Genomic DNA, 288,358 nt, shown 5'->3' with positions numbered 1-288,358 from the left:
CATTTGTAAACTTAAGTAGATTATCAATGCACTATGATATCATTGTCTTAGTTGATTCTTGTACTCCTTTTCATATCATAACTCAAACTTTCCTCTAGGTGCTATTGTTACATCTTTTGATAATTAGAAAGCTATGGTGGAAAATTTTCAAGATAATTACCTACCAAATGGCTATGAAATCTAGTTGCACAAGAGAAGGAAAAGCTCAAGGAAGAAATACATGGATGTAGCATCCTATACAATAGAGTTTCAAAGGTTTTATTTGTTGGGACTAAAAATTGCATGGTCAATTCTGAGTACCATTGAGAATTTGAGCCCTATGAGCACTTTTAAATGAGATTGTACCTAGTTCTACCTTTGAGCCGCAAGTGGTGTTTCATGTTTCTAAAACCTTTCATTTAGTGTTTCTATGTGTTCCATGAAGCTAAAATAGCATTTCAAACCATTCTGCGAAGTCCCATTTTGAGCTAGTGTCAAAATTTGCAATTCTGCCCTAGTGTCAAATAGCGACCAGAGACCCAGTTTGTATTTGAATATCTTTTACCCAAGAATGTTTCATGACCCACCACTTTGGGGATATTTAGTATCCATATTAGAGAACCTATTTTCCAAGTTTCAAGTCATTTTGAATCCATTTGACTAGGTTTTGAACCCCTTAAAGTTGGTTATTTACTGTTTTGTGCATGTGTAGTTGTTCACAATTCTGGGAAGCCCTGTTTGACCAATGATATCTTTGACCCAGTTGACCCAAATGAAGAAATTATTTTTGCATTGTGTTCTAAGTGTTATAAACTTCGTATGTTCCAATTTTGAGATCATGACTTGATCAGTTTGCTAACATGATTAAAAACCTAGTTTGCATTGTTTTGTTACGGCTAAGGTATCCAGATTGATCCATACCCCTGTTTGGCACATTATAAATTTCATCTTGTGATTGGTAAGCCTAAATGGATTGTACTATTGTGTTTTTTCCTAGAAATCCTTGAAGTATGCTAGTTCTTAAGTCATGCAGAATCCATTTGCATATTTTCACATGTCTGTACATTTGCCAAAAATTACTTTGACACGTTTTCCAGTTAAAATTTTGAAGTGCCTATTTTTGGAAATTAGTCAAATGCCTCCTGCGATTCTTCATGAGCTCAAACCGTAGAATTATATTCTCTTCATGGCAAATAACTTATATCCTAGTTTTTAGAACCCCAAGTGATCAATAACCCAGTTTTATAATGCCAAACCTAAGCCCAGTTTATGTTTTTTAACATTGTTTGCCTATAGGATATTTGAAGTATGGATGTTTGGAAATCAAAGTATTTTGACTGGAAATTCCTTATGGGCTAAAAATTTGCAATATGGTAGAGCGGGTAGTATTGAATAGTCATGCCAATTTTTGTGGCTTGGTTACTTGACTAAATCAGTTTTTAAGGCTAGCTGGTGGGCTTCTTGGCACAAATCTCATAGTTTACAAAAGGAATTAATATGTTTTGAAAAGCCATTAAATCAAATGATTTAAAATATGCAAAGAGTCATGAAATGTCAGCTAATTCAATTTGGCATTAATACCTGATAAAGAAGAGCTCCAAAATGAAGAGGAAGCAACATATAAATGTATTGGGAAAGAAGGAAGTTGCTACATATTAAAAAGGAAGTGAAGTAATTGCATGTTAGCTTTGGCTACATTGAAAAACACTGGAGTGAATCCTTATCCCCACAAGTTTTGAGCCAATCTTTCAATTCCTATTTTCATAAGAGATTACCATAATATAGGCAAAGGAGAAGATCTTGATAATGGAGAAGTGTTGTTAGTTGGGAGAACTCCATATAGAAAGAAAGTCCAAACAGAAATTTTAAACAAATTTAAAAAGTTGGACTATTGTACTAAGTAGCAAATGGAGATCCCAAGTTTGAAGGAACTTCCAAAGAAGAGGAGAAACCAAAGGTCAAAGAAAGGAATGTGTGAGATTTGCACAACGCAAAGTTTGCAAAAGGCAAAAAAAAAAAAAAAAAAAAAAATGTAGCTAGAGGAAAATGAAGCTAGCTAGAAGGAAGACCATGCATAAGAGGCTAAACAAGTTTGAAGGCATGTGAGGAGAAGCTTTACATATGTAATTTTTTTTTTAGAATCTTATTGAAAGGGAGGAAATGATTTCCATGGTTGGAAAAAACCTATGCATAGTCTCTTTGGTGGAGGCAAATCTACTGATATTATACTTTGGAGAAATTTATAGGAGAAAAGAGAACTCTTTTAATCCCATATTGCCTGTGTGTTGGCAATTTTTGGTGTTTAAATACTATTGCACTCAATACATATGTTGTCTTGAAGACAATAGCCTTTTGGAAAGGTAATGGCTATGTTGTAGGCCTCAGACGTGGATGCTAACTAGTAGGTTGCCTGAGGTAATTTTGGATGGGTACACAAATGAAGAACTTCACTAGAAAATTTGCATCACCAAAAACTCGCCTGAAAATTGAAGAATTCGGCTAGTCGCTACCTCGCTAGCCGAAAAATCCCAAGTTTTCTAGCTAGCAACATAGTGAGTCATCGAAAAAGCTCCAAATTTGGCAAGACATTCGTGGGTCCCATGTGGTAGCATCAGAAAACCAAAAATTGACAAGTGGCAGCCAACAGGATGATGAGAGCTGATTTGGAATTTGAATGCTGAGATCGTGACACATGGCAGATCGTGTAGCCATTGTTAACTTGCTATAGGGAAGTTGCTCACTTGTTAGTATAGTGACATAGCAAGTATGACTTGGCATGATGAGGAGGTAATGATGTGGCACCTAGTTGTATAAGCCTGAGCCAACCACATGATGACATGTGGCAGGACGGTCAAACTAAGTTTTTCCCATATGGAAAATGGTGGAAAATTTTTGAGAAAACATAAATTTTAATATTTTATTGTTTTCTAAACATGCAGGTCATTTAAATCATGTCTAAACTTTAATATAGTTTGAAATTTATGAAAAGTTTAAATTTTTGCAAAATGTGTGCAAATCTATGAATGGGAGCCTGAAACTTCAGAGGACCATAACCTAAGCATTTTTTATCAAAAATTGGCACTCCAGTATACCATCAGAACTAAGAGGAGTTGAATTTCTCATTTATAAAGTTAGTTTGTGCACATGTATCCACTGGTTCAAGATATAAGCTAATTTTTTATTCCCATGGCATTGGCATTTGAATAGACAAATTTGATCATTGAGCATCAAAGTTTGTTAAAGAGAAGATTTGAAGACCTTTTGAAGCCTGAATGTGGTAAAGATAAGCTAGAAAAGATTATTTTGCATTCTTGAGGCCATTTTCAACTGATTTGTTACTTTTACCTTGTGTTCAATTTTGACATCAGAAATTAGTTATCTTTTCTACCGAATATCTGAGATTCTTTATGCCTTTAAGAGCCAGAATGATGGAGATCTGATATGCAATTATAGAGAGAAGGTAGAGAGAGGCTTTTTCAACTTCTTAGGAAAGAATTCAAAGGGGACACATGTCAATTGTAAGTTGAATCCAGGAATTGCCCTCTTGATATTTAGACTTTCTTCTTCTCTTTTGTAAGGGTTGGAATTTTGGAAAGTTTTCTCTGGAATGAAAACACTTAGCAGAATTGGCTCTAGAATTGGTGAAACCTACATGGAAGCTTTGGGATGTGCTGGTTCCAAACCATGAAGCTTTGCTTTGGCTATGATGCCCCCTTCCCATCCCATCAGTTTCTCATTCCCACCATTTTCTCTCTTGCATGACAACATTTTTTCATTGAATAGTCCGGTTTATTAGGTTCTTTGTGAGTGAATTTCATGCATTTGAATGTATTATTTCAAGGAAATCAATACAAGGAATAACAAGTGTTTAGCCTTAGTTTAAATCTTGTCTCCTTTTTCAGTTGAGTTGTGATGTTTTATGGTCTTTGAACAAAGAGCCTAGATCATAAATGCAGTCCCTTAAGGCTATATGTTGCTTCATTGTTGCTTTTAATTCAAGGAATTATGTAAATACTTTAGAGATTCAATAGGGTTGTAGGTTTATTGAGGAGGATATTAGGTAAGAATGAGATTTAGATCGAACATTGATATCCAATTTACAAGGTAAATGGATAGATCTAGAGCCTTGGCATAAGAATTGTGTTATAGATATCCAAAATGCATGAGAGAGATTCATGAATAGCCCAATGAATGAGGCATTAATCTATTATAGGATCATAAGTTTGTTGTTTGTACCTAGTCTTCATCCACTTTCCCCACCCACATAAAATCAAAATCAAATTCAAATCATCTTTACATTCTATGTTGAAGAGCTAGAACATTTTAACCCTCACTTAGCTTGTGAATATCATAGAGTTGCAATTTGCTACTATAGATTTGTGTTATTACATGAGTTATTAGGAGATATAAAGGGTTTCATTTGCGGTAAATAGATTTAGGGATATGTTTTGCATTGGTACAATATTAATTGAATCTGAGGTCTACCTGCCTAGGTTTAGCAGAGCCTGAAGAAGAAGAAGGGTCAAGCCTTATAGTTGGCCCAAGACTATAGTCAGGTGCATTCACCATAGGAAGTTGCTAGCCTTAGATGCATTCGTTTGGTTTCTTGTTCATTTGTAAAACTATTAAATCAAGAGCTAAACATCCTTTAAATGGTCACCTACCACCATTCACAAGTGTTAATCATTTGGTACTCAAGGCAGAGGAAAAGAACAAGAAAAAGTAAGATTCAACCTCAAGGGGAAGAGGTATAAAAAAGGCCTCAATAGGAGGACATAGGGGTGGATATGGTGGTAGGAGTACTAAGAAAAAACTTAGGGAGACCCCAAAATGACTAAACAAAATAGTGAATCAGGTGGAAGGGTAAACTATAATAGAGGTAGAGGTTCAAATTATGGTGGAAGGGGTAGGTTTGGAAATTTTGGAAGAGGTTCACACTTTTCTAACATGAAATGATACAATTATGGCCAATTGGGTCATTCTTCTTATAGATGTCCTGATGATGTCTCAACATTCCAAAGTGAAAAGAAGATAGCCTATACACGAGAAGAAACTAGTACTATCAATTCATCTGAGGTCAATCTTGACTTTGAGAGTGGAGATAATATTATTTTTCAGAGTGTGTTGATTAGGGAACCTAGTAAAGTAGAGACAAAGTAGAGATGGGAATTGTTTAGATTCAAATGCAAGATACTTGGGAAAGTGTGTAGAGTCATCATAGACTTAGGGTCAATTGATAACATCATCTTAAAGGAGGTAGTACATAAGCTAAAATTCAACAAGTTACTTTACACTCATCCTTATAGGGTCACCTGGTTGAATAAAGGACAAAATGTGTTAGTGAATGAGCAAGTATGGGTAGAGTTCACTATATGTGAGTACTAAGATAAAATATTGTGTGATGTGGTTACTAGAAATAGAAATAAGTAACTGAGAGGGGATGGGTGAATTAGTTACCACGAAAAAATTTCAAAAGTCCCTTTAAGATGTCAACACAGTATAAAACTAATAACTTGTTGTAACTTAGTAGATACTGAATATTATTTTGTAGCTCTTTTACTTAGTTAGCACTGAACACAAATATCTTAAGATATTTAAATGTGATTAACCTTTATTAAATTAGTTGCAAAAAAATAAAGAAAATAACATGAACACAAGAGATACCAAGATTTAATGTGGAAACCTAATTTGAAAAAACCACCAATTGCAACTAGTTACTATTGTTGACTCTTCTAGAGTGATCCCTGTTAGGAGCTAACCTAGTGAAAGGTCAAAAAACACACTATTAGCTATGACCTATTAGAGGATTTAATTCACCCTATTAGGAGTGGCCTTGTTAGAGGTATTTATACACTTCAATCTAGAAATGCCATCTTGTTAGAGGATTTACCAAATAGATATTAGGTTAACTCTATTAGGAGATTTGATTCACTACTACAATTATTAGAGAGTAAAAATGACTTGACCTAATTTTTGATGCAATTGTCTTTTTTGGTTTTAGATCTCTATTCTATCTTGATTACTTGATCCTCTTTGATCAAAATGTTCTTTTTAGTTCAATCAACTCACATAGTTTGATATCATTCCAATTTGCTTCCTAATTTATCTTCTTTAATTCCATGCTTCCTCAATTCAATCCTCAACTTGACCTTATACTTATATTATAAAATTTTCAATTTGGCTTGATATACTTTTAATAAAACAATTCTCATCCCTTAAGTTTGTTAGCATTAACCAATAAATCTATCAGACTCAATATGTTGTCAGTCGACTAATATAGAATTGAGTATTTGATCAACTTAGAGAAACCAACCCAACTCAATCAATACTAATTCTAAACTAACTTTCCTTTGGTAATCAAGTGAACTTAGTTAACACAAGATCTTCCTTCAATGTCTAAGTGATCTTAGTAAGAACTAACTCTAAACTTGGTTATAACTGGAATGCTCGACATACACAAGAAACTATCTTCAATGCCTGAGTGAGCTCAAAAGTCATTGACTTGCTCAGTAAGGCTTGACATTTTGTGTAACATCAAAGGAAACATACAATTGTATAATTTTTTTCAATAATCTCCCTCTTTGGCATTGATGGCAACATATATCATATTACAATGAAATTTTAGAGAAAAATATAAGTAAGGATAATATCATTAGTGTCATTCTAATTCTCATCTATGAGAACTCCCTCTAACATCAATCACTTCCTCTATAATGATTCTTTGATTTCTCTAACTACAATTTCTCCCCCTAATTGAAAAATATTCTTCTTTACTAATACAAGATTTATTTGATATGAAAGAAAAATCTTCCTCTTTGACATCTCATTCCAAAGACAATAATCAATGTATTTTTCATGTACCTAATATACTGATTCATCTTCAATTCACTCTAAAAATACTACATCAACTTGCCTAATCTTTAAAGTGCTTGGTTGATGCATCACTAAGATTCAATTAGTGAGCTTTAGATAGGATAATGATCCCTAGCTCACCTATTAGATACAAAATGCATCCTTAGGTAATGGCTTGGTGAATATGTTTGCAATTTTTTCCTTTGGATTCACATATTCCAATCTATCTTACCTCCTTTTCTTGCACTAATTCTCTCAAAAAATGATATTTTATTGCAATGTGCTTAGTCTTGGTATGCATCATAGGATTCTTGGAAATTTTAATTGCACTAGTGTTATCATAGGAGATACCTATTGGACCCTTGATTTCCTCCTTCATACTTTCCATTAGTTGCTTACACCAAATGATGTTGGAACAATTAACTTGTACTGCAACATATTCTAGTATTTATGTAGAATGAGATATGCAATTATATTTCTTACTTATCCACGACACCAGCCTCTTTCCAAGAAAGGATGCTCCACCACTAGTGTTTTTCTTGTCATCAATACTTCCTACCTAATCAACACTAGTGAAGAATTTAAATTCAATGTTGCCTCCTTTCTTATACCATAGACCATAACCTTTAGTACCTTTTAGATACCTCATAATTATTTTTATTTCCATCATGTTATTTTCCTTTGGATTAGCAAAGAATGTTGCCACCATACCAATTGCTAATGCAATATAAGGTCTTGTGTGTACCACATATTGAAGTTCTCCAATCATTGACCTATATATAGTCTGACCTACCTCTTTGGAGTCATCATTTTTAGAAAGCTTATGGCTAGTAGACATAGGAGTTCCCACCGGTTTGGAGTCTTCCATTCCAAATTTATTCAATATATTCTTGATGTAATTTATGGATTAATGTAGATACCATCTTTTTTTGTTGAATTTGGAAGACAACAAAGAATTTAATCTCTCCAAATATTGAAATTTTAAATTCTTTACTTTTTTTCTGAGAAAAAGATTTTCATAAATCATCATGTCTAGTGAATAATGTATCATATACTAAGGTTTTTTCTAGTACTATCTTGTTATCTAGTTCTTCCTTGATGTATAGGTTATTTTTGTCATTTGTCCTTTGACAACCAATCTTTACTAGATGACTGTGCAATCTTTCATACCAGGCTCTAGGAGCTTATTTGAGACCATATAAAGCTTTGTATAGTCTACAAACTATATCCCTTTTTTTAGTATCTATGAAACCTTTAGGTTGCTCAATGTAGACTTCTTCTTCTAGGATTCCATTCAAGAAAGATAAATTTACATCCATCTGATATAATTTGAATCAATTAAGTGTAGCATAAGCAAGTAGTGTTCTAACACCTTCTAGTCTTGCAATAGGAGAAAAAGTATCTCCATAATCAATACCTTCTTCTTGAACATAACCTTTGCAAACTAACTTTTCTTTATTTCTTGAAACTTCTCCATTCTCATTCAACTTGTTTCTAAATACCCATTTTGTGCCAATTACATTTTTGTCCTTGGGTCTAAGAACAAGAGTCCAAGTATTGTTCCTTTCAATTTGATCAATCTATTCATTGATTGCCTCAACCTAGCTTTCATTTTATAATGCATCTTTAACAGTTCTAGGTTCAAACTCAATAAGAAAACATGTACCTTTTTAATTTTTTCTTTGTCATTATGCCATTTGACTGATCTCCAATGATTTTCTTGGGTGCATTATGCCTTCTAACACATCTATAACGTATGCGTACCTTCTTTCTAAATTCAATTAATTCACCATGCTCAAAATGATCATATGAATCATGCTTGGAACCCACTATTTGTGACTCGAGTCCTTCAGACAATAACCTATTTTCCATTTGCCAAAACTTTGGCCCTTCTAATTGTGATTCGGGTGCTTTAGACTATGACTTATGTTGTACTAGTTGCAACTCAGGTTGAACTTGAGATTTAGGGGACTTGGGTGTTGAAGACTACTAATTTCCAATTGTATTTGCTTGAACTTCAGGTAAAGTATTAGGTTCATAGTAGACAAAGTTTCTATAGCTTTCAGGTTCTTTTCTTCTTTGTTCTTCATTATTGTCTTCAAACTCATCAATTTTCACATGTTCTCTTTCTATGACTTTGTGAGTAGAAAGATTCAAACATTTATATGCTTTTCTTTTGTTGTTTATCCCAAGAATACTCCTTCATCACTTTTCACATCAAATTTTCTTTCCAAGTTTCTTTCAAGCTATAATGTTTGCTTCCAAATACTTTAAAATAATAGACATTAGGTTTATAGACATACCATAATTCATAAGGTCTTTAATCTAAGCACTTCTTCAGCTAAACTCAATTTAAGGAATGAACTATTTTGGTGATTGCTTCCTTCTAGGATTTGATCGCAATATTTTTCTCTATCATTAGTATTCTTGCACAATCCATAATGGATCTATTTCTTCTTTCTACTATGCTATTCTATTGAGGTGAACTAGGTGCAGATACCTATCTTTTCATTCCTCTTTCATTTAATAATTCATTGAATTCATTTTAGATGAATTCTCCTCCTCTATCTAACATTAGACACTTTAGTTTCTTTCAAATTTATTTCTCCACTCTAGCTAGATACCACTTGATTTTTTTAAATGGTTTAGATTTATCTTTTAGGTACATAACTATCATCATCCTAAAATAATCATCAACAAATAAAATAAAGTACTTATCTCCACATTATCTTTCTATGCCAATGGGTCCAAAAAGATCTGTATGAACTAGCTCCAAAACTTCTTTAGAATGATAGTTCTTACTTTTGAAACTTGTCTTTCCCATCTTTCCAATTTGCCAATTTTTGCACATGCCCATACTAGGTTTCTTTAGACTAGGAACACCTCTCACTCTTTTGTTCTTGCTTATATTTACTAGGTTATCAAAATTTAGATGACATGACCTTTTATGCCATAGCCAACTTTCCTTTACTTGAGCTAGAAAACATTAAATTTCACTTAGATCTAGATAGAATATATTACCTATTATTTGATTCTCAATCCCAAATAGGTTTCTTTTCCCATCCAACAGGTTGGCCTTGTCATTAATGAATTCTACCTTGAATCCAAGGTTATTCAACTATGCCACACTAAGTAGATTGTGTTCCAGTCCTTCAACCCAGTAAGCATTGTCACATTTGAGTTCATTAGTCAATGCAATGCAACCTTTTCCTTTTACATAACAAGGTTCATCATTTTCAAATCTAACACTCCCACCATCATAGTGTTCCAAGAAGATTCATCACTAGTTATATGGTGAGAACAACCATTATTAATAATCCATGTGTCATTTTTGCTAATATGAGAAATGAGGGCCATCTTATTATTTTTAACATCTAATCCATTTTTTACAACAATGTAAACCATTTATTCTTCATCACCACTGTCAAAATATGTAGCCATGTAGAAATATTTTGTACCTTTATCCTTGTAGCCTATGAATCTTTTAAAATATTTCTTTCCTTTGTACTTGTCATGCTTCTTTTCTTGTTTTCCTTCTTTGTTTGGATACCTTGCAGCAATGTGACCAAGGTATTTTACCTTTGTACTTTCCTTTTTCCTTTTGGGAATCTTCTTGCAAGTAGGGATGCAATGACTTCAAGGTCATCATCAAAATTATCTTTATCTTCACTGTTAGACTTTTTTCTTTTAGATTTTCAACATTTCTTCTTGAGTGAAAGTTTATCTTAAAATGCTGACTCAATGCTATCAGAGTTAGGAACATAATTACTAAAATTATCTAAGTCAAAGGCTATCAACCTTCCCACTAGTGCATCCAAAGTTATATCATTTTTAGGATCACATCTCATCTTTTGAATAGATGACACTCTAGTTACATATATAGGAAGAAGAGTTCTAAGTACCTTGCTAACTACTATCACATCATCTATTTTCCCTCCTGAAGCTCTAATTGCACTTACAATTGCTTTGATTCTTTGACTGTATTGTGTAATATTTTTATCTTCACTCATCTTCATTTGATGAAATTGACCTCTTAGAATTTCTACCTTATCTCTTCTCACATTTTCATCTCATTTATAGATACCTTTGAATTTGTTCCACATTTCACGAGTAGCAGGACAATCTTTGACTTCATCAAATTCAACATAATTGTGAGTAGAGGCAAAATCAACCATCATTATGTTATGATTCTGTTTTTCCATAATTTGATCCACAAAAAAGGTCCAAAAAGTTCCACATATTTTTTATCTAGATATTTTAGACCTATGTCTCCAATGGTTACCAAATTTAGCTTCATGAGTTCTTGCCATACTTGGAAGTTATCTATGTTCAGCTTAGGAATCTCCCTTTTGTAAGACATCTTGATCTTTAGGTTAGGTCCTTGAAACCTTATCTACAAGCACTAAATGCTATGATACAAATTATTGGAAATGGAAAGGAGTTACTAAAAGGGGATGAGTGAATCAATTACCAAGAAAAAATAATCCAAAAGTACCTTTAAGATGTAAACACAGTATAAAACCAATAACTTTCTATAACTTGGTTAACACTGAATATTATGTTGTAGCTTAGTTAACACTAAATATATTACTATTACTCAATTAGTAATAAAAATGAAGATATTAAGATATTTAAATATGATTAACCTTTATTAACTTAGTTTAAGAAATATAAACCAAATAACATGACCAGAAAAGACACCCAGATTTAACGTGGAAACCCAATTTGGAAAATCACCATTTACAACTAGTTTCTATTTTTCACTCTTTTGAAGTGAGTCCTATTAGGATCCAAACTAGTTAAGGGTTAAAAATACACTATTAGGTGTGACCCTATTAGAGCATTTAATTCACTCTATTAGAAGTGGCCTTGTTAGAGGTCTTCAAACACTTCAATCTAGAAATGCCACCTTGTTAGAGGATTTAGCAAATAGTTGTTAGGAAAACTTTGTTAAGAGATTTGATTCACTACTAAAATTATTAGAGAGTAACAATGACTTGATCTAATTGCTGATGTAAGTGTCTTTGCTGATTTCAGATTTTTTTTTGGCTTGATTACTTGATCCCCTTTGATCTGAATGTTCTTTGTAGCTTGATCAACTTAGATACTTTGATGTCCTTCCTATTCACTTCCTTAATTTATCTTCTTCAATTCCATTCTTCCTCAACTTGACCTTATAATTATATGAATAAACTTGTCAAGGCATCTTGAATATACTTTTAATTAAATGATTTTCATCCCTTAAGTTGGCTAGCATGAACAAATAAATCTATCAGACTCAATATATTATCAACCAACTAATATAGAATTGAGTAGTCAATCAACTGAAAGAAACTCTTTGTTAACTGACCCAACTTGGTCAATAATAATTTTGAATTGTCTTTCCTTTGGTAATTGAGTGAACTTAGTCAACTTGGGATCTATGCCAACTCTTCTTTGGTAATTGAGTGAACTTAGGTAACACATGATCTTCCTTTGATTACTAAGTGAGCTCCGTAAGAACTAACTCAACTTGGTTATAACTAGAATGCTTGGCATACACGAGAAACTATCTTCAATGCCTAAGTGATCTTGACAATTACTGACTTACTCAATAAGGATTGACATTTTGTGTAACATCAAAGAAAACATACTATTTCATAATTTTTTTCAATAAGAAATGGATGCTTGCCACTTGTTACTATAAAAATCATGGTAGTATGATAAAGATGTAGTGCATCATGGTAAGTAAACCATGTATAATTTCATGAAGAATAGAATCACCTATAAGATCTTATCACTGATTGAGGAAGAATTAGATAAGCTAGTGGAATCCAATGTGTCACTGATGACTAGTAAGGAGTTCATTAATGAACTAAAGAAAGTAAAGGAAGTACAATTTTTTATCATAGTGAAGCCTAGGGAAGAACAAGTTTCTAAGTACCCATGCAAGAAGAAGTCAAGAAACTATTGGAGTAGTACAATGACATCCTTTATGATGGGACATTGGATACACTACCACCTTAAAGAGAATTGAGTCACTTAATAGGCTTCATACCAAGGGAATCTTTACCCAATAAATCTACATACAAATTGACACATTAATGTAGTCTAGAAAATACACTCCAAAAAATGATAGCAAAGACCAAAAGACTCACAGAAAAAGAACTTGAATAAAACAATCGGATGTAAAACAACAACTTTATTTACATTATGGTTTACCATACACTACTTATCATTCTTGCAAGCTGCACTGAGGCTTATTTTATACTATAAAATAGGCTAAGTTAAGCTTGAAACTAATCTAATGACATCCCTATAATGTCTCAACTTCCTATTACATAATTGGAACTAATCTATTCCAAGGTTTGTGAGAGCCTCACCACCTCAGAATATTTATCTAGAAGTTTCATGATTAACAAACAAGCTTAAAATAAAGATTGCGGCTGCATCAGACTCCCAAGAAACAAAAGATTTGTTCATGAACTCCTATCCATTAGGTTTTCAATATTTGTACCATGCTTGGATAGTTTTGAAGCTATCATCCATTTGGCATCCTCAAGTGGATGGCCCTTCCATTTGACTAAGTATTGGAAATATTCTTTGCCTCTGGTTTTCTTGACCACTTTTTTGTCCACAATTTCCTCGGGTTGCTTGGGTGTTTCTTTGGGTAATTGTTGTTTCCACTCAACAATCTATTCTTTATCTTTTCCAGGTGCTTTAATTTTTTTTTGTTCACCTTTGAAAGGGTATAAATCTACAACATTAAATATAGGAGAAATCACAATTCCTGGTGGAAGTTCTATTTCATATGCATTACTAGAAAACTTTCTTAAGATCTTGCAAGGGCCAATTTTCTTAGCCTTTAGCTTATTATACTCACCCTTTGGAAATCTCTCTTTTCTAAGATGAGCTAGAACAAGGTCACCAATATTAAAGTTGACTTCTTTTCTTTTCTGATCAGCTCTCATTTTGTACTTGATGGTACTTTCTTCAAGTTTCCTTTTTACCTATTCATGCAAATCTTGCATTGCTCTTTCAAAGTCTTCACCATTGGCACTTCTTGTTTCCAATTTACCCAAATTCCTTAACTCATATACTCCTCTAGGATGCATACCATATGAAATCTGAAATGGACTTATACTCGTGCTTCTGTTAGGTGAGTCATTGTATGTGAACTCTGCTTGTGCAAGTACCAAGTCCCACTGTTTGGGATGCATATTGATCAAACTTCTCAAGATGTTCCCAAGGCTTCTGTTGACTACTTCTGTTTGACCATCTGTTTGAGGATGATAAGCTCAGCTAAAGCTTAAATTTGTACCCAACCTTTTCCATAGAGTCCTCCAGAAGTGTCCTACAAATTTAGTGTCCCGATCAGAGACAATGCTTTTAGGCAGTCCATGTAACCAAACTATCTCCTTGAAGAACAAATTGGCAATATTTGTAGCATCACTTTTCTTTCTACATGGAATAAAATGAGCCATTTTGGAAAAGCGATCAACTACAACAAAGATTGAATCATGCCCTTTTTGAGTTTTTGGTAAACCAAGTACAAATTCCATACTTACTGAATCCCATGGCCTATTGGGAATTGGCAATGGCTGATATAAACTTGCATTTTGACCACCTCCTTTGGCATGTTGACACACTTTACATCTTTCTACAAACTTCTTAACATCTTTTCTCATACCTGGCTAGTAATAGTGTGCACTCAACTGAGCTAGTGTCTTGTTTTGCCCGAAGTGTCCTGCTAAACTACCATTATGTTTTTCTTTCACCAAGTTCTGTCTCATGGAACTTCTTGGGATCCAAAGCTGACTTTCTTTGAACAAAAGACCTTCTTGTATCATGAAATCCATCCAAGGACTTCTATCCTTACTAAGAGGATTCACACATGCTTCATATGCTTCTTTGAAGTCTATGTCTTCCTTGTACATCTCCTTTAGATCATTAAAACCCATTATGCTTATTTCAGAGCTCTGCATGATCAAACTTTTTCTGCTCAAAGCATCTACAACTTTGTTAGTTTGACCACTTTTATGCTTGATAACAAAGGTCAAATTTTGAAGAAATTCAATCCATTTTACATGCCTTTGATTTATTTTGGTTTGGTTACTAATAAAATTTAAAGCATGGTTATCAATATACAACACAAATTCTTTGGGCATTAAATAATGCCTCCACTTTTTTAGAGCTTGAACAAGAGCATAAAATTATTTTTCATATGAAGAATATTTCTTCCTTGTATCATTTAGTTTTTCACTATAGTAAGCAATTGGCTTACCTTCTTGACATAAAAAAACACCTATAGCCATTCCACTAGCATCGCATTCAACTTGGAAGTGTTTATCAAAATCAGGTAAGGCTAGACTAGGTTGTTCAGTAATATTTTTCTTCAGTAACTGAAAACTTTTTTCTGCTTCTTTAATCCATTGGAAAAACTATTTTTTTCCCTTGATTGTTTCAACAATTGGAGCACAAATACCACTGAAGTTTCTTATGAACTTCCTATAAAAACTAGCTAGTCCATGAAAACTTCTGACTTCAAAAACATTTCTTGGAGTAGACCAATCTATTATGGCTTTAACCTTTTCAAGATCCATTTTCAATCCATCTTTATATATTACAAAACCCAAATAAATTAACTCATCCTTCAAAAATATGCACTTCTTAAGATTGATTAAAAGTTTTTCTTGCTTCAACTTACTTAAAACCAATCTTAAATGTTGAAGGTGCTCTTCCTTTGATTGACTATAGATTAAAATAACATCAAGATAGACTATTACAAATTTTCTTATGAATTCCTTAAGCACTTCATTCATTAATCTCATAAAAGTGCTTGGAGCATTTGTTAAACCAAATGGCATTACTAACCATTCATAAAGCCCATCATTAGTTTTAAATGTTGTTTTGCATTCATCACCTTTCCTTATTCTAATATGATGATATCCACTTTTTAAATCTATTTTAGAAAAATACTTAGCACCACTTAGACAATCCATTAAATCATCCATATGAGGCAAAGGAAATCTATACCTAATGGTGATTTTGTTTATGGCTCTAGAATCTATGCACATTCTTCATCCTCCATATTTTTTTGGACTCAATACTGTAGGAATGACATAGGGACTTAGACTTTCTTTGACCAACCCTTTGTCAAGCAAATCTTGTACTTGGGCTTTGATCTCTTCATTCTATCTTGGAGTCATTCTATAGGCTACTTTGTATAGCAAGTTAGCTCCAGGGATAAGATCAATATTATGGATGATACTTCTTATTAGTGGTAACTCATTAGGAAAATCATCCACAACAATGTCAATAAATTCATCTAACATATTTTGAATTTCCAAAGGTAAATCAACCAATTTTGTACTTGTAAGAATTACCTTTGGTTTCCCAATTAGAGCAAAATTTACCTCCTCCTTCTTGATTTGATGCAAAAATTATTTCCCACTTACCATTAATACCTTAGGACTGACCTCTTCAGCTACATTTTCATCCTTAAGAGGTATTAGTGTGTGTTTATGTCCATCTTTTTCAAAACTATATGTGTTACATCTTCCATCATGGATTGCCTTCCTATTGAATTGCCAAGGTCTACCTAAGAGAATATGACAGACATCCATAGGCATAACATCAGATATTACTTTATCTTTATAACTCCCTATTTGAAATTCTATTTGACACTGTTCTGTTACCAATGCCTGATGTCCTTTTTGCAGCCAATACACCTTATATGGGGTTGGATGAGTTGTCCTTTTTAGGCCTAACTTATCAACCATTTTAGTGGATACAAGGTTGCCAGTACTCCCGCTATCAATTATAACTTTACAACATTTACCTTTGGCCTTGCAGGTAGTTTTGAATAATGCTTTCCTTTGTAATGGCTCTTGAATTTCTTTGGTTGGCTTAAGTAGGACTCGTTTCATGAGAAGTGATTCTCCAACCTCAGGTACATCTATATGAACAAGTGATTCTGCAATCTCCTCCTCAGCTTGAGCAATGTGTGCACTTTTTTGGCTTGTCATAGAGTTCTCTAGACACTCATAAGATCTATTTCCATACTTATTACATTTAAAACATTTGCCAACAAATCTTCTACCTCTACCTCTTGAATAGGGTCTTTTGATTCTAGAGGAATCATTACTTGGGGAAGATTGTTCCCAGTGATGTGAACTACTAGCTTCTTCCCTATGAGCTTGCCATTGGTTTCTACCACTTGATGATCCTCTTCCTCTATAGCTCCTACTTTTCCCTCTCCAGCTTTGCGCTTGTTTTCTAGACAGCTTCTCCTCTGCTCTAAGAGCATACTGGTATGCTTCTTCCACTATTCTTTGACATAAAAGATTAATTTGATCTTGAATATTATATCTCAATCCATTGAGATATCGAGCCACTTTTTCTGTATCATCTTCAATATGACCAGCTCTAACGGTCAACTTATAAAATTCCTCTGTATAATCTTTAACTGACACTTCCTTTTGCTTAAGATTTTGTAATTTCTTAAAAAGATTAACTTGGTAATCTTTAGGTAGGAATTTACCTTTTAGCTTTGCTATCATCTGATCCCAACTCTTGATCTTTAATTTCCCTTTTTTTCTTCTTTCATCTTGTACTCCATCCCACCAGAGGGATGCATGACCTTCTAGTCTTGTTACTACAAATTTTACTTTCTTGTCATCAGTGACACTTTCATACTTGAATTATTTCTCCATTGCACTGATCCAATCGATCAATTTCTCAACATCTAGGCTACCTTCATACATAGGCACTTCCAACTTGGTTTTGGAAGTCATTCTGGTAATTTCTTTAATGAATCTTGTCTCAAATCATTCTTCCTTTGGTTCTACCTTTGCATCTTGAGCTTCTTCTTCGTCACTAATATCTTCCATATCAATACCTCCACTTTGTGCAAGTTCCATAGCTTGCAGTTGTGCTTGCATGCATCTCATCTCTTCTAGGATTTCTACATTTTTAGTTGCTCCTCCTCGACCCCCTCCTCGACCTCCTCTTCTTCCATGAACTTTGAATGCCATCTCTAGGCAAAGGTCTTCTTTCACACTCGCTGAGACTTCTTTATTTTCAGACAATAATGGTAGGGGGCTGAAGAGTAATCTTTTTCTCATACAATTTTGTTTTAATTCTTACTAAGATCAAAATGTCCTCTTTTATAAAATGGATCACTTAGAAAAGAGATTTCAAGTATGAAAACAATATTAAATTTAAATTCATAAAACTTACTCCTATATATTGTAGTAAAATCTGTCACCTTGTGATGAAAGCTGCTCATTCACTGAAATGAATTATTCAAAATAATTTCTGGGTTTGATGCTCCTCTCTCCTAGCTTTCCAAAACATTTTGAATTTTTGAATTTCATTGGAAAACAAGAAACTTATGAGCATTTTATCGGGACTGATCTTTTATGTCTGCACCTTCACAGTGATGCCAGATAACTTAACATTTCTCTTTTTTTCTTGCACTGATCTCTGTGTTGGGTCCTCATAAAATTTTTTCCAAACTGCAAAGACTTCCTTCTATATGCTATTTACATGGCTGCGAATGTATTCCTCACCCAGCGGCTATATCAAACTTTCTCTAATACCAAATAACAAGCGGTGACTTCAACAATGATCTGACTTGGAATCAACACCTTATGATCTCCTTAACTTGGCATCTTCAGCTGCAGCCTGGCGTAGATTAATACCCAATCATCTAATCTCATCAGAAGCTATTGATAGGCTCTGATACCAACTAATGTAGTCTAGAAAATACACTCCAAAAAATGATAGCAGAGACCAAAAGACTCACAGAAAAAGAACTCGAGTAAAATAGTTAAATGTAAAACAACAGCTTTATTTACATTATGGTTTACCATACACTACTTATCATTCTTGCAAGCTGCACTGAGGCTTATTTTATACTATAAAATAGGATAAGTTAAGCTTAAAACTAATCTAATGACATCCCTATAATGTCTCAACTTCCTATTACATAATTGGAACTAATCTATTCCAAGGTTTGTGAGAGCCTCACCACCTCAAATTATTTATCTAGAAGTTTCTTGATTAACAAACAAGCTTCAAATAATGATTGTGCCTGTATCACACATGAACAACACAAGGAGATTGCTAGACAAGTTTATGAATTACTAGATCAAGGCTTGATTAGGAAAAACATTAGCCCATGTATAGTTCTAGTTGTATTAGCCGAAAAGAAGGGAGGTAAGCAGACAATGTGCATTGATTCTAGGGTAATAAATAGGATTACTATTAGATATGGATTTCTTAGGTGGTGCCAACTATTTCTCTAAAATTGACCTTAAGAGTGGTTACCACCAAATTAGGATGAAAGAGGGGGATGAGTGGAAGAAAACCTTTAAAACCATAGAGGGTCTCTATGAGTGGTTAATTATGCCATTTGGGCTCACAAATGCACCTATGAAATTCATAATGTTGATGAATGAAGTGTTATAATATTATATAGGTAGGTTTGTAGTAGTCTAGCTATATGATATCCTCAATTTTAGTAGAACATCAGAGGAGCACATGAAACACCTAGAGTTAGTGTTGAAGAGGTTACAAGAGGAGAAGCTAGCTATCAATTTGGAAAAAGGTGAGTTCTTAAAACAATAGCTAGTGTTCCTAGGAATTTTGGTATCTAAAGGAAATATTAAGATGGATCCAATCAAGGTGGAAGCCATTTTTAACTGGCCTACACCTAGAACATGGACTGAGGTGAGAAGCTTACATGGCTTGTCACAATTCTATAGGAAGTTTGTTAGAAGGCTTAGTGAAATTTGTGCACCTATCCTAGACACCATCAAGGGAAGACACAAGAACAAGTTTAAGTGGACCAACTAAGCCACTAAATCCTTTAAAAAGATGAAGCAATAAGTGGCTACACAACCCATCCTAGGGTTGCCAAGTTTTGAGAAACTTTTCATAGTGGAGTGTGATACAAGGAATATAGTAGTAGGAGCAGTTTTGAGTCAAGAAGGAAGATAGGTGACATTCTTTAGTGAGATGTTAAATGAAGCTAAGTATAGGTACTCATTATATGACCTAGATATCTATGCATTAGTGAAATCCCTTAGGAAATAGAGGCACTACTTGTTACCTAAAGAGTGTGTGGTGTTTACTGACAATCAAGATCTTAGCTTCATCAATACTCAAGATAAATTTAGTTTGAGACACATCAAATGGATGAAATTTATACAAGAATAAACCTTTGGCATTAAGTACAAGAAGGGTTAGTGTAAAAAAGTACAAGATGCACTGAGTAGAGGACTACTCACAATCCAAGAGACCGAGCTAAAGAGTATTGGAATAGAAGGATTCAAGGACCTCTATGAGGGAGATAAAGATTTTGTAGAAGCTTACAAGGTATGTTGAGAGTTTAAGAACTATTTTCATAGTGAATTTTCTAACTATACTTTGCAAAAAATGTTACTATTTAGGGATAACTAGTTATGTGTTCCTAGAGGTTCCATGAGGGAGAACCCAATCTGGGAGAATCACAATGAAAGTTTGAGTGGGCACTTTGGACTAAACAAAACTTTAGAACTTATGCAAAGATTATTTTATTAGTATAGGATGCAAAAGGAAATTAGGAGATATGTAGAATAGTGTGGAGTATGTCAAAAAAATAAAGGTACCTCTACTAATTATGGTTTGTATCAATACTTACAAACTCCAAATAGGACAAGAGAATGCTTAGGCATGGATTATATAGTAGGTTTTCCAAGGACATCCACTAGTCTTGATAGTGTGTTTTTAGTGGTAGATAGGTTCAACAAAATGAGTCACTTTATACCTTGCAAGACAAAAAATGATGCTAGCCACATTGCACATCTCTTCTTCAAGGAGATTATTAGGTTTCATGGGTTGCCAGGAAGTACAGTTTTAGAAAAAGATGTCATGTTTATGAGCCATATTTGGAAGACCATATGGAAGAGATTGGGTATATATCTAGCCTTTGGATCAGCCTACCATCCTTAGAAAAATGGCTAGAATGACGTAATAAACAAGGTTCTTGGAAACTTGCTTAGGTATTTGACCAAGGAGTATGGTCATGTGTGGAACCAATTTATCTATGCATTATAGTTTTCCTACAATTATAGTATAAATAGGACAACTAGTAAAATCCCATTTGAGATAGTATGTGGCATGAATCCTAGGGGTGTATGTGAGATAAGGGACTTAAGAGATCAAGAAGGAGTGAGTTGGCCATATAGATGATTTTACATAGTCTATGAAGGAGATATATAAACAAGTCAAGAAGATACTCATAGAAGCCAATAAAAAACTCAAAGAAAAGGTGGACATGAAGAGGAGAGACCTTCAGTTTGAGGTTGTTGATTTGGTGATGGTTCAACTTAACAAGGCTAGACTTCAGAAGAATAAACCAAGAAATTTATAGATGAGAAGGATTAGACCCTGTAGAGTCTTAGAGAAATATGGTCAAAATTCTTATAAACTAGACCTTCCAAAGGAGTTGTCCATCTTTCCTATATTCAATGTCCAAGAATTAGTCAAATATAAAGGACATGGAGTTATAGAAAAAAAAGTAATATAGAGGTGGATGATGTAAGGGAGCTCAGTGTACTTGTTCAACCCAAACCCCAAGTAGAATGGATATTTGATTCCAGAGTGAAGAAGAAACCTAGGCATCAAGTATATATGGAGCATCTAGTAAAGTGGAAGAGCCAACCTAATTTAAAGGCTACTTGGTTTAATGAAGGTGATTTGAACAATCTTGGTATCAATCTACACCTCATTCCTCAAGGGGTAGCTTGACTTTTTTTTTTTTCAAGGGAGAATGACATAAGAGCACCTAGGGATTGTGGCTTAATTCTATGCATTTTTGGGTTGTAAGTGGTCCTAGCCAAAGAAATTAACAATAGAAACTTTTTTGGAGTCCAAAAAAATTGATTAAGTGATTAGGATGTTGACTTCATGAATTGGTATTGATTAGCCTAGTGTTTAGCTTAGTTAGGTTAGAATAGGCAATAGTTGTCAAAGAGTCAAACTTGGTGAAATAGTTGAATTTGACCCCAAAAAGGTTGTAATATTGTGAATAGACTTTAGATAGTCTTAAGGGACCAAGTAGGACACATTAGTGGTCATAAAAATGGGTGAAGCACTAACATTGCAAAAATTGTAAAAGTTGTTATTTGCTAAGTTGCATTGACAACAATTAATAACTTTTCCCTAATGAACCAAGAATGAGTTGGAAGTTGGTTTGGAAAGGTTGGGTGCATGCATCACATATATTTTTGGAAATAAAAGAGGAGTAACTAAGAGGGGAGGGGTGAATCAATCACCACTAAAACAATTCCAAATCCCTTAGATGTCAATACAAACTTCATTTTAACTTAAAAATCAGATAGAACTAAATATTAATTGTAAGTTAGTTAACGAGGTAATATGAAGATAATGCTGTGAATCATACTTTAGTAACTTAGCTATAAGAAGATAAAGAGATAAGAAAATAATAGAAACACATGAGACACCAAGATTTAATGTGAAAACCCAATTTGGAAAAACCACTAATGCAACTAGTTACAACTTTTTGCTCTTCTAAACTGAAACTTGTTAGGATCCAACCCTATTAAAGGTTACAAAACACAATTTTAGGTGTAACCTTGTAAAAGGATTTGAATCACCCTATTAGGAGTGGTATTATTAGAGGTCTTAAGACACTTCAATCTAGAAATGCCACCTGGCTAGAGGATTTACAAAAATGACTGTTAAGTCAACTCTATTAAGAGATTTCTTCACTGCTACAATCATTAGAGGGTAAAAATGATTGACTTTATTGATAAAGAAACTAAATTGAAGATTTAGATAGCTATTCTAGCTTATCCTTTGGATTCTCCCTGATCAAAATATTCTTTGCAGCTCCTTGGATACTTTGCTCTAAATGAGATACCCTTCTTTATTCACATCTTATATTCTTCTCCGCTTTCTCATCTCTCAATCCACATCTTGACCTTTCATATATATGAAACCCAATGTCAAGTCAATTTGAATGCCCTTTCAAATAAACAAATAACATACATTTAGTTGGCTTACATAAAACAACTAATAGATAAAACTAATCTATTGTAGGTCTATTGGAAAACTTTATAATAACTGAAAAAGGGGAAAGGGGGCTAAATTAGTTATCCAAAGTCCAAATGTACAAATAAAACTTTTCAATATTGCAACTTATTCTTATACATGCGTTGACCTTTCAATATTTTAATCATATGCATATTATTGTCCTATGTCAAAATAGGTTTTCATAAATGTAAACATGCAATACCATAAAATCAATCACACATTTTGCAACAAGGATTTTACATGGAAACCAAATTTAGGAAAAACCACTAGTAACATGTTACTAATTTTCACTCTTCTAAAGTGAGCCTTATGAGAAGCCCACCCTATTAAAGGTTATAATGCACACTATTAAATATGACTTGGTTAAATGATTTGAATTACCCTATTGTGAGTGAGCCATGTTAGAGAACTTTAGAACATTCCATTAGACTGTCACCTTGTTAATGTATTTACTACTGATTGTTAGTTCAACCTTAGTCCAAAGGATTTATCTAGAGTGATACGATTGTTAGAGAATAATATCAAGATGTGATTTGATAACAATAAAAACTCACTTGTATATTATAGATCTCACATTCAGTCCTCTATTCTACTTTGCATTCATCCTCATCATCCCTATTATCTTGTTCACCCTTAAAGCCTCCATCATCTTTAGCCTTCTTGATTTGTATTCCAACTATAGACACTTCTATTTGTTCACCATATGAAGCAACACCCTAGAATTATTCTCTTCATTAGTTTCTCACACATGACAACAATTGCTTCTAGCCTTTTATCTCTATAAATAGAGAACTTGTATCTTTTTCCTCTTAACCATAATCGTCCATTCTAGGGTTAGGTAAGATTTAATGAATCTACCCATCTCTCCATTTTATTCCCTTCTAGAAACTTTCTCTATAATCCTCTTTTGAATTCACCTCAAAATGGTTTAGGGTAAAAGCACAAACCTATGTCACCTTTTATAAAGAAACGTGATATTAGAATGTGATAGTTCAACATTAATGACAAAAAAAAATGGTATCTATGTTTAAAATATGAAGATGATGTAAAATGATGAAATGTGTAGAATTGGATGAATTTTATGTCTATAATTTTTATAATTTTTTTTTTTAAGGCAAAAGTAGCAAGCCACTTGTTAGTACCCAAGGTGGTCTCAGTTTTAAAACTTTCAGTTTCAGAGGTTGAAACTCTTTGAATCACTTTGAACTGAAGTTCAAAGTAGTTCAAAGCAGTTCGACAGTTCAAATGGGTTCAAAAATGCAGATTGGTTAATTTAGAATGGTCAAGAATCTATGTTTAACTTAGTACTCAAATCCAATCACTGCTTATTATTCAATTTTGGTCAGTATAACAGTTTCAGAGGATGCAGAAGTGTAGATCAAGATGAAGGTCTATTTTGATGGGTTCAATCACAAAACTTCAAAAGTATAGAACCTGTCATTTTCAATATCAGTCTACATAAGAAGTTTTACAAACTCAGAATCCATTTTAGGGGCTTGGCATTCTTAGTATTTAGATGATTTGGTGGTCTCCAAATGCAATGTTCAGCCTTATTCAATATTTTGTTGATTTCTTCAATCATGATGGAAGATCCTTTCAAGGCAAAGCATAGAATTATAATGGATTATGGGAATTGGAAATTGAGAAACCAAAGTATTTAGAAGGCCAAAAAAATCTCAAGTAACATACAATGAGCTTACATTAGAATTCATCCATCTTAAAATGGAACAAACATATACAAGCAAAAGAAATCCTAGATTCTCTGATGGCAGAAAAATAGTCATATTTTAGGGTTCATATCCTAGAATTCAACCATTGGATCGAGCTCAATTTTTGATATGTGTTTTAAATATTAGTTTTCTAAATCTTCACCAAATATTTTTTTTATATTTCATATGGATAAAAAATTACGGGTTCTTGACTGCACCACTGTCGGATCAGCAATAATAGTGATGACAGAAAATAGTCATATTGCAGGGCTCATATCTCACAATATAACTGTTGGATTGACCTAAATCTTGGATATGTGTTGTTAATTCTAGTTCTATAAATAATATCCAAATATATTTATAATATTCAATATGGATCAAAATTTATGGGTTCCTATTTGCATCTCTATCGGCTGAGCAACAACAGTTATAGAATCCAGACAATCAAATTGGGTCTCAGTGTGGGGGGAATAACTTCCAATAAAACTGTTGAATTTGGCTCAATTTCAGATATATTTCTAAGAAGAAATTTATGCATGATCTGACCAAATATTTTTCTAAACTCATTCCTCATCAATGAGTTACGATCAATTGAGTGGGGCACTATCAAAACTATCAATGACAGTTACAAAATCATAATAGAACCTCATCACTAGCAAATGCCACTTGTCGGCATGAGTATACCATAGGGGCCATGAATTTGAAAAGATAAAAGACTATTTTTATAATGATATAGACACCAAAAGAAAGGGGAAAACAAATTTTTTTTCAAGATTCAGTTAGGAAACTGAAAAGCCATGGGAAAGAGCAGATTAAATAAGCCAGCAATAGAGTAAGGGAAAGGTTCCATTTTTTTTCTCCAAAGGACTGCAGACTTTGTGCTATAGTAGGGAGGAGAGGTTTCCCCAATTTTATTTCATTTTCTTGTGAAGTTGTGGAGGGAAAAGAAAGTTTTCATTTTCCTATTCTAAACTGTGTGTTAGCAATAGGATAGTTTTTATTTGTTACAGCTTTCTTTAATGGTGATTGTAATAGCAAGTGCATCTTTATGCTTTCAGAGGAGGGAGACTTGAGAGTTAATTATTTTTCAAAACTTTGAGTTTGAGCAATCTAATTTCCACTAAGTGTGATCTTTGTGTCACTTTGGTTTTCTCTAAAATATGTTGTTATATCTCCATATCTTCATTTCTGCACTTTCTCAAGAAGATGGATAATGTGTTTCTTGATTCTATCTGTTGTTAGGGTGAATGGGCTTTGTGTCATTTACCATTTAATTTCTTATAGTTGTTTAGTTTTTCTTGCATCTACACTATATTTATAGGTAGATGTTTGATATCCTTTTATGCTTTCTAGTAAAAGCATTCACATTTGATTCATTGAATATTTCACACAGGGAGTTGTACCCGATAAAAATTCAGAGGAAGGTTATAAATCCATGATAACCTATCCAACTGTTGGTGTTAGTTTGTCCTCTCACTTGGGCATTCAGGGTCATATTTGCACATGTTTTCTTGGAGGACAATCTGTTCACTAACACCACTATATCATATTAATAAATCTAGTTCAAAAAGGTCAAATATGAAAGAACTAGTAAGAAAACCTAGCATCATCCCTTATATTTACATCGATCATAGTTTTTGAATTTATAATTTTGACTCCAAAATAGGAGCAGAAGTTTTTACAAAGTGGAGAATATGTTGTCTCCCTTGATAAAATATTCCAAAAATGAATTTGAATTTGGTAAGCATATACCAATTTTAGCAACATTTCAAAATAACAAAATATCATAAAAATCAAAACATTCACTTTCACTGATTATTCCTCCATGGCATCGCTTCCTGAGAACCCCTATTTTCAGCATCTTCAAAATCATTGCCACCCAAAACAATCAGACCTTCTTGAGACTGGTCATGGCATCACACCCCCAACTAACATGCTCAAATTGGTACTTATCTAGAGACCATCCACAACCTCTTCGAGCTTGTGAGGAAGATGGTTACAATTTTGAATTTGGCCCCTGATCCCAGACATTCCATAGTGCAACTCTAGATGGCTAAGTTTTCTTGATTTCAAGGTTCTAAGTGGGAAACCTATTTGAAAATCTTTGCAAATCCAATAGAGAAAAAACCATTTTCTTTACACTTTCCTCTAGGTGAAAGCTAAGTGCCATCTTGATGTGGGTAGGGCTTTGATGCTCATTGATTTTTTCAATGCTTCAAATACCACCAAACACTCATGTCTATGCAACAATTGAGAATGAGAGAATAAACTCCCTATCAACACATTTCCTGTAGTGCCTTTCCCATTTGATTTCCATAAGTCATCCTAATGGATGAAACCTTGTTGATATTTTGTTGTGATGGATCATGATTGTGACCATGAGTGGTCTACATTGTTGAGGTGATTTAATTTATGTTTCTGTATCAGTTTCTTTGATTATGCTTTGACTAATTTATGAGATTATGATGTGATTTTTTTGGTTCACTTAGGTTTGTGCTAGTGGTTACTAGGATCTATGTGGTATCATGAGGTTTTACTGTGATTACCCTAAGATGTGTGCAGAGATTGCACTATGTACTATTACCATGCTACACTGGACTAGGTTCCTGTAGTAGTAGTAAGTCATGTTTATGAATGTGTTCACTTATGTGTTTTAAGTGCCTTTTTGTGTTGTTTTTACAACCATTATTAAATTCTTAAATGATTAGAAATGGGTTGTCCATGTTGGATTATTTGGTTATGTGTTCTGGACATTTACCTTGTTATATTTTGATCTGAGAGATATTTGTTACTTATGTTATGTTTTACTTTTGGGATGACCTAAATGTCATACTTTGAGTTTAGTATCATAGATTTTAGACTACTATGTTGTTCATTTGATCATATTTGCAAGATGATGCCATTTTGAGATGAAAGTGTGTTTTATGATGATATTTGGTTATCTGGTATTTGGAAATATCTCTGATTTTGTTATGAGATGAATTTAATGCTATGGTTATTTACTTCATTCTTATTTTGTTATGCTTTATGTGAATGTGAATGATGTAAATAGGTTATTTTAATATAATTAAATAAATGGTTAAATTAGGTGATTTAATGCATTGATTGCTTTAGCTATGTTATTATATGCAATTGCACTTAATCGTATTGTTTAGTGTGCAGGATTTATATCCTTGGCAGTGGCACATGGAGTTAGTGATTTGGCCATTCATATTTTACCAATGTTTTCCTTGTATGGTTGATTTATCCTTATTTTAATTTTTTAAATAAACCTTTCTCTGATTATTAAATCTTAACTCATTTGCATTATGTGATTAGACTAGTGAGTGTGTCTGTACATTTAGAAGTTCGCATTGTCACAAAATTTGTTAAGGAAATTTTTGTGTTTTTTGGTTTTAAGGCTTTTTAATTGATTTATTTTAATTTTTGGTAACTTTTCCATAGATGAATTCCTATTTATAGGAATATCCTGTTTTCATTTGGGTTGATTCAGGGTTTAACTAGGTTGGCTGGTTATTTGCCCTAATCGATTATTCATTCAAAAAGTGAGTAAGTATCCAAAAAAGAATTTAATTCCTCACTTCTTACTTTTGAATTAGAAAGTTGGAGAGTAAAACCCAAAATCCTCTTCATGAGGATTTAGAGTTTTGTTCGTTGTGGGAGCTATGGGCATGGGATTGTCGCGAGGTTGATCTCATTGGATCCAGCTTGGGGAAACTTTGGATTTTTGCAATTTTCAGCTACTTCTATGGGCTATTCATTTTATGGTTCAGATTCCTATTTTTCCCTTTTGGCTGTGAGGTAGGGCTTTCTTGTTTTATGGTTTCAACTTTGTTTCTGCTTCTATTTTTGGTAGCCATTTGTTTGGAGGCTGAGAAATAGTGTTCCCCTCCATTTTTGTATGTTAGTTCTACTCACTTGGGCAGGTATGAACATTTCCCTATTTTTTGAGATGAGGGTTTGGGGTTTTGCACCATTATGTTGGTCATTTTTGTATATGGTGTTCGAACTCGATTATTTTTGGATTTTGGTGTTTTTGTACCCAAAGGCCAAAAGAGTTTTAATTTCAAAGTTTTTCCAAAATTTGGGGTTTTTACCTCATTTTGCATGTTGCCCTATTTTCTCAAGTTTTCTTGGCATGAGTTGGGTCGTGGACCTAGATTATCTATTTGGATATCAGTCAAACCTTGATTGAACTTTTGTGTTTGTATTGAGATGCATGTCACATCCGTACTCCCAACTCTGTGTTTGGTTGAGTGATTTTCATACCTAGTGTTATGGTTTCTTTTGGACCCTTGTATTGTTTCATGGACACTAGGATTTGTGTAGAATCCATACTCCCAGATTGAGGCCAATTGAGTGAGTTCATGATGTTTGGTCTTGTTTCATCATTATGATTTGTGTAGAATCCATACTCCTAGATTTAGGCCAGTTGAGTGATTTTATGATGTATGGTTTTATCAACTTTGGGATTCATGTAGAATCCATCCTCCTAAGTTGTTTTTAGTTGAGCGATATATTGCATTATGTTCTCATCTAGTCCTTGTGTTATGATCTTTGTGATGGTGATGTGCCACACATGAGTACATGCACATACATCTATCAGGTGACTTGCAAGGCCCAATCTTTCGTGGTACTTTCAAAAGTTATGATCATTGGGGTTGGGTTTGGAATTTGTATGCCTACAGGCACTCATTGTTGGATGAGCATGGGTAGGGTAGGGTAGCATATGGAGGGGCCTTCTATCTCCCAGCTCGGTGATCATGGCACCATGGGTTGGCAGAGGGAGCTTTATATAAGTGACAACTAAATAAAATGTGTGAATGGTAATACAAATTAAGATAATAAAATGTGTGAGCACCTGATTAAGTTTGAGGACACAATGTGTGAGCACCCATTTAAGTTTGAGGACACACAATCTGAGCTTGGGCGTGTTGATGCTAAGTGACTCTCCATGATCTCAACCCCTACTTTGTAGCCTTTGAGTGTTTGACTAGGACCTGTACTACTTGCATTTTCTTAGGTTCTTTGTTATAGCCATCATATTGTCTGGTGTGAGTGTTAGCCATGGGTTTTATTTTGTGTGTTTGTGGTTGGATCATTATCTCCATCAACATGGTGGGTGTGGACCTATGGGTGCTATGTGGTTGGGAGGCATACCTACCTTCACCACTGCTAGGGACTAGTGTATAGAGACAATCTTTTATCCTAGTGTGACCATTGCTAGATGTTTTCACTTGATGCTTTGGGTTCCAGAGTATGCTTTCTTGTGATTTATGCTTTCATTGGAATGCTTGGATATCATGTTTAGATGATGTTAGTTTATTTGATGCATTCCCATATTATGATGTTTAGCATATGACTAGATGATGTGAATTTCTATATTGGATCATCTACTGCTTATTGGTTTAGCATGTTAGATTTCCTTATTACTATGTTCAACATGTGATAGGTGATGTTATCTACTTGAAGGATTATCTTATGCTTTACTACTAGCATGTTAGATTTCCTTATGTTTATATTATAGTATGTTTTAGTAGCGATGTCCCTATTACAATAGTACTAACAATCTAATTGGTGACTTGGGATGGCTAGAATCCATGATGGTCTTATGATGCTATTGATGATTGGGGGGAACTACATACTTAGTTTGGTTGTTTGGTTATTGAGATGTGTTTCTATACATTGTGATGTTGCTTCTATTCACTGTGATTTTTCTTTTAGTATGTTCTTTACTACTACGTTTTAGATGGATAGATGTTCCTCTTTCCTTGTTGTTTATGCACTTGAGTGTTCATTCCTTGATTTATGTCGATCTAATACTCCCTAGTGTGGAGGTTTTTATGTTTTTATGCTTTTTATTTATGTTATTTTGTTATTTTAATGTGTTTTATCATGTGGAAAGGTAGTTCCTCGCGTGAGAATGTATTTCCTCATGTGAGAATGTATTTCCTCATGCAAGGATACAAGTCCTCGCATGGTGTGCAATGAATCCTCATGTGGAGCCATGCACTTTTGCACACGAAGTGTTGTAGGATCTTGCGTGAAACTCAAGACCAATGCACTTTCTCATGCAAGAAATAGGGGGCAGTTAGGCTTGACCAAGGAAGGTTTGAAAGTTGGTTTTGGACACCTTATTGGATTTCACACCTTTCCAGTTCAAAATAGTCTTTCTTAGGGGTTTAAAATATATCATTTAAGTGTAAGCTGACATATATTCCTTATACTTATTCCTTATAAGTTGACATATATTCCTTATACTTATTCCTTATATGTTTAAGTTTAATTCCATATATTTATTCCTTATAAGTTGACATATATTCCTTATACTGATTCTTTATATGTTTAAGTTTAATTCTTTATACTTAAGATATATTTTAATATATGTGATGAATCTTTTGAGATAGGTTTCAGACCTCTTCGAGAAAAGATAAAGATTCTAGGAAATTTTAGGGCTTTGGGATTTTAGACTTAGCCAAATTTTAGGGTTCTGCATTTATACCCCAGCTTGGTATTTTCTTGATGAGTGGTCATTGTTGGCCTCTGTTTGTGTGTTTTAGTTTTTTAGTGATGTTCGAAGATTCATTGGTTGCTAGGATTGTGGTGAAGTCTTCCATTGCAATCTTTGTGATCCTTGTATGATGTTGTCATGTGCATTCATGCTTGTAATATATATATATATATATATATATCTTGGCTTGAACTGAATCCTTGTTCCAAGGATCTCTGGGTGGGGCATTACATTTCCACTCCATAAATCATATCTTTGACAACCTATCAAAAGCTTGTTCTCTACAATAAACAATAACTTGTTTAATAGTCCTCCTAATTGTTGGCAAGTGAATAATGAACATAATATCTAGCACTAAATCATCAATATCCTTGGGTAGCACTATTTCCCCAACACTTGATGTTAACAAGATGCGATAGTTTTTGGGCAGCATTGATCGATGCTACATATGACAAATTTTGCATGGAATAAAAATGTCTACCTTTTCTTTCAACATTGTTAAAGCCATGTATTGCCTATCTCATATTCATTGGGCACTGATATATATATAAACACTTTGTGATATGATATATACATAAATGTGTAGATTTCACATATCTTTCACCATGTAAAATAATAATACCTCTGATGAACTAGAAATACATTATCCACAACATTGATGACCACCTTTGTAGAATAGATTGACAGAGAACCCTAGTGCAAAACAACATCATGATAAAATTGATACAAATGAAGCTACATTCCAACTCTATCAACTTCTAGGAAAGAGATCCTTCTGTACATGGTAGCTATATGGACATCTTCCTAACATAAAATAGGCTTCTTATTCACTTCAGATTTCAGCATTGTGACATCAAACTTTGGCAATTGGATGATGCCTCTAGTAGAAAATGGAAACCTAGTCAATGTCCTGCACTGCATTCCCGAAGCAAGAAATACTAGCCGACTCTCATGTGTGTACACATACCAGCCAAAATTGATTCTTTTTGTCTCAACAAACTTAAGGCCATTTTGTTCAAATTGTAATGAATATAGATCAAGGCTACTTGTCTTTACAATTACTAAATCACAACTTGGGTAGTCTATCTAGAAGAAGCCAAGTATACATTCAAAATTTGTCTTGCACCGGTGGCTAAATGAACTAAATGTTTCTCAATTTATGAACTCAACTTCTTGCTATGATTGCTGAACTCCTAAAAAATTTCCATCCAAAGAATATCTAATAGATAAAATAGATCGTTCATTTATCATAACAATAGTGGGAAAATCCATTGGCATAAATTGGTCTTCTTGCCATGAGAATATTTGATTGGATGTTGGTGCAAGTACTAACTTATTTCCATCATCATAGTGCAGTCCCACAAATCCTAGAACACTACATCTTAAAGGTGGGCATTGAATATAAACATGAAACAAAGCACCAGATCCAGCTAAAGCTACTCTAGATCGAGACCCAAATCTTGCTTGTGATCGAAACATATTATTAGCTTACTTCTCTCAAATAGAAGAATGTGCCACAGAGCAAAACCAAACTTGTTTTTTCTTCAAATAGTAACTTTAAGCTCAAACTTTTGAGATCTAATAAAATTCTAGTTTTACTTTGCTAGTTGAGAAGAAAATTCTTTAGAATCTAAGTGTTATTAGCCCTTTCTTTTTAGCACATTTTGCATACATGCCTTCAATTACAAAAACTCCTTTAAGCACATGTCATGCTCAACTATTGGAACTTTATAAGCCATGTGAATGTTAGAGAATAAATGTCATGTCTATTGCCAGCCAAATGTACTTTCAGTCCTCCATGCATTTGAACTTAAATCTTATGCGATGAACATCATGTTACCATAGTACTCTTTTTTTGCAATAATGTAGACAAATTCCTCCTTAAATGAAATCGTGCATCATAATATGGCGTGGCTTTTATTATTGTTTATCCATAGCAATAATATTTTTTAAGTCCTCATAATTTTCAATGACTTTGTGTAATTGCCATCCTTAGCTATTGCCCAAATTATCTTATCATCTGATCTTGACAAGAATACTTGTTTAAATTCCAACAAAGCCTTAAATTGATTGATTTCTTGAGAAGATAATGGCAACTCCTTTGGATTTTACCATTTAACTTTACTTAATACTAAGCACAAACTACCTACAAGTTGATTGAGCCGAGTCCCCCAATAATTCTATGAAACATTGATGATGCTTTGGGAAACTTAATTAATTAAAGAAGGTTGTCTACTCCACGAGTCCCTCCAGAAGATGACCATACTTCCATTGTTGACCTCCCAAGTGACATAATTTAATACAATGTCTCTCGAAGACATCATGAAATCTAAAATAACAGATCCTATTGGTGGATTTTTGAGTAAGAATTTATTCATTTTATTTTATTTTGAAGTCCCTTTTTTAACTATAAAAAATATAGGGTGTAGTTCTCGTCGAACAAGTATATGCAAATCGTCTTTTTTTGTTCTAGTTTGAAAATATCTTATAGATGACATGTATAGCTAGTGAACAAAAAAAGAAATAATTATTTTTGATGTATATTTTCTTTGTTATAAGTACTCAAGTTTGACATTATCAGAATCCAATAGTTTTTTCCTCCCATCAAAACTTCCCTATCAAATCTATACCTTCTTTAAAAAAAAATTACATATTCATGAAGAGGATTCTCTCCTCTAGAGATGAGTATATATATATTTTATTTTTTTAATATGATTTACTATTTTTTTCCATTTTTTGAGGAGCATCTTCTAAAATATTGAAATATCGACTTCTAATATTTTGAGATTATAACATATTATAACTAATCAAAACATCAAAAATTTATATAATGATGATATTGAATCTAAGATCTATAAAAGGGTATTTTTAGTTTTTGAAAAAAGTTGAGTTTTGATAGAGAAATGAGATTTGACCAAAACAAATTTTTATATCATAAAAGGTGACACAAATTTGTGCTTTTACCCTTTATCTTTAATTTTTGTTCCACCAAATCATCATAGTAATCTTTCACATGCTTAACACAAATCAATAAATCAAATTTTTTTGCTTAGATTTGTTAAATATTCAATCCAACTCATTTCATTGGCACTCAACAATAACACTCTTTTTGCTCAACAAACACTGCCTTCTAATGCTCGGCCAACACTAGGTTTCTTGACATCCACTAAATCTATACTGGTGCTTAGCACATACTAACTTTCTTCACTTAGCACCAACTATATTTTTCTTACTCAACTCATACTAAACTTACTTCTCAACTCTGACTATTTTTTTGTTTGTCTTGTACTAACTATGCTCAGCTTGCACTATTTTATCGGCCAAGCTTGGCATACACATTTCTTTACATAGCCTTCTTCTAGTCTTTGCTCAACTATTTTTTCATTATAGCCTTAAGTAGATAAATAATACACTATATCATCATTGTCTTTATTGGTCTTAGATCTTTTTTTATACACCACATAACTCAACCTTTCTCTAGGTTCACTTATTATCCTTTCTTTTCAAATCCTCTTCATTAATCAATCAATTGATACCATTCAGACCAAAGTAAGAAATTTTCATACCAACAAGTAGTAGGTTTTGAAATTAGTGACCAAATAATGATTGTTCAATGATAGTTTTCATTAGCCCTCTTCATGTCAACAATATCCCTCTTTGGCATTGATAGAAAATCAATACCAAAAAGAAACTTAATACCTTTTATTGAAATCTCTCCCGCTATCAGTATGTGAGCCTTCCTCTATATACTTTGATATCTTTGATATCTCTATCATTCTAATATCTCTATCTCCCTCAATATATTCTTTAGGTAAAACTCTATGTATATTCTCTGCCTTTATCTAATATCTCCCTCTTTGACAACAATGCCAAAGACTTGTCATCTATAAATGTAGATATAATCAATTCAGGTTCTCCCTCTGTCACCTTGCATGTGACTATAAATCTTCTATTTTCAGCTCCTTATTTACTTCAGGTAGGTCCTTAAGTAAGATCCACTACATCAATTTGTAAAATATGTTATCCAACTCAATTGATGTAGGAACTTATTCTTGCTTCATCCAACTCAATTGATGTAGGTAATTGCTCTTGCTTCTTACATAGCTTTGGATAGGGGTATCACCCCTAGTTTACCTCTAAGATATTAATGCGTATCCTTAGGTAAATCCTTTGTGAATATATCAACTATTTTTTCTTTTGTATTCATGTATTCCATTCTCACTTCTTTGTCTTGGACCAATTCTTTCTTGTAATAATACTTTATTGCAATGTACTTTGTCTTTATATGCATCATAGGGTTCTTTGATATGCTTATAACACTTGTATTGTTATAGTAGAGTACCACAAGTTCAATAATTTCCTCCTTCATTCCTTTGAGTAATTTTTTGATCCATACCAAATTTGTACAATTCACTATAATAGCCACATATTCATCTTCAGTAGTAGATTCTAATATACAATTTTGTTTCTTGCTAGTCTAGGTGACCAATCTTTTTCCTAAGAAAAATGCTCCACCACTTGTACTCTTTTTGTCATCAATGTTTCTAGCTCAATAATCATTTATTTAGGCTCTCAATTCAAGCTTGTCATTTTTCTTGTAATATAGACCATAGCCTTACGTTCCTTTCAATTATCTCATGACCCTTTCAATAACCATTAAATTATTCCCCTTACGATTTTCAGAAAACCTTGCAACAAACCCAACAACTAATGTAATGTAAGGTTTTCTATGAACTACATATTGCAATTTTCCAATCATGGACCTGTATAATATTTGATTTACTTTAGTAGAATCATCATTTTTGGATAGTTTGTGTACTATCACCATAGGAGTAGTAATAGGTTTTGAATCCTCCATACAAAAAGTTTTCAAGATTTCATTCACATACTTGGATTGAGTAATGTAAATACTATATTTCATATGCTATACTTGTAATCCAACAAAGAACTTTATCTCTCCAAACATAGACATCTCAAACTCTTTCTTCATTTCATTTACAAATGCCTAAGACAATGCATTTTGTCCTCCAAATATGATATCATCAACAAATATTTCAGCAAGTAAAATTCCTTTATCTCCTTCTGTCTTCAAGTATATATTGTTGTTGCCATCAATCTTCTCAAAACCAATCTACACAAGGTAGTTGTGAAGCCTTTAATACCATGCTTTGGGAGCTTGCTTCAAACCATATAAATGTTTGTGTGATTTACACACCATGTTCTTGTTGTTTGGATCAAAAAATCCTTTAGGTTGTTCTATGTAAATCTCCTCTTCTAGTACACCATTTAGAAATTATGTCTTAACATCCATTTGATAAACTTTAAATCCTTGGTATGTAAAGTAAGCAAGTAGAGTTCTTACTCCTTCCAATCTTGTAACTTGGGAGAATGTCTCTCCATAGTCAGTTCCTTCTTGTACATATCATTTGCAAACTAATCTTTCCTTATTGCTTGTAACTTCATTATTCTCCTATAGTTTATTTTTGTATGCTCTTTGGTCTGGGTACTAGAGTCCATGTTTTGTTTTTCTCAATCTGATCAATCTCTTCTTTCATGGTTTTACTCCAGTTTTCATTTTATAATGCATCCTTCATTGACTTAGGCTCATGCATTCTTAAAAAACATATGTCATTTCTTAACATATTCCTTGTCATTGGTTTGTCTTCTTTATCTCAAATGATTTTTTCAGTAGGGTGATGTCTTCTAACATACTTTGACAACCTTGGCTCAACTTTTCTTTCTACAATGGGTCTTTCAATTCTAGATTCATTCTGCACTTCTCTATCAAGTAACTTGACATTTCTTTCATGTAAACTAATCTTAGTATTAGAATGTACCTCAGCTTCTAATTGCAACTCAACTCCTAACTACAAATTGACACCCATTATATGTGACTCAATAGTCACTAATTCTTGTTGATTAGCAACTTGATTTACAAAATTATCATCATCAATAGACATGCCTTCATAGTAGTACATAAAAGTTGTATAATTTTTAGGTTCCTTCTTTGGTTCATCTTCATGCACTTTTATATATTCATCAAACTTTATATTTTCAGTTTCCACAACTTTGTTAGTGTTAGTATTTAAACTCTTATAAGAATTACTTCCTATGGAATAGCCTAGGATTATACCTTCTTCACATTTTGCATCAAGTTTACCATTTTTGTTGTCCTTAAGAATGTAACACTTTCTTCCAAAAACCTTAAAATATTCGACATTGGGTGAGTATCCATACCATAATTAAAAAGGTGTGAAATTTGTTACTTTCTTGACTTGTACTTAGTTCAAGGTATAGATAGTTGTACTGACAATTTTTCTCTAGTATTTCAAAGAAAAATTCTTCTCCATCATTAGTGTTCTAGCACAATCCATTATAGATTTTGTCCTCCTTTTAGTAATCCCATTTTGTGGAGGGGTCCTAGGTACAAAATTTAATCTCATGATTCCTCTCTCATTATAGAAGTTCTCAAACTCATTTCATGTAAACTCTCCACCTTTGTCAAATCTCAAACATTTCAAGATTTTACTAGTTTCCTTTTCAACTATTTCTAGATACCACTTAAATATTTGAAAAGTATCATATTTTTCTTTAAAAAAATTACTATCATCATTCTTGAGTAATCATCAATAAATATGATGATGTACTTGTCACCTTTATAGCTTTGCACATCAATTGGTCCACATAAATTAGTATGAACTAATTCTATAATTTCTTTTGAAGTATGAGTCTTACTTTTAAAACCATACTTTGTCATATTGCTCAATTGACATTGTTTGTAGATCACATTATCAAGTTTCTTTAGTTTTTGAAAACCTCTGACTCTTTTCACCTTAGTTATACTGACCAAATTTTCAAAATTTACATGGCATAACCTCTTGTGCCATAGCCACACATCATCAAATTGTACAACAAGACAAGTAGCATCATTCATATCATGATAAAATATATTACCCTTATTTTGATCTCCATTTCCAATTAGTTTTCCATTAGTGTCATAGATCTTAGCCTTTCTGTTATCAAATACAACTTTACAACCTAAACTATTCAATTGTGACATACTCAATAGATTATAGTTAATTCCTTCAACATAGTATGCATTGTCACACATGATTTTATCTATCAATCTTATTGATCCTTTTCCATTAATCAGTTAGGGTGCATCATTACCAAATCTAACACTATTTCTATTGTAATACTTAAGGGTAATGGACTTACTTTTGTCTCCAGTCATGTCATGTGAACATCCACTATCAATGATCTATCTATCACTTTTGTTCACATAAGCTATAAATGCAATTTCCTCATCTTCATCAGAAGCATCCTCCAAATAACTATATACAACTTCATCACCATGATCTTAAAATTAATCATTGGGTTCTTCTTTAGCAATGTAATAAGCCTTATTTCCCTTTTCCTTGTAGCCTTTGTTACTGTCATTTTTTCTACCTTTAAACTTGTCTTCATTCTTTTGGTTTGACTTATTAGGACATCTTTATACAATATGACCAACCTCATGATAATTAAAGCATAATACTGGTAACTTACCTTTGTAATTTCCTTTTTCTTTGTGAAATTTCCTAGCCTACAATGCTTCCAGTTCTTTTAGCTCTTCATCATCTATATCACTATCACTACTAATAGATTTGACATTTTTATTTTTCTTATCTTTAGGTTCTTTTAGTGTTGGCCTATGATGCAAAGCTCTCCCTCAAATAGAAAAATACTTTTGGTGTAGCCTTACAATGCTTCCAAGCACTCCAAAATAGAGTCAAGAGAGGGCTCAATACCTTTGAAACAACTTCACTTCATAATATAGCCTAGGCACCTGAGTTACACAACTAGGATTCAAACCAAAAAATCTACTAAAACTAGGTTTTTGCATAGATATGGAACATTTGAGTTTAGGGGGAGAGTGGAATGGTTCCTTAATGATCAACCATCTTAAATTGGTGAGTTTGGTAAGCCCATTTCGTTCCCAAAGGTCTCAAACAGTCATACTGCCTATTGGGCCAAGGAGCCCTTTTTAGCCTATCAACAAGATAATTAGGACTTGGTTTGAAAATAATCCAATGTACCCTAGAAACTCAAAGAATTTTCCTTAGGGAAAAATCACCTAAGATCAAGGAACTCAAGCACAAGCACAATAGTAGACTAACAAAGTATGATCAGAATAACAATATCCAAAATTGATTTATTGTCATTCAATGTTCTGTCATGTACATACACACCAAGAGTGCCTAAATATAAAGGCCTCTAGAATGCCTAGGAATCAACATATTGATAAGTATTACAACAAGGCACATGTCCACTAGAAGTGGATTATCCTCCATTAAGCATAGGAGTAAGTGTGATGATGAGAGGATAAGCCTACAAAGGTGTAGCATGTAAAATTATGTTGTAGACACCATGTTCCAAAATAGGAGTATGAATAACTATGTTGTTGTAGACACCATGTACTAAATTAGAGTTTCTTACTCCTATGTTGTCAACATGACAACTCATAAGAGTACGAAAATTCATAAGTGTCTCACCTAATAAATAATAAAATAATGCATTGACCTAAGTAAACTTAAGTAAGTGTAAATATGGAATAATTATTTACACGAACACCCCCCCTTAAGTGAAACTTAGGGAAATGCACTTAAGCTTACAAAAGCTAGAATAAAAAAAACATGATGGGTCCCAACTACTAGGCCATGTTAGGTACCCATGTACAAAATGCAATGCAATCTCTCACAAAGTGGAGAAAGAGGGAAAACCTCATGGGAAAAACCCTCCCCCAAAAAGAGAGATGAAAAAATAGGATGCATGGATGGATAGAGTAATCAAGACCCCCCCATTATGACATAAATCAAGTGTATATAAAAGATAAGTATGATAAGAAAACAATCCAAAAAAGGAAAAGGTTCCCCCCAAAAGAGAGAAGAAGAAATGAGACAAGGTAGTCCCACCCCTAAATGTAGAGTGCTGAATAGTGATAGCCACTCCGATGTAGAAGTTGATCCATGATTACTAAATAATGTTCCTCCCCTTTGGAAGAAACAATGGCAGAGGTATATGTGAGATGCCTCCCTATATGTAGAAAGAATCTCGATGATGAATGGTGTCTTTGAAATATGCTTAATTGTCCTTGTATCAATACTGAATATCACCCCTTCTAATATTTTTGAAAAGAACAAGTGTAGATCTAGCAAGGATGGATGTAGATCATGTCCCAAAGAACAAACTATCTCCTCAAATGATAAAGAGATCTCCTACAAAAATCAATCAACCCCCCACCCCCCCCACCAAGTGTATGATCTAGTGCTTTATATATAGTGCATGTACAATAGACCACTTGTCAAAATGTACAAAGTGGACTTCTAATTTTTCTAGTTATAACTACCTTTTGAGACTCAAATTTGTCACTAAGAATTGTAGCTTAGATGTACAACAATTTTGAAAAGTAATCAAAGCAATACAATGTAGAAAAGGACCTAAGCCTAAAAGTGATATTTCTATCCACACAACCCTATAATCTAATCATAGATCTAGAAACTAGACAAAAAAAATGCACTTTCAAACAAATGGAACCAGAAAATGTGTCCAGATGAGCCCATACGAATTGTTTCAAGTTGCAAAATGTAGGATTGGATAGGTGCAGTTGCAAAAAATGTAATTTATGGAAAATTTGTGCACCAAAATTGGAAAGAAACTACACCACTAAAAAGTTTAGGAAAGTTTACCCAAAATAAAAAAAATTGGACCTAATTTGGAGTCTGGATGACTGAGTTATGACCTCTCAAAGTTAGACTATCAAATCAAAATTGAATCTAGAGAGGGGTTTAGGTAGAAAACTATGAAGTTAAATTTGATAATCAAACAACCATCACAATAGTTCAAAATTGCCTAGGAATGATGGTCAGATGACTATCAAAATTAATTTTGTGAAATGATGATGTGAGTGAAAAGATCCCTCATAGTGATGTGGTAGGTGATGTTATCAAGGTACAATCAAGGTTGAGGTGTCTAACATGGATGTAAAATTTAGCTGAGTCACCTTGTGACATGGTAGAGGGTGACATGGATAGGGACAAGCCTACATGTCAAGTTGGAGGAGGTTGAGTTGGTACCTTCATTGGTGGTGCATCAGGGTCCACTACTCTATCACCATTGGCAGGAGATATTTCGACAAATGAAGATTCTTGTAGGTGGGAATTTTAATTGGTGACAGGTGAGTGGCCCAAGCCAAAAAGTGTTATTATGGAGGCTTGAAGACATAATGGCTACTGAAAGTTTGTGAAGCCAGAGTAGTGGGAGCTATGGTCATCAGACTTTAATCTTCAGTGCTGGGAAAAACAAAATGTAGTCAGTGACCTTGACGGTGATAAGAAATCTACTGATGGGGCTGGAAATAAGAAAAGACCTTGCCAGGAAAGTGATGCCCGATGAACATGCACTTTAGACCATACCAGAGAAAGGGATTTTTCCAGAAAAGTTCATTTGTTTGGTAGTCTTTAGTCCCACATTGGTGGGAAAATAGACTTTGTGCTATTTAAAAACTGAGCTCACAAAAGGTAAAGCAAAGCCGCTAGGTGTACAGGCTTGGTTGTTTGCTGATGAGGGTGCTTAACTACCATGTTGTAAGCCAGTTTGACTTGATTGTCCTCAAAAATTTTAATGTGCCCACTGAATAATAAATAGAATATTTTGAATGAATAGGGAATATTTCCTGTGAGGTTGGGGTTTCACCGCCCGGTTCCTACGAAAAAATTCTCTACAAAAAAAAATTACTGGTAGAAAAAATTTGATAGGAAATTAATAGAAACTTAAAATTTTGATCTAAAATAAATTGCAGATCTAAAGAATGACCATACTAAAGTTGAAAATTGGGCCTTCAGGTGCTGGTTTGCAAAAAAAAATTGCCTCAAATTCAACTATGCCATAGGGTAGGTGAATTTATAGTCAATTTTCACTAAATTGACATTCAAAATGCAATGGCAAGGTTTTCTTTGGCTCTAGATGCTCCCAATGACTGCAATACTCCAGATCTGGGTCGAGGTGTCCTTAGAAAGGTGAAGCAAGATTGGTCTCAAATGGCTATGTGAAGAGAATTTCGCTTAGCCCTGATACTATGTAAGAATTTGCCTTAGGGAAAAATCACCCAAGATCAAGGAACTCAAGCACAAGCACAATAGTAAACCAACAAGGTATAATCAGAATAATAATATCCAAAATTGATTTATTGTCATTCAATGTTTCATCATGTACATATACACTAGGAGTGCTTGAATATAAAGGCCTTTGGAATGCTTCTAGAATGCCTAGGAATCAACATTATAATAAGTCTTACAACAAGCCACTAGAAGTGGATTATCCTCCATTAAGCATAGGAATAAGTGTGATGATGAGAGGATAAGACTACAAAGGTGTAGCACATTAAATTATCTTGTAGACACCATGTGATAAAATAGGAGTGTGAATAATTGTGTTGTCTACATGACAACTCAGTTAATTATGCAAACTTCAGTATTGTAGACACCATGTGCTGAATTAGAATTGCTTACTCCTATGTTGTTAACATGATAACTCATAAGAGTATGCAAAATCCTAAGTGTCTCACCTAATAAATAATAAAATAATGCATTGAACTAAGTAAACTTAAGTAAGTGTAAAAAGTGAATAATTATTTACACCAACAAAAAAAAACTACATATATGGATACCCATTTGGAAAAAGTTCAAGATTCCAAACTTGCAAACTCTAGACTGGTCAGATGATGCCGTAACCAAAGATACAAAAAATTCCTTGTTTAAGCCTACTTGCTAGGGTTTGTGAAGGAAATGATAATAAAATATTCAACTAGGGAAAAATAAAAATGAGAAAATATTTAGGGAACTATCAAGCTTCAATATCCACCACTAAGTTGGCTTCATCCATCCCCCAAGTGCTTGTAGCACTCTAATATCTTTTGTTGTGCACCAAACACATAGAGATGTTTGGGCTAGGGATTTCTAGAAAATATAGAAGCCTTGGTTTCCATCTCCCATTATTTAGGTATTTTATAATACAAATTCCCAACTTGCATTTTACCAAGTTCTTTGGAAATCCCATAGTGGGAATGCAAGTTAGGGCTTCATTATTGAAATTAGTCACTGAAAAGAGGGTTTTGGTGCACTCGAGAAAGATTTGAAAATAGCTTGAGCTATAAAGAACTTTAGATACTAAAATCAATTGAATTTATCAAATATTATGTCTATGATTCAAAAAAATATGTTACTCACATGTTCCAATCTGTACCCATCCATACACTTAGAAATTGCTGAATTTTACAAGGAAAAATGTGATCTTTATTCTATTTGAAAGGAAAAATTACATCGTCTAACTTACACCCACTTAAAAGGGCCATTTGAAGTCCTTCCCCAACCATCCCAACCAAAATTCAAAAGTTTTGAGCATTGGAGGATGTTTTAAAAAAAGTTACAACTTTTTGCAAAAGTTGTGAAGCAACTTTTTGTTGCATTTACCAACTTTTTGCAATTTTAACAAATTGCACAATATTACCCTTGTAGGACCTTTTTCTTGTGCCCCAAGGACCTAGAAAATGTTTAAAAACCTAAATAAATTCCTATTCTATGCTATATCTAAGAAATGCCTCTTGACCATAGTCAAAACCCATGGTTTATTAAGTGCCAAATGGATTGAATGACTATGAATACCATATTAGAAATATCTTAGAGGCTTAAATTCCTTTGAGTAGAACTCATAAATATTTATAAATAAAGATGCCATGGTGAATGGAGGGTTAGGTTCTCCTACACCATACTACCTTTCTTGAAAAACTCAAGTCCCACTTGAGGATAGTTGTTCAGATGTGCCAGACTTGCAAATGCATTTTTCATTCATCCATGTAGCATCAATGTATGGTAGAACGTTCCATTTGAACAAATAGTTAATATAGGTCTTCTTTCTTGTCATCTTGGCCAGCCTTGAATCCAAAATCTTTTGCACTTGAAGTGGTTGGCTAGGTGGTAGATCTTTGATCCATTCTTCTTGAATCTCATTAGTATCCTACATGTCATCATTAGTACTTGTATCACCTTTGAAAATGGTGAGATTAACAATATTAAAGGTAGGGGAAATTTTAGAAGGAAATAAAATTTCATAGGCTTTTTCTCCATATTCATGCAATATTTGACATAGTCCAATCTTCCTCATCTGGAGTTTAGTGTGCCTTCTAGGAAGTCTTACCTTGTTCAGATATGCCCATAATTTAACTCCTACCTTGGATGATGCATGTCTTCTTTTCTTGTCTATGAGTTGTTTGTACTTTATAGTGTTTTTATTTAGAGTAACTCTAACCTTAACATGGATTAATTTTATCCATGTTGAGAATTCGTCACCTTGTGCATTGGTTCTTGCATCACAAGGTAGGTCTCTTAATTCATTGACTCCTCTAGGATGGAAGCCATAATTGATTTGAAATGGAGGTTTCCCAATGGATCTGTTAACTGAATCATTGAATGCAAACTCTTCCTGAGGGATAATTACATTTCATGTCTACTCATGTTGTTTGGTAAGGCACCATAAAAGGTTGCGTAGCGATCTACTTACTACTTCAGTCTGCTCATCTATTTGTGGATGGCAAGCAGAATTGAAGGATAGGTTATTGCCTAGATTTTCCATAAGGTCCTCCAAAAATGAACTTGGAATTCAACATCTTTATTTGATATTATAGATGTTGTAAATCTATGTATCCTAATAAATTTCTTTAAAAAAAAGTAAGCAATATGAGAAGCATCATTAGAGCTCTTACAAGGAAGACAATGAACCATTTTTATAAATCTATCAACGATGAAAAAAAGCTATCAAATCACTGTCTTTTCCTTGGAAGGCCTAATAAAAAGTCCATACTCACATTGTCCCATGGATTTTTTGGAATAGGTAGGGGTAGATAAAGTCCTTTTTTTGTTCTTACTCCTTTTCCTCTTTGATATATTGTGCAACATTCAAAATATTTCCTAACATCAATAGGTAGTTTGGGCCAAAAATAGTTTCTTCTTACCAATTCTAAAGTTTTATCAATCTCAAAGTGGCCTCCTAAAGTGCCACAATGCTTCTCCATAATTAGTTTTTCCCTCATGGAGCACTTAGGAATGAAAATTTTTCCTCCTCTAAATAGAAGGCCATTCTACAACAAGTACTCTGAATATGCGATGTTATAGGTATCAAACAATGTAGAATAGACCTTGTGGATCTCTCCAAAGTCTAGATCATCCTTGTACAAGTTTTAAGGGATTTGATCCCCATAATTTGCATTTGAACTTCTTCTACCAAAATAATTCTCCTATGTAGGGCATATACTACCTTGTTTGCAGTGTCTTTCTTGTGTTTGATGGAGAAGGTGAAAGCTTGAAGTTTCTCTACCCATTTCATATATCTACAACTCAGCTTGTCCTAGCTATTGAGAAAGCTTAATGCATGGTTGTATGTATAGACAATGAATTCCTTAAGAAGAAAATAGTGCCTCCATTTATTTAGGGCATGAACCATATCATATTGTTCTAGGTCATAGGTACTATACTTTTTCTTGGCATCATTTAGATTTTTTGAGAAGAAAGAAACTAGTCTCCCCTCTTGACTAAGAACTCATCCTATGGAAAGGTTGCTAGCATCAATCTCTACTATGAATAACTTGTTGAAGGTAGCTAGTGCCAAGATAGGATATTTTGCTACTCTATCTTTTAAATACACAAATGATGTATCTACTTGAGTGGTATGTTGAAACTTTGTTTTCTTACCTTCTTTGATGGTATCCAAGAGATGTGCAAAAATGTGACTAAAGTTTTTGATGAAAATTCTATAAAATGTGCCCAATCCATGAAAGCTCTTGACTTCTCTAGATGTGGCCAATTGAGGATGGCCTCTACCTTTTTAGGATCCATCTTCAATGTACCCTTTGAGATGACAAAACCCAAGAATGTCAACTTTGTCTATAGGAATGAGCATTTCTCAAGATTGATTTCCAATTCGTTATCATGTAGCCTCTTGAGGTCTTTTTCAACATGTTTCAAATGTTCCTCCTTAATAGTATTGAAGATCAATATGTCATCAAGATAGAAAACTACAATTTTTCCTATGAAATTAGGCAACACTTCATTCATCAATCTCATGAATGTTCTTGGGGCATTGTTTAAACCAAATGAAATGATAAGCTATTCATAAAACCCTTTATTGGTTTTAAATATAGTTTTCCACTCATCTCCAGGCCTAATCCTTATATAATGGTAGCCTAATTTAAGGTTTATTTTGGTGAAATAGAATTCTCCTCCTGGTTGATCAAGTAGATCTTCAATTCTAGGTATAGAAAACCTATACATGATAGTTATTTTGTTTATTTCTCTAGAGTTAGTGCATAGCCTCCATATATCATTTTCTTAGGGGCTAAGACACTACAAACTACACAAGGGCTAAGACTCTTTTGAATGAGTCCTCTAGACAATAGATCACTGATCTACCTTGACACCTATGTATTCTAATCAAGGCTCGGTTTGTATGCAGCCTTATTAGGAAGAGAGGAACTTTGTATGAAATAAATCTAATGTGAGATGTCCCTTAGAGGTGGGAGTTCATTTGGTGTGTCTCCTACAAGAATTCTTTTGTATTTCTACAATAGGTTTCATGATTTCTTTTAGTACTTCTTGATGGTTTGGTTTTTTCTTTGGCTTGAGGAATAGGGCATACCCAATTTGAGAGTCTTGAATAGTTTGTAACATTTCTTGTTCACCTTCCATAACAACTAGTTGTTCCTTGGGCTTCTCTTTGTGAGGGTTAGGGTTGGGAAGAAGATTGAATTTTTGACCATCTTTCACAATTTGGTATTTGTTTGTGACCCCATCATGGTTTTCTTTGAGATCATACTACCATGGTCAACCTACAAGAAGGTGACATATGTCCATGTCCACAATATTAGAGAGAACATTATCCTTATAGTCTTTGATTAAGAAATCTAGCCAAGCTTGTTCATTGATTAGGGTTTTTTGACCTTTTCTTAACCAAGATACATGGAAGGGGTTTGGGTGGGGTATCCTTTGAAGATTCATTTTTTCTACCATTTCATTAGAAACAAGATTTTTAGTGGAACAATAATCAATGACAACTTTACATACCTTTGCATGGATTATGTAATTGGTCCTGAAGAAAGTTTTCCTTTGTGGAGGTTCCACTAGCATAGGTACTTGAATCAATGTTCTCTTCATCATGAGAGTAGCCCCTTCTTCACCAGTACCATTCCTAAATCCTTCATCATCATCATCTTCTTGTACAATATTGGTCCTTCTCTCTCCTTAGTTGTTCTACTTCTTAGGACACTTGTTTGTGTAGTGGCCCATCTGATTGCAGTTATAGCACTTGATCTTCCCATTGTTCCTTCCACCATTTTTGCCTCTTCCATTTCCTCTCCTACCTATAAATTTTCCCCTTTAACTAATTTCTCCTTCGTTATTCTCCTTGTTAGAGTATCCTCAAGGTTTTTTATTTTGTGATCCTTTTCCTCAATTTTTTTTACCTCTATAATTCTTCCCTTTGTTTCTACCATTCAATTCATTTCTTTGTTTGAACTTCTCCTCAACTTTAAGTGCCAATTGATAGAATTAATTTATAGTGGTAGGGCTTGTCGAACTTTGTTCATCTTTTATAGAAATCCTTAATCCTTGCATATAACTTGCAAGCTTCATAATTTTAGGTTCATCCAATTTGAATTTCATCACCAAATTTTGGAATTCCTCAGTGTAGGTGTGAATGTCCATCTCCTTCTACCTCAAACTCATTCTTTTCTTATGAAGTTAAACTTCATAATTGTAAGGTCCCTCCTCGCATGTGCTTATTAAATATATATCTCTCCCTTAAAACTATTGTAGGAGATTAGAATGGATATGAAATAATATTCTTTATGGTTTAGATGTCCTAATAAGAGCTGAAATCCAAATACATTCATGTTTTGATTCACGTAACTATCTAGATAAGTTTTGAATATATGCATGTGATTTTATGGGACTACTGATGTGTGCAATGAGTGTGCAGGATATTTAGCCGAGAAACCCATCGGAGGAACATAACTGATCCCTATGTGCTAATTGTGGAAACCTTGTTCATAATTCAAGTATTTTATTGTGAGATGTATGTATATGTTTACTTCTATGATCAATAAGTGTTAATGTTGTAACTGTATTCTTATAGTGTTGCTTGACACTCGTGTATTGTTTATGTTCTTTAGCATTCTAGTTAGGGTTAGCTGTGTAACCCTTGTACCTAAGTCAATTTTAGTTAGTGTATCCTTGCTAATTTGGTTCTTAATCGAGTATGGTCACCCTAATCCGAATTAGTGCTTAATCTGCATTTTAGAGTTATTAGTTGGTCCTAATTATTTTCCTAGCTTTGGTTTGGTTCCAAACCTATTCCAAAGGCTTTAAAACATGAAATAATTATACCCAAGGGGTATGGGTATGGGTTGGGGGTCTTTTCCAACCCCTAAGCCCCTTTTGTTGACTTTTGAGATCACTCTAAAAGTCTCATTTTACCTTTGTGCGAAAATTGCAAGTGGTTACCATGAGTTGCCTTACCTCACCTCCACTTAGTGTTTAACCATAGTGTGGGTTGAGTTAGGAGCTTCTAGATTTGTAGGTGGGTGGGAGAAGTTATTGTTTTTTGTTGGTGGTTGAGTTTGAGGCTTATTTTAGAGGCCCTTCTTGGACTAGTGGAGGTTGTTACCCAATCTCTACATTTGGAGAGGAGTCTTGGAAGATTGAAGCAAGGAAGGGAAAAGCTCTACTCAAACTTGTTCATTTTCCATTACCTCTTTGTTCAAGTAGGAATTCTCATCTCCCTTATTCAGATTTTCATGTTTGTTTCATGCCTATGCTACCTTGTTGTTGTTTGAATGTTTGTGTGTTTGTGGATATGTTGGGAAGATTTGAAAACCATTTTTTTGAATGATTTCTTTTCATGTTTCTATTTGATTTTCAAAGTTTTCTTGTATGGGTGGTTTGGCATTACTCACCCTTGAGAGGGCAGAAGTGGCCAATTTTGGGAAAGGTCCTTTTAGTTGGACTCCAACAGTGTAGTCTCTTCTCAAAATGAGAAGAGGGAGAGAGGGTAGGGTGTTATGGGCCCCTACCTGTCAGCACAAACCACGTATGAGTTTTGGCATGTAAGAATGGAAGAACGAAAGTTCTTGATTTGTAGCCCCGATTGGGCACCTGGTTTGGTGTTGTGTCTGATGTCTCCTGTTGGAAAAATCCACCTTTCCCTAGTTTTGATTCATTGTGAATCCTATCATGATAACCTTGTTTGAATATGCATGTTTGAATTGTTTCTTGGTCATGCTTGTTGTCACCTGATCAGATTCTATTCCCTCCACGGTTCTAGAAATGTATTGTAGAAATTGTTATGAATCCCTTGATGAGGGTCATGAAGAAAATTCAATTAAATTGTTGAAATTTGGGATTGAAATCATAGGTAACTATATTTCAAAACTTGTTGTAATGGAAACAATGCCAGGTTTTCTTCCTAGTTCTTTCCTAGCTGAGCCTTTGAATTAGGTTTGCCAATAAAATATTGGTTGAGTATTATTGCTTATCATGTGAATTTAATCGTAATTTTCAGTTATATGGATGCACATAAAAAAAAAAGAGAGATAAAATGATGACATTCAATTATGCAAATTTTGAGTTCAAGTATGTTAAGAAAAGAAAATGGATATGGTTAATATTTCAATTCAATTTTGTACCTATTAGGAGATCAAATAATCTTGTATTATTGTGAAACAAACTATTGAATCTATGTTTTAAAAATCATTTCAAAAAAAATAATACCCCTTTTTAAAAAAAAATACATTTCTTTGTAAATCTATACTTAGGAAAATAAAGCTTAAAAAAAAGAAAACTTTCCCGGAAGAGCAAAATGCTCTCTGGATTTTACATGGAGGTAGGAAATTAAATCATTTGTGGAACAGAGAATATTTTCTATTGATCCATTATTTCAAATTTAAATTCAAAAATAAATAGTCAATAATATAAATATTAATAACTAAAGAAACATAATGCAAATATCTTATCCTATCTTACCCTAGGTCTCACCTATAAATCTTTTTGCATAACTACCCCTTGTTCCTAGAACCCATCTACTCTCTTTCCTTTTAAAAAAAAAAAAAGCTTGGTCACTAATGAAAAGTGCCATCATAACATGGCTGACATCATCTTTCCCTTGTCTTAGGTTAAAGTTCGTTGCATGTGTTTGAAATAATGGTTGTTTAAGTGGTTTTGAGTCAAAACTTCCACTCTTGCCATTTACCTTGGGAGGGGGCGCTAATTGGTGAGCTGCCCTTGTACTACCCACATACCCTAGGCCAAGTCTTCTTGGGCAGTGCTTTCAGACCTTGGTTTGCATGGAGAAACTGGGAATCCGCCCCAGGCTAGTTGGGATGGGGGTTTAGGAGTGGGTGAGTAGGGTAGGTGTGTAAGGGAATCCACTTGTCAAGTGGATTAGTTAAGTTTTGTCTTATCATTTTAGATTAGTTTAATATCAAGATTATATTAGTTTAGTTTATTTTGAAATAGTATTAGTTTAGTTAGTATTTGAGTTAGTTATTTCTATTTAGTTGTTTAAAGGTTAGTTATTAATAATGTTAGTATATTATGTTTAGATTAGTTTTTCTAGTTATGTGCTAATTAGTCTATGTTAAATATAGTTAAATGTTAATTTATTAGTTTTAAATTTTATTAGTGATTCAATAAAATTCTTTATAAGAATTAGTATATTGTAAAAATTATTAGTATAGTTAGTTTATTTTAACTTTTAGTTAATTTATATTAAAGTTAGTTTTAGATTTAAGTTAGTAGTTAGAATGCTTATACTTGTTTAGTTTGTAAATAGAGTGTCAAAATTAGTTTATGTATTTAATTTTTTTTGATACTAAAGTTAAGTTAGTGGTTAGTTGCAGTATTACTATTAGGATTTAATTGTGTGATTTGAGACAAACTCGTTGACCTATGTTTCATGAGTAGTGACTCAATAGGAATCCATCTCTCATGAGAATAAATGGATCACTTAGCAGTCATTAGATCTAGGTGATAGTGGTTAGTCGTTAGTTGCTTAGGATTTACTTAATTAATATGTTTAGGTTGATATATTTTTAGTATAGTGTTATAATTATGTTAGTTTAACCTTAATTTAACTCAGTCTATTCTTGTTAGTATTTAAATTTTAGATAAGAATTGTTTTAGATAATATTTAAATTTAGTTAGTACAATTTATGAATAGTTTGGAAATCTTATTAGCATTAATATGTTAGTTAATTTAGATGTTTGTAACTATTAAGTTTAACATGTATTATTAATGTAAAGTTTCCTTTAAAATTTAAGAAAGTTTAACATAGATTGTAAATTCATTTGGAAATTAGTAGAGATTTTATGAATAATTTTAGAGTGATAGTAAGCTAGCAAGTGTCTCAATTTTTATGTTAATGATAGACTATTGATTAATGTTAAATAGTTTTTCTTTATTCATTTAGTTAGATTTTAAGTGTTGTTTTTTATAATTTTAAATACAGTGTGTTATAAGAAATAAATTAATGAAACAAATGTTGATATCAGTTTAATAACAAGAGTTCAAATTTAAGGATTTATTCCTCCACAAGATTAAACTTATGATGAAATGTAGAGAACCTTTACTTTAACTATGATCACAAACATATCTACTTAATGAATTTTAATTATTAATTTAAAAAAAAAAATAATTTGTGTGTGTTTTATGCCCTTGTGTTTTTTGGGCATGACAATAATCCTAAAGGACATATCTCTTTTTGAGCAGAGCCACCATCTTCTTTCATGTGGTGATTGATTCTTCTCATTCTTCACCTTATCATCTTGGATGAAGTTCCACCATGTGAATGTGGAGATTTTTAGTCTAGACTTGGAAATGTATACCCTTTGCTTCTTAAGAATATATTGACATTAAAAGAAATTTGTTAGGGCATCCACCCAATCCATTGCAATATTTGGGTCCAATTTCCCATTGCATGTAGTGTTAGGATTCAACAAATCCAAAATAATATACAAATAAATAGTTAAATGCAAAAATGAAAGAAGAAAACCATAAGAAAATGGATAACACATAGATTTAACGTGGTTCATCCAAAACCTAGGCCACATCCACCTACACAATCATCTAACCTTTCTTATTATCTAGTGATTATAGTACAAACCCTTATAGCTCAATACCACTGAAAGAATAACCTATCTCATTATACATTGCATTACTACAATCCCTAACCCTAAGCTATCTTATATAATATATTCTCTCTTTAGGGTTACAATATTCCTTTCCAAATAACAATATGTACTATACTTCCCTAATCAATCACCACAAAGAATTATTAAGTATGTATAGTACTTCCCTGATTAGTCACCAGAAACTAACAATATTCCACTTGGGGATTGATCAAACTCCACCCTAAATAATAATCTCCACTTGGAGACTAATCTTGTAGCAATACCACTACCACATGTGACTCCCACTAGATAAAAGCCTTTTCTATGTATTAATTCCATGATCATTAGTCAAGAAGCCCAATAAAAGCTAAGTAAGAAACCAACTTCTCCTTGGGGACTATCTTCGTGAACATGTTTGCAAGATTATCACTTGTGCAAATCTTTTCAAGTTGTAATTAGCCATCCTCCAAAATAGACTGTATAAAATGGTACTCAAGATGTATGTTCTTTGTCCTTGAATGAAAAGAAGAATTCATTGCAAGATGAATGACACTTTGGCTATCACTGTACAATGAGAAATCTCCCTGTTTCTGACCCAATTCCTCTAGGAAACATTGTAACTAGATCATCTCATCTCTTTTTTATCTTTCATAGTAGCTACATAATCAGCTTTGGTGGTTGAAAGTCCATTAACATTCTATAATCTAGAAATCCAACTGACTGTAGTATCCCTCTATAGTAAAAACATACCCCACAATACTCCTCCTTGTATCAACATCTCCTGCTAGATCAGAGTCAAAAAATCCACTCAGAGAAAAACTAGATCCTATGAAACATAATGCCTTTGTAGTAGTACCTCTCAAATATTGAAGTATCCATTTGACAACACTCCAATGTTCCATACCTAGATTACTCATATACCTGTTAACAACTCCCACTACATGAGCAATATCTAGCCATGTGCATACCATTGCACACATTAGACTACAAGTGCTGATGAATATAGGATGTTAGACATTTTATCTACCTCTTCCTATGCCTTTGGGCACATTTCCCTAGTCAATCTAAAATGACTAGCCAAATGTGTATTGATTGCTTTTGCATCTTGCATATTAAATCTTTTCAACACCTTTATCAACATAGACATACAAAATAATGTAACTTCCATCATCCAATCTCTTAAAATATACATAGTGATCAGAATAACATCTATGGTAACCTTATTCAACCATGAAACTATTAAATTTTAAATACAATTTTTTGGTGTAAATAAGTATTTACTATTTACACTTTTCTTAAAGCTACTTAGGTTAATGCATTATTTTATTATTTATTTAGGCGAGACACTTAGGAGTTTGTGTACTCTCATGAGTTGTCATGTTGACAACATAGAATTATGCAACTCTAATTCAGCACATGGCATCTACAACACTAGAGTTTGCATCAATCACTAAGTTGTCATGTAGAAAACACAGTTATTCACACTCCCATTTTAGCACATGTTGTCTACAACATTAATTTGCATGCTACACCATTGTAGGCTTATCCCCACATCATTGCACTTACTCCCTTACTTAATGGAGGATAACCCATATCTAGTGGACATGTGTTTGGTTGTATGACTTATCATGTTGCTGACTTCTATGCATTTTAGAAGCTCTCTAGAGGCCTTTATATAAAGGCCATCCTAGTGTACTTTAATATGGAATATTGAATGAATAGACTGTCATTCTAATCATACTCTCTTTGTTCTACTATTGTTCTTGTTTTTGAGTTCCTTTGTCTTGGGTGAATTCCTCCCTAAGGAAAATTCTTACATGGTATCAGAGCTTGGGGAGATTCTCTACACATAGCCATTCAAGACCATTCATGCTTTAGCACCTCAACCCAAATCTAAAGAATTTGCATAAGTTGGGAGCATCTAGATCCAAATCTAACCTCGCTATTATGTCCAGAATGTCAATTTGATGGGAGCATCTAGAGCCAAATCTGACCTCGCCATTATGTTCAAAATGTCAATTCGATGAAGATTGACTATAAATTTGCCTATATTGGGCTAAAGTTGATCATGAGGTAAAAAAAATTTGTAAACCAACACTCGGAAGCACCAATTTGCAAACATGTATGATCTATTTGATCTACACATTTCAATTGTTTCAGATCTGAATTTTAATCTCTGCATTATTTTTTCAAATTTCTATTTTTGGAAAAAAAATTTGCCTAGTTGATCTAGTAGAGAATATTTTTTGTAGAACCAGGTAGTGAAACCCCGGCCCTATAATTTGGGAAAAATATTCTCTAGCATCTATTTAATTAGGGGGCTTCATTATCTAATTTTTTTGGCTTCAACAATCCAAATCCAACATACTACAATCAACTTTTGGCAAAATTCCTCACCTACCCAACCAAGCCCCATTTATAGTGATAACTCAACCAGCAGCCTCACATTTTATTCAAAACTCATGGGTTGAGTGTTTTATACACTTTGCTAAGTGTATTTCCCATAAATGTGGAATTTTAAATAAAAGCCCAATGATCTCTAAGTGACTTCTGGCAATTGAAATACTATTGCCAGCATAGTTCTAGTGATCACAACAAGTTTTTGGCCCACATTCATATTTTTGGTCACCCATGATTAGGTTCCCCAACCCTACCTCAAACAATCTTTGAAATATGGTAGATAATTGGACTCGCCAATGCTACACGTCTACATCCTCAGATGAGTCAGGACACATGTCAATCGGGTATAGACACACTATCAATGCCACATGGATATTTAGTCAGCAAAAAATGTGGACCTCTGTACACTATGTCAGTAGGACACCTCATCCTAGTCCGTATAAATCTATATAGTTGATGTAAGCATTACATTAGTGCTATGTTAGCAGGGGTGGAGTTTTTGCTAACATCATCAATCTATTGGCCTAAATTTGATAGTCATTTGATCGTTATCCTAGGGCAAATTTGAAATGCTATGATGGTCATATGACCATCAAATTCAACCCCATCTTTTGCTGATGCAACCTCTCTCCAAATTGATTTTTGATTTTGTAGTCCAACTTTGGGAGGCCATATCTCAATCATCCAGACTCCAAATTAGGTGCAATTATTTTTGAAATTGGGTAGAATTTCCTAAAATTTTTAGTGGTGCAACTCTTTTCTAGTTTTGGTGCATGGATTTTTTAGAATTTGCATCTTTTGGCGACTGTACTTGTTCAATCCTACATTTTGCAACTTCAAATGCTCTGTAAAGGCTCATCAAGAAACAAAAATAGGTTCTATTTTTTTTGAAAGTGTGTTATTTTTCATCTACTTTCTGGATTTTAAATTAGATTATTAGGTTGTGTGGACAAAATTGTCACTTTCAAAATTGGGTCCTGTTCTGCATTGTAATACTTTGATATATCTACAAAATTGTTGTATATTTGAGATACATTGTAATGTTCTAGTTTTGAACTCAATAAGAAAGTTATAAAAGGGAAAATTAGAAGTCCATTAAGGCCAAAATTGGCAAGTGGCCATTGTAATCGTACTACATATAAAGTGCCCAAAGCATCTTTTTTGGGGGAGCTTTCTTGATTTAGTGAAGGGGGGTGGGGGGAAGTGTTCTTGGTGTTGTGTTCTTCTTTTCCTATAGTTTTCTTTCATTTTTTGTATCATGGGACATTTTAAGATTCCAAAATTAACTCCACATAACTATGCTACATGGTCCATTAAAATGTGTTGTCATTTAATGCATAAAGGAATTTCTCAATATGTAGATGGTACCCTTCCTAAACTAACAAGTGATCAAGTATCTACCAGTGCAATCACTAATTGGAAAGAAATGGATAAGAAATCCCTAGGTGATATTTGTTTGGGGGTTGATTACAAGATCATGTATCAGATTCAAAGGTCTCATACATCCAAGGAAGCTTGGGATACCCTCCAAAACCTATATGGTAAAGTGTTTGAAGAGAATGTTTTCAAAATTGAAGATGAGCTTGTCTCCTTAGATCCAAAGACATTTGATTCTATACATGATTTTATCATAAAGGTGAATGAACTAAGGACAAAGCTTACTGATTGTGGGAGTCCTATCAAAGATGACAGATTGATCTATCTCATTCATAACAAGTTACCATCTGAGTACTCCACATTTGTTTCTACTTATAACACCTCAAAATCTACATTAGGTTCTACCTATTAGAAAGTCTCTTTTGATGATTATGCTGATCTATTGGATAAAGAAGAAAAGAATTTGAAATTAATGGGGATTCTTAATTCACCAAAGTCTAAGGCATTGGTGGCAAATAATGAGGGTTCTCAAAATTTAGCTAGTCAATCTTCAAATAAAGGAAAGGGAAAGAATAAGAAATGGACGATAAACAAATTAGAGGATGCAAAAAAGACAACACAATGAAATCAACAAGGCAAGTCTTCAAATTCAAATAAGAAGGAAGACAATAATACAGAGAAGAAAAAGTGTGCTTATTGCAAGAAATTGGGTCATGAAGAACATGAGTGTTATCATAAGAAGATTGATGAGTTGACCACCATCATGAAGAAACATAATGTTCCACTACCTAAAGCTTACAAGGAGAAAAGATCTTCTTTAGAAGAACTCATGGAAAATTCAAGTTCTTCAATAGAATGGATCCTTGACTCCAATGCCTCCTATCATATGGGTTCTTCAAAGGAGGATTTTTCTTCAATGAAGCAGTCAAAGGTATTGCACATCTTTATGGGAGATTATACAAAAATGGAAGTTGAAGGGAAATGAAATGTGGAAATGGAAAATGGAGAGTTCAAGGATGTTCTCTATGTTCCAAACCTAGGTTCTAATCTCCTCTCAATTTACCAAATCACTCACCTTGGAGATGGTCATAAAGTTGAGTTCCTTCCTGACTCACTAAAGGTGCATAGTCTAAAAGATGATTCTGTTGTTATAGTGGGGAAAGTTAATCATGACAAATGGTTGTATTTTTTCTCCCACTTTGTGCCTAAGTGTCCTTCACAAGCCTTGTTGACTAAATCAAATTCACACATCCAATTATGGCATGACTAGTTTTGTCATCTTTCCTTTTGCTATCTTTAGCAACTTTGCACCAAAAAAATGGTCAAAGGTCTACCTACAATCAGTTTTTCCATAGGTGAATGTTCAAAAGGTTTAGTGGATATGCATCTAGAGGAGAAGTTACATAAAGGGAAGTCTTCAAGAGCACCAATTGTTCTTCAGTTGGTTCACATGGTACTAGCAAGTCCTTTTATAGTGACATTAGTCAACCAAGCTTGCTACATACTTACTTTCATTGATGACTTTTCAAAGTATACTTGGTTCTATTTTCTTCATCACAAGAATGAAGTGTTGGATAAGTTTCTAGCCTTCAAGGCCTATGTTGAACAAAAATTAAGGAAATCCATCAAAGTTCTAAGGATGGAAAATGAAAGAAGATATGTGAGCAAAAGACTTTAAGAATTTTGCAAACTTGAAGGTATTGATCTTAATAATCCACTAGCATTTAGTCCACATAAGATAAATGCTACAACATTGAGGATCTGAACTCTTAAGTCTATTGTAAGTTACATGATACAAGCCAAGTCTTTAGATCCATCACTTAAAGTTGAAGCAATTAGTAGTGCCAATCACATACTTAATAGGTTTCCTCATCCTACCTTTGATAGAAAGACTCCTTTTGAGGTATGGTGTGGCAAAAAGCTAGTAGTGACACACCTCAAAGTCTTCATTTGTCCTGCGTGGGAAAATAGATCTTCTAGGGGATGCAAGGCACCACCACCTCAACCTTGTACTTTCATCAGATATGAAGACAATGTGAAGGCATATAGACTTATGGATCCTAAGACACATGAGATCTTTGTGGAGAAGGATGCACATTTTGAGGAAAGTTCACCTAGCTTATCCTCTACACCTCTTCACACATCATACATTGTGTAAATTGATAGTGACACTAGTGATAGTGCTTTAATAATTTTAGACATGTGGGGTTCTATCAATAGTTGCAGGAAGAGGTCATGACATCAACACATTCCACATGCATATATTTCCATAGTGATAGGTCCAAAATAGTAAGGTACACCCAGTCTTCTAGCTCTAGCAATAGAGTAGACATTTTAGGTTTGTTTGTGGAGTCACACATAGTGGATTTGGAGGACATCATTGATGATATACATCTTCTCTTTGATGGAGAAGATCCTTCTACAGTTGTTGTGAAGGCTCACTTTGACCCTCATGTCCATTCTCTACATGATCGATCTTCACAGGTTGATGTGATTGTGGATACTTATGTATAGTAGTTGTAGGAGGTCTCTTTATTAGTTGAAAAGACAATATGTTCTTTGAGATAGGTTTTACATTCTTCCTTCATAGGTATAGTTGAGTAGGTTTTAGAGACATCAATGATGATCGAGGTTCTTTCCACACACAACAGAAGCATCTCATTTGTACCTTTGCCATTTTTTCTTCCAAAGGGAAGGAACAATATTCTGTAGTCTTAGATCAGCTTCTACATTAGAGGTAGTCACTGGTCAACATTATTCTTTGGTGGGGGGGGATTCTATCCTATCTCTCTTCCTCTTCTCATTTTTCTCCTTTGTGTATACTTGATGTACATCATAATGGGGGGGTCTTGATTACTCCATCCATCCATGCATCTAATTTTTTCATCTCTCTTTTTGGGGGAGGGTTTTTCCCATGAGATTTTCCCTCTTTCTCCACTTTATGAGAGATGACATATCATTATGTACATGGGTACCTAACATCACCTAGTAGCCAGGACCCATCCTATATTTCATCCTATATTATGTGAGCTTAAGTGCATTCCCTTAAGTTTCACTTAAGGGGGGTGTTGGTGTAAATAAGTATTTACTATTTACACTTTAGTTAAGTTTACTTAAGTTAATGCATTATTTTATTATTTATTTAGGTCAGACACTTAGGAGTTTGTGTACTCTCATGAGTTTTCATGTTGACAACACAAAAGTATGCAAGTCTAATTTAGCACATGGTGTCTACAACATTGGAGTTTGCATTATTCACTAAGTTTTCATGTAGACAACATAGATATTTGCACTCCAATTTTAGCACATGTTGTCTACAACATTAATTTTCATACTACACCATTATAGGCTTATCCTCACATCATTGCACTTACTCCTATGCTTAATGGAGGATAACCCATATCTAGTGGACATGTGCCAGGTTGTATGACTTACGATGTTGCTGATTTCTATGCATTCTAGAAGCTCTCTATATACAAGTACTCCTAGTGTACTTTTAATATGGAATATTTAATGAATATATTTTCATTCTGATCATACTCTATTTTGTCTACTATTGTCCTTTTGTTTGAGTTTCATGGTCTTGGGTGAATTCTTCCCTAAGGAAAATTCTTACACCATTTTTGGGGTCCCTACTTTAGGCCATACAAACTCTTCCTTAAACTACACACCAAATTCCTTACCCTTGACCTCATATCCCTCTGGTTGCTACATGTAAATTTAATCCTCCAAATCTCCATGGAGAAAGGCTATTTTTACATCTAGTTGTTCAAGATGCAAGTCATCTATAGCAACAAGACTTAGTATAGTTTGAATTAAAGTATTTTTACAATAGAGGAGAATATTTCATCAAAATCTATACCATTTTTCTATGCAAAATATTTTACTACAAGTCTAGCCTTATACCTTTTCTTTCCTCCATCTTCCTCCTTTAGCCTATAAACCCATTTGTTAGGAAAGGCAATAGTGTTTACAACATCCACCCATAAATGAAGTGGCATCCCAACATGCAATCTCATGCTCCTTGCACATTCTATGGTTGTCCTATTCATCCTCTCGAACACACCATTTTCTTTTGGAGTTCCTACAATAATCTTCTTCCTTCTGATTCCATTTACAAGAAAGTAATATTCAAAGGACTTGCCGCAATACTCACCTCCATTATCTAATCTAAGACATTTTTGCTTCTTCCCTATCTAATTTTCAACCAAAGCTTTTTGTTTCTTAAAAGTTTTAAAGACATCATATTTTTGCTTCAAAAAATATACCCATGTCTTTTGAGTTGAATCATAAATGAAAATAACATAGTAATGAGAGCCACCAAGAGATGATACTTGAGTCAATTCCCACACATCCTTTTGCACTAGCTCCAACTTCTCACTCTTCTTTTCTTTTCTAAATTTGAGGAATCTTACTCTTCTCTATTTACCATAAATATAATTTTGACAAAACACTAAATTCATATTTTTCAACCCTAGCAATAGATATTTAGAGTAAAGTATTTTCATCCCTTTCTCACTTATGTGCCCAAGCCTATGGTAGCAAACAGCTGAATCATTTCTTGCAACATTTATAGTAGATTTCCTTGCATTATCAATATCAGTAGTAACTAAAGTGGAATAAGTGTTCCTAGTACACAAGTACAATGTTGGTGTTTTTACACTACTAAGAAACAAAATACTTAGTACTAAGATGGTGAAGATCACAATAACCTAATGATTAGCTACTTCCTATAGACAATTATATGTTCTTTAGATTTGGACCAAACTTCAACAAAATCATGGAAGATTTTCTACTCTTTTGGCTCTGCAAAACCAAGGTGGGTGCACCTGAGGGAAAAAGATTCATAACCTAATACTACATTCACACTTCATTCACTCCATAATATATTATAAAATATTCATCCCCTATAGCATATTGGTTACAGTTCTTCTTAGATTTATAGATAATTCTGGGAAATAGTAGCCAACTAAGACTTAGAGGTTAAATGTAAACAAGAATTGACCATCTTTGACATTCTTCAAAAATTAAAAGTAAAATTGATATTGATTTTTAGTTTTTTTCTTGACATCTATTTATGATCTTTCCATATGCTAACTGAAATAGTTGATTAATGCCTCATCCATTGGGATTTAGAGTCTATCCAATTTCTTGACCTAATTTATTGCATTACAATCAACTTTATCAACATTTCTCACTAAAAATCATTCTTACACATATCCTTTTACTACTTGGAGATCCTATCATATTCACTAAAGCATTTACCAATTCATTGAAATAAAATCAATAATGAACTAATATACAACCTATCCTAGTTGTATTCAATTGGACAAGATTTACTCATACAATCTCAAGATAACCAGATGATAAAAATGGAGACAATATTCAGAGAGAAAAATGTGGAGACAATTCATCTTTATATTAATTCTCTTTAAAAATAATATAACATTGTAATAGAACTCAAAACAATTCAAGATGAGACACTATGATCTTGTAACATCAATGTATTCTCAAAATTTGTAGAGAAGTGCATCAAAGAGTTGATATCAAGAAAATTGGACTGAAAAAAGCTTAGAAAAACTAAAATTATACAATGACTCAGACCCTTTCTCTACCCCTGGAATTTCACTTATATGGTGTGTGATACAACAATCTTTAGGCATAGAGAAACTAATAGTTGTCCTTAAGACAGAAATATATTTAGATTGATATTGTCATAAAAGACAAAACTTCATGCAACAAAATGTCTTCCATCATGAATATTCTTTAGCGGGGACCACTTTCTGCTACACTTTTTTATTGCTGAGGATTTTATGATTGGCTTTATTGTTGTTGATCTTCCTTAGAGTGTGTGACAGTTGGTTCTGCATGTGACGGGCCTTGTTCTGGTACTTGCAAGCTGAGCTAAACCTGAGGTATCTCTATGAGGGCTCACCCTGACCTGTCATAACATAGACTTTTATTACATTTTGATATTTGAGACTTTGATATTTTGATAGCTATTCAAGACTTAGATGGATAGTGGATTGTTTTATCTATTGATTTTGATACTGCAGTAGTATTTTACATTATGATATGCACTAAGAACATGTTGTTGTGTATGAAATGATTGAACACATATGGATGTAGTTTTATGACATAATACTATTAGATTTTGATGCGATGCAAAATGTTAATTTAATTATGATGGTTTATGATGAATTTTAATTTGATTATGATGCTTTATGAGATAAATCATTATAATATGCAGATAAATGTTAATTTGATAATGATGACTTATGACATGTAGATTTTGATATTTTAACATTTCTAATGGAATAATTGAAATGACTAGGAAAGGAAAAATTAATTTGAATTATGTTAATATGGATATTATTATATGCATTTATGTTATATATGTTTATATGACCCCTTGGACTACTGATGCTTGAGTTTAATGTGTAGGGAGTGGAACCATGGAAATTGTTGGGGGAAACAAGTTCCAAACCCATGTGAAAATAGTTTAACCAAGGAGAATCTTTGGAAGATTCAAAAGCTTCGTGAAAGTTTTTTTTTTTTTTTTTTATATGTAAATTTGTTTGTATGAGGAAATGTTTAATCATAAATTAGATGCATTAAGGACATGTCATGGTGAAGTGTAATGTATTTTAATGTGTCACTTGACACTTGTAGCTATCTATGTGTTGATGACATGTCACCTAGAGTGTTGGTCACAAGGTCACTTAATCATAGTCCTTTCTTTTTCTTCCAATTAATGTTTTAGTACACCCACTTGGGAGAGAGTGTTAGGATGGGTCACCATCATGTTGATTTTCGAATTCAAGCTTGTCAGGGATTTTAGGGGGCCTAAATGGGATCCTAAAGTATCATTTTATTGAAAATAAGCCACCCTGATGGTAGTATAACATGTTAGGGGCCTAAATTCAACCATTTTATTGATTATCTAACTTAGTGGACCCCTTACACAATGCACTCTTGAACCAATTCGAAATTTGGGGTTTCCCCATGAGTGTACCCTCACCATTCAACTTGTTCAACTTTCTTATTTTGAAGGAGAAACAATGTAAGAAAAAAGGAGGGTTGATGTTCCTACTAAAAAAGGATAGTAGAGAGTCCTTTTAGAGGAGTGGTGAGAAATTAATGGGTTGTTCACTCACTCTCTAAGTTTAGAGACAATTAGGTTTTTGAGGGAGATTAAGGAAGCTCTACTACAACTATAACTACCCTATATTGGACCAAGGTTGATGTTTCCAAAACTATGCTTTATTTTCCTTCTTGAGTACTGCAAAATAGATCTACAAGTATGATGAGTGTGTCAATGGAGTATGCATTGTATTAGGAGTCTCTGCATTATGGATTTTGATATTGTGTTGTGGCAATGTGAAAGTGTATTGTGTTCTTGAAGATCTCTTGGTTTTCCTTCTTGATTTTTGGTTTCTTGTTTGGATTGGAATGTGAATGTGATCATGGGTGTGAGGGCTTCATTCACCCTTTTGGGAAGCAAAGAGAAGTACAAGGTAAAGGAGATAGGTGGGCTTGAAACATAGTTGAGGACCTTGGAGTATGGGCTCCATTGTATGCCATTTTCATTCATATCTTTCTTTGGGGGTAATAAGAGGAAAATGGTAAAGAAAGGAAGTAAATGAAGTATGGGTTTCAAGGAAGCTATAGTTGTTGGTAGTGTGTTTTGGAGGATGTTTATGGAAGATCCAAAAAGGCATGATATTTTGTTAATTTGTGAAGCCCCAAAAGGGTATGAAATTTGTTTATTGCAGATATGATATAATATGGAAAACCTCCTTTTGAAAAGCACACCTTCACCCTGTGGTTAAGGTTCCATTGGTCAACCATTGTGAAATACCTTGTGATGGGATTGTTGAAACTTGTAATGTGATGTTCATGCATTTTTAAGCTTGGAATGAAACTCGGTTTGGATTTTGTTTCCCCTACTTGGTGGGTGGCTTCATAGAAGCTTAGGTTGGGAGGTGAGCCTCCATGGTTCCAAGTTTTGTGTTGTTTTTGCATGTTTTGTGAAAAAGGATTCCTTGGAGACATTAGGGTTTTATGTTGAAAACCAAGTGTTTGTGAAAATACACATCCTCCCTATCATTGTCAAGGTGTCAAGATGTTAAGTCTCCATGTTCATTTTAGTGTGATATGAAGCTTCCTTTGTATTTTTTTTGTGTTGTAAAAGAGATTCGTATCATTATTTATCATCTAGAGTTGTGGAAGGAATAGATTGTGAAGTTATATATGTAATTTACTTGTAAATAAATAGTCATTGAGAGATTTTATGTATTATGAAAAAGAATTCATGTATTAGAACTTTCTTCTCATGAAATTTGCAGATCAATTGATAGATATATTTCATAAATGATATGTTGAAGAATAATTTGTGTAGAGTTGTTCAATTTAGAATATACATGTTTCATTGCAAATTTATATGCTATGCACTTCATAACCTGGAAGTAAATCACCATATTTGATAGCTCATTATTTATGCATAGTCATTTATTCAATGGTTTTCAAAGTTCAATAAAATTTTCTAAGAAGACAATACCATCCTATCAACAAGTATATTCACTTGAATTCAATAATAGGATAAACAAACACAAAAAAAAATAATTAGTTTGATAAAAGTAAACAGTTAGACAAAATATTTGATAGACTTGTTGTAGGTCCACATTTCCTCTCTAGAAAATGAATGAGGAATGAAAAAATAACCCTCCCCTATTACAGTCACTTAAAATATTTAGGAGAATATACTCAGAATCTTGTCATAAGAAAACAATTAAATAATCACTTTATGAGCAATAGAAAATTAAAAATATATATAATGGAAATCAATGAGATCCTAAGGAATTAACTAGACTCCTAGACTTATGTCCAGTCACCCTAGGAAGTACTAAACACTTCATCTCCAAGTTTATTCATGTGGGTAGACGTGCTTACAATTAATTTACACTAGGTATATCTATAAAGAAAGAAAAAGGCATATCTAAAAACTACCAAACTAAGGGCAAACAAAAAAATGAAATTTATGCCAATCTCCACTAATGGTGAGCCCATCCATCTAGGTGTCACTTTAAACCCCATCCAAACAAAAGAAAATGATAAAGTGTGGTCCCCACTAGGCATCATGTCCTAGCCACACCTTGGACTTATAAAAAAATGATGGGGTTAGATTGATGTTGACATTTGTCAACTCCCACTTCTAGGAAATTTTGGAGAGGAAGTAAAAGTGTTTGCCTTGGGTCTTATCCCACCTTCCGTGCCTGGAAAAGAGTAACATAGACTTGGAAAGAGGAGCAAGTTTTGCATGGTATGTCAAATCAAACTGCCTTGAAGCTACCACCCTGACTTTAGTGCCTATAATAATGTGTCTCCTAGGGGTAGATGTTAGGGAACCTAGGATGGACACGTTTCTTGTCATAGGAGGCTGGTATCTAGACTTAAGTGGGGGGGGGGGGGGATTTTGTTTAAGTTAATGTTAAAATTAGGTTTATGCATGTGACATGTGTTAATGGTTAATGGTAGGATAAACTGATAACATAAGATATGGGTTAATGGTAGTTAATGTGTTAATGGTAGGATAAACTAATAATAGAAAAACATAGAAGAGTAACATTCTTATTCATTCTACTCCATTTGTTGACAATTGGCTTCAGGGAATCATCAGTTTCTTTTAGCTCTTCCCATGTATTTACTACCTTAGTTGACTGCTCATAGAAATTTGTCCAATCAATCTTATTAACTAAATACACGATGGCTTTCCTTAACCTATACTCATGTTGGATCTCCAACTCTATATGCAATGCCCACAATTTACTCTTTTCTTCTTCAAAATCCTTTATAGTGTACTACTGAGGTCTCTATGGTTGTCTAGAATCTCAATAAGAGGAGTGGATTTAAAAGGCTCCACCTAGTGGATAAGGATAAGTAATTCCAAGCCTACTATATTTTCCTTGGTGTCCCATCAATTTATTTCCCATTTCAATTCTCATTTGAACTTCTTTATCATAGGCAGCTAAAACTCTCTCATACTTTTCCTACAACTCTAACCTTTCTCTTTTATCCCTTTGAGTTGTAGCTAAAGTGAAATTGGGTGATCCAACACCTAATTATACAACCTCTTCATTTGTAGTTTCCTCAAATCTCTTCACAATTAAATTTCCTATCAGGCCAATGTCATCAGGCTAGGAGGAGCTAGTTCTAGATCCTTTTATCATTGACCATATTACTAGTGCAACATTATCCTCTCTGAACTTGACACCTTTCATTTCTTTCTTCCCTTTCTCATATATACTTAATTTCTTTCTAGCAAAATTAAAAGTCATTGCATCTACAATATCACAATTCAACAAGAGCAAAACCTCGGATGATTTTATCATTTTCCTTCCTTCTTCTAGAGTCAAATTCTTAAATTCCTGCATCTTTGCCTCCTTCATTTGGTTCTATAGATCTACTTCCTCCATTTTAGGATGCTCTTTTTTTATTTTACTACACCTTTCTTCAAATAATCTAATGTTTGTTCTCCAAGAAAATTGATAGAAGGCTTTAGAATTAACAAAATTATTAGTAGAAATGAACTCTTGGCTGGCCTATTCCATTACAAAGTCCAACTCCCTTCCTCTATAATTAGCATTAGTTAAATTAAGGCTTGACATGGGATATTCCTAAGGATTTCCCTCTTCTAATTTTGATGTAGTAAATTTCTCCTTGGGATTCCAACTATTCCACCCACTCCTTAGTGAGTTTTTTATCTCCTATGTGTAATGAGGATTGAGTGGGTGAATACTCCTCTAATTGAAGCACTTGTTCCTTTTTTATCCTCTACCTCTCGAAGATAGGATCATTAGGTCTCTTCCATAATAGCACTAGTTGACCCTATTATTTGTTTTCATTTATCAACTGTAAGCCTTTTATTTTGAATTATACTATAACCAGGTCTCTTTTAAAAAACTAATTGCCCTGAACCTACTACAAAGGTGAAATACAACCTTCTCATGACCTCTCAGGTAGTATTAGGAAAAGAATTAATAAAGAATAATTTTTTCTCATTCATAACTTCCATAATATCAAAAAAAGTAGTCATTAGTTTATTCAATTTATCTACCTCTATTTTTGCATCATCTAGAGGCTTATAATTATTATCAAAAAAATTAATGAATTCCAAAACCATAGAGTAAACTCTTGACTTCTCCTTTTTGATCTCTTGCTCTTACAAAGAGAACTCATTCCTTATTATGTCTTCAGGGAAGTAGGGTTGATGCTCTTTTGAACCAATTTTAGTTCTTCATCTAAATACATCAAAAACCCTCTCACTATCACAAAAATAGACATGGGATACAACCATTTTATACTGGTCCAAGAATTTATATAGGAACACCCAACCACCCTTAGTGATTATAAACTGGTGAGCCATAGTACAAGAGGGGAAAATTGAGCCCATAGATCTACCAACCAATTGTGCTTCCTCCAATCCACCTATCTACCATAGCATTTCAACTATACCTATCTTTAGAGGCACTTGGTAGGGTAGCACATGGGGAGTCCCTTGGAAACCATAAACCTTAAAAACTATAGAAATAGGGTAAGGTATAATATAAACCAAGTTTTTGGATACTTTCACACTAGAAGGATTGTCCATAGGCTTGGCAAAATCCAATAGTGCCTTGGGAATTTTGGGATTGTCCCTTAATATGAGGTTTCTCAACCTAGATGCAAAATACCTATCAAATCTAACACAAATCACCCCCTCTACATCCTAGGTCATATCAACACTCCATAATTAGAGTGGCAGAGCTTCTCCTTCATATTCTTTGTTCAAAACCATCTCCTTTTCAAAGTAGGTAATCCCTTTAAATAATAACTTGTGCATCAATAGTGAGTAATGGCCAAATGTCTTTAACACCTTGCTCTTTGTAATCCTATTTAATCCTATATGAATCTCCTCTGCTATATAAGATGTAAAATCAAAGATCATGTCCACACAAAAAGAAGAGATCTATGTCATCATATACATGATCTTTATTGGCATAACACTTTTTTTATCCTTACCAAAAAATCTACACAAAGTCATGTAAATATCTATGACCCAGATAGTGAAAAATTCATTCTTAATTCTTTAATTGACACTATAACAAAGGTAAAATTTCAAATTATGGCTAGGTGTTCTCTCAATACACCTTGCCTAACTTGATCCTTCTTAGACAAGTATTTCTTCTCGAAACCTTGAAAATCAATGGGTTCATGGTAATCTATGACTGGCTCTTGACCAAAAACCTCTCAAATTTCTTTAGCATTAATCCTTATTAGAGGTTCCCCATCTACTCTCCTTACTATCTTGGCTATGGGATCATAATTCTTGGCTATGGCTATAAGAAGGTCTAGATCCATGAAAAGTACAGAGGCCACTAGTTTACCCAAATCTAAATTCCAAATATTTCCATGGGGGGAAAACAACTTTCTTTCTAAAAACCATTTATGAAAAAGGCGGAGCCCTATTTTGGAAGTAATAGTGTCCCTAACCCAATTCCCTTTATCATATAGACCATTTGCAATCTTGAGCCTAGGGTTTATAAGAATTAGCTTTTTTATCTAGGCTAACTCATTTGTGGACTTAGTTAATTATTCCAGAAAGTCATCATGTATGTTTCTACTCGCATATTCTACCTTCCCTAAAAGACCCTTCTTTGGAGGAATACTTGATAAAAATGAAGAATGCTAGAATGCTTTAAACTATATGATGAATTAAGAAACTTACTTGGCTTTTTGTTATCCTTTTTAAAATTTTGCAACAAGGAGTAGATATAGAAAACTCTTTTGCAATTCAACTAGGCGAGAATAATTTTTCATCAGGTTCTTATTTTTCTAAAAATTTGAAATTTGTTTGCATAGAGAAGAATTTGTGAAATCTTACAATATATCTCTAGTTTTACTTCACACAAGGAGCCTTATTCTTCATAAATGGATCATAAAGAAAATAGGGTGGCACCACCTTCTAATTTTAAAAACAAGTCATCAATTTTTAAAAATTTGATGATTGAGGAGAAAAATAATTAATGACTTAGTTTCAATCCTCTAGGTTGGTGGTCAATTCAATTAAAACTTTTCACATAGGCCTTTCCTTTCAATACTGGTGAGATACACTAGACCCACTTGTGCTTTTGGACACATCTCATGCTCTCGCTATGTCACTAAGCATAAACATTGAGCAACTTCTCATAGTGACATAATGAGTGTTGTTGATGTTGCCTTCATCAAATTATGAACACTCCATGACCATTTCATTGTAAATTTGGTGGGTGTACCTAACTTTCCTTTGGTTACCATGTTGCAAATAGTAAAAATTAAGAAACTTCTCATAATGACATAGCAACCACCATCAATCCTAAAGAGATATGATGACGTGGATCAACAATATCTTCTTGTTAGTGTGTATCTTTAATTGCATCTAACACTTCTAACAAGCCATTGTGTTGACAAGGCTTATTAATGGCAATTAAAATATGACACCTATCTTTAGGTTTAGGTATATTGTATTTCCTTTTGTGGTCATTGCTATGTTGCTAAGGGTAAAAATCTTGTGATTTACAACAGCAAAAATGTGACCATGGTTGATCTTAAAGAGACCTGACAATGTGAGTAATTCACTTTGAAACCATGCTTATTTACTAAATGGGTCTCACACGTAATGGTTGCTTGGTCACCATATCATTAGTGATAAAAGGCATGCAATTTCTTATAGAGACATGGCAAACATCATATATTTTGAAAAGATTTGACAATGAATAATCTTTTAAAAGGCTCCTGGAAAGAGGTAATTTTAATTTAATATTTTCCCACTCAATTATAAAGAAAAGGCATAAAACCTAAAATTATTTCTTAGGGAAATAGTTTTGTAAAACACTAATTAGGGTTTTCTTAGGGTTAACAAATTTAAAAGGAACCAAACCCTAATTTGCACAAAAATAACTAGGAATATTAATTGTGAGATACATTCAAAAAAGAATGAAATGAAAATATGTCTAATAGAACCTTTAGTTACCTTCCAGAAATTGTCTATAAACATGACTACATAACCTTCCCTACCTAGTTATCTTATAGAAATTAAATTTCTTCTTAAATTAAGAACATGCCTTACCTCCTATAGCATCTAGTCATTTCTTTTTGGCAAATTGATCTTTATTTTTGCTTTACCAACAATAGGATAGGGCTCATCATCACCCAAATATACCTATCCAAAATCACCTTGAACATAATCTTGAAAATATTTCCTATGGGGTGTAGTATGGAATGAGGCCCCATAATCTATTACCTAGGAATCATTAGCATTATCTAAACATAAGATTAAAGCATCTTATAAATCATTACTTGCAACATTAGCTTCCTTATTGTTATCTTCATTTTTGTCTCCTTGTTTTTTTTTCGAGACCATCAATCTTTCTTTAGGTGATCAGGTTTTCCATAGTACCAGCAATCATTCTTTCCTTTAGATTGAGAACATCCTTTCTTTGACTTCCCTCATTACTTGTCATGTGAAGGGCCTTTTCCTCTTTGACTTTTTCTTCCTTCGTTCTCTACATTCAATGCAAAACTTGATAAGGTTGAAGTTTCACCTATGCTTTTTTGTCACATTTCCTTTCTTAGGATAACACCAAAAAATTCATCAAATTTCAAAGTATTTGAACTAGAGACAGAGTTAATCATAGCCATAACCAAGCTATTCCAAATTTCTAGCAAACAACACAACATTAAGAGATCCCTAACCTCTTCATCAAATGAGATTTTTAGAGATGATAATTAACTAGTGACTATGTTAAACTCATTTAAATGATTCACTATAGGTCCCCCTCACCCATTTTCATATTAAATAAATGCTTCATAAGAAATAACTTATTTGAAGCTAAGAGTTTCTCATATAACTTAGCCAGTGTCTCCATCAACTCTATGGTCAATTTAACCTTTGATATATTGAGTGTTATAGATGGTGTAAGGCATAATCAAATAGATCCTAGTGCCTTCCTATCCAAGATCTCCCAATCTTCATCTACTATCATTCCTAATCTCTTAGCTTTCCCTTCTAATGGCTTCCACAAATCCTTTTGATATAGATAATATTCCATCTACATTTTCCATAACTAAAAATTTTGGCCATTGAATTTTTCAATCTTGAATTCGGAATCCTCCATTTCTCCCACTCAAATCTGAAAGTCATGTTAATCTACAACAAAAAACTTTGCTCTAATACCATTTTTTAGGATTCAACAGATCTAGAACCATATATGAATAAATAGTTAAATGTAGAAACAAAAGAAGAAGACCATAAGAATATAGATAACACATAGAATGAATGTGGTTCACCCAAAACTTGGGTTATGTACACCTACACAGTCATCCAACCTTTCTTATTATCCAATGATTATAGTAAAAACCCTTACAACTCAATACCACTCCAAGAACAACCTATCTCATTATCACAATTTCTAACCTTAATATATCTTATATAATATATTCCTACTTTAGGGTTACAATATGCCTAACTAAATAAGGCAAGATAAAATAGGTAGGTAAGTCAAGCTTGACATCCAAAGAATTATGAAGTATGTTCAATACTTCTTTGATCAGTAATCACAAACTAACAAGTAGGCAAGTGAAGCTTTGCATCCAATATGGTTCTCCTCTCCATCGATTGAAGAGTCATCATCAAAAACCTTTGTTCTATAGGGTATTATTCTTCTTCTTTCTCAAGGGTTTCTTCATCACTCCCTTGTCAAATATCTTAAGATTTTCCACTACCTCTATCCCAAAGGTCTTCCCTAAGCTTTTCTACTTCTTGCCACAAATTTTGGTCGCAAAGATATTTGACTATCTCTATATTGGTCATCCTTGAGGGTAAGCCTCCATAATCTTCTTCTACCATGGTGTTAACAAATTTATTGGCCTAAGGGATCTTAGGTATGTTCTAATACCACTTGCTGTAGAGCTCTCCCTTAAACAAAAAAATACTTGTTGTGCAGCCTTAGGATGCTTCCAAGCACTCCAAAATAGAGTCAAGAGAGTACTAAACACCTTTGAAATAACTCTACTTTATAATATAGCCTACACACCAAAGTTTTAGAACTAGGATTCAAAGGAAAAAATCTACTAAAACTAGGTTTTTGCTTGGATATAGAACCTATGAGTTTAGGAGGGAGTCCAAAGGTTCCTTAATGATCAACCATCTCAAACTAGTGAGTTTGGTAAGGCCATTTTGTTCCCAAATCTCTCAAACAATCATACTATCTATTAGGTCAAAGAGCCCCTTTTAGCCCTATCAACAAGGTAATTAGGACTTGGTTTCAAAATCCTCCAAAGGGCTCTAAAAAAAACTACATATATGGACACCCTTTTGGAAGAAGTACAAGATACCAAACTTGTAGACTCTAGGCTAGTCAGATGATGCCCTAACTAAAGATACAAAAAATTCCTTATTTTAGCCTACTTGCTAGGGTTTGTGAAGGAAATGCTAATTAGATGTTTGAACAAGAAAAACTACCAATTAGAAAATATTTAGGGAACTATCAAGATTCAATATCCATGACTAAGTTGGCTTCATCCATTCCTCCAATGCCTGCAACACTCTAATATTTTTTTTTCTGCAACAAACACATAGAGATGTTTTGGGTAGGGATTGATAGAAAATATAGAAGCCTTAATTTCCTCCTCCCATCCTTTAAGAATGAAAGTTAGGCCTTCATTATTGAAACTGGCCACCAAAAGGAGGGTTTTGTTGCACTTGAGAAAGATCTAATAATAGCTTGAGTTGTAAAGCACTTCATATCCTTAAATAATTTTCACTAATAAACTATGATGTCTAAGATTCCAAAAAAATATGTTATTCATATGTGCCAATTTGTACATGTTAGTACACTCATAAATTATTGCATTTTACAAGGAAAAATGGGATCTTTATTTGATTTGAAAGGAAAATTTACATTATATGACTTCCACCTACCTAAAAGGGATATTTTAAGTCCATTACAAACCATCCCAACCTAAATTTAAATATTGTGACCATTGAAGGATGTTTTAACAAAAGTTGACAACATTTTGCAAAAGTTGTCAAGAAACTTTTTGTTGCATTTAGCAACTTTTTGCAATTTTAAAAAATTGCACAATTTGACCCTTGTAGGACCTTTGTCTTGTGCCCTAGGTTCCTAGAACATGTTTAGAAACCCAAATACATTCCTATCCTATGCTAGATCTAATAAATTCCTCTTGATCATAGTCAAAATCCATGGTTTATAAAGTACCAAATGGGGACTAAGTCTTAGAATTAGGGTCAAATTCTTGAATGACTATGACTACCTTATTAGAAATTCTCTTAGGCTTAAATGCCTTTGAGTAGAACTCATAAATAATTAGAAATGAAGATTCTATGTTGAATGGAGGGCTTTGTGCTCCTGTACCGACTTAACTTTGAAAGCAGATTCAACATTCTTACATTTGAAATTATCAAAATTTGAAAGTTCATAAGGAGTGTACCAACTATTCCTTCAAGGATTAGATTACTACTAGGGGTACACCTCATTTCTTTTATAGTAGAGACTCTAATAGCATAGATAGGCAAGAGGGTTCTCAATACTTTTTTTATCATAGTCTCATCTTCAATCTGTCCATTAGATCCTCAAATTACATCAATAATATTTTTTATCCTTGCGCAATACTGGACTATAGTCTCACCATCTTGCATTCTTATTTTATGAAATTTTCTTCTTAGACTTTTAGCTTTGTCTCTCAGCACATTCTTGTCTCCCACATAGATCTTTTGTAGGGCATCCCATAACTTCTTAGTAGAATCACATCCTTTGATGTCATCAAACTCTAAGTAGATTAGGGTAGTGCAATCTCCAACATTGCCTGATTGTATTTTTTCTTCTATTTCAATTGTGAACCACCTCACAATAGGTGTTCCATAGTCATGCGCTAGGCCTGGCTTAGGAATAATCTATTCAAGCTAAGGACTACTTTTCCCCTACCATGAGGTGCATTTAGATTGTCAACCCAGGGATGTATCCTTGAAATGGTCGGCATAGTATGTGTACTAGGTACCTTGATGAATCATTATGCTTGTGCTACAAGAAAGTAAAAATACAAAGGAAGGAAACTACACTACTACTGTAGAAAGGAAACTACTGAATCTATGAATATTGAAAACAAAATGAAAAGATAATAGAGATTCCATCTTGACTCATCCATTAGATTGTTCTCGAAAATGTTGCAGGAATGTTCATGAAGTGTGATGCTACAGGAAGGAATTTACTAGCTACGTCTTACTTAAAATACTGCTAATGCTTAGTAAAATGAATCTATCCTATCCTAATCTAATCCACCTTCCAAGTGGGCCCCCTTGGTTGGCTTCTCTAATCTACCAACGTAGGATAGAAACTAAAGAGAAATAATTCATTTCATTAATTAGTCATTACATAATTCAGAATTGTAAAACACAACTGCAACAAACTGTGAATCAGTGTTTTCTCTTACTCGATAAAACTTATCAAAACCAAAAACTAAAAACTAAAAATTTCACACATAGGAGTCAATCCCAACATATATAGGGAATCTACTCTTTATTACATAACAGAAAAGTAACTATCCTAAGTTAAGTCTGCAGGAGAGAATATAGGAGAACAACTGAAAGTGGAAAGGAAGGATAACGAAATTGAGGAGAGAGAAATGAAGTTGTGGTATTCGCTTGTTACAACGTAAATGCAGAGAAGGTAATGGCTCGTAAAAAATCCTCCTTATTTGCTGCCATGTTTCCTGGAGTGGTTATAACTTCCTTTTCGTGGTTGTTCCTTGATGCTCATTTCTCCTTAAATGCTATCGGCAACCAACTTCTGGATTCTTCTTCTCATCCTTTAATCCTTATCATTAGGTTAGTTATGATATAAAACATATTTGCAAATAAACATCTATCAAACTAAATTCAAGCATAAGAATGCACATTTGGATATTTATATGAAATACTGCATATTAGATATAATTTAGGTAAAGGATGACATAGTTTTTCTACCCCATAAAACATCAAAGGTTTATCAAACATAGGCTTATAAGTGTTAAAACAAGGATAAATAGACTATCATAAATTATCTTAAACATAACAAAATAAAGGCATTTTTTAGACTCATCATCTGCCTCCTGCTAAACTAATGCTTGTCCTCAAGCATTACACTTCTTTGTCAAAGATCTGAGCTCCCCAACTTCTATCTTTCCCTTTCTACTACTCTTGAAGGTGTAATAGAATCCTTTGGTCCTTTCCCATACTTCTCACCTATGGTGTTCCTGCAACTTATCAAGTTTTTCAACATCAATATCATACAGGGGCCATAAAAGCATTGGAGGTTGCATGGTTAAAGGACACCATAGCTCTAGCCTTAGTTTCTTTCCCAGTTCTAAATATTTTGGAACTCTATATAGTGTTGCTTTCAAATTAATAGGACTGTGTGGCTTTGATTTCTTGAGAGAATCAGGTAACCGTGCCCATCTACCTCTTACTTCGGTCATAGCTCTTTGGAATGCAAAGTAGGGAAAGTTTTCATATTCGGCATATACTTTGGTTCTAGCAGCAAATACCTTCTTTCTAATGTCTAGATTACTCTTCCCATAGGTTAATGTAAACTAGTCTCGAAGCATTTCTTCTGGTTGTTTACTTTCTGCCCTCAAGGGTAAAGGTTTTGTTGTCTCCTCATCTCTATAATTAACCAGTTGTCTGTCATAATTTTCCTCATTAGAAATCCATGACATCAAAGCTTTCAAATGCACATCTCCTATATAGAGCAAAGGATTCCACTCAGTTTCTGTAGGAATGACAAAATTATGAATATACAACTCACACAATAGATTTTTCTACCATGGTGGTAAGGTTTGATAGAGACCATAAAACTCTTGTGCAATTTTGAATTTTGCATTTCCATTTCTAAGGGTTAACATAAACTAAAACAAAAGATATTATTCTTCCAAACAAAAATCATATACTTGAGGAGGTGGTCTCCAAGCAAGAGCTTGATCAGCTAATTTAAGTGCATGTTCCATGTGTTGTTTCTGTCTTTCTAGCTGTTCTTTCAATTCTTCAATCTCCTCATTTTGTGATGTTATGATCTTGCTCATTCTTTTCTTCTCCTTTTTCCATAGTGCTTCAGCAAATAAATGATGTCCATATAATTGGAAAAGGAGTTTTTGCAAGGTGATGACATTGTTATCCTCTTCATAATCCTTTTTCTTTTTTCGTTCCCGCCATAGATGTTCTGCCAAACTATTGATCCATGTTGACTTATAGGGGACTAGGGAAATATTTGAATCATGACGTTCAGGAACTACTTCATTCTCATGGCTTGAAACACCTGATAAATCCATTAAGGTTTCATTAATTTCTTGCTCACATGCTGCAGGAGAACTACCAGAAGCTTCTGTCATCTCAGTGTGAAGGGGAGAATGGTCAGAAATTATCTGCATAGAAGACTTTGGGGCAGGTGCTTTAGACAATATAGGATTTTTAAAAATCTGCCCTCTCATTCTAGGGCTTCTTCACAAAGGAGTCTCTTCTTGTACTATTGTCTTTTGCTTACTTTTATATTTTGCTATCACTGCTGTAGGATTAGTTGCTGTAGGAACCTTCTTTGTTTTCTTCTGTTGCTAAATTGTAGGACTAGGTTTTTTTTGAGCAACGATCTCTTCTAGTGACTTTCGTTTCCTTTTAGCTTGACTAGTAGTGGGCCTAGGGATGTCCTATTTAGGTGGAGGCACATTCGCTTGAGTGGAAGCAAATTCTGGTTCAATCCCTTGTGCATTTTCTGTTTCAGCTCCCTCAATATTTTGTTCTGCAGGCTCACTACTGAAAACTATGTTTTCCTCACCCTGCCATTCACTAGAGTCAACTTGGGGTTGTAGGGTTTTAAATTTCACAAAGTCATCCCATGTCAAAGGGGATATGTCCCTAAGAGACCTTTCTATTAACAACTTAATCAAAGCATGGTGAGTGATAGAATTATCTTTCCCTTTTTGAGTCTCTTCCACACTAATACAGAGCATATTATACAAAAAATTTGGGAGATTCATGGCAATATTGTGCCTTATACAACTAAGAAACTTAAAATGGTGTGCATGTAAGTGAGAAAATCTGCCTTCACAAGTAAAATACCTGATGACATGCATTGCTAGGTGTAATACCCCAAAATTGGCTCATTTCCATCTCAACCAATTCTAGTCTATTTCTGATCAATCTTAAAGTCCTATTCTAATAGGCAATTCTCATTTTGCTATTCACTACTTGACTTAATTGTCAGATGCAAAAAACCTAAATCTACATTCATCATGCTTATTATTTAATTCCTATAGTATTTACTCATATTAGTCACATTGACCCTATTGATTAATATTTAATTTAATTATTAAGTATTTATACTTTAACTAAATTAAATTATATCCTAAGGCTAATGTACTATGGAATTCAATTTATTTAATTTAATAAATATGCCTATTTTAATTAATTAAATGTAATTATTTAATTAAATAAGAAAGGTATTTCTAATTAATTAAAAGAAATTATTTAATTAAATGGAGCACTTACTTCTAAATAATTAAACAAAGTTATTTAATTAAATGGGAAGCCATTCCTAATTAATTAAATGAAGTTATTTAATTAAACAAAATTGTCTCTAATTAATTAAAGATTATTTAATTAAATAGAAAAAGTAATTATGAGAGCATATCTCATTTTATTAAATTAAATATCTCAACAAAATCTCTCTTTAGTTCAAAAAGGGAAATTTCCAGTTCACTATTGATAAAAAATGAGTTAAATCAATTAACTCCTTTTTCTACTCAAATTAAAACAGTTAACTCCTTATTTTACTCAAATTAAGTCTGTTAACTCCCTTTAATTTGGGAATCTCCCTTTATGACTGAACCTCATCTTCAATCCTGACCGTTGATCTGAATCGATCTCAACCGTTGATGGACTCCAGGAGAGTCTATTTAAGCGACCCACATCTCCTCATTTTAGGAGGATGAATTTGGAGAATTTGCATTGAATCGCTACTAAAATTCATGCTCATATTTACTTACATTTCTTGCATACATTCTCATTCTTAGTTTAATCTCACTTTAGTTTAATCATGCATATGCTTAATCTAGTTTTCTTTATTTATTCTTAGATAATAGTGCATCTTTCATTTTATATTAATCTGCATACTCGTTCTTAGCTTAATTTCATTGTCAAATCCTTCGTTCTTAGAGGGTCTGGTTGCCTGCACCTTGATTCTGAGGATATTAATAGGCAAAATCCCTTTAGATAGAAGGCAACAGGTCACTTTGTAGGGTAAATTTTGAATGAACAATCCAATGTTCATTCCAAGATGGATCCGCATGCAATGACTATGTTGAAGTGTGTGTGTTAGCATAGGCCGCATTTTCACATATACATTTTTAGCGCCCATCGTGGGGCTCAAAAATCAATTTTTCTGGCCTCTTTCTGTATTTTTAAATCTTTTTTTTGTTCTCTGTCCATACTGTTCTATATAGATTCAAGAATCTTCACGCAAAACTGTTCATTTTTGCGTGAGGATCTAGAATCTTCGAGCAAAGATTCTTTCTGCATCGCGTGAGAAAGTTCTTTAGCACGTGAAACTTCGTGCAAGACCTGTTTCTTCGCACAAGCTGAATTTAATTTTGCGCGAGCAGAATTTTATTTCGCATGGGCCATAAAAATTCTTCACGCGGACTGCCAAGAATTTTGCATGAAACTCTACTGACAGAGGCATTTTTTTTTTGCATTAATTTGCATATTTTCTAATTTTTCTGCTAACTATTTGCGATTTCTAGTATTTTTGTGTTTTCTGATTTTTTTGAACAGCATAGTAGCGGTTTGTGGGACAATGGGAAAAATGTGCTAAAGTTTCCAAAAATAGGTAAAAATCTACTAAGCTCGTTGCAAGGATCACCAGGTAATCTTCGTTAGCTAATAACGCTTCATTTGGATCTAAAACAAACATCTTTCCTAGTGAGCTTGTGTGTTTCCTTCTGTATTTTCATTTTGCAACACATGCATAAATTGATACTAGGGTGTGATCTTTGTTAGTATTCATTTACCAGACTTAGTCTTTAGTGATAGATCTGATTAGCTATCTTGGGTTATTGGACTCGTTAATCCACCGGCCCCTCATTCCACCCTGTGGTTGCAAGCTTAGCACCACGTTAAATAGGGGAGGGGTCTACAGGACATAAGCATTAAAGGCTCCACAAGGCAACCCTTTTGTGCTTTCTAGAACTCACTAATTTCTTAGTTGTGGACTCATTTTGGCTTGTGTGAGGGGTTAAATGTTCCACATCTTTGGACTCACCTCACATTAGTTAAAGCGTTAAGTGTACCACCTTGTGCTTTTTGATTACTTTTAGATAGATTTATTTTTCAGGAATTAACATCTGTACACACATTGTAATTAAGCCCCCACGAACACTTTAGGGAGTGGGTTCCTAGTGAAACTCCTCTCTAAGAAAGATTCCTTATGGGTGGGGAGGATACTTTGAGCATCTCGTAGATAGATGAATCTTTGACTTGTTGATTAAGGCATCCTTTCTCTGGAGAGGTTGATAGATCACAAGAAGATGATATCATAGATCTTTAAGAGATAATCTTAGTTTAGCATGTCAGATTAATCTGTTTGTTTTGATTGGGCTAAAAGTGAAAAGGTGTCAAAACCTTGAATCTAGAAGCTAAGTCCCCTCATGGTACACTATTGTGAGTCGATCACCTTTAGAGAGGGTTAACCGTAGTAGACAATCCCTCTACAGGGAAAACTGCGTTGATGAAACCTCAAGCAGTAATAGCCATTTTCGCCATGGTAGTGACAACCACTATATAAATGTCCTTGTGAAAGAAATCTCCATGGGTGTGGTTCATTGTGGGTTGTCAGATCTCCCTAGCAGCTCTTGAAGATTAAGTTCTCAGACTGTGTCAAAACCTTGGTGTGCTGGGATTGGAGGCCACCCCCGTGAGTCATAAAAGTTGCAGAGTCAAACCATTACTAAATACCTTAGAGAAGCCAACTTTTATTTTCTAGGAATGTGTGCAATGATTGCAAAACTCTTTGAAAACATACACAAATAGCTCTCTTAGGGATTAGCACAAACTAAGTCACTTGATTGTTCATGTGCAAGGTTGCTTTGCCCTTGCTCATTATTTTCAGACGTGCTTGAAATCACTTGCTTGTTGTTCTATGTGCCTATTTATCTGCCTAGTTATTGGAACGATAAATTTTTTTGTCAAAATCAGTCACTATTGTGAAATTGTTCTATCCTTTCGCGTGAAATTATTTTGGTCTCGCACAAAATCATTTGGCTCTCGCATGAAATCATTTGGCTCTCGCGCGAAGCCATTTTGTCCTCGCGTGAAATTAATTTTCTATTGCACATCTTCGTGCGATCTAGAAAACATTCTCGCATGAAATTGAAAACTATTACTAACCTTCGCACGAGACAGAAACATCTTCGCGCGGCCCATAAAAATTCTTCATGTGGCCTATAAAGGTTTTTCGTGCGAGACTTTGTATCGGCATTTACAATCTAGGTCTGTTCTAGCTATTTGCAGCCTGCACGCTGTCCTTTTCTACGTCTGTTTATCGCTCTTTGTTTGCAAACAGTCTTGAAACAATGACACTTTGCTTAACTAAAAACTTGTGTCTTATACCTTGACTAGTCTTGTCTCATACGTAATCTTTGTCCTCTTCTTAATGCTTGTCATAGTTTGTGCCACAGTGGTCATAATCTTTAGCTGTTCTAGCCTTTAAATCAAACCATTTATGCCTTAGTGAACATCATTCTTGCTACTATCTTGTCCTTTTTGAGACTCAGTTTTAGTATAGTCCTTGTCCAGGTTCTAGCTTCTTGTCCTTGCCTATGACTGTCACAACTAGAAGCGGCAATGTGTTTTATCCTGATAACATTAGACATGGTCATGCTAGGGGTTGTAATCATGACAGAGGTAGCTTACCTTTTGCTACGCAATCTATATCCAGTTTTGCTAGTGAGGCTTCTTTACGGTCTTCCTCATCTACAAGGTTATCTCAAGTTGAACAAACATTTTCCAATTTACAAAAAATTAGGAATCCTTTTTACCAAAAGGATACTGAGACAGGTAGGAGTCCTACATTATCAAACACAATGTATGATCCTTTCTCTACAGACCCTTTTGAAACACAACATACAGAAACTGAACAAGTTCCTATAATGACTAATCGTAAACCTGAACGAGGTAGTCATAGTCGATATCAAGAACAACCTAGGGATGACAAGGAGAAAGAGAAAGAAGATGACACTGATGAAGAACAAGAAGAGGTGGAAATCCTTCCTGAACACATAGCAAGATGTCAAAGAGACAAAAACTTTCAGAAGGTCATGGAAATCCTACTCAATGAAGAGAAAGAAAAGTACTTTCTCAAACTCGCCCAAGAGGGAGCTAAACTACCCACACATTTCAATGTGGAGACCATTATCACATGTGAAGAAGAAACTAAGACCAATAAACTCCAAAAACAACTGAAAATTATGCAAGACCAATTAGCTCAAATGATGCATGAGAAAGAGAAACCCAAAAAGACATACACATTGGATGCTCTTTGTTCATTTCCATTTGACAAAAGTATAAACATGCCGCCTTTCCCAAGAGGCATAGAACTACCCAAATATGACAAGTACTTTGGTACAACTGATCCCCAAGATCACTTGCAGGAATTTGGTGCTTTGTCTATGGAGTTTATACACAATCAAACGTACCTCGTGCATTTATTCCCTAGAAGCCCATGTGGTCAAGCTTTGGAGTGGTTCTCACATTTATCTCCTGGTATCAAGATGTTTGACGAAATTGCTAATTCATTTGCTCAGAAATATTCTCATAACATTCAACATCCTGTAAATATCCAAGATCTATGCAACCTTAAACAGAAGTTTGGTGAGCCTTATCTCACTTTCCTCCAATGGTGGAGACAACTTTATACTAAGTACTCCCATAAAATCCCAGAAATGGAGAAGCTTGACATTTTCACTGATAACCTCTTACCTAATTTTGGGTATTGAGTCCAACTACAAGGTCCATGTACCTTCAAAGAAATGATTACACAGGCTATCCATATCGAAGAATTTATGGTTAAGAAAGGTGAGCTCACTCTTCAGAGAGACTCAAAACAAGGTTCCACTTCCAACAAGGATAAAACCAAACATGTCAATAAGAACTAAGAAATTGTACATGATGGGGTTGTTGATAATGTCACACCAAAACATGCTAAAGCAGCATTTAATCTCACAGACTGCTTCAAAGTGACCAAAAGTACTAAGAAGCCTCCTCCTAATAATAAGGTGTCTAGGAACAAACTGAGAAACTCATGGGCATCACGACCCAAGCAAGAGTATATGCCTTTAGGAGAACCTTTGGATGTGGTTTACAAAACATTGCTACAAAACAAGCTTATCTCACCAATGGATAACCCTCATCCCTATGATCCACAACCACGTCCACCATGGTGGAATGAGACCTCATTTTGTGAGTATCACCAAAACAAGGGATACAAAACCAACAACTGTATAAACTTATGTCATAAAGTCCAAGACATGATTGATGTTGGTGAGCTTGTGGTAGATGGACATAACAAAAACTCAGACCACAAGGCATTCAAAGAGCCTTTCCAAGCTTATGAAAAAGGAGAGACTTCGAAACCAAAACCCTACAATAAGGTCAACTATACGTATTCCAATGATGACAATGTCATTCACATGGTTGAACCTGTAGATTCTAAATACTGTGATGTTATTACTATAAAGGGGAAGCAAGATAACAATAAACCCAAGACACCATTTGTCTTGAGAGGCCCTACTTCCAATAACATGGATAATGCATCTTCGCAACACTATGCTAACGTTGTTACTCGCTCTCATGCGAAATTGGTGCTCAAAGGCCCTACACCTCCTACTTCATATCTTGAACAACACAAGGACAAAGCCCTTGCTGGTCCATCTGGTAAAGGTGCAAAATACACAAAGAACTTGACTGCAACCAATTATAGTGTTTTAGATCAATTGAAATGAACCAATGCTCACATTTCCATATTTGAGCTACTTAAAATCTCGCCTGCTCATAGGCAAATTCTGGACAAAGCCCTCACTGAGGCAAATGTTCCTCAAGATCTTGATCTTGAGTGATTTCAATCCATGGTAGGTCACTTGATCTCACCTCATCTTATGACCTTCTCCAAGGAGGATGACAACTCACTGAATCACCCACACAATCAACCTCTACACATTGAGGTTATGATCCACCAGACATGTGTTCGTCGGGTACTCATTGACAATGGTGTTGGCCTAAACATTGTTTCTGCTTCTCTGCTTAGACAATTGGATTATTCTAAGGACTCTGTTGATCCTCGATGAAATATCACTATTAAAGCATATGATGAAGTAGAACGAAAGTCACTAGGTCTTGTGACTTTACCAATTCGTGTCGGTCCTGTCAAAAGGGATGTCACCTGTCAGGTGCTTGACATTCACTTAGCCTACAACATTTTGTTGGGATGCCCATGAATACATGAAATGCGTGCTGTACCATCCACATACCACCAATGCATTAAATTCCCATTTCATGGCTCTGAAGTTACCATTCCTGCTACTACTAGCTATACTTGCAATATGCTCAAAGCTGTTGATTCTTTCATCCCTGCTAACCATGACTCTACTGATTGTCACAACAATAAGCTGAAACAAATTGAGCAGTCATTTAAATTAAAAGAAACTGGTATGGGAGAGTACCACATGGAACCAGTGCTATCATTAACATCTATTCTAGAGTCCCCTTGACATTTTGGGAGATCCTTAGTAGAAAAGAAGCCATTCGTGTTGACACCTCAGACCAAGTTTAATGGCTCTTTTGTCAAAGCTACAGTTCCCTTAGAAGATGAAAGCTAAAATAGTGCCATTGCTGCATGGCTTTACAAAGAAGAGTCTCCAGTAGACCTAATAGAACAAGCTCGAGAAATCACTCCTAAGAAGTATGGACCTGGTCTTAAGCTTATGAAGCATTTTGGCTACAAGGGAATCAGCCCTATTGGGTGCAATAACAATGGTTTAATAGATCCTATCAAAGAAATAGCTCGAAGAAATAGTGACACAACTGGCCTAGGGTTCAAGAAGGTCCCTTTCCATTTGGGATCCAATAAATTCATACCCGTACCTGAGAGTTCATCTGAAAATGAGTCACAATTTGAGTCAGGTACTCGAGAGGAAGAATCTGATGATGAGGATTCTTACCCTCATCCTATTCCTTATGATCTTGCTAAATTCTTTACTGAGCCAGATGACTTTGTACCATGTGTTAGCACTATGGATGATACTAATGATTCTTTTGAGGACAATGCTGAGAAACTCAAATATCATTCAAAAAAGGGAGAATCTAGTCAGTCATGCCATATTGAGTATTTGTGTAAGAATCTAGAGGCTGAAGGAGAGTATGTCCCTATCACTGTTGGGGAGTTCTATAGTCTCTCAACATGTAGCACCAATTCTCATGAATATGAATTTGACAATCTTTCAGAAGTGACTACTGATAAAGACATTGACCAAGTGCATGTCTATGAAAATCAAATCGAAGTGAGTGAAATGTCTAGGGATAGGTCACAGGGGTCTAATCCAATTAGTGTCCTAGAGTTGACAATTACTAACATTTGTACTCTGAGGCATTTGAATACACTTGTGGGTGAGGTCACCGTAGGTCTTGAATTGCTGGTCCATGCATTTAATGACTATACTATGAATGCAATTGAACAAGCCACTACTCTCTCACTTACACATCCTGAGCTTATAGACTAGAACCCCAATGCATCTAACGAAGTCCCCACATTCCAAAATGACTATGCTCTTGCCTGTTACTTAAACACTGTCAAACCTATAACATCTTCCACCAATGAGCAGAGCGTCAACATGACTGAGGCCAACATCAAATATCTCAGTCACATAATTAAAAAGAAAAAATATAAGAGGTCCGATGGTGAAAACCACATTGTGGCAGTGTCAGAACAAAAGACGTATCCAAGGGTGAAAACCTCTCTGAGGCACCTGCGGATGAGATATTTGATTTCCTTCCAAGTCACTTTTAGGAGAGATCATCAGTATTAATAGAGCTGACATAGCCAATTAACCTAGGCACAGAAGAACATCCTCATGTGATACATCTGGCGTAGTCATTATCACCTAAAGAGAAGGAACAATTCATTGCCTTTTTCAAAGGAAAGAAAATAAATTTTGCCTGGACATATTCTGACATGCTAGGATTGGATCCTGATCTTATTATGCATTGCTTGTCCATAACACCAGGCATAAAACTAGTTAAATAGAAGCTTCAAAAAATGCATCCTCATGTTGCATTACTAGTCAAAGCCAAATTGGAGAAACTTCTGAAGGCTGGTTTCATTCGTGCAATTGATTATGCTGAATGGATATCCAATATTGTCCCTGTGTCCAAGCATGATAAATCTATTAGAGTTTGTACAAATTTTCGTCATCTTAACTTGGCATGTCCTAAAGATGACTTTCCACTCCCTAATATTGATATGATTGTGGACATGATGGCTGGCTATGAGATGTACTCACTTATGGATGGTTTTTCTGGATACAATCAGATAAAAATTGCGCCAGAAGATCAAGAGAAAATAGCTTTCACATGTGCATGGGGAACCTTTTGTTTGAATGTGATGCCATTTGGTTTAAAGAATGCTAAAGCTACATATCAGCAGGCTGTTACTACAATTTTCAATGACATGATGCATAGAACTATGGAGGACTATGTTGATGATACTTTGGCCAAAAGCGTTAAACACAATACTCATTTGCATGATTTGGGACCAATCCTAGATCGTATGGAAAATTTTAGTCTTCGGCTCAATCCTAAGAAGTGTGCATTTGGTGTCACATTAGGAAAACTATTAGGATATATTGTTTCTACAAAGGGAATTGAAGTAGATCCATAAAAAGTACAAGCAATAATGGACATGCCACCACCTCGAAACATCAGTTAGATGAGAGGACTACAGGAAAGGCTTCAATCTATTTGCAGGTTTATTTCACAATTGGTGGATAAATCATAACCCTTCACAAAGACCTTACATAAGGGTGTAAAATTCAATTGGAGCCAGGATTGTGAGCAAAGCTTAACATAGATTAAACAATATCTTGTCAATCCACCAATCCTGATGCCTCCTATGCATAGGAAGCCTTTGCTTTTATACATTTCAGCCACTGAAACATCTTTGGTGATCCTGTTGGCTCAGGAAGATAATGATAACAAAGAAAGAGCTATTTATTACTTGAGCCGAACATTGGTCTCTTATGAGAAAAATTATAGCATTATTGAGAAAGCTTGCTTGGCAGTTGTCTTTGCTTCCCAAAAGTTGAGACACTACATGCTTGCCCACACTACATGGCTTGTGGCTAAAGTAGATCCATTAAAGTATTTGCTCATTAAGGCAGCTCTCATAGGAATATTGGCTAAATGGGTCATGATACTAAGTGAGTTTGACATCTAATATGTTGAACACAAAGCTATAAAGGGATAGGCAATTGTAGACCAGTTGGCCAAGGCACCCATATAGAGTCTTCTACCAATAAACATTGATTTTCCAGATGAGTCAATTCTAACACTCACTCATCATACATGAGTTATGTTCTTTGATGGATCCTTCACACAACAAGAATCAGGTGCTGGATTACTTTTCATCACACCACAGAGATACTCATTGCCCAAAGCATACAAGATTCTATTTCCTTGTACAAATAACATTGCTGAATATGAAGCTTTGATCAATGGTATGAAAATTGCAGCTGAATGGAGAGTAGATCAGTTGGATATCTTCGGTGACTCTCAGCTTGTCATCAACCAAGTAAATGATGTGTATCAAACAAAGGATGAAAAACTAATTCCTTACAAATGCATGGTTGATGACTTGATAAAATATTTTTCACACATCACCTTCCAACAAGTTCCACGCTCAGATAATAAAGCAGTTGACGCCATGGACACTCTGGCCTCCCTTCTAAAAATGCCAAAAAATGATCTACGACATGAATTCTTGGTGGAAGCATTACACTACCTAGCCTATGACACACCTAATTCCAAGATGATCTATTCTATTATAGGACAAGAATCATCCTGCTACCATCACATCTATTCCTACCTTCATAATCAAACCATTCCGGAAGGTCTGACCCAGAATGAGAAACGTTACCTAATCTGTAACCCTTCACATTATGTCATTATTGCTGATGATGTGTATAGGAGAGGTCTCGATGGAACACTCCTTAGGTGTTTAGAACCTGACGAGTCCAAATGCACACTAATTGATGTTCACGAAGGCATTTGCAGATCTCATTCAAATGGCCTAACGCTAGCTCGCAAACTCCTTCGTGTTGGTTACTACTGGCCTAAAATGGAGCAAGAGGCTATTAAATATGCTAGGTCCTGCAAACAGTGTCAGCTACATGGGAATCTCATTCACACTCTAGCTAGAGAGTTGATTCCCTCTACTACAACATGGCCATTTCAACAATGGGCCTTTGAGTTGGTGGGATAGATTCACCCAACCTCTTCTAATGGACATAAGTTCATTATCACCGCTATAGATTATTTCACAAAATGGGTAGAGGCAGTCCCTCTCACAATTGCTGATGGCAAAGCTGTAACACTTTTTATCACAAACTACATCATCTGTAGATATGGTATACCATCCTCAATCATTACTGACAATGGAGGATAGTTCAAAAATAAAGACCTTAACGAATTGTGCAAGAAATTCAAGATTACACAACACTAGTCTTCCATTTATTATCCCCAGGGTAATGGCCAAGCTAAGGCATCCAATAAGGCGATCCTCAAAATTCTTCATCGCATAGTCAGTAAGTCAGGGAGAGATTGGCATCTCCAAATCAATCCAGCCCTATGGGCATATAGAACAAGCATTAGAACTCCAATGGGCATGACTCCTTTTGCATTGGTATATGGGGCAGATACTGTGCTTCCGATAGAGGTCGAGATTCCTACCTTGAGAATCTCTATGAAAGGTCTTATCACTGATGATGACTATAGGATAGCCCAGCTTCAAGAGCTTGTGTTGCTGGATGAATGATGACAAGTGGCCTGTGATCATCTATGAGCATATCAACAAAGAATGGCACAAAGCTACAATAGGAGAATTATGCCATGTGACTTCCAGCTGGGTGATCTCGTCCTGAGAGAGAATCCTAAGAATCAACAACAACGAATGCAAAAGGGAAAGTTTGAACCAAACTAGCTAGGTCCTTACATCATTACTACAGTATATGGATCTGGTGCCTATCAGCTTTCCACAACCGAAGGAGAAGTGCTTAAAGAGCCTATGAACACTCTCCACCTAAAGCGGTTTTACAGTTGATTCAATCTCAACAAGCTGTCTGTACATATCTAAATGTCCTGAAAAAATCTTAAAAATCAGAAAAAGTCCTGAAAAAAAAAATTGTTTCTCTGGTGAAAATCTAGCAATAGGTGCCTTGGTAACACCAAAAAATTTGAAAATTCTAAAAAATGCAAAAAAAAAATCAAAAAATGAGAAAAATACAAAAAAATAAAAATTAAAAAAAAAATTGAAAAAAAAAAGTGCCATTGATGAAAACCTAGAAATAGGCATCATGGTAGCAAAAAAAAAAAAAAAAGGAAAATCCTGCCAAGAAGGTGAAAAACTGGTAAATAGGCGCCTCTTGTTCCCAATGCTCCATCTTACAGCGCATCTTCTGGCTACTCTGTATAGTCGCTTTCATGCTTTTCTTGCTCATGTATCCATGGATTGAGTCTTGTCATAGCTCGTGGGCATTCCTCCCTCAGTGTCACTTTTTTTGAGATTCTCGTCATAGAATCTCCTTCGTGACAGTCACCAGTCATTCTAACTACATCTGCCTACTATTGCTAGTGTCACTTTTTTTGAGATTCTCCTCATAGAATCTCCTTCATGATAATCACTAGTTGTTCTGAGTGTGTCTGCCTACTATCGCTAGTGTCACTTTTTTTGAGATTCTCCTCATAGAATCTCCTTCATGACAGTCACCAGTCATTCTGACTGCATCTACCTACTATCGCTAGTGTCACTTTTTTCAAGATTCTCCTCATAGAATCTCCTTCATGATAGCCACCAGTCGTTCTGACTGCGTCTTCCTAGTATCGCCAATGTCACTCTTTTTGAGATTCTCCTCATAGAATCTCCTTCATGACAGTCACCAATCGTTCTGACTGCGTCTACCTACTATCGCCAGTGTCACTCTTTTTGAGATTCTCCTCATAGAATCTCCTTCATAACAGTCACCAGTCATTTTGACTATGTCTTCGTATTGTCGCCAGTGTCACTCTTTTCGAAATTCTCCTCATAGAATCTCCTTCGTGATAGTCACTAGTCATTTTGACTACATCTGCTTACTGTCGCCAGTGTCACTTTTTTTGAAATTCTCCTCATAGAATCTCCTTCGTGACAGTCACCAATCATTCTGACTACATCTGCCTATTGTCGCCAGTGTCACTCTTTTTGAGATTCTCCTCATAGAATCTCCTTCATGACAGTCACCAGTCATTCTGACTGCGTCTACCTACTGTCGCCAGTGTCACTCTTTTTGAGATTCTCCTCATAGAATCTCCTCCATGACAGTCACCAGTCATTCTGACTGCGTCTGCCTACTATCGCTAGTGTCACTCTTTTCGAGATTCTCCTCATAGAATCTTCTTCATGACAATCACCAGTCATTTTGATTGTGTCTGCCTACTATCGCTAGTGTCACTCTTTTCAAGATTCTCCTCATAGAATTTCCTTCGTGATAGTCACCAGTCATTCTGACTGCATCTACCTACTATTGCTAGTGTCACTCTTTTCGAGATTCTCCTCATAGAATCTCTTTCGCAACGGTCACCAGTTGTTACAGCTATGTCTAACTACCATTTCTCGGGTCATGTCTCAAGATTCCTTTATGGAAGATCTCTTTTGTGTCAGTCACCAGTCATCCTAGTTGTGTCTGCCTTCTGTCGCTTAGTCCTTCTTAGGTTCTTCATTATGAAGATTCCTCTTTGACCTCAGTCACCAGTCATTCTGACTATGTCTACCTAATGTTGTCACCCTACTAAAGAGATTTCTTTCTTACATGTTCTGGACATTGACATTTGACATCAATCCCGAAAACATTGAACTCAAAAAAAGAATGATATACTTGTTTGGATATTCTGAGCATTTTCTTTGTTTTCTTTGTTTTGCTTTATCATATCTCCTCGAGCAAACTTGATGATGTCATTTTCGACTAGAGAAGTAATGACTGGGGACATGATCTTTTTCTTTGCTTTCTGTTTGCGGTTTAGTTCTAATAAGTTGATCTATTCCTATAAGGGGGGTGTCCACTATAAGAGCCTCCATCTCGTATTGGATGGTCATGTGTACCTCGACTCCTTTTATATAGATATGTCAATGACATTAGTTCTTCTCCTTGTTTGTTGGAGTCAATTCTTCATGCTATAGTGCATACTGATACTCGTCCTATTAAGTGAATGTACGAGTCACTACGAGTATATCTAGCACACTTCTGTCTTAGGTTATGAATGCAAGGGTCATTGCAAATAGAATGAATACTTAATACTTAGCATAAGAGGAATCTCCTGTGTGTTTGGTGTGCCTGTCATGCAAGCAACATTTGGGTCATCCTAGTATTCATGCTTTGATGCTTATGTTAACTTGCTACATTAAAAGGGACAAATGTTCTGGTCATTCTAGCTTCTTGTGCCTCGAATGCTTACATTTAATCCCGACATTCCAATAAAAAATGTTATATTCATATTTTCATGATTGCAATGTTAATAGAAATTGTATAACATATGAGCTTTATTTTATATCCAATGATGATAAATCATCGAGGCTTGGTAACTAGACCTAGGGTTGCATTTAAAATAGTCTTGCATTACATACTTCATTTGCATTAGCACGCAATTCGATGGTAATTCTATTCATACTCCACATGTATCAGATTCCTCCACGACTGCACAAGCATTTGGTTTGTTGATTCTTGCTCCTCAATGGAATACCTATGACTATCAAACAAAAACACGCAACACTACGTCAAATGTCAGTTAACATATGCATTCCATCTAAGTACAACAAACATCTCATGTACATTAAAGCAAAACAAAATAGACAATGACATGTACACAAGAATACTTGGTTCAAAATCTCATATATATATATATCAAAAAATGGGTCAGTAAAAAAAATGGGTGCTACTCGAGCGCAATCGATCGAAGATGATACATCTAGTGCTGGCACACCAATCGATACATAGCCAGGGATCAAAATCAAAAATCAAGCACAGAGTGTCTAACTCTGTCCTGAACTCTTGCCTCCAGGAGGAGCAGGAGGAACATGAGTAGAAGGTGGCAGAGGTGGTGGTGGCATATCTGGCCTGACAGGAGGTCATGCACCTCCGGACTCTCGTGTGTACTGAGAGAATCACTGCACCTGCAATGTCTCATCAGGTACTGCACTAGTATATGCTGCATAATAATATGTAGCCCAAGTAGACTAAAAGTGAATCTCATCCTGTGCCATCTCTAGCCTTTGCTCTTCAGTCTCCATGCACTCTCTTTGACAATCTATTTCTCTCTGTCTCTCTACCAGCTATGCATCCCTAACTGCTAATGCAATCTGCAACTCTCCCAACTGTCAGGAGGCTGCAAAAACTTGCTCTTGGTACCACTGTACCACATCCTATACCCTACCTACTAGGTGATCTGGCATATCCTCAACGACCATCTCTGGTGCATGCTACTGTGGAGGTGCCTGCTATGATGGAGGTAGCTATGGCTATGGAGGTACCTGCTGCTATGGGACCTCCTGCTGAGGGGCCTGCTCCTCTGTCCTCTGCCTCCTTCGCTGATTGTGTCCTGCCCCACTACCCCCAACACCTGGGTCTGATCCCATCTAATGTGGGGGAATAGGTATCTTTTGTACCTAGTGCTAGACCTATGGTGGCAACTGTGGCTGTGCCTGCTACTGTTGGGGCACCTGTCCCTATACCTGCCCTACTATCCCCACTGGATCTATAAAGCATGGGAATGGATGGCTCATCAAAAATGCCTGATATGCAGGTGTCATCCCTACATCTACTACCTCTGGCAGGTAGTCCCACTAAACTACAGCTAGGCTACGGATGTCTATCATGGATCACCTTGGATCCATCCATGGAGGCCATCCCCACTCTATATCCTTCTGCACCCTAGCATAGGCACAATACTTAGCTAAAATATTCTGTGGTCGGCCATACTACTGCCACACTCGTGAGATGATGAATCTCTCTATGACTGATGTCATCTTGCCTGCTAGCAGTCAAGAAGTAAACATCTAGGGTAGCTCTCTGGGGGCATCATCCCAGTCCTCTGTCTCTCTCCAAGGTTTCCATATAACAGACACCAGGTCACCAATATGTGTCCACCAATGCTCAGTCTTACCCAGGTGGCCCTGGGTAATGTGCCCTCGATATCTGCATATGTAGGGCTCCATCGGCTCCCGAGCATCCTCAAAAATTGGCCTACATACAGGGAGATGCTCCTAGGCCTAGATTTGTAGCACATAAACACCTACTGCCATGGTCTTCTTCTCATGGAATATGACCTCATGCATCTCATGAAAAAGATGCGCCAACATGGACTGATCCCACCCAAAGATCTCGGGTGCCTCAACCAGCCTACGGAGCATGACACCCCATCCACACTCCAAACCATGCTGTCCCCTGTCAGGACATAGCAAGCAGCTCAAGAAAATACCCAGCATGGATGCTAACCTATGTGTGGGTCCATAGGTATGCATCAGCTCATCCCAGCTGATGGCCCTACCTCTCGGTAACTCTCTCTCAAAAACAATGGATAGTGCTTCTGTCCCTAATTGAGGCACTATATCATACACCACCCGGGCACCATGAAAAGGAATCTATAAGATCCTCCATATGTCCTTTGGTGTGATGGTCATCTCACCCATTGGCAAATGAAATGTGTTCATCTTCAAATGGAAACGCTCTACCAATGCAGTCAGTAAATCGTGATTCACCATCACGGCTGGAATCCGGCATAGTGAAGACAAACCCAATCGAGTAATGTGTGCCTGATCTGTGTCATCCAAACTCTACAATAACTCTCCATAAGGAATATAATGAGATTTAAATGATACGTCTCCGAAGACCTCTTGCATGCACAACAAAAAAATGACAAACAAACGATCAGTATCAAGTCAAATCAAAGCATCAAAACAAAATAAAGTGCAATTTCTAAATGCGAAAACACATAACTGTCGTGGAATTTTGCAAAATCTCACACGAAGATGTTCAATTTCACGCAAAACTAATTTTTTTTCACGCAAAGAATCTCTCCTTCGCGTGAAAAAAGATATTCTCGCGCGAAGATGGATCTTCCCACACGAGAAAAGAGGTTCTCATGCAAAACATGAATTGCCTCGCGTGAAGAATCTCCACCTTCGCACAAAACCAAAATTGCCTCGCACGAAGATATTCCAGCTGTGCGCAAAGAAACAACGCACCTTGTTTCTTCGCACGAAGAAAGAATATCTTCACGCAAGAAGAGATTGGTCTCGCGCAAAGAAAGAATTGAACATCCAAAAACATGCTAAAAATGTGCATAAATGACTTCGAAATGCATGACAACAAAAGTACAAAGATGGGAAATCGATGACTCATCGGTGGTCCATGGTCTGCTGGCTGGCTGTGTCATCTAGAGTGCTCAAAATGATGATATCTCACATTCACCGCCATGTCTCTATTAGAGCTCAAAATCACTACAAGAAAAAAACAAAAATGAATTGAAAATGACCCTTCAAGCCCTTATATAGGTGATGAGGAAAATTTTCAAAGTGCTCGGATTTGCGCAAAAATCGCACCCCTGGCTAATTGGACCGTTCTGGATCCATTTTCAGGATCAAATTCAAAATTTGACACACCTAAGAGCCTTAAAAATGCATTTTAAAATTTTGGGGACCGACATGATCGAATGCTTGTACAGCCCAAATCTTTCTAATACTTTATGATTCTTGGAATCCTCTCAACTTAACATTCTCCATATTTTCAAAATTCATTTTGAAAATAGTCAAACTTAAGTCAACTATGGCTAAATCTGGTCAACTTTTGGTCAAACTTGGTTTTTGCAACTTCGCGATCATTTCAAATCAACCCTAAATTTTCTTTAGATCGTTCTGATCTCTTCTAGCTTCTGCTGAATCTCAAATTTCTTCTATATCTCATGATGTACTGCTTCAATCATATTTCTGGTGTGTCATCTTTCAATTTCACTCCCGAGGGGGTAGGATGATTACATCATTAAATACATATTTCTCAGGCCATCTAGTTCCCATCTTATGTCCTAGTCACTTGGGACATCTCATCACTTGGGGGTTTTTGTTCCCTTCTATCTAGCATCTCTGCCATCTATCTTATCTTTTCATCAATTGATCAACCTTATAACAACTCTTCTCAGAGTTTGATAGACAGGTATTGGGACAATCTAAACCCCTTCTCCTGAGGATCAAGCCTCATTCTAAGGATCAAGCCTCATTCTGAGGATGATTCTATGACTCATGATTGAACCTTGTTATCTTTCTTTTATCAATTTTGGGTATCTAGGTATTCTATTTGGATCCTTGAAGGTTAAGCTCCATTTTGGAGATAGTCTTCTAAATTCTTTCAATCTCAAGTATCTAGGTGTTCTATCTAGATCCTTGAAGATTACACTCTATTCTAGAGATAATCTTCTAAATGCTATTATTCTCGAGTATCTAGGTGTTCTATCTGGATCTTTGAAGATTATGCTCTATTCTAGAGATAATCTTCTAAATGCTATCAATTTCAGGTATCTAGATGTTCTGTTTGGATCCTTAAAGATTACGCTTCGTTCTAGAGGTAGTCTTTTAAATGCTATCACTATTAGGTATCTAAGTGTTCTACTCGGATCCCATAGGATTAAGCTTTGTTCTAGAGATGGTCCTTAAAAAGATTATCAGTTGGTCTCCGTATCATCACCTTCGAAACCAATCTCATCTTTGCATCATGCTTTTGATTTTCTTTGAATTAAACATGCTGCTCACACATTCATTCAAAGAGGGGCAAAATGTAATACCCCAAAATTGGCTCATTGCCATCTCAACCAATTCTGGTCTATTTCTGATCAATCTTAAAGTCCTATTCTAATAGGAAATTCTCATTCTGCTATTCGCTACTTGACTTAATTGTCAGATGCAGGAAACCTAAATCTACATTCATCATGCTTATTATTTAATTCCTATAGTATTTACTCATATTAGTCACATTAAACCTATTGATTAATATTTAATTTAATTATTAAGTACTTATACTTTAATTAAATTAAATTATATCCTAAGGCTAATGTACTATGGAATTAAATTTATTTAATTTAATAAATACGCCTATTTTAATTAATTAAATGTAATTATTTAATTAAATAAGAAAGGTATTTCTAATTAATTAAAAGAAATTATTTAATTAAATGGAGTACTTACTTCTAAATAATTAAACAAAGTTATTTAATTAAATGGGAAGCCATTCCTAATTAATTAAATGAAGTTATTTAAGTAAACAAAAGTGTCTCTAATTAATTAAAGATTATTTAATTAAATAGAAAAAGTAATTATGAGAGCATATCTCATTTTATTAAATTAAATATCTCAACAAAATCTCTCTTTAGTTCAAAAAGGGAAATTTCCAGTTCACTATTGATCAAAAATGAGTTAAATTAGTTAACTCCTTTTTCTACTCAAATTAAAATAGTTAACTCCTTATTTTACTCAAATTAAGTCTGTTAACTCCCTTTAATTTGGGAATCTCCCTTTATGACTGAACCTCATCTTCAATCCTGACTGTTGATCTGAATCGATCTCAACCGTTGATGGATTCTAGGAGAGTCTATTTAAGAGACCCTCATCTCCTCATTTTAGAAGGATGAATTTGGAGAATTTGCATTGAATCGCTACTGAAATTCATGCTCATATTTACTTACATTTCTTTCATACATTCTCATTCTTAGTTTAATCTCATGTTAGTTTAATCATGCATATGCTTAATCTAGTTTTCTTTATTTGTTCTTAGATTACATTGCATCTTTCATTTTAGATTAATCTGCATACTCGTTCTTAGCTTAATTTCATTGTCAAATCCTTTGTTCTTAGAGGGTCTGGTTGCCTGCACCTTGATTTTGAGGATATTAACAGGAAAAATCCCTTTAGATAGAAGGCAACAGGTCGCTTTGCAGGTCAAATTTCGGATGAACAATCCAATTTTCATTCCGAGATGAATCTGCATGCAATGATCGTATTGAAGTGTGTGTTAGCATAGGCCGCATTTTCACATATACACTAGGTTAGGGTATGGAGGCGACAAAGACAATCTCTTGCACCCCTGCTTTGTAACATCCAATGGAGGGTCATGTGGGGTAGTGAACTAGGCCCTTGCTGACCTAGCGTCATGCGAGCTCGGATAATGCTCTCCAACAGGAGGTAACCCTGTTACTTCTACAAATTTTTCTTCTATTGCAATTACTGTCAAACCCCACACAGAAGCTTCACCGTCATCAAATGTCCTGGTGAATTCTACAGCTGCTTCTTCATCATATGCTGTTAAATTCAAACAATAACCTAACCACCTGCATGCTTTGAATCTTCTTACTACTTCTACATCAGAGAGCAACAAAATGTGCTCAACTGGCTCTTTTCTCTATAAACTTCCTCCCATTTCTTGATACTTCTGCTACTCCGTTTCCCTCTCCCTTTCTGAATGCAAACTTCAAAACTCTGTGTTATTTCTCAGACGCTTCACTACTTCTTTTTGGGGACATTAATTTCCATAACGAATTGTTATGTGCCATAATTAAACTTTAGGTAAAAGTAAATCATGAATTTGCATGGAAATTATCCGGAAACATGGTTCAAATGCCAAAATTTTAAAAAAATAAGGTCACATCATGGCTTAGCATGAAAAATTTGGCACAAACAAAGAAAAATTTATTTAGAAAGTGGGAGTACAACACTTGACATGGCATACTTATGGCAAAAAGTTCTCATTAATAAAGGGTAATGCCAAGATTTTTGAAAATCATCACAGTTAATTAGGCATGTCATTGGATAGTATGACACTCCCCTACCCCCTACTAATTTTACGACAAGTGTCCTCACCTGTCAGACTAGTATGGGTTAGGGACTGGAATATGTCGTAATTATATAGATTATGTAGTATTAGATATAATTAACAAAATCTGCAAACTTATAAATGAATAATAGTTTGAAAACATTTATACTTGCCAAGTAGATTGTCACATGCTCCAAAAAAAAAGGTGGCAGAAATAATGTAAATGGCAGCATCCATTAGCATGTGTAGATTTGATTGAAAACACAAAAATGTAAGTATTTAGAAAGTGAGTGGATGGAAGATTAAGAAATGGAGTGAGGTGGGTGGATGGAAGATTAAGATATGAATGGAAAGAAATATCATGAAAAAAAAATGGACTTTATGCAAACATAAAGTTATTATTATGGACATGCAAATTAGAATTAATGTTGAAGAAGAGCAGGTGGAAGGTTTTCACTTTTGGTTGCAGGAAGAGATACTTGAGTTGTTGGATCCGATTGTGCAAACTGTTGCATGAACTCGGCTTTTGTTTGAGGTTGTTTGTAAAGTTTAAGTTGAGACACTATATGCTTGCCCACACTACACGGCTTGTGGCTAAAATAGATCCATTAAAGTATTTGCTCAGTAAGGCAGCTCTCATAGGAAGATTGGCTAAATGGGTCATGATACTAAGTGAGTTTGACATCCAATATGTTGAACACAAAGCTATAAAGGGATAGGCAATTGTAGACCAGTTGGCCAAGGCACCCATATAGAGTCTTCTACCAATAAACATTGATTTTCTAGATGAGTCAATTCTAACACTCACTCATCATACATGAGTTATGTTCTTCGATGGATCCTTCACACAACAAGAATCAGGTGCTGGATTACTTTTCATCACACCATAGAGATACTCATTGCCCAAAGCATACAAGATTCTATTTCCTTGTACAAATAACATTGCTGAATATGAAGCTTTGATCAATGGTATGAAAATTGTAGCTGAATGGAGAGTAGATCAGTTGGATATCTTCGGTGACTCTCAGCTTGTCATCAACCAAGTAAATGATGTGTATCAAACAAAGGATGAAAAACTAATTCCTTACAAATGCATGGTTGATGACTTGATAAAATATCATGCATATGCTTAATCTAGTTTTCTTTATTTGTTCTTAGATTACATTGCATCTTTCATTTTAGATTAATCTGCATACTCGTTCTTAGCTTAATTTCATTGTCAAATCCTTTGTTCTTAGAGGGTCTGGTTGCCTGCACCTTGATTTTGAGGATATTAACAGGAAAAATCCCTTTAGATAGAAGGTAACAGGTCGCTTTGCAGGTCAAATTTTGGATGAACAATCCAATGTTCATTCCGAGATGAATCTGCATGCAATGATCGTATTGAAGTGTGTGTTAGCATAGGCCGCATTTTCACATATACACTAGGTTAGGGTATGGAGGTGGCAAAGACAATCTCTTGCACCCCTGCTTTGTAACATCTAATGGAGGGTCATGTGGGGTAGTGAACTAGGCCCTTGCTGACCTAGCGTCATGCAAGCTCGGATAATGCTCTCCAATAGGAGGTAACCCTGTTACTTCTGCAATTTGTTCTTCTATTGCAATTACTGTCAAACCCCACACAGAAGCTTCACCTTCATCAAATGTCCTGGTGAATTCTGCAGCTGCTTCTTCATCATATGCTATTAAATTCAAACAATAACCTAACCACCTACATGCTTTGAATCTTCTTACTACTTCTACATCAGAGAGCAACAAAATGTGCTCAACTGGCTCTTTTCTCTATAAACTTCCTCCCATTTCTTGATACTTCTGCTACTCCGTTTCCCTCTCCCTTTCTGAATGCAAACTTCAAAACTCTGCGTTATTTCTCAGACACTTCACTACTTCTTTTTGGGGACATTAATTTCCATAACGAATTGTTATGTGCCATAATTGAAATTTAGGTAAAAGTAAATCATGAATTTGCATGGAAATTATCCAGAAACATGGTTCAAATGCCAAAATTTTAAAAAAAATAGGTCACATCATGGCTTAGCATGAAAAATTTGGCACAAACAAAGAAAAATTTATTTAGAAAGTGGGAGTACAACACTTGACATGGCATACTTATGGCAAAAAGTTCTCATTAATAAAGGGTAATGCCAAGATTTTTGAAAATCATCACAGTTAATTAGGCATGTCATTGGATAGTACGACACTCCCCTACCCCCTACTAATTTTATGACAAGTGTCCTCACCTATTAGACTAGTATGGGTTAGGGACTGGAATATGTCATAATTATATAGATTATGTAGTATCAGATATAATTAACAAAATCTGCAAACTTATAAATGAATAATAGTTTGAAAACATTTATACTTGCCAAGCAGATTGTCACATGCTCCAAAAAAAAAGGTGGCAAAAATAATGTAAATGGCAGCATCCATTAGCATGTGTAGATTTGATTGAAAACACAAAAATGTAAGTATTTAGAAAGTGAGTGGATGGAAGATTAAGAAATGGAGTGAGGTGGGTGGATGGAAGATTAAGATATGAATGGAAAGAAATATCATGAAAAGAAAATGGACTTTATGCAAACATAAAGTTATTATTATGGACATGCAAATTAGAATTAATGTTGAAGAAGAGCAGGTGGAAGGTTTTCACCTTTGGTTGCAGGAAGAGATACTTGAGTTGTTGGATCCGATTGTGCAAACTGTTGCATGAACTCGGCTTTTGTTTGAGGTTGTTTGTAAAGTTTAAATTGATGACCATTGATCAACATTTTAAAAGGCATATCATCAATTGTGGTTAGTTGAACTGTTCCATTGTCAAAGACATGGATGATTTGATATGGTCCTAATCATCGCGTCTACAGCTTCCCTGGCATATCCTTAAAGCAGGAATCATACAATAATGCCCAGTCACCAGCTTTGAACTTTTTGTTGAGGATATGAGAATCATGTCAATTTTTTCTCTATTTTTGCACCAGTTCAGTATGTTCTAAAGTGGTCTTGCGCATTTCATCCAAAGAATTAAGATGCAGGAGACGTTCTCTTTGTGCTGCAGGAAGATCAATATCTAAGGTCAAGGCTATTCTTAAAGTCTTGTGTTCAAATTAAATTGGAAGCATTACCACTTTTCCATACAAAAGCTCAAATGGTGTGAATCTGGTAGTGGTTTTCCAAGTTATTCTATAAGCCCAAATAGCTTCTTGTAACCGGTTGGTCCAATCCCAACGATGCAAATGGACTGTTTTAGTTAGAATATTTTCTAGCTCACAGTTGGTAACTTTTGCTTGTCCATTAGCTTGTGGATGATAAGGACTAGACCTATGATGCCTGATGTTATACTATTTCATCAATTTTGAAATCAGGTTAGAAGTAAATTGTGTGCCTTGATTAGTAACCAATTCTTTAGGAACTCCATAACATGTAAAAATCTCTTCATACAGGAATTCGGCAACTTTTTCATCATGGTCATGTTTCATAGCCTTAACCTCAACCCATTTGGTTAGGTAGTCAATACAAACCAAAATATAAGACTTCCCATTGGATGGATGATCAATAGGACCGATGAAGTCCATTCCCCATTTGTCAAATGGTGTTAACACCATTTGAGGGTTCAAAGGCATTTCATCTGTTTTGGTTGGGTGACCCATTCTTTGGCATTGGTCACACTTCCTTGTATAATTGATTGCATATTTATGAAGGGTAGGCCAATAGTAACCAATGGCTAATATTTTGAAAGCTATTCTTTTGGCTACAAAATGTCCTCCGCAGGGCTCATTATGACATGCATGCAAAATATCATATATCTCATCTTCTCTTACACATTTGCGCATAACTTGATCGGATCCAGTATAGAACAGAAAATTGTCTATCCATGAGAAATGGAAGCTTTTCTATATGAGCAGCTTTCTCTCCTTATAAAAAAAATGTGTTGGTGTCTTATTAGTTACAACGTAGTTAGCAATATCTGCATACCATGGAACTTTAACAACAATATGAAACAAATGTTCATCTGGAAATGCATCATCTACCAGAGTAGTGTCAGTATCATGATGATTGATTCTTGACAAATAATCAGCTACAACATTTTTTTTTCCAGGCTTATCTAGTATGGTTATGTCAAATTCTTGTAACAATAGTAACCATCTTGCTAACCTACCAGTTATAGTAGGTTTGTTCATGAGATACTTGATTGCTGCATGATCAGTATGAACATAGATAGGATAACCTATGACGTAATGCCAAAATTTATTTAGAGCATAGACTACTGCTAACAATTCTTTTTCAGTCATTGTGTAATTCAGTTCTGGACCATGAAGTTTCTTACTAATATAATAAATGACATTCTCAAGATTTGAGTGTTTCTGTGCTAAACTGCTCCTATGGCATAATCTGAAGCATCTGTATATATATGAAAAGGTAGGTTCCAATCAGGGCCTTGTAAAATTGGGGCTGTGGTCAAAAGTTGCTTAAGCTACAAGAAAGCTTTATCACACTCAGGTGTCCATTTGAATTCAGTTTCTTTTGTAAGCAACTTATACAAGGCATTGGCTATTTTATTGAAGTCTTTTATAAAATGCCTATAATATCCAGCATGTCCCAAAAAAGATCTGATATCTTTTAATTTAGTGGGTATGGTTAATGTGTGAATTACCTTAATTTTAGCTAGGTCTACTTGTATACCTATAGTAGATATGAAATGATCGAGTACCACACCCTCTTGCATGAGCATGAAACACTTTTCACTATTTAGTGCCAAATTATGTTCTTGACATCTTACCAAAACTTTTTCAAGATTTATCATTGCTTCTTCAAAAGTCACTCTAAATGTTGTAAAGTCATCCATATAGATTTTCATACAATCATGTGGTATATCAGCAAAAATACTAATTACAACCCGTTGAAACGTTGCAGGAATGTTACAAAGACCAAATGGTAAAACAGAGTATGCAAAAGTACCCCATGGACAGGTAAATGTAGTTTTGTCTTGGTTTTCAAGAGCAATACTGATTTGATTATAGCCACTATATCCATCTAAAAAGGAGAAGTACTTCTTTTTAGCTAATGTATCCAAAACTTGATCTATGAAGGGTAAAGGAAAATGATCCTTTTTAGTAGCCTTATTCAACTCCCTATAATCTACACAAATTCTCCATTTTCCTCCTTTTTTAGGTACTATAACCAGTGGTGATACCCATATACTATCAGATATAGGATAGATAAAGCCAACATCAAGCAGTTTCTGCAATTTTGTTTTGACTATTTCTTTAAGGCTTGGATTTATCCTCCTCTGAGGTTGACGAAGTGGTAGACAACCTTCATTAATGTATATCCTATGGGTACATAGTGTAGGGCTTAATCCTTTCATATCATCATAATCCCAAGAAAAAATCTTCTCATGCTTCTAAAGCAATTCTTTTAATTGTTCCATCTGTACAGATGTCAATTTGGGGTTAACATGCAGTTTATGGCTTTTACTCCATTCAATAGGAATAGTGGATTCTACCATAGCAATTTTAGAGATTGGGCTTCCTTCTACTTCATAGGGAAGTAGTGAACAAAGATGTTCAGGTTTCTTAAGTAAAGTATAACTTGTATCACACTCCTCATATGTAATCAATTCTAATACAGAGCTTCCAGACACATCTTTTTCTACCACACAGGTGTTGGTAAGGATGCTTTGGATTACTGAATCTTCTTCTTGCAACTTTAGAAAAGATTGCCTATGTAACATCATAAGTTGTACTATGGAATTTATCTCTTCTTCTTCATCTCCTAAATTTGGCCAAAAAGATGTACTCAAATCTGGTAATGGTTGTGTAGGAGGATATAGATCAAATTGCTTGATTGCTTGACCATTTGATATGGTCATATTCCCTGATTTGCAATTTATGTTTGCATCAGCTGTGGCCAACCATGGTCTACCTAGAATGACATGATAGCCAGATAGGTTTACTTTAGGGGACAAAATCATGAAGTTTTGCAGGATATTCTAGGGAATCTAAGGTCACAACAATATTTTCTATCATTCCATTAGGAGTGATAGTGGAACTATCTGCAAGTTGCAGAATAGTTGATGTGGGCCTTAATCCTTCTATTTGTAACTTCTTCATGGTTTCTTTAGTCATCACATTTATAGAAGCTCCCAAATCTATTAAGGCATTTTTAACAAATTGACCATTGATGCTGACACTTACTACTGGACTCCCTAGGTCAGAATATTTTGGTGAAAGCACTCTTCCTAACATGATATCAGCTAAATGTCCAACAACATGAACTGTGGTAGGATTCTTCTTCTTCCTTCTAGGTTTCTTTAGACAAGCTTCCCTTATAGCTTTTCCATAAGCTGGAATGTCCTTAATAGCTTGAAACAAAGGTATTTGGACATGCATATTCTTCAACTGGTTAACAATGTCAAAGGGTTGTTCCTTTCTTTGTTCCTTTTGTATTAGTTGGTATGGAAAAGGAGGCTCTACTGCTGGTTGATCTGGTATTGGTATGGTAACATCAGTTGGGTCAATAGGTTCATCAACCAAAGGTTCTAATTTTGCAGGAGAGTTTGATACTTTAGTTATAAGAGGTGGCCTTGGTGCTAGTAAGGTTGTTCCAGATCTCAAATGTATATCTGCGACATCTAGGACATAAGCAGGGTACTGCTGGGTATCAGTACTATACATGGGCTGCTATGGTTTGCTATTTAGATTTGGCTGAGGCTGTGTAGGTAGCTATGTTTTCTTTTGAGGTCCACTATTTGTAGGTGGTGGCATTAAAGCAAGTTGTTGAGCTAGAGGGGGTAATTATGGAACACCAGTATTTTGGTTAGGCCATTGTTGAGATCCCTTCCATTCGTTTAGAGATTGCCAATTCCCTTGGGGTGGAGATTACCAATTCCCTTGGGGTGGTTGCCATTGGTTCTGCTAGTTCTAGGGCCATTGGTTATTTTGCTAGTTAGGCCAAGGTTGTTGGAAATTTTGAGACCATTGAGACTATTGTGGGTTATTTTTCCCAACATTATTCCAATTGGGTTGGTTTTGTGGAGGACCTTGGGTATTGCAATTTTGCCATTGATTACCATATGAATTTAAATTTTTCAAGGGGTCTTGAGGCATACCTTGATGTTGATTCCATGGTCAGCATTGAGCAACAAAGAATACTTGCTCATCATCCCCATCTATCTTTACATATTTAGTTGGAAGATGTTGGTTCTCCATGCTTGCAACCAATTTACAGTGGCAATCCTTCTTTTGCTTTTGGCAATGAGGACAGTACTAAGCTAGTTGTAACTCAACCTTTTCTTGCTTCTTCTTTGTAGTCATTGTATCCAACTGTGTAGCGGCATCATTACTGATGTCTTGTTTGAAATTTGACAAAAAATTGGATATTTCAAGTTTTGAAATGCCTTGGCTAATTCCTTTTGTAACCGTAGAATGGGGTCCTTGACCTTTCTTCATGGTTGACCTTGAGTAGTTTTGACATATCTTTTGAGGTCATCCCATTGAGCTTGATATACATCTCCACCAGCCATCAGGTTCGATGCTTCCAAATAATCTTCATTCACTCCTCTTAGAAAGACTAGTTTTTGGGAATCTTCAGACAATGTGTGTTGAGGATTCTTTTGTAGTGTATATAAAAATTGAGAAACATAGTCTTCTAATGTCTCTTCCTCCTTCTTTGATATCCAAAAGATATCATCTCCTCTTGTGCCAGATGCTTTGCAATATTCTTTATATTTTTCCAAAAATAAGGCTTGCATTTCATCCCAATTTATAGCTGCATTGGCTCCTAAGCCCATGAACCATCATAAAGCTGATTCTTTCAATGTGGCTAGAAATAATTCAAGCTTATGGGCATCAGTGTTGTAGTCGAAACTACGACAAAGGATGTTGAACTCAAACAAGAAGGTATCGGGGTCTTTAGTTGCAAGGCCATAGAACTTCAGAAGAGTAGTGGGGGGTATATTCTTGAGATTGGCATTGGTTATGAGACTTGGAAGTGGAAATGGAAAAGTGGGTTGTGCCATGACTGGTGGGATTGGATTATGAGGTTACTGCTAAAAAGGAAGGTTAGGCACTGGGTGATTAATAACTGGTGGATTCAAGGTAGTGTTATCAAGAAAACTAGTCAATATTTCAGTGAAATGTTGGAGACCAAATATATCTAGGGATTTAGCTCTTGATGATGATACTGTGGGGAAAACTGGACTTGCATCTTCAAAGGGTAACTCAACTTCTTCTTCAACTTCTTCATTCAAATTAACAGATCCCTATGGAAGAAATTTGCCATATTCATCTCGTCGTCTTCCTCTTCGATGCATGCAACTAAAATTTTCACACTAGTAAAAAGAACTTAATCTAAAAACTATGACACAAAAATGCTCCTAGCTTGACACCATCCCCGACAACGGTGCCAAAAATGAACCACCTCACAATAGGTGTTCCATAGTCATGCGCTAGTCCTAGCTTAGGAATAATCTATTCAAGCTAAGGACTACTTTTCCCCTACCATGAGGTGCATTTAGATTTTCAACCCAGGGACGTATACTTGAAATGGTTGGCATAGTATGTGCACTAGGTACCTTGATGAATCATTATGCTTGTGCTGTAGCAAAGTAAAAATGCAAAGGAAGGAAACTTCACTACTGTTGTGGAAAGGAAACTACTGAATCTATGAATATTGTAAACACAATGACAAGATAACACAGATTCCATCTTGACTCATCCATTAGACTGTTCTCGCAGATGCTGCAGGAATGTTCATGAAGTGTGGTGCTACAGGAAGGAATTTACTAGCTATGTCTTACTTAAAATACTGCTAATGCTTAGTAAAATGAATCTATTCTATCCTAATCTAATCCACCTTCCAAGTGGGCCCCCTTGGTTGGCTTCTCTAATCTACCAACGTAGGATAGAAACTAAAGAGAACTAATTCATTTCATTAATCAGTCATTACATAATTCAGAATTGTAAAACACAACTGCAACAAACTTTGAATCAGTGTTTTCTCTTACTCGATAAAACTTATCAAAACCAAAAACTAAAAGCTAAAAACTTCACACATAGGAGTCGATCCCAACATATATAAAGAATCTACTCTTTATTACATAACAGAAAAGTAACTATCCTAAGTTAAGTCCGTAGGAGAGAATATAGGAGAACAACTGAAAGCGGAAAGGAAGGATAACGGAATTGAGGAGCGAGCAATGAAGTCACGGCATCCGCTTGTTACAACGTAAATACAGAGAAGGTAATGGCTCATAAAAACTCCTCCTTATTTGCTGCCATATTTCCTGGAGTGGTTATAACTTCCTTTTTGTGGTTGTTCCTTGATAGTTGTTTCTCCTTAAATGCTATCGCCAACCAACTTCTGGATTCTTCCACTCATCCTTTAATCCTTATCATCAGGTTAGTTATGATATAAAACATATTTGCAAATAAACATCCATCAAACTAAATTCAAGCATAAGAATGCACATTTGGATATTTATATGAAATACTACATATTAGATATAATTTAGGCAAAGGATGACATAGTTTTTCTACCCCATAAATCATCAAAGGTTTATCAAACATAGGCTTATAAGTGTTAAAAAAAGTATAAAAGGAGTATCATAAAGTATCTTAAACATAACAAAATAAAGGCATTTTTTAGACTCATCAAATTGTTAAATAGTTGTGGTTCCATTTGGATAAACATGCTCAATGGTGATAGTTGAATATGCATAATCTCCAAGACCTCCTATAAAAAAAATTCATGTAGGAAAGTTTTGATTATTTAACTAGGGCACCTCCTTTTGGTACATCTTGATCTTTAGCTGTAAGTACATTCAAACTTTTATCCCAAACACTTGAAGCTCTAATACCAATTGTTAGAATACTCTAGAATAACTAATGGGGGGGGTGAATCAATTATCCAAGGTCCAAATATACAACTTTTCATTACTGAAACTTATTCTTATGCATGCATTGACCATTCAATATCTTAAACATATGCATATTGTTGTCCTATGTCAAAATAACTTTGCAAAAATAACCAATCACACATTTTGACACAAGGATTTTATGTGAAAAATAAATTGGGTAAAAATCACTAGTAACATGCTACTAGTTTTCACTCTTCTAAAGTGAGCCCTATGAGTAGCCAAACTTGTTAAAGGTTATAATGCACACTATTAAATGTGACCTAGTTAAAGAATTTTAATCACCCTATTAGGAGTGATCCTTATTAGAGGGATTTAGAAAATTCCATTAGAATGTTACCTTATTAAAGGATTTATTAAGGACTGTTAGGTCAAACTTTATCTAAAGGATTTATCTAGACTAATACAATTGTTAGAGAGTAATAATAGGTGTTGATCTGATAACAATAACAACTCACTTGTAGATTATATATCTCACATTTAGTCCTCTATTCTTCTTGGAATTCATCCTCTTCATTTTTGATGGTTTGTTCACCCTTCAAGCCTACCTTAAGCCTTCTTTCTTTGTATGACAACTATAGACTATTCTATTCAGACACCATATGAAGCAAAACCCTAGACTTCTTGTCTCCCTTATGTATTGTACATGACAAAAATTACTTCTAGCCTATTTTCTCTATAAATAGAGAACTTAGACCTTTTTTGGTTAACCATAATCCTCTATTCTAGGGTTAGGTAAGATTCAAAATATCTCCCCATCTTTCCATTTTATTCCCTTCTAGAAACTTTCTCTACAATCCTCTTTTGAATTTTCCTCAAAATGGCTTATCTTGAATTCTATGCCACAAAATCATCATAGTAATATTTCACATGCTTCACACAATTGAAGAAATTAACTTGTCAACTCAAATTTGTTAAATCTTTGTTCTAACTCATTTTATTGGAACTCAGCAATAACACTTTGTTTTCTTAGCAAATACTGTCTTTGAATGCTCGACAAACACTAAGTTTCTTGACATCTACTAAGTCTATACTAGTTCTTCACACATACTAACTTTCTTCACTCAAAACTAACTATATTTCTCTTGCTTAGCTCATACTAAACCTACTACTTGGCTTCAACTAATTTTCTATTTAGCCTATATACTAAATTTTCTCTACTTTCACTATTTGCTCGGTCAAGGTTGGAGGACTCATTTCTTTACTTGGCCTTCTTCTATTATTTTCTCAAGAATCCTTTTAATATAGCCTTAATTAGATAAACAATACACTATATCATCATTGTGTTTCTTGGTCTTAGTGCTCCTTTTGTACACCACATAACTCAACCTTTCTCTAGGTTCTCTTATTATCATTTCTTTTCAAATCCTCTTCATCAATCAATCAATTGATAGCATTCAAAAAAAAAAATGCAATTGTCTTACCAGAAAGTAGTAGGTTTGACATGAGTTACAAATCATGATTTTTATATGATAGATTTCATCATTCTTCTTCACTTCAACAATCTCCTTTCAACAAGGTTAGCTAAAATTGGGTCACTCGATTACCACTGAGTTTCTTGGTAATCAACCTGACTCAATTTACACTAAACTCCTTTGGTAACCAACCAAAATTAGTTTACTCATGAATTCTTGAACTTAGTTCTTTTGAACTTATGCTTAACATCTTCTAAAATTGGTTCTAACTAGAAATGCTTGGTTAAAGTGTAGAATTTGTGCAACATCAACGACAATATACAATTGAATAATTGTTTGCAACATATATATAAGCCATTTAAAAACCCATCTCAAGGGTTGGATGACATTTTTGTATAAAATATAATTTTAAAGCAATAAGGAATTCATATTAAACTATTCATAGTCATCTTGCAAGCCCAAAATGCATAGATAAAGTTTTATTTCTAGTTTGAGGGTGGAATTTTTTTTATACAATTTATTTAGTTTTGACAGGAGTTAGAAAATATTTCCATAAGTGGTCTATTCATTGGTTCTATTAGAATAGTTGACACAAAATATCCTCTAGCATGGATTCTCCTCTGTTAGAGTGATGTATATACATTATACATATGCAATTTTGTCTCATTATGTCATAATTTTTTATTTTCCCCACCAAACCCTAGGTGATTATAGGTGTGCTCATAAAGGTGTATTGGTGATTAAAGAGAGAAAAAGGATATGAACTTGGATTGGTATTGTTAGCATGAATGTTGATGATACTACCTTGGGGGAGTATCCTAAGAATTGTAGAGTATTGACATGTTACATTCATGATTGTGATTGTCATTGATGTCAACATATAGAAAATCTATGAAGATTGGCAAAGTAGCAGACAAAGATCTTAGTTGTACAAACAATATTTTGATTGTCTAGTGATGTGAATTCATGGAAATGTTTGATACTATGTCCTGATGTTAAGGTTCAATGCACAAAACTTGAGCTGAAGATGTACATAAGATATGCCTAATTTGTAGAAAGTAGTATAGAGACAAAGTACTTAAGAAGAAACTTCTAATGTTTGTTGTTGGAAATATTCAAGACTATGCTAAGTTACTGAGAGTGGAGGGGTGAATTAGTAACTTCTAAAACTTCTACCAAATTGAATAAACCAATTAGCATTTAATTCATCACATCTGATCTAATTGCTAGCATGAGAAACTAAGAATATAAAAGCATCCACAACACTCGAACACAATGATTTGGTGACCCAGAAACCTTCCAAATAGAAAGTAAACCTAGGGTGGGGATGATACCCAAAAACTTCAATACTTTAGTATAAAGTTGGCCTATTAAGGCTTACATTGATCACTTTTGATGATATGCCCTATTAGGAGCAAATAGGATTACTAGGTCCACCTTGTAAGAGGATTTACAAACATACAATGAAGTATGAACTTGGTAAAGAGATTTAGAAAAGAATGTTAGGTCTACCTTGTTAAAGGATTTTAACTAGTTCACTTGTTGGGATAAAGCAGTAGATCTCTAATTTGCAATTGAGTTTGCTAATAAAGATTCCTTGATGTATTGATCACCTTTCTATGATAGATTTGTCGCTACTACTCCTTATGCTGATATGGCCTTCATAAATCTTTATCTACTACTTACATTCACATTCTTTCACTTGTATTACACATTCATTAAATTCCATACTATATTGGATATGCTACAATACATAACATATATATACCAATCCAATTTACAAAATTACAAAGTTGGCCATGACACAAGTTAACACAAATATTACATAGTCAACCCATATGAAGATACTTGAGTTCTGAAGATTGACTTAGTGAGGTTTTGATACTCAACATATACTATCACTGCTTGGCATCATCATGATCTTGTTCAATGTAGAAGCTTGGTCCATACTAATTAGTTTCAACTAGTCTTGAACTTGGTCTACACTGGTGACTAGGTAGATATTGTGCAACTTGGAAAACACTAAATCACTTGGTTACCATGGAGTGGTATAGTCAACACTACCTTCACATTGCATGAACTGATAACTTGAAAGACACTACAATGCTCAGTAACCACTGGCTTCACATCACATGAACTACAAACTCAATAACCATTGATAAGCATGGTATAAACTAAACTGCTTAGTTTGCACTACTAAACATCACTCTAATTGAATCTTCTTAGTAACCACTAGGAATAGTCCAAAGGACTCAGTAGAAATTGTAGAAGCTCGATGGCTACTAAATTACATGGAAAACACCGTAAACTATTCAAAGAGTTTGGTAGTTGTATATAATCTAAATAAGTGTGTGTCACTAACAAAAAACTTGGATGATATGTCAACAATCTCCCCCTTTGGCATTAGTGACAAAAATACTTATTAGCCCAAAACTAAATACCTTATATTCATTACCATGTGATATTAGCTTGGTCTATTTTTGAGATTTTTCAAAATTGATCTTTGTAAGCTATATACAAATTATATCTACATCATAACATATATCTCCCTCATAGTATGTAATCCACTATGCACATGAAACTTTTTCTTACATACATTTCTCCCCCTATAATTCTTCTCTTGTCCCTCTTTAACTTTTCTCCCATATCTTATCTCTTCTCCCCCTTTTTGATAGTAATGCCAAAGATTTATTCAACATATTTACATGGAGACACCAAAATGAGATAAGAATTTAGAGTGTACCTTGAGGGTGATTGCCAATGTTTTATCCCAATTTTCCTATAAGAGCTTACATTTCTAAATGGAAATTTTCACTTCTGCTGAGAGTTCAATCATGTGATCAACAATAGAGAAGGTTTTGTCCTGGATTAGGGTCTTTGAATAAACAATGTGTTTCTATATATAATCCATGATAGGAAGGATCATATTTTAGATATCAACCAGTGTGAAATGGATCCTTGCTTCTTCTCTTTAGAACTCTTCTTGCATTTCTAACAAAAATTTGATCTTCTTAAAATGTGCAGAGCTTGAGCTAGGGTCAAGTTGCAACTATTGAGCACTTGCCTTAAGATCAATATCAATTTTGGACAATTTTTCCTTAACTTTTTTGGTATACTTGGTGACATCAAATAGCTTAGCAAAAGGTGATGACACATTAGAACAAGATGCCTCAAGATTGACCAAAATTGTTGATAATTCAACTTGATTAATAGCAATTTGCTGAGCAATGTGCTCTAGCACTTTATTATTGAACTTTTTTTCTACTTTTTCAATCAATTTCTCTTGTCCCTCAGTGTCCTCTTTGAACTTTTGAATTGCCTCTTCATGCTGAAACAAAATAGGTTGAGAAGAATCAACCTCAACTCCAATAGCCTTAGTCAAAATGTTCTTAGCAAAATCTAATATCTTATATTCTCTGTCTCTTTCTTCTCTCAATTTTTGTTACTTGGCCTTTTTCTAAAGAAGTTCACCAACAATGTGCATTTGATCTACAAAAAGATTGTAGAAATCCCATTTGGGAATTTCTGTTTTCTCATCTAGATCTATATCTTTTTCTATTTCCTTTCCTTTCAAATTTTTTGTACTTGGTAGAACCTTAGGTTCAACTGTCCTTGTACTTATTGCCTTAGTACCTAGAATGGAAACAATGGTAGACATACTTGGGCTTGTAGTAAAAATTGTTATAGAATTGACTGGTGGAATATTGACAAAAATGCTAGAATAATCAAAAATTGATGAAGCCAAAATTGTAGAATCCAAAACTAAAGTAGAAAAAATTGAAGTGCTTACCATGGATGAGCTGAAAACTAAAGAAGTCAAAATTGGAGAGGAGATGACTGAAGAACTCAAATTGGTAGATGAAGGAGTAACCTATAGCTTAGTTAATGAAGTGGAAGTCACTTCTATCAATGATATGTTGAGTTGTGTTAGGGCAAAGAGTGATTGGACATTTGATGTATCTATAGTAGTCACAACCACACTTGTTGAAGCTACCTCCATACTTGATGTTGTCAAGGATTTTCTTAGGCAGTGAGGAAGAGAGGTAATGACTACAACTGCTATCTTTACTAGGTCAATCTCCTCATCATCTTCCTTATCTTCCTTGGTAGCTTCCACACCTTGCTTCTCTTCATCTTCCTTTTCGTTAGCTTCTTTCTCCTTATACTCTTCATAATCAACAATGACATAATGAGTTGATCCTTCATCATCCTCTTCATTCTTACCTTCTTCTTCTTCTTCATCCTTTACATCCACTGGGATGTCTCTTGGCTTATGAAGATTATAATTTTTCTTCCACATGTTTGTAGCATTCTTAACTACATGCTCTATATCTTTGATCAAAATTAAACATGTATTAAACCTTAGAGTCATTTTATCTTGATTTTTTTTTAAAGAATATTTTACCTCAACATCTATCATGCTTGGTAGTAATTACCTTAGGGTTTGTGCATATATGTCTTTTGCTATTTGTATGGAAATATCCCATCTTGGCTCTATTTTCTCTAACAATTCATTAGATATTTGAGAGGTGATCTGGTATGGTGAGTACTTTGATTTACCCATTTTTTTCAGCACCAATTCTTCAACTTGTTTTTGCTATACCTCTATCCTTGTCTCATACTTCAAATATTTGAAGTTTTTTATACCAGTACCTTCTTCCATCTACTTCAACTTTTCTTGAAAGGTGGGAGGATGTCTGCTAAAAACAATGTCACTTCCTTTCTTCCTGGACCTCCTTGTGAAGACTATAGTGGATGCCTTTGGAGGCTTGGTAATGATCACCTTGCCATTTTTATTCAAAGGCTCTTCTTATTCTATTTCTTCTTCATCCTCTTCCTACTCTTCATCTTCACCTTTTCCCTTGATTAACATGAGAGGTGCACTAGATTTCAATTTGGCTTCCTCCTCTTTCCTTTATTAACTGCCTGAGGCAGCTTTATTTCCAGCTCTATTCTTCTCTTTACCTTGTCATAAGTGCCAACATAAGGGCCTTGGAATCCATAGGTTCATTGGCAAGGGCTTCAATGATATCATTTGTCTCATCAATGTTTACTTCATAGCCAAGAGGCTTGACCCACACAATTCTAGGCTTGACTACATGGATGTATACCTTTTCACAATCAACCATAAAACACACATCATACTTGTAGTCATCAACTAACTTCTTAGGTATCCTAAACCTATTCTACATTTTGTCTTTGAACACATCAAAGTAGTTGTCCATGATTTTTCCATAGTTTTCTCCCATTTCTACAATGTATTCATTTATTTAGTACAATACTAGCACATTCTTTCTCCAAACTACAATGCCTTTGGAAGGGAAAAAATTTTGCACATAAAATAATAAGCATGTTATCAGAGAACTGAATTTGCATGGATTATTCTTGGAGATTTTAATGCTTTCCACATTTTTGTTTAATTGCCTCAACAACAACTTGGCAAGGTCATAAGAAAAGTAATTCTTCCCCACTTTGTATGCCAAGTCCACAGCTTCACATGATATACTATTGAGATGCCTTGAACTATATATCTTGTGAGTCATAACACGAATACCAAACTTGAGTTTTGCCTCTATGAAACTACTTATTTTCATGCCTTTGTCATCCCACTTAGCTAGGGTTTTCCTTTCCAACTCAGCTTGACCTAGGGTTTTGGTGGTTTTGGCTTTGGGAAGCATGGGAAAACTAGTGATTTGATTAATCATCTTTTTGGTTATCAAGATTGGCTACTTCAACCATAATTGACCATTGTGCACCCATCTAAGAATATACCTAATCCATTTGACTTGAAACTCTTGGGGCATATGGGGAATGTGAGTTAAACCAATTTCTTGAATTGTACATTTAAAATGAGTTCTAATGTCATTAACAAGAAGTACCTTGGGAGGATTTGCGATTGAGCTCTGCTAGGGTCTAGGGTTTTTGCAACCACAAGCACGAGCTTGAAATTTGGTGTCTTCCACTCAACACCTCGAACCAACATATTAGAATATTTCTTTTCCTTATTGCTACCGTTGGATGCCATTTTCACTTGGTAGCTTGAGAGAGCTTCAAAAATGATTGTAGGAAATTTTCTCAAGTCACTTGATCACACAAAAAATAGCACTTCACAATAGCTCTCAAAAATTCATGATGAAAAAATGAATTCACTTTCATGCCTTCTATTAAAATTTTGCCATTAATGATTGATGTAGCAGTAGATGAATTAATATAATGCTTGACAGGTTGTCATCCACTACTCTATATTGATCACTTAGCAAAGTCTTCATGACTTGATAACCATAAGTGCCTATGTTACTCCAAACCTTGCTCAGTGGAGTCTATGATCCGCCCTTACTTGGTAGAGAAGGTAACTCGATAATTACTGATACAAATCTTGCTTAGTGATCCCTATGTATCTTGCATATGGATTTGAATCTTTGTCACCTTCAACTGGAACTAATTCTGATGTCTTCTTTGATAGCCTGGTTCTAGTTCTTCCTTAAGAACCTAATTAGAAGTGGTAGAGTCACCCAGTTCTTAAGTGACTTGACCAACATTACTCAGATTAGTATCCTCACTAGAATTAGGAATCCATTGCTATCTCACTTTCTTTTAAATTTTATCATCTTTTGCCTTCATCTCATCTTCAATCTTACCAATATTCATACAATTTTTGGTAATATGACCAAGTTTTGTAGAAATGTAACATCTTATAGTGGTATCTCTTTTCCTCATATGATGTTTAACATAATTCATACGAATGTGTCCATATTCTCCACAGTAATGACACCTACACTAGGTATTGTAATCCTAGCCAAATATTTCTTTCACAATTTGTTCTATTGGATTCATTGCTTTGTTTTGCATTTTGATGCCTTGTGTTCATGTTTCTTGCATTTATGATAGTTTCCTTCAAATTTTGGTTTTTCTTTGCATTCGTTAGCCTTGTGACCATGCTTATTGCAATTGTAGCATTTTCCATTTAATTTTGCTTTCCATTATTCCAACATTTGTTAGATGTATGATCTATCTTACCATAGTGATTACAAGTAGATCTTTGATTCCTTTGAGCACCTTGTTTGGAGGATTCGCTTTCTTCTTTTTATCCAAATCTTGATTCTCCTTTTCACCTATAGAGGTTTTCCTCATTCACTTGAACCATGTTTGCTAGGGATTTCATCATTCTTTCATTGATTTGCTTCTCACTGTTTAGGTCATTTTTAAATATTTCACTAATTTTTTTTAGATCTCAACTCATTTCTTATTCTTTCATTGATTTGTCTTTCAAAATTTAGACCATTCCTTAATCTTTCATTGATTTTTCTTTGGCTCATGATTTCCTCATTTGCATTGGAGATTTGATCCATAAGGTCATCATGCTAAAGGGATTAGTTTTGGATCTCATTGTTCCTTCCATCCATTTCTTCTTTTATCTTGTTCCTCTATTCCAAGATTTCACATAACCTTACTAACTGAATTTCTTGTTCTCTTTTTAGCTTTCTTACTTCTTCTTGCAAGAAACCATTCTTCTCTAAGAGTTCTTTGATTGCATCATTTGCTTCATCTAAACTGCTTGAAGGGAAAAAATCTTCAATTCTTTCTTCAATGTAGAGATTATCATTTATTTGATTTGCAAGTTCCTTTTCTCTTTTTAGGGATTGGGGAAGTTGCTCCATAGATTTCTTGAGTTGTGCAATGGCCATTTCTAGATCCAAATTTTCATTGTCAATAGGCTTATCAAGTCTGAATATCTCCATATCCTTAATCTTTTCTCAAGCTGTTAAATTTTTTCTTGAGAACCACAATGCTCTAATACCAATTGTTGGAAATATTCAAGACTATGCTAAGTTACTGAGAGGGGAGGGGTGAATCAATAACTTCTAAAAATTCTACCAAATTCAATAAACCAATTAGCATTTAATTCATCACATCTAATCTAATTGCATGCATGAGAAACTAAAAATATAAAATCATCCACAACACTTGAACACAATGATTTGGTGACCTAGAAACCTTCCAAATAGAAAGTAAAATTGGGGTGGGGATGATACCCACAAAATTTAGTACTGCAGTATAAAGTTGGCCTATTAAGACTTACATTGATTACTTCTGATGATCTTCCCTGTTAGGAGAAAATATGACTACTAGGTCCACCTTATGAGATGATTTAAAAACGTACAATAAAATATGCACTTGGTAAAGAGATTTAGAAAAGACTGTTAGGTCTACCTTGTTAAAGGATTTCAACTGGTTCACCTATTAGGATGAAGTAGTAGATCTCTAATTTGCAACAAAGTTTGTTGATAGACATTCCTTGATGTACTTATCACCTTTTTGTTATAGATTTTTCATTGCTACTTCTTATGTTTTTGATTAGATAAATAGGTTTTATAGGGACCCCTAAAACCAAATAGTTAAAACATAAAAAAGGCTAATAATAAGCATTAAAAGCCTAGCCAAAAAAGAGTAAGTCTAAAGGTTGATAATAAGCACTAGGCCTAGCTAAACAAAAAAGGCCATAGGAAAGACCACACTATTTTTTGAAAAATGAAATAGACAAAAGCCAAGACAAAAAGCCAGACAGAAAAGGAACAACTAGAAATAAAAGGACAGAAAAGAGCTAATCCTTGTTCTTTCTTTCCAGCTCCTACATCACCTGGGAAGCCTTGTAGGCCATCTAGTTCTCCTCAACCTCCTATTGATGGGTCCTATGAAACATCTTGGTCCAGAGAAGTGTAAGTGATACTCATGGAAATTTCATCATCAGATCTGATTTTTCCCCTATCTTTTCCTTCCTCATGCCCTAGCTAGCATACCTCTATCTTCAATCAAACTAGTTAAAGATAGGATATTATCATTTAACAATTTGAGTAGTGAGATCATCTGGCTTGACAGAATGTGGTTTAATTTTCTAGGTTGACAATCCTCCTTTCCACTAGGCTAATTCTATCATCCTAGTCTGTCCCTTTCTCAAGACCCTTCAAATTCCTAGCTCCTTCCATTTGACCCACCTTCTCCTTAACCTCCTCCAACTTATGAAAAAGCCACTTGATTGACCTAAAATTTTCAATCATACTATTGTAGGTGTTGTTCAAAAGGTTCATCCCAATTTTCCTAGCATTATCAAAAATTTCCACAATTGCAAGGTTAATTAGCTCTTCAAGTTGCGGCTCCTCCTGGTTCTCCACTAGTATCTGGGGATTCATCACTTCTCTGAAAATACCCATTTTTGTTGTCCTCACATTAAAATTCCTCCAAGCTTTCCTCCTATCTTTGACCAGTACTTCCTCACCCTCATCTCCAATACTATCATTTTTTTGCTCATCTGGATGGGCATGAGGATAGATATGGGAGAGAGGCAATGAAGACATATCCAATTCCTATTGCATCCTCTCATCCTCCAAACCCACCTGCTTGCATTTCTTCCCACCCTAGTCTTCCTTTTTATCCTCTTGCTTCTCCTTATCCTCATCTTTAGTCTCCATTTCCTCCTCTTCATCACTGTAGTCCTTCTCCTCATTCCCAAGCATCTTTTGACCATGACCCCTAGGGCTTTTTCTACTAGGGGTAATGGGAGAGGGCGAGTTCTTATCATGTGGCATAACTTTTTTACTAGAGAAAGTTAACCCTCCTTCCTTAGAGCTAATGCTCTGAATATCATCTAAGTCAGAGGAGTAGCTTGAACTACCATTTTCCTCTTTCCTTATCTATGAGGGGATTTTATTATCATCTAAGCCTTAAAGTGCTCATAGATAAGCAATAACAACCCCTCATGCAAAGCGGGGTTAATAGTGGGTTTCTTTTTGAAGCTAGACATCGCCTTGCTCATGGAAGTCAACAAATAAAAAGGAAAGGAAACTTTGCTATCATGCTGAAAATGATTCAAAAGAATGAAATGGTGGGTGCAAACATGATCAAACCTAGGGTCAAGAGTAATGTACTCGATGACAGTGCATAGAACATACCTCCATAATTTCATTATGAAATCCAGATCATAGAATGTATCACTCATTTTTAGGGCATTCAGCTCCTTAGTGTTCTCAACAAAGTCCTTCACTACATTGGCTAAGAGCTTTTTGTCCCTAAAGAACTTAAAACCCTTCATCAAAATCTTAGTTATAGTTGAAATCGCCTCCTCTATTATCAGAAATGAAACCCCATTCACCTTGACTCTACCATCCTTCCATGAGCTAACCATGTTGTCGATCACATCTTGATCAAAACCATGTAGCTTCATGATATATCTTCTAATCCCACCTTGTTCCAGCTTCTTCCACACTTTGTCCCTACTTCTCCATTTTTCCATCTTTCCCACCGATTCTTTTTTGCACCTTTCACCCACCATTTTAGCACTTTGCACTCCCACAATTCTCATAAGCACATCCCACTACAACTTCACCACTTGATGGGATTCTCTGTGTTTAAGAAAAAATTCAAAGAAATTAACCTTATAGTTGCATAGGTTGCATATGCAAAAAAGACCCATAAAGCATGTCAAATAAACTGTAATAAATCCCACCTCTTGCACTTTCCAATACAGCCTTTATGGATTGTACCCTTTCCCCAAAAACCATTCCTAGTCATGATTGAAAATTGATGTCCTCTGTACTCCCTTGGATCTTATCTAGTTCAATCAAGCTCTTAAAATCCACCAGAAAACTCTTTCTTGGTTGCTAGGTCATCTTTTGGTTAGATTTGACACCTTTATTTGCAAACTAATCTACCACCGAGTTTGCTTCCTGGAAAACATGAGTGACATGGAATCTATTAAATTTAGCAAGAGTCTCACATGTCTCTTCATTTAGATTTGCAATCAACCATGAATAATGAGAATTTCCATTAATACTTTTAATAATGTTATTCAATACCCTTCAAGCTCTAATTAGTAACTCCAACTTCAAAAGCTAGTTTCACCACATGGTATGTAGCACTTGCTTTCACAAAGTGATTAGTTTGGAAGCCTAGTGGGAGAGAGAAGGCCGCTACTCCCTCACCGAATTCATTCCTTATTATGCCTCCACTTCTTGAGGAGCTAGGATTACCCTTGGAGACCCATCAAAGTTGGCTTTATGCCATCCTTCTGGGGGAGAAGCCACTTGGCTTCCTATCTTTTTAGCATTTTGACTTTTTCCTTCTAAATTTTTCTACCACCCGCTTCGATATCTCCCCCCTTCCTTACCAAGTAATTTTCCTTTATATTTTTATAAATCTTCTTCTCGAGCACTATGACTGACTCCTCTCTATTTTTGAAGATTCTATTGTTACTCTCCTTCCATATGCTCAAGCAGTAGTGAGGTAATATCCAGGTACTTAATGCTTTTAAAATAGATAGATTGAACAAATTTTTCCATTGGTTGAAAAAATCTAGGAGATTATCTAGCATGCACTACCTAATCCCTAAGTCTTGGGTAAGGAAATCCCAAACCTCCCTTGAGTAGGAATAGTGAATGAATAAGTGGTTGCCTATTTCTAGCTAGTTCTTACATAAAATACACCTGCTTGGCATAATTTGTCCTCTTTTTATAAGGTTATCCTGAGTGAGGATTTTATTCTATAGGGCTAACCAATAAAATATATTGATTTTTGGTATGAGGCTAGGGAGCCAAGCTCTCAACCATGAAGGCTTCTCTTTTAAGCTCCAAAGAACCATATAACCTGAAGCAATAGAGAAGGTTCCACTTGAATTGTCCCCCCAAACCATTTCATCCCTCTTGTTGCTGAGAGCCATAGAATTTAACATTAACATGATTGGATTTAGATCTTCAGAGATAATAAATAGATCTTTCCAACCCTAGTTGTTCCTATAGTTACTGACTTTCAACCCAAAATGTTGAATATAGTGATTCACCCAAACTTCATAGATAAGATTGTTCAGAAGGGGACCCTGAACAAGCCAACTATCATACTAGAACTAGATATCCTCCCTATTCCCCAATTTTCAAGATACTTTTGCCTTAGCCAAGTCCCTGGCTTTAAGAAAACCATTCTAGATAGAAAATTCTCTAGGAATATCCTCACTAAAAAGGGTGAACTAAATTGAAGGCCTCTTAATATACTTGTTAACCAAAATGTCTCTCCATTCCCCAGTGTTGTTGAAGATATGCCATAATTTCTTTTCCAAAAGAGCCTTATTTAGATGAGTAAGCTTCCTTATTCCAAGACCTCCATATTTCTTAGGATGAAAAACTTTGTCCCAGGCAACAAGAGGATACCTTTTTTTCCCTTCTACACCAGTCCATAAGAAGTCCCTCTATATTTTCTTCATCCTCTTAACAAATTTCACTGGAATCACAAAAAGACTCAAACCATAGATAGGCAAGTTTTGAAGGGTGGATTTAACCAATTGGCATTTGCCAACTTGGCTACGAGTGGCACCTTTCCAACCTACTAACTTCTTGTTGAACTTGTCCATAATATCGTTCTAGAAGGAGTCAAGAGTAATCATTCCCAAAGGAAGCCCAAGGTTAGTAGAGGGAAACTTTCCCACTCCACAACCCTGAATCCTAGAAATTTTTCTCTGTCTAACCTCTGGGGTATTAATAAAGTATAAAGAGCTCTTATCCCAGTTAATAAGATGACCCAACCCTCTAGAGTAGATATATAGGACTTCCTTCATAGCTTTTTCCTCCTTAATAGAAGCCTCCCCCCCCCCCCCCCATGATAGTATCATCAATAAATTTCTGATGCTAGAAAGGATCACTTTTAGAGGATAGTTTAATCCCTTTGATTCTACCTTCCTTCTTCTTTCTCTCAATAAGCCTTCCTATACATTTAGCTAGGATAATGAAGAGAATACGTGAAAGAGGAACCCCCTAATGAAGACCTCTAGAGGGTTTGAAGAAATCTAAAGGAGCTCCATTAACCAACATAGTAAGAGAGAAAGTAGAAACAAACTAAGAAATCAACTTACAAACTTTAAAATCAAACCCAAAAGCCTTGAGCACCATATCAAGAAAAGACCAGTCAACTTAGTCATAGGCTTTAGAGAGGTCCAGTTTAAGCAACATCCCTTCCCATTTGCTAGCTTCCATAGAGTGAATCACTTCATGCACCATCATGATTGAGTCTAAAATCTGTCTACCTAGGACAAAACCCGTTTGTTGTTGTGATATGATCAAAAGGAGGAGCTTGAGCAACCTAGAAGTAAGCACCTTTGAAATAATCTTGTAAAAGGAATTGCATAAACTAATAGTTCTAAACTGTTCCAAAGGGTTTTCCCCAAGCACTTTGGGAATGAGAACCATGAAGGTGGAATTAATCTCCTTAAGAATGGTCCTGGCTCCAAAGAATTCTTGAACTGCCTTCACCACATCTTCCATCACCACCTACCAATATAATTGAAAAAAGAAGGTTGGAAACCCATCTAGGCCTAGAGATTTATCAGTAGGAAAAGAAAAGAGATGTTGATATGGCCTTCATAAATCTTTATCTGCTACTTACATTCACATTCTTGCACTTGTATTACACATTCATTACATTCCATACTACATTGGATATGATACAATACATCAAATATATATACCAATCCAATTTAAAAAAATTACAAAGTTGGTCATGACACAAGTTAACACAAATATTACAAAGTTGACCCATATGAAGATAGTTGAGATCTGAAGACTAACTTGGTGAGGTTTTGATACTTGGCATCTACTATCACTGCTTGAAATCATCATGCTCTTTGTGAACATAGATGCCCAATCCATACTAATCACTTTCAAGTAGTCTTGAACTTGGTCTGCACTGGTGACTTGATAGATATTGTGCAACTTGGAAAACACTGAATCACTTGGTTACTATGGATAGGCTCAGTCAACATTGCCTTCACATTGCATGAACTAAGAACTCAATAGACACTGCAATGCTTAGTAACCACTGACTTCACATCACATGAACTGCGAACTCGATAACCACTGATAAACTTGATATACACTAAACTACTAGGTTTACACTGCTGAACTTCACACTAACTGAATCTACTCAGTAACCATTGGGAATAATCCAAAGGACTTGGTAGCAATTTTAGAAGCTTAGTGGCTACTAAATTATGTGGCAAACACTATAAACTATTAAAAGAGTTCAGTAGCTATACAAAATCTAAATAAGTGTGTGTCACTAATAACAAACTTGACTTATATGTCTACAATTTGTATTATATCATTTGACAAAGATATAATCTAGAGATGTATGGTCAACTAGTGACATAAGACATTTTTATGATGATGTCAACAAATGCACAAGCCCTAGTGTTTGATGTGTGAGAATTTTCATAGACTGTGAACCAACAATGCTATTGTAATTATGAATTAATTAATTATCTTATTGTAATTAATTACAAAAGCCTCAAGGATGACTTAAGTAATTATTTTGAAGATATAGTATTAAGGAAATATGTTTTCCTTATTTTTAACAAGTGTGGATATCATTGTATTGAGTGAGATGTGAGAAAATAAGTAGAGTTTTTGGTGAATGTGAGTAAGTGATCCAAGGGATTATCAAATGTGATATTTGTGATCCAATTGCAAGATCAGAAGGAGAAAAAGTCTAGTTGACATGATAGAGAAAGAGGAAGGAGTATTACTATTCATTTCTATTATTTTTCAAGGAATAATATAGCAATTATTTGGATAGTGGGATCATTGGTCTTGCCCTGAAGCTATTTGGATAGTGGGTCCATTTGTCTTCCACAACTCCTAACAAGGTTGGGATGCCTCCTAATAAGGATTGATATGTACTAAATATTGTTATAGACTCCTAATAGGGTCCATCCTCTAATAAGGAATATTTATATTAGTACATCATCTTGTGGGTACCATCTCCACCAGGTTTTTCCCTCTGATCAAGGGTTTCCCTAGTTAACATATCTGGTGTTATTCTGTATGAGTATCTTGTTGTGGTTTCTAATTATATTGTTAATATGGTTGAATTTAAGCTTAATAAGGTTGATAATTGATTTAAACCACCCCTTGCCTCAATTATATTGGTAGACTATATATTTTAACAATTTTTTTCAGAGCATCAAGTCCTTAAAAGAAAAACATAATAGCTTTGGGAGATAAATGGTGAATCTTTTTAGAAAGGATAGTTTTAGATTTGATGGGGCAAATTATGAAATTTGGAAGGAGAAGAAGAAAAATCATATGTTATGCGTGGGTCTGGGTTATTATCTTTTTACTAAAATAAAAAAAGGAAATTGTCAAAGAAGAGAATATTGAAGAATGTAGTGAAAGAGAGAGAGATTTATTCATGTGTAACATGAGAGCCAAGAAGCTTTACTATCAGCTCTTTCAGAAAAGAAATACAATCAAATAAAATCACTAGAAACATCTCATAAGATTTGGAAAACATTAGAATCTATTTTTGAAGGTGATACACATACAAAATGAGTAAGATTGTAGAATTGGATATGTGCATTTCAAGATGCTAACATAATGGAAGATAAATCTATAAGAAGCTATATTCGTAGGATATCAAAGATTTTTGCAAGAATTAGGACATATGGTGGAACAAAGGAAGAAGATGAGGTTGTGCAAAAGATCTTGAAGACTTTGACACCACCATTCAAGCAAGTAGCTCAAATGATTCAACTACTTATACCTTGTACTAAGGAATTTACTAGGAAAATTTTTCTTGGAAGATTGGAAGTAGAAAAAGTAGGTGTGAGACAATCAAGAGAACTGACAAGAGTGGAAATAACTTTGAGTGCCTTAAATATTTGGCCAAGTTTTTTTAGAAGCACAAATACACAAGTAAATTTTTATAGTAGTAGTAGAACCATATATGATGAAGATAAGAAGATCGAAGAAGGTATAGCCCTTCTTGTGAGAAGAGAAAACTATGGTAAGAATATATTTAAATGTTGGACTTTTAATGAGTTTGGTCATTATGTATCTAAATTTGCTAAAGGAGAGAAAAAGTATAAGGGAAATTTTAATCCTAGAAGAGCTAGGAATTGTATGTATGCTAATGAGGAAAAGGAATCTTATGAAAAAAGTTAGAGTGAAAGTGACGATGAGCTAGGATTTGTAGCTATTAAGGAAGATGATCTTGATAAAGAAATTAGAGTAGAAAAGCCTCTAGTTTCAAAGTTAAAAAGAAATTTGATTGGATAATAGATAGTGGATGTCCACATCACATGACTAGTGATATGAATAAGTTTTTTAAATTTAAGAACTATGATGGAAGTAGTTTTAGAGTTGGTTACAATGTAGCCTGTCACATTATAGGAATATGATCCATTACTTTAGATGAAAAGACTAACACTGATGATGTTTATTTTGTTGATAGATTAAAGATTATTTTTTTGAGTGTTGGATAGTTAGTGTATAAAGGGTATCAATCACAATTCACATAAAAGACTTATACAATCAAGGATAAAGATGGTAAGAAGATTGTAACTAGAACTAGGTCTAGAGGTAATGTATTTTAGTTCTAGAGGGACCACTTAGATCTATGTAAACAATCTCTAGCTTCTCATGGTTGTGAACTTCTTTCTGGGAAATAATTCCTTCTTCTACTTAGCCAAAATACATTCTTTTTAGTTACATTTAATAGTGTGTATTGTAATCTTTAACATGGTTAGCCTTTCATAGGGCATCACTTTAGAAGAGTGAAAAAGAGTAGTATGTTACTGGAGGTTTTTCCCAAATTGGGTTCCCACATAAATGATTGTGTCAAGTGTGTTGATGAATCTTTTATGTTTCATGTTTATATTTTTGCAAGTTGATTTGATAGTAACCTACAAGTTTTAAGCAATTTCATAATCTAATGGATGCATGCATGATGATAAATTTTTATGGGTTCACTAAGCTATGAAAAGTTTTATTTATACATCTGAAGCTTGGAAAAATAATTCACCCTCCCCCATCCCTTAGTTATTCTTAACAATTCCAACAATAGGTATTAGAGCCATCTGCTTAAGAGGCTAGTTTGAAGGTACTAGAAACATAAAGATCAAGATGTCAAAAAGAGAAGTACACAAGCTTAATAGAGATAACTTTCTTGCATGGAATTTTTTGATAAAGCTACACCTTGGAGGACTTGGAGATCATGCACAATCCACCATTACTATTGAGCATGTTGATCTTGCTAGAGCCCCAACTACTAAGGCTATGTAAAAGAAGAAAGAACACAACTAGGCAATGTTGGAGATTGCCTCTACCCTAAGCTCTACTGAATTTGTTGATATCAAAGGTCTTGATAGTGTAAAGAAAATGTGGGATGCCTTAACCACCATCTACGGTGGAGACACTAATGTTCTAAGAGCCAAAGCTAAAGGTCTTACAGGTAAGTTTGATGATATGAGAATGGAAGATGGTTAAAATATTGCTCAATATGTCACAAGGATAAAAGAAGTTGTTAATGCAATAAGAGGAGCTGTTGGTAGAATAGATGATGATATTCTACTACGTAAATTTTTAAGGAAACTATTACCTATATATGCTATTAGAGTTTCTACAATTCAAGAACTAAGATTTATACCAGGAAATAATCTATCACTTGAAGGTCTGGTAGGTAGACTCACTTATTTTGAGCTATCTAACTTTGATAATTACAAACTTGAGAATGTTGAATTTACTTTCAAAGCTAAAATGTCATTGAAGGAACCTAATGAGAAGAAAAAGAAGAAAAAGATAAAGTATGTTTCCAGTGATAGTGATATAGATGAGGAGGATGTATAACAACTTGAAGCACTACTAGAAGGAAGATTCCACAAAGGTAAAGGTAAGTTCAAAGGTAAATTACCTATCATTTGTTTCAATTGCACTAAGGTTGGTCATATTGTTGCTAGATGTTTAGTAAAGAAGAACTACAAAGGTGGTGACAAATACAAAAGTAGGAGAGATGAGGACAATAAGGACTACAAAGACAAAGGTAAAAAGTCATGCTACATTGCTAAAGAGGACAAAAGATGAATTTGATGAACATGATGATGAAGTGGTGTATGTTGCAATGAAAGATGAATCTAATGAAGATGAGGCAACTGCACTTGTGACTTGTGTGAACAAGAATGATAGATGGATCATTGATAGTGGGTTTTCACATCACATGACTGGAGACAAAAGTAAGTTCATTACCCTAAATTTTTATTATGGAAATAGTGGAAGATTTGGTAATGATGTACCATGTTTGATAAAAGGAAAATGTTCTATCAAACTCATAGATAAGATTTTATGTGACAATGATTACTATATTGAATAGTGTAACTATAATCTCTTGAGTGTGTCAGAACTAAATAATTTAGGGTGTAAGGTTGAGTTTGAAAAAAAGGTTGCTAGGATCTATGACACAAATAGAAAACTAATTGAAAAGGGTGATCAAACTAGGAGTAATCTATTCTATTTTGATATAGAGGATGCTATTTGTCTAATCATAAAATTTGATGATGTGTGGCTATGGCAAAAAAAGGTTATGTAATTTCAATTTTGATAACCTGGTCAGTATCAGAAACATGAGAAAAGTTAGAGGTTTATCTGAGCTGAAGAAATTTGATAATATAATGTGAAAATAATGTTAGTTAGGAAAAATGACAAAGTCAAGTTTTAAACCAATTGAAGTGCAAAGATACAAAGGAGGTAAGTACAATATGTTATTTGTTGATGATTATTCTAGAATGATGATAGTTATGTTTCTGAAATAGAAATTTGATGCTTTCCAAATATTTTAGTGGTACTTAGCAAGAGTTGAGAAGGAAGTAAGTAAAAGTCTCAAGTGTTTGAGATTTGATAGAGGAGAATTTACATGAAATGAGTTTGAGATGTTCTGTAATGATAGAGGAATCAAAAGACAACCATCTACCCCTAGAACACCTCCACGAAATGGAATAGTTGAAAGGAGGAATAGATCTATAATAGACTATGCTAGAACACTCATGATGGAGAAAAATGTTTCTTTGAAATAATGGAGAGAAGCTGTAAGTACAACTATCTATACTTTGAACTGTGTATAAGTCAAGAAAGGTACTCATTCAACACATTTTGAACTATGGTATGGATACCCCCCCCAATGTAAAATAATTAAAGGTATTTGAAAGAAAATGTTACATTCTTAAAGACTTCAAAAATGGTAAAATAGATGCAAAAAGTGAAGAAGGTATATTCCTAGGATATTCCACAAGAATTAAAGCTTATAAGTACTTAAATACTAACACTAACAAAGTTGTGGAAAGTACAAATGTGAATTTTGATGAATATATAGAAGTATATGAGGATGGACCTATGAAAGAACTAGAATAATACAAATTATTTGTATACTCTTATGAAGGAATACCTGCTAAAGAAGATGTTGCAAATCAAGCTATAAACCAACAACAAGTTTTAGTGACAACTGAGTCACATACTATGAATGTCGAGTTGCATTAAGGAACCAAGCTACATTTAGATACTAAGTTACACAATAAAGTGGAAGCACATTCTAATTCTAAGAATAATGTACATGAAAGAGATGCTAAGCTACTTGATAAAGATGTACATAGTGAATCTAAAGCTAAATGAAAAAATGAAGAAACTAGAGCTAAACTAAGATTATCCAAATATGTCGAGAGACATCATCCTGCTACATAGATTATTGGAAATAAAAATGCTAGACCACTGATAAGAAATATATTAAGAAATGATACATGTTTTTTGAGCATGAAAGAACCTAAATTAGTGAGAGATGCCTTAGAAGATGTGGACTGGAGTAAAGCCATAGAAGAAGAGATTGAACAAATTGAGAAAAATAAAACATGGAGTATAGTTCCTAGACTTGAAGGCAAAAATATGATTGGCACCAAGTTCATATTAAAAAATAAGCTAGATGAAAATGGTGAAGCCACAAAGAACAAGGAAAGATTAGTTTGCGAAGGATATATAGAAGAAGAAGGAAGTGACCATGGAGAGACATTTTCTCCTATTGCTAGATTAGAAGGAGTAAGAACTTTATGTTCTTATTCTGCATACAAAGGTTTCAAAGTTTATCAAATGGATGTTAAATCTAATTTCTAAATGGCTTATTAGAAGAAGAAGTCTATATAGAACAACCAAAAGATTTTTTTGATGTTAACAATAAGAAAATGGTATTTAAACTACACAAAGATCTATATGGTTTGAAACAAGCACCAAGAGCATGGTATGAGAGACTTCATAACTATCTTGTGAATATTGGATTTGAAAGGACTGATGAAAACAACAATTTCTACATAAATAAAGGAAAAGGAAAAGTTATTTTGTTATCTAAATTTTTTGTTGATGATATCATATTTGGAGGTCCAAATGCTTTATGTAAGGCTTTTGCAAATGAAATGATACAAGAATTTCAGATGTCAATGTTTGGAGAGATCAAGTTCTTTATGGGTTTGCAAGTATATTAGATAAAATATAGTATATACATCACTCAGTCAAAATATGTCAAGGAAATACTGAGAACTTTTGGATTAGAGGATTCCAAACTAGTAAGTACACCTATGGTCATAGGACACAAGTTGTCAAAGAATGATGATTTAGCTAAGGTGAATCCAACATTGTAGAAGTCTATGATTGGAAAATTACAATATGTAGTGCATAGAAAACCTAACAATGCATTATCTATAAGGATAGTTGCAAGATTCTCTACTAATCCTAGAGAGAATCACTTGATGGCTATAAAGAGAATAATGCAATAACTGAAAGGAATAGAGGAGTTTGGTCTATACTATAAGAAAAATAAAAAATTTGAATTAAGAGCCTATGCTAATGTTGATTGGGCTGGAAAGATTGATAATAGAAAGAGCACCAGTGGAGAAGCATTTTTCTTAGGAAAGAGGCTAGTTATATGGAATAGCAAGAAATAAAACTACACCTCACAATCTACTACTAAATTTGAATATGTTGTTGCTGCTGTAAATTGTTGAAACATTGTATGGATCAAACAGTTATTCAAAGGTATGAAGGAAGAGATCACAGAACTAGTAACATTTTATTGTGATAATACAAGTGCTATTAATATATCAAAAAATCTTGTGATGCACATAAAGACTAAGCACATTACAATCAAGTATCATTCATTACTTGTGATGATTAGTTCAAGATAAAGAGGTGAGGCTAGAATATGTTAACACAAAAGAGAAAATTGTTGATATCTTCACAAAAGCATTAGCTAAAGATGCTCATGAGTATCTAAGAGGTAAATTAGGAGTGATACTCCTATCAAAGGATATGCAAGTAAAAAAAGGAGTGCCCTACATCAAATAAGCTAATTTCATATGTCACATGTTGATACAAAGGATCTTACTTTAGGAGCTGCCTAAAGTAATCAAAAAGTTGGAACTATAAATTAGTTACAAGTAAGGTGACAGAGGGAGAAATTGAAGAACTTCATATCTACATGATTAAGATGACAAGTCTTTGGCATTATTGTCAAAGAAGGAGATAATTGTTGATCAAATAGTATACACAAGAAAGAGGAAGATAGTTACTGATTAGAAGAACAAAGAAAGAGAAATCCTAACATCTACCTAGTAAGAGGGAGATACATGTAGAAATTTAGATGAAGTTATAAGGAAGAGTTTTGTAACCTATTTAGAAGATGGGAGTTTCTGATAGAGGGAGAGATTTCAATACAAAGACTTTTTTTTTTTTTTTGGTATTGTCTTATTGTTTTAACCTAGTCAATTTTGTTGATTAGTTTGGTTTGCCATCAAAGCCAAAGAGGGAGATTTTCAAGAACAAAATGAAGAAAATTGTTAAAGAGGGAGATTGTTGAGAATAGATTGATACAAGTATGATCAATATGATTCAATCATTATTTTGTCACTAATGTCAAACTTGCTATTTTCTAGTAAGATAATTACTTATATGATTTAAGTACTATCACTAATTTGATTGATGAGGAAGATTTGATCAAAAGATGTAACAATAGAACCTAGAGGAAAGGTTGAGTTATGATTATGTAAAGGAGTACAAGAATTAGTTAAGACAGTGATAACACAATGTATTGATAATTTACTTAAGGTTGCAAAGGCTAGTTACACTAAGAAAGTTTAGAAGAACAAGTTGAACAAAGTTTGTTTGCTAAGCTTGATTGAGTGGATAGTAGGTGCCAAGTAAAGTTAGTGCAAGTTGAGTAGAAATTTAGTTTGAAGCCAAGTTAAAGTCTATTCTAGTGTATGTCAAGCACAAAAATGGATTTTGAGTGAAGTTTAGTTAGCACCAGTAAACTTTAGTTCACACTGAATGATTTTATAAAGGATGTTGAGTAACACAATATGTGTTGAGCATCAGAAGCAAGTTAATGTTGAATGGTTGGATTATTTGAAAGATTGTGAATTTGATGGATCTAAGCTGATAAGTTTATTTTCTTGGATTGTGTGAACCAGGTGGAAGATAAGACTGATGAGCTAGTGACACAAAATTCTAGGTAAACTAGTTTTAGGTGAATTCAAAGAGGATTGAAGGAGAAGTTTCTAAAAGAGATATGAAATATGGGGTAGATTCATTGTATCCTACCTAATCCATCCTAACCCTAAATTGGATGATGGAAAATGAGAAGAAAAAAGATCTTAATTTCATATTTATAGGAATGAATGGTCAGAAGCAAGGGTTGTCATGTGCGAGAACCTAAGAAAGACAAGGAGCCAAGGGTTTTGCTTCATCTAGTGACCTAAGATAAGAGTTTACAATGGCATGCTAAGCTAAAAGGCTTAAGGGTATGAATGCTTGAAGGGTGAACAAGCCATTAGATTTGAAATGTGTCAAGGCCAAGTAGAATGGAGCACTTGGAATAGAGATCTATAACCTACAAATGGAGTGGTAAGTTGTTATCAGATCAAGCCTTATTGTTACTCTCTAGTAATTGTATTAGTCTAGAGTAAATCCTTTGGATTAAGGTTGACCTAAAAGTCATTTGTAAATCCTTTATTCGGGTGACATTCCAAGTGAATGGTCTAAGGTACTCTAACAAAGATCACTTCTAATAGGGTGATTGAAATCCTTTAACAGGGTCACATTTAACACTGTGTATTGTAACCTTTAATAGGGATAGCCTTTCAAAAAGAATTGCATGTTACTGGTGTTTTTTCCCAAATTGGGTTTCCATGTAAATTATTGTGTCAAGTGTGTTGATGAATCAATTATGTTTCATATTTACATTTCTACAAGTTGATTTGATAGTAACCTACAAGTTTTATGTGATTACATAATCTAATGGATGCATGCATGATGATAAATGTTTATGGGTTCACTAAGCTATGAAAATTTTTATTTATACATCTAGACCTTGGATAACTAATTCAACCCCCCCAGTTATTCTTAAGTATTCCAACAAGAACTTGAAGAAGAGGTTTACATTGAGAAACTTGATGAGTTCTTGATGTAGGGCCACACCACCCGTACCAACTCACAACCAAAATCACAACAAGATGGAGACAAGAGATGAAAAAATGCTTCATAAAACTTCCATTAATACTTGAAATTCATTACAATATCCTCCAAATTAAAGGACTTCAAATTCTTACAATATAAGAGATATTTTCTCACTAAGAGCTTCTACAAGAAGAGCCTATCCTTCAAGAGGTTATACTCAGAGAGCTTCTACTTCCCCAACTTCTACTTCTCAAGCTTTCTTACAAGAGATTACATTCGGAGGCTTCACTAAAAGAGTTTACACTTGAAGAGCTTGATAACAAATGAACATAAGCCTTCCTTAAATAGGCACTTACCACCCAATGGATGATTTATCCACAACATTCTAGAATATCCATAACCTTCTACAATATCCACAACCTTCTAGAATTTTCACCTAAATACAACTAAGCACCACCATGTGGTCCAATTAGAAAATTATATTTCCTTTATGGATCACAACAAATATTAAATGCATGATTAAAGGATCTTTTCACAAACTTCTAAATTGCCACCTACACACCTTGATTAATGGAATGACAACTATTTTTCTTATTTTTCTTTTTATGCCACCTATGCACCTTGAAAATAGAAATTTCTCTTTTCTCCCTTTTTCCTATGTTTCTATTTTTATTATTATCTTCTTTCTATTTTCATCACTTGCTGTCTCCTCCACAATTTTTTTTTAAAAATAAATAATTTTCCCATGCAAGATACTCCTGCATCAGATTCCCCAGGTAGATAGAAAAGTGTGTCCCACACTTTGATGCCAAAAGAAAGATATATAACCATCTTCATCTTCACCAAAGGCTTCCACCTCAACAGGGACAAGAAAACCAACATGCAAATCTTCCACATTTTTTTTTCTGATGCATGATGCTCCTGCATCTGACTCCCATGGTAGGAAAAATTTTGTGAGTATGGATTCACAAAATGAAGTAGCCACTATTGACATTTTTTTTTCTCTTCCTCCAACACATAGTTGGAACAAGTATCTGGTGCTGATATATTTCCTTCTTTCTTCTTTTCCAACACCTAGCTGGAACAAGTGTTTGCTACTAAAATATCTCTTCTAGAATGAACTCTATCCAAGTATAAATCGCATCCTCATTCAATCTTGTTGAATTAATCACACCTGTAATAAACCCAACAACACCATACCAATCTTCCTTTGCATGCCACACATGACTAACAAGATCCTCATGAAAAAAATCATCAATATCTTTCAAACTCATCTCAAATTCAGCATCATATAATTCATAGAAATTTACCTCTTTGACATATTCATCTTTGTTGGCCTCTTTCATGTTGTCAACAATGCATGTAACTACTCCACTTGCTTGATCTCCAACGAAGGCACTATATGTTTCCTCCATTGCTACAATATTCAAATCATCTTGATCTATTTTAGGTTCATAAATCTTGCCATCTTGATGCTCTTCCTCTTCTCTTTCATCTTCTTCAACTTTAAGTTCGCAAATAATTTCCTCTTCATCCTCTTGCTCTTCTTTTTTACCACATGTCAGATACTCCATTGGATCTTCTTTCTTTTCTGCATTTGCACAATTCTCAACATCTCTTTTTTGGTGACATGCTCTTCATTTCCGCAACTCAGCTTCTAATTCATTCACTTTCTTCTGCAAATCAACTAGCAATGCCTCTTGATTTCTTGCCCTAATTTTCTCAAGTCAAGGAATCCTTAGAATCCATCCAATCACAAAAGTCATCTTCTTCTTTCTCTTCTCCATAATCAAGTCTTTAGAAGACAAATCTAGTGCAACACAAGAACCTTGTGAAAACTACCTCAAAGTCGACAATCTGTCAACACAATCAAGAACTTCTTGACAAACTTCACCCAACTCAAGGTCCTGGTGCAAACTGCCTCACATTCAACGATCTGTCCGCACGCTCAGGAATTCTCGCTCTGATACCACTGATGAAGGTACACTTTGATACCACTTGATGAAGGTACACTCTAATACCATCATGCATCAGTTCCCTCTAACAGAGGAAAAAGATATGGTATACACAATAAAGAAAGCTCTATATGGAATAAAGCAAGCACCTAGAAGCTAGTATGCAAGGTTGGACAACTATTTGACAAAACTTGGATATGCTAACGGTATAAAAAATAGTAACTTGTATTTGAAATAAATTGAGAATGGTTTTTTTATAATAGTAATATTTTTTGATGACATAATATTTGAAGGTAATGATGAAGAAAGTGCTAAGTTTTGTAAAGAAATGAAGAATTATTTTGAAATGAGCATGATAGGAGAATTGAAGTTTTTCCTAGGGTTTAAGATTGTGTAGAATAGTAATAGTATTTAATTTCACAAGCTAAGTACTTGAAAGATTTTTTGAAGAGTTTTGGAGTGGAAAGTTGTAAAACTATTAGTACACCTATGATAATTGGTCACAAGTTATCTAGTAAAGATGAGACACCTACATTTGAGTAGAAGAAGTACAAATTCATAATTGGAGGTTTTCAATATCTGTCTCACACTAGAATAGATATAGGAAATGCATTTGAGATTGTAGCTATATTTAAAGCTGATCTGAAACAGTATCATTATGCAACAATAAAGAGGATATTCAAATATTTTAAAGGAACATTTGATTATGGAATATGGTATGAAAAATCAAGTGATTTCACTCAATATGCATATATTGATGTGGATTGGGTAGGAAGTATGGATGACATAAATAATAAAAGTGTTGGAGCATTTTTTCTTGGAGAAAGATTGGTTTCTTCTAAGAAAGAAACAAGATTTTATTTCAAAAAGTATGATTGAAGCAGAGTATGTTGCAATAACAAACAATTGTAATCAAGTTATGTGGATGAAACAAATGCTAATGGATATCAGGATTGAGTTCATAGAACCCATCATCATATATTTTGATAATACAAGTACAATAAGTATGTCTAAGAATCCTATGTTGCATTCTAAGACTAAGCATATATCTATTAAGTATCATGTCTTGAGAGAGAACGAAGAGAAAAAAGATATTAGATTGGAATATGTGAGTACTAAAGATTAGATTGTAGATATCTTTATAAAAGCCTTACATAAAGATACATTTGAGGACTTGAGAGGTATGCTTGGGGTTATGCCCTTACTTACTTGTAAGTAGATGATGTAGAAATTACATCAGTCTAATGGTACTCAAAACTATTGTTAGAAAGAACCAAATGTTGATGCTTCTTGTATGGAGTATTTGTTATGATTTGATTCATTAAGGACTGTTGGTATTTTTTCTTGAATAGTATCTTTGGACACTTTAACTAGTTGAAGACATAGAGAAGTAAATTGAAATAATGAGACCTTTTTCATTGATGTCCAATGGGGGAGAAGAATGTAGAGTGCATGAATATTGCTACTTTATTAGATAAATTTAGAAAGATTCATGTAAGGAAGAAGGAGGAATATCTCTATGGGGGAGATATGTAGCATGCAAAATTATAATGTATGGTGAGTTATTTAACCTAAAAAACTATTGTCAATCCTAAGAATAAGATGCAAAATAGAGAAGTGTTCCAGAGGTTTTCAAATTTGATTGATGAAGAGGATTTGAAAAGATGAGAACAACAACAAAGAACTATTTTGGTATTCTTGGAAATTAGATGTGTTTCATTTATGTTGGCATCAATGCCAAAGGGGGAATTGCTACCATGAATTCTAATGATACTATATTGGGGGAGTATACTAAGTATTGGAGAGTATTGAAATATTGCATTCATGACTATCTTTTTCATTAATGTCAACATAGCAGTAAGTTTGTTAAGACTAGAAAAGTACCGAAAAGAGATCTTAGTTGAACAAACAATGTTTTGATCATTTGGTGATGAGTATTCATGGACATGTTTGATACTATGTCCTAATGTTAAGGTTAAATGAACAATACCTAAGTTGAAGATGTGTGGATGATATGCCTGATTGCAGAGAGCATTACAAAGATAAAGTACCTGAGAATCAATTTGTGATGTTTTTATCATATCATCTAAGAGAGATATAATTTGGAGATACATAGTCAACCAATGAGATAAGATGGTCTTATGAGGATGTTAGAAAATGCACAAGCCCTGGTGTCACACACCTAAGAAGTTGCATAGATTATGAGCTGGAAAGACTATTGTAATTATGTATTAATTAATTATCTTATTACAATTAATTGGGAAAGCCTTAAGGCTAACTTAAGGAATTATTTTGAAGATACAGTATAAAGGAAATATATTTTTCTTGTTTGTAACAAGTGTGGTGATTATTGTATTGAGTGAGAAGTGAACAAAGGAGAAGAGTGTTTGGTGAATGTGAGTAAGTAATCTGAGGGATTATTAGATGTGAGACTTGTGATCTGGTTATAAGATCAAAAGGAGTAGAAGTTTGGTTGATAAGATAGAGAAAGAGGAAGGAGAAACAATATTCATTTCTATTATTATGCAACGAATAAAATAGAGACCCTTTGGATAGTGGGTTTATTGCTCTTTCCCTAAAGTTGTTTAGATAGTGGGTCCATCTATCTTCCACAACTCCTAATAGGGTTGGCACAACTCCTAATAAGGTTGAAATCTCCTAACAAGGATTCAAAGTCTTCTAATAGGGATTGATATGTACTGACTATTGTTATAGACTCCTAACATTATCCATCCTCTAACAAGGAATATTTATATTAGTACATCATCTTGTGGGTACCATCCCCACTGGGGTTTTCCCTCTAATCAAGGGTTTCCCTAGTTAACGTATTTGGTATTATTCTATATGAGTATCTTGTTGTGGTTTCTAATTATATTTCCCACATGGTGAAAGTTTAATAAGGTTGATAATTGTGATATTAGTTGGATAACTTATTCACTTCCCCCCCCCCGCCCCCCCAACCCCACCTCTCAGTTATATTGGTGGGTTATATATTCTAATTGGTCTATGCCAATAAATCTTAGGAGTGTGAAGAGAATGATATGAAAGTCACAAACCTAGGAGATGGTAAGATTTGGGGTTCAAATGAGCTTGCTACAGTTCATGTAAGAATAGACAACAAAAATACCCTACAAACCCTTACAAATAGGCATAGTGGAGTTGAAATCGATTGAACCAATTTCATATATAAGGAAACTTGGTGTGATTAGTGTGTGGGAATTGATGGTTGATAGAGATGACCTAGTTTAGAAGCCTATGAGATACATCAAGAGCACCATCTAGAGAAGGGTTATAGAAAACCCTATTAAATCCAAAGAGAGTTCCTTGAAGTGGGCTAGGACAAGAACTTGAGGTCTTTCCCTACCAGATGTGTCCTTCCACTCCAAAAGAAAATATGAGATTGATAGTGTTCCTTATTCTTTAGCAATTCAAATTTTGATGTATGCAATGGTTAGCACATATGCATATATTATTCATGGAGTGGGAGTTGGGAGTGGTTTTATGCATAATCCAAGGAAAAATCATTGTTAATTAGCTCAATGGATTCTTCAATATTTGAAAGGAAATTCCTCTCATGTTCTATGTTTTACTAGTAAGACTCCTTATATTTCAGGTTATGTTACTTTTGATATGGATGGAGATTTAGACAAAAGGATATCTTGTTGAAAATACATGATTAATTGTGTATTATCTTTGATGTTACACAATATGTTATATCATTACCAATCAGTGTATGCCAAGCTTACTCTGGCATTGAAGATAGCTTTTTGTGTCTTGCAAGCATTCCAAAGTTTTCTTAGTTTAGAAGATAGTGTCTACCAAGTTCACTCAGTTATCAAAGAAAAAATTGTAGAAGTTGAGTGTTAACTGAGCTCACTTAGTTAATGAAAGAAATTTTGGATGGAACCAGTGCTAACTGAGCTCACTTGATTACCAAAGAAACATTTTTTATATGTAGTGTTAGCCAAGTTCACTTGGTTAACATAGGAAAATCATTTTTAGTTAGTGTCTATCAAGTAGGGTCGGCTAACAAAGGATTTTCTTGTTTAGGCATATTGAGTTCAAGTGATTTAGCTTTTGGTTCTAGCCAATTGAGGAGATGAATATGAATTATTCTAAGTTGTATTCAAGCTGACTTGACAATGTGTAAGATATAAATATAAAGTCAAGCTGAGGATTGAATGTGTGGAACATAATAGAAAATTTGATGATGCTTAGAGGATGTGAATTGGGAGGATAAGTAGAATTTTCTTATTAAGATGCAAAAATATATTTGATTAGAAAGGATCAAGTATACGAGCTAAAATTGAGATCTGTAATTAGAAATTTAGTTGTATCAAAAATTAGGTCATCTCATTGTTACTTTCTAACCATTGTAGCAGTGATCTAAATCTCTTAATCGAGTTGGCTTATAAATGTAGACACTTAAAATCATCCCAAACACTATATTAATTTATTTAATATTGCCCTTGACATTATAATTATTTATTTATTAATTAATTATATTGATCATATTCTTCTACTTATTTAATTAAATTTATTTAATTAAATAAGTTCACTTTCCCTATGTATTTAAATTTAATTTAAATACTCTCATTCCTAATGTATTAAATTTACTTAATACATGATTCTCCATAAATCCATTTTTAAATAAATTCTATTTATTTAATTCCCTCCATCTCTATTAATTCTTTAAACCATGAATAAATTAAATTCTATTTAATTTAATCTTAAACCTAGTCTAAAACCTAGCCTACAACCATCACTTTCATCCTTCTAAGCCTACTCACTTATTAATCCCACTTATTTATCATAAACACCTTGTTAAACCCCCTTTTATTCCTAAGTGTGTGCTCACACATGTGTGAGGAACCCTCATACTTCCCACACCCCTCACAGTTTGAATGTTGACCACTTGCATGACTTGCCTACATGTCTCCCTTGTGGCACCTATGTGGATGCCACATAGATTCCACCTCACCAGGGCCACTCTCAAGCCTATAAATAGAGCCCTTGTCTCAAGAATTTTCATCTCCCTCATGGGTAAAAGTACAAACCTATGTCCCCTTTTGTAAAGGAAAAGTGATATTAGAATTTAAAGTCTTCAACTTTAATAACATAAAAGTTGCATTTGTGCTTAGAATTTGAAGATGATGTAAACCAATGAAATGTGTAAAATTAGATGAAGTCTATGTTTGTAATTTTTATTTTTTAAATGAGAAAATTTTTATCTATTTTTTAATTTTTTAAAAATGCTGAAAATATAGAGTTTTTTTCCCATCAAACAAATATATGCAAATATTCATAGTTTGGTCTAATTTTAGAATATGTTAGAGTCGACATGTATACCTAGTATACAAAAAAAGAAAAATTGAAATTTGGCTAATATTTTTCAAGTTATAACTAGTCAAAGTCAAAGTTATTAGAAATTGACAATTTTTTTCTCCCGCCAAACTTTTTCCATAAAATCTACATATTTTTTTAAAAAAATTACATATTCTTGAAGAAGACTCTCTCCTCTAGTAAAGCATTAACAAATAATGATTTTTGAACATGATTTACTATTTTTTTCTTATTTTTGAATAGACATCTTCTTGAATCTTAAAATACCTACTTGTAATATTTCCAAATTATAACATATTATCCATAATCAAAAAATAAATAAAATTATATGATCATAATCTTGACTCTGAGACCTAAAAAACTATATGTTTAGCTTTAAAAAAAAACTTCAATTTAGTATGCCAAATCAGCCATCAAAGTGAGAAGTTTGCAGAAGTTTTTATTTTTGCTGTGTGGCTGCCACCTAGGTAGTTCCGACCAAAATTATTTTGGTCATAATTGTTCCAACCAAAAGGGTTATAGCCAAAACACCTAGGCTTATAAAATTGTCATCAATCACTTTTTGGCTATTTTTCATGATATTTTGAGTAATTTGATACATGGGGGTTATGGCCGAAAGTGTTTCGGTTGTAACACTACATGCCACATTGACAAGGAAACCTGCAACGTATGTATGACCAAAACATGTTCGACTTTAATCATTATGGTTAGAACTATTTCAGCTGTGACCTCTCCAAATATCACAAATGGTGACATAGGTTTTTGCTTTCACCCTCATATGCATTGTTATCATGCTAGTTTGTCATTTGAGCTTGTTAGTGATTTTTCATGTTGCATACTAACCTTTGGTAGTTCATAGTTTTCATTACATTTGCATTTTTATATTAGCTTGTTTCTTACATTTCCATTCTCATTTCACTTGCATATCCACCTCCATATCCTTGAATGCTCTCAAACATGGTTTCTTTCATAGCCATTGTTTGAAGTGGTTTTTATTCATTTAGCATAGGATCATTATCATTCTTGTATTTTCTATCAAGAGATTCACCATAGTTGTGTTTTGGGAGAGCACATAAACATCCCTCCAATATAAACACACCAACAAGGCCTCTCATGGGTGCCTTTGTTGAGTTGTTTGAGGTTGCTTGAAGACTTGGTCTATTAGTTGCATTGAGTTGCAAAACTCAAGCAAGTGCCAGTTAATGTTCATTTTATTATTGAAAATTTTTATATATGCATATTGGCTAATGTTTTCTCATTTTATCTTGCTTCTAATAGGTTAAGTTTTCTTGTATACATTTTGGCATGCTTGGTAGGACCCACATCCCTATTTTCTTTTCAAAAATCTATTTAAAAACTATAGCTTGTCACCAAAACCTACACATTGTCATCTATGCAACATGCAATGTTGTCTATGTTCTATCGTCTATGGAGACTAGTGTCTACACAAATTAGCATCTACACCTTGATGCATTAAGCCCACCTATTCTACATTAAAAACCTAGTTTTGGTTTCTACACTATTACTCTATCATCTGCATGGTGGGCGAATCTATGCTTGCTAAAAGAGCTCAATTGTCATTTGTGTTGTATACTTTGTCGTTTGCATTATGGATAGATTTAAAACCTTTTGTAAAACCTAGATTATCATCTACAATTTTTTACTAAGAACTGTCATCTGTGATACCTATACTATTGTTTATGTTGTGTGCTAAAAACTAGAACTATCATCTACGTTATGTAGTTCATCATCTACATTGTGTGCTAAAGAGTTTTGTCATCTACAAGTTTTAGCATTTGTGAACCTATTCTATTGTTTGTGTCTGCAAAGTTTCCACACTCCTACAAACCATACACCTTGCACTTTGTCATCAACACATTTTAGCACCTGCGTAGTTTTCTCGTTTGTGCCTATAGTCTATCGTCTCAAATTTTTGGCAAATTTGTTAAATTTGAAACACATTATTCATTGACTGATTGTTTGCAAGGATTTCTTAAAAAATTACAGTGTAGGAAACAAACCTTAGAGGACTTAAAAACAAACTCATAGTGATTTTTATCACTTAAGAAATTTGTAGTGATTTTTATCACTTTAGGATTAAAGGGTTAATGAACTTGTATGAATAACCATTTGTCATTAAATGTATGTTGCAAATTAACATGTAAAATTCAAACACACTCTTGAATGCTTTAAAGGGAAAAATTACATCCAATCTTAAATTATTTAAGGGAAATTTATTCACATTTCATTGGAATGGATGTTTAGGTAGAAAATACACTCTTGAATGCCATTAAAAGAATAAACAATCTTTTCATTGCAATGCATGCTTAGGATAGCAAACATTTGGATTTGGTGCTTAAAATGAACTCATGCACTTTTGAATGCCTTAAGAAAATTGGCATGCTTTCATTGGAATGAATGATTAGTCTAGCAAACATTTGGATTTGGTGCTTAAAATAAACTCACACAATCTTGAATAACTTAAGGGCCTGTTTGGTGAGCAAAATAGGAATACATATTCTGGAATATGTATTCCAAAAATTGTGAATTCCTTGTTTGGATGCACCAAAATGGGATTGGAATACGAAGCAAAAATGGAATGCGTATTCCATTTTTGGCCCAAAAATGGGGTTTTGCAATTCCACCAAAATAGGTGGTATTGGAATACGTATTCCTATTCCATTTTTTTTAATTTTAGAAAACATAAATTTTCGGGTCCGCAAATTCCCATCAAATATTTGCTGAACCAAATGGAGAACAGGAATATGTTCTATTCCAGAATACGTATTCCTATTCCGCTCACCAAATGGGCCCTAAGGGAATTGGTTTCATTTTCAACAATTTTCTTATGTTCACAAGCTATTTACTTTTTGTTCACAAATCTGCACCTTTTATTTATGTTGGTGATGATTTCAAGTTGGAAAGAACAATGTATTCTTAAACATGTGTGTCTTTAAGAGTAGATTACAAAACCTAAAGCTTCATAGGGAAAGAACAAGTTTCTTTTAAACCTTGAGGCCACTTACTTATTCTCTCCTCTTGAGCCTTTGGGTGATCTTGAGTGCATAAGAAATAAGTGGTCTTGTTTTCTTTTTTTAAGAGGCCTACTTGGAGATTTCATCACCCTTTATGATGACCTCAACTCTAGTGTTCTGGTGGAGTATAAGAATCGAGAGGTGAATCAAAAGAAACCTCTCTTGAAAGTAAAATCTTACCACTCTTGGCTAAGCCCCAAAGAACTTTATACCTTTGGGAAGTGAAGGTGGAGATTTGGGTTACCATCTCCTCCTAGCTATGTGGCATTAATTTTTTTAATCTACAAATTTGGGCCTCATGTACCTTGTGTATATCAAGGACGCCCTTTAGATAATCCTTGTACATCCTAGTTGCAGCCTTATTAGGATTGTTGGCATATTCTACATGCCTAATTGTTTAAACATTCATAACCAAAACCAAACATCAAACAAGTTTCAAAAATAAGTGAAATTGTGAGCTAAACTTTTAGTAAGTGAAATAGTGGTAAGTGGGTCCTCTTGATTCATGGTTATTACCAAGGATTTCTATATTTGGTCTAGCATCTGAAATTGGTTGAGTCTAGTTACAATTTGTGTTTGAAACTAGGTCTTGTTTTATTCCTGCCATGATCGACAAAGTCAAACATAAGAAGGTGAAATTGTCCAAACCATTTTCCTACAAGGAAAGGAAAAACTTAGCACATGGTGATAAACAATTCTGATATGCTATCAAAGACATTAAAAAAGAAGAAGCTAAAAACTATTATGAGAGAATTCAATACAATGCTAAAATTCAAAATTGGTCTACCTTCCCTAGAGTGAACCCAAGATTTTTGTTCTTAGTAAGCAAGGATTGAGTTAACTGTATATGTGACCATAACACCTTCATTTTCCACATCTACCCAATTTTCCAAATTTCTAGTCTTCCATTTGCAAAATTTCCCCTCGAGAACTTGATCATTTGAAACTTAAAACTTTCGCATAAAACATCTTCCAAAATTATAACACTAGACCTTTATCCATAAGAAAACATTTATCATAATTACACTCACTCATTTGGGATCACAAGTCCATCTCCAAATAGCGGGTAATCAATTTGGTGTCCTATCTTGCCTAAAGATCACTTGACCATCTTTGGTAGGAGAAAGATACTTTTAGCCTATAATCACACTTTTTTTTTCTAAATTAGGGTCTTTTGTTTACATTTAGGTGTTGGCTACTTTTATCACATAAGGTTTAGCAACTCTCCCACACATTTCTCTCCTTCTTCCATAGTCTTCCATCCATTGGTTTGGTCACTATTGTATGATACATACATGATCTGGTAGATTCACATTTAATCCCATGTCTCACTTATGTGGGATTAAGGCAAAAAGATATGGAGAATCCTTTTCCTCCATGACCAACCTCATTAGGGGGTACATTTCCCTCTAGTTTGAACTTTGGTATGCCTAGCTTGACATCCACACATAAACCAAAAGACTCTTTTCGCAATACCACTTTAGGAACTAATTTGCAAGATGACAAAGAAGTATACCAAGAGGAAGACCCTATTAACAAAAACAATATCCCTAATGATGTCCAAACATTCCTTGCAGATCCATACAATGTCAAAATGATGGAAAAATCTATTAGGGCAAAAAAGATAGAGATCTTCCTAAACTTGGTTAAAGATGGTGTTAATGTCCCTATGAGTTTTGATGAGAGTACCTTGTTTAGATAGATTACGAAAGGTGGTGCTCCCATATTTCCTAACACAACCCAAGTATCTAGCAAAGGACCCATAGTGACAACTAGTGCTACATCTACATCAAGTGTCACCACACAACTGGCATTCCAATTAAGAGTGGAACATATCCAACAAATCATTAGTGCTATGCCCAACACTACTATATATGTTAGTATTCTATAGTCCACCTTAATAGGTCCAACTATAGGATGCTTAAACATTGGGAAAGTATCTACTAAATAGATGGAAATTCCAATGCAACCATTGTATTCCTCTTATCCACAAATTCCAACAAGTATGGTGAAAACATCTGTACCAATTCCAAGAACTACATATCAATACATTGGTCAAAGTGGAGTACTCCCACCACCTCACAATATGTTTGGAACTCCCTATAGGTTGGGAGGTGGATTTATGAATTCCCAACAATCACAAATGCAACCAAACCAAGACTTAGCCCAATAGTTGCATGAACTTTGAAACTTGGTACATAGTATGAACAACAAAGGGGTGAAAGCTTTCTCTTTTGAGGAAGTTTGTCCCTTCCCATTTGACAAATCAATTAGCATGATATTGTTTCCACCAAATTTTGGGATTCCTAAATTCAAAAAATATATGAGAAAAACATGTCCTATCACACATCTCAAGGAATTCTCCATTTTATGTCAAGAAGTAGCATATAGCAAGGATTATCTTAAGAGGCTCTTCACATGAAGTCTTGGAGGCCCCACACTAGAGTGGCTAATGAACTTACCCAAGGGTTCTATTACATCATTAAATAACTTAATGGGAATGTTTGTAGCACAATACTCCTGTAACATTGAACATCATGCCTCATTAAGTGATTTGTGCAACACAAAACAATGAAACAGTGAAACATTTTCCAACTTTCTACAATGGTGGAGGCATCTTGCTAATCACATGCCTTATAAAATTGAGGGTTCCCACCTTGTACACATATTTATCAAAAACTTGATACCAAAGATGTGTTTTCACATGAAGATAGCTAGTCCCAAACACTTTGCTACATTAGTCAAGAGAGGTAAGAATATTGAAAATGGACTTTTAGAAAAAGGTGTCATTAAACATTATAGCTCATCATCCTCAAACAATGACACAAGCAACAATAACAAACCCAAATTTTGGTCCAAAAACAAAGATTTCACATATGATGGTGTTACTAATGTTAAAAGTGTACAAAAACTTCAAGGAGGAAACAACAACAACTATTGTAATCGAAACAATAATAATTCAAACCATGACAATCAACAATCTCATAATCAAACACAATTTTTCCCTCACAACAACAACAATACCAATAGTAATTACAACTATGACTATGATCAAAATAGTAAGTTCACTAACTTTCATGAACCCTTGGATACCATATTCCAAAAACTAGTGGATCACAATTTGATGGTGTTTCCTAACACACGACCCTTTGATGAGAATCAACCCAAATCAAAATGGTATAGGGAAAATGAATATTGCAAATACCATTGCATCAAGGGACATGACACAAACAAGTGTATAAAACTCAAAGTCTTCATTCAAAATCTTGTTGATGATGGAGAAATTGAGGTAGAAGGAGGACCTCCCTCTAAAAACACTAAGTTGAAGATATTCCAAAAGCCATTTCCTGATCACAACAATGAAAATAACAACAATGGTAAAAAAAATATGAACAATGCAAATCAAGCTTCCACATCAAATGCATTACCCTATGAATATTCTACTAACCACATATCACAATTTGACTCCTTGTGTGGTAAAATAGAAACCAATGATATATGTGGTTTTGACTCCATGTGTGGCTGCATTGAAGAGGTAGACACTCATGTGAATACCCTTGTCCTACAAGTAGCTGATTATGATGTAATCACTCAATGAGGAAGAATCACTTTGCATGCTGCCACTCCCAACCCCACTAATCCATCAATTCCACATGCACCTTCTGCACTATCCACCACACAAAGACTCGCTTCTCACTATGATGTGTTGTCCCAGTTAGGTAAGAGTCCTAAACGAATATCCATTCTAGAGCTCCTAACCACATCACCCACACATAAAGAAATTTTTGAGAAGGCTCTTTTAGAGTCTTGTGTTCCTAAAAACATTAACACCTCCCAATTCACCACCATGATTGGAAACCTTGCTGCATAACAACATCTTGTCTTCATAGACAAATATTTCCAAGGTCCAGATCCCCATCATAATTTGTCACTCAACATTGAGGTCCTTATATAGTGACATAAGATTAAAAGAATCCTTATAGATAATGGATCCGGTCTGAACCTATGTACATTAAAGATGATTCATTTCTTGGGACTTCTAGAAGACCTCCTAGATGTCAATAAAAGGATAACAATCAAAGAATATGATGAAAGAGAAAGAGAATCAAAAGGAGTTATCATGTTACCACTAAAGGTTGTGCCAACTGTCATAAATACTGAATGCCATGTCCTAGACTTGAATTTTCCCTATAACATTTTTCTTGGTCAACCATGGATACACATAATCAAAGTGGTACCATCCACATATCATCGATGCTTGATATTTCCTCACCAAGGAAGAGAGGTCACAATTCTAGGTGATCCTATGCCTTTTGCCTTTTGTAAAAGATTGGAAGGTGCACCAGCAAATTTTTGTCCTATCAGTGAGTTTGCTAAGGTTATACCTAAACCTCTCACCATAATGGAATCACCTTCCACAATAGTGCCAGAATTATCTAATAATTATTCCAATTCCTGTAAAGGAAAAGAAAAGGTGGTAGGTACTAAGGTCAATACTACAAGGAAGAAGGTTACTTTTGCTGATTTAGGAATGGGAGAGTATAAGTTTGAAAATGCCTTATATGTTGGACAACTACCACTCTCCCCCTATGCCTTTGGAAAATCTTCACAATTACCACCTCCTTCCAACAAGTATACTATGCATGTTAAAAAAATAGCATTTGAACATTGGGGGTTCACTTAGTGATGAGCATATGGATTCTAATATCTTAGATTGGCTATATTTTGATGGAAAAGATGAACCTATGGAATTCCCCAAAGATAAATATGTTAAGGCCCCTCCCATCATAAAAAACATGGGATATCATGGTATCGACCTTGGACCTAAAGAAGATGGAATCAAACAACCACTTGAGGCTAATAGCTATCCTAAAGGATGTGGTTTTGGCTCCATTAAACCCAAGGTGTCCTTTGCTGACAACTATTGTATGATTGAATCTAATTTTGAGACTAAAGAGAAGGAGTTCTTCAACATACCCTTCCAATACATTGAGGATGACCTAGATAACCATGTCAATTCCATCACCATAGCTGACCTTTCATCCATCAACCTACCCCTCACCAACCTTGACATGATTGACTAGGACCTTCAGGACACACCACTAGCTCTTGATATCTATAATTCTAATGAAGTATTGATGGAACTTTTTGGCCTTAAGAATCTCCAAGATTATGAACATGAGATCCAATAAAATGAGGAAGCCTACTTTAGTAGCCAAGTCAACTCTCTTAGTCACAAAAGTGAAAAAGAAAATTAAAATGGAAAAATAAAAGAAACATCCTCTAGTGAAAACTCTTTTAGGGCACTTTTGGATGAAGAAAAAGATAAAATAAAGGATGCATCTTCTAGTGAAAACCTCCTAGAGATGCTAGAAGAGGGAGAGGTTGACTTTCCATTCAAATCTTTACCACCAAAAAACTCACCTATCTTGAATGAGGATACAATTCCAGTCAATTGGTATAGAGGATAATCCACAAATCACCTACATTGTAGCTACCTTAAGTCCTGAAGGACAAAAGGCAATGACTAAATTTTTGAAAAAGGGTAAAATCAATTTTGCATGGATATACAAAGACATGTCTAGTTTAGAAATAGATTTGGTTGTGCATCACTTGATAGTTGATCCCAAGATTAAACCTGTGAAGCAAAAGTTGCACAAAATGCATCCTAAGGTAGCACTTTTAGTCAAAGTAGAATTGCAAAAAATGTTAGAGGCAAAGTTTATCTATCCTATTGACCATCCTAAGTGGGTTTCCAACGTTGTTCATGTAGGAAAAGCATCTGGGCGCATCTGCATCTGTTCAAATTTTTGAGATTTAAATCTCACATGTCTTAAGGATGATTTTCCACTGCCTAACATAGACATCATAGTGGATTTGATTGTTGGATATGAGATGTTGTCTTTAATGGATGGTTTCTTTGGTTACAACCAAATCAAAATTGCAAAAGAAGATCAACATAAAATGGCATGTACCACCCCATGGGGAACTTTTTGTTATCAAGTCATGCCTTTTGGCTTGAAAAATGTCGGTGCCACTTATCAATGTGCAATGACTACAATATTCCATGATCTTCTACGTGTCATAATGGAGGACCATGTTGATGACATCCTAGGAAAATCAAAGACACATGATTCCCACATTGATGTGCTCACAACCATTTTTGAAAGGTTGGAGAAATATAAAGTGCACCTAAATCCTAAGAAATATGTTTTTGGGGTCAAATCAGTCAAGTTATTAGGCTACAATATGTCAAGAAGAGGTATTGAGGTAGATCTTGCCAAAGTAAAGGCCATCATGGAAATGCCTCCACCTACCACATTGAAAAAACTCCACATTTTTTAGGGAAACTTATGGTCCATCAAATGATTTGTGGCCTAGTTAGAAGATAAGGTTCATCCACTTCAACATTTTCTTTGTAAAGACACTAAGTTTCAATGGGATTGTCTATGTTAGAAAGCATTTGAACAAATTAAGGCATATTTGGATAATCCTCTAGTTCTAGTCCCTCTAATTGCAGGGCAGTCATTGATCCTATACATTTTAGCCACTTCAATTGCCTGAGGTGCCCTTTTGGCACAACTAGATGACAATGGTAATGAGCAAGCTATATACTATCTCAGTTGAACATTAGTTGGCTATGAGTTGAATTACACTGCTATTGAGAGAGCTTGTTTGGTTGTAGTCTTTTGTACACAGAAACTATTCCATTATATGCTTAATCATACTACACATTTCATTGCCAAAATAGATCCACTCAAATATTTGCTATCAAAAGCTTCCCTCACTAGTGAGCTGCAAAATGGATATTGATTTTAAGTGAATTAGAAATTGTTTATAAGGAGTGCAAGGCCATTAAGGGACAAGTAATTGCATATTAGCTTGTTGAAGCTCCTCTTCCAAGAGACCATCGCATAGTCATAGACTTTCCAAATGACACAATTATGATTGTTACCCCTAGTACACACTAGAAGTTATTTTTTGATGGTTCCTTCACACAAAAGGGATTGGGGGTAGGAATTTTTTTTTGTTACACCGCAAGGAGATCGCATTTCTAAGTCTTATAAGATATCATTCCCTTTCATAAACAATATAGCTAAGTATAAAGGATTAGTTACAAGGTTGTGTTAGGCTACTAGATGGAATATCAAAAACCTTCTTGTCTTTGGAGACTCGCAATTGGTTATTAAACAAGTTACAGATAAATACTTCACAAAGGATGAAAAATTGTTGCCATATCATAGTATAGTTGAGGATATTAAACAACACTTCTCAAAGATAGTCTTTCAAAAAATACCAAGGGCTAATAATAAAGTAGCAGATGCTATGGCTACCATTACCTCCATGATTTCCATGCCTGAATATAGCCCTAAGTGTGAGTTTCTTGTTGAGAATCTTTCTATTCCTACTTATGAGAAAAATGATTCAGAGTTGGTGTGTGAGATTGTTGGTCCTGAGTCTCCATGGTATGCTGACATTTTTTCCTATCTACATCACAAAACCATTCCCATAGCCCTCACTCTGAATCAAAGTAAAACCTTCATCCATCACACTACCCGCTATACTATCCTAGGTGATACGCTTTTCCAAAAACACTTTGATGGAACCTTCCTTCGATGTCTCAATTTAGACGAAGCTAGAATGGTGTTAGACAAGGTCCACCAAGGGATTTTTGGTGCCTAATCTAGTGGCTTTATCTTAGTGAAAAAGCTTCTTAGAACGGGTTACTATTGGCCTGCTATGGAAGTAGATGCCTATCATTTTGTGAAGAGATGTGTTCCTTGTCAGCATCATGGTGATTTGATACACACCCCACCCAAGACCTTCAACCCACCATTACCCTATGACCCTTTTCCTACTAGGGATTTGATCTTGTTGTTCAAGTATACCAAAATTCTACAAATGGCCACAAGTATATTATTGCCACCACTGAGTGCTTCACAAAGTGGGTCGAGGCTATCCCATTAACCTACATCACTAGAAAATAGATTTTGAAGTTCATCTTGAACTACATTATTTGTCATTTTGGTATACCTCAAGATATCATTACTGATAATGAAACTCCTTTCAAAAATTAGGAAGTTGCCACATTATGTAGGAAATTCAGAATCACCTAGCATTTTTCCACCAAATACTACCCCCAAGGCAATGGCCAAGATGAAGCTACTAATAAAACCATTTTGAAAATCTCAAAGAAAATCATTGACATAGCTAGATGTAACTAGAACCTCCAAATTTCTCCCACCCTTTGGGCCTACCATAGCTCCATCTATACCCCTAGAGGAGCCACTCTATTTTCCCTTGTTTATGGTTTTAAAAATGTCTTACCCATCAAAATTGAGCTCCCTTCCCTCAGAATCTCTCTCAAGAATCTAATGTCCAAAGAAGAATACAAAGTTTCTTGTTGGCAAGAGCTGCAACTCCTCGATGAGAGATGCTTCAATGCCCTAAACCACCTCCATGTGTATCAAAATTACCTTCAACTTTAGTATCACAAAAAAGTCAAGCCATGGGAATTTGAGGTGGGGAACTTAGTTTTGTAGCATAACATGAAGAATATCCAAAACTATGAAAAGAAAGGAAAATTTGAAGCTAATTGGCTTGGTCTATTTATCATTATGGCCAAATATGGTTCTGGGGCATATTAAATTTCTACTCTAGAGGGAGATCCACTCCCTAAGCTTGTAAATATCCAACATCTCAAGTGGTTCTATGCTTGATTTTTGTAGTTCCTGTATAGTGTTGTTATAGTCCCAAAAAATATTTTAAAAATTAGAAAAATCCAAAAAAATTCATAAAATGTTCCTAAAAAAAAGACTAAAAAGAAGAAAAGGTTCTTGAAAAAAGCATTTTGGTCCATTATCTATAAGGCTCACTTCACCTAATTCCACCATTCCACTTCCTTCTATGCAACCGTCTTATCTAGCTTACGCTTTTCATACATCCAATAAAAAAGACCTCTTGTCTGTGAGGCTTCATTTCACTCCCATTTTTCCAAAGACCTCTAGGTCGTGAGGCATTTTCCTATTGAGTGCTTGTTCAAATCCCATTACACTGAGCTTTTCCCATAGTAGTGACCACAACAAGACTTAAACAAAATCACCTTTGAGACTTAATGATACAAGAAACTTGTTCTTTTCACATCCCTTGCCACCAAACAAATTGTGATAACTAACGTCAAATAAAATAAACTTGCATAGGATGAATCCTTCCTATATGTGACATTACAACATTCACCTTTAGGCTTTAAGGTTCTTGGAAGAAACTGTGGACTGAATGACTACTTGGTCATGAAGTCTCTTTTTGGTTGATTTCATTTTGTGTGTTAGTGGAAGCCTTTTATGGTGTGCCTTGATCTTCCATATTTTGGTCATTCTTGAATTTCTCTCATTGACTATACGTGTGGTTTGTGGTATAATCTATTTTTGAGACTTTACTAGATATGTGTCAGTTTTAGGTTATGTTGATGTATTGCTCAATGGGGGCAATGGGTTAGTACACTTTCCACCAAAGATCCCTAAAAAGACTTTGGTTGTACCTAGACCTCTCTAGGGCATATACGACATTTGTTCCATCATGACTATGAAAACTATACCTATTGTTCTAAAGTCTCTAGTCCATGCAAAGGAATATTGTCATCTATGCTTCTATAGCATTTGGTGCATAACTCTTCTTGCAACATCAAACTAAGGTGTGATGTTTCATATAAAAACAATTGAATCTCTTGGTATCATATAGTTAGGGTTCAAGTAGTATAGGGTTTCATTGAGCCTTGCTTGAGACAAGGGTCCTATTTACCCCCCCTCCTCCTATGCTACACTACTTGGTTCTTACAAGTGAGGAGTTTTGACACATGCTCATTCATTAGGTTCATTCATTATCCATTTTCATATCTACATTTTAGGTTCATTTCACTTTACATTTATTAATTACTGACATTTTAAGATACATTCATTATTCATTAGACATTTTTATTCATTCTTAGATTGCATCATTAGTTCATCACATTAATTCATTACATGTGTCCATTATAAATATCATATCTAGTGGCATATCCATCATAGAAACATCTCATAATATAAGTAGTGCATCCATACGTGTCAAAATAACACAATGCATACATCTCATAATCATTCACAAACCTACATCATACATACATTAGGCATCATATTCATGGAATATCATATATTACACATCCTGCATCACAAATGTCAGTATCCACATTATAGATATCATATGCATAATCATAATCATACATGTACACATAGGCCTATCAAATCATGTCATATATATATCAAAGAATAAATGTCTGTACAATCCATATACAAAAGAATCATATAGATTCATCATATACAAATGCATCATCGAAAACTCGTTGCATCTGCATCTATGTCAAAACTACTAACTATGCAAAATATGGAAGCTAATCTATGAGGGATCAGCCCCCCTATAACCCTACCTCATGGAGGTCGGTGCTATCCCATAGACTCCTTTGATTTTTCCTTGCCTCTGATAGTCCATGAGCTCATGGCTGCCTAAAAATTGGGTTGTTGTTGGTCAGCTGGCATGGCATCATGATATAATGAGCTGTAATAGGCTACCTCTCAAACTACCCATGTCTTTGCCTAGTGAGCCACTATTGCCTCCTACATAACTGCCATCACCACCCTAGGTGGCACTACCTACTTGGCTATGTCCCATTGCTGGTGGTACTTGTCTAGTTGCGCATAATGGGTGTCTTGCTCTACCCATAGTGTCACTACCTCATGCTAGAGGGACTCTATCTCTAGGTGGTCCTCCACATCCTCCCCCATTTGAAAATTGGAAAACTCATCAGCATCCACATGTGCCTGTAGGGCTACTAATGCCTGTTGTGCACTATCTACCATAGCCCTCTACACCTGCACCTCTACCTATAGTGCTGCCAAGGGCTACTACACAACTTATACCTGACCCTGGAGTCAAGAAACCTCCATATGGAGACTATCTTTCTCTACCCTCACCATGTCTACATCATCTAGCTCTAGTGTCCCTTGTACCTATGGCCTTGGCAGCATCTATACCTGTGGCCCCTGTGGTGGTGCCCTCCTTGCTCGGGCTTTGTGCCCCCATGGCCCCTCTTGTGCTCCCTATGTTGGCAGTGGCATCATATCTATCTATGCCCCATCTCCTACACTATCCCTCTCTCCTTGCACCTACTCTATTGGTGGTGGTGCCCCAAGCACTGTCAATCTAATAGGCTGATGTGTTGCCCACCACTATGCATACACTAGTGTTATACCTACATCCCCTTTATCTTTCCCATGAACCCAGGGCACTAGCTGCATGGATCACTAGGAAATCCATGCCAATCATAGTTGGTCCCATGACCCCATAACCTACCATACTCTTGAGACACCACATGATATAAGAATCTATCTAGTATTGCATCCTATACCCTGTCAAACTACCTCCACACCCTAGAGGGCATATATCCTATAATCACATGCATCAAGCATCCAATGACCTAGTAGTTATCTACATATATGGGAGATTCCTTTGATCCTATGAGTCATCCTCTCCAATAGCTGTCAGTACACTCCCCCATTGCTCTACACCATCATACGGTGTCCACTTGAACATAATGATCTCATCCAGGCGCCGGTGCCAAAATAAAATAGACTTTGTGGATGTGTACTGAATGGGTGGCCTGTACTTGCATGTGAATGGCTCCCTAGGATGCCATGTCTCCCATATAGTGATCAATTGTGTGATGCCAATATACTCCTAAGACCATACCATTAGCAGTGTCAGTCCTGACCCCATAGTCCTCTATGCCTTATATGCACACATGTGTAGATCATGGTACAACTCTACCAAAATAGTTTGCCCCTAGCAATAGACTATACCATCATCTTGTAGTAAGGTCTTGAGCACCCATGTCCATCCAATCAAAAACCTATGCCCAACATGATTTGGCACCATCCTCCAGATGAGTGATGCAAGGCATACAACCAATCAGGGCAGTCTCTGGTCTAATGCGTAGCTCCACATGAGTCAGGATCTCTAAATGGGGAGTCTATATCAGTGCCACCTGAAGCACTCCCATAGAAAGGGATCTATGCCCTCTAGCACATACTCAATATACATCCCTCGAATGGGCACTTGTAGTATATGCAAAACATCGAGTAGCATCACTATAGCCTTTCTAGTAGGCAAATGGAAGGTAGATTTCAGTGTGTGCCATTGCTCTATCAGTGCTGACAGCTACGCTGAATGTGCTCTCAGGTTAGGCCACTTGTGCACATGCTCCAGTTTGTAGAGTCACACATGTCCCCACTCTACCTCTATTAATCTCTCCTCTAGAACCATAGTCAGAGGATAGTGCTCACTCAACCAAAACACCGCCGTCTCCTCTTGCAACATAGACATGTAGATGGTTAGTTTCATCTATCTTATGATGGCCTCATGTCCGGGGCATCCTCTCCTACCCTCTATCAATTTGTCCCAATTACTAAAGATGCTAATTGGTGTAGATGTTGATTTGCATAGATGATGATCGATGTAGATGATAGTGTGTAGAAATGTCATTCTGTCATCTTTGGCAGTTGTGCAGATGTCGATTTTCCCACTAGTGGTTGCCAATTTGTCAGCTATGGAGATGATGACCTGTCGACCATCATATCCACTTTCCTTTTTCACCACCTTTTCCTCTATGCAAATGACATGGTATCTCCTATCATCTCTATAGACCCCCTTTCTCCCTTTTTTCATCTACATAGATGATAGGATAGATCCTGTCATCTTCGCAGATGTCACGGTCACTATTTTATCATCTATGTAGATGATAGGGCAGAGATAACTATTTTTGTACCCTATTTAAAGTGTAATAAATGCAACCTAAGCTACCAAAATGATAAATTGATAGGCTAGGCTATTCAACTCATCGGTGGGCCCATCTTTTCTAGTCTATGGTGTTCTCGGATGCACTCGCCAAGTCGTAATTGCTCGATAGGGTCCATCTTTCACTCTACTCCTCTACTCTCTAGGTGTGCAAATGACCCTTTCTTGAGCCCCTTGGAGGTTTATATAGTCCCTCTAGGACCCCTTTTTGAGCTCTTGTCTCTTCTGATCTATGTCAGTCTCTTATTTTTACTCGCAAGTCATGCAACGTCTTCATTTATCCCATTTTCTTCTCATTTCCTTTCTCCCAAAGACCTTTTCATGAAAATTGCCCAAAATTTATTTTTTGCACAATTTTCATGAGGGGGCACCCTCCTCCTTTGTCATTGCTTCAACATCACCCTTAAGACTCTTATCCTTTTTAGGGAAATCTATATTTTCTTTTCTTTGATATGATGTCTTTCTAACATCACATCAAAGAGGGGAAAAATATAGATGCTTAAAATCATCCCAAACACTATATTAATTTATTTAATATTGCCCTTGACATTATAATTATTTATTTATTAATTAATTATATTGATCATATTCTTCTACTTATTTAATTAATTTTTTTTAATTAAATAAGTTCACTTTCCCTATGTATTTAAATTTAATTTAAATATTCTCATCCCTAATGTATTAAATTTATTTAATACATAATTCTCCATAAATCCATTTTTAAATAAATTCTATTTATTTAATTCCCTCCATCTCCATTAATTCTTTAAAACTATGATTAAATTAAATCCTATTTAATTTAATCTTAAACCTAGCCTAAAACCTAGTCTACAATCATCACTTTCATCCTTCTAAGCCTAACCAGTTCTTAATCCCACTTATTTATCCTAAACACCTTGTTAAACCCCATTTTATTCTTAAGTGTGTGCTCAAACATGTGTGAGGAACCCTCACACTTCCCACACCCCTCACACTTCTCACACCTCTTACACCTTTGTCCCCCACTCCTTTTTTCAAGTTTTCTCACACGTGTGAGCAAACTTTGAATGTTGACCACTTGCATGACTTGCCTACATGTTTCCCTTGTGGTACCTATGTGGATGCCACATAGATTCCACCTAACTAATAGAGCCCTTGTTTCAAGAATTTTCATCTCCCTCATATGCATTGTTATCATGCTAGTTTGTCATTTGAGCTTGTTAGTGATTTTTCATATTGCATAGTAACCTTTGGTAGTTGATAGTTTTCATTACATTTTCATTGTTACATTAACTTTTTTCTTACATTTCCATTATCATTTCACTTGCATATTAGATTATTTTCTTTCTTGCATATCCACCTCCATATCCTTGAATGATCTCAAACATGGTTGCTTCCATAGCCATTGTTTGAAGTGTTCTTCATTCATTTAGCATAGAATCATTACCATACTTGCATTTTTCTATCAAGAGATTCACCATAGTTGTGTTTTGAGATAGCACATCAACAAGGCCTCTCATGGGTGCCTTTGTTGAGTTATTTGAGGTTGCTTGAGGACTTGGTCTATTGGTTGTTTTTAGTTGAAAAACTCAAAAAAGTGTGTGTTAGTCTTTATTTTATTGTTGAAAATTTTGATATATGCATATTAGCTAATGTTTTATTATTTTATCTTGCTCCCAATAGGTTAAGTTTTCTTGCATACAATAAATCCTCTAACAAGGTGACTCTTAATAGGGTGATTAAATCCTATAACAAGGTTATAAATAATAGTTTGTTTTGTAATCTTTAATAACGTTAGCTTCTAACAACACTCACTTCAAAAGAGTGAAAATCAATAACTAGTTGCAATTGGTGGTTTTTCTCAAATTGGATTTTTGCATTAAATCTTGGTGTCAATTGTGTTCATGTTATTTATTTTATATGTATGCAACTAAGTTAAGTAATATTAATCAAAGATAATATATTAAATATTTTAATGTTAAGAAATTACTAAGTTATTTTATTGTTTACCAAGTTACAACATTTTCTAGTGTAAACTAAGTGCATATGTGTTTGCCAAGTTACAACGGAATATTGTATAAATTAGAGTTTTGGTTTTTATTGACATCTAAGGGATATGTGATTTATTTTAGTGGTAACTAATTCACCCCTCCCCTTTTAGTTACTCATATATTTCTAATAATTGGTATCAGAGCTTCTTGGTCCTTACAGAATAGGTTTCAAGGACCTAAGCTAAAGATCAAAATCTCTTACAGAAGGGAGATCCCAAAGTTGAACAAAGACAACTTTGTAGCATGGAAAGAACTTATGAAGTTGCATGTGGAAACCATTAGTGATTCAAGTTTGAAATACTTAAACACTACTTATAAGGCTCCTACTAGTACAATGTCTATAGAAGAAATTGCTAAAAAGAAAATTCATAATATCATGATGTTTGACATGGCATCAACTCTTAACTATGTTTAATTTGATAAAGTCAAAGGATGTGCTACTACTTATGAAATATAGAGCAAACTAAAGGATATATATGGAGGTGATGATAATGTAAAAAGAGCTAAGGCAGAAAGCTTGAGAGGCCAATTTGATTAGATGAAAATGAGAGAGAATCAAAACATTGCAATATATGTTAAAAGAATCAAAGCTAGTGTTAGTGCTATCAAAGCCTCTAGAGGTAAAATTGATGATGTAACAGTGGTAAGAAAGCTACTCACAACCCTTCTTAATATCTATGCAATCAAAGTGTCTTCTTCTTAGGAATTGAGATGTGATGCAAATAACAAGATAAATTTAGATGCACTAGTTGGAAGGATGACATCATTTGAACTAGATAACTATGATAATTATATTCCCAGTACTAGAAATCATGAGTCTACATTTGAAGCCAAGGTACCACTCAAGAAGAAAACCAAAAAGTCTAAAATAAAAAGATTTGAAAGTGAAGAGGAAGAGAGTTTTGACAGTGATCATGAATCCATTGAAGCATTACTTACAAGGAGGTATGGCAAATCTAAAGGAAAGTATAAAGGTAAAATTCCTTTAATTTTTTTCTCTTGTAAAGAAATTGGACACACTGCTACTAGGTGCCCAAATAAAGAAGAAAAATATGAAAAGAATCATAACAAGTTCAAAGACAAGAAGGATTTCAAAAACTATAAAGACTACAAGGACAAAGGTAAGAAATCTTGTTTCATAGCTAAAGATTCAGATTGTAGTGAAGATGAAGAAATGGATTATATTGTTGTAAAATATGAATATGATAATAAATGAGATAAAATGAAACTTATATCTCATGTTAGCAAAAATGATACATGGATTATTGATAGTGGTTGCTCACATTAAATGGTTGGTGATAAATCAAAATTTGAACACATGGAACATTATGATTGTGGTAGTGTGAGATTTGGAAACAATGAACCTTGTTGCATAAAAGGAAAAGGTTGTATCTCACTAACCAATAAACTTAGATGTGACAATACTTACTAGGTTGAAGTACTAAAGCATAATCTATTGAGTGTGGCATAGTTGAATAACATTGGATTCAAGGTGAAATTCATGGATGGTAAGGCCAAAATGCTATTGGAATTACAATAGGAAAGGTAAATTTTAAGGGAGGTGGGAGGGAGGGGGGGTGAATTAGTGCTTCAAACTTTGACCCATAAAATATTCACCACACGACTATCTCACATTTTCAATAAGTAAATTGAAATACCATGTAAAGTGTATATGTCTAAAGTATGTAAACAAGTAAGAATTCACACATATGACACAAGATATGATTACCCAAAAACCCTCCAATGAGAAGGTAAAATTAGAGTGGGGATGAAACCCACAAATCTTCACTACTATAGTAATAAAGTGTATCCAATGAAGGTTACAATATTTGATCACAAACCATGATCTACCCTATGACTGGTCTACCTTATTAAAGGCTTACAAAGACTATAAGGTCTTACCTTATTAAAGGATTTCAAGACCATGTTAAAAGTATGCCTTGATTAAAGGATTTCAACTCACAATTAAGTAAGCATCTTATTAGAGGATTTCAATATAGCTTGTTAGGACTACTCTATTAAGAGATTTAATTGATTCACCTATTAAAATGTCTCAGCATTGATCATACGATTAGCACTCTTATGCTTGATGACAAATCACCTCTATCCTATTGTGTACTTGATCATTCTTGATTAGATGTATCTCTAATGTTCACTATTTCCTTCCTCTATTCTCCTTTACCTAATTCTAGAATAGAATTCAGATCATAATGCCTTGGTCACCATGAATATCTTAGTTTGCACATGCAAAATTTCCTTGATCATTCATTCATTCCCTTTCACACTCTTAAAAAGATTAGGGTTTGTACTCCTTAAGAAGACCTAGATGACTTAGGGTTAGGTATGAATCAATGTCTATGATTCATCCATATTGCCACTTAAACCTTCCCTTTACCTGATTGGATGCATGTAATGCATAGTGATTCCAACTTACGATTCATCCTTATCACCAAAATATTGTAATTCAATTTTAAGTCAACTCAAAAATGGTTTACATAGTAGTTTGTGCCAATACAAATAACTATGAGAAAACTATGTTACTCAACAACTTATGTCCCTAGTGCTCAAAACATATTGACTTTAATACTATTGCTCAACATCTAAATGACTTGACATGCACTGCTTGCTTGGCTTTTGAATCACTCAATATATACTATCTACTCAACACTTGAGTAACTTAGCATATGAGTGACTTAACACTCACTATTTACATGGAATGCTCTAAGTTATATGTTGTTCTTAGCATATGTTACTTATTCAACATGAACTAAGTAAATGACTTAAGTGTATAGACACTCACTTAACAAAACTAATCTGAGATCAACAATCTCCCCCTTTGAGATGAGTTTCAAAAACATTTAGTCGTGTATTAATAGTTTTATTCTTATGAGCATAACATAACTGACTATTTGGCTTCTATACAAAATTTCAAAATATCAAAATTTTGCAACAACTTATACCTCAAAAATCTTATAACTTCCCCTAAGTTGTTTGATCTATTTTTGTTCTATATTCTATAAAAATATCTCCTAATGAGTATATTTGCATCAACTACTAATACTATTTCTCTGTGCTGATAGTCCTTCTCTACTTTTCTCTTATTCTCCTATTCTTGCTCCTCCATACTTGCTCACCGATAGCTCTTACTCATCCTTTTTGACACTGATGTCAATGGGTTATACACTAATAGTGTGTTTGTACAAAAAGGATTTATAGACCTAAAGAATAATCTTAAGAGTGGCATCCCAATTTTCACAAGCTACCTCCAAAGACTTAATTTGGATGGCCACCTCGATGGCAAGGTGTACTAGGCCATCTAGTGTAGAAAGATTGGGGTCTTTCTTCATAAGAGTTTTTGTATAGGCTAACTCCTTGTGTAGAATCTCCATTTGAGGAGTCAATATAGTTTGGATGCTTATTAATTTAGCCCTTATATTGGCTCCATCTGTAGATAGTGTTGTTAACTAAATTTTGGTTTGCAAGAGTGTCTTGAAGTGTTTCTCACTTTGAGCTAGAGTGATGAAAAATTTAGCTCTAGATGACTACATTTGACTTTCCAAGCTCAGGATGTGATTTCTTATTTCTTGTGTGAAGAGTGTAGGATTAAACAATTTGGTGTACAAAGAGAAAATATTCTCTAGTACCTTCTTCACACTATCTTTTTTGCCAATGCAACTTGTGTAAGTGTTATTTAACTAGATATTTTCTCATTTACTTTACTTTGAAACTTCTTCTCAAGTCATTCTAATAATTTGGCATTAGTATCAAGGTCTGTATCACTTACTCTTTCCACTATGTTGGTCAATTATTTAATGAGTGGCTTAGTTTCATCTAGAGTAGGAAAATTGAATGCATCTAAGAAAATTTCTTTGGTCTCAATCAAGATTGCTTCTGCCCATGCTCCCTTCTGAGTAGTTCTTGATGTTTCTTTCTTACTAGGGCTTCTTGAAGTATACCCATCTATTCAATTGTTACTACTACAAGATCACACTTGGGCAATATAATTTCTACATCTAGGCTTAAATCTCCATATATTATTACCTCTTCTACCTTTGATGAACTAGGCATCAAAATTGAGAATTACAAAGGTGTTGCATCTATACTCAGCCTCTAAAGAGTTTGACTAGAAGGAGTACTAGATTCTGGTAAAGTTACTAGTTCTTGAATTGTTGCTAGCTCCTTTGGATTGAGTGTCAAATTAGTCTCTTTAGGCTTGTCGTTGTCTACCTCATTGATTTAAATTGCACCTTTTTATTGTGCTAGAGATGCAAGTACATCCACCTATCCTATTTGACTTGGTGTCTCATTAGTGACTTGTGTTTCCACCTTTTCCTCTCAAATTGTCTCAACCTTATCTATTGCAACTTTTGGTACTTTTTCTGAGACTATAGTGCTTTCCTTAGGTGTATAGATAGTGCATTATATTGTCTCCTTCCTTTGATATACAAACAAGGGTCATGAAGGTTATACACTAATGACTTAAGGAGTGACTGTAGGTGATTCTTGTGTTTTCACCTCCTCCCTTGCAATTATAGTCACTGATTTCTGAATTTCATCTACACTCACTAATACAAGGTTGTCACATAATTTGGCCTATAGTATGGAATGGTCAAGTATCTTTTTTAGATCTTCCTCTATTAGGGGATTGATGTTTTGAGTAGTAGAATCAGAAACATCCCTTACTATAATACTCTCAGTACTTAAACTTATTATTTGCAGAGGGCTAACACTCAGTATTTGTGTATCTACTACACTCTATTCTTGTTGCTGCTCTACCTTAGCTATTGTCTGATCATCTATATTCATATCAGTTCCTCCCTTAATTGTTCCTCCTTTATTTTCATCATCTTCATCATCTTTGGCCTTAATAGGTTCTTGTTCACCTTCTTTGACTGTGGCTAGTCCATATGTGATCTTCTATATTTTTTTGGACTTCCTTACAACATACTCTATGTTGTTTTGTAGTATGCTAAATGCCCTATACTTAGGAACAAATCTAACAACATATTTTTTTATGGCTTTGGCTATTTGCACCTTGCTAAGTTCTGGCATAACTTGAGTGATGGATGTCTCCCTAATTTTCCTTTCTATGTTCAAACAATAATGCCATTTTTTCTCAACTCTTTCATATAGACTTTTGGGTATCGAGTTGGCAGTTTCTAGATGAGCCTTCTTAAAAGTAGCCATCATGGCATATATTTCCTTCTCCACTTGATTTTTCTCAACTTTTCCAAGATTTTGAAAATCAATGTGAGAGAAACCTAATAAATCAACATTGTTTCTAACATTCTCACATAATCTATCTTGATTTGAAGATAGATTATGACTAACCACTTGGAATTGGCTAATGTCATTAGATTTAGTCCTTTCCTCATCAGATTTAGCCTGAGCAACATTTTTCTTGTAGGCCTTTTCTATGCTCCACCTTCTTGCTATGTAGACTGGGCTAACTCTTTAGCCTTTTGTGTAATGACTCATGTATTGGCCCTTGTGGTAGGTGTTGTTGTTTTGGGCTAGCTTGGTTTAGCAACCTTTTTAGGTCTTGTCAGTACTTTTTCCTTGGCCTTTCTCTTCTTTTGATTAGCAAGAATATGTGCTTCTTTGGCTTCTTCTTCCTTGGCACCTTATGTAGTCTCTATTTCTTCCTCTTGCTGATCCTCACCCTGACCTTGTATCAATGCTAGTGGTGCTTGAATCTAAGTGTATTCTTCCTCTTCATCCTCTTCCTCTTCTTCATCCTCCTCAACACCTTCACCAAATTTCTCTTTTAGTTTTTTACCAGTTTATCCTTCTTCCTAATTAGAGAGGTAGTCTTCAACTCCATGATAATCTTTGATTTGGCCAACTCATAGTTACAAAAGCTTTGGCATCTTTGTCCACATCTTCTACAAGTAATGTTCTGATTGTTGTAAAGGCCTCATTAACATTAATCTTATAACCTAATGGCCTTAGCCATCTCACTCTAGGAATTGCTGCTTGAACAAATGTGTGATCGACATCAACTAGGAAACAAACATCATCATAGTATTTTTCCACTAATGACACTAGAATTCTTAATCTCTTCTTCATGGATTGTTTAAAATCCTCAAAATAACTAGTCATTATTAACTCAAAGTTATCACCTAACTATTCAATGAATTCTCCTATTTGAATTGCAACAGACCTATTTATCTTCCATGTAATAGTAACAAATGTAGAAAAAAAATTCTGTACATAAAAGAAGATACATAGCAAAATAGATCTAAATTTACACTGAGCACTCTTTTTTTTCCTTATTGCTCCCATATTTTTAATCAATTATTGTAGCTACAACTCAAAAATATTATATATATGATTCTTCTTCACAATCTTGTATCCTATATCCACTACAATATATAGTACACGATTCAATCTACTTGATTGGTAAAACTTATGTGCAATTATCCTCACTTCAAAAGCTATCAAGGGATTTGTGACTATGTCTATGGTCATTCCTCTCTTGTTTCACACAACCCCTATATTCTTTTCAATAACTTCTTTGGACTCACTTCTCATAGTCTTTGGCTGATCTAGGGTTGGATACCTTGTTACCTTATGAATTATTCGCTTTGTGATTTTTATTGGTCCATTATCTAGCCAAACTAAGCTATCATGAATTTTTCTTAAGACAATCTTTATCCACTTAGTTTTCAAAACATTAGGGAAATATAGGGCATGAGTTAACCCTTTCTTTTCTATGATCTTGAATTCTTCCCTCAACACACCATTTTCATATAGTTTTCCATATGCTTCTCTAATTTCTATGTCACCAATAGTACCAATCTTAAAATTATAACACTTTTTGACATCTTGAATCATTAAAACTTATGGTGGTATCATAGATAACGCACCAGAGGGATCCTACTTATTTTTCTAGAATAGCCTTGAAAATAACTGGTTTTATCTCATTGCTAACTAATTGAACATTTAAAACCTCTTTTCCTTCAACACCTTTAATTTTGGAAGAACTAGATGCCATCATATAAATCTAGGGCTTATAAAATTTGAAACATTGTAGCTCAACACATGATAAAATCCTTGTAAAGCTTAATGAAATGATGTCAAATAGCTACTCAAATCTCCTACAAATGTTTCAGATAAAATTTCTAGATCACCTTTAGCTCTTCTTTCTCTCTCTCAAACTTGATTGATGTTAAATGATTAGAAATTGATCAAATAGCCCTTTGAAACATTGCAATTAATGCTAAGTGCTTACATAGTTGTAAGCTTGACATCAATTGATTTCTAGCTCACTCAACATCTGCTTGTCTTTGCATTCACTTGGAAACTATTTCAAGCTAGGCATCAACTAGCCAATCTATTAGCTGAACATCCACTAGCATTCCACTCAGCAATCATAGGAAACTTTTCATGCTTTAGCAGTAACATGAAAAACTGAAAAAACTTAAAGACTTTTCTTCAATTCCTAATAACACTTTGCATCTTTATTCATGCATTTATGATCTTTTCAAAACTTAAACCTTTAGAACTAATGTATGGCATAAATTTTAAATATCAGTCCCACATACCTCTTGATTGCTTAGTTTGATGAGGTGTGATCACTTAACCCATTGGGTGAAGTGATCCCTTTTCCACTTGATGCGCTATAATCCTCCTTTCTCTTACATCTCTTGTTCATCTCATTTTTGATATTTTCAATATCTGCCTTGCCTTTTCCTTTATTGAACTCACAACTTAGTGGCTTTTATCCTTGTTGGACAATATCAACTAATGCGACCAGTCTTCAAACAAATAAAACATGTGATTTGAATCAACCACCTTTTTTAGTCACTCTTAAAGTGTTTTCTAATACAGTTCTTAGGAATATGTCCATACTCTTGATAGTAGTGAAAACTATACCTTGTATTATAATCCCAATTATAAAATTTTCCATTGTTCTTTACCTTTTTTTCTTATTTGATGACCACATTGGGTTGGATTTGCACTCAAAAGCTCTATGTCCATACTTCTGATAGTTATAAGAGCATCCATCAACTCTTTGAATGTTTATGGTCTAGGTTATGCATTCATGTGTCTAATGACCTTGTTTGTTGCACTTATGGTAATGACCCATGTTCTTTTGCTTAACATTTTGATTTACACTCTTGCTCTTGCACATATTGGTAGTATGTCCTTTTTTACAACAATTATGACAAGTAGGTTTGGAATTCTTACCTTTGTTAATCCTTTCTTTAGCACTTTTGGATGATTCTCCTTCTTTAGTACTTGTGTATCCTAGTCTAGATGTGTCATTGTTAGATTTAGGAGATCTTATCAATTGTTCAAAGTATTTGATAACTTTATTTGGTTTATTGAATATCTCAACAAACTCCTTTTCCCTTTTTAGGTTATTTCTCAATTGTTCATTCTGCAACTTTAGTGTAGTTATCTCAATGTCCTTAGCATTTAGTTCATGGCTGGCATTCATCAGTTGACCCAAAGCTTCTAAGTGCATGTTAGCAATCCTAGTTACCTTTGCTGATCTCTCTTCCAATCTACTAGTCAAAACTCTTTTGTCATCTTCAATCATGAATTTATCTTCTATAGCTTTCTTTTTCTATTTTATCACCTCACATAGTAATATGGCTTGTGATTCTTGCTCTAACTTAAGATTTTTGATTTCTTCAGATTGAATTCTATTATTTTCCATTAGATCTACAATTGCTGCATCAAATTCATTGGAGTCTCCATTTTTAAATATATTAGTAGTGTCCATCTCTTGGTATTGTGTATCATTCTCCTTAATGGTGATTTCCTTCCTTCTATTCAATGATTTCTTTAGATCATCTATTGCTTCATTCAACTAATGTAGACTAAGTTTTAGTTTGATTCCTAGATTCTCAATGATATTTCCTAGCTTATAGACTTTCATTTCCAAGATCTTTCCTCAAAGCTACAAAGCTTCACTTTCAGAGAACTTTGCTCTAATACCAATTGTTGGAATTACAATAGGAAAGGAAAACTTCTGAGAGGGGGTGGGGGGTGAATCAGTGCTTCAAAATTTGACCCATAAAATATTCAACATACAACCATCTTAGATATTCAATAATTAAACTAAAACCATGTAAAGAATATACATCTAAAGGATGTAAAAAAGTAAGAATTCACACATATAACACAAGATATGATTATCCAGAAACCCTCCAATGAGAAGGTAAAATTGGGGTGGGGATGACACCCAAAAATCCTTACTATTATAGTAATAAAGTGTATCTAATGAAGGTTAAAATTTTTTATCATGAACCCTGATCTACCTTGTGAAAGGTTTTCCCTTTCAAAGGCTTACAAATACTGCTAGGTCTTAACCTATTAATGGATTTCAACACCCTATTAAAATTTTTCCTTGATTAAAGGACTTCAACTCACAATTAAGTAAGCACCTTGTTAGAGGATTTGAATACAACCTATTAGGACTACTCTGTTAAGAGATTTAACTAATTCACCTATTAGAATGTCTCAACATTGATCTTGCGATTATCACTCTTATGCTTGATGATAGATCACCTCTATCCTATTGTGTACTTGATCCTTCTTGATCAAATATCTCTCTATTGTTTATTGTTTCCTTCCTCTATTCTACTTTAATTAATTTTGCAATACAATTTAGATCATAATGCCCTGGTCACCATCAATGTCCTAGTTTGTGCATGCAAAATTTCCTTGATCATTCATTTATTCCCTTTTACGCTCTTAGAAAGGTTTGGGTTTGTCCTCATTAAGAAGACCTAGGTGACTTAAGGTTAGGTATGAATCAATGATTGTGATTCATCCATATTTCAACGTAAACCTTCTCTTTACCTAATTGGATGCATGTAATGCATAGGGATTCTAAGTTAAGATTTTTCCTTATCACCAAAATATCATAATTCAATCTGTAAGTTGGCTAAAATGGTTAACATTAGTAGTTTGTGCCAATACAAACAACTATAATAAAATTGTGTTACTTAGAAATTGAAGTCACTGGTGCTTGGCACATACAAACTTCAATACTATCACTCAGCATCTGAATGACTTGACATACACTGCTTTATCAACTCTTGAATCACTTGGTATATATTGTCTACTTGAAACTTGAGTGACTTGGCATATGAGTGACTCGACACTCACTATTTAATCAACATATGTTACTTATTCTACATGAAATAATTAAATGACTTAAGTGTATAGACACTCACTTGTCAAAACCAATCTAAGATCACCAACTACTGGATGGAAAAGGAAATTTTGTTGGGTCTAGCAAATAGACAAAAGGTAATCTATTCTACCTAGATCTTAGTGAAAATTCATGTTTTATTTCTCAAGTAGAAGAAAGATGGTTACAGCATAAAAGGTTGTGTGGTGTGAACTTTGACAATTTAGTAAAGATAAGCAAAAACAAAAGAGTAAGAGGTATTCCTAGTGTGAGGAAACCTAATATGGGTCTATGCAAAAATTATCAAATTGAAAAGATGGGAAAGACTAGTTTCAAAAGCAGGAACTATCATTTAGGAGAAGTTTTGGAATTCATTCATATAGACCTATGTGGACCTATGGGAATATAGAGTTATAGTGGAGATAAGTACTTTATTCCTTTTTTTTATGATTACTGTAGAATGATGACTATAATGTATCTAAAAGAAAAATATAAAGCTTTTCAAAAATTTAAGTGGTATTTGACAAGAGTAGAGAAAGAAACTAGAATGAAATTGAAATGTTTGAGAATAGATAGAGGAGGTGAATTCATTTACAATGAGTTCAATGAATTTTGCATTGAAAAGGAATTAAGAGACAAGTATTAGTCCCTGGTACACCTTAGCAAAATGGTATAGGTAAAAGAAGGAATCAATCCATCATGGATTGTGTAAGAATCTTAATGATAGAAAAGACTATTGCAATCAAATATTGGAAGGAAGATATCAATACTATAGTACATACCTTAAATAGAGTATAGTTGAAGAAAGGCTCAAATCAAACTCTGTATGAAATATGGTATGGTTACAAACCCAATGTAAGTTACTTGAAAGTATTTGTTAGCCAATGCTATATCTTGAAGGAATCTAGGAAAGGTAAATTTGATGTCAAAGGTGATGAAGACATATTCCTAGGATATTCATAGGTGATAAAGTAAAGAATACAAGTGTTTGAATCTAACTACTCATAAGATCATAGAAAGTGCACATGTGAGAATTGATAAATTTGTAGAAAAGAGTGAAGAGGAAAGTAGTAATGAACTTGAAAATTATAGAAGGTTTGTTTACTATGAACCTAATACATTGCTAAATCTATTTGGAAGTCAAGAGGCCTCACCTTTTGAGTCCCCAAAAGCTATCTAGTTCAACTAGTGCAACTTGGATCATAGTCTAAAGGACTTGAGTAAGAGTCAAAAACTACCGAGCTAGTTCTAGAGAAAACTATGTTTGATAGATCTGAGTCATAGATAGTGGGACCTGATATGATATAGAAGATCATGAAGAGGTTAGTGGAATGAATTCTAAATCCAAAATACCTATGTTAGAAAGATATGTTAGAAAGAACCATGCACCTAATCAGATCATAGGAGACAAGTTAGATGGAACAATGACAAGAAACAAATTGAAAGGTACATGTTTGCTTGCTGAATTTGAACCTAGAAATGTTAAAGATGCTTTAGATAATGAAAGTTGGATTGAAGCTATGAATGAAGAAATAGAACATAGAGAGAAGAATTAGACTTGGACTCTTGTTACAAGACCCAAGGATAAAAATGTAATTGGCAGAAAGTGGGTATTCAGAAATAAGCTAAATGAAGATGGAAAAGTTTCAAGAAACAAATAAGGTTAGCATGTAAAGGTTATTATCAAGAAGAGGATATTGATTATGGTGAAACTTTTTCTCTTATTGCAAGATTAGAAGGTGTTAGAACTTTACTAGCATATGTAGCACACAAAGGACTTAAAGTATATCAAATGGATGTAAAATCTACATTCTTGAATGAAATTCTTGATGAGGAAGTGTACATTGAACAACCTAAAGGTTTTGCATATTCTGGAAAAAGAGATATGGTATGGAAATTACACAAAGCATTGTATGGTCTCAAGAAAGCTTGCAAAGCTTGGTATGAAAGACTTCATAACTACTTGATAAAGATTGGCTTTCAAAGAACAAATGATAAAAAGAATATGTATATCAAAGAAGGAACATACAAGAAGATTGTGTTGGAAGAAATCTTTGTATATATGACACTTTATTTATAGGAAATAATGACTTATCTAAGGCATTTTTAGAAGAGATGAGTAAAGAATTTGAGATGTCTATGTTTGGAGAGATGAAATTCTTTGTTGGATTGTAGTTTCAACAAAATAAAAATGGTATCTACAGTACTCAATCCAAATATATCAAGAAAATACTAAAGAAGTTTGGAATGGAAGATTAGAAACCTATTGGAACACCTATGTCTATTGGACATAATATTTCCAAAATGATGATTCCAAAGAGGTAGATTAGACCACATACAAATCAATGATTGGAAAATTGTAATCTCTAGTGCACACAAAGCTTGATATTGAATTAGAAGTTTGTATGGTGGCAAGGCTCTCAAAAAATATCAAATAAATCACATGATTACAATCAAGATAATCATGAGGTATCTAAAAGGTATTGAAGAATAAGGTTTATGGTATAGAAAAGGAGGCAATTTGTATTTGAAAACATTCACTGATGTTGATTGGGCAGGAAGTGTTGATGATAGAAAAGGAACAAGTGGTGGAACATTCTTTCTTGGTAAAAGACTAGTGTCTTGGACAAACAAGAAGTAGAATTGTATTTCTCAGTCCATAGCCGAGGCAAAATATGTGGCAGCAACAATTAATTATTCAAATGTTGTTTAGTTCAAGCAACTCTTGGCAGGTATGAAGATAGAGATCTAGGATCTAGAGGTTATCTTTCCTGATAATAGAAAAAAATTGTTGTCATTAGATTCGCATATTTTTGTGTAGTGGTTTATAATGCATATTTATATAGGCTCTTGTATTTTTATTTTCATTTTTATTTTTATTTTTATTTTCTTTCTTTTTGACTTGTGTGCAATGTTAGGTGCATTTTTTCTCATATTAATAGATATGTATGTATATCTATATATACTTATATAGATATATAGTACATACTTATATATAGGTAATGTATACACACACACACACACACACATATATGTATATATGTATATATGTATATATATATATATGTATATATATATTACAATTGCATGTATTCATTCAATATATATATTACATATATATTTAATATATAGATATAATATATATATATATATAATATACTTATATATAATATATATAAGCATATATTATATATATATATATATATATATATATATATATATATATATATATAATTCATGAGGATATATTATATATAGATGATAAATACTTATATATATGTAATATAGATATATATATGCTTATCTATATTTATATATATTTATAATATATACTTATCTAAATATGTATTATACATATTACAATACTTGTTATATATATGTAATATTTATATGTATATATACATATATATACACATATTACATATATATAAGTATATAATATATATAGGTAATTTATATAAATACACCTTCTTAATCCATATGCTTGGATTTAGATCAGTTATTGTTTTCTCTCCCTTACTATTAACCTTATTACTTGCATTTGTGAGATGCCTTCTTGTTTAGTCTTTCCCACCATTTGTTTTATTATTATTATTTTTCTAGATTTGGGGCATGTGCAATCCCCTTTCTCTTGGTCTCCTTTATCTGGTGAGTCTATATGCTATATCTGCTACTTACATTATTTTACATCTCTTGCTCTCTCATCCTAATGATGGATCATGTAGTGTGATTCAAAATGTTGATGGCAAAAATCTCTATATAGTCTAATCTAGAAACTAAGTATCATAACATTAGTGCAATTAATATATCCAAGAATCCTATGATGCATACCAAAACCAAGCACATTGCTATAAAATATCATATTTTAAGAAAATCGATACAAGATAAAGAGGTAAGATTGGAATATGTGAATACTAAAGAACAAATTGCAGACATATTCACTAAGCCATTACCTAAGGATGCATTTTTGTATCTAAGAGGCAAGTTAGGGGTCATTCCCCTATCTGAAGCTCACTAAATGTAGTTTAGTGATGCATCAACCAAAGCATGATGAAGATCAAATAGTTGATGTAGTATTGTCAAGACACATTGCAAATGAATCAATACACAAGGTACATTGATTTTCACTAGATATTGTTTTTAGCATGAGATGTTAAAGAGGGAGAAGTTTGTTGTCATATCTCATAGAAATTTTATCACTTCAAGAGATGACAAAGAGGGAGATATCAAAGAGGGAGAATGTAGTATGATATTAGAAGAAGATAGTAAAGAAAAAAATTTGCAAGCAGAGGGACAAACTGAAGGCAGAGGGAGTTTACACTAATAGAGGGAGTTCTCATGGATGAGAATAAAAATAAAACTAAGGATATGTTCCCTACTTTATTATTGCCCTAAAATTTCATTGTATTATGATATTTTGTGTTGCCATCAATGTCAAAGAGGGAGATTTTTGAAAACAATTGATTAATTGTGTATTGTCTTTGATATGATGCAAAATTTCATATCATTTCTAGTTAGTGTATGCCAAGCTCACTTGGGTGTTGAAGATAGTTTAATATTTCTACCGAGCATTCTAGAGTTTGCTTAGTTCAAAAGATAGTGTCTACTGAGTTCACTCAATCATCAAAGGAAATTTTGTAGAAATTCAGTGTTAATCAAGCTCACTCGGTTAATGAAATAAATGTTGGATGGAACCAATTTTAACTAATCTCACTTGGTTACCAAAGATTTTTTTAAATATATTGTGTTCACTGAGTTCAGTTGGTTAACATAAGAAAATCATTTTGAGTTATTTTCTACTAAGCAGGGTCAACTAACAAAGGATTTTCTTATTTTGGCATATTAAGTTCAAGTGATTTAGTTGTTGGTTCTAGCTGACTAATGAGATGAATATTAATTATTCTAAGTTGTATTCAAGCCAACTTGAAAATGTGTAAGATATAAATATAAGGTCAAGTTGAGGTTTGAATGTGTGGAACATAATACAAGATTTGATGATGCTTAGAGGAAGTGAATTGGAAGGATAAGAAAAATATCCTTCCTGAGTTGCAAAGATACATTCGATTATAAAGGATCAAGTATACAAGCTAGAATTGAAATTTGTAATAAGAAATTTAGTTGCATCAGAAATTAGGTCATCTCATTGTTACTTTCTAACCATTGCAGTAGTGATCTAAATCTCTTAATTGAGTTGGCTTAATAGCTATTTGTAAATCCTCTAACAAGGTGGAATTTCTAGATTGAATTTTCTAAAGACCTCTAATAAGGCCACTACTAATAGGGTGATTAAATCCTCTAACAAGGTCATACCTAACAATGTATTTTGTAACCTTTACAGGGTTGGCTTTTAATAGGGCTCACTTCAGAAGATTGAAAATCAATAACTAGCTACAATTGGTGGTTTTTCCCAAATTAGGTTTCCACATTAAATCTTGGTCTCAATTGTGTTCATGCTAGTTCTTTTATATGTATGAAACTAAGTTAAGTAATATTAATCATAGATAAAATATTAAAGATTTTCATGTTAAGTAGTTACCGAGTTATTTCAGTGTTTATCAAGTTACAACATTTTCTAGTGTAAACCAAGTGCATATGTGCTTGCTAAGTTACAACAGAATGTTTAATAAAAATTTTGATTTGTATTGACATCTAAGGGGTTTGGGATTTAAAGAAGCTATAACTAATTCACCCCTCCCCTCTCAATTACTCCTCTTATACTTCCAACATATCTACTATAGGCTATGTATCTACTTTTATCAAGAAAGTGATTAGCTAGATTTCTCATAAGAAAAAGGTTGTTTCTATCTCCTCTATCAAGGCCAAATATATTTCTCTTACTGAAGGGGCTAAAGAGTTGACAATGATTGAAAACTACTTGGAGAGTTGGGGTTTAAACAATCCAACTTCACTCTATTTTCTGATAGTAGGCGTGCCATTCATTTGGCTAAAAAATTGGCTTTCCATAGTCGTATAAAGAAAATAGAGACCATATTTAACTTTATTCATCATGTTGTTGAAGAGAGGAGATTAAAATTAGAGAAGATCAATACTAAGATTAATCAACATGATGTGTTCACAAAGGTACTATCTTGAGAGAAGTTTGAATTTTGTAGAGCTTCTCTTTTCATTTCTTGACATAGCCATAAACATTCCAAGTAGGGAATATCTTTGCATAACATTGATTGGAATTCAAGTGGGAGATTGTAACGATTTTTTGGAAGAGGGATGTTGTAATAGTTCTAATAGTCTGACAATGATGCCCAATCATTGCCATCTCTTCCTTTTCCATGCCTTTTCCTTTACCATTAAGAATGAATAATGAATATGTTTTAAAAAATTATAATTGTTCAATGGCATTATATTGAAATTAATCTAAAAAATATGTTTCTCCTCTTATTGAAGATTGGATATAATCTAACAAAACTAGATAAACCACTATGAATGCCATGTCTTTTGTTTGTACATTTTTTCCAACATAGTTTTAGATTTTATTTTTTTTTCATCATTTTCTGTTAGCTCAACATCTAGAGTATGTACTCCTAATGAATGCAAGAACATTCACATTCTCTAAAACTATGTGTGTCCAAAATAAAAAATTGTTCAAGATAGTTTCTAAAAGAGTCAAAATGTGCAATTTGATGACTTGGTCCTACTTAAACTCCCTAATATCTAATTTTTAGAATTTGGATAGTCCATTGCACAAGTCTAATTTTTTTTTTATAAAGATTTTATTTGAATTAGAGCTAAAATTACCCACTTAGTTAGACTAAGTATTCTATCTAAAGAAGTAACCAATTATAGAATATAATTTAATTAGCATATCCAAATTAATTGTTTAAAAAATGCAAGAAATTAAATATATGAAATATAAGAGAAAAATAACCTTTAAAGAAGATAAATCATAATTTAATTGATTTTAATAGATAGATCATTTTTTCATGGTTTCAAATTCTACCAAATTATGATATATAGAATCATTATCGAATCCAACATTTTTTGAATATATATATATATATCTAACAAGAAAGATCTTAACAACTATAATACAATCCACAAAATACCAAATCTTAGATTAGGAGTCCAACATTACCAAACTAATATGTTTCATGAATAAGTATAATACATATACGATTCAATAGTTAAGTTGGATGAACATGTGCTAATTAAATAGCTTTGCCAAAGAAAACTATCCCTTGTAAATAGTAGGAGCATCTCACCCACTAAAATATGATGGAGAGAGCGACATGTTGGAACAATAAGCTTTGTCTATGTGATCTCATGGAATACTTTACACCTAAGAAATTGTATGGCTACTAGTGAAATGTGCTAGGAAGAATACATATTATTATAAATATTTGAGTCCAAAAAATGAAGTCAAAAGAAGATTTATAATTGAGTGAAAAATACTAACTTTATCACCTAGTCCTCTCCAAATGCAATAATCAATGACCTATTGTATTATCTCAAGTTGCTTGAAAATTGGCATGGTGGTGCCTTATATGTGTGTGCAATTTTTTTCAGAATTTTATTTGACCCTTCAATGTTTTTTGCATATTCCAAATATGGTACTTAAAATGGGAATGCTACAAAAATAAATCAAAAGTTAGGCTTCTTCTATTTGTATGTGCAAAATATGATCCTAAAAATAACACTCACACATTATCTATATCATGGATTTAAATTTTCAATACATACATGCATTGGAAAGCTATTATATAATGGTTAACATTAGGTAGATAGATTGGCATAAATATAGTGACACAAGGAATATCAAATCAAGTTAAAAATTATATTTTAAATATTATTTCATGATTAAATTTCTTGTTTTGATTAAGTAAAAATAGTTTTTAAATGACCTGAAACCTTTACAATAGCAGTGTTCTAGAGAGAAGCATGAGAAAAGAACAATAGAGAGAAGAAACCAAAAACAACATGAAACAAACCTTAGACAACAAAAAAGAGGTCACAAAAGACAGTGTTGAAAAAGATAGCAAAAGTCTAGCAAAGGTACAACAATCGACCAGCTAAGGAGTATTAATCAAATTCACAACCTGGTCCACCAGAGAATTGTTAGTGTAGTTTTTTATGTTTCCTATTTTGCTAAGTTTTTCCTACACTTTTAGTAATCTCGCTTAGGTTAATAAAGCATGTCTTAGTAGGTGAATGGTTGTGAGGTGTCACCTTCCTACATGTGAGCATCCATTAGCTATCTTGGGAAGATACTTTTTTTATCTTTAGTTTGATAGATGGTTGCTTCTCATTGGTTGGTGTTACCACCTCCTCCCTCTTCCTAGCCTATATAAGCATGCTACTTGGCTTGTATTTGCATCTCTTGTTTTTGCATCCTCTTAATGTTATTTTGCTTCCAGCATTTGCATTACTCTCTTGGAAACTAACTCTATGATGCTATTTTGATTTTTTATCATTTGCATTCATAGTTTAGATATTTATTCTTTGCACTAGTTTTCTGGGTTATTAATCTTATCAAATTCTAACATGGTATCAGAGCTTTTCTATGTGCAAGAGTAGATTTTAGTTTCCTTACTTGAGAGATTCAGGGGGGGCTAATAAACTTTATTGTAGTTTTTTGAAAAATGAAGTATGCTCTTCTCTTGCATCTTTGGATGATTTTGAGAATTAGAAAAGTTTTGACAAAAACAATTTTTCTCTAAGGTTTCAATCTCAAATCTGACAACCAACTTGCATATTTGGAGTTTTCAATCAGTTTTGTAGGTTTCAGCATGCCATTGATGGACTTGGGAAGCTGATCTAGCATTTGCATGTCATATTCTGGTTGTTGGGGTCATTTTTTAATTTTTGGAGCCATTTTTTACTGTTAAAGGCATTTGATTTACACTATAGCAACATTTTCTGTACATCAGCAAGAAAAATGCTTTCTGGGTTTTGTTCGCAACCCCGAAAAACCATTTGGGTATCTTTTAGATTTTGCATGCAAGCTATATATTTTGCAAAATCGAGCATGAAAGGCTACAGCCATACCCCTCTTCGTTGGCAGTCGCAAATTTGAATGCAATTTTCAAATATCTTATTCTTGCTCATACAGACTTTGATTTTGATGATTCTTTTTATGAACTTGGCTATTTTTTTGTGCTCTATCCACTAGTAGAGTTTTTTTTTATTTTCATGCATGAATTCTTCAAAAATTGCAGATTCTCAGCCATGACTATGCACAGTTCTCATTTTGGAAACTTCGGAGGATCATAACTTTCTCGTATGACCTCGTATTGAGGTGATTTTTTTTTGAAAGTGCATAATTTTTTGAGTAGATTGTAGTGGTGCTATTTGTTTCCTTGATTATTGTGCCCAAGTTTCACTTTTAGCATATGCTCTTCATGAGGGTTTGTAATGCATTGAAATCAAGACCACTAAGTATTTCTTTCTAGTGGTAGTTGTAAACACACTAAAATAAAATGCCAAATCATATTTCTTTGGAGGGGGGTTCTTTCATTGAGTAAAAGGGGGGGGGGGCATTGTCGTGGTTGGGTTCTCTTCTTTTTAGCATTTCTTCATCATGGATCAAACAAATATACCCATCCTAACTCCACACAATTAATTTGAGTGGAAATCACGCATGAAAATTCACTTAAAGAAAGCTAGATTAAATAGGATAACTATGGGACTTGAAACTAAACCTGCTAAAGATGAAGACAAGCCTAAGTGGTTTAACAAATGTGATGAGGCATATGGAACATTGTGTTTATCTATTTCTCCTGACTTGCTATTTCACATTGAGTCTTTGGATACACCAAATGAAGTATGGACAAAGCTAGAAACACTATTTGGCACACAAGATTCAATGAGGAGTCATATGTTGAAAAATGAACTAATTAATTTAAGTCCAGGAAATTTCAACACAATCTAGGATTTCTTCACTAAATTGAAGTCATTAAGGTCGCAGTTAAAACAATGTGGAATTGAAAAGAAAGATGAACAACTGATTCTTAGTATTCTCTCTAAGCTAAGTTTAGAATATTCTGTGTTTGTCTCTACCTTCTATGCTACTAAGGGTGCACTTGGTACTCAATTCACCATGTCATCTTTAGATGATTTTGCTATCAATCTCACTCAAGAACAGGACAAGCTAATCCCGATGGGCACTCTTAAGTCCTCTAAGTCACATGCCTTGGCTACCAACCAAGGCACAAAAGAACAACAAGGACAAAGTAGTAACAACAATAGTAAGGACAAGCAACAAAAGAATAGCGAGGAGAAGAAGGATCGGATACCAGTTTCTTCAAAAGAAACTATTGATACACCATCTTCCAAGGGTGATAAGCCTAAGAAAGAAAAGGTCGAATGTGCCTATTGTAAAAGACCTGGTCATGATGAACATAAATGTTTGTAAAAACAACTTGATCACTTGACATACATTCTTGAGAAGAATAATATCAGTGTTCCTAAGTTTATCAAACAAAGTTCTGATGAAGGGTCTAACAAGGAAAAAGAAAATAGTAAGGGGAAAGGAAAGGGCAAGGCCCTTTTTGCAATTTCTTCCTCACCATCCACTTGGGTTCTTGATTCAGGTGCTTCACACCACATGGTTTCATCTAAGGAAGAACTTGCATCCTTAGAGCCATGTACTATGCCTCCTATTTTGATGGGTGATAACACTCTTGTTGAGGTGTTTGGGAGAGTGTTTGTTGATGTGGGGGATGGCACATTCCATGATGTTCCTTGTGTACCCTCACTATCAACTAATCTCCTATCAGTATACTAGATCACTCACGCAGGTTTAGGCAAGCAGGTTGAGTTCACTCCTAGTTCAGTGGAGATATGTGAGTTGCATAATGATTCTATAGTTGCAGTTGGGACAATAGATCATCAGTTATGACTCTATATGTTTTCTCACTTTGTTCCTGATCCTCCTTTGACTATTTTTCTTGCTCACTCTAATGATGTGAGTAGATTATGGCATGAGCACTTTGTCCATCTTAACTTCCACTACTTGCATCAGCTTAACCAGCAAAGCATGGTCACAGGGTTGCCTTCTACTTTGACATTGGAGTCACTTGGAATATATGATAGATCTTCTAATGGGTCAGATTCACTTGAGCAGTCTTCTACCTCCACTTTTGATGCAGAGAGTGATTTAGAGGACTCACCTCCTTCCTCTCCTAGTCATCATTTACAGGTTGATGATTCTCCTCTAGATTCTCCATCTTCTGGTCCACTTTGGGCTAGATAGACCTTGCAGTTTGTAGATGATTGGGTTAGGGATCCATTAGACACCAAGCAGACTCATTCACAATTCCAGGATGCTCTACATATCTTCATTGTGACTGCCTCAAATCCACAATCCTTTCATGAGGCTTCTCATATTTTTGAGTGGGATACATCAATGTGGGAGGAGTATAGTTCCTTGATGAGGAACCACACTTGGGATCTTGTCCCTTTTCCTAAGGGAAGAAAAATTGTTCGATGTAAGTGGATCTACCGGACAAAATATGCAAGCTTTGCTAGGGGTGCGAGATGCTTCATCTTTTGGGGGGGCCTCTTCCTCTCACTTGGAGTCCTAATTTTCTTTGGGAAATCTCTTTTCTCTCTCTTTTGGGGGAATTTTATGTACATGGGTGCCTCATCAGGCTTGACTTGTCGAGACCCATTTCTACATCCACCTAAGCTTCACTTATGGGGGGGTGTTAGTGTAGTTTTTTATTTTTCTTATTTTGCTAGGTTTTTCCTACACTTTTAGTAATCTCGCTTAGGTTAATAAAGCATGTCTTATTAGGTGAATGGTTGTGAGGTGTCACCTTCCTACATGTGAGCATCCATTAGCTATCTTGGGAAGATACTTTTCTATCTTTAGTCCGATAGATGGTTGCTCCTCATTGGTTGGTGTTGCCACCTCCTCCCTCTTCCTAGCCTATATAAGCATGCTACTTGGCTTGTATTTGCATCTCTTGTTTTTGCATCCTCTTAATGCTATTTTGCTTCCAGCATTTGCATTACTCTCTTGGATACTAACTCTATGATGCTATTTAGATTTTGTATCATTTGCATTCATAGTTTAGATATTTATTCTTTGCACTAGTTTTCTGGGTTATATCTTATCATATTCTAACAAGAATGCATGGTTTTAGCAGCAACTTTCACCTAATCTTTCTTATTGATTTCCTCAATCTTTTTTGAATGGGCCAGAGTACCCTTGCTAGGTCCTTGAGAATCTGCCCCCTAGGGAGAATCCTGGCCTTTATCTACCTCATTCTTCTTTAGGGAATTAGTTACATTAGCCACCAATTGTTTAAGTTGTTTATCCATGATACCCAACCTAGTTTCAAGTTTTGACACCTTCCCCTGGATACTACTAATATCCTTGTCGATAACCCTATGCTTAGCTTCCATCACAAGAATCTTCTGGATTAGATTTTTCACTTCTTCAACATTTCCTATGACCTTCAAAAGTCTATCAATGTGCTATCCTAAGGTTCTTTCCCCTCTAGTTGTTTTGCTCAATTGATCCATTTCCTTGTTCAGTAGTACCATTTTATGTTTTAGGATGCCAATGTCCTTCTAAATAGAGCTAAGGTTACCAAATAAGCCTTTAGGAGACCCTAGTCCACCACCAACATAATCACCCCCATCAAATTTAGACCTATATTCAACATCATCAGCATAGTCAGAATCCTTATTCATCTTATTGACATTTTTATTATCCTATCGCTGCACAAACTTCCTTCTCCTTTCCAAGCGTTGAGCCAGGGGCTCATCAGTAGAATGAAGAGAAACCCTCTCATCATGACATTCCTTTCCCTTTCCTTTACTACCTCACTTATTTTTGATGTGCTCTCTGACAATTTCTTCAACATAATCACTTTCCCTCTCCTGGTCAGAATCTTCTTTCTCAACATTCTTTTTCTTTTTCTTATTGCTATCACCTGAACCTTTTTTTGGGCTAACCAGACCCCCATCAACCTCATCTTGCATATCAGAGTCATAGCCATTTTCCTAAATGCTCCCTTCAGTATCTTTATCACCCCCTTTAAATTTTTTGGGTTTCGAGATTTTTTTGTATTTGAGCACATTCATAATCAAAACCATTAAACCTTCATGGAAAACATGTTCACCAATCAAGTCATGCTAGATGGCTTGAGTAGAGATGGAAAGAGATTGCAATAGATAGGAAGAAAAATTCACCCTAATATCATGTTGAAAATGGTTTGCCAACACAAAGTGGTAACCATACAATTTTGTATATCTATAATCCAAAGTCAAATATTAGATAATAAAAAAGAACACAAACCACCATGGATGAGACACAGAAGCCGGGTTAAAATAAGAATTACCTATCTTAACCAGATAATTTCTTTCCTCTTTAGTCTCAACAAATTCATCAATCACCTTATCAGAGATCTTCCTTTCCCTATAAAAAATCATCCTGTCCAAATCCAAACTAGTAGCCTCCATGATGGTCTCTTCCATGACCTCCATTCTTTGATTCCCAACCAACATTGAGCCATCCTTCCAAGATTTAATGAACTGGTGCATGATTGCAAGGTTATTTCCTTTGAGTCTCTCCATGTAACCAGTAAAATTGCCACACCTGAGGATGTCCCAAACCTATACTTTATTCTTCCATTCTACATAGTTGGGTGGTTTGACCTATTTCCTCTTTCCCCTCATTATCTCTACTACAGATGCACTAGTTTTCTCACACTTAAAAACCCCAAACACTCTGCAATCACCACTACCTAAGCATGGATAGAAAGAAGCAACCCATAATCTATGTGAGCTACCCACATTTCTAAAACTAATTGCCCACCTCACTCCAAAGGAGTTAAATTCATAATTCACTAACAACATCATTATTAAGAGATTTTTGTTGGGATTTCCATTTTTCATGCTTAACATGCTCACAACCATCAACTTGTAAAGTGTCATATGACTCCCATATGATCTTTTGATCGTTACAACACACCACATTTGAAGCCCAATTGGCTAAACCATTGGCTTCCTTATAATTATGGGATATAATACAATTTTGGAAAGAATTAATAATATAACCTACCTTAGAAATAATATTGCTAATGGTCCATGAAGGTGGGTTAATTTTCTTTAAGTAGTTTATGATATTAAGGGAATCACCTTCGATCCAAATGTTTTTCAAATTCAAATCTTTGGCATAAATAAGACCATAAAGTGTAGTAGAGGCTTCAGAAACGTGATTGGTTTGACACCCCAAGGTATAAGGTCACCATATGAATTTCTAATCACCACTCCACAACCAATAATGCTTAGGTTCCCTTTAGAGGCCCCATCAAATTTAATCTTAAACTAGTTAGTTGGAGGAAAATCCCATCTTGGGCTTTCCCTTGGGTTAGGATCCTTTGTGTTCAATATCAAACTCTTAATATTCCAATTATTAATCACCCCCACATCCCATTCATTTGAAGGTTGCTGTCCCATACCACAAATTTTGATATTTTCATGCAAAAGGACCTTGATTTTATGGAAAACCTGAATTGCATTGGAATCCACCCCTTTAAAGATCATGTCACTACATTCCTTCCATATACCCCAGCAAAGATAAGGAAGGATAAAATCCCACAATTTACTAATCAAAGGGTTCTTGGAAGGAGCTTTCCAACAAGAAAAGAACAACTGGATGGTAGCATGAGGGACCCAGTCCATGTTCATTAAACTCAAAATTTTATCCCAAACCTTCTTAGTGAAGGAACAATGGAGCATAATATGATCCACCGATTCCCAGTCATTCTTGCACAAAACACATCGATTAACAATGAAGAACCCCCTCTTCTTTAGATTGTCAAGAATTAATATTTTATTTTGCAAAAGAATCCAAAAAAAGATATTAACTTTAGGATTCATACCTTTCACCCAAGCCATAGCCCAACAAGGGACATCAGGATCCTCAAAAGAGTTAGCATAGGCTGATGCAATAGATTACATGCCACTAGGATCCACTTTCCAAATTAGAACATCCTCTTCATGGTTTAAACAACAACCATTCAAGCATTTAACAAGCTCTACTAAATTTAGATCCACCCTTAGAAGATTCACCCATGAATCATCCTTCCAATAATCGTTGTCCAGAGTACCAAATTGATTCTTGCACTGCACCATAAACCCATTCCACCTTGGGTCTTCACAAAGGGGGTAATCCAAAATCCAAATATCTTCCCAAAAAAGGACTTTCAAACCATTTACAACCTTCCATTTAACTCCTTTCCTTAAAATGTGTTTAAATTTCTAAGCATTCTTCCATATCTGAGATCCCCCTTGATCAATATCAGAAAAAAGGAAATGCTGAAAATCAAAGTTATCCCAATTATATTTGTCATCCCAAATATTCCTCCATTCCCCCTCTTCCTTATGCCATCTCCAAAGAAGTTCAACTAGTAAGAGTTCATTCATAGTAGAAATCCTACATAGCCCAAGCCCTCCCTTCCCCCTAAGAATACAAACATTCTCCAAAGAAATATGAGGAAGTCTCTTTTTAGTCTCCATACCTATCCATAAGAAGGTATTTTGTATTTTCTCAATAGAAAGTGCATACTTTCTCAAGATTTTAAAGACACTCAAAGCATAGAGTGTTACACTTTGAAGGATAGATTTCAAAACAATAACTTTCCTAGACTGACTTAGGAGATATCCCTTCTAGCCAACAAGTTTCAAGTGTATCTTATCAATCAAAGAGTTCCAAAAGTTATTAGGAGGAGATAACCCGAAAGGTAACCCTAGATAAATACCTAGAAAGGTTCTACTCTCACACCCAATAATCCTTTTAATTTTTGATTGTCTAGCCTCACTAACATTGATAAAGTAAATCACATTTTTATTCCAATTAATGGTTTGGCCAGTAGCATCCCCATAGTCAATCAAATCCTTCTTAATATTTCTAGCATTTCTCACTAAAGCCTCCCCCATGACAATAGAGTCATCCAAAAATTGTTGATGTGAGCATACGAGAACAGAGGAAGAAGGGCTAAGGCCCACAAAGTCTCCTTTCAGTACCATAATAATCACAAATCTTCCCAAGCATTCAGCCAAGATAATAAAAAGAATAGGAGAAATTGGGTCTCCCTATCTTAGGCCCCTAGGAGCCTTAAAAAAGGAGGAAGGGGAACCATTAACAAGTACTAAAAAGGAAGCTGAAGAAATTAACATAAAGATAAGACCCCTAAATCTCTTATTAAAGCCAAATGCTTCCAACCCCCTAAGAAGGAAGTTCCAATCAACTCTATCATACACTTTAGAGAGATCAAGCTTAAGAAGAAACCCTTCCTTCTTAGACACCACAAGAGAATGGATGTTTTCATGAATAGATATTATGGAGTCCAAGATCTATCTGCCCAGAACAAAACCATTTCGATGACTAGAAATGCTAGTTGGAAGAATGGAGAGAATTCTGAGAGGCAAAACTTTGGAAATAATCTTATAAAAAGAATTACATAAAAAGAACAGAAGGGGAAAACCATCAGGACTAGGGGCCTTGTCACCCTCAAAAGAAAAAATAGCCTTAGAGATCTCATCCAGAGAAGGAATGGAAGTAAGGACTAAATTTTGAGCTTCAGAGATGCAAGAAAGAATACTCTTCAGGAACAAATGTTGCTTCTCTAAATTCAGGTATGGGTCACATTGCAGCAAGCTACCAAAGAACACCATGGCCTCCCTTTTAATGATATCTTCATTATTAGTCAAACCATCAACCATCATAAGTTTGGAGATTCTATTATTATTATTTCTTGTTATTATGTCTATTATGTTGGATTAAATCTTAGCCATATTCACATCTACACTGAAATCTTTTTATCTATTTGTATTTGGGTCTTTCAACATCTATAATAAAAATTTCCTATAATATTTTATCATTATACTCTTATCATATGTAAAAAATTTAATTAGTACATCTAAGTGTCATTGAATGGAGTAATTGAATGAAGTTTCTCACTAGTAAGATCTTCTTGGTCACCTAAGAATACACCCTGTTGGCTCTTGATTTAATAGTGTTTAAACAAGCAAATATGCAAGGCGAGAATGCATCTATGGGTAGCTATCTCCAATAATGGACACACTTCACCAAGAACCTGGGCCAACTATAAGGATGCACTCCTTCTGCACTTCAGGCTCTACAAAACCTAGGTAGGTATACCTATAGATTCTTTATATGGTACCAGTTATCAAAGCATAAACTGAATCTAATGTAAAGAATATAAAAAACCCTAAATCTTCTATACTTAACCAGGAATCACAAGCATGAAATAGCTAAGAACATAACTCATGAAATTGGAAAGCTAAGTGTTGGTTAAAATTGAATAGCTTTCAACATAAAAGGGAAAATTGATTTAATATGTTGACAACATCAAGACCCAAGTATGGCTAACAGAATTTAATGATCCTATCTCTGACCAGTGCCTTATCTATTGGGAAATTAAATGAATTATAACCATACATCTTCTAGAAATCTCAAACATATCTCTACATCAAGATCCCTGATCTATCATTCACTTTTTGAATTGACATCTACTACAGAATGAATCTCATACTCAGAACATCCTATCATGAAATCTACAAACCTTGTGACAAACATCAAGCAATTACATGGTTCTTTGCTCCACCAGCAAGACATTTTAATCACATACATTCCTAAATGAAATGCAACCTAATCTATGCTCTTTGATCACAAATTAGAAGAAATAATAGATCCATAATCAAGAGACAAGATTCAGATTGAACTTAAAACCTTTGTTGTGCTTTATTTGTTTTCCTTGAAACCAAATACATGAAAAATATACTGAAATGACTCATGAAATCACCTAACCAGTAAGGACTATCTGCATAAAATATAATTTTTGTTCAATACAATAGAGAAATGTTGGGTGTGTGGCTTTCACAGCATGAGTAGAGCTCCAAGAACTAGAAAATAGAAAACCCACCAACAACCTCTTTTTAGAGAAGAAGAAAGAACAAATATGGAGAGGAAAATTCTCGAATTTAATTTGCAATTGACATGTGTTCCTTTAGAAATTCTTCCCAAGAAGATCAAAAACATCTTTCTAACTTCTCCTTATAATTGAAAGTCAAATCCCCATCATTTCACCTCTCAAAGGCATCAAAATATCTCAAAAATCTAATGATGAAAGGATGTAATTGATTTTGGTCATCAATGAAGAAATCTACTCATTCCACTTCTAATGCCCTCAAAAACACAAATTGACTTACAGCATGAACCAGTGAACACATGTGCATAATCTAACTCCATATTTGGAAAATTCAGGTTCTCCCAATTTTGGTGGTATATTGGAGTGCTAGTTTTTGATAAAAATTGCCCTAGATATGGCCCTTTGAAGTTGTCAATCCTGTTCATGGCTTCCATTTAAAATTGGAAAATTTTATTCCTTTTATAAAGTTTGGACTATACAAAATTTCAAACATTATTTAAATGCATTGCATGTGAGTTTGAGGGAAAATAAATAAAATATTTTAAATTTTCAATTTCCCAAATTCCCCACCATTCTTTATTCGGGTCAAACTTGTTGACCAACCCAATGACACATGTCAAGATGTGATTGGCTTAGACCTGCACTGCTGGCACCACATGGCATCACCTCATTCATTCTTGTCATTACCACGTCATCGTGCCATCTAGATGCCATGTCATACATGCTATGTTACTATATTAACTTCCTTGCATCTTTCTTATAGTGAGTTGACGAGAACCCTCAGATCTTCCATGTGGCACGATTTGGTGCACCTCAAAAATTTGATCACCACATCACTGCTCAATTACACTATACACCCCTATTGACTGCCACTTTTCATTTTGTGATTCACCACCTATACTCAAGCGGGACCCATATTTCTATCACAAACTTTACTAGATTTTGGAAATTTCCCGATGACTTGCCATGTCGCTAGCCAAAATTTTGAGATTTCCTAGCTAGCGACTAGCTAGATTTTTTCTTTTTTGGCATCCTTTTTTGACAACTTCTCTATTCTTCCACATGATGCCACCTATTGCATGTTGACTAGCTGAGACACCTACAGGCAGGACCGTTGCATTTTACAATTGAGTTTGCTCTCGTCGATTTTTTGGAAATTTTTTGGCTAGTCGCTACCTCGCTAACCAAAATTTCTCACCACTTTCTGGTGGCGAGATTGCAAGTCACTAGATTTGGACTTTTTTGGAAACTTTGAAATGGGATGATGTCATCACTTTGTTATGCGTACTCTTTCAAAATTTTGCCTTTTATTTGTTGACCACGGGCCCACTTGTGCAAGGAGTTGCCTTTCAAAAAGTGTTTGTTATAAGACATTAGACCCTTTTTTTGAAATGGTATTTAAAAGGCTGGGAAACCTATTCCCTCTCCCATGTGGCATAATGTTCCAATTGTATGGCTTCTTCTTTCATTTAAAACTGTGGCTTCAACTTAGATCTGCTCTGTTCCGTCTTTGAATCTGCAAGTTTGATGGCATGCGTGTGGAGCCCATTTTAAAACTTGCAAGCTACTTCCTTTTGTTTTCAACACATCCTTCCTGCATTTTGAATGCCTCTGGGCATGGACATCCCTTTTATTTCCCTGGTTCTTTGCTTGCGTGAGTGCCTTCTTCATCGTGGGGAAAATAGTATGTCTTTCCTATGGAGTGAAGCATCTGTCACCTCTTATCATTGCTATGAGTATTATATGCTTTCTTTTACCATTGGTTGTTCCTTTGTTATACCATTGTCAGTGCTCTTTCGAAGCCATGGACTCCTGCTACATGTGGAGTTCCATTTTTAAATGTAGGGCATTGTCTTTTGTAGGCATGATTCTTCCTGCTTAAATTGTTGGTGTCTCCTTCCAGTATATTGCCAAGTAATCTACACATTACAGTGGGCATTCCCCACATCTGCAAATGATTTTCTTTCATAACGTGCTAGTTCTTCAAACTCCCCTGTCGCACAAATTTTTTTGGACCAATTTCATTGAATGTGTGTGTGACTCCCAACTTTGGCCTGCGCTAATACTCTACCTCTGTTCTTACATGACTATTGTTCCTTACTTGGTAGCTCTTTCTTGCTTGTTTGACTGCTTTTCCCTTCAAAATATGCCTTGAAAAAGCATGGTTCCCTCGCTTGGCGGATTTCTCTTTTTAAAACTTTGCCCTTGTGGCTGACTTGCCATGTTCTCCCTTACGTTTGGCATGGGCTTTGTTTTTACTTCTCTTTCCAGCCACTCCCCCTTTGAAAATGCAAATTTTCTCCATTTCCTAGCTATGGCTTTATTTTTACTTGCCTGCGTGGACCCTATGTAGACTTCTTTTCTTTGATGAGTGACTTGGATGCTCTGTTTCCTTATTGAGGAGCAGCAACAAGATGAAAAACAAGTAATGAGGCTGCTCTCCCTGCTACAAATCCCACCTCAAATGCTAGAGGATCAACACATCCCTACAGGCTTGAAAGAATAAAATCAAACACTTCCTTTAATTCAAAATCTATTACTCCAAGAGTTGCAAATGACTTCAACTAAAATACACTGGAAAAAGTTATGATAGGTTCTCCTCTTCCTACTGTGGAATCAATTTTTCATACACAAAATCCTTCTCTAACAAATTGTCACAGTTAAACTTTTCTTAAAAGTCGATGAGAAAACTCCAGAGAAGCCATTTCTATTACCAAGTCACATTTCTTTTATAAAATTCAAAACTTGGCCTTCAAACTTCTTCAAACTTAGTCCAAGGAAAGATGACAAAAGTAATGACCTCTAGTACAAACAATTAAAAGCTATGTGCACATTCTGTATTAGAGATATTTCCCTTCCTTAGATCCTTAGATGTTGTCGAAAGATAGCTATGACTAATTGAAACACCCAAAAATGTTCCCAAATTTGATCTCACGAGCAACAATACCCACAAAGTCTCCTTTATCATCACCAAGCATGCTAGTCCTAATTCCATATATATCTTATTCTTCACATAGTTCATAAATGGTGTGCATTCACATTAAAAATTACAATGATTGCTATCATTATAATTCTTTTATTTAGAAAAATTTAACCCCAGTATACCTTATCAGTCTATTATCACTTAGTTGGGCCCCAAAGTGGGTCTAATGTTCATTTTCGAACAACTGAAATGCCAAGGTGATCCACTAACCTTTTAATATTCACTGGGATTTATTTCAAACATTAATTGATCATTAAAATCTCATTTTATCATTTTTCTAGAAATTTTTAATTTGATGTCAGGAGGTATGTTGACTGCCTTTGAAAACTAGTCCGGACAACTAACCAAGCTTTGAAAACTGGCACACTGAATCTCTGTTCCGCACACTTTCAACCTGTCAAATCTTGTCTCATGATGAATTTGAGGTCAAAAGATATTTTCTGTCAAAGTTGCCTTCTCAGAATTACCTACAAGTAAACAAGTTAGAAAACAACAAATTGGGTTTGGATTTGGCCTTGAAAACTAGGCAAATGAGCACATGGGGAAACACAAACTAGGACACTAGTTCTCTGTCATGATGACATTATGGATCTATGATTTGGGCTCATGATTAATAAAAAATGGGAGACACTCAAAGTAGGCCACTCAGATTTTGCAGATTGGAACAATGGCAAGATAGTGATTTTGGCAAACATAATTGACCTGGAAAAGTATGCAAATAGATTTGTCAAGATTTAAAAACTGACACACTTGAAGTATTTTTAGAGTACTACATAGTGGTACAATCCATTTGATCTTATCAATCAAAAATTTTGAGTTATGACATCATGAACAAGGGTTCCAATAAATCTGCACTTGCTGACACCAATAAAAAGATAGAAATTGCGTTTGGAATTGCATTTGGAAACTGATCAAATGGATTCATCATAAGATAAAACTTGAAACATGAGAATTCTTTGATCTTTAAAATACAATGCAAAAGGAATTTTAGCATTTCAATCAACTGGTCAAAAATTTATTACAAGTCAAACAGGGCTTCCTAGAAATGTGTACAATTTGCAAATGTGTGAAAATAGTAAACTACCAACTTTGAGGGATTCAAAACCTAGTCAAATGAACTCGAAACAACTTGAAATCTAAAAAATAGGTTCTTAGATATGGATACTAGACACTCCCAAAGCAGTGAGTCCTAAAACATTTCTAGGTGTAAGATATTCAATGGAAAACACAGGCTTCTGTCGCTTTTTGACATAGGATAAAATGTAGATTTGATAGATGCTCAAAATAGGACTTCGCCAAACAGCTTGGAAAGTCAATTTAACTTCATGTAATAGGTAGATGTGCTAAATGGAAGGTGTTAGAAACATTAAACACCTTAGGGCCCTCAAAGGTGCAGCCAAGTATATATGGCTTGAAAAGCATTTATAGGACTCAATTTTCTCAACGGTGCTCAAAATTTTGGCTATAATTTTGAGCACCAACACACCCTAAATGAATGTAAGAGTATCAATACCCTCATTTTCAAATTAATAGTTTTCATACTCAATAATGTTAATAAGGACTTAGTTATAATGATCTTAGGAATGCACATCATCAACCTTTATATAGAGATTATGTCATAGTTGTCATGTTGATCTCCAAAACTTTGTTAGACATTTACGTAATCTAATAAAGAATGAAACTCGACTACTAGAAATCCTTTTTAAAAATATACAATCTAGGCTCGAAAACCAATTCTTGATGGACATGACTTTCTCAATGGTTGAGGTAAGCTTGGTGATTTCTATTTTTTTTAATGATATAGCTCTGAATATCATTGTTAAATGATTTAATTTCTTCTTATCTTGTGTTACATATATGATGACAAGTCAATATCATGCAAACTTTAGTTTTGTAATAGAAAAATTGTATTTATAATATTATATAATCATTAAATTTCTTGTTACTTTGTCTTATATGTTTGATTAAACCTCAATTGTATAAAATGCTTAAATTGTGATATCATTTGATATATTTTTTCTTTGATGAATACAAGGAAACATAAAAAATATTAATTCATCAAAACTAATTTTTTGGAGTATTACAATGCAGACCTAGATTATAATAGTTAATTATATTAATAGTATGACATATTTGATTTCATTTTGACTATGTATTATCTACCTAGCATATTATGTACCATTACCAATAGAGTTGGTGGTGTCTGTTCTCTCCATAAGTATGAAATAAATGGATAACAATATTTTGGTTGTAAATCTCATAAGAGAAGTGATCTTTAGTGGTGCAAGGAGGGAGTATCTAGGGCCAAAGGCACACCCAACTATCCAACCACCTCAGTAAGAAAACATAAGAGAAGCAAAAAATAGAATACATCACTAGAGAGAGAGAGAGAGAGAGAGAGAGAGAGAGAGAGAGAGAGAGAGAGAGAGAGAGAGAGAGAGAGAATATTTGTATTGATTCATCAAATGATTAGCATACATGCCCAACTGTAAGGCCTTATAGGTTATGACTAGATACAAAATATATATCACTAAGTTCTATAATCAGCTCCAAACTCTCAACATCTACTCTAACTCCTAGTCCTCTAAGTTATGCTCTTAAACTAAACCAAATACCTCTACTTATACTTGCCAAAACAACTTACACAATCTTCTAGAACATTACATCAAAGAAAGGGCCAACCTTGAAATGGTTAAAACTCATCCCTAGACAAGATCATATCAATAAATGCAAGATCTAAACTAAATACAAGATTTGGCTCCAACTAAGAACAAAAAACATAGAAAACTCAGTCAAAGAAGGACATGAGCATCAAAAACATAGATTCACTCAATGAAAGAAGAAACACTAAGTAAATAGAAGAACAACTCAGTTCATATTGATAGAAATCTATCACCAAAGGAACAACTTGGTTCATATTGAAGAGCTCAACAACCAAAGGAACAACTCAATTCATATTGAAGAGCTTGGCCAGAACTGTTAGAATGAAGAAAAAAGTGCAAGATTATTAGGCAACCTAGGATGCTCCTACATCAGACAACTAGGGTTGAAGAAATAATTCTCCTAAATCATGCAAGTTTAATGCCCCACAAAGGAACCCAAAAGGAATTAACCTAAAGTTTCACTAAGTTTTTCAAAAAAAATAATTGAAAGATAAAAATATCAATAGATAATATAGCAGAATCAATAACTCACATACATACAACCATCATAAACCAATTACATCTCCTAAGGGTTCCATGACATTGAATCACATTTAATTTTAATTAATATTAGATCTAACACAACCAAAATCCACATCATCAGTTAATCACAAGTACAAATCCATTTGAATAATATATAATTATATAATATGCCACTTGGAAATAATCATAATGCTTAATCATCCAATGTACAAGTCACAGGGTATGAAAAGCTCAAACAATATACATCATCTCATAATATCTCTGATAAATAGATATAGTAAAATAGAATATAATCATCCAATAGAAATACAAGATTAGATAGAAATGAACATTTGCAAAAACATATCTAGTGCCTCAACAACATCTAGCTATCAGATCTCAATGGTATAAGATAAATGCACTACCACATGACTCTGTGGAACCTAAATGGCCCATTCCCACCATGCTAAGGAGATAAACTCAAGTCTCATACAAGTATCAATGTCAAAAGTCATAACCAACATCTAGGTCAATGAAATACTTGAAAGCAAACTATCTCAAAGCGTACATGGACGCAAGTATCATCTAATCTGAGAGGCAAAAAAAACACGTAGGAAATCTACTATGTAAGTGGACATATGCCATCACATGAACCAACTCTAAGGTTATACTAGCAACCTCTCTAAACTCTAGCCCCCTAGTGTCTCTATGTGGCACCAACATCCTTTCATAGAGACAAGGCATACTATCGAAGCAAAGTTGCAACTAAGCATCCTCTCACCTCTCATCCTACCTTGTACTAGCACTTGAGGCATGGGAAAGGAAAAAAATGACTCTTATCAGTTCATTTTAAACCCATTTAATTAAATGTTATCACTTATTTAAAAAACTTACAATGGGTTACCTAAGTAGCCACTCTAGGCTTTGGCCTCCATTGCAAGCCACTTCCCAACATACACATAAATTACCTACCCTAGGCTCTTAAAATTACTAATCATAGAAGGATAGTTTTCACCTCAGCCTTTTACAATTGACTGGAAAGAACCTAAAGACAAATCTCATTATCACCTCAATCTTATACAAGCAATAGGAAAGCATCAAAATATAAAACACAATAATCACCTCAATCCTATACAAGAAACTTGAAAGCATCTAAAGACCATTCATAACAATCACCTTAGTCCTATGCAAGCAATTGGAAAGCACCACAAGACAAATAAAAATAATCACCTCGGTCCAAAACAAGAAACTATACAGAACTAGAAGATAATCGATCAAAAGCTCAAAGGTTACAACAAGAAAGTCACAATCATCACCTCAATTCTACATAAGAAAACTATAAAGCAATAACAACCAACAGATAAAGCTCATCATAGAAGACATATGACTACATCACAATGGTTATGTATTGCCCACCCATAGTTTGCTTTTATGTTATGATTGTCAAATTCTTTTAGACCGATCTTATGCATTGATTAGTTTTAGAGATACTGGATTTATAGTATTATGATATTATTTCATGACTTAGATTAGTGATATATCAGTGATGATTGCTTAGTTGATTTCATTTCATGTGTTGTTAATGATGTCTTGATGATTCCTAATTAGTAAATGTGGTTTCTTTCATAACAATGTTAACATGATGTCTTTAATGAAGATCATGTTTGTATAAATAGAGATGCATTATTATACCTAAGCATTTGATGTTAGACTTGCAATTTTTATGATACTTACCCCATACTTGCATGCGTATGGTGCACATGTTTATTTTATCTTTCTATTTGACATGTTTGATGTGGTTAAGGGAGGGAGTCATAGTCACCTACAAGTTGGGATCTACACGATGTACCACTCCCTATCATTGCCTGTTTAGCTTACATATATTTATATACATGTACATGCTCGTCTTTTATGCAGGATGTAGGTATCGGGCATCGACTTCCCTAAATTGCTAGGATGAGCATGCCCAATTGAAAATACTCAAATGGTGAGAATGGGAAGATAATGATTAGGTTCAATCCCAACCATAGCCGAAAATACTTGTCTTGTAAGGAGTTGTAATAGACTGTCTACCCTTTTTAAAACTTGTCATTCTTTTGTGCATATGTTGTTTTATGAGTTTTGGATGAATTTTCTATTAAATAAGTCCAATTAAAGGATTAAATTAATGATTTAATTTAATGAAATATTATTATGACATTTTAATATTTAATTATATTTAATTAATTGAGAAATTAATTAAATAAAAAAATTGAATTCAAAAGTAAAAGTTATAAGTTTAAATTTTAGAACATGATAATATTTATTTAATTTAATAATAATATACTTCGAGTTTATTTTTAAATAAATACTAATTATTATTATTATTTAAGTTGATAAATATTTTATCAATTAAGTTTCAAAAATATATAAAAAGGAGAATGATATTAAATTATGAAAAAGGTTTTAAGTTTGCATGATGTGTGCATGAGATAAAAATATATGAAATTAATTAAAAAGATAAAATATGTGAACTTAATAAAGATATTTTAATAAAGTACATATAAGATTTAAAGTTAATAAATTAAATAAAAGTGAAGTCAAGTGGGAAATTAAATAAAGTAATTTAATAATTCATTTGACGTGCATGAAAGGAATAATAAAATAATATTTTAATTAAAAAATAAATTAATTGTGCATGAAAGAAATAATTAAATAAAATAATTGTAATTTAGGACTAGTGGAGACAGAAACCCTAAAAGGTAATTAGAGCTCTATATTAGAGGGATTTCGGGTCATTATTACACACACAGGTTTCAGGGAACACACTTTCGGAAGGGGAACAAAGAAATCTTTGGAAGCTTTGAAGGGTTTGGATTAGCAAGGGTTTCACCAAATTGTTAGCATCAAATCAAGGGAGGGTTTGTGAACCATTGTAGAAATACTTTCGGATCTCTATTTTTTTCGTGCTTGTTGAAAATTATTTTCTTAAGTTTTGTTGTATGAATTTTGCCACCTTCCATTCTAAATCTTTTGCTATTCAATTTCATCTGTGAATCTAGATTGAAAAACTATTTAGAAAACCTTGTTCTACAATTGAAAGAAATTATTATTAAATCGGGATCTGGGTTTGAATTAAAATGGAATTGAAAAATTTAATTTGGGTAGGGTTTCAAAAGAAAAGAAAATTCTAAAATATGAAATTTGATTGGTTGATAGTATCTTCTCTATCAGATTGTATATGTTAATATTAAAAAAAAAAAAATCAAATAAAGAAAAGAAAAATTATTTATTTATTTAAAATATTATTATAGAAATTTAAAATAAAATAAAACACATTTTTTTTTAATGGAAAGGAATTTGTTTAAAAGTTTTTGTACTAAATAAAATTTAAAATAATAAAATAGTATATATATCTTCTTGTATACTATGGAGGAGGATTGTTTAATGTTTTAATTAAAAATAAATAAAATAAATAAATTTAAAAAAAATATAAAGCAAACTTAGCCCATCTTACCATGCACTGTCATCGGCCTGCACGAATTTCAGTGCTAACTCGGGTGTACCTGTGATGGGGGGATGTGAAGGGGTCATATGGCTCTATAATTATGGCTCGCAGCTTTCAAAGCCCTCCAACGATTTCAAATTGCTTAACAATTTAATTTACATTTTTTTAATATATATTAAAATTTTAATATTATAAAGTATTATTAATAGGTTTTAATTAATATTTATTAATTAATATTAATATATATTATTTAATAAATATTATATGTTATGTATTAAATATTCAATTTTAATTTATAAAATATTAATGAATTATTATTATTAATAATTGAAATTATGTTTTAATAAATTATTATTATTAATAATTTCAATTATAATTTAAAAAATTATTATTATTAATTTAATCAATTGAATCAAATTATGATAATATTTAATTTAAGTAATGAATTTAGAATTGATATGGATATCAATTAATTTAATTTAATATAATTTAATTAGACTTAATTAATAATGAAAATTGTTTAATTAAGTTATAGCTTTATTTAATTATTGTAATATTGATTTTTAATAAAATCATAGATTATTTTCTTTGGAAGACAACAAGTATTATTTTTAAATCATTTAGATAATTACCCTTCGATTATTTTTAGGAAACTGACTTAAAATCAATAAGGGTAAAATTTTGAACTAAGAACGGGTTCATTTGCAAGCAAGATCTTTGAGACTTATTTACTTGAAACATACATTGAAAATGAAGACTAAAACCTTACAGTTTAAGTCAACTTCACATTTTCAAATCAAACCCAAACTATGAAATTGTACTGTTTGCTTGTATTGTCTATGCTTTTGAGTTTTGGGGTTGATTAGATGTTGACCTGTCTAGGATGTACACGAGAGGCTTTGTGAGATTTCTTTTATACCATTTATGTGGTTGGATGTCATGATGTGTCTTGTGATTCAAATTGAAAACTATATTTATGAGGTTTACTTTGTGGAGCATTCATATATGCTTGGATGGGAGAACCATCTTATTTTCAGGTTGCTTGTTTAGGAACTGAGTTTGATCATTATGGGTGTTGTGGTATGTGACAAAACTATGTTTTATGTTCCTAGGAGAGGTTGTCTAGGTACATGTCTTTGGGAGTGGCTTGCAATAGGAGACCAGGACCGAAAGTGGTTAGTGCTAGGGTAACCTATTGTAAGTTATGTAAAAAGTGATAATCTAGTAATTAATATTTTCAGGAGAAACACACTAAAAAGATAAGTTAGAAATATTTTCCTAGCCCATGCTTTGAGAGCTTGTATAGACTAAGGATAGGAATGGGATTACCATATAACTGGTTGCCTCATCTTCTTGAGAGGAGTTTCTATTTTTGCATGTGTCACGTTGAGGGTCTGGGGTTCAGAGTAACCAGTCCAGGGTAACTCAATGCTTGAGGGTCTAGGGTCCATTGAGACACTAGTCCAAGGTAACTCAAGTACTTTGACCATGTGATGACACTCCCTAGTATATAGCCTCGGTCTCCTCTATAGATTTTGTGTACCTCTGGTGGTGTACTTATTGTTGGATGTGTTTATTGTGGTTATTTACTTTCATTGATGATGATTGGTGATTCATGGATGATGTACTTTTGACATGTGATTCTTGACTTGAGGTGAATATCTTTCATTGACTTTATCTTATGATCTTGGTATTTGATTTATACTTGGTTCATGTATGATGTTTGGTTATGTGGTGTTGGTATCGGATGGAGTATTCTTTCTTTTTGGATTGTCTTATCTTCTTGAGTAGTATCTATTACCTTTGAGGTAGTTTTGGCTATTATGGAATTCCATGCCTAGGAATGTTTTTTGTTTGATTAGCCATATGTGGATCATTCATTATCTTCCTTGCATGATGGGAGTGGAAGCCTGATTAGATAACCATGTAGTCGAGAGGTAGTGTCTTCTTACCATTTGGGTTCACCCCTCACATTGCCAACTGTTGGATGTTTGTTGTAGAAGATGTACCTTTATCATTCTTATTTCTTATCTCAGAGACTTCTTTTCAGATGATGTAATAATGCTATCACGTATTCTGATGTATGGTATCTATTCTCACACACCCTACAACATGTGTAGTGGATGTTATAAATTGGATGTACTTTCATTGTATTAGATATACTTATGCTTTACTTATGTGATTATGTATTTGTTAGTTCTTTATGTTCAGGAGGCATTGTACTTGAAACTTAAACTAATTAATTTAAACTTCTTAAATATGACTCAACATAAAGGAACCCTTGAGGAATTGAAACTGTATCTATAATTGCTAATGTGTATTTGATGTGTATGTTCATATTGCTTCCACATTATTGTTACTTTGATGTAGTTTAAACTTTTTTAAAAAAATAGTTCAATAAATATTGTAACATGTTAGGTTTATTTCTCTTGGGTTCCCGAGCAGGATGTTACATCTGGTATTGGAGCCTGAGTTTCAACATTGGAAACTTTGGGCATAATGTGCACCATCACTTGATAAATTGGAAAATTTGCAACTTATTTAAATGAAAACTTATATTGACATCAAAATTGAAACCAAACTGTTGAACAAAAAACTTTGAAACAATACAAATTCTGAACATGGAACTAGAAAACTTATAAAACTTTTTGGATTATTGCTTTATGTTGGTAAGTTATGACCTTATGGTTATGATGGATTCTTAGGTGTCATTGTTGTGTTTGGGTGTTTTAGGAGAGATGAATTTTGGTTCTAGATCTATTGCTAGGGGTCGTAGTTCAGGATGTGGTAGAAGTCATGGTAGAGCTAGTCACCATATCCCTTCCTTGGTCCATCTAAGGGACCCTATTTAGGAAGAGGCTAGAGGGGATGATAGTGTTAAGCAACATGTTGAGATAGAAGGACCGATCACTAGAGACTTGGTCAAGGATTTCTTAGCACGCCTACCCTTTTAGGATAGAGATCATCATTTAGAGCATGGAGATAGAGATAGGTCCATGAGTCCTAGAGGGAGGAACCTAGAGAGCAAAAGGTAGTCTAGCTAGTCCATGTAGATGAAGGACCTACTACGAGTCAAGGTCAAAACTTTCAATGGAGAAGGTACTAGATATGATGCCAAGAATTGGTTGATCACACTAGATAGATGTTTTTCTATGCAAGACTTTGACTCCAATGTTAAAGCAAGATATGCCATCACCCACTTAGAGAACTTCACAACAGTTTGGTGGAATATAGAGGAGAAGAAACTTGGGATAAATATGTAAACTATCACATGGGATTTGTTTCTTGAACACTTCCATGAGAAATTTATATCAGAGTAATGGAAACTACAGAGGGAAGATGAGTTTCATGACTTGAGATAGGGTACCAAGACTATGGTGGAGTATGAGTGTAAGTTCTTTGAGCTTATGTCTTATGCAGGAGATAGTGATAGCTCACCATTAATGGTCCAACATTTCATTAGAGGACTAAATGCTAACATCATTGGGGGTGTTAAGGTTTTCCAACCTAAAACCCTTAAGGATGCAATATTGCAAGCTACTTTTTTTGAGATGAGTGTGACTTCAAGTCAAGGTGGCCTACTAGGTGTTTAGGCTAGAGGGTCACCTTATTTAGGAGCATCTAGGGATAACCAATCTCAAGGAGCTAGAAGTTCTAAAAATTCTCCTAACTTCTCTAAGGGTAATCAGGAGAAGCTGGGAAGGGAGTTCTTCCATGGTAACAATGGTGGATTATAGTCAGTGAATTATCACAGCTAGAAGCATAGTATTCACAATAAGTTGGATTGAGTTACTCAGGGTCATAGTCAAGATGCTAGTGTTGGTAGTTATCTTTAGTCATGTGCAACTGGAGCTCAGGGAGACTTTAGTGGAGATTGCTACTTTTGTGGACAATATGGTCATAGAGCAACCAATTTCCCTGAGCGTGCACCTCAATTTTGAGTAAGAGGCCTACAAACTTTAAGTTTATAGTGGGGAATGGTCCAAGAGGACCTGTATCTTGAGTTTTGTGTTTGTGAGTTTGATTCATGTCTCTTTGTAATGGATTTCTAGGAGTAAGCCTAATTTTAGGGGGGGTGGATGTAATGCCCACTCATAGTTTTCTTTTATGTTCTAATTGTCAAATTCTTTTAGACCGATCTTATGCATTGATTAGTTTTAGAGATACTGGATTAATAGTATTATGATATTATTTCATGACTTGGATTAGTGATATATCAGTGATGATTACTTAGTTTATTTCATTTCACATGTTTTTAATGATGTCTTGATGATTCCTAATTAGTAAATGTGGTTTCTTTCATAACAATGTTAACATGATGTATTTAATGATGATTATGTTTGTATAGATAGAGATGCATTATTATACCTAAGCATTTGATGTTAGACTTGGATTTTTTATGATACTTACCCCATACTTGCATGTGTATGGTGCACATGTTTATTTTATCTTTCTGTCTAACATGTTTGATGTGGTTAAGGGAGGGAGTCATAGTCACCTACAATTCAGGATCTACACGATGTACCACTCCTTGCCATTTCCTGTTTAGCTTAGATATATTTATATACATGTACATGCCCGTCTTTTATGCAGGATGTAGGTATCGGGCATCGACTTCCCTGAATTACTAGGATGAGCATGCCTAATTAAAAATATTCAATTGGTGAGAATGGGAAGATAATGATCAGGTCCAATCCCAACCATAGCCTAAAATACTTGTCTTGCAAGGAGGACTCGTAACAGACTATCTACCCTTTTAAAAACCCATGAGTCTTTTGTGCGTATGTTGTTTTATGTGTCTTTGATGAATTTTCTATTAAATAAGTCTAATTAAAGGATTAATTTAATTTAATAGAAAATTATTATGACATTTTAATATTTAATTATATTTAATTAATTGAGAAATTAATTAAATAAAAAGAATTGGAATCAAAGATAAAAGTTATAAATTTAAATTTTAGAACATGATAATATTTATTTAATTTAATAATAATATATTTATAGTTCATTTATAAATAAATGCTAAATATTATTATTATTTAAGTTGATAAATATTTTCTCAATTAAGTTTCGAAAATATATAAAAAGGAGAAAGATATTAAATTATGAAAAAAGTTTTAAGTTCGCATGATGCATGCATGAGATTAAAATATATGGAAATAATTAAAAAGATAAAATATGTGAACTTAATAAAGATATTTTAATAAAGTACGCATGAGATTTAAAGTTAATAAATTAAATAAAAGTGAAGTCAAGTGAAAAATTAAATAAAGTGATTTAATAATTCATTTGACATGCATGAAAGGAATAATTAAAAAAATATTAAAATTATAAAAAAAAATCAATAGTGCATGAAAGAAATAATTAAATAAAATAATTTTAATTTAGGACTGGTGGAGAGAGAAACCCTAAAAGGTAATTAGAGCTCTATATTAGAGGGTTTTCGGGTCATTATTACACACACAAGTTTCAGGGAACACACTTTTGGAAGGGGAACAAAGAAATCTTTGGAAGCTTTGAAGGGTTTGGATTAGCAAGGGTTTCACCAGATTGTTAGCATTAGATCAAGGTAGGGTTTGTGAACCTTGTAGAAATACTTTCAGATCTTTGTTTTCTTCGTGCTTGTTGAAAATTGTTTTCTCAAATTTTGTTGTATGAATTTTGCCACCTTTTGTTCTAAATCTTTGGCTATTCAATTTCATTTGTGAATCTAGATTGAAAAACTATTTGGAAAACCTCATTCTACAATTGAAAGAAATTAGTATTAAATTGGGATCTGGGTTTGAATTAAAATGGAATTGAGAAATTTAATTTGGGTAGGGTTTCGAAAGAAAAGAAAATTCTAAAATGTGAAATTTGATTGGTTGATAGTATTTTCTCTATTAGATTGTATATGTTAATATTTTAAAAAAGAAATTAATAAAATAAAGAAAAAAATTATTTATTTATTTAAAATATTATTATAAAAATTTAAAATAAAATAAAACACACTTTTTTTTAATGGAGGGGAATTTGTTTAAATTTTTTTGTAGTAAATAAAATTTAAAATAATAAAATAGTATATATATCTTTTTACATACTATGGAGGAAGATTATTTAATGTTTTAATTAAAAATAAATAAAATTAATAAATTAAAATATATATAAAACAAACTTACCCCATCTTACCATGCATTGGCAGTGGCTTGCATGAATTTTGGCACTGAGTCATCCATACTTGCAATGGGGGGATGTGAAGGGGTCGCACGACTTTGTAATTATGGCTAACGGCTTTCAAATTGCTTAACAATTTAATTTGTATTATATATATATATATATATATATATAGATATATATATATATATTAATATTATAAATTGTTATTAATAGGTTTTAATTAATATTTATTAATTAATATTAATATATATTATTTAATAAATATTATATGTTATGTATTAAATATTCAGTTTTAATTTATAAAATATTAATGAATTATTATTATTAATAATTTAAATTGTGTTTTAATAAATTATTATTATTAATTTAATCAATTGAATTAAACTATGATAATATTTAATTTAAGTAATGAATTTAGAATTGATATGGATATCAATTAATTTAATTAAATATAATTTAATTAGAATTGATTAATAACGAAAGTTGCTTAATTAAGTTATAATTTTATTTAATTAAATTGTAATATTGATTTTTAATAAAATCATAGATTATTTTCTTTGGAAGACAACAAGTATTATTTTTAATTCATTTAGATAATTAACCTTGGATTATTTTTAGGAAACTAACTTAAAATCAATAAGGGTAAAATTTTGAACTAAGAACAAGTTAATTTGTCAGGCAGATCTTTGAGACTTATTTACTTGAAACATACATTGAAAATGAAGAATAAAACATTACTGTTTAACTCAACTTCACATTTTCAAATCAAACCCAAACTATGAAATTGTATTGTTTGTTTGTATTGTCTATGCTTTTGAGTTTTAGGGTTGATTAGATGTTGACCAGTCTAGGATGTACATGAGAGGCTTTGTGAGATTTTTTTATACCATTTATGTGGCTAGATGTCATGATGTGTCTTGTGATTCAAATTGGAAATTATATTTATGAGGTTTACTTTCTAAAGCATTTATGTGTGCTTGGATGGGAGAACCATCTTATTTTTAGTTTGCCTATTAAGGAACCAAGTTTGATCATTATGGGTGTTGTGGTATGGGACACAACTGTGTTTTATGTTCTTAGGAGAGGTTGTCTAGGTACATGTCTTTGGGAGTGGCTTGTAGTAGGGGTCCAAGACCCAAAGTGGTCAGTGCCAAGGTAAACTATTGTAAGTTATGTAATAAGTGATAATCTAGTAATTAAAATTTTGAGGGGAAACACACTAAAAAGATAAGTTAGAGATATTTTCCTGGCCCGTACCTTGAGTGCTTGTATAGACTAAGGATGGGAATCGGATGACAGTATAACTAGTTGCCTCATCTTCTTGAGAGGGGTTTTTGGTTCCACATGTGTCACATTGAGGGTCTGGAATTTAGATTAACAAGTCTGGGGTAACTCAATGCTTGAGGGGTTGAGGTCCATTGAGAGACCAGTCTAGGATAACTCGAGTAGTTTGACCATGTGATGACACTCCCTAGCATGTAGCTTGAGTCTCCTCTATAAATTTTGTGTACCTCTGGTTGTGTACTTATTGTTGGATGTGTTTATTGTGGTTATTTACTTTCATTGATGATGATGATTTGTGATTCATGGATGATGTACTTTTGACATGTGGTTCCTGACTTGAGCTGAATATCTTTCATTGAATTTATCTTATGATCTTGGTATTTGATTTACACTTGGTTCATGTATGATGTTTGGTTATGTGGTGTTGGTATTAGATGGAGTATTCTTTCTTTTTCGATTGTCTTATCTTCTTGAGTAGTATGTGTTACCTTTGAGGTAGTTGTGGCTATTAGGGAACTCCATGCCTAAGAATTTTTTATGTTTGATTACCCATATGTGGATCATTCATTATCTTCCCTGCACGATGGGAGTGGAAGCCTGATTAGGTAACCATGCAGCCGGGAGGTAGTGTCTTCTTACCATTTGGGTTCCCCCTCACATTGCCATCTATTGGATGTTCATTGTAGAAGATGTACCTTTATCATTCTTATTTCTTATCTTAGAGACTTCTTTTCAAATGATGTAATAATGCTATCATGTATTCTGATGTATGGTATATATTCTCACATACCCTGCAACATGTGCAGGGGATGTTATAATTTGGATGTAATTTCATTTTATTAGATATACTTATGTTGCACTTATGTGATTATGTATTTGTTAGTTCTTTATGTTTAGGAGGCATTGTACTTGAAACTTAAACTAATTAATTTAAACTTCTTAAATGTGACTCAATGTAAAGGAACCCTTGAGGAATTGAAACTGTATCTGTAATTGCTAATGTTTATTTGATGTGTATGTTCATATTGATTCCACATTATTTTTATTTTGATATAGTTTAAATTTTTATTAAAAAAATAGTTCAGTAAATATTATAAAATGTTAGGTTTATTTCTCTTGGCTTCCCGAGTGGGGCATTACAGGTTAGGTATAAAAAGATCGTAAACATATCATCACCAAAGAACATAACTTCCCAAGCCTTTGGTAAAGTTCCTAATTAGTCAAAGTACCAAGTTAACCTACACCCAACATTAGTAAACCACACATCACATAAAGTACAAAATAATGTAACTTTCATAACTTCTTAAATTTTGAAAACAATAAGGTTCAATTTTCACTAAAGGTCTTCAAGTTATCATTTTCATTCACAAGACACAAGCTTTGATATACAATCAAGGTTATAGTTCTCCATTTTTCCTAGTGTTGATTTTCTAATATTTCCAAGTTCACAAGAATAATAGATTCAAAAATCTTATTAGAAGTCAATTAAATATGATATTGAACTATCAACCAAAACCCAAATTTACCATTTTTTCCCAATTTACAAATCACAATTTACTATACAATTACATTTTAATAATAAATGAATTAAAACTTTAATCAAATATTATTAAAATTAAATCAATAATCATTAAATTATTAAATTGATAATAATTATTAATCTAATAATAAAATAATAATTAATAATAATAATATTGAATAACATTTAATATGTAATAATTAATAAAATTTAATATATTTAAAACATTTAATAATTTTAAAAACATATATTCAAATTATTATAAAATTAAAAAACATTAATTAAAAAAAAGTTAATAAAAAAATACCTTATATGTAATATACAGTTAAGACTCATCGGCCAGTACTCAAGACTACCACAACAAGAGGGTACAATGTCAGTAGTACTTGATACTACTATAGTATAACTATTGCACGTAGTCCCATACTATTAGAGTAAATAATTAATGAATTATTAATTATCTATTCTATTTACTTAAGCTTACTTAGGTTAATGCATTTATTTAATATTTAGTAGTTAATAGTTGTAGAGATAAGTTGTTGAAGACACGAGAGTTTGTTCCCTTCTAGCATGTTCCACTTTTTTGTGGAAAGTGTGCTTAGTTGTCAACTTTATCTTCTACCACCTTCCAAGCTTGTTGTACAAGCTTCCTTGAGGCCTTTATAAGTAGTCTCTCTCATTGTAAAATTATCCATTCACATAGCAATTTCATTTTTTCTATTGTGAAATATTTTATCTAGCTTTGTTTCCTTCAAGCTCTTGCTCCTTAGGTTTCTCTTCGGCAAGCTATTTGTACTGTAGGTGATCTTGGTGACTGTGGAGTTGGATTTCATCAACTCCTACATGGTATTAGAGCCTCCCTACTATTACTTCATTAAAAGGTTTTTGAAGCCGCGATTCGGAGACACAAACCCTAGTTTTTTTGTGCATTTTGCTTCAATCTAGTGGAAGATTGTTTTTTCAGAGCACTTTGGGCCCAAACGAACGTTGTCATTGGATCCAAAAGGTCATTTGCAATCAGGATTCATATAAAATTTGCTAATTTTGGAGATAGGGCTCTAGGAGGCAAAAAAAAATTAGATTGGGAGGCACCATATGGACTGTATAGACAGATTTTTGCAAAATAAAATAAAATTAAATAGTGTAGGGCCACGGCACCACAACACCGCCCAGTGGCCACTGTGGAGCCACCTGTGCACAACCTGCACTCTTCTTGGATAGGTTGCACCACTCGACCACCTCCTCAGCCCACAAGGTAGTGCCGGTAGGTTTTTTTGCCAATGGCATAGCCTATTTCCACTGCCTCCACCAGTTTCTCCAGCTCCTGCTTCACTTGTGGTTCACCTCCACTATGCCTAAGCTTGCATGGATCTTTTGAAGACTGAGCACCACATGGATGATTCCTCTCCTAATGCATGGCATATTCTCTGCATAGTCAGTAGCTGGTTGCATAGTGACGCATGGATTTTGTAGCCCCGTTAGCAGATTACATGCAGTGGATTGAGGAAGACAATTGAGTTCACTGTTGATTCACTCTTCATCCAAGATTGTGTAATAGGAGGTCTTATTGCTACTAGAGCAATTGATCCTTCCAATCATCTCTACACCTTCTCACACTTTGGTCCACCATCTCTATTATTGGAGCACACTACTTCTCTTTCGAAGGAGCATCATGTGGTGCAATCAGGATACTTGAACCTTTGTATCATTCCTAAGATCCCTATTTTGATTGCCACACCACATCTAGTTGAGGGCTTTTCTCCTCTGCAGGATTCTTCTTCTGCTCTACCTGATCCTCCAACTTCATTCATTAAGACTCTAGGTACACTTGTTGCAGATACTACAATAGACATTCATGATAGTGTCATCACACCTGCCTTGGGGATTCCATTTTTGAATCCTCATACTTTTTCCTTTGAGCATCAGCTAGGCCTTCTAGTTTCTCCTCTATTTCAGGGGTTCCCTTGTTATGTGCCCTTGTTCCTTCTGCATTGGAGTTTCATTGGTTTGATCATTTCTACAGGAGCTCCATCATTTTGGGGAGGGCTTTGGTGACTATTCTCATGGGGGGGCTAGTTGTACTTATGGTTTTGAAAGAGTCTCTTGAAACATTTTCAGTGGAAGTTGTCCTTGGGGGGTGTTGTTGAGGCCTTCCTTCTTTCCTTCACTTCATATTTTTTTTAGCATGTTTTTTACCTCTTTTTGGGGGAGGGTTTTTCCCATGAGGTTTTTCCTCTTTCCCCATTTTCAGAGGTTGCATTTCTTTGTATTGTGCATGGGTACCTAACATGGCCTTGTTGCTGAGACCCATTCTACATTTTCTCTTAAGTTTTTTTGTGAGCTTAAGGCATTCCCCTAAGTTGCACTTAAGGGAGGGGGGGGGGTGTTAGAGTAATTAATTAATTAATTAATAATTATTTATTCTATTTACTTAAGCTTACTTAGGTTAATGCATTTATTTAACATTTAGTAGTTAATAGTTGTAGAGATAAATTGTTGACAACATGGGAGTTTGTTCCCTTCTAGCATGTTCCACCTTTTTGTGGAAAGTGCACTTAGTTGTCAACCTTATCTTCTACTACCTTCCAAGTTTTTTGTACAAGCTTCCTTGAGGCCTTTATAAGAAATCTCTCTCTCATTGTAAAATCCTCCATTCACATAGCAATTTCATTTTTCCTATTGTGAAATATTTTATCTTGCTTTGTTTCTTTCAAGCTCTTGCTCCTTAGGTTTCTCTTCGGCAAGCTATTTGCACTATAGGTGATCTTGGCAACTATGGAGTTGGATTTCATCAAATCCTACACATATGACTACCAATGGAGGTGGGAAAGAGGAGAAGTGGGGTGGGGGTGGTGGCCCCCGCCCACCCAATTACATTTTTTTTAAAAAAATTTTTAAAAATAAGTTTTCTAAAAACATACATACCAGAAATGCCCTCCCCATAAATATGATATATTTCATGATTTCCAATATGTGATAAAAATTATCATAGTAAATATTTTACTATGATAATTTGTATTAACTTTTTTTAAAATAAAAATTGTATTATAGATCTAATATAGAAACCACAAATAACCAATCAAAATTGCATTTAAAATTATAATTTCTTTTCCAAACCCTCCCTAAATAGTAATCAATCCAGAACATAGATCTTTAAAGTTTACAAGACAAGGGTTTCAAAGTTTCAAGTCATTTACAAACAAGGGTTTCAACTCGAATATAATCTAAAATGATTTCAATCAGACACAGAGAAGACATATAATTTCACAGATGAACTATTGCAAAAAACTCTTGAGATCCTACTAGATCTGATGCTAAACAAGGAACACACAAAACATGCAAGAATTTTTCTTTTCTTTCAAAAACCCTCTTTTTAGAAATTGGTTCCTCTAAACCTTGGTATGGAGAAATGAACTCTGATTTCCTAATAAAGAGCTTTCCCCAAATTAGAGATTCAATTATGCAATCATGTGAAAACTCTTTTCCTTAATTACTTTATTATATTTTAAATTTTCATGTGCAACTTTTTTGCAATTTAATTAAAATATCTCTATTAAATCAATTGCTTTCTCTCTCTTATTAAATATGAAAAGCTTTTAATAATATTTTTATTAATTCAACTAATAATATTATTTAGAGTTTATTATTAAAATGAAACTCTTAAATAAATTATTTTTAAATTGAATAAATATAAATATGCTAAAATTAGAATTTCAATTATATCGTTAAATTTAATTCTTTTATTTAATTAATTTTTCAATTAATTAAATAATGATTTTTCTTTATATAGTTTCTATTAAATTAAATCATTAAATTATCTTTTAATTTGATTTAATTATAACTTAAAATCAAAATTTGACTCAAAAGAATAAATACAACAACTCAACTAAAGACAAAGAACATAATGAAACTCCCAGGTCAAAATCATGAATTCACGTCACTTGATGAATTTGAACTAGGTAAACAACTCAAATACTTGTGTTACTTTCTAGGAAAATTGGCTTCGGTTAGGGTTTGGACTCAAGAATTATCTTTCCACTTTCACCATTGAGATACTACGATAGGGTACACCCATCCTGACAATTCAAGGAAGTCGATGCCTAGTACCTGTAATCTACATAAAATCCATGCATGTATATACACATATAATCTAAACTAAATAGGCAATGGTAGGAAGTGTTGCATTGTATAGATACTGACTAGTAAGTGACTATGACTCCCTCTCTCAACCACATCAAAAATTTCACACATAAAGTAAAACATACAATTACACCATACACATGCAATTATAAGGTAAGCATCCATAGAAACTACATATAAATCAATCATCTAACTAACATCATGAAATAATTGAAATTCACTAAATTAACATTCCTATATCAACATCAAAATAATCATGAACACATGAAATAACTAAGTAACTCAACTAAATATGGAATAGATCTAATTGAATCCAGTAACCAAGTACCACTAATCATAAAACATAGTGATAAAACTAGCCTAAAAGAATTTGGCCATACAATCTAAAAAGTAAAATAGGGGTAGACATTAAATCCACTCCCCCTAGACTTAGGCTTACTCTTGGAAGCCTACAAGAAAGATAAAACTAAAGCACTCACTGTATAGGTCCCGTTGAACCCTTTCCCCTATAAGACGATAAGACTACACTACAAACACCCAAGAAATAATGACAAGGATGCTCACAAAGTCAACAAAGGCATGCCACCTAAAGGCACAATCATAAGAACATATGTCTGATATCCAACTCACAAGTTTTTCCTTTTTTAAATTTCAAGTAATCAAATCTGAAGTTCAAAGTGTTCAAATTGAAAAAAATACATAACACTATTTATATTTTGTTTCAGTTTAACTAGTGGTGTTCAGAGTTCCCAATGTAGAAACTCAGGCTTTGATACCATATGTAACACCCCATAAGGGAACCCAAAATAAATTAACCTAAAGTTTCTCTAAGTTTAAAATAAAATAAAATTGAATGATAATAACATCAATAGATAATATAGCAAAAGCAATAACTCACATATATACAACCATCATAAACCAATTGCATCTCCTAAGGGTTTCATGACATTGAATCACATTAAAGGTTTAATTAATATTAAATCTAACATATAATCCAAATCCACATCATGGAACTATCACAAGTACAAATCCATGTAAATAATATACAAATTTATAAGATGTCACTTCCCAATAATTAGAATTCCAATCATCCACTATACAAGTTGTTAGTCTAATTTTTTGCACGATAAAATTTCCCTAACCCAGGTAGAAAAAATAGAATTGAATCCATTAATGGTGAACAGGGTTTCTTGTATTTGGTCCTCTAGATTTGCTAGCCAAAGAAAATATTTGTTAAACCCTATGTCTCATTACTTTTAAAATTTTTGGGCGTGAAATCTTTTTAAAATTTTGTGAATATTTTGTATTCGGTTCAAATTTTCTGTGACCCCAAGTGGCCTTTGTCTATTATGTTTCTCATTGTCCAATTCTGGTAAGATCTACGGCAATGGCTACCTCACTATGGTGAGTTGTGTACTTTTTATGTATAGTGAGGTAGCAAATACCACAAAATTAAAGGATTGGGCCGTAAAATGGAGGTGCGATGGTCAGAGATGCAAATGGTAAAGGCCTCAAATATATTATTGTTGCCCAATTGGGATATTTTAGATGCATTGATTTTTAATTCTGTTTCAAATAATTTGGAATTTCAAGACGCCAACAAAAAGGATTTCATAGGAACTGCATATAATGATGACCAATATGCTCTGGTCATATGGTCACTAAGAAGGGGATCTAGGCTATTTCATCACAACCTGATCACTCAAGGTTAACAGGAAATATTATTGTAAGGAGAGTTGCTGACACATCACATGTATAGGCAGCTCACATGAATGTGCGAACCTCTCATTTTGTTTTGGCCACTACTAAGAGAGAGGAGAAAGAAATATTTGATTTGCAAAGTAAGTATGAGAGTGTTCTTGAAGCCTACAATAAAGAGGTAAAAAAGAGAATTGAGCTTGAAAACAAATTAATGGGGAGATCCACAAGGCCAAGAATAGCATACCCTTGCCCCCTTTTTGAACCTTTCAAATCCACCCCCCTCATAGAAATACCAGATACACCCCAAAGATCAAAATACTACACAGTAGAAGATTTTGAAGAAGAAAAAGCAAGTTGTGGGCACTGCATGTAGAGTTAAAGGCACAATATGAGGATAAATTAAGAAAGGCTCTTACATACTTGGTAGATAAGATTGAATAGCCATTTTTTTATGATGAATTAAAAAGGGTGGTAAACATCTGAGAGGAATTGAAATCAAATGAGGAGGCTTTAAAGTCTATTGCGAATAAATGGGGGAAGAAAAAGAGAAGGAAAGAAGTGACATTCTTGTGCTACTCTATCATAAGATCATCTCATGATCAAATTGAAAGAACTTATGATATTTTTATAGATCTACAAAATTTTGATGATAGGAGGGTTTGTTAGAAACGAATAATAGTTGGCTAATTAGACAAATATAAGAGCCAAAAGTTTAGCTTATTTCCTCATGCCCTAGACAGAAGGAGTAATTTGAAAAGTAAAGATGAATGGGCCAAGGAACTTGATGATTTGTTTTTTTTAAGAATGAATAAAGTTATCAATGAAATAGGGCATGCATGGTGGGCCATAACTACACAAGAAATGATAAAGGTTCAATTATTCTTTGATTCTTTGAAGTAGGATTTTGTTACTATTGATAAAGAAGGTGAATATATCATCAAGAAACAACATGATATTTTTCAATTTGATTGGCAAGATGACACAGTTTACGACAAGTGGATGGTGGATATTCTTTCTAGTAAATAGTTAGAGGAAGTTGAAATTGACAATGAAGAGATACATAAAGATGAAATAAAAATCATCAATTCACTTCCATTAGTGCCTAGAAATGAAGGAGACAAAATAGAGTAGTCACTCTCAAAAATGGAAATAAACCAACTAGTTATAACTACGAGCTAGGAAGAAAGCCAAGTAGATGATACATTAGAACATGCAAGGTAGGACAAAGAGGAGCAACCAATCCAAGATGAAAGCATCATGGACCCAATTGATGATGTGGTAGAAGAGGATTCACAGATAAGGGTTGTTTTAACAGTTCATGATGGTGACAACAAAGAGCCACGAATTGAAGTAAAGTTGCAAGTATTAAAGAAGAATTCATCATTGGCCGCAAGCCTGATGTCTACATACTCTGATGAATTAGAATGACAACGGAGCATATCATAGAGTTTGTAATATCTTGAAGATGTAACAGAAAGGGGAGCCTACCAAGAGAGTGATATGATGTTACCCTTCTGTTATATAAAGTTTTTTCTTTTTCTATTTTGCAAATGTAAATATCTTTTAAGGACATTTGTCAATTCCCTATGCCTAAAGCTTGTTGCATCTCACATTATATAAGTGAGATTCTAGGGCTAGACAAGGGTCCAATTTCTAATGCATTTTAGTATTACACTTAGTATTTTTTCAGTCCAGTCTTTGAGAAAAACTTTATAGTATATATTCTCTGCATATTTTCTAAGAATACATCAATATGGAATGATCTTTGTGTCCCTTTCTAAGGTCATTCTGAGTTTACTACGATTGTATACAATTTTCAGGGAAAATTAATACAAGTTTTGAGCTGTCCCCATATCATTTTTTATTGAATTTTGTCTCCTTTACTATTACCTAGTTATTTTGAGATTGTGTGAGTAAATCTTGCTTAGTTGAATGCAATTCATTTTGGTTGTATGTCAATTCATTACTACTATTAATTCAATGAATTAAGTAAATGCTTTGATGAATTTGATGGGATTGTCATGGTAATAGAAAGGATGTCTGTAAGAATGAAATTTAGTAAGAATTACTAATAAACTTTTTTGCAAGGCAACATATTAGATCTACAAATTGGAGTAGACTCTATATTCCAATGGAATAGGCACTAATCAAAATAAATTTAGTTTGTAGATAGTTACACTATGAAGAAGCATCAAATCTAAAATAACAATCAACTTTAATTCACTTTCTTGAAGATTTCAAAAGATGGTTAGCACTTGTTTGATTGGAATGTTTTAGCTTTAGTTAGCCATTGTTGCTAGGAACACTTGCAAATCTATAGAAGGATTTTGACCAAATCTGTTATGTGGGATGTGTTTATTCAAAATGTTAGACATATTCATGTATTTGAGGATATGAGATGAAAATTAGAATGAAACTAAAATAATTCTCATACAATAGCTTCCAACCTTAAATCATCCACTAGGTATACCCACCCTAGTTTTGCAAAGCCTAAAGAGTAGAAAACCACCCTTGGTTTAGTTGAAGTTGGGTCCAAATGGTTTTCACATGTAACTATTAATAGGAATTGGATAATCCTTAGGTTGTGTGAGTAATATCAATTTGGTATTGAACCTTGTATTGTTCAGTAGTTTTTAAACACCAACAAAATGGCAACTCTGTTGGGAAGTTGTCCAACACATCTATGAAAAGTACTACAGTTTCTTTGGTCCTGTTGTGTATGTGTGTGTTAGACTATTTAGTATTTCTTGTGGTTATAAGGGGGTGTTTTAGTGAAAAACCTTGAGAATTTAAAAAGAAAGAAAGAAAAACCCAAATACCATAGAGATACACTGACGTATCTAGCCTTTCCAAGTGTCTTATCTAACAAGCAAGAGTTGCAATCGTATAATCTCAGTGATTGGTCAATTTGTGTTAGATATTTCCATTTTTATTTGTGTTTTTTTTTCTTGAATTTAGGAATAATTGTAATTGTGTAATTTTCCAATAAAAGGGTGGCAACTCAATCAAGGTTTTGAAGCTAGTGCTTATTTGATATATAGTGAAATGGTTGACAAAAGAAAAAATATGAGAGCTTACACAAGAGACAATCCTGATGTACCAATGTATACTAATTTACCTAAAGGTGGTAGGAAGAACCTGAATAAGAAAAGGATAGATCCAAATCCCACCTGGAAACCCAGAGGTAGTGTATCACTTAGCTCCCAATATCAACTAGTGATAGGAAGAGAGTCTTCTTCACTCAGCTTTGAATTAGAAACCACAAGACTCTTAGGAGGGATATTTACTACCCTAGTACTAGATGAAAGGACATGTCAAGATAGGGATATGTGGGAATATAACCCCTAGACCAAATCTCATAGCTAAAATGCATCGCAGGTTAGGACTCAAGAGTTCTTTTGGAGATCCTTCTAATCCTAAAATAGTCCCATACACTGAACCAAATCTTAGAGATCTAGATGACCCTATTGACTTAGAAGCTACTTCTATAGATCTTGTAGAAGTACAATTAGAGATAGGATTTCTAAAGAAATGGGTTGTTGAGGAAGAAGCTAAGTGCATTCATCTTGAAAAGGAGAAGGAGGAAGCCACCTTGGAGGAAATAATAGAATGAGACACTCTACTTAGAAGGATGGTTTCCTTAAAGGAACAAAATAAAAAGTTAGAAGAAAAATGACAATCCTCCATGCTGATGTCTTTGGAGATGTAGACAGTCTGCGAGTTAAAGTTCAAGAACAAGAAAAACTCCCGAGTCAAAAGCAAGAACTAGTTATTTCTCAAGTCCAAGAATATAGACCTATCCAAATAAATCCTATAGAACCCATTATGAAAGTTGCAAATAAAGGAAAGGGTAAAGTTATAGGAGTCCAGATAAATGAACCTCGAGCTCAACCAAGAAAACCCATAAAACCTCCCATGTCAAAATTAGATCTAGATTTGGAAAAGGCTAGAAAGGAGAAGGAAGACCTTGCAAAAGAATTTGAGAAGTTGGAGAATGAAGCTCAAGCTATAGAAACTAAGAAAAAAATTCAGTTCATTAAGTCTGATTCTACATTAGCCTCATGGCCAAATTTATCCAAGTTAGCTTTAGTTTTTGTACCTACTTGTGGACCAGTAGTTTTAGTTTAGGGAATATTTCAATTTTCTCTTGCCTCATCATCCATTACTTATACTCAAGCCCCTATTGTTCAACCTCAACAATCTCAAAGTGTTTCTCTTAACCAAGTGAACATAACAAGCACCTCAAATCTTCTTGGTTTCTAGAAGAAACCTGTGTAGATGGAAAAGTATAGACAAATAGCATTTGTAGATATTCCTGGTGCTCCACATCCCATATCTTTTGATTTAAGAGATAAAGAGGTTAAGTTTTCTAGTTAAGTTTTCTAGAAATGATGTTGTTACTAGTGAAGAACATTTGAGATTTTTCATAGACATGTTAAATCATTATGAATTTGAACATGAGGATGTGGTCATGAAGTTGTTTTTTCATTCACTAACTGAGGATGCAAGGGATTGGTTCAGCAGGTTACCTGATGATAGCATTAGTTCATGGAGTGATTTAGAGAAGTTATTCAAAGAACAATATGCAGACAACACTAATGCAAGATTTGTGTTAAATTAATTCAATAACATCAAAAAGAATACTAATGACTCCACATTTGACTTCAATGTAAGATTCCAAAAAGGTATGTACAAACTATTTCAAGTTATGAGGTTGAATGAGAAGTTTGTCTCACAACATATTTTAATGCTTTTGATAGCAATATGGCTTACCAGTTGAGGAATAAGGATCCTAAAACTTTAAGGGATGCTTATAAGGTTGCAGTAAATATAGAGAATAATAGGAAAGAATCTAATAAACTAGGTAGAAGAGATGATCCAAAGCTATTCAATCCCAAGAAAAACAACAAAAGGGAGGTTGACAAAACTCCTATAGGAAAGAAGCCAGAAGAACCTACAATAGGCTAGGTATTGGAATTATTAAAAAAGATGAATTCTACTAGTTTCAATACCCATAAGCTAAATGTTGCTAAGAAAACCCCTATGAATAATAGCAATTTCAATAGACAACTTAGAATGTAGAATTTCCCTTATACCACCCAATGGAAGGATGGAAAGACACTCCCTAACTAGACCCAAAATGTAAAAGATAAGGGTACACCAGACCCTTTGCAAAGAATTTTAGTAAATATGAATGATAATGTGCCATGGTGTATTATTTGTCAATCACCTCACTCTACAAAATATTGTGCAGTTTCTTAGTCATTTGATTTTGATCATAGTTTACAAACTAAGGAGAAGGAAGAACAAAAGAGCCACGATGATGTAAGTTGCAATATGGTAAGCATGTGTATTAATTGTGTTGATTCTGATTTAGAAGAAACAGAAAGTGATCTAGAGAATAAGAAAATTGCTTATCAATTACATCATCAACAAGTTTTTTTAGACAATGAAGGCTATGACAAAGACCAAGTATGTTTCACATTTGAGGTTGGTCATGTAAGTTTAAGAATGCCTTCTAAGGAGGAAATTGGTAGGATCATTCTAGAAATGATCTCCCAAGTACATAGCAATTAAAACTTGAGAAATAAAATAGTTAACAATGAAATTGGGAAGCCTTCTGGTATATTCATAAAAGATATCACACATAAGATGAAAGATGAAGACAAGAAAGCTAGTGTAGAGACAATCAAGGTTAAAGATATTAAAAAGAAGAAGTGGGAATCCAAGAAGAAAGTGCAATTTCAAGCTAATGAGATAGCAAAAGAAATTGTGCAAGGGAAGGGATTAGGATTTGATAATGCCAAGCAAATAGCAATCCCTGCTACTTAGAAGGTTCCTACTCCAGGTATGATTGTGAAACCCACTGTGTCTGATCTGATTGATATGATATTCATGTTGTCACAAATCACTGTTAAGGTACCTTTGTCTAAACTCTTTAGAATTGAAGAGCATAAGATCAAATCCTTGTTATGGTTGGGAGGGATAGGAAATAGTAATAACAATGTAGAACAAAATACTACACAACAGACCCCCTTAGTGATAGAAGATAGTGGTATCATGTCCCAAATTCCCCAAATGTTCTTGGATGACTCATCAATAGCATACATAGAAGATATTGAACCATTTTTTCTCGATCTAATTATAAAAGGAAAGACCCTAAGAAATTGCATGATAGACTCAGGAGCCTCTAACACCATAATGCCTTTCAAAGTAATGGAAGCCTTAGGGTTGAAAGTAGACACTAAACAAGGTAGATGCAGATGTATAGATGCTAGATAAGTCCCAGTCATAGGTACTATAAATGCTTTTGCATTTAAGCTAGTTGCATATCTTGAGGTAGAGTTGACTATGTTAGTCCTTGTAGTTGACATACCTCCACACTATGGAATGTTGCTTTCTAGAAAGTGGAGTGCTGCTATGGGAGGTAGCCTACAATGTTACTTAACATATGAAACTTTTCACATAGGTGATAAAGCTGTTAAAGTAGACAAAAAGCCAAGGGTTAGTCATATCTTGGGTGAAGAAATTGACAAAGATGCTACTTTCTTTTTAGATATTGGTGTGAATGCATTAAGAGCTAAATTGATTATCCAAGAAGTTGAGAATTTTCTTGCTATAATTGAACATGAAGTTGAGTGTTGTATGAATTCACCAAAGTTATGGACAATGTTCTTTGATGGGGCAAGTTCTAAGGAAGGTGTATGGGCAGAGGTAGTTTTTGTCTCTCCTAAGAAAAGCACTTTTAGATACTCCTTTACTATAATTTTCTCCTCCACCAACAATATAGCTAAATATGAAGCCTTTTTGTTACGGTTGAAAGTGGCTACCCATCATGGGATCAAGAAGTTGCATGTTATAGGTGATTCTAAATTGATTACCTCATAGGTAAGGGGAACATATGTTTCTAAGAATAGAAGGTTGAAATAGTATAGAAATGTTGTGTGGGATCAGATTGAATTTTTTGAAGCATTTGGTATATCATGGAGAGATAGAACTTAAAATAAGATGGCTAACTTATTAGAAAATGTAGCAATTAAACCCTAGGATGTATCATTTGCAGGAATATCACAAATTGAAGTTCAAAATAGGCCATCAATACCTGACAATATTGAGCATTGGCAAGTCTTTGAAGATGGCAAAGATATTGTGAATTTCTTGCTAAATGAAGATAAATACCATGGATAGGAGTTGGACTATAGTGATTTGGTTCAAACCATAGATGGGAAGGAAATAATTTTTGGCCAAGAGGTTATACAATTAAAAAATAATAAATTACATAAAGGTTTAGTTGTTTTAGAGAACATGTTTGATAATCATGATAGGGTAAGGCCTAGTGCTAAAGATTGTAAACCTCAAGAGATAGAAGACATAAATTTGGGTACTAATGAGGCCCCTAAGAAAGTTTATATTGGCCAGAATTTGTCAACTAAAATTAGAAAACCTCTTATTGACCTATTGAGAAAATATAGACATGTCTTTGCTTGGTCATATGATGATTTAAAGGCTTATAGAGAAGATCTCTTTCAACATGTCATAACTCAAAAGGACAATGTGAAACCTTTTAGGAAAAAATAGAGACTAGTTAATCCCACTCTAGCCCCTAAAATGTAAGAGGAACTAATGAAGTTAAGAGATGGGGGAATAATTAAACCTATTAGACATTCCAGTTAGGTCTCTAATTTAGTACCTATCAGGAAAAAGAATGGAGATATCAAATTGTGTGTAGATTTAAGAAATTTGAACATTGCTTCCCTAAAATATAATTATGGGTTACCAAACATGGAAGCTATGTTGCAAAAAGTAATAAGGTCTTAACTTATGTCTATGATGGATGGATTCACAAGATATAACCAAGTCCTGGTGAAAGAAGAAGAAAAATTCAAGACAACATTTACAACTCCTTGGGGGACTTATGTATATGTGAGGATGTCTTTTGGATTGATTAATGTTGGTGCCACTTTTCAAAGAGCCATGGATGTGGCTTTCCATGAGTACATAAATAAATTTATGGTTGTGTATCAAGATGACCTCACAACTTATTACAAAAAGGCTGAGGATCACTATAGATATTTGAAAAAGATTTTTATTAAAGCATTGGAATATGGAGTGTCATTAAACCCCAAGAAATGTGCATTTGGGGTAACTAAAGGTAAGTTATTGGGACATATAGTATCAAAGGATGGGGTAAAGATAGACCCTAAAAGAGTAGTAGCCATTGATAAGGTCCCTAAGCCAAAGGATGTAAAAGGAATTCAATCTTTCTTTGGGCAAGTTATTTTTTCTAAGAAGATTTGTTACAAATTTTGTTGAGATTAGTAGATCTATTTCTAAAATGCTTAAGAAAGGGGCTACTATCAACTGGGACGGTGAATCTTCATAGGCATTTCAAGATATTAAGACTACTATAAAGAATGCCCCAGTTCTGAGGAACCCTGATAGACTAAGCTAATGCACATATTTTCTTTTGCATCTTTCCACACTATAGCTACAGTTTTATTGCAAAAGAATGAGGAGGGATATGAACAATCCATTGCTTTCTTTAGCAAGTAATTGTAGCCTACTAAACTAAAATATGAGATAAATTAAAAATAAGCATATGCTTTTGTAAAGGCTATTAAGGTATTTAGATGCTACTTGATAGGAGCTATTGTCATTACATTTGTGCCCAGTGCTACTATAAAGGATATTTTTTCTCAACAAGTATTAGGAAGAAGGTGTAGGTGGATCAATAGGATCCAAGAGTTCAACATTGAGATACAGATAACAAAGTTGGTAAGAGGTCAAGGTTTAGCGAAACTCGTGGCTCAATCTAATTTGAATGCTAATCAGATAAATATGATGATAGATGACCTCAAATCTGATTTATGTGACATGGATCACTGTGACTGGTATGTAAATGTTATCCACTATCTACAACATATGGAAGCTCCACCTTATTTGACTGAAAATGAGAAGAGGAGCACTAAATTACAAGCCATCAGGTACATAATTATTCAAGGCAACTTGTGATGGAGAAATTTTGAAGGAATATTACTTAAATGTGTTGATCAAGAAAAGGCTAAAGAAGTCCTAAGTGAAATACATGTTGGAGTATGTGGGGGACATTATATGGCTAAAACCACTGCACACAAGTTGATGAGAGCTAGCTTTTGGTGGCCATCCCTTTTCCAAGATGCTCAAGTTATGGTTAAGAAATGTGATGCCTGTCAAAGGTTTGTTGGAAAACTAAAATTCTTAGGTAATACTCTGGTAAAACTAGTTAAAGTTCAAGCACCTTTTCAGTAATGGGGTATGGATTTTATAGGTGAGATCTCTCCTAAATCCAGTGTTGGCTATTCTTAGATTTTAGTTGCTACTGATTATTTCACAAAATGGGTAGAAGCCATCCCTACAAGAAATGCAACTAGTAAAGTTGTCAACAATTTTTTGCTAAATAATATTATTTCTAGGTTTGGTTTCCCTCAGAGAATTGTAACAAATAATGCAATGTTATTTATGTCTGAGGAATTCATAAAATTTTGTGACAAATATGGAATTACAAGATTAATGTCCTCCCAATACCATCCACAAGGAAATGCACAAGCTGAATCCACAAATAAAAGCTTGTTAAAATTCATTAAGAGGACCTTGGATGATAACAAGAAGGCATGGGATTCCAAGTTGCGACTAGCAATATGGGCTGACAGAGTGACTGTGAAGAAGGCCATTGGAGTAGCCCCATTTGATCTAGTATATGGAATTTAGGCTAGGATGCCTCAGAATAACTTAATAGGACTCTACAATTACATCTAGTTATATGATGAAGATATTATAGATGATATGCAAGAAAGGCTAGATAAGCTTGTAGGGTTAGTAGAAACCAAAAGAGAAGCATCTCTCAAGAATCAAAAATTGCAAGTACAAGTTAAGACATTATATGATAAAAGGATAGTGAGTAAAAAGTTTGAAAATGGAGATTTAGTCCTAATGTGGAATGCCAGAATTAAAGATAAAGGAAAGCATGGTAAATTTGATCCTATATGGTTAGGTTCCTATTTGATTGGAAACACTTGGGGAGAAGACTCTTATGTTCTCAAAGATTTGTTAGACAACATTCTTGAACTGCCAATTCATGGACAATTGTTGAAGAAGTATTTTTCTGGAAAAGATACTTGTTTATTCCATGAATAGTAGTTTATGGTTTTCTTGTACATTTTTAAATTCTTTTTTCTTTGTTCAATTTCCTATATATAGTTTTCCTATGTTTTGTTGCTCTCCTGAAGTGACTAGTTTGTAGGGAGTCTGGGTGGTCTGTTTCTCCCAAAAATTCTGAGCCCTTATTTGAATTTGTATAATTCAATGTCCCCAGATAGAGCCATTGTTGGTCTAATTTTTTCATGATAAAATTTCCCTAACCCAAGTACAAAAAATTAGAATTAAATTCATTAATGGTGAATAGGGTTTCTTGTCTTTGGTCTTCCAGATTTGTTAGCCATTGAAAATATTTGTTAAACTCTATGTCTCATTCCTTTTAAAATCTTTGGACACAAAATATTTTTAAAATTTTGTGAATATAATGTATTTGGTTCAAATTTTCTATGCCCCCAAGTGGCCTTTGTCTCTTATGTTTCTCATTGTCTGATTCTAGTAAGATCTACGACAATTGCTACCTCACTATGATGAGTTGCACACTTTTTATGTATAGCGAGGTAGCGAATACCACAAAATTAAAGGATAGGGTCGTAAAATGGAGGTGTAGTGGTTAGAGATTGTATTGTGGCCAAATTTTTTGTCATGTGCACTTTTTTAGTGTTATCAAAGCCAGAAAGGGAACCAAATAAAAAGGCAGGCAAAAGAAGTCATCGAAATATGGTTTCTTCGATGATTCACTATGTCGCTATCAAAAAAACTAAGCACCCTACTGGTAGCAACATATCAAATAGCTAGGAAATACATGACACAATACCTTCCAAACTTCCTAGTGACCCTAAAGATTTCCAAGTGGCATTGTGAGTAATTATTGTTATGTCAGAAGCATTAATGAGGGCGATTGTGACTTGACTTGCCCTTATTTTTTCTGGCATTGAGTTTTGTTAAGACATTGGAACTTGCTACTTCGCTATCAAAAAAATTATGCATATCACTATTAGTAGCATAGCAATCTACCAAGAAATGAACACATGGTGGGACCCAAGCAATGTGGCAATGTGACTAGAATTAGAATATGGTTTTATATGCCAGCTGTGTAGGATTTTCTTACATCATCAGTATCCTAGACCCACGCCCCATTCATAAAACATATAAGGGATTCTAATCATCAGATCAAGCTTGCATCAATGATTCTTGCTATCTTGTTATGGATAGATGTGCACTTTTTACTCTATATGACATAGCGAATATGGGACCCACCACATCTTGTGTAATTCATGCAGTTTCCATGCCCTCAAATCAACTTCCAATCTATGGCCATTGCTATCTTGTTATGATGAGTTTCTCGAAAGTTATGCATAGTGAGGTAGAAAATGAGGGACCCACCATATTTCTCTTAAGTGATGTATCAAATGTCCTCCACAAGATCAAAGTAGAATCAATGGTTGTCACTACTTTGCTATGATGAGTTGCTCCAAAGTTATGTATAACGAGGTAGTGATTTGATGACATGTGTTCCAAGTCTTCAGTGGGTACAATCTAAAATGCCAACAGTGAAGGAACTACACACATGAAAAAATCTCATTGGGTTGACTGCCAACATGTCAAGTGGAACACAAGTCATCTTTTCCTACATCCCTGGATCATAGAATTTTTCAAAAATCAATGGTGTAAATTTGAATGTAGAAGGTGGTGCCACTCTATGCATTTATGGTGAATAAAAGCTTTTCATGAAAAAGAAAAAAAAGTATAACACAAAAAATTTTCTTAGTTCGATCTCACATGAATAAAATATTTCAAACTTTTCCTAAGAAAAAGCCATTGCTGAATAGGTTGTGTTAAGCTTGATAAGAGCATGAAGAAAATTTCCAATATTCATGAAGACATTGTAGATTATAGTGAGAAATAAGTAAAGAATCAAGTAATTATAATCTCTGTAGTGTCTTAGTTCTGCAAATTTCAATCAAAAATGCCTCCAAAGAAGGTATTTTCTAGTCAAGAGAATTATTTGAATAGGAACATCCATGATGATTTTCTTGAGATGCTCCCAAGCTCCACCATTGAAATTGTACAAGTTAAAAAGCTTACTTCATTAAACCCAAGGTTGAAAATAGTAGATGGATTGTATGACAAGGGTAATTGGGTCCAAGATTCTCGTACTTCTCAAACTAGTGTAGATTTTTTTTAAAAAAAAAATTCAAAGAGGAACCTATTTGCCCCACATGCCAATATCTGGAATTTTGATTTAGGGAAGCTAGTGGTTCCTAGAATTTTCATGGGCTATCATCTTCTTGAAGTTGTGGCAAAGAACTATGACCAATCCATTAGAGTAGTAAGAAGAACTGATGGCCAGGTCCTACTTATAGTTAGCCCAGATGAAATTAGGCAAGTTTTTGGTTTAGGGCCTCTTATTGATTACCATGTGCCCATTGATTTGGAAGGGTTAGAAAATTAATAAAAATCCTAGAAAGATTCCATTAGGCAAGGTGCATTAAAAGCAAAAATAGGTAAAATTAGAACCCTGCTAGCAATAATAGTAGCCTCCAAGGAACCTTTCAAAAGGGCATATTTCAATTCTAGGGCTATAGAGATATATAGGACCTGTTGGGATTAAAGATAGAGTAACCGAGAGGGGGGATGAATTAGTTACTAACAAAAATTAATCCTCAGATCCCTTAGATGTCTTAAAGATCTAGCTATTGCTGATACTCGGTAAACATAACAAAAATGATGTAACTTGGTAAATTAAATTGTTACTTATCTTCAAGAAATCATGCATGCAATTGAAAACAAAATGAACATAAGAGACACCAGATTTAACATGGAAACCCAATATGGAAAAAACCACCAAGTAACTAGCTACAAATTTTCACTCTTCTGAAGTGAGCCCTATTAGGAGCCAACCCTGTTAAAGGTTACAATACACATTGTTAGGTGTGACCGTATTAGAGAATTTTGATCACCCTATTAGGAGTGGCCTTGCTAGAGGTCTTTAGAACAATTCAACTGAACTGTCACCTTGTTAGAGAATGTACAAAATGGTTGTTAAACCAACTCTATTAAGAGATTTGAAATCACTACTACAATTGTTAGAAAGCAACAATGAATCGACCTGAACAAGATGCAACTAGATTTTCTAATTACAAGTCTCTATTCTACATCATTAGATCCTCCTTGATCAAATATGGCTTTTCTGCTCCTCAATGATCTTTGATCATCCTTCAAATTTGCTTCCACAATAATCAGTCCTCATATCACATCAATTCCACTTCCACACTTAGAATTCAGAACTTAACATCTTATTTATACCATTTAGATTATCAAGTCAGCTCATTCTCATGTTACATTTATTGATAATCCATATGTCAATTGGCTACAAATATTACTTTAAAAAAATAAATGTTATTTCACAAAATAATAAAATTCTTCATTTGGCCAACCCTGCTTGGTAAATATTGCTTCCAAAAATTTCCTAAGTTAACTGTCTTAACTCGGTTAACATTGCATCATCTACAAAATTCTTTGGCTACCGAGTTGACTTAGTAAGAACTAAATTCCTTCTTTTTTTGTGAGAGCTCAGTAAGAACTGTTTCTTCCATATTTTTGTTTGATGACCAAGTGAGCTCAGTAACAACTAAATTTATTTGTTTAACCTTGAAAGCTTGGTAACAACTATCTACTCGGTAGACACTACAATTTTTTTTACTAACCTTCTGGGCTTGGTAGATGATGTCTTTTTCCTTGTTGACCATCTAAGGTCGGTAGACTCTGTCTTTTGCCTTGCTGACCATCTGAGCTCGATAGACTCTATGTTTTTCCTTGCTAACCATTTGAGCTCGGTAGACTCTATCTTTTGCCTTGTTGACCATCTGAGCTCGGTAGACTCTGTCTAATGAATGATATGACATTTGTGTGACATCAAAGACAACACACAATTGAAAAATTGTATCCAACAATCTCCCTTTTTGGCATTGATGGCAACACACCATGTCATAGCATAATGAAATTTGAAAAAAAGTCTTTACTAACAGAATACTTCATTTTCTTCTTCAAACACAACAAACTCCCTCTTTCATAATAATCCCTCCCTCTTACACAAGCTCTTATTATTTTGCAAATTTCATAAAGATATGACAATATACCCTCCCTCTTTGACAACACATGCCAAAGACAACACAAATCAATTGAATAGCATTGTACCTGATGTACTGATTCATATGCAATGTCTTCATAGGTTTACTGCATCAACTGATAGATCTTCAATTCTATTCCTATTGATGCATCACTAAAACTGTATTTTAGTGAGCTTCAGATAGGGGAATGACCCCTAACTTACATCTAAGATGCAATAATGCATCCTTAGGTAAAGGCTTTGTGAATATGTCAATAATTTGTTCCTTTGTATGGACATATTCCAATATGATTTCCTTTTCTTGTATCAATTCTCTAACAAAGTGATACTTTATGACAATATGCTTGGTTTTTGAATGCATCATTGGATTCTTGGATATGTTAATTGCACTTGTGTTATCAAAAAACATAACAATAGGTTTTTTGATTTCTTTCTTCATACTTTTCAATAATTTTTTGAACCATACAATGTTTGAGCAATTTACTACTGCTGCAACATATTTAGCCTCTGTTGTGGATTGGAGTGTATAATTCTACTTTTTACTTGTTCAAGAAAACAACCTTTTTCCAAGAAAGAAAGCTCCTCCACTTGTGCTCTTTCTATCATCAATGTTCCCTACCCAATATGCATCAGTGAACACTTTTAAATCTAGATTTCCTCTAAGTTTATACCATAATCCATAATCTTCAGTTCCTTTTAAGTATCTCATGATCCTTTTGATTGCCATCATGTGATTTTCTTTTGGTTTTGATGAGAATCTTGCTACAATTCCTACTGAAAGGGCAATGTCTAGTCTTGTGTGCACCACATATTGCAATTTTCCAATCATAGATCTATACAATGTTTGATCTACTTCCTTTGATTCATCATCCTTGGTAAGTTTTAATCTAGTACACATAGGAGTTCCAACTGGTTTGCAGTCTTCCATACCAAACTTTTTTAGTATCTCCTTGATGTATTTAGATTGAGTAATGTAGATACCATTTTTACTTTGATGAATTTGAAGACCAACAAAGAATTTGATTTCTCCAAACATTGACATTTCAAATTTCTTGTTCATTTGTTCTGAAAATTCTTTGCAAAGATCATCATTTCATGTGAACAAAGTATCATCTACAAATATTTCTGTCAAAACAATCTTATTATCTGGTCCTTCCTTTATGTACAAACTACTATTGTCATTGGTTCTTTGAAAACCAATCTAAATAAGATAGTTATGTAGTCTTTCATACCATTCTCTAGGTGCTTGCTTCAAACCATACAATGCTTTATGCAATTTGCAGACCATGTCCTTCTTGTCTGGATCAACAAAACCTTCAAGTTGTTTAATGTAAACCTCTTCATCCAATATGCTATTGAGGAATGCTAATTTTACATCCATCTAATAAAATTTGAATCCTTTCTATGCAACATATGCAAGTAAGGTTTTGACACCTTCCAATCTTGCAACAGGAGCAAAAGTTTCTATATAGTCTACACCTTCTTCTTTAGAGTATCCTTTGCATACCAATCTAGGTTTGTTCCTTGATACCTTACCATCTTCATTTAGCTTGTTTCTAAATACCCACTTAGTTCCAATCACATTCTTGTCTTTGGGTCTAGGTGTAAGATTCCATGTTTTTTTTTTCTCTATCTGTTATATTTCTTCATTCATAGCTTCAATCCAACTTTCATTGTCTAGTGCATCTTTGACATTTCTAGATTCAAAATCAATAGGTAAACAAGTGCTTTTCAACTTACTTCTTTTCATTGTTCCTTCTGATTTATCTCCAATGATCTAATCAGGTGCATGATGTTTCTTGACATACTTGGCTAACACAGGCTCCTTGCCTTTTAGGTGACTTGCTTTGTTAACCTTTTGTGCTTCAATTTTTGGTTCTAATTCTGGTTTCTTGGGCTTGGTAGATGTTGACTCGGTAGCTTCTATTTGCAACTCAGGTTCTTGTAGCTCGGTAGGTATTAGCTCGGTTTGAACTTCCTATGACTCGGTTAATGAAGACTTAGGAGTTGAAGATTCCTAATTGACAGATGTATTTGGCATTATATTAGGTTCAATGTAAACAAATCTCTTGTAGTCTTCAGGTCCCCTTTTTCTTTCTTCTTTTATTCTTTCTACAGACTCATCAACTTTCACATGTGCACTTTCTATGACTTTGTGAGTAGATAAGTTCAAACATCTATATGCTTTACTTTTGCAAGAGTATCCCAAAAATATTCCTTCATCACCTTTTACATCAAATTTACCTTTTCTAGATTCTTTCAAAATGTAACATTTTCTTCCAAATACTTTTAGGTAACTTACATTGGGTTTGTAGCCATACCATAACTCATAGGGGGTTTTGAATGAATCATTTTCCAGCTGCACTCAGTTCAAGGTATGAATTGTAGTGCTGATAGCTTCCTTCCAATATTTGATAGAAATTTTTTTCTCAATCATTAAGGTTCTTGCACAATCCATGATAGATTTGTTCCTTCTTTCTACTATTCTATTTTGTTCAAGAGTTCTAGGTGCTGAAACTTGTCTTTTGATTCTCCTTTCAATACAAAAGTTATTGAACTCATGTGAAATGAATTCACCACCTCTATCAAGCCTTAAGAATTTTAGTCTTTTTCCTATTTCCTTTTCTACTCTAGCCAAATACCATTTGAACTTTTCAAATGCTTCTAATTTCTCTCTTAGGTACATGAAAATCATCATTCTTGAATAATCATCAACAAAAAGAATGAAAAGTTTCTCACCAGTATAACTTTCAATGCCAATAGGTCCACACAAATCAGTATGCACAATTTCTAGAACTTCTTTAGTTTGATAGTTCTTGCTTTTAAAGATAGTCTTTCCCATTTTACCAATTTGACAATTCTTGCATAGACCAACCTCAGGTTTCTTTATGTTAGGAATGCCTCTTACTTTCTTGAATTTACTAATTTTTATCAAGTTGTCAAAGTTTACATGACATAACCTCCTATGCCATAACCAACTCTCTTCAATTTGAGCAATAAAACATGAACATTCACCAAGTTCAAGATAAAATAAGTTACCTTTTGTTTGAGTTCCTGATCGAATCAGCTTACCTTTGTCATTCAACAGTCTTTCTTTTCCTTGTATGAATTCTACTTTAAATCCATTATTGAGTAGATGTGCCACACTCAACAGATTGTGCTTTAGTCCTTCTACCTAATATGCATTATCACATACAAGTTCCTTGGTTAGAGAGATTCTTCCTTTTCCTTTTATGTAACACGGTTCATTGTTACCAAATCTTACACTGCCACCATCATAGTCTTCAAAGTGTTCAAACTTAGTTTTATCACCAGTCATGTGATGAGAACAACCACTATCTATAATCCATGTATCATTTCTACTCATGTGAGAAATGAGTGCCATTTCTTCATCATTATTAGACTCATCTTTCACAAAAATGTAGACAATTTTATCTTCTTCTTCATCATCAAAATCATTAGAATCTTTAGCCATGAAACACATTTTTTTACATTTTTCCTTGAATGATTTGAAGTCTTTCTTGCCATTATACTTTTGACTTTTCTTCTCATCCTTGTTCTGCTTATTTGGGCATCTAGAAAAAATATGTTCAATTTCTTCACAAGAAAAATAGATTATAGGAACCTTACCTTTGTATTTCGCTTTGCCTCTTGAATATTTCCTTGCTAGTAGAGCTTCAACCACCTCAAGATCACTATTTGAACTTTGTTATGATTCTTCATCACTATTTGATTGTGGGTCCTTTATCTTCTTCCTTTTTTCTTTGAGTGAAAGCTTGGCTTCAAACGTTGATTCAATGTTCTTGGCAGATGGAACATAATTATCATTGTTGTCTACCTCAAATGCAATCAATCTTCCAACTATGGCCTCTAGATTTATCTTATGATTTGCTTCGCATCTTCTTTATTGAATTGTAGAGACTTTGATTACATAGATAGAAAGTAGAGTTCTAAGAACTTTATTTATAACTATCTCCTCCTTGATATCTCCTCCAGATGCTTTGATAGCACTAACACATGCTTTGACTCTTTCAACATACTTTGAAATTTTTTCATCTTCTCTCATCCTCATTTGATCAAATTTTCCTCTCAAACTTCTTGTTTTGGCTCTTCTCACATTATCATCTCCTCCATAGATCTCTTTTAGCTTGTTCCACATTTGAAAGGTAGTTTTGTAATCTTTGATATCATCAAATTCTTCATAACTCAGAGTAGATGCTATATCTATCATCATGTTGTTGTGAGTCTTCTTTTCAGCAATATCCTTGACAGATAGTGTACCAGAAGGTTCTACATAATTTTTATCAAGATACTTTAGTCTTGAATCACCAATAGAAGCTAGATGAAGTCTCATCAATCCTTGCCATGCTGAGAAGTTGTCCTTGTTATGTTTTGGAATTTTCCTCTTGTAAGACATCCTAATCTTTGGCTTAGATCCTTGAAATCTTTTCTTGTAAGCACCAAAAGCTCTAATACCAATTGTTGGAATTAAAGATAGAGTAACTGAGAGGAGGGGTGAATCAGTTACTAACAAAAATTAATCCTCAGATCCCTTAGATGTCTTAAAGATCTAGTTACTACTGATACTCAGTAAACATAACAAAAATGTTGTAACTCGGTAAATTAAACTATTATTTATCTTCAAGCAATCATGCATGCAATTGAAAACAAAATGAACACAAGAGACACTAGATTTAACATGGGAACCCAATATGGAAAAAACCACCAAGTAATTAGCTACCAATTTTCACTCTTTTGAAGTGAGCCCTATAAGGAGCCAACCCTATTAAAGGTTACAATACAACTGTTAGGTGTGACCCTATTAGAGAATTTTGATCACCCTGTTAGGAGTGGCCTTGCTAGAGGTCTTTAGAAAAATTCAACTAAACTGTCACCTTGTTATAGGATTTACAAAATGGTTGTTAAACCAACTCTGTTAAGAGATTTGAAATCATTGCTACAATTGTTAGAAAGAAACAATGAATTGACCTGAACAAGATGCAATTGAATTTGCTAATTACAGGTCTCTGTTTTGCATCATTAGATCCTCCTTGATCAAATATGGCTTTACTGCTCCTCAATAATCTCTGATCATCCTTCAAATTTGCTTCCACAATAGTTAGTCCTCATATCACATCAATTCCACTTCTACACTTAGAATTCACAACTTGACCTCTTATTTATACCATTCAGATTATCTAGTCGACTCATTCTAATGTTACATTTACCAATAATCCATACATCAATTGGTTACAAGTATTACTTTAAAAAAATAAACATTATTTCACAAAATAATGAAATTCTTCATTTGGCCAACCCTACTTGGTAAATACTGCTTCTAGAAATTTCCTAAGTTAACCATCTTAACTCGATTAACATTGCATCATCTGAAAAATTCTTTGGCTATCGAGTTGACTTGGTAAGAACTAAATTCTTTCTTTTTTCGTGAGAGCTCAGTAAGAACTATTTCTTCCATATTTCCCTTTGATGACCAAGTGAGCTCAGTAACAACTAAATTTCTTTTTTAACCTTGAAAGCTCAGTAACAACTGTCTACTTGGTAGACACTACAAATTTTCTTTACTAACCTTTTGGGCTTGGTAGACATGTTATTTTGCCTTGTTGACCATCTAAGTTTGGTAGACTCTGTCTTTTGCCTTGCTGACTATCTGAGATTGATAGACTTTGTCTTTTACCTTGCTCACCATCTGAGCTTGGTAGACTCTATCTTTTTTCTTCCTAACCATCTGAGCTCAATAGACTCTGTCTGATGACTGATATGACATTTGTGTGACATCAAAGACAACACACAATTGAAAAATTGTATCCAATAGGACCCCGTGCAAAGTTTTTTGAAGAGATGAAGAAGAGTTTATGCCTATGGATTTCATGTATATGGTTATTCAGCTTTCGTCTTTTGGTGTGGACATCATTTTTTATTTTTCTTCTTACTTAGCTGAGGAAATTCACAGTGGATTAATTTGGATTGCCAAGAGCAAGGTGGAAACAACTTTTGGACATTATTCTTTGTTGATGAATATATTTTTTTTTAAGGGAGCTACATATTTTGGTAAAGAAATGGAGTTAAAAAGAGGAGAAAATGGGGAAGCACTACCAGTCCAATTATGGAGTGCAAATATGACTTGAGATGCAAAGAAGGCTAGCTTTGTCAAGTTTGACAAGTATTTCGCTTCCAAGCTTAGATGCCTCTTATTGAGTGACAATCCTAGAATCCCCAAGGCACTAATGGGTCTCATTAGGCCTATGGATAACCCTAGTGGTTTGAAAGTTTCACATAATTGGGGGGATATCATCCCATAATCTATTTCTACTATTTTTAGAATTTATGGTTTTAAGGGAAGTCCTCATGTATTACCTTACCAGGTGCCCTTGAAGGTAGGAGTAGCTAAATTTTTGTGGCAATTGGGAGGAGTAGACGAAACATTTTTGTTGAAAAGATCAATAGGGTCAATTTTCCCCACTTGCATAGTAGCCCACCATTTTGTAATCACAAAAGGGGGTTGGCTCTCTTTGAACAAAATTTTGGATCTTTACAAGATGGCTATTTCTCACCTTCATTTTTGTTGTTCTGAGGGATTTTATAATTTAGCTCTAAGGTGTAGAATTAAGCTTGGAAAAATTGAGCATGAATTCTATTTTCTAGAAGACATAATAAGGAATGAGTACTCCTTGCAGGAGACTAGGAAAGAAAAGTGGAGAGTCTTTTCTAAAGTTTTGGATTTCATTCATTGTTTTGACCTAGATTATAGTCCTTTGAACAATGTTGTTACAAATGTAGATAGGATAAATAAGCTTATGAATACTTTCCCTAAATAATGGAAGAAATGAATGCAAAGAAGCAATTCTTTATTGGATTTTACCTAGATAAGCCCCATGATGTAATGTGAAGATTGGGTTTTACTCCCAATATAGGGGCAAGTCAATTAACTATCCAGAAAAGGCTAGGGTATATTGTTATTTAGAATAAAGGGACTACTGTGGACAAAGGAAAAAAAATAATAGTGTCCACTAGTGTTGTTTTAGAAGAGAGGCCTCTTGAGCCCTCCCCAAAGAGGAGAAAAATAATAAGGGAAGAGGGTCCTCATCTTGAGGAATACTCAACTTCACATACCCCTCTGAGAATTGAGGAAGAGTAGTTCACTGATGAGAAAATTGAACAAATGGGATCACAAGGGGGAGGTTTTGTTACACAATCAGAGATAGATGAAGGAAACCCCTAGGAGCCTCCTATGCTAAGTTTTGAGTTAACTATAGAAGACTACAGATAAAGGGAATTGGAGCCTATGCTGGAATAGGCAAGTCATCAATTTTTGTCTGTTGATAGTTTTGTAAAATCAAGGGCTTTCCATCAATTTACATTGAGGGAAAATATGAAAGTTTTTGTGGAAAGATGCACAAAATTGAAAGCAGAGCATCCAAAAATGGATGAAGCCTCCATCCAAAACCAAATAAAGGAACAAATGATTCAAGAGTTCTAGAACATTACCCCTAAAGAGGGGAGGCAAATGGTAAAGGCCTCAAATATATTATTGTTTCCCAATTGGGATATTGCTAATGCATTGATTTTTAATTTTGTTTCAAATAATTTGGGATTGCAAGACCCCAAAAAGAAAGAGTTCACAGGAATTGCATTCAATGATGACCAAGTTGCTCTAGTCATATGGTCACTAAGAAGGGGATCCAAGGTTGTTTCATCACAATTTGATGACTCGAGGTTAATAGGAAATATTATTTTAAGGAGAGTTGCTGACACATCACATGTATAGGTAGCTCACATGAATGTGGGGACCTCTCATTTTTTTTTGGCCACTGTTGAGAGAGAGGAGAAAGAAATGTTTGAGCTACAAAGTAAGTATGAGAGTGTTTTTGAAGCTTACAATAAAGAGGTAAAAAAGAGAATTGAGCTTGAGAACAAATTAATGGGGAGGTCCACAAGGCCAAGAATAAGATACCCTCATGCCCTAGTTGAACTTTACAAATCTACCCCCCTCATAGAAATACTAGATACACCCCAAAGGCTAGAATACTACACAGTAGAAGATTTTGAAGAAGAAAAAAGAAAGTTGTGGGCACTACATGTAAAGTTAAAGGCACAATATGAGGATAAATTGAGAAAAGTTCTTACATACTTGGTAGATAAGATTGAATGGATATTTATTTATGACCAATTAATAAGGGTGGTAAACATATGGGAAGAATTGAAAGCAAATGAGGAGGCTTTAAAGCCTATTGTGAATAAATGGGGGAAGAAAAAGAGAAGGAAAGAAGTGACATTCTTGTGCTACTCTGTCATAAGATCATCTCATGATCAAATTGAAAGAACTTATGATATTGTCATTGATCTAAAGAAATTGATGATAGGAGGGTTTGTTTGCAAAGAATAATAGTTGGCTACTTAGATAAATATAAGAGCCAAAAGTTTAGCTTATTTCCTCATGCCCTAGATAGAAGGAGTAATTTGAAAAGTAAAGATGAATGGGCCAAGGAACTTGATGATTTGTTTTGTTTAAGAATGAATAAAGTTATCAATGAAATAGGGTATGCATAGTGGGCCACAACTATAGAAGAAATGGTAAAGGTTCAATTTTTCTTTGATTCTTTGAAGTAGGATTTTGTTACCATTGATAAAGAAAGTGAATACATCATCAAGAAACAATAGAATATCCTTTAATTTGATTGGCCAGATGACACACTTTACGACAAGTGGATGGAAGAAATTCTTTTTGGTGAATAGTTAGAGGCAGTTGAAACTAACAATGAAGAGATACATGAAGATGAAATACAAATCATTGATTCGCTTCCATCAATGCTTGGAAATGAAGGAGACAAAATAAAGCAGTTGTTCTCAACAATAGAAATAAACCAACCAGTTATAACTGCTAGCTAGGAAGAAAGCCAAGTAGATGATACATCAGAACATGTAGGGTAGGACAAAGAGGAGCAACCAACCATGGATAAAAACATCATGGTCCTAGTTGATGATGTGGTAGAAGAGGATTTGCAGATAAGGGTTGTTTTAATAATTCATGATGGTGACAGGGAAGAACCATGAGTTGAAGTAAAGCTGCAAGTATTAAAGAATAATTCATCATTGGCAAGCCTGATGTCAACAAACTCTAATGAATCAGAATGACAAAGGAGTATATCATAGATTTTGTAATATCTTGAAGATGTAACATAAAAGGGGGTCTACCAAGAGAGTGATATGATGTTACCCTTCTGTTATATAAAGTTTTGTATTTTTTCTATTTTGTAAATGTAAATATCTTTTAAGGAAACCTGTTAGTTCTCTACACTTGAAGCTTGTTGTATCTTATATTATATAAGTGAGATTATAGGGCTAGAGAAGGGTCTCATTTCTAATGCATTTTAGTATTACACTTACGATGTTTTCAATCCATTTTTTGAGAAAAACTTTATAGTGTATATTCTCTGCATATTTTTTGAGAATACATCAATATGGAATGATCTTTGTGTCTCTTTCTAAGGTCATTCTAAGTTTATTGCAATTGTATTCAATTTTCAAGGAAAATTAATACAAGTTTTAAGTTGTTCCCATATCAGTTATTATTGAATTTTGTCTCCTTTGCTGTTACCTGGTTATTTTGAGATTGTGTGAGTAAAGCTTGCTTAGTTGAATGCAATTCATTTTGGTTGTATGTCAATTCATTACTGCTATTAATTCTATGAATTAAGTAAATTCTTTGATGAATTTGATGGGATTGTCATGGTAATAGAAAGGATGTCTATAAGAATGAACTTCAGTAAGAATGGTTGATAATCTTTGTTGTAAGGCAACAAATTAGATCTAAAAATTCTAGTAGACTCTATATCCCAATCGAATAGGCACTAATCAAAATAAATTCAGTTTGCAGATAGGTATACTATGAAGAAGCATCAAATCTAAAATCACAATCAACTTTAATTCACTTTCTTGAAGATTTCAAAAGATGATCAACACTTGTTTTCTTGGAATGTTTTAGCTTTAGTTAGCCACTGTTGCTAGGAATGCTTACAAATCTATAGAAGAATTTTGACCAAATCTGTTATGTGGGATGTGTTTATTCAAAATGTTAGAATTATGCATGTATTTGAGGATATGAGATGAAAATCAGAATGAAACTAAAATAATTCTCATATAGTAGCTTCTAGCCTTGAATCATCCCCTAGGTATACCCACCCTAGTTTTGTAGAGCCTAAAGAGTAGAAAACCACCCTTGATTTTGTTTAAGTTTGGTCCAAATGGTTTGCACATGTAACTATTAATAGGAATTGGCTAATCCTTAGGTTGTGTGAGTAATATCAATTTGGTATTGAACCTTGTATTGTTCAGTAGTTTTTAAACACCAACACAAGTCACAAGGTATAAAAAGCTCAAAGGATATACATCATCAATATAATACTTCATCTCATAAGATCTTTGATAGATAGATACAATACAATAGAATATAACCATCTAATAGAAATACAAGATCAGATAGAAAAGAACATATGATCAAAAACATCCACCAATGAAATCCAACTATTAGATCTCAATGGTATAAGAAAAATACACTACCACCTAACCTCATGGAGCCTAAATGTCCCACTCCTACCCCACTAAGGAGATTACTCAAGTCCCATGGAAGTATCAATCTCAAAATTCATAACCAACATCTAGGTCAAGGAAACACCTAAAAGAAAACTATCTCAAAGGGTACCAAGGCACAAGTATCACCTAATCCTAGAGGTAACAAAGACACATAGAAAATCTACTATGTAAGTGGGTAAGTGTCATCTCATGAGCCAACTCTAAGGTTACACTGGTAGCATCTTTGGACTTCACCCCCCTAGTGTCTATATGTTCTAAGAAAACTTAGATGCAAAAATAGCTTCCTATATTAATCCCTTAAGGAAAGTATTGTGCAAATTCCTATTAAATCCTTAAAATTTTAGATTTGATATTATGTAAATAGTACTATTGCAGTTAACCATGAATATAGAAAATAGATAGAGAAAGAAAACACATAAACACAAAGATATGCTGATGGGGAAAAACCTTTTTGTAAAACAACCCCACCCCTCCAAAAATTGCATAATGTATTATCTTCAACACAATGGTTGCAACAAACTTGCAATGCAAGTTCTTTTAGGACATAGAAGACTAATCTAGTAGCAATGAAAAATACACTTTTCACTCTCTCCTATTTGCAACCCTAAAAATTCTTATATCACATACTTTCCATTTTCAGGAAAACTTCCAAAGAACAATTGTGTTATGGTTTTACCATTCTCCAAAAAAAGTAGGAACCCAATTTTTTTTTTTGGGGCGATGTCTCAAACCTCGTGTGCTAGATGGAAAATTGACTATATAGTACTAAAGGATCAATTGCCACATGTCTTCACATCTTCACCCATCATCAAATCTTCCAAAGATAGCTCTTGTGCATCATAGGAATCCATAATAAACATTTCATTCATGCTCTCCTTACACACTATTCAAGATGCCAACACATGCAAGTGGAGTGACACATCAACATGCCAACTAGACATGTACACTCACACTTAATTACATTATTTGCAAACAATAAATTTACAAAATAAATAATAAGAATAGGAATTATCCAAGGTTGAGACACCTTATTCCTAACATTCTCCCACTTGTCAAACACCTTGTAAGAGCAACAAAAACATAATAGGAACTAAATGCTATAGGCTGAAAGGCCCATATACTTTGAACACCATCTGAACTTCTTTGTGCCCACTAGTTTCATCAATGCATCTACAACATTCTTTATAGTATCTACCTTATCCAAATTTACCTTTCCATCTTCCACCATACCTCTCACAAAGTGAAAATGCACATCAATGTGCTTTATTCTGGCATGGAAAGTTGGATTCTTTACAAGGCAAATAACACTCTAATTTTCACACCAAATAATAATTTATCCTACATCAACACCAATATTAGAACACAATCTCCTAATCCAAATGGCTTCCTTACAAGCATGAGTAGTAGCCATGCACTCAGCTTCTGTAGTGGATAAAGAAACCATAGGTTGTCACTTACTCATCCAACTGATGGCACCTCAAAACATAGTGAACACATAAGCACTAGTGGATCTCCTACTGTCAATATCACCTGCCCAATCTGAATCCACAAACCCACAAATACAAACTTAATGTGGAGCTCTAAAAAAGTTACCATGATAACAAATGGAGTGATCTGATGTACCCCTCAAATATCTGAATACTCACTTAACTACATCCCAATGTACTCATCTAAGATTAGCCATAAACCAACTTAGAACTCCCAATGCTTGGCCAATGTATGGTCTAGTATAGACCATAGCATACATAAGACTGCCAACTGCACTAGCATAAGGTGCTATACTCATGTCCTCCACCTCACTAGGAGATTTTGAACAATCATCTACATATAACTTTGTTCCCATAGAAATAGAAACACACACTGGTCGACAATCTGCCATGCTAAACTTGTCCAACATAGACTTTACATACTTACTCTGACTCAACCAAAGTTTTCTATTAGACCTATCTCTACTAATTTCCATACCCAAGATGTACATTGCTGCCCCAAGATCTTTAATCTCAAACTGTGATGACAAGTGAAATTTAAAATAAAAAATCATACCCTTACCCTTCCCAAATAGCAACATATCATTAACATATAATGCAACAATGGGAAGCTGATCATTTTCAACTCTGAAATAAATAGAATGATCTTACAAATCCAATTGACAATACAAAGGCATCAAACTTAAGGTACCACATCCTAGGATATTGTTTCAAACCATACAGAGGCTTCTTTAATCTATAAACCAAAGATTCTTTACCTTTAACAATGTAGTGCTCAGGCTATGACATATAAATCTCTTCCTCCAAATCACCATGAAGGAAAGTTGTCTTCACATCCATCTGTTCTATCTCTAAATCATATGATGTAACAAGTGATAAAAAGAATCTAATGGATGTAAACTTTACAATAGGAGAGAATATTTTACCATAATCTATTCCCTCTACCTGTGAGTACCCGTTCGCAACCAATCTAGCTTTGTACCTTTCAACACTACCATCTACACAAAATTTCTTCTTGAACACCCATTTTCTACCAATAGGTTTTCATCCTTTAGGCAAAGGTACAAGGTCCCAAGTTTTTTTTTTAATCCAATGAAGCCATCTCATCATCCATGGCCTCAATCTAGCAACCTACGTCTTCCATATCCAAAGCCTCTTTCATATATCTAGGCTCATTAGTGTTAGTAATTAAAGAAAAAGCACAACTAGAATATAACATAGAATAACCAAACCTTTCTAGTTTCTTTCTTACTCTCATGGATCTCCTCAAGGGTTGAGGTTGAGGTTTTTCTTCCTCTTCTTTTGAAATATCAAAGCTACTAGAGCTCTGCTTAGCATTAGACCCAACATGGTCTTTCTATTCAATCTTCTTAAGGGTAGGAGGCAACTAAATGATATCTTCCTTCTTTTCTTTTTCATCTAGTTCTAGCACAATAGGAGAAGATTTTAGTTCTCTAAAAATAACATTTCTTCTATATAAGCAGTGGCCACAACTTTAGCCCAAAACCTTTGTTCAAGACTAGCTCCAATAAGCATACTCCTAGCCTTCTTCATTAGTGTCCTATTCATTCTTTCTACAACTCCATTTTGTTTTTGGGTATAAGAATTTGTTTTATGCCTCTTTATACCTCATTCTTTATAGAATTATTCAAACTCTGCTAAGAAAAACTCACCACCATTTTCAGTTTTCACACACTTAATCTTCTTACTAGTCTGATTCTCTACGAGAGCTTTAAATTCTTGAATTGACTAAAGATTTGTGTCTTACTTTTCAAGAAATAAATCTATATCATTCTATTATAATCATCTATGAAATATACAAAAAATACAAACTTGGGGATTGAAGGAACTTTTATAGGACCAAATACATCAGAATGAATAAGATCCAAAACATCAAAAGATTTGTGAGAACTAGAGTAAAAATGAACATGATTTTGTTTACCATAGACACAATGTTTGTAGAAGTCAAACTCAAGATTACAATCACTTAACCCCTAAACAAGGTTCTTTTTTTTTCCAAATTTTTGAGACACTTCTCACCAATATGGCCATATCTCATATGCCACAACATTTTCTTTTCTCCAGGAAGCTTTCCTTCCAATGTGTTTTCACCCTTAGGTACACATGTTTCACTACCATCAGAACCAATAACCATAGTCTTCTTTACTAATCATTTAGAGGGTGGGGATGAAGTGATAGTTGCTCTCTTCTTTGAAATAGAATAGCTATTGCACTAAGAATATGCATCAAGATGAAATAGAGTACCAAGTCTAGTACCCTTAGCAAGCACCATAGCTCCTCTCATCATCTTGCATCCATCTTTAGAAAAAATAACTTGCACACCTACATCATTCATCATACTTATAGATAATAGCTTTCATGCCAAACTAGGGATGTGCACTACCTCATTGATCCCCTTTACTCATCCATCAAAGAATCTGATAGTGACTTGTTCTCATCCAACTATCTTTAGGTGAGAATCATCACCCAAGTACACCTTTCGACCATCAAAAACTTCATTATTTGAGAATTATCTTTGATGAGAGATCACATGGAAAGAAGCACTTGAGTCTATCAAATACACATCATCAAATGTATGCACTACCAAGGCATCAATAAAAGCATCACCATCTTCTTGAGATTTTTCTAAACTAGAATCTAAGGCCTTCTTCTTCTTCTTTGGCTCTTTATAGTCTTTACAAAAGTTCTTAGTCTTATATAGTTCTAGCATTTTTCCTTGGATTTTCCAGGAGTCTTTGATTTTCCATGGGATTTGGATCTACCCTTTACAGACTTGTCATTTTGCTTCCCTCTATTGTTGGATCTTCTATGAATAGCAAAAGCTTCCTTAGCCAAATCTAATGACTTCCTCCTTGTCTCCTCAAATAACAGTGAAGACACCACATCATCCATTCTAAAAGTCACTAAAGTACTCCAAGAGCCATCAAAATATGGTCCCATGAATCTAGCAAGGAACATAATAGGGTCATACATTGATCCTCCTCCTCTATCTTGACACCAAATGATGCAAACTATGAAATCAATAAATTAAAAGCATTTAGATTATCTATAATAGATCCTCCTTCCTCCATTCTTAAAGAATATAAATTCTTCATTAGGAACAACTTTTTCACCAAAGATTTGGCCTAATATACATACCCAAGCCATGTCCACAAACTATTTGCAGTCTTCTTATCAAGAACATTTAGGAGAACTAAATCAGCTAGACAGAGTCTAATGAGACCCTTAGCTTTTTGATCCTTGAGATGCCAATCCACTTGAGATATTACTATGAGTCTCACATCAAGTGAACTCGCCTCCCATAGATCAAGATCTTCAAGCAAGTCTTCCATCTTGAGTTTGCACAACTCAAAATTATTGCCATTAAATTTCTCCACCTCCATTTTTCTATATGATGAACTAGCCATCTCAATCTACAAATAAGATTCAAAATGGTCTACACAAAAAGTCCCACTCAACTTGAGATTAGCTCAAAAAGCCCTACCCAACAACTAGGATCAAAATCTGATCAAGCTCTAATACCACTTGTAAGGAAACTCAGGTGTAGCTTCCTACACTAATCCCTTAATGAAAGTATTGTGTAAATTCCTATTAAATCCTTACAATTTCATATTCAAAATTATGTAAGCAATAATATTGCAGTCAACTGTGAATATAGAAAACAGATAAAGAAAGAAAACACATAATCACAAAGATATGCTGGTGGAGAAAAACCTTTTGGCAAAAAAACCCCACCCTCCAAAACTTACACAATGTATTATTTTCAACACAATGGTTACAACACACTTGCAATGCAAGTTCTTTCAAGACATGAAAGACTAGTCTAGTAGCAACCAACAATACACTTTTCACTCTCTCCTATCTACAACCCTAAAAATTCTTATATCACGTGCTTTCCATTTTTAGATAAAGTTCCAAAGAACAACCGTATTAGGGTTTTACAATTCTCCAAAAAAGTAGGAACCCAAAACCCTATGCTCTAGATGGAGACTCGAGTGTATAGTACTCAATGATCAATTGCCACATGTCTTCACATTTCCACCCATCATCAAATATTCCAAAGATAGCTCTTGTGTTTCATAGGAATCCATCATAACTATTTTAGTCATGATCTTCTTACACACTATTCAAGATGCTGACACATGCAAGTGGAGTGACACATCAACATGCCAACTAGACATGTACACTCACACTTAATTACATTATTTGTAAAAAATATATTTACAAAACAAATAATAAGAATCAAAATTATCCAAGGTTGAGATACCTTATTGCTAACATATCTAGCATGAGTATCCTTTAATATAAAGAAGGCATACTAACGAAACAAGGTTGCAACCAAATATCCTCTCTACTCCCATCCCAACCTATACTAGCACTCAAGGCATGGGTGAGGAAAAAAATGACTCTTATTAGTTTATTTTAAACCTATTTAATGAAATGCTATCACTTTTTAAAACAACTTACAATGGGTTACCCAAGAAACCACTCTGGGCTTTGGCCTCCATTGCAAGCCACTTTTCAATGTACACATAGATTACCTACCCTAGGCTCATAAAATTACTGATCACAGAAGCACAGTTTTCACCTCACCCCTTTACAAGGAACTAGAAAGAACCTAAAGAAAAATCTCATTATCACCTTAGTCCTATATAAGCAATAGGAAAGCATCAAATGATAAAACACAATAATCACCTTAGTCTTATACAAGCAACTAAAAATAACCTAAAGACCATTCATAACAATCACCTTAGTCCTATGCAAGCAACTAGAAAGCACCACAAGACAAATCACAATAATCACCTCAATCCTATAAAAGTAATTGGAAAGTAGCACAAGAAAAATCACAATAATCACCTTAGTCTTATAAAAGCAATTGGAAAGCACTAAAAGATAACCAATTGAAAGCTCAAAGGTTACAACAAGAAAGTCCTAATCATCACCTCAGTTCTACAGAAGAAAATTGGAAAGAAATAACAACCAAGAGATAAAACTCATCATAGAAGACATGTGACTACATCATAATAGTCAGGTATAAATATCATAAACATAACATCATCAAAGAACATAAATTCTCAAGCATCTGATAAACATCTTGATTGGTCAAAGTACTAAGTCAACCCGAAAGCAACATTTACAAAACTATGTAACTTTCATAACTCCTTAAATTTTGAAAACACTAAGGTTCAATTTTCACTAAAGGTTTTCAAGTTTTCATTTTTTTTTTTCAAGGCATAGGATTCAATATACAATCAAGGTTACAGTTTTCCATTTTTCCTAGTGTTGATTTGCTAATATTTTCAAGTTCACAAGAATAATAGATTGGAAAATCTTATTAGATGTCAATTATATATGACATTGAATTGTCAACTAAAACCTGAGTTTACAAATTTTTCCCAATTCACAAATCATAATTTACTGTACAATTACACTTTAAGAATAAATTATTTTAAAACTATAATTAAATATTATTAAACTTAAATAAATAATCATTAAATTATTAAAGATAATAATTATTTATTTATTAATAAAATAACTTATATTAAATTAAAATAACCTAGCGCCTTTTTGAAGAAAGGGATCATAAATGGGATAAAATCATGTATGACAAATACCTTAATGTTGATGATCCTCAATCAATCTTTAGAATGAGGCCCCTTCCAAAAGGATCCAAAAGCTAGAACCTTATAGCTAAAAGTTGAGCCCTTATTAGTAAATTTCTCAAATGGGATGTGGGAAAGGGTGATGACGCTTTATTTTGGGAAGATCTGTGGGATGGCTAACCCTTAATAGATAGTATGGGATTCCCAAAGAGTAGTAAAGAGAAATTCATCAAACTATGGGGGAGCAAGGTTAGTGATTACAAAACAAGAAACACTATTAATGGAGTCTCTAATTGGGAATGGAAATCTGTGGAAAATTTGGATATGGATCTAGCAGTAAAAAGGCATTTGAAAAGATAATCCAAAAAAGAAAAGTAAAGAAAGTAGATAGAAAAGACAATCTTATTTGGCCAACATCAAAGGATGGCAAGTATAGTGTCAAAAATGGATATAGAGCTATCACTAATTTACAAAGATGGGAAGAAGTGAATATTCCACTTAAAATCTGTTGGGATTCATCATGTCTGTCAAAGGTAGGATTCTTTTTATGGCTAGCATTTCAGAATAGGATCCTAACTACTGATAGACTCTAAAAGCTAGGTATCGAGGGTCCATCAATATGTGTAACATTTAAGCAAGATAGTGAAGATTTTGATCACATCTTATACAGTTGCACATATTCATAATATTGTTGGGATTGGCTCAGACATATGATGGGCTAGACTGCTCTCATGTCAAAATTCTTAGTGGATTTCCTTAAGGGAAGGCCAACAAAGTGTAGAAGTGGTATTTATAGTAAATTATGGAATATTTTCCCATCTATCCTTATCTGGGAACTGTGGAAAGAAAGGAATAGAAGAATTATCCTCAATCAAGATATGCAGCTAGAAGAGATTATTAAAAAAGTTGAGGCTTGTATAGCTGAGACTTCAAATTCTCATCTTAGGAAATCCCAAAAAGAAGAAGGATAATTTCCAAGTTGGGATTTATTAATGAAAAAGAAGTGGGTAAATCTAATTAATCCTCCACTTGTATATAAAAAGAAGAATAAACAGGCTAGAGAAAATTGTAGATGGACCCCTCCATTGATTGAGTGGGTCAAGTCAAACTTTGATGGAGCCTCAAGAGGTAATTCTAGTTCTAAAAGAATTAGATGTATCATTAATAATGAGTCAGGTAAGTGGATTGTTAAAAGGGTTAAATCTATAGAACCCACTACTAATAATTTAGTAGAATTAGAAGCCATACACGAAGGTCTTCAAATATGTTTAGGTTTAGGTTTTCCTAAGATTATTATTGAAGGAGATTCTTGGATTATCCTAAGTGCCATTAGGAAGAGAAAGAAACCTAATTGGGTTTTAAACTCAAGATTGGAAGAAGTGCTTAATATTCTGGATTGTTTTACAAATTTTTAGATCCTCAACATTTTTAGGGAAGGCAACAAAAAGGCAGATCAATAACAAATAAGGGTGCAAATGGTGAGAATAATTTAATATACAATGATCAAATAAGTAGTCCTGCATAATGTAAGATAAATAATCAGAATCCAAGTCATTGTTCTAATTATGATTAGATAAATCTTCCAAATGAGGCCTAAGGATAACTTAGAAAATAAGAATTAAATAATATAACATCTATAGTATTAGTAAATCCACTTAACATTGTATTGAAATTTTGTAATAATTATTATTAGACTTTAGATGCCTTTTAGAATATATGTATCATATTGATCATCTAGAGAAGATAGAAAGAAATAATTAATAGGAAGACTTGACTCAAGCAATCCTATAACATTTGGTTAAACTTGGAATTTTATTATCCTGATTCCAAAAATTCAAGAATTTTATTAATTTTATCACTAATGAAACTAATATGTTCATTAAGTGTTATTTATGATCAGCAAGTTAACAAGAAGAAATCATTTCTTTAGTAGTGGCTCCTACCTAAGATACTAGATCCGGTAGAATTTATTAATCCTCATTTTGTTCAAAGAAGTTTGATTGATCAATTTTATATTATGTATCTTCTTGTACACAAAATAAAAGATTGAAATAGTCAACTGGGGTATGCCCCTTTTAATTATGTAATAATATAGGACTATGGACCCGAGCAAGACTGGATGTTTTCTTCTCTATTCTTTCCTACTAGAGCCCATTTCAATGAAGTTACTTTATTGTATTTTTATTATTATTAATATAATCAAGGCCTTGGCTATTTATTGATCAAAAAAATAATTTAAAAAACTTATATTAAATTATTAATAAAATAATTATTGATCTAATAATAAAATAATAATTAATGTAATAATAAAATAATAATTAATAATATTAATATTAAATAATAATTAATATTTAATGATTAAGTAAATTTAATATATTTAAAAATAATAATAATTATTAACATTTAATAATTTTAAAAACATATATTAAAATTATTATAAAATTAAAAAAAATTAATAAAAAAAATTAAATAAAAAAATACTACATTATATACATTTAACAACCATTGGCTAGTACTCAAGGCTACTACAGTAGGACTGCGATGGAGGTAAGAATGAGGAAAAGCGGGGTGGCGGGTGGTGGCCCCTGCCCACCCAAATACATTTAATTTTTTCTTTTTAAAATAAGTTTTTTAAAGACACACACCAAGAACACCATCCCCATAAATATGATATTTTTACGATTTCCAATATGTGATAAAAATTATCAGAATAAATATTTTACTATGATAATTTTTTTTAACATATTTTTTAAAATAAAAATTATAATACATATCTAATATAGAAACCACGAATAACCAATCAAAATTGCATTTCAAATTTTTATTTACTTTCCAAATCCTCCCCAAATAGTAATTAGTCAAAGTTTTTAATTCATTTACAAATGTCTTTGAAAACAAAGAACAATAAAAATGCAAACAAGGGTTTCAACCTGAATATAATCTAAAACAATTTCAATTAGACATAGAGAAGACATATAATTTCATGGATGAACTACTACACAAAACTCACAAGATCCTACCTAGATTTGATGCTAAACAACGGATGTAAAAAATATGCAATAATTTTCCTTTTCTTTCAAAAACCCTCTTTTTAGGAATTGGCTCCTCCAAACCTCGGTATGGAGAAATGGGCTTTGATTTCCTAATAAAGAGTTTTCCCCAAATTAGGGCTTTGATTATGCAATCGTGCAAAAACTCTTTTCCTTAATTACTTTATTATATTTTAATTTTCATGTGCAACCTTTTTGCAATTTAATTAAAATATCTCCATTAAATCAATTTCTTTCTCTCTTATTAAATCACGAGACATTTTTAATAATATATTTATTAATTCAATTAATAATATGATTTAGAGTTTGTTATTAAAGTGAAACTACAAAATAAATTATTATTAAATTAAATAAATATAAATATGCCAAAATTATATCTTTAAATTTAATTATTTTATTTAATTAATTTCTCAATTAATTAAATATATTAAATAATGATTTTTCTTTATAAAATTTTCATTCAATTAAATCATTAAATTATCCTTTAATTTGGTTTAATTATAACTAGAAATCAAAATGGACTCACAAGACTAAATACGACAACTCAACTGAAGACAAAGAACATAATCAAACTCCAAAGTCAAAATTATGAATTCATGTCACTTGACCAATTTGGATGGGTAAATAACTCAGATACTTGTCTTACTTTTTAGGACAATTGTCTTAGATTAGGTTTTGGACTCAAAAATTATCTCCTCGCTTTTTTCCATTGAGATACTATGATAGGGTATGCTCATCCTGGCAATTCAGGGAAGTCGATACTTAGTACCTGCAATCTGCATAAAATTTGAGCATGTATATATACACATATAATCTAAACTAAATAAATAAAATTTTAGGAAGTGGTGCATCTTGTAGATCTTGACTCCTATGACTATGACTCCCTCCCTCAACCATATCAGAAATGTCACACATAAAGTAAAACATACAAATACACCATACACATGCAAGTATGGGGTAAGTATCCATATAAACTCCATAAAAATAAATCATCTAACTAACATCATGAAATAATTGAAAGCCACTAAATTAACATACCAATATCATCATCAAAATAATCATGAACACATGAAATAACTAACTCAACTCATAAATCAACTGAATATGAAATACAGCGAATTAAATTTGGTAACCAAGTATTGCTGATCATAAAACATAGTCATAAAATTGGCCTAAAAGAATTAGGCTATACGATATCAAAAGTAAACTAGGTGTAGGCATCACATCAAGTGTCACAACCTGGTTTGAATCCAACTCAAATTGAGAAATCCATGTAGCATTTTCAACTAATTTATTCTTCCATTTCAACAAATACTCATAGTAATCTTTTCCTCTTGTGTTTTTACCAACTCTCTAATCCAATACTTATTCAACCTCTTCAATCTGCTTCTTATGATAATCATTTGATATAACAACTTCATCATCTGACTCATGATACTTATGCAAATTAGCAATATTTAATAAACGAGATATATCCATGTCATTAGGTAACTCAACTACATAACCATTTTCACTATCAAAATTCCTTAAGATCTTACAAGGTCCAAGCTTCCTCATCACCAGTTTGACTATATGTTCTAATAGGGGATCTAACTTTCTTCAATGAATCATCACCTCATCACCAACTTCAAAAAAATGATGTCTTCTAAACTTATCAGGATTCTCCTTATACTTTTGATTAATTTCTTCCAGCCTCTATCTGTCCATAAAATCAACAAATTCTTCCCTTACAACACTTCTCTTTTCTTTACCAAAAACATCCCTCAAATCTAATATTCCTCTAGGTTGCATTCCAGTAACAATCTCAAAAGGTGTATTTCATGTCCTCCTATTCACAAAATTATTATATTCAAATTCAGTTTGTGCCAATACTAGCTCCCAATTACTTGGTTTATATCTAACTAAACATCTCAGGAAATGACCCAAGCTCTTCTATTCACAACCTCTATCTATCCATCTATCTGTGGATGGAATGTAGAACTAAATCTCAATTTAGTACCCATCTTCTTATACAAAGTCCTCTAAAAATAATGCACAAACTTACTACCTATGTCAGAAATAATACTTCTTGGTAATCAATGCAATCTAACAATATCTTTAAAGAAAATTTCACGAACATGCTCAAGATATGATGTCTTCTTACATGGTATGAAATAAGCCATCTTAGACAATCTATCCACAACAACAAATATGGAATCATACCCCTTTATTTCTTAGGTAATCTAAGAACAAAATCCATACTGATGTCATTCTAAGGTTTTTCAAGAACATAAATAGATGTATACAAACTAGTATTTTGACTTACCTCTTTTGCAACTTGACAAACTCCATAACTCCTTACAAACTTATGAAAAACCTTATACATTTATGGCCAATAATACATATCCTTCAAAAAACTCAATGTCTTATCATTTCTAGAATGTCCAACTAATCCACCACAATGTTTTTCCTTGATTAAATAAACTCTCATAGAACATGTTGGTATACATAACTAAATTTCTTTGAATAAAATACCTTCTTAAATGAAATAATTATCATACTTACTCATGTGATCTAATACATTTGGTGTTCTAATCTCTCTCCATAGCTTAGAAAAATTAGGGTTAGTATCATGCAACTCTTTATTTCATCAAAACCAAGAACTTCAAACTTCATATCATTCAACAAAGAGCGTCTTCTAGTTAATACATCAACAATGAAGTTAGTAACTTGACTCTTATGCATGATCACAAATTTGAAACTCTATAAGTACTCAACCCACTTCATATGTCTTTGATCCAATTTATGTTGACTTCCCAAGTATTGTAAAGCTTTATGATTAGTATACAACACAAACTCCTTAGGAATAAAATAATGTCTCAACTTCTTAAAGGCTTGAACAATTGTATAAAACTCTTGATCATACACATACTTCCTTTTAGTATCATTCAACTTTTCACTAAAGAAGGTAACAAGTTTATGTTCTTGACTTAATATAGTTCCTATTGCACTGCCACTTGCATCACATTCAACTTGAAATACCTTATTGAGCAAAGCGATTATAGGTAACTCAAAAAGCTTTTGTTTCAAAATCTCAAAACTCTTATCAGTTCCACATGTCCACTTGAAATCCTTTTTATCTCCTCTCATTATCTCAGTCATAAGACTACAAATAGAACTAAAATTCTTTATAAACTTCCTATAGAAACTAGCCAAACCATGAAGTGATCTTACCTCACCAATATTTTTAGGTGTAGGCCATTCCAAAATTTCTCTTACCTTCTAAGGATCCATTCTCAAATCATTGGCTGAAATCAAAAATCTCAAATACACAATATCCTCTTGCATAAAGGAACACTTTTTCAAGTTAATCATCAACTTCTCCTCTTTCAATCTTTGTAACACTTGTTTAACATGCTCAACATGTTCCTCATTAGTCTTATTAAATATCTAAATATCATCCAAATAAACAATAAAACACTTACCCAAAAATGTCCTAAAAACTTCATTCATCAACCTCATGAAAGTACTAGGTGCATTAGTCAAACCAAAAGACATTACCAACCATTCATACAAATCATCTTTTGTCTTGAAAGTAGTCTTCCACTCATTATCTTCTTTGATTATGATGTAATGATAACCACTCTTCAAATCAATCTTGGTAAAATATGTTTCTCCACTAAAAAATCCATTATATCATCCATCCTTGTCATGGGAAACCTATATTTCACTATGATCTTGTTAATATCTCTAGAATCAGTACACATTCTTCATTCTCCATTCTTCTTAGGTGCTAATAAAATAGGTACAACACATGGACTCAATTTTTTTCTGATCAAACCTTTCTACAACAACTCATGCACTTATCTAGTAAGTTCTTCATTCTCTATAGGTGTCAATCTATATGGTTTTTTATTTGGTAAACTAGCTCTAGGAATTAGATCCCTATAGTGACTTAGACTCCTTACTACTGGTAAACCATTAGGTATATCTTCTATAACAATATCTTTATACTTATTCAACAAATTGGCAATTTCTTCTAGTACTTAGTCAATACTACTAGCTTTTGTTGTCACTTGATTTCCACTATCTATTACTCAGTTACCACTAGGGTCTTACACTTAGTTATGAATAGCATAACTTTCTCTCCTTGGAATTATGACAAAACAAAATTGATTCTTCTTCACTTCTTTTTCAAATTGCTTTCCTTTAACCATGTAAATTCTTATAGTAGTATGACTAACCTCATCTAGACTTTCAATCAAAGGCAACAATATTTTCTTTCTCCCTTTCACCCAAAGAGTATATTGATTCAATATTCCATCATGTATAGAATATCTATCATATTTCCAAGCTCTAGCCAATAGAATATGACAATAGTCAATAGGCATAACATCACATAGAACTTCATTAAAATAATGTCCAATCTTGAACTTCACACATTTTTCACTTACCTCTTATGCTCATCTTTGATCCATAAAACATGATAGGGTTTAGGATGCTCCAGCCTCTACAACTACAACTTTGTAATCAACCCTTTTGATGCCAAATTTTTAGAACTTTCATTTTCAATAATAACCTTGCAGCATTTTCCAACCATCTTACATCTAGTCTTGAAAAGAATTCTCCTTAGGAAAGATTCCTCATCACTTCCCTTAAGACATAAAGTTCTTCTCACCATCAAATTTTCTCTAGCCTTAGGTTCACTTAGTGAACCATCAATATCTCCTTCAACCATAGCATTTTTTTTTACCTTGTTCATTCTTAAAGGATCTACACTGAAATGATCTATTCCCTTCTTTGCCACATCTGGAATAATTTCCACAAAAACTACCTCTAGAATAAGAATTACTTCTTTCTCAGTAAGAACTAGTACCTCCTCAATAGGAAGTACCACATTTCCACTCAATATTTCCTTTGTCATCATTCTTTCATTCAAATTTTCCCTTATCTTGCACAGTATTGTCAGATCTTCCACCTTCTCCATAAGATCCACCTTTGCCTCTCTAGAATCTCCCACCTCTACCTCTTTGTCTTTGTTCATGCTTCTTTTTCAAGATTTGCTCATCTTTCAAGGCATACTAATATGATTCCTCCACACTTTCAAATTTCACAAAACTTATTTCATCTTGAGTTCTAGATCTCAATCCATTTAGGTATCTTGCAACTTTCTCAACATCATCATCCACATGTCTAGATCTGATATGGGATTCCTTAGTATACTCCTTCACAATCATGTTTCTTTGTTTCAATTTTTTCATTTTCCTCAACAAGCTAACTTCATAATCAATAGGAAGGAACTTTGTCTTTACCTTGTTCACCATTTTTAGCCTATTCTTGATCTTCTTCTTTCCTCTCCTTTTTTTATCAGTTTGCAAATGATCCCACCATAGTGAGGCATGACCTTTCAGCCTAATAACTATAATTTTCACCTTCCTATTATCAGGACTATTTTCAAACTTAAAGAACTTCTCCATATCAGAGATCCAATCCAACACAACATAGATGTCCAATTTTCTATCATAAGGAACAACTTCTACATCAGTCTTTGATATTCCTTAGTCAATACTCTAAACAATCTTTCCTCATCTTGATATTCTTTAGGTTCTAGATTAGGGTTTGGTACTATACCTTCATCATCACTTACATCATCAAGATGTGCTACTCTCCTCTAGGGTATCTCCATAGCATCTAATTAGGGTTAAATTTGTCTGAATGTATCCAATATGGTATTTTCAGCATTTCCTCTACCACAATCCATTTTTATAATTAGTTTCCTACAAGATCGTAACCCTCTGCAAGTTAGATGGAAAATCCTCAGATCTTCCACCCTACAACCAAATCAACTTAGGGTTCTACATGATCTAATCTTCACAATGATGAACCTCAAGCTATGATACCACCTAGTGCAAGGATAGATGAAGGAGATAAGGCCAAAGGGAAGAAAAATATAAAAAACAACACCAAGGAGAGAGAGAGAACAAATACTTTTCATCAAATGTTTAGCATACATGCCTAGCTATATGGCCTTCTATGTTATGGCTAGATAAAAAATATATATCACTAAATTCTATATTCAGCTTCAAAATCTCAACAACTTCTCTAAGTCCTTGTCCTCTAAATTTTGATTTTAAACTAAACCAAATACCTCTACTTATACTTGCCAAAATGGCCTACAGAAGATCCTAGAAGATTACAATAAAGAAAGGTCAACCTCAAAATGGTCAACATTCACCCCTAGACAAGATCTTATCAATAAATTCATGATCTACATTAAATAGAAGAGTTGGCTCCAACTAAGAACCAAAAACATAGACATCTTGATCAAAGAAGGACCTGAGTATCACCAATATAAGTTCACTCAGGGAATTAAGAAATACTTAGTCAATATAGGAAAAACTCGCTTCATATTGATGAAACTTGGTCACCAAAGGAATATCTTGGTTCATAATAAAGAGCTTGACAACCAAAGGAACACCTTGGTTCATATTAAAGAACTTGTCCAAAACTATCAGAATGAAAAAAAAAAAGGTCTAGGATTATAAGGCAACCTAGGATGCTTCTACATCATTTAGCAAGTAGTATAACATAGAAATATAATATAGTAAGATACAAATCAATGCAAGAGGAAGAGAAGTACATCATAAGAAGTATATTATAGTATGACAACGGTATAGGAGTGGATCTAAACAAAGTTCTTGATGGCGGAGATGTAGCTATCTTAGAGGTCATAGTGCTTGGACTAGAGAATTACCCCACCATAGTTGGGAGAGGTGCAGATCTAGAGTTCTTCAAAATTCCTTCAACCTCTATCTCAGCTTACTCAACCAGATTCCATATGCATTAGTCTTAGAAATAGGGATTACAAAGAGGGGGGGGTGGGTTTGAATCAGTAATCTATAAACTTTAGTTGCCAATTGGATATTATTACTTACTTTAAACCATGCATAAAAAAGTAATAAAGTAATGATAAACAGTAATAGTAACAATGGACAACGATAACTCATAACACCATATTTTGTTAACTATGGAAGCCTTGGCCAAGGGAAAACCTCAGTGGGGATGATACCCACTAGATAATATACTAATATATAAGTTCCTTCTTAGAGGATGGACCCTATTAGGAGTCAATGAGAAAATTTAGTATAAGGGGTCCCTGTTAGGAGATTCCAACCCTATTAGGAGTTATGGTACAATAGATGCAAGATGAGCCCACTGCCCAAACATGCATTTCAAATTACAGGCAGAGCTCATTGCAATCAGACTTCTAGAATAGGTATTGTATCTTCTTCCTTGACTAATCTCTAATCTTTAGCTCAATCTTGGATCATCAAATAGCTCATATAAAACTTTTCATATATCACTTTCACAAAATTTTGTATATAATCACAATCTTACAATTCACACTTGCACTTACACTTTCACACTTATCACAAAATGTCCTTTTCATAAATACCATACCTTTTTGCAAATTTTTTTTGGGTCGGCTAAGACCACAAACCACTTTTCCAACTTAAAGTAAACATCTAGGATATTGGCCCTAATTGGACAAGTAATTATCTTGTAGAAAAAATAATTCTTTCCTTTAATTATACTGTCTTGTTCCATCAAAATATGAATATTTTTGTTCCATATAGTGTGTAACTTCTGAGGTTATACATGCCATCACCAACATGTATACTCTCTCCATGTAACTTTGTTAGTCATAATATGATGCTAGTAATAGGTTATAAACAAAACAATACATTGTTGCAAACCAAATTCTATACTTAGACAATTTTTTGATTACCAAACACTAAGTATCTTTATTTTTGAGGTTTCCTATGAACATGTACATCATGTGTTGCCATAAATGACAACAATTACATATCACTATTAGCCAATTGTCAATGATCTCTCCCTTTGGCATTGATGGTAGCAAAGTAAGGAACATTGGCTAAGTGACAAAAACTTAACACCACAAAAATAAATAACACCTTACATAACATCTATTAAAAATTTTTCATCTTTATATATGCTCCCCCTTACAATATACTTAATATTTTTATCTTCTAAACCCGATTTACAATTTTCATATGTATTTCTTCCCCTTTGACATCAATGACAAAGGTCAAAATGTCAAGATCTATCCAAAAATGTTGTCCTTCCTTATGTTGATATGATCTTCATGTAATCATCAAAATTAGCCTTTAGACTATCCATACCCTTAATCCATGTCTCCTTGGTGGACTCAACTAAGGTGAGAATTGCGCATAAGGCATATGATGCAATCTCAACTGCATTAAGATCTGAATACAAAAAGTTGGAATATGTGTCTTTGGCCTTGACACATTCCTCTAAATATTTCTCAACAAAAGATAATTTCAAAGCAATAGATTCTTTGAAATCTAATGTCCTCTTCAAGATCTGTTCCTTTCAAAGTTCAAATTTCCTAATGTCACTATGAATACTAGACACTTGTCTTTCAAACTCATCTACTTTGCAAGATGGATACTAGATTTGGCTGGATAAAGCCTCAAGTTCACTCATCTTTACTTCTATATGACTGTCAATGTCTTTAGTTAGTTTGTATGATAAGGTAAACTTAAGATACAAAGTTTTCCCATCCTATAGGCATTTTTGAAGTTCTTTTATACAAGTATCAAGATTAAGTCATTCTTGATATTCTGATAGATGGTGCTAAACAAGTTAGCATCATGGGAAATATGAGCCTTTGCCTTTATGACATTTTAAAAATTGGTAAAATCTTCATCAAATGATTTTAGCACTACTTGTGCTCTCTATTTAGGATCTGGTTTAGTGTGTTATACTACAAGGTACTGTGCAGTTGATCAGTCACTTCCATTAAAGTTTTCTATAAACTTTTCACTATTGTATTCTTCTCTATATGTTTGGATAGGGATGAGATTAAATCTATTTGATCATCATCATTAGTAGATAAACTAGCAAGAGAGAGTGGAGTGGATGAACTAGATGGTTTGGTATCATCCTTCCTCTATTTCTTCACTACTTCTTTTGTTCTTCTCTCTTCTTCTTCTTTCTTTTCCCTTTTCTCTCTTTCTCTCTTTCCTTCCAATCTCTTCTTTTCATCTTCCTTAGTTTTCTTTTTCATCTCTTCTTCTGCAATTCTTCTCTTTTCCTCCTCTTCCTTTCTTTTATTTTCTTCCTCAAGCAATTTCTTCTTGGCTTCCTCTATTTTTTTCTTTTCTTCTTCAAGTAGCCTTTTCTCTTCTTCAATCTATCTCAACTTATCCTCAATATCCTCAGTATTTGGTTCATTAGGTTTAGAACCACCAAATGGATCGGTATCTTCAATGTTAATGGTAACATTGGTTTGATCAATTTGCATGGTGTCGTCACTCACTAACACTTTTGAGGTTCTAGAAGCTAGAGGAGATGCTACCTTTGACTCTATCATCATTTGACTAATTGTTACTATAGTCTCACTTCTTAGCTTATCCATTTTACCAACCATGAATAGAAATGGTCTCAATCTATTCCTCAATTATGGTGTGAGGTTATTCAACAGTTTTTTAATGTCTTCTTCATCATCAATCTTGCAAATAGATCTAAGCATAAACTTCTAAAATTATAGATCTTCTTCTCTCTTAGGAGCCTTCTTTTGAATGAGTCTCTCATAGTATTTATGGTTTATTATGCTCCCAAGATCCTTTAGTTTCAAATTGTTTTCTATGATATATCCCATAATAGATATATCAATCTGATCTTTCTCAAAAATATTATACAAATTATAAAACTTGTTGATCTAAACAAAATTACCTTCATTAGCAATAGTTGTATTGATCTTTTCTATCTTCAGCTTCCAAGGTTGCCAAGCTTTTCTTGCTGCTTGCTTGGATGGAGTCACTTTTTTCACTTTTTTGGTCTCATGTTCCTCATCTTCTTCATCATTGGAATCAATTGTCAATAATTTTTTCAGTCTCTTCCCTAGTTCAGTGACCTATTCTTTGACTGTCTTTATCTTAGTAGACACTACTTCCACCAGTCTTTCAGACTTTCTCTTCAGCTCACTAGGATGAATGTCGGACATTGTTGCATACTGAATGCTCTATTTTGAAGATGTCTTAGCAACTGGTATAGACAAAGGTTAAATGTTTAATATTCGTTGCTTCATTATCTTACAGCCTCATATTCACCCTCTATCATTTCGGCCTTTGATAGTGCCTTCTTCATTATAGACTCTACCTTCTTGTGTGATGCCTTCTCCAAGGTTGCTTGATGAGCTAACTGTGTGATCTCATCATATGTGCCAAATCTATACTCTACTTTGTCTCTATCTGAATTCAACAACAAATCAATATAACCAACTACTATATTATCATTTAATTCATAGCTCAAGGGATCAAGAAATATTTCCTGAGGTTCCACTGCTTGAATATAAGTATGATCTATATCAACCAAAATATAAATGTCTTTCTTAAATTTGTCCACAATTGTAGGTGCAATTCTAAATCTCTATTTCATTTCATTCTGAAATGTCCTTGTTATTAGGTTGCCACCGTCTAATATCTTATTTATAGGATGCCTTATGCATACCTCTTTAATATTCTCCATTATGCATTTGTCACTACTCATGATGTCTATGACTGATAGATAAGGAAATCTTTTAAGTACATGAAAGAATATGTGGTTGATCAGTGACTGGAATCTAAACACACCATTCTTTGTCCTCTTGATCTTTTCTAGGTTCTCTAAGAGTTGCATTCTTAGTACTTCACTAAGATTCACTTGTTCTTTCTCTACACATATCTTATATGTTGCATAAATGAGTCTTGTTGAAAGTTCATGAATCTTAGAACTTGCATAAAAAGAATAAGAAATAATTCTACTTAAAAATCTTACATCATCTTGCTTGATGGTGTTGATCACCATAGCCTTTCCATTATACACTACTTTAGTATAACATTCAACTTTCTTCTTGACCAATTTCTCGCCTATAGATACAATGTCTTGTTTACTAAGACCAATTACCTCTTAAATAAAGTTGATAGAAATATCAACTACATTGTCTTGCATCCTTAATTTACCATCATGTATCTTACTTAATATGATCTGTGTCCACTCATCTGTGTCTAACTCATAGTAGAAGTGATATTTAAATAAGTCTAATTCCCTTAGATGTTCAAATCCAGGCTTCATAGCCATGTCATGATTGAAAATCAATTCCATATTTTTGTTCATGAATTCAATGCTAGTTGATTCAAACTTACTATTCAAATAACTTCTTGCATCTTCAAGATATACTACTTTGTTCAGAGTGATAAATGATGCTAGGTTAGGGTTTCCTTCCGTAGGTTTTACGGAAACAATCTTTAACATAGGTCTATCTTCATTCTCAACATTGTGCACTACTAACATATTCATGATTATATCAATTATGAACATTTTACTGAACAAATTTGTGAAAAATGATAAAATAACTCTTTCTGAAAATAGGTTTTGCTTCAAAATTGCTCTGACAAGTCACTTTTGAGTGCTCTTTTATTTGGATGTGTTTTCAATGAAGCAAAAATCAATTATGTATTCTATTTATTCCATCAACTTGAACTTACATTAATTACGTACTTTGCAAACACAAAAAAGCTAACAATTATGTTCTATAATTAAATAACTATTCAAGATCATCTATCTGATCTTCATATGTCACCCAAGATTTACTATAGCCTCCTTTCATCATGACAAACCTCTATAAGACTTTACATCATGAAATTCTCTACAAAAACATACTTTCCATCTACTATAGAATTAGCCTTTACTATAATACCAATAACTCTAAATTCCTTCATAACTTGTTTAGATCAGCTCTAAATTACAAGCAAGCTTAGGTACCATCTAAACTTAACTGGATACACCTTTTCCCAACTTTTCTACCTCTAATTCAAACTCTTCTTGAATTCTAATGTTGTAAAAGAGATTAATTCAACTTAATTGAATCAAACTCAACAACTGACTCCAATCATCATGTCTCATCATTATCTAGCTTTATTTTGAGATATCTACTCCTTTCACAAATGCTTCATTAATGTTCTTCTCGAAGTTCACTAACAATGTTTCTTTGTTACTCATTGTCTCTGTTAGTTTTAGAGTTTCTTTCCTTGTTCCTTCTATTATTTCCATCATTCCTTCTATTCTTGAAGTTTCTTCCATTGTTCCTTCTATCTCCAAAGTTTTTATCTATTCAGTAGTATTTTGCTATGTGTCCGACATTGTTGCATAACTGGCATGTATTGGTGCTCTGCTTCTAGGATTCTACTAAGCATTAGGTGCATGATAATTCTGAGCAATGTATCCTAAGTTATTACACTTGTAACACACAATCTATCTTCTGTCTTCATTAGATCTTCTTCTATCTACAAGGTTAGTATTTCTAGACATTCTACTATTTCTTCTATCGTTATCATACTTAGGTTTCCTACAATCAATTGCATTATGACCCATACCATGACCATTAGAACAATAAAAGTCCTTAACATGATTAAATGACTTATTAGTACAATCTCTTTTAATATGACCTATATCATTACATAAGAAATTCTTAACTCTAAATTCATACGTGGTTTCCTTATGAGATTCCACTTACTTTGGTTCATCCAAGATTTCAACTTCCTTAGATTTATCAAAAGATTGACTGGATTAAATCTTATCATTAGATTTGTCTTTTTCTTTCAGATCTGATCTAGTCTCAAGTTTCTTTGGAGACATGTTAATTAGATTATACCAAGACCATTCTTATCATAAGTATGTTTCTATATTGACATTGAATCATAAATCTTTTCTCTATTAGAATTAACCTTCTCAAGCTACTACTTGCACTATGTTAATTCACCTTTCACAATAGTATTATACTTATAAAGTTCTTCATGATCTTCTTTCAATGTTTCAACTATAGATGTTTTCTTTGCCAAACTTGCTCTTAGATCTACATTTTTAGTCTTCAAATCATATTCAATTTCGCTAAAATCATTTCTTAAAGTCAGTTTTAGATTTTTAATCTTCCATTCATGCTTCAAGATCTTGTACTTTATCTTCAACTTTGAATAATCGTCATCACTAGTTCTAGATTCAGTAGATTCAGGCTTGGATTTGAGATGTTCAATATTTTCCTTCAATTGACCAATGTATACTTTGGAGTCTTCATATCTATCCTTTAGCTTATCTCTTTTTTTAGTAAGAAGATCAATTTCTTCAAGAGCTTCTTCAAGGTTCTTAATCAACTATTCCATATCTATAGGGATCTTACTTAAGTTTTTAAGTCTCTTCAAAGTAATTATGCTCTGATACCAATTGTTAGAAATAAGGATTACTGGGGGGGGGTGAATCAGTAATCTAAAAACTTTAGTCTTCAATTGCATAATATTACTTACTTTAAACCATGAATAGAAAACTAATAAAGTAATGTTGAACAATAATAGTAACAATGCACAAAGATAACTCATAACACCGTATTTTGTTAACTCTGAAAACCCTAGCCAAGGGAAAACCTCAACAGGGATGATACCCACTAGATAATATACTGATATATAAGATCCTTGTTAGAGGATGGACCCTATTAGGATTCAATGAGAAAATTTAGTATAAGGAGTCCCTATTAGGAGACTTTGAATCCCTATTGGGAGATTCTAACCCTACTAGGAGATGTGGTACAGTAGATGAAAGATGAGCTCACTACCCAAACATGTATTTCCAATTACAAGAAGAGCTCATTGCCCAAACAAGTTATCAAACTTCTATAATAGGTAAGAACTATATCTTCTTCCTTCACTAATCTCTAATCTTTAGCTTAATCTTGGATAATCAAATAGCTCATATAAAACTTCACATATATCACTTTCACAAAAGTTCGCATATAATCACAATCTTACAATTTGCATTTGCACTTACACTTTCAAACTTCTTATTGCAAAATGTCCTTTGAATAAATACCATGCCTTTTCACAAATTTCTACTAGGTCAGCTAAGACCACAAACCACTTTTCTAACTTAGAGTAAACATCTAGGATGCCAGCCCTAATTGGACAAGTAATTATCTTGTAGACAAAATAATTCTTTCCTTCAATTCCACTGTCATGTTCCATCAAAACATGAATATATCTATTATGTATAGTCAATACTAACTTATGAGGTCATACACATCATCACCAACATGTATAATATCTCAATGTAACTTTTCTAGTCATAATATGACATCAGTAACAAGTTATAAACAAAACAATACACTATTGTAAACCAAATTCTATACATGGACAATTTTATGATTATGAAACACTAAGTATTTTTATTTTCAAGGTTTCCTATGAACATGTACATCATGTGTTTTCATAAATGACAATGATTACATATCACTATTAGCCAATTGTCAACAATTAGGAGATAAAGTCCAAACATCAGTACCCACTTTCTATAAATGTTTCTACTAGTTGGCTTCACCAAATCTTCAATAACTATCTAGTCTTCATATTTATGTATGTTCACTTAACTGTATCATCTAGACATACTCTAGAACATAATACCACATTTATGTACACTGATCTTAAATCCTTGAACTACACAAAGCCAAACCCTATCTTCTACACTGCAAGTCTTCATAGAATAACTAGTATATTGAGATCAATGAAAAACTCTATCACGAATGCAACACACAACATTGAAACATGTCTCCAACACTACTAGGATACCCCCCATAGGAATACCATCACCATTCATTCTAACAATATCCCTCTTTGTTATTGATGGAAACATAGATGAAAAGCATCTAAGTTCCATGAATACCAAATCTATCTTCTCCCCCATTCATATTGCCCATGAATGTCATCTATATTGTAACATAATGCACAAGAAAGGTGTTAATATCCCTCATACATCAGCTTTTTAAAATCTTCTTCACAAATAAAATCTGCTTCATCAATCAACATGAGTCTCTCCCTTAAGTGTATATCTCTCCAATAGAATGATCTTCCATAGGATGTTTTCATCTCTTACCCAAAGCTTATCTTCCATATGATATTTTGCATGTGTTATTCTCTCCCCCATTGACATCAATGGCAAAGGCATCACTAACTCAATTCTCTAAGTATGATGTAGAATAAGCTCAAGTTTTCAAAGATACTATTAAATACCAGTACCAAGAGTCCTTCATGACTAAGCTCAAACAAACATACTGTAACATGTCTCCAACACTACTAGGATACTCTCCCATAGGAATACCATCAATATTCGTGCTAGCATCTTTGGACATGATGACTATGTACTATATTTCCTTGTCTTAAATCATAGACATGTAATTCAACTCTTATACTATTTCTCACTACTCATATTATTTGACACTTCATTTTAATAGATATAACCATTAAAACATCGATATGATTTTTTAGATGGCCTAGAAAGATATCTTTAGGATATGTTATAGTAACTATATCATCAATAATACCAAAATTCTTTTTGGTGCTCATTTTTCCTAGTTTATAACTATAAAATATTAACTTTTTTGGTAACTATGACAATAGATTTTTAAAAAAGAAAGAAAATAATCATTTAATGAAACAAAAAAATGTTTCTTAATTTTAAATTTTTTTTTTATAAGTATCTTGTTTTTAATATATATTAAGACTAAGTAATATTCACTTAATCTAATTGAATTCTTTTTTGGCAGCCAAATTTATGACATTGAACTCTCAATTAAACCATTATCAATAATCTCTCCCAATAAGACTATTTTTATATCACTATGATATTGGAGGAAAAATAATAATTTAGGCATTTACTCTTTTTTTGGAGTTACCAAAAAATACATAATAATTTCTCTCCTATTTTATTTTTGTCAAGATTTTCAACCACTCATTATTCATTACAAAATAGAAAGGATTGTAATTCCTATTCAACCTAAAAATTTAGGATTTCACGATAATTTTTGTAGATTCTCAAACCAAGTTTTCTAATATAGTTGAAGTGGTTATATATCTCTTTTGCATCCTTCCCATAGGTTTTGAAGCTAAAATAAAAATATTTTACACCTCTATGTTTCCTACTTTTGTAAAAACATCTCATAGAATAATCCTTACAATGTTCTTCGTAATAATAGTAACTATTACTCAAATTCTCTCTTTTTTAACCATGTAAGCATTTCTTATATAATTCATTAGATTATCTATAGTATCATGTTACCTATGCAAAAATAATTATTAAGAGTTTACAAGTTCAATATAAAGGCATGTTTATCTTTTAATAATAATACACCTAACATTACTTATACATAAATTTTTCACATTTATAGTATCTTATGAGCCAATGAGATTATTTTCATGAAATTAAATTCTCTAAATTCATTGATAAATGAAGCAAAAACTCAAGATCCTTTTGGATTTCATTTCTAATCAATGATAATTATTGCACTGCAATCAATTTGTATTATCATTTTAGTGCTATGCTTGAATTATCTACACATACATATAACTACGACTAACTATTTTTAATGCTTGAAGAAGCATATTAGGTGTTTCTTTTGTAACTATAGCAATGAAAATATCAAAAATATTATCAGTGTTACAATTACTTTCTCCTAACACTTAAATACACATTAATTTTTGAGCTCCATTATAATGTCTTACATTAATTAAGTTTGGGGCTTAATCATTTTTCCTCCAAAGTAATTGTCACCTCCACAAACAAAATTATTTTTTTATCAATTTAACATTTTTGTACCAAAAATCTATCTTTGATTTGACATTGTTTACCTGAACTAGTGATAAATTTAGAGTATATATGAATTTTATATTCAATAATTTGAAAATATGCTCTATCTATAGTCTAAGATACTCCACTTATTTCATAAAGTATTACACCTAGATTGGTGATGGATACCAAATATTCTAGAGATCCCTTTGCTTTCCCCAAACTTGTATGTATTTTTGAAAGTCTTTTTCAATTAGGTTTTTTTGAAAATATACGTATCCATATTTTTACATCACAATGACAATAATGAATAATTGCTTGGCCATCATCCTACTTATATCTTCTTAGATGTGATCCTACATATATCTTCTTAGATGTGATCCAAACATTGAATTCTTGAAGAGAAAATCTACAAAAACAAATATGATTATATTGAGAAAATATTCCCTTTACTCTTCCCCTATTTTGGTGACAATTTTTGTTCTTATTGAGTAATGGTTGATGTTTACACAATAAAATACTATTTTAATTCCATCCATATTTTAAAGCTAATTATAAAATGGAACAAATAGAGTAATCTCTAGATTAAGGGACAAAGGGACCAAATCAAAAAAAATGTCATTGGATTACAAGCAATTAACTATATCAAATTGAAATTTAGTTTCCTTCCATATATCACAACTAACAACTAGATCATGGCTCCATTTGGTATCTTCATGAGATAATTAATTACCTTCAAACACAATATTACATCCTTTATCAAGAGATTGTACACAACCTTCTAAGGTGAATGAATTAGCCACTACACTAGGTGCATCTCCCAATGAATGAATCCTTACAAGAATTTCTGTAGAGATGTAAAAATGGTAGTTATCAGTATAAAAGAAGATCACATGGCTCATTTGAAAAAAAAATTCAAAAGAAAAAGAAAGAAAGAAAGGATAATAGAAATTAAGGAAAAGGTAGAAAATGAAATGTTGTTATACATATGATTATTTTGACATCAAACAATGAAGAAGATAAGGTAAAAATAATTATGGATAAGTCTCACTATCATTGTCAATTATTTAAACATGATGTTCAAATTGAGCAAGTGGAAACAATTGTTGATAATAAGGCTATTAATGAAGATTTTATGGATTTTTTTATTTACAACATGTATATACTAATTTTTGTGTATTTAACAAATTATAATACTAATGAATATGATGTTATATTTTATAATGAAGACATAAATGATAATGATGCTGAGGGATATGTATAAGTGATAGATATTTGGAGCCTAAAAGATGAGATGGTCTTGAATAGGGATAATTTTAGTGGTGAATATTAGCCAATTGGAAAATCTCACTCACCGATGACCTTGAATTTGGCAAAAAAAACTGCAGTTTTGAGGTGGTCATATTGCTCAAATTTAATAAAAATTGGGTTCCATGATTTGAACAATCACTAATAATGATATAAAATTATTTTGATTCTAGTAATGTCTTCACCAATAGAATTTAATCTTTTGACATGAGGCATTAAATAATTTTTCCTAGAATTTCCAAGTCTTGCCTTTATTGATAGTCATATTCACCATTGTGTGGTATAAATTTAAGTTAGGTTAGAGTTAGAGAGAGAGAGAGAGAGAGAGAGAGAGAGAGAGAGAGAATGACACATGTATCTATTTTAGAGAGTTTCCTTGGAACTTTATATCTATTAGGTTTTGATAGATCCTAAACAATATAAGAATAAACAGTTATATGCATAAACAAAAGACGAATACTCAAAGAACATACATAACACATAGATTTAACATGGTTCACCCAAAACCTGGGCTACACCTAGCTACACAGTCTTCCACAGGTTCTATTATCTAGCAAAAGCATACACCAACATTACAATGCATTATGCATCTTAGCCACTTATAATAGTGTTTTAAGGCAACCTCTAAAATTGACCAATTTAGGATTTTACAATATTGTCAGTTTTCTTTTCCTGAAAAAGCACCAAAAAAATCAGCATTACACACTTGCTAAAGAAGTTGCCCCAACATCAACATGGGCCACATGACCAATTGCCACAATATCAACAATATCCTTTCTCAATTTTTCCCGAAATAGATATTATTGTAGCCACATGTCTTTATTTCAAAAACTTTCTCTAAAACATGGTGTCCTTAAATTTTTTTGCCCAAAATAAGATTTGGGCCATTAATTAATAACCATCCAATGGTTATAGAAATAGGGTTTCTACATGTTATATGATATAATATCAACTCAGGCTCATTTAACCTTTAAATCTGATAATTAATTATGCTCCATATAATAAAAAGAGAATAATATTTTCTAGGTATGTGTACTTTTGAACCTATGGCTTATTAGATTTGGTTTTCTTCAATAATGAAAGATTCACCAATATTTTGTAGAATTTCAATAGGTTTTGAAACAAATCACCGATAAGATTAAATTTTTTCCTACTTTGAAAAAAAAAAATCATCAATAGAAAATAAAATTTCCCCCTTGAAATAATGTTGGATTCGCCAAAGTTTTATAGATATTTACAATGGGATGTTTCTTAAAGTTATCCCTAGTGTTGAATAGGAGATAGGTTAAGAAAAGAAAGAGGAAGAAGTATCCATGGATAATTACAAAGATGAAGGACAAATTTCCAAAGAATTATAAGACCATGAAGAAGGAGAAGAATTTAATTCAAGAGGCTTGAGTTTTTAGGTATTTTTTACATTGGGATAGTAACCAAAAAAAATTACACATGAATTATAGAGTGCAAACTATAGAAGATGGATGAATCAAAATGGTAGAAGTTCAAGGATAGGAACTTGCAAGAGCTACATTCTTTTTGACCAGATGATAATGACACAAGGACTTACAATACTCATATAGTTTGTCTTGATTTTCCATTTAAGCCATGAAAATTCCAAATTCCATCTAACGAGATCTCAATATTTTTTTGGGCCCAAATTTCATGATATGAGGCCTCAAACTTGATAGTTTTAGTATTTTTTGAGAGCTATTTTCTAAATAACTTCAATTAGTATTCACACTTTTTAAGGTAACTTTTAAGTTCACCTTATCTAAGTTTCATAAAGCTTCATGGAAAAATTTATCTTTTTATGAGTTTTAAAAATTACCAAAAATTGTCAAAAATGATGTGAAAATTTATCAAAAAGGTAATTCTTGGATTTTTTAAAAAATAGTATTTCTCATTCATTATAGTAGCAAAGTAGTTAGTGAAACATCAAATTATCTTGGAAAAATATTTTAGGAAGAATATATGATTTGTCAAAAAATTTTGGCCCAAAAAATGAAATCAAAATAGAATTTCTAATGAAGTTAAAAACTCAAACATGACCACTTGGGCCTATCTTAGTGCTCTACTAGATGACCTAGTGGATTATCTCAATTTTTTTGAAAATTTGCACAGTGTTTTCTTACAGGTGTAAACAAATTCTTCTTTTAGATTTTTATTTGATGAGCTTCACTATCTTTGGCATATTCTATCTAAAATAGAAGAAATTAATGAAAATATAACAAAAATGAATGAAAAGTGGGCTTTCTTTTGTTAATATGTGCAAAAATGATAAAAATTAATACTTGTGTAGGATCAATATCCTTAATTTAACCTTCTTTAAAATATAGGTTGGATTGCCTCATAGGTCTAAACCCTCCATCAAAAATAAAATAAAATATAGACATTGAAAATCTATTATATAGTTGATAACATTAAGAAGAAAACTAGTCATGAACATAGTGAGACAAGATATATGGAAATAGTTCTCTACTTGAATGCCCATTGTTGTGATGACTTTCATAGAATAACACACAATTCATTCCCTCTTTATGTAAGACCCACACTAGTACCCTATTATAGATCTTGATGAAATAAATATGATTAGGGGTTAATTAAGCTATGATTGGAATTTTTGTTACTAATTATGATTATGAGATCCTGTTTCGGACTTAAGCAGATTTTGGTATTATAAGTGCAATACCCATTCAATAACATTAGGTTTAATAGATAAGATCACGTGAAAATGAAACTCTATATGTTCAAGCTGGGGACTCAATCAAGGGATTCATAGAATGATTCACTAGCCAAATTAGGAAAGATGAATTAACATTTTGTTCTCGTAAGAAATAATAATAGATGTAGATTAGAGCAACAAAAAAACATAAATGGTTGCATTTGTAGATTGTTTTAAATCATGATGACATAATTTGGAAACATTCAATGGCATGAGAAATTAGCCCTAGAACACAAACACCCTCGCAATGTAATAAAGGGGTATTGCTAGGAATGTTGTAATATTTAACTTGACTGGAGAGATACTAGTTACATGTTTCCATATTAGTGATCTCCACTTAAGACATATACTAGGATCCATTTATTTGTTTTAATGATATAATAAATATGATCTCAATGTCTCATGGTTATGATAGACAAGAATTGTAATAGTGATTAGAATGGTAATTTCATTATGTTAATAAAGGTAAATGTTGATACACATATTTTGATATTACAAATATTTTATGGAAATGATTAGATGAAAGTTAATTGTATATGGTAATGCTGATTATGTAATATTGGATCATTCTGCACTTATCTATATGTATTTCTATAATATTTCATTGGGCTACTAATGTTTAAGTTGAGTGTGCAGGAAAATTAAACCATGGAAATTATTCGGGGAAACAAGATTCAAACCTATGTGAACACAGTAAAGCCAAGGTGAATCTTTGGAAGATTCAAAACCTCCTTGTATTGTAAATGTTTCGTAATGTGATTGTGCATGGGTGTTATAAGTTTAAAGATCATGATTATTTAGAGACATGTCATCGTGATGTGAAAGTGTTTTAATGTGTGTGTCATTTGGCACTTGTGTTGTCTATGTGTAAATGACATGTCATATAGGATTATTGGGCATGAAGTCACTTAACTTGAATTTAATCACCATTATGAATTAAGTAACCCACCTTGGAGAGAGTTGGATGAGTCACCTTCATGATAAATTTCAAATTTAAAATTTGGTAGGAATTTTAGAAAGCATAAAAGTGGTTCCCAACTGTTATTTTGGTGAAAATAAGTCTCCCACATGGTAGTGGTATAGGTTGGGGGTCTAAATATACCAATAAGTTGGTCTAGGGGACTTAGAAGACCCTCTAAACTAGTCATTTTCAAGACAATTCGAAAATCAAAGTACCACATGACTTCTTTCCTCATCCCACCACTTGGTTAAGTTCCTATTGGTAAAAAGGTACAAGGATGTAAGAGGGGTAGGTGGGAGCTTGTGCCAAACTTAGTGGTTGTTCACCTACTCTCTAATTGTAGAGACAGATAGGGTTTTGGGAGAGGAAGCTTGGAAGCCAAGGAAGGAATGATCTTGATCACCATTTGACAACCATATCTTGGAAGGAGGTTAGTGCTTCATGCCATTTTTTCTTCATCTCTTGAAAGTTGAAGTTGGAAATTATAAGAGTGCTTCTTGTAGGATCTATGTGTTTGATATGGTGCATGTTGTAAATGTTGTGTATGTGAGTGAGCATGTTGAATCTATATTGCATTTGGTTTTATTTTCTTGGATTGTGGTTGTGGATTGAATGTTGTGTTGGGTGTGAAGGCTTCACTCACCCTTGGGAGGAAAGAGAACCCTTGGGATAAAGGGGCTGGTTGGGCTCAATATTGAAGTTGAGAAATCCTCCTCTTGGAGAGGGGACAATTTTCATGAGGTATGGGCTCCATTGAAGCCATATGCCTTTCTATTGCTCTATGGGAGGTATAAGTGAGGATATGTGAAGAGGAGTATGTGATGATAGCCTTGTTGAGGCATGTGTTATTGATAGCCTTATTGTGGCATGTTTCTTGGAAGCATTATTGAAATATTGCAATTGCAAGAGTTGTTATTTCACAATGATATGGCATTCTCCTCCTTGAAGAGCCCACCTTCACCCAATGTTCATGATTCCAATTGTGAATCATTGTGCAAGCCTTGGTTGGGAGTTTCAAATGTTTTTTTAAACTATGGTATTCGTGTTGGTTCTTGTTATTGTGATGTTGTTTGAATGTATCCCGATTGAGCCTTGTTTCCCCTAGCGTGGGGGTGGCCTCCTTGAGGCCTAGGTTAGGAGGTGAGCCTCCATGGTTCTACATCTATCTTTTATTTGCAAGTATTTTCTTGAAGCCTTGGACATTTGCAGGTATTTGTTTAAAGCCTCCATGGTTCTACATCTATCTTTTATTTGTAGGTATTTTCTTGAAGTCCTCCCGTGTGTATCTTGATTTGATGATTCCACCACCCCACTGCTTGCTGAATATTGTGTAGTTGTTTCTTTAACATTACTTTAAATTAGAATGTGTTGAAGAAAATAAATTGTATTATGATATTCCTTGGAAGAATGAATAGGACAATATCATTTTGATATTCTTATCTCCTTAAATTCCATAAGAATAATTTAGTTGCATTGGTGTTCAGAATTCCCTTCGAAATCGATGTGGAATATGCAAGTAATAGATTTATAGATAGTTTAAAATATGGAATAAGATGTCAATGAGGTATATTGAGTTGGATGTTCATTAAATTACCATCAAAGGATTTCATTCAAGTTCCATGTTAATGTATTGACAAGTAGATTTTATTGGTAATGCAATAGTTGCTTATGTTAGATTTGCTTACTAGAATAGAAATTATATTGCATGATGCAATGTTTGAATAATATCAACTCAAATTTGGAAAAACATAGAGAATGCATGAAAAGAACTAGACAAATAAGCTAAGCTTAAATGAGGCCTATAGATGCATATTCTTTCTCGAAAATGTATGGGTAAAAATTCAATCAGACCCTTACTATTACAGTCAAATAAAATAATAGACCTTGGATAAAATAATAATATTTTGAATTGGTAAGTTAGAAATAAATAAATTCCAAAATCCTTCCTATTAAATAAATGTCAGAGTCCTTGTTCCTTGATATGACCCTATACAAAAGATATTTACATACTAGCAATCGCACCTTAGTGTGCAATGGGTACACCGCAGAGGTATGGAAGATTAACTTTTCGTCCCATTTTTAGTCTCTCCCTATCATCCTCTTTTTATCTCTTCATCTTTCTATCAGTGTATCTCTTTCTATCTCTTCCTCTCTATCATACTTGATATCTTGCTATCTTTACCTCAATCTATTTCTATCTCTCTATCTACTTCTATATCTATGGTGGATGCCGAAGAGTTATTAGAGAGAAATTATATACACACACACACACACACACACACACACACACACACATATATACATATACATATATATATGTATACATATATATATACATATACATATATACATATACATGTATATATATATGTATACATATATATATGTGTATGTATATATATATGTATAGATATATATATATACATATATATATATATATCTATACATATATATATACATACACATATATATATGTATACATATATATATACATGTATATGTATATATGTATATGTATATATATATGTATACATATATATATGTATATGTATATATATGTATATGTATACATATATATGTATACATATATATACATATATATATATACATACATATATATACATATATATATACGTACATATATATACATATATATATACGTACATATATATACATATATATATATATATGTACATATATATACATATATATATACGTACATATATATACATATATATATATATACATACATATATATACATATATATATATATACATACATATATATATATATATACATACATACATACATATATATATATATATATATATATATATACATATACATACATATATATATATACATATACATACATATATATATATACATATACATACATATATATATATACATATACATACATATATATATATACATATATACATACATATATATATATATATAAAGAGGAGAGGGGTAGGAAAAGTGGATATACTCTTTATGCCTCTCTCTTCTAACTCTTTATATTACTCTATCTCCCTCTCTTTAACTATTTAGCTCTCTCTAGCATTACTCTTGTGAATCTCCATGTCCCTCTCTCTAGTCTTTATATAACTCTATCCTTCTCTCTATAGCTATTTCCCTCCCTCTATCTCTATCCCTCTATGTTTAGCTACATCTCTCTATCTTGCTCTATCACTTTTTATCTGTCTCTGTCTCTTACTCTATTTATTTATTTCATCATAAAATATAAATATTCTTATCATGCTTCTCTAACAAGTTATCCTCTCATCTCTCTCCTCTCCATATCTAGACACATCCCCTCCCTTTTTTCATTTATCATGCCCTTTTAATACCTTTGAGTATATGCATCTCTATTTTTCTTCCTCATCTCTCCCTTGATCTCTATCTCTATCTTATTTTATTTATATCCTTATATATCTCCCCCTCACTACCTCTATCTATATATCTATTTATACCTCTATCTTTTTCTATATATCACACATTCTCTCCTTTTCATATATTTATATCTTTCGACCCCATTATCTCCCTCTTGCATCCCCATTAATGTCAAATATCAAATATCAAACAATTATATATTTAAATTAAAAGATGTGCTATTTCAAATCATTTCAATTTATGAGTTTAATTTTACTAGAAAACTTTTCTATCCATAATATCTTTTAAATATCATTTGGAGTAGTGTTTTAAAGACTTTTTTTTTCCAAGTAGTATTTACATTTATTATAATATAAGTACTAAGTAAACATTTAAATTGAAAAATATTTTTTTCATTAAATTATTATCAACATAAGAATTAACTAGACCTATTTAGTTAAATAAATTTCTATTTAAGAATTTCAATTATTTTTGTAACTTTCATAATATTCTTGCATTATTAATATTTCAAAATTAAGCATTTTTATTAGTGAATAGTGAACTAATCTAAAATGCTCTAGCTTAAACAAGTGCCAAGTAGTAGCTTGTATTTGTTGTAAGTTGAAATAATTTAAAATTTATAAAAATATTAAATTAATTTATAAAAAATAGCAACAAATCTCTTGGGAGCAGCCACTATACAATATATAATGTCTTTGTATCTACCCTTCATTTTTATATATTTCGAGACAAGATAATATTAATATATTTTTCTTAGAATAAAATATATTGTTCTATAATAATTATACTATAATATTATGTAAATATTTTCAATGAGAATAATGTTAAAATAATAAAAATTAGAAAATAAAATTAATATAATAATTGATATTAATTGGCTAATAATCTAAAATGATGATTATATATAACAAGCTATCAGCGTAATCCATGCACCTTTCAAAGGTGCAAGTGCTAGTCTATGTTCAAATCTCTTTCATTCAATTACTATCAACAATCATCTCCTTTTAGATGTGGCTTTTGTGCCATATTTTAAATGAATAATATTACACTTTTATATTATGTTTTTGTAGAATAATATTCCCTTTCATCTCTACTTTTGTTGATGACAACAACATTTAATAGTTCTTCATAAATTTGGTCTTGCCTTCTCTCTCTTCCTACCCCATTCTCTCTCACTCACTCCATTCTATCTATCCCTCTCTCTCTTCATATCTCTCTCTCTCTCTCTCTCTCTCTCTCTCTCTCTCTCTCTCTCTCTCTCTCTCTCTCTCTACCCTATCTAAGCATCTCTCTCTTCCTTCCCATACTCTCTTTCTCTCCATCCTATCCCTGAGAAAGCTTCCTACCCCTTTCAATGCATCTTATCCCCTACTCTCTCCAACAATCACTCTCTCCTTCTATCCATCAACCACTCTCTCTTCCCACCCCTTCTTTGCATCATATCCCCTAAACACACACCCCACACACCTCTCTCTCTCCCTCCCTCCTTCCCTCCTATCCTCTCTCCCTCTCTTTCCATTTCCCATCCCCTACTCTCTCTCTCTCTCTCTCTCTCTCTCTCTCTCTCTCTCTCTCTCTCTCTCTCTCTCCATCAATTGATATCTCACTTTCTCCACCAATCATGCTCTCTCCCACTCTCTCTCTTTCTCTCCATGTCCTATCTAGGCTTCTCTCTCTCTCTCTCTCTCTCTCTCTCTCTCTCTCTCTCTCTCTCTCTCTCTCCATCAATTGATTTCTCACTTTCTCCACCAATCATGCTCTCTCCCACTCTCTCTCTTTCTCTCCATGTCCTATCTAGGCTTCTCTCTCTCTCTCTCTCTCTCTCTCTCTCTCTCTCTCTCTCTCTCTCTCTCTCTCTCACTCACTCACACACACACACACACATGCACACATGCACGCGCACACACACACGCACACACACACACACTCTCTCTCTCTCCATACTATTCTCTCTCTCTCTCTCTCTCTCTCGCTCACTCTCAAACACACACACACACACATCAATCACTCTCTCACAGAGCTATCTTATCCCCTCTCTCTCCATCCTCTCTCTCTCTTTATCTCTCCATCTTGTCCACTATCTCTTTCTATCTCCCCATCCTATACTCTTATCTCTCTCTCTCTCTCTCTCTCTCTCTCTCTCTCTCTCTCTCTCCCTCCCCCCTTGCTTCCTATCTACTACTCTCTCTCTCTCTCTCTCTCTCTCTCTCTCTCTCTCTCTCTCTCTCTCTCCATATTATTCCCCCCCCTCCTCTCTCTTTCTATCTTATCCTCTCCCGCTCTTCCTATCCTTGATTCTCTTTCTCTCCATCATATCCCTTCTTTCTTCCTCCCCCTTCTCTCTCTATTGAATCTAGTTTTCTCTCACACAATCTCTCCATGCTATCCCCTCTCTCACCTTTATTACACTTCTATATTATAATTTTAAAACAATCAAACTCTTAAAAATCTACAGTTGTGCTTCTAAACTCATCAGACTATAAATGCATAAATAATGAATGGACATTTTGTTATTTCTTCTTTGTGTAGAATCAAGAAAATTATGGGTTCTTTTCAAAGTTCCAATTTATAGATGGATAGTTTTTGGAGATACATGCAACTTTATTCAATGGAATGGATGTAAGTACACAACGAGAAGCATTATTATCTAGATCTTTATCAAAGATAGGAAACACTAAATATTTTGGTTCGTGTCTATTGATGCTTATAAAGTGGAGGTTTCTATCCATCGCAAACACTGCCCATATGTTATCGCCTACTATTATGCTCCACTTTTTCAAACTTTTATATGTTGGACAGTTAAGATTGAGTTGAATTGAGAGTTCAAACAATAAGGAAAATGATATTTTAGTTATTAAAAGATAATACAATTATATTTTATTCATAGATAATATCAATACAATCAACTTTAAGCTTTCAACTAAAACTATTATACAATCAATTTCAAGCTTTCAACTTCAAGATTAAACAATAAAATACTTTTCTAATCATGTATAAATTTAGATTGTTATATAATTAGGTATTGATACATTTGTAATCAAATTAAAGTGATTTCTCAATGTCTCATCAATTACTACAATTTGAATAATTATTGAATTTTTTAATGCTAAAATCTAATACAAAAGAACCAAACTTTTCAACCATAAAAAATAGGTGAACTAATTGAATGCGCTTAATAATTGTCTTGTGTGAGAACATATCGACACACGTCTGCAACCATTGACTGCAAAGTAAACGTGGGTTTGTCATACATTTACTCATGGTTTCCAGCATTCTATTTTAAATAATTTTGTCTTATCCTTTGTAAGCTACCCCGCATCTCACTACCTCCATCGTGTTTGGTTCGATTCTGATCAAAGCTCGAAGACCCACGAATAAGCATAGCTTAGAGCAGTGACATGGATTTACAAGTTGCGAGGGAAAAGGAAGAAATGATATTGTCCATCTCATCTAATGGTGTAAATGAATCCAATGGTCCTCCACTGCTAGGAAATGATTAGAAGTGTCGATCAGACAAATCAACTTGGGACGTCTCATATAAGGCCATGTGTTTTGTTGTACAGTGAAAAATTGGTGGGGAAAATCAACGGATGAAACACTTTTTATGGTCATCCATGCCTTTAGTAGCGAAATTTCATCCTTTGATTCTAAAACTTAGCTCATGAAGTTCAAATAGGGAACGCCTCCAGCGTAACAAAAAGAAACAAGAAAAAAGAAAATGTATGAAAATATCAAACTGACCAAGCATATTAAATGGAATTTTTTATTAAAAAAAACTTACAACATACTCACCCTCTCCTATACGTACCATATTACCTAGTCACCTCAAGCATGAAATAAAATCCAGAAAAAAGACAAATCATGGTGATATGACACTAGGCGGCCATAGAAGGTTGACTTTGTAAACAAACATTAAAAGACATGACATGTATGTTAGTCTTAAAACTAACACCCTCCCTAGGTGCCTAGCCTTGGAAGAGCTGAAAACTAATGATTAAAAAAAAAAAAAAAAAGCAATATACTTCCCTTCAGGGCACTAGCTACGGTGCAACTTATTTGCACCATAGAAAACCGTGCCAACCTCTCACCTGCCCGACTTGCGCTGTCCATTGTCTATATTGCTTTTTGACAGCAGTCCTTCCCTGACAGTGCTAACAGTGTTAAGTTTTAACTTTTCAAAAAAAAAAAACTTATCTTTTATTAAATAATTTCATTTAAGTAAAACTTAAGAGTTACTAATTTTTTATTTTAATATTTAAAATAGAAATACATCGTGTGGATGTTTAATAACTTATTTGCAAGTATTGAAAATATTATAATATATTTTATTAAGAAATTAAAAAATTTGTTTAACGTTTGAATTCATATATTAAATTTTTTAATTTATTTTTTATCTATAATAAAGTTTTCAATTTAATATCTTATAAACGATTTTTTCTATTTATTTCGTTAAATCCAAGAAAATTGGTGTAAAAAGACAGCAACGTCTATACAGCCACGAAAATGCACTTCCATATGAAGGAGAGAACTTGGTCAATTTTTCAATAAGTTAGAAAACCCAATGTAAAGGAAGTGCATTTTCGTGGCTGTATAGCCACGGGCTAAAAAGGCCATACTCTCAGATATCGGCACCGGCTACGGTGCAACTTATTTGCACCGTAGAAAATCGTGCCAACCTCTGACCTGCCTGACTTGCGATGTCCATTGTCTGTATTGCATTCTGATGGCAGTCCTTCCCTGACAGTGCTAACAGTATTAAGTTTTAACTTTTCAACAAAAAAAAACTTATCTTTTATTAAATAATTTCATTTAAGTAAAACTTAAGAGTTACTAATTTTTTATTTTAATATTTAAAATAGAAATACATTGTGTGGAAGTTTAATAACTTATTTGCAAGTATTGAAAATATTATAATATATTTTATTAAGAAATTAAAAATTTGTTTAACGTTTAATAAAATTTACATAAACATTTAATTATTGTAAAATATAAAATTGATTTCATAAATTTTAACTATATTATAGTAATAAATTATAGAATATAGATATAAAAATATATTATTAAAAATGATTTACATTCATAATTGTAATTAACGTCTAAAGTCATTTTAAATAAGAAATAAGATGATGCAATTTTTTTGTTTGAAGTAAAAATTATAAATTTTTACTTCAAACAAAACAAATAAGATGATTAAATATATTTTGATTTAATTATGAAAGGGTATAATATAAATATAAATGTTGTAAAATATTAAAAGGGCTATATTTATAAATCTAAATCAAGAGTAAAAAAATATTTGAACTAAAAAAAATTATTTTTAAAAAGATTTTAAAAAAACTATAAATAAAACTTATCTTTTTAAAAATATAATATAAATTTTTTGACAATGTCTTTATATTGATTCATTTTTATTCTCTTTAATAATTTTACTTTATGTTTTTCCAAAAATGAATCAATACAAAGGCATTGTCAAATTTTTTATATTATATTTTTAAAAACATAAGTTTTATTTATAGTTTTTTAAAATCTTTTTTAAAATAATTTTTTTACTTCAAATATTTTTTTACTCTTGATTTAGATTTATAAATATAGTCCTCTTAATATTTTACAACATTTATATTTATATTATATACTTTCATAATTCAATCAAAATATATTTATTCAGGGCATTATCTTGTCAAATTGCATTTACATTCCTAATAAGTGGATCATCATCTACTTGAAGTTTTTCATTGAAGACGATTGATTAGATTTGATTTATGTTTTTTATTAAGGTAAAATTATGTTTTGAAGGGACCGAAAACCCTATGCAAGAAGATTTTTAGGAGGATTTGAGGTTTTTATTGGATTTGATTTATGTTTATGCTTGCATATTAATACATATTCTTTATATATTTTCCTTTCAAAATAAAATTTCTAGACTAGATATAACTCCATTGAGTTGCTTAAAAAACACTCGTGAATATGTACACCTTCAAAGTTATATTCTTACATTATTACCTCCCAAAATGTCTAAATCATAACTTTATTAAACTATTGCACAATAATCCATGTCTTACTACATCTATAATGTTCTATAAGTTATCTCATATGACCATACCTAATAATTGAATTCCGAAGCTCCTTAGATTTCTAATTATTTAGTTAACAATATATATATATATATATATATATATATATATATATATATATATATATATATATATATATATATATATATATATATATATATATATATTGGAAAATATACCTTCATGTATTCAATTCTTTTTTAATATAAACATTCTTCAATATAATAAGAATCCTTAGAAAATACCATATGAAAAGATAACAAAATTATGCATCTAAAGTGAGATGCTAACTTGAGATGATGAAAATTGTATAGGTTGTTGTTAAATAAAACTTATGTTTTTAAAAATATAATATAAAAAATTTGACAATGCCTTTATAATTCATTTTTATTCTCTTTAATAATTTTATTTTATATTTTCCCAAAAATAAAAGTATAGGGAAAGAATGAAGTAAAAAGCAGTTGTAAGTGTCCTTTTTTTTATGCTTTTATTAAAAAAATGAATCAATATAAAGGCATTGTCAAAAAAATTATATTATATTTTTAAAAAGATAAGTTTTATTTATAGTTTTATTTAAATCTTTTTTAAAATAAAATTTTCAATTCAAATTTTTTTTTACTCTTGATTTAGATTTATAAATATAGTCCTTTTAATATTTTACAACATTTATATTTATATTATATCCTTTTATAATTCAATCAAAATATATTTATTCATCTTATTTGTTTGAACAATATAATTCATTTATAATTTTTACTTAAAAAAAAAAATTTGCATCATCTTATTTCTTATTTAAAATGACTTTAGACGTTAATTACAATTATGAATGTAAATCATTTTTAATAATATATTTTTATATCTATATTCTATAATTTATTACTTTAATATAGTTAAAATTTATGAAATCATTTTTATATTTTATAATAATTAAATTTTTATGTAAATTTTACTTTATTATAGATAAAAAGTAAATTAAAAAATTTAATATATGAATTCAAACGTTAAACAAATTTTTTAATTTCTTAATAAAATATATTATAATATTTTCAATACTTGCAAATAAGTTATTAAACTTCCACACAATGTATTTCTATTTTAAATATTAAAATAAAAATTAGTAACCCTTAATTTTTACTTAGATGAAATTATTTTATAAAAGATAAGTTTATGTTTTTTTAAAGTTAAAATTTAACACTGTTAGCACTTCAGGGAAGGACTGCCGTCAGAATGTAATACAGACAATGGATAATAAAGGACATTGCAAAACATGCAAGTCGAGCAAGTTAGAGGTTGGCACGATTTTCTATGGTGCAAATAAGTTGCACCGTAGCTGGTGCCTCCCTTCAGCGCCTAGGAACCAAGTGGGAGCCTTGGTGAATATTGCAAAAAAAAGTGGAGGGTTAATAAATGCTGCCTTGGAGACCACAATGGGAACTAATGCCGACCCATTTCCATGTTCAAGCATTTTGGAAGGAGCAGATTACCTCTTTAAAAGCTGCCCACTCATCATGTCCTTGGCCACGTAAATTTAGGAGGCTGACGGCTTGCATGGGAGGAAGGGTAAGTTAGGAAGTAAGCAAATATTTGTGGTTTCTTTTTTTTGTTTGTATGGGTATAAGTGTAAAGGGCTAGGAGGGGTTAGAAAGTAGGAAAACATAATGAAAAAAAGAAATTGAATTTAAAGTTTAAATGTGTATTAGGACATAGATTTAGATAGGCAGTTAGGGAAATAGTAACAAAATAATAATAATAAAATGTTGATTACAATTGCATTAAATTATTTTGTTGTTGATGCATAGTTATAAGTTTTAAAAAAAAGGTAGCTTAGGAAGTGGAAATTGTTAGGATAATTGAATACTTATTATTATTTTTAATTATTTAGTTATTTTTAGTTCATTAAAGTTAATGAACTTATTAAGTTAATGAATTTATTTGGGATGTTTTGTTCATAGATTTAGGGAAGTTTTAAATTTTATTGAAAAAAAAAAGAAAAAAGAAAAATTGTATATTAATGTTGATTTCAAAGGAATGAATTATTATTATATTGTAATATAAAGTGGATTTCATCCTTGCATTCTTGTGCTACATAATTATGAATCAATTATTTTAAGAAGTTGATACATGAAGAGATGTGGGTTCTAAGAATCTTTAATAGTGAAGGTGAGCTTCGATCTTAATATTATAGTGGAAATGGTTAAGGGATTGAATTATTAATATTTCAAATAAGAAGTTTGAGTCATATTAATTGTACACACCCCATAATAAATAAATAAATAAAAGGAAATGTAAGACAGCTACACTTGAAATGAGTGCCCTAGTAAGTATTCGATATAATATCAAGACCTGTGCTCTAAACTTTAACATGCATGGATGTAACTCATATATTACCCTTTATGTCATATAAGTAAAATAGTATAAATGTATTGTAAGGGAACACTAATAAAGACAATAAACATGGAAATGCTTAACCTTGACACCGAAGACTATGTTAAAGTATCAATGTATCTAGAGGTCACCAGAGCTTACCTTTGACTCATAATCACATTAGTAATACCCTAGTGTATTTCAAAGAAATGGGTCATAGATTTCTATCTTTATTAAAAAAAAATTTAAAAATTAAAATAATAATATTGGTTGTGTTTTGCCTTGTAGATTTGGGGCATGACACTTTACTTTTCATGAGCTAATAATTTGACTCCAAGAGCAATGTAGTTTACTTCATCATAGGCACCATCACAACATTCATTGAATCATCGACACCATATTGAAATGTCAAAGTATTTATTATTCTATATTTTTCCATCTTCTATGTTTTGCACTGGTGTTTATAACAACATAGATATTCAAAAGAGTGTACCATCCAATGGATGAATTGTTTCACTTATCAATATGTCAATATAGAGAATTGTCAATTATATTCAAGAATTCATCAAGCACTTTTTGTATACATGTGCATACATTATTTGAGATTCCACATTCAGCACACACACACACACACACACACACATATATATATATCCCTTGAAGCATTTTGAACTGTAATATCTGACATCGATAACTCCCTCTGAAATATAGAGGCATGTCTACCACCACAGCTATAATAACTGATAAAAAATCACGAGTCTTATTGACTTGAAATATATATATTGTTCCATAGCTCCCACGATATGCATGCCTAACATTGTATTTTCCAACTATGATGATCGTTGGTTATATTCATTATTTTTTTAATTTCACTCAATAACATTCTTCTTTGACTCCCCTTCACCATACCTTTCTAGTCTTCAACAAATCTCAGACCAAACCGTTATCCATATAAATTGCAATAACTTCTCTGCAATTAAAGAAACTGGTTACAATAGCCATTGTGGTCATCTCTGAGAAATCACTATGTGTGCAACCAAGAAGATTTAAAAAAAAACAATCCGCTCTCATTCCTCCAACTGTTGGACGCCCGTGTTCAGTTCTTATCACACTTTGCAGAGTTCAAATTTTGTGCGACATTTTTTGACATGTTCCCCTTATTTTACAGTTCAATGGTTTCTCAGCGCCAATATTCACTGAGCAATTTATAGCTTCAGAGGTGAAAAATTATGAGTAACATCTAACGTATTTCAAATGATATTAATGAAGTTCTCCCATTCTTACATGCTAATCGGTTCATATGTGAGTGCAAGCTTTCAGATGCATCCATCTTTGATAATTTTACTCTTCGGTGTTGCACTTATTGAACTCTGTAATTTATCAGTACTTCATTGCTGCCATTTAGATGTCATTTCCTTACATGCCCATCCAAGTGGATTAGGCCATCTTTAAAACATACTTTTCCAATCTTAGTGCTGAGAAAATATTCAATATTCAAATAGACCTTAACAAAGATTTTGTCACCTTTGCATGTTGTTCAAATGATATCTCACCAACATATTTCTATTCTTTATCAATTGTTACCATCCTCAAACAAGTCACATCTCACGTGTATTCGAATGGAATCAAATCTGATTAGAAATTATTACTACCACTTGCACCTGTAAGAGGTTCAAGGTATAAGCGGATAGAGTATTTTATGAATATTGTCATTGTCTGAAAATGCATAGATCACTAAAGGGTTCAACATATTTTTCTCATGATTTATAAAAAATTTGGTCATGAAACAATAATGGTCAGGGAGGTCTGAAAGTGCTTCACAACAAATGTATTTTTCAACTCCTTGAGCTATCTCTACCTATGAGATTTTCACAACACTTATATTTTCAACTTCCCAAGTTATCATTTTCACAAACCATTTATTGTTTATTTGATTAACTTTTACATTTTAGGTGAGTTTTTGACATGTTTATGAAGTGGTGCAAAGCCCATTATAATTTTCTTGATTAAGTTATGGATGTGATTGTGTAAAATAAATTCATTAGCAATATTTTTTATTTTAATAATATTGATTAACTTATGGATATGATTGTGTAAAATAATTTTATTAGCAATATTTGAAAATATATTTCATGATTCATCCTAGTGTGAAAACTTTCAAAGTTTAGGGTTTCTTTTTTAACATTTTCATCCTATAATGAATTACCAAGTGTGATTCCAAATCATTGTCTATAATAATAACAACAGAAGATAAAAAAGTAAATGGTGCACTAATGACTTGCATAATGTTTGTTTGTATGGCCTCAAAGTCCTTTAATTAAGCTTGTTGGCATGTTCTCATATGTACATGATGGGGCAACACCAAAAACCCTACAAGGGATGCCACCTTACTCTCCACTGGGTAGAAAGTTAGAACCACCATCGAGTTTGGTAAATCTTGTAACTATATTGTTGAATAGTTTTCCAATAGAACATTTTTTTACTTGGATACAAATTTATTTATTCGATCATGATGAATGGAACTATATTGTTTTCAATTCTTTTTATCTTTTTTACCTTTACAAATTTTCAAGTATTTACCTTTACAAGTTTTCAAGTTGAAATTAACTTTCCAATTCTCGAAAACATTTTTATTATATAATATTTATTCTTTCTTATAAAATATTAAGAGTGAACTTTTATGTTGGTTAATAGTATTTATTATGAACTTTTATAACAAATTTGTTTTTTATTTGTCCAAACATAGACTTAAGCAATGAAATATTTCAAATACTTTTCTAAATAAGTCACCTTAAATCATTAATATATTAAATTAATTAAATTTTTATTTAAAACTTTATTAGAAATTTTTATTAATTTCAATAAACTAGTTATTTAATTTTTATAAGTTAAAAAAAAATCATTTTTAAAATTTAAAATTTAGTTTAAATGTTTGAGAATATTTCTATTAATAACCATATAAAAGAGAAAGATAAGTTACATGAAGTTTTTTTTTTTTTGTTAAAAGCTTAAGCATATACATACATATATATATATATATATATATAAGCCATTCAAATATTTTCAATAATTTAATTTGAACTAGAGAAATGCTATTATTTAAACTAGAGAATTAAAATTATTAAAATAAAAAAATTATATAATATTTACATAACTTAATATATTCATTATTTAAAATTTATTCCAAACAAAAATATCCTATTTCTAACCTACTTATTATTATTAGATTTTAGTTGATGCTTTTTACAATTTATAAAATTATCATACCAATTTATTTTTAATATCAATCAACTTCATTAATAATCTAGAATAAATATGTTCATTTAAAATTTAATTGAATTAAAATATTTTTTCTAAAAATTAAAATATTTCAAATTATATATATATAATTTGAAATATTTTAATTTTTAGAAAAAATATTTTAATTCAATTAAATTTTAAATGAACATATTTATTCTAGATTATTAATGAAGTTGATTGATATTAAAAATAAATTGGTATATATATATATATATATATATATATATAATTTGAAATATTTTAATTTTTAGAAAAAAATATTTTAATTCAATTAAATTTTAAATGAAAATATTTATTCTAGATTATTAATGAAGTTGATTGATATTAAAAATAAATTGGTATGATAATTTTATAAATTGTAAAAAGCATCAACTAAAATCTAATAATAATAAGTAGGTTAGAAATAGGATATTTTTGTTTGGAATAAATTTTAAATAATGAATATATTAAGTTATGTAAATATTATATAAATTTTTTATTTTAATAATTTTAATTCTCTAGTTTAAATAATAGCATTTCTCTAGTTCAAATTAAATTATTGAAAATATTTGAATGGCTCATATAAAAAAGTAAATTAGATTATAAATTTTATTTTTAAAAATATTAGAAAATATTAACCATTTTTCTTGACTAATAGTCATTATTTTTACTCTAATTTTTTATTTTTTTATTTAAAAGTGAAGATTTTTTATTTTTTTAAAAATTAATTTAATCAACCTTCATAAACCATCTTGAAATGTTCTACCCAAATTTTCAACAAAGTTTCAAAATATTCTACTTAAGTTCATGGGCATTTTGTCAATCTTAATAACTCATACAAATAATTGACCAAATTTGAACTCAAAAGAATATAAAGATCAAAGAAGCATGTAAATGCAACAATAGAAAGAAGAATTATTTGAAGGATGCAAACAAAAATAGAATAACTAAAATGAAACTAAGAGAACAATATATGCCATGTCACATGGTAGGATAGACGTGTTTTATATTAGTTGATGATTTTTCCTAGTGGAGGTGGAACAACAAGGATAGAACCGACGATTTTGTCAAACAATAATATACTAGCTAAACAAGTCAAAAGAACTGACAATTTGGCCAGGCAAAAACCATGTGAGATAAAAAAAAAGAACCTTTAGTTTGGACATAAGACATGGTTTGAGCATGAGACACTAAATTGCATTTATGGTAGGAGGTTCCCTCCATAGGAGAAGCTTATTGGCTTAATTAACTATGATATGTAGAATCACCATTGACCAAAGAATTGTGCCTTGTCACTCAATTTGTAGATATTTTAAGAGTTGATGTGATCAACCCACAAATTGAGGATCACTCAAAATTAGATCCCAAGGCTACGCAAGACCATTTTTCTCTAATTCAAATATGAGATATCAATTTAAATAGTAGCTGCAAAGAAAATGTGTTCCATTCATCTATGACACTTCAGTTGTTGATAGTTTATAGTGGCATTACAGAACATAACAACAATGTTTTCATGGTCACTCACCAGTTTAGTCTATAATTAGCATTGAATAGTGATTTATACCATTTCAAATAATTTCAATACATTAGAAAATGATGTTCCAATTGATATATATGAGACACTAAGAAAGAAATAAAAGAACAACTATTGATGGAAATTTTGATGAATCTTGGACAAAGAAAGTATAAGTATTTGCATGCCATTCTGTTTAAATAATAATATGTTACATACATTATGTTTTTTATTATGCTAGTTCATACTTATGAAATTAATATGAAGAAAATATGGCTCTAGATCTTACTAGAATAAAACTTGCATCCACACAAAAAAAAAAATGGATATATGCAAATACAAATGCCTTGTTAATGAATTATATCAAAAATTTAGAGATGTCTACTATAATACTTTTTAATAACAATTTTGCATATACTCTTGTTGAATGGAAAGAACTAAATTGATAAGTTATTGGGCATTCATAATAGATGCTCACCTTTAAAGCCTTATTAGATATGTTAGATGTTAATATTGGGTCAATTGCTCATAAAACTCTGAGTGTATCAAAAAATTGAGATACAAACTAAAAATATAAAAGGTGAAAAATGGTAGTAAAATGACATTAGAACTACATTTCTAGAAAATGCTTGAATATTGTTATCACTCAAAAATATATCACTTGTAGTAGGTGTATATTAAAAGCTCCAAAACATATAAGTAAATTTCTTTCAACAATTAAAAACTCTTGAAAAATATGTTTCTTTTAATATAATACAAGTAATAAAGAATTGGTTGTTTTTCACATTATGATATTTGAATTTTAAAAAATGTCTTCACTTTCTCCCTTTAGTTTTTTTCTTGTCGAAATCCAATACCAACCATATATAAATACAAATAGAGAAAGCATGTAGATTGACATTATTAAGTAAATATAAAATAATGATATTACAACATCCTAAAAATTAAAATACTTAAAGATTCTATTTTAAACTTTTCTATCCCTATTACTCAAAAAAATATAAACAACATTCATGAAAATATTTATAATAGTTAAAAAGTAATAGACTATTAACTATTCAAACATACTAAAATTCTATCCAAAACAAAACATCAAATAAAGCAACAAAGGGTGAAAAAGGGAAAATGATGATTGCTTGCCTAAAAGCTAAATAATTATTCCAAATTAATTTAAATGCATGTAGAGAACAATTATTAACTAACCAGGAATGAAAAGTTCTCACCACGAACCAAAGGAAATAAATTATTTTGGTAAAAAAATCTTTTGCAAATCAAATTCTTAATAAGATTGTGTTTGCTAAAATAACTATACATTTTTTACTTCAGAATGTTGTTACTATACATAAATTTATCCAAGTAATTAATAAAAGGTCTTTAAAAAATTCAAATAAAATTAAAAAATTTGCCACCTAAAATCATCACAAGATTCATTAGTCTAGAATTGGGGCTAAAATTAGTTATCTAAGAAAATATTGTTTAAAAAAGAATAAAAGAATAAATTTATTTTTTTATCCAAGTGTTTTATGGAATCTAAAAATTAGCTACTAATCCAAAATCATAAGCAACACACAACTTGAAAGCATAGGCACAAGAGAAGAAATAATAAGAATCTTAAAATCTAAGAATATGAATAAAATATGAATAAAAAACTCCTAATCTAAGAAGAAAAATATCAATATCATAATCTAAGAAGGAGAAGTAATGATAAATATGAATCTTTTTAATGTTAGGAGAAAGAATTATGAACATGAATCTTGTAATATAAGAAGAAGAAAGAATAAAGAATATGGATGTCCTAATCTAAGAAGAATCAGATGATTCAAAAAATAGTAGGCAAAGAGTATGATCTTGTCTTCCCTCCCATGAAAATAAACATATATCTCAAGCCATGATTCCTAGGTCTCCAAGTCTTGGACATAACAAAAATACAAGCAATCTATCTTTCCTACTCACGTGGAACAAGTGGAACCTTACAACATAAAAGTTACAAATATGATATGCACTCTTTAGAAACTCATCAAAAAATCTTCCCACCATCGTTTATTCAAATCAACACTAGATACTAGTACAACTTAACCCTAATTATTGTGACCAACTTGGGAAAAACACCTTGAAGAATAATCTTAAGCTCATCCTTTGACACACCTCAAAGAATAATATAATGAGGAGGGAAAGAACTTGCCTTCAACAATGAAAAATCATCCCCATAAGACACCACTACTTTCCTCATCCCATTCATCCTAAGAGCCACGTGGCAAAACCTCTTCCCATTTAGAACACACTTCTCGTGAGAGATGTAGCCGATAAACATGACCTATTTGAGCATTCCCACATTTGGTGGCATCTTACAGTATGGTATTATCTATGTAGAGGATCTCTTTTAGCCACATCTCACACTCTTTTGCTAAATTTTTCCACCAAAATTGATTTAAAAAAATGGGATATCACTAAAAAGTTACACCATTTTCTGCTAAAAAAATGAAATAATAGTGAAAATTTATGTTCCTAGTCATCTGATCATTATGGGGAAGCCTGCAACATGCCCGATGTATTGTAAAACCAGTTTCAAGTCTAAAATTAGGTAAGAAGAGCTAAAATATGAATAGAAAGTGATAAGTATATAAATATTCACTTTATAGTGAAAATAGTTATCTAAACACAAAGGTGTCAAATCATGGATCGATTCATTAAAATCACATATAGTTTTAACTATTACTTGTCACTACTACTTGTCATGACTACTTCTCTTAGAATTCAAATTGAATACACTAACGAGACATAAGAAGAGAAATGTGTTGGCATAAACATACACATTGTAATTTTTGCGTAAGACAGATGAATGTGCATGAGAGAATATTTTGGAGTGTTCACTCCATAGGAGAAGCCTACCAGCTTAAATATATAGGGGTATATAGATCTATTTCTCGAGATTCGTGACTTACAAAAATAGTTTAAACTGATATATCACTCAATTTTATTCAACCATCCCAATGCAATACAAATTTGATGGTGTACCCAAAATTTTCTCAAATATTAATTCCACCAGACTCTTCTCTGTAGGTCAAAATGAAACACTTGTGGAAGGAATTCAAGATCAAAGCAACCTAGTTTCCTTTGTAGTATTCTAGGGAAAATGTTAGGTATTTAAAAATCTATGTATATACTAATTTGGAAAATTGGGAAGAAAAAATTAAGTGAATGGAACATTAAGAACTTCAACTTAATGTGGAATTGATTCTTGCATTCATTTATGAATCCATTGAAAAATGCTTTCTATGGATGCACTTGAAGTGTAATACATAAATTGTATTGCATTATGCTACCCTAATTAATAAGTCTCTCCTAACTCCATGATTTATTTGTATTTCTAGTACATCTTTCAATTTAGTAATAAAAATTATGTTTTTTTGAATTTTTTGACAAATGAATTCCTTTTAAATTGCAACATAAAAGTCATTCTTTCACTAAGAAGAAGGAGAAGGTATAAGAATGGAACCCTACTCTGATACCATGTTGAATTTTGTAGAGGATTATGTTAGGAAAGATAGTTTCCAAAAAGGCCTTCCAAATACTAATTGATAGGGGAAATATAAAATATTGTAAATGTACTATAAGACATTGCAATGCATAGGAAAAAAGAGAACAATGATAAAACAATGCACACAAGATAAACACATACCATATTTAATGTGGGAAACCCTTATAGGAAAAACCCACTACCCAAAGACCCCAGAGAAACTTTGTATTATAGTAAACAATTTACATACAAAAAATTATGGTTTTTGAATAGGTGCACAGGCTCAGATTGTCTTTACAATCAACCTAAATTTCATAGACTTGTCCAATTCCTAATGAATTCCATAAACATTTACACATTCTGTAATTCCTTATGGATTCTGGTGCTTTAAATGTCACAAAATAATTTAGTTACTAGGAGGCTTGGAACTCATCCATCCAACAATCAATCATCCATCCGATGCTCACTACTAGTGACTCAGACTCCTTTAGTCACTCGGACACCTTTGATGATGTGGATGCCTTTAGTGACATGGATACTTCAGTCACCTGGATGCCTTTGGTGATACATATGCCTTTAGTGACATGCCTTTGGTATCGCAGATGCTTCAGTCATGTGGATTATTTAGTCACCTGAATCCCTTCGATCACATGGATGCCTTCAATTATGTGAATGCCTTTAGCTCAGACATCTTTGGCATCATTTTAGTCCCTTCAACATACTAAATTCATTGCACACCTATGCCAAGATTTATTGTACTGACACTATACCCACTTCACTATTAGGCATACCACAATGCCAAGTCATAATAGACCCTTAACCATAACATGGAATTACATATACATTATTTTACTGTACAAGTATGGTATCTCACCATATGGTGAACAACCACTATACAGACTTGTCATTCTCAACAGATTAGTCGATGGACCAAATTTTGGCAATTAATTTTGTTCTTTTTGAGTTATAGTCAATGATTATATAATAAAATAATATTTTAATTCCATCCATATTTCAGAAGTAGATATGAAATAGACCAAATAGAGAAGTCTCTAGATTAAAGTACCAAAGGAAAAAATCAACAAATGTCATTGGATTACAAGGAAACAATTATATCAAATTTAAATTTAGTTTCCTTCCATACATCACAACTTGCTGAATTTCATAGAGGATTGTTGTAAATTGTAATGGCACTGCCTTAAAGTAAGGTATGTGTGTTCCAAAGGAAAACTCTCTCTTATTTATGTCAAGCATAAGTTATCAGGAGACATGTCCCAAGGGATATGTCTATTTTTTAAATTTGATAATTTATATAACAATAAATTATAGTTTTGTGCGTGTGTGTGTGAAGAATAAGTTATGAGGAGACATGTCCCAAGGGACATGTCTATTTGTTAAATTTGATCATTTATATAACAATAAATTACAGTTATGTGCATGTGTCTATATATATATATGTATGTATGTATGTATATATGTATGTATGTATGTGAGATATACAATATTTATCTCATAACTAATCTCACATACATACATATATGTATGTATGTATGTATATACATAAATATATATACATATATACATATATATGTATGAGTGTGTGTATATATATGTGTATGTATGTATGTATGTGAGATATACAAAATATATCTCATAACTTCTCTCACATAAATATATACATATACATGTGCCTGTGTATGTATGTGAGATATACAATATAT

Source organism: Cupressus sempervirens, chromosome 6 (assembly GCF_028749045.1).
Source record: "Cupressus sempervirens isolate cs-2001-9-10 chromosome 6, ASM2874904v1, whole genome shotgun sequence".
NCBI classification, from domain to species: Eukaryota; Viridiplantae; Streptophyta; class Pinopsida; order Cupressales; family Cupressaceae; genus Cupressus; species Cupressus sempervirens.
This window is presented reverse-complemented; position numbering follows the sequence as displayed.